This window comes from Gymnoscopelus microlampas, assembly GCF_963454915.1.
Source record: "Gymnoscopelus microlampas genome assembly, chromosome: 1".
NCBI classification, from domain to species: domain Eukaryota; kingdom Metazoa; phylum Chordata; class Actinopteri; order Myctophiformes; family Myctophidae; genus Gymnoscopelus; species Gymnoscopelus microlampas.
Window position 1 is genome coordinate 31,493,312 of NC_139962.1, and position 288,358 is coordinate 31,781,669.

Sequence of the window (288,358 nt, forward strand, 5' to 3'; positions counted from 1 at the left end):
CCGCAGCAATGGCGGCGCGCAGGGCAGCGCGCCGTGGATTCGTGTATAAAGCTGGATGTCACCACATTGTTGATTCGTCTTCTCCGGAAGAATCCTCACATATTCATTAAAGACGCACTGAAGTGACATTTTCGGTCATTTTATTTTGAAGGTTCAGCCCGAAACGTCGGCTCAACGACTCTAAACCAATCAGAAGGTCCCATCCCTTCAGGCTATGGGACGTTGGATCTCAATCACTTCAGCCGTGCTGGCACACGGCTAGTGTTTGTTTACAAGTGAGAGAGAGACGGCCAGTGAAGCACGTTTGCTACTACCTGGCTTATTTCTAACCTATAATGTTTTCAGACACATATTTTAGTGTGCAGATGAAGTTTAAAATGAGTAATACACTCATCTTCAATGAGATTCAAAACGGAGTATCTCTGTAATTAAAATCAGCTGTGTTTGAAGAACGTGCAGCTATGGGAATCGAATCAAACAGGTGCATGTAATCAAGATTCATTTATATTCGTGAAGGCTGTATTATGTCATCACGCAGCACGTTTTCGTTTACAGGAAGTAATTAAGATTGGCTTTTTAGGGACTTTAGGTGTAAAAATACACAAAAATGTTTTTTTTTGGCATCTATTGTTAGGTATGCCCATATGATGACCACGGATATGCTCTAAAAGTGTGAAAAACATATTTTTCATTTCACTACACCTTTAAGGTTTTCTTATTATGGTGGCTACAGGCCAGAAGATGATGTATGTATGTCTGTAAGTGTGTCTATGATGTGGTTAAATGCTGTCTGCCTTACATGTGAGCCATGTATTCATTTTTGTGGTATTTTTTTAAAGATGAAAATAAAGTCATTGCAAGATAGGAAAGGAGAGTAGAGAGAAGAAATATTGAAAGTAGCAGCTAGGGTTACTGTCAGTGGTGAGCTGTGGATTTTTGAACTATGGGTACTCTATTTTATGACGTCACGTGCGCGCGCACACGCGCGGGCACGCGGGCACGTGCGTGCGCAAGCATGTGCACATAGCCACTCAGCTCAGTGCTAGTTGAAATACTGTATTCAACATGTGATTATTAATGTATTTATATTTCTTATTATTTTGTTGCATTGTTAATTTGTTGTTTTTATTTTTGTTTCAATTAATTAATTATTTTATTTTCCTTTTAGTTTTATATAAATGCCCTTTACATAGATTCACCCACACATAAGTGCTTAAAATAATCAGTCAACTTGTCTTTACTTGAATTACTTTTTTTTAAGACTTACATTGCTTTCAAAACAGTGTTTTTTAAAACAAGTTAAAAAAAATAATAATACCCTTTTGCTACTCACCAAAACAAAGACGGTTTTATGGAGTTGAAAGCCTACCTTACTAAATGGGAACACTGTGAGCCCCCACCTCACGTCTAAAATACACTTTTTGGACAGAAAAGAAAATATTTCACCGGAATTAAAACCTGTTTTTGGTTACTCCACAGTGCCCTCTACAGATCTGGTCAATGGAATTTTCCTATTGACCAGATTCTTCCTTCCGGTGAAATATTTTCTTTTCTGGCCAAAAAGTGTATTTTATACGTGAGGTGGGGGCTCAGAGTGTTCCCACTTAATAGAATAGGCTTTCAACTCCATTAAACCGTCTTTGTTTAAGTGAGTAAAAGCGTTTTTTAAAATGTTACTACAGACGAGAGGCTGCGCTACCGCGGTACGAGGGGAAAGAATCTAAAGTACCATAGCGTTAAGGAGAACTCCTTCTAACGCTATGGACCAGAGCTAGATAAGGATGCATTTGTGAGTGTCTGGTAGGCTACCAGCTCTTGTTATGCAAAGCAGCCAGGTTGAGGCCATTGTTTAAGGTGTTAAAAACGGCTCGCCCCTGAAGGTGCGTTGTTGTGTTAATGATTGACTTCTCGCGGGCGGCTGACGTGTGTGCTCGCGAGTCCAGCCCCCACAGTCTCAGAACTAAGGGTACGCCGTACCCCCCCGTACCCCCTACAGCTCAACCCTGGTTACTGTACTATATTGTACTGTCCTGTGCGGAGCACACAACTGTGTATTTCTTACAGCATGGGTTTCAGACATGCACTGAATTTATGTAATTCTTTCTTTGGGGGGTGAGGGCATTTTCAGTCTTTTATTTGATAGACGGTGGAGAGAGACAGGAACTGGTGAAGGACATACAGACAAGGCCCGGATTCAAACCCGGCTCGGCAGCACAATGACTGAGCCTTAATGCTACGTGCTTTACCAGGTGAGACAACTTTTTATTTTACTTACAGATTTAAAAAAAAAAATGATTACACAATCACACAATTCTCATAGGATATAAACAGGGATAGAACTGGACAGTGTCTTGCCTGTTGGTAAAAAACAAAGAAATAAATCCAGACAGTTGATTATTGATTCTGTCTAGAACTTCGAAGTGAGGTCGTTTCAAATAGATTTAGGACTTCTGGCTAAAACGTGGGGTTTGCAACGTATTAAAACCACTGCAAAACTTATACAAAACTTTCGTCTTTTGTAATGTGTTTCGTAAAGTCTTAGTTTCAAGTTATTCTCATTCCCATACTTTCCACTCATTCTCTATGTAATTTGCTATAATAATAAGATAAAAATAAGATACCTACAAACACAATTCCTTGCCATACTGTAACAGCTGCCCAAACAAGCAGTCAATGTATCGGTGCGTGTATAAAGTGCATGGGCTGCCCCGTGACACATACTGTAACTTCTGAAATCTGCAATCAACCTCAATTTGGAATCGCACGTTGAGGGGCCTCTGTGGAACCCTTTAATGTCAATGGCCCTGATTCATAAAGGGATTTGCGACCATATTTTGTACGTACCGGCATTTAGGACAAGTCGTACATATCCACCTGATGCATAAAGATTTTTTGGTCTGTGTTTTGTGCGTCAGGTGCGCACGTTCTCAGGTCAGCCCCGAGGCTGGCGTACCAGGGCTGAAATGTGCGTATGTCTTTAGAATGCTTTATTCTTCATGTCAAAATCAATTACAAAAGTGGCAAACCTCAAATAAAATATGTATGTGCCCAACATTTGTCAACACATATATATAAAAAAATAAAAAATAAATGTCAAACGATGTATTGCTTAGACATGATGTAGATTCCACCGCTTTTTATTTATTTTCTAGTCTATGAGTCGCATTTAGAGCTGAAAAGGTCCCTCAGTGTCACGTAATAATGAAAATAGGCTATCATGCCTTAATGAGACTGCGGAGGGACTGACGCACGTCAGTGTCCGTGCCGCGCTATTAATTTGTAGGCTAATAGTCTACTGTAGGCTACTCTACTGTATATTGATCACATGAACGCCACACACAACAGCCTAATAAATATTACTGTGAGGAAGGGACCTCGGTGCAACAGTGGTTTGAGTAATCACGTATGAAATAATAGACTCCGGTCAGAGAATCCTTTTTGGAGGCTTTACTGATGAAGCTCAGGGTACAGGGTATGCAGTATATGTGTGTGGTCTCTAATACAGAGAAATGTAAAGCAAATAAACAACACAAATTACAGTTCACAATCATGTCAAATACAGGGTCACAGTGACCTTCCAATAGAACATCAATTAACTGTATCTGCAACACCTGGCACAATCATGTCGCATACAGGGTCACAGTGACCTCCTTTCAATAGGGCACTAATTAGCTATGCCTATGACACCTGGCACAGTCACCTCATTAACCAAACAATGAAACAAACTCCAAATTGCATCTTACACAATACATATATAGCCCACAGTTAACGTAGATACGTACGTCACAAGCATGAGTAAACAGTCACATTATGTATTTAAGCAGCACTTCAACTCACTGATATACAGTATGATGGACTCATTTTACCAAACATCATGATGCAGCTTTAAATGTAAAGTAAACATAAACTTTGGCACATTAGAGAAATAAGCGTGATCTACAGCTCAAACATTGTCCCTCACTTGCGTCATGCACGCACACAAACAAAAACATAGAAAAAGGTCCTGTGGCATGTTGCTCAGAGCAGCTCTGCTCACTGAATGAAGCCCTGCTAGTCTCTGACTCAGCCTTGATTGCGTTCAGGTGTGCCAATCCTAATTGGATCAGAATTGGCTTCAGGTGCGCAGCAAGGGCTTTTGTACAATTACCATCTGATGAGGAAACTAATAGTGGATGAAAGCTGTGTCCAGAAGATATATTCCCCATTCCGACGTAGGACAGTGATATATTAATCAAAACATAACTAATTTAATCAATAAGTAATCAATAAGCTCTGGTCCATAATCGGATAGCAGCGTTCCACTTGGATGCTGGATTTCATAATCTTTTTACCTTGGTAAAGGTGCGCAATGTTCATTAGAAAAGGCTTATATAATATCCTTTCCACGTTTTATTAGCCTTTTATTTTGTAATGGGGTTAAACCTTGTAAACTTCTTTATTCTCATTACACATGAGAGCATTTATTACGTGATCCGCTTCCAGACAGAACAGTAAGTTGTCAAGGCGATGCGACACCGCATCTGTTATCTTTATTCTTTAGACGGCGGAGTTGAACTTGCATCAGCGTTGCCAGATGTTGTGAGAGAAATAAGCAACCAGGTCTATGAAAATAAGCCCAAAAGAAGCAACTGACAGCCCATTATAAGCACTTTAATTAAACCGTAGTGAGCTTGTAGATCTGCTATATATATTTTTTTAAATCTTGTAATAAAATGTGGAATATTTGGAAGATTTTTTAAACATTTTAACAACACAAATCTGCCTCCAGCGGGCACAAAACATGTTCAGATGGGGCTTATAGGGATAAATTAGCCTACATATTAACTTGGGGGTCCATGACATAAAAATATTTGACAACCACCGGTTAAAATAATTGAACAATTGTTAAGCAAGCCCAAATAATGAACTACACTTTAGAAACAAGCCCAAAAAAACGCACCCCACAGCTACCAATATTTACAAGCAACTTTACAGAAAAATAAGCTCAGATTCGCTTATAATAAGCGGACATGGCAACACTGTTCAGTAAAGTGACAGATTTGATCAGAGCGAAACTGCTGAGTCACGGTTCACGCCTTTTATGGTGCAAAATGGGGCGTGGAGCAATGTAAATGAACCTCTCGGGATCATCACGCCCAGCTGGCTGTCATTATAATATAGAACTGGTCATACGCACGTCTCTGTCATATACGACACCCGTTTTGAATCGCACGTCCGTTAGTGAGTACCAGAAATACGACCTCCTTTACGAACTTCATTTACACCATATTTACGACCCTCGTTATGAATCGGGGCCAATGTCTCTACTTGCGTCACAGTGTTAGCTGGAGGCATACAATAATAATGCGTTGGTGGCAATAGGATTATGAATGACTTCAGAATAATAGCAAAGTTCTTTGGTAGTAGCTAGTCTAGGCTATCTACTGAACATATAGCTATGTTGTTGGGTTCCTTGTTTCAAGGAGTATGAATGAATGAGAACGGCTCCAACTTGACATCACATATAAACTCGCCACCAGTTTCTGTACCAAACAAACCAGTCTGATTCGGTCTAGAACCAATTTGCATACACACATCCATGCACACACACACACACACACACACACACACACACACACACACACACACACACACACACACACACACACTGATTCCGTATCCGCTATAAACCTACAGTATACCAGTGTGCATTTTCAGAGGATGTTTATTTCAATGATCAATCAATTGATTGTGTCCCGACTTGGATCAATGGAACCAGTGTAGTTATACTTTAAGTTCATATTTCACTATGAAAATACTTTTTTTTAAATAAAAATAAAAAAATGGAAAAATAGAAAAATGGAATCCGCACACTGGGTCATGCTCCAAAAGATTTATTACCACCTCATAGTGTGACATTTGGAGCCTGGTGGCTCTTCCTCAGACCACCAGGCTCGAAACATCATGCCATGCGAGGTGCTAATAAATATTCTCTTGTCTTTTGGCGCATGACCCAGTGTGCAGATTCTATTTTTCTCAGATGTTTGCTTCTGTGCTGCACCTGGCATTTAAAATGTTGGATGTACATGCCTTTCTACTTGTTCTTAAAAGAAACCCATTTAATTAATTGTTTTATATTAGTGTTATGTTGTCATTAAAATCTTAGTGTTTTGCCAATTGTTTGGTGGCCAACTTAATGAGTTCTGGCCCTCCAAGTTGGCCCTGGCTAACAGGCTGGGAATAGGCATTAGTTGGCAGCATTGACCTTGCACTTGCACATTGGCTGTGAGGCATTCTAATGAATGCCAATAAGAATGCATCTCCATAGAGCTTTTCACGTTTGACAACATAAACAGTCTGTTTTATTTTCTCTTTATATCAGTGGATGTCAATAACTGAACTTGGACCATAGCTGTTCCCTAGCAACGCAATTGCACAGACAAGGTCTATAAAGGTACCACTTTGCATTATTTAGCTTATTAATATACCTGTAACCTGGTATACAGGCTGCTATCTGTCAGAAGGAATGCAATGTTAACCAGCATCAGTTTGATACTGGGACAAAATGAACTATAACAAGGTTGTCAAATCTATTGGCTTTTGGACTTTCTTGACATTTTTGATGATAATTAATCAAAAACGGATCACACCAAAAACAAACAACACACCACTCAACAAAAAACATCCATGATAGTTAAATGAATTAGAAAGGGAAAGGAATGAAGATACACATTTTCTTTGTTGAATAAACTTGTGTCACAGCCGCAGTTCGTACGTAGCTCCCTGGATGATTTACAAAATGACCTTTTTGACAGTATTTAGAGTATATATGTATTCAGGAAAAAAAGGTGTCCTTTGAAAGGGCTGCGGATAGCACTGACTCATTGCCACCTACACATACATTGGGTATTCTCTAGTTCATGGTTTTGTAGATATCAACAAATGATGAATGATACCACAACAGACCCTGTTGTTGTTCTGTTGCATTTATCAAGGTTGATATTGTGGATGAACCTTGACCACTTAGTCTGTTCTTGTATTCTCCATCATACGACAGTGTATCAAGGACAGTCTCACAACACGACACCGATCACATTAAGAAATGTATGACCTTAAAATTGTTATTGCATCCTCGTATTGTTATTTTACTATTCCATGGAGCAGTGTTTATTTCATAGAAGGTACACACACACGCACACGCGCACACACACACGCACACGCACACACACACACACACACACACACACACACACACACACACCATGTAATGAAGATGGGCTCCCACGTATATACAATAAGGCCCTGTTCAGACTGGCAGCATACTGCAAATCCAGCCCAAATCTGATTTGTGGCCTACACAGATTGGAGACGCATTGTCTTTATGGAGTGTAGTATAAACAGCATAAAAACACACACGGAAAAATATTTTTGTAAATCATATATGAATCACATACCTTAATTAGCCATGTTCAGACTGTATAAAAGCAACCCGACTCCAATCTGGCTAGGACATCTGATTTGGGCTGCCAGTCTGAACAGGGCAATGTATTATTGGTCTTCTAAACTTAAAGGAGCACTTCTATGGTCACTGGTAAGCTGGCTTTTGAACTGTCCACAGCCCTCCTCTCTGAGACACAGAGCGAGTAGACAGAAATGGTGCCATCTTATACGTAATGAGCATTAGTGAGGACCATTTATATAAAGATATGGTTGGAAATGGGTGAAGCGGCCCTTTAATTGTATGATTGATTGGTTTAGGGACCCTGTGATTCAGAGGCTGAAATATTTTGGTGCCAGGAAAGCCCATACAAGATGTGTGTTGTTAAAATGTTTCTTTTTGTCTCCGCCAGGCCGAAAGGCATGGCGAGAAAGTATGTTTTATCCCCTGTCCATCCGTCCATCCGTGTGTGTGTGTGTGTGTGTGTGTGTGTGTGTGTGTGTGTTGTCCGTCCGTTAGCAGCTAATCTCTGGCACCTTTGGCCCGGTCGGTTCGAAACTGTGCACACACACTCCCTGGATGCCAATTAAGAACCTCTGCCCCACATTTTTCACATGGGCCTGTTACAGCGCGGAGGCCGATTTATGCAAAACCCATTTTTTGACATTACTCCTACAGATTTTATCCAAACGTCACGCAAATTGGTACACAGTATCTCTATAGTCATGCGATCAACACAGATCTGTCCGATTTCCCATATTCCATCCTGATTGGCTAAGGTTGGCTTCCAAAGTCTGCAGGATTGGTCCGTTTTGATCTCCGTGATATTTCACACGCACATTCCCACTAGGCTGAGGAAGATATGCCACCCTTTTCACATTGGCCTGTTATAGCGCCACCAGCAGGTCTAATTTAGCAACACATTATTGGAACAAAATGCCTCAAATCATGAATGCAGTGTCCGTTTGCCGTGAAAGGCCTGAGAATAAATGGCACCGTTTTCACATTGGCCTATTATAGCGCCACCAGGAGGCCAGAATAACGTACCTGACCTGGCGGAGACCTGTGCTCCGAGGAGCACCTTTTCTAGTTGTGTTTATTGTTTCACATTTATTTCAAGATCTTTTTTGAAAATAGCAGATCTACAAGCCCACAACACATAGCATCACAATACGTTGTGGTCTTGTAAATCAGCTATGTATATGGGTTAACGTTGTAGTTTTAACTTTTGCTGGGGACCCCCTGGAACCTCCACTTTGAGAACCAATATCCTATTGGCACTTCCAATCATTCTGAAGTCTTTGCCATTTATAAACAACATTTAATTATTCTATTAAATTATCTAGTAGTAGTAGTAGTAGTAGGCAGACGGGCTGTTAACAAGCCTCTAGTGTGGCATGTGTGGGATGTGTATGCGCCGTGTGCACACGTGCTTGTATGCCAGCAGGTCCAGGCTTTGAGGTGGTTGCGGTACTGCTTGCAAACAGTCCATGGTATCTATATCGTGGATGGAGGGAAGCTCACCTCCACTGATGCCCTGGGCTCTCCGCTCAGCCCTCTGCAGTGCTTTGCGGTTGAGGGCAGTGCAGCTCCCATGCCAAGCAAGCGGCTTTAGTTGTGCATCTCTCTGTAGAAGGCCGGTAGCAGTGGTGGAAAGTAACCACGTATGTTTACTCAAGTACTGTACTTAAGTACAATTTTGAGGTATTTGTACTTTACTTGAGTATTTCCAATTTCCAGTACTTGTACTCCACTACTGTACATCTCAGAGGATTTTTTTTTAACTTTTACTCCACTACAATTATTTGAAATCTTTAGTTACTAGTTTATTTTTTTTTATTATTATTACAAAACATACATTTACCACTTCCTATATACATTAAGGCCATTTGAAAATAGCCGATCTACAAGCTCACTTGTGAGCTTGTAGATCGGCTATTTTCAAAAGATTTTCATACATTTGAAAACTTGATTTTGAATTCCGGACGTTTACTTGTAAAGGAGTATTTCTACATTGCAGTATTGATACTTTCACTCAAGTAAAATATTTGAATACTTTTTCCACCACTGGCCGGTAGCAGTTTAGTCCCCATTGCTGAACTTCTTTAGCTGCCTGAGGTGGAAGAGGTGTTGCACTGCCTCTTTCACCACATGGCCTGTGTGTTGATCCCATGAGGGGGTGCAATACGTTAGTCCGACAGCGCATTCCTCCGACAGCGCAGTGCTCCGACATTAAACAGTAAACCCGAACTAAACCCGCACCCTAACCCTAACCGCACGCGGATGCCACATAGTCGGAGAAAAGGTCTGTCGGATTAACGCATGCCTCCCCCCATGAGGTCCTCAGTGATGTGTGAAGTGAACGCAGAGGAACTTGAGGCTGCTGACTCTCCACACAGCAGACCTGTTGAAGTACTTTTTTCACAGGGGGCCCTATTTGAAAAATATGAAAATACCTGATGGCCGACTGGATCTCCTGTCATATGTTTGGACCATAACCAAGTAACATGCAAATACATTGCATTAAAACTATTTTATTTAACTGCAGTGCAATATCAATAGTCTTTTATTGGCAGTGTAGCTAAATGCAAGCCACTCGTTGGTGCTGTGAACAAAACACCACAGCCTTTTTTCATATGCATGCACTGTATTGCTATTATAATTACAGTCCAATGAATTGTCTTTTGTTCAAATAGCAGGGTAGCCGAATGTAACCAGGTGTGAAAAGGTCTAGCTATAAAAGAAATAAAGATACAATAACATAAAAATTGCCTTTCTTTCACATCTTGAAAATGAAACAACACAAAGAACAAGCACATTTACTGTAGAAATCCTTACCATTTATACTGAGAATCAGCCTATGTGCCTAGGTTAATTTCAAAACACTCTAGACTATACTGGCGGCCATAAATAATACATTTTAGGGATGCAGCAGGCCACATAAAATCTGCCCTCGTGCCACGATTAGTGCCGGGACGGACTGTGGACAGTGGTGGAAAGTAACTAAGTACTTTTACTCAAGTCATCTATTTTGTGGTACTTTTACTTGACTTGAGTATTAACATTTTTCAATCCTTTATACGACTACTCCACAACATCTCAGGGGCAAATATTGTACTCTTGAAAGAGTTTGAAAGGGGAATATAATTAGTTGTCAACTTTTTCTGTCTCACTATAGTTGCAAAAATACATTATGCAGGCATTAATTCAAAGATGTGCTGATCTATTATAATATTTTTTCCACCCCAGAATTTCTTCACTTCACTAAAATCACTCCCTATAAGTACATGCATAACACAACTTCCTCTACAACTATTGACAAAGACACACGGTTAAAAGGATGTCGGGACATAATTACAATTGAAAACTTCTCTAACCCCACTGCATCTCCACTAAATGGAATGACTTTCTTGGCACCTACACATGTTGTGGAACCTGTCCAAGAATTTAACAAATCACCCCTGTTTTATCTTCTCAGGGCTGACCCAGCTGTTCGCCTCAGGCCCTGCTCAAGCGAACATTTTTATTTTAGGAGTTTCTCTGCCAAAAAAGATCATCTTAAAGTTGTGGAATACTGTGAGCATTCCAACTTTACGATTATGGATGGACGCTCAGATCACATAAATATTTATGAGGGGCCACGTATGAATTAAATATTGAGTCACTCACAAATACTACTGAAAGGCTCTTACATTTGCTATGAAACACTCACTCTCACTCATCTGCCATCTGAAACTCTTAGATAAGAGACCACACCACATGCATATATATACATCATACTGTATATACATACATACATACATACATACATATCATTATGTAATACCTTGTAATCTTGTATCTCCATATATTTATATTTGTTTATGTTTTTCATAATGCCTTCCTTCGTCGTACAAAAGTAGCAAAAATAGCCAATCTACTGTATAAGTTCACAACACACACACAAAAAATGGTGCTTCAGTGGTTCTTTGAGATTGTTGTGGTGCTATATAGCACCACAGTGGTTCTTTGGCTGGTTGTGGTGCCTCAGCGGTTCTTCAGTGGTTCTTTGGGGTTGTTGTGGTGCTATATAGCACCTCAGGGTTCTTCAGTGTTTTTTGGGGATTCGTTCGTTTGTTTGTTCGTTCGTGTAGGGCTACACAGGCAATTGGGACATCAGCCAAGAAGTGGTATCATCATCCAGTTCAATGAGGCCGCTGACTCCATTTGGTGATTTGAAGATTGGGCATTCATCGATAATATGTTCAACAGTCTGTGGTTTTCCGCATTCACAGAGATCAGTGACAGACACTCCAATCATATGCAGGTAGATTTGGGTCCTTGCTACTCCAGACCGAAGTCTGTTGAGGTTGACCCAGGCATTCCGTGGTAGGTCACACCCAGGTGGGTTGGTTGAAGGAGAGTTGATGAACTTCCTCAACGTGGATGTTGACTTGGACCATTGCTTGTTCCAGCAGTCAAGGATCCATCCAGGGTGTGGAGGGCTCGTGGTAAGGAGTCTCCTAGCTTCGGTGGAGAAGTGTTTGCGTTTGAGTCTCTGGTGGCCATATTCAGCAGGCGGGGGAATCAGGCTTGTTCGCTCATCTGCACTCTTGCAGGCCAGCTTCAAGGTCAGGAAGTTTCGACGGAGCTCTGGAGGTGGAATGCCAGACGGTATGGGGAGGAACTCGACATGGGTTGATGGTAAGGCACCACTAATTAGCCTCATGGCGGTGTTCAGCACAACATCAATAGAGGCTGTATGGCTGCTGTGACTCCATGCAGGGGCGGCATACTCAGCCGTAGAGTATGCAAGGGTAGAGGTGCGCAGGGTGGTGAAGTTTGCACCCCACCCAGTGCCAGCCAGTCACTTCAGGAGGTAGCTTGAGGTGCCATTTGTGGAAGTACCCGCTCAGTAGTGAGAGATCTTTTCCAAGGGCATTCTCAACCACACTAAAAGCTTTGTCACCAAATCCAATGGCTGAGTCGTCGGCATATGTGCATTGCGAGCACTCTCCAACAGGCATGTCAGCGGTGTAGATGTTAAAAAGTGTTGGGGCAAGAACAGAGCCTTGGGGGAGCCCGTTCCTCAGTCTCCTTCTCTTACTGCGTTGGCCATTTGAGGTTTCCAGTTTTTGGGATTGTTGTGGTGCTATAGACCTCAGCACAATTACTGAAGTCCTATATAGCACCTCAGGGTTCTTCAGCGGTTCTTTGGGATAGTTGTGGTGCTATATAGCACCTCAGCACAATTACTGAAGTCCTATAGAACAGTGTGTTTCTCAATCCTTGCATGCCCTACATGTCAATATGTATTCTTCTCATAATCACACTATATCGAATACATCTAATAAATATATGGGGCCTGATTTTATAAACATTTAGCCTATTCAAAGTATTAACAAGAGCTTGTGACTTAATAATAACTACATTGGATCCATTGGAACACATGTTTCTTTTCCATTCCCTGAATAAAACGGTTTTGTACATACAAGGTTAAGGTTTCCACCCAACAGTGACAATATGAAATACTTACATGGATAGTTAAACCTATCTGAAACACTCACATCTTTTATTATTGTTTTTGGAGGCTGCAGGCAGGGGTCATATAGAGTAATCTAACCCTCCCCCCCCTGCCTTCCTCCTTATTAGTAGGACCTTCTATATTGACATAATACTTACAGTTATTTATTACATGGCTTAGTACAGCGGAGGGATTCATCTTGTACCAATACCGTTATGACAGTCTGTGCTCTAATTAAAAAAGAAATAGATAAAGCAACGTGTCCAATGTTCCAATGTCTTCCTTTTCAGTTTATTGATTCTGTTCTTCCTTTGTGAGGGTATAGAGATGGGAATGATAGCCCCTTATTTATTAATTTTTCTTCCCTTTATCTTTCCACTTTTTTTCTCTCTCTCTTTTTATGTGTGTGTACGTGTGTTTGGTATTATTGTTGTACACTATAGTCTACTATGTGTACTATTAGGTACTGTACATTGTGGTTTCAAAAGCTTTGTGGATTGGGCATATTTTGCACCTGAGGTCCTATGCATGTTCTTTGTTGTGTATGTTGTGGTTTGTTGCTTGTGAAGCAATAATAATAACTTCCTGCAAATCAATTCCTTCTATGATTCATTGTATGGCACTGTGTACAGGGGGCAGCGCCTCTGTGAGCATTAAGGTGTCTTGCTCAGGGGACAGTTACATAAACCGGGAACCTTCTGTTTCCCAGGCAATGTGTCACTGTGAGAGTGTAGATCTGCTATTATTTAAAATATATATTGTTGTAAATTTATGTTTTTGAAACATTTTAACAACGCAAATGTATTATGGGGGTCCCTGGCACAAAACACTTTCAGATGGGGGTCTACGCCCAATGCATATTAAATTGGGGGTCCTTGACATGAAAAAGTTTGAGAAGCAGTGCAGCCTACTCCATTCAAACAGCTTTTGCAGAACTGCAGAATGGGAACAGATTGGGTTTCTATCTTCTTTGTGTGCTAGTGAAAGGGACAGAGGCCACACAGCTACAGGGAGACATTATCCACTTAAGCCCTATTCAAACAACAAAAATAGCTGATCTACAAGCTCACAATGTGCTGTGACGAGATGTGTAGTGAGGTTGTACATTGCTTTTTCTTAGTTTTTCTTGAAAGTTTCTGAAAGTTTTTTACTTGAAATAGGGATGCGTAAGTACATGGTTTGATTCCCAGTTGGCTTGCTCATTGACTCTCACCTTCCCTAGTCTGGCCCTGTCATTGTTTGTCCTAGCAGAAAGGGGCAGACAACAAGTTGGAAAGCTATTAGAACAAAAAAAAAGAAACATTGAAAAAGAAAATATTAAAACAGCACTATGTAACTTTTTTTTTAAATGTAATTTTGTCCAATCATATAACTTATACAATTGGGGTGGTTGTATTTTGTCTCCCTGCTCTTCTACGACATTTAGATTGTGTCAAAGGTCATGTCTCACCTAAATTTTGACCTGATGGTCAAGATTCAATTTATCCTCTGAGCAAGCAGGCAGGCTGTATTAGCTCAATGGTAAAAATGTCAGGACTTGCACAGAATACCAAATCCGTGGTAGAAGAGGAAAGTTAGGCTACATAGTGCAGCTTTAAAGTAGGCTGAAATAAAAATGAAATAAATAACTGAAAGTTTATTGTGTGTCCTCACTTTTAGTCCTAGTACATTTTCCACACATAAGACTAGTATTTTGGGGCAATATGAAATCCAATATTTTTTAGCTGTGCCAGTTTTTAAGCCCTGCTGTCAGAATTGGTCAAAAATCTTCAAAAGTAGGGAAAATAGCAGATATACAAGCCCACAACGGGACACGTGACACTATTTTCACTATTCTTCTGATTTTTTTGAATCTTGCCCCTGAAAACCCCATTACAATAGAAAACTGAAACTTGCACTAAAACTAATAAAACCGAAACTAAAGCTAAGCCCTTTGAAATAATTTATTCTAATAAAATATTAAAAAACTAAAAAAAACTAAAAACAAATCAAAAGTAAGCTGAAATTTTAAACAGAAATCCCAAACTAAATAAAAATGTAACCTAAAACACTATAATAACCTTGTTGTGAACTCCACTCAGCGAGGCATCCTGTGTCAGATAAGCTGTAGTTATGAGCGTTTGATCAGTGTCTATTATCACCCTGCCTTGTCAGTGAGACGGCTGGGGGGGGGGGGAGACTTTGTGTTGGGAGGGGATTGAACAATCATTCACACACCGTTTGAAATCCCACAGCTATTCCGGGCGTCTTTGTTGTCTGCATCTTCTGCCGTTCTCGAATGACCTACTTGCCTCATCAGAGAGTGTGATGACGGCTAGCACTCTGCACGAGGACACGGCGAGGATGCAGACATGAGGAGATGTTTCAGAAGAGCGCGCCGGCCAAGTTTTATGCTCACCTGAGACTGAGACACTCACACTCTCTCACATTCTCTGTGTGTGTGTGTGTGTGTGTGTGTGTGTGTGTGTGTGTGTGTGTGTGTGTGTGTGTGTGTGTGTGTGTGTGCGTGTGCGTTTTTGCGTGCATGTCTCTCTCACTCTCACACACAGTTTTTTTTCATGTGTGTGTTAAGCCCACATGTTTTACTGTAAATGGTGCATTTATATAGCGCTTTTATCCAAAGCACTTTACATAGATTGTGCATTACATTCACCCATTCACACACACGTTCATGCACCGACCTGCTCATCGGGAGCAATTAGGGGTTCAGCGTCTTGCTCAAGCGTCTTGTTATGATAATGAGGGGGAGGGTATATTTCTACTGCGTCATTAAAGTGCTGTTTTTCTATTGGCACGTTTGACCCTCAAGGTTTCAGCCTCCAGGAAGTAACTCAAAATAGTCAGAGAAGACATAAAACACCATAAAAACACCATCAGGGGGCTTAATGAAGTTCTATCAACCTCATAGACACATGAAAAACAGAAAAAGTGCTAAACCATGGCACCACCTCTTTAAAGTACTAAAAGTAAAATTACTAAAATGTTTGAAAATAGCAGATCTACAAGCTCACAACGTGTTGCGATGCAACGTGTTGTGAGCTTGTAGATAGGCTATTTTCAAATAGCCGACCTCTAAAATAGGGCTACAGTGGTTAATGCATATTTTATAATGTAATAATTTATATCTGCAAAGTAACTAGTAACTAGTAACTACATTTTTCAAATAATTGTAGTATTTGCCTCTGAGATGTAGTGGAGTAGAAGTAAAAGTACTGAACATTGGAAATACTCCAGTAAAGTAAAAGTACCTCAAAATTTTACTTAAGTACAGTACTTGGGTAAATGTTCTTAGTTACTTTACACCACTGATTGATCGACTAAGGGGTGTGCCAAATCGAGAAATACAAAGAATTAGGAGAGAAGTGGATATTACTTTTCTTTTATTCAACTAGATACACCTTTAATTTGTCCTTGACGTTAAGAACAGCGTACACTGTAAACTCCCATAATTTATCCATTTGTAACTCTGAGGGTATACAAATTGTAATAGCCCTCCATCTAATGAATTTGTGGGAGGGTTACAGTAGGACAATGGAAAAGGAAAGGGAAAAAATAACACATTGTTCAGTAGGACATATTCTCTGTATTTTCTATGGACAGGACAACAAAGCAATATGGATTTCAAAAGACACAACCTTCACAAGCAGGATTAACTATTTGCCAGGCTACACACTATGTGTTGTTTCAGTGGACATGCTTTAGCAATGGCTCATCATGTATCTATGTGCATTCACCAGCATCATAGCCGTGGGAAGTGGGGGTGCTGAGGGGGCTGCAGCACCCCCTGAAAATAAAGTATGGGGAAGAAAAAAGAGAGAGAGAGAGAGAGAGAGAGAGAGAGAGAGAGAGAGAGAGAGAGAGAGAGAGAGATTTTGGCTTGCTTTCTAATGTTGTTCAAACCAGAGGTTCTCAAACATTTTCATGTCAAGGACCCCAAATGAATATGTAATTGCCTGCGTATCCCCATCTGAAAACATTTTGTGCCATGGAAATTTTCAGATTTTTTTTTTCTTTACGTTGTGAACTTGTGAAGGTTGTAGATTGGCTATTTTCTGTGAATGTTCCCTCCAGAATGTGATGCTAGGGTTTAAGTGGTTCAGTCAACAAAACTCAAAAAGATTCAAGAGACTTCTCCCTGAATTCATACCAGCATGTTGGAAGAGCAGAATGGGCAGTAATTCATGACACAAGAAAGTAGCAGTGGTGGTTCAGTCAACAAAACTCTGGTCAAAGTTTAATGAAAAAAAATTCAAGAGACCTTTCCCTGAACTCATACCAGCATGTTGGAAGAGCAGAATGGGCAGTAATTCATGACACGAGAAAGCAGCAATGGTGGAAAGTAACTTAATTTCTTTGGTACTTTATACTTTTTACTCCACTACAATTATTTGAAAACTTAAGTTACTAGTTACCAATCTACAAGCTCACAATGCGTCTTAACGCGATGCGTTGTGACTGTGAGCGTGTAAATCTGCTTTTTTCAAAGTTTTGAAAAAATGTAATTGATTAAAATAAAAAAAAGGGAAATGGACCATTCATAATGAGTGCTTTTGGTACTTTAAATTCCCTGCCAGAGGTCTTTTTTGTGTACTTAAAAAAAAAAAAAAGTACACAGGAGCCGAGATACAGGATTTTAAAGTAATAAGTTAACCAAGGAGTGAATGGAGCTAGAAATCTTTGGATGGCGATATCTCTGGTTCTGTGTGGATAAATTTGAAGAAAAAAAAAATGAAAAAAAAAAAAAATGTTTTTCCAACAACGTACTCGTTGTTGGCAGGTAATGTGTTAAGGATATGTTGACGGACGCCAAAACCTTTGTATGTTTTACTCAACAAAAAAATTATAATACAGGCCTTTTACTTGTATGTCTATATTGTAGTTTTGCTACTTGAGTACGTCTTCCACCGGAAAGCATGTTTGTTCAGAACTAATTACAAAACAGTTAGTGCCTTCAACTCATTACTTCTGTCTGTTTACGAGTCGGACTAACTCACAGTTCCCAACTGATTCAGTGGTTCAGGTTAGGTCACCATTTTAATTAGCTCATTAGCTCTGGCTGCTTAATAATGAGTGATTTATTGAACCTGAGAAATATCTCTTGGCTTCCTGTGAGGAACATGAGGGCTCTGAGTACAATAGTGCTCTGAACAAAAGGCTGAAGGTGCTCCCAGGCATGAAGACTGATTAAAAAGCTAACCTCCCCCGTGCCGTCAAGAATCATCAGGGGTCGGCCAGCGGCAGCATCATAGCCACACTATTATCTGTAATTCTTGTATTCCAGTGGTTCTCCAGCCTTTTATGGATCAGGGCCCACTTGGAAAGCGCTCATGGCCCACCCATCTGATCACTTAAGGCTGCCGTGTTAAGTGGTCAACGCCAACAGCAACAGTCCAAATGGACCCTTAAAGCTTTGTAACTCTTACAGAGTCTACAAGTGGAACCTTATGGGTCCATTTGGTTCCATTTGTACACCCAGAGTTAAATCAGCACGGAGGATTTTCCAGTGTAGATTGGAGTTGCAGTATAGTTTACTTCAGTGATTCTCGACCCTTTTTTTTGTATTTCAAGGACCCCCAGTTTGATATCGTCTCTGTCGGGTGGAAACCTCCAAAACTGTTACTTTTCAGGATTCAAATTCAAAAATAGCAAAAGTAGCAGATCTACAGTACATGCTCAAAACGTGTCGCCTCTTGCCACGTTTCAAGCTTGTATCTGCGACTTTTGATGCTTTTTGTGTGACAGTGTAGTGTGATCGAGTAAGGTTATAATTTACGAAAAAACACAACAAGTTAGACTATGGAGATAAGAGGTTTCTGCCCAACAGCAACGATAAGCATATTAGGCCACACCTCCCTATTTGATGCCTTGTTTTGTTTTTATCGCCAGGACCCCCAATCGTCACTGTGGAATCCTCAGTGTTCATTTAACTCAGATAATGTACAAATGGAACCATTTCAACATTTGTACAGACACATGAGGGTCCATTTGGACACCAGGTGGTTCCCGGACCCGACGTTGAGTGAGAGCCTATCCAAGTGGTTCTTAAACATTTTCATGTCAATCACCCCCAAAATGTATATGTAATTGGACAAGCTTGTATATTTGCTCATTTTGAATAGCCAAAGTATAAAATATGGTTAAAGTGGTTAGAATAATTGTGATGCTACATTAACTACTTTTGCGGGGGACTCCCTGGAACCCCCCCCACCCCCCCTTTTGCACACAGCCAGCATTAAATACAATTATTATCATCAACAATACACACACACACACACACACACACACACACACACACACACACACACACACACACACACACACACACACACACACACACACACACACACACACACACACACACACACACACACACACACACACACACACACACACACACTTACCAATCAACACACAACCAATGCAATACACAAAACACACAGACAATAACTCAGTGTGGTTTAGAAGGCCAATACCTGCAAGGACAAAATGACTTGTTAAGTGTGTTATTGGCTGATTATTATCTGCAAACAGATGGAAGCAGCTCACTGAACAGGGGGTGAGTAGCATCAGCAAGGATTGACTGGGGGCATCTTTGTTGCTCTAACTCAGTGGTGGAAAGAACATTTACTCAATTACTGTACATAAGTTAAAAAAAAAATGGTACTTTAACTTTGCTTGAGTATGTCCATTTTTCACTTCACTTCTACCCCACTACATCTCAGAGGCCACTATTGAACTTTTTTAACTGCACAATTGAAAACCTTGTTTAAAAGTTAAGTATATATTTAGATTTTTATTACAAAACATACTTTAACCCTATGAGCCCTATTTTATACTATTCGAAAATAGCACATCTACAAGCTCACGATGCGTCACATTGGTATGCGTTGTGAGCATGTAGATCTGCTATTTTCGTGAAATTAGAGGTTCAGGCCGCTACGCGGCCCTCACAGCTATGTCGCACCGTTTTTCTGACCAATATACTGTACATGAAGGGCTTTGTCAGAGTACCCGTTGTACCTCAGATTATCTGATGAAGATGTATTGACATCAAAACGTTATTTGCCTGCACCCTGTAATTAAAAATGATCCAGTGCCTTCACTCTTTTATACCAGCCTGTATTTGGCTTGAGGAGCGGTGCAACCCCTTTATTCCTACCCATTGTACCCGTCTGTCTGTTTTGTGCCCATATGGAGATCCCTGATATCATCAGTATATGCCCATATATTGGAATGCCCATATATGGGCATATTGGTTGGATCGGCGGTTCTGGACTGGATATTCAAACTACCTCGAGTCCTTGCCGCTGCGCACGCCGAGTTTGAAGTTGGTCGGTGACATATATGCACATGACCATATATGGGCATAGTGGTGGGATCTGTGGCTGTGGACAGTCAGATATCTGTATCTGTCAGTTCTTGTCCCTTTTATGTCCAAATATGGAGATCGCTGATGTCATCAGTAAGTATATGCCCATACTATATGCCCCAGGCGGGTTTCTGGACTGTCCAAAGTTCTCCTCTGAGACACAGGCCGAGTAGAAAAAAATGGTGCCATGTTATCATCAGCAAGTGAAGATATAGGTTGAAAATGGGTGAAGTCGAGTACTTGTTACACCACTGCTCTGACTTTGGACATTGGGAGTAGAGAAGTGCCTATCACACAATTCTGTGTACGGCCCACACTAGCTGCTGCCAGAACAAAGCCCACCATGGAGTTTGTATAACTGTATGGCCAATAACCTTCCTGCCCATAGTGACAATTATGTGAATAAAGTTTATCTATATATCTCTCTATCTCTCTATCTCTCTCTATCTCTCTCTCTCTCTCCTGTAAGTGCCCCTCCTGGGCTACACAGGCTCTAGCACTGCCCACTTCCCCTCCCACTACCTGGCCTCAGGTCATGACTGTGCTGTGCGATGCTCTATATGGGATTTTAGGTTTCAGGTGGAAGTGTAGCGTTTCCATTTTTTGACCCTGGCTCGGTTATACTTTAGGTCCCCCTGGCCTGCATCCCTGTGATGATCCATCCATATGGGTTGTTTGCAATATTTATCATGTTTACATTCTGAAACTGGGTGTAATTATGGTTGTGTTTACAGTGGTGTAATATACTTTGCACGTTTAGATTAAAACAATACAGTTAAGCCCTATTTTATACTTTGGGTATTTGAAAAGAGCCGATATACGAGTGCACAACACGTTGCGTTGTGAGCTTGTAGATCTGTTATTTTTCAAAAAAGTGAAACCATTTTTCATCTGAATCATGTTCATTGACTATACCTGGCTCTGGAATACTAGGCTGGCTGTGTATATTAATGATTGTGACAGGGTGTAGTATACTGTACATGTATGCGACTCTTGGTCACTTGCATTTCTTTCTTTCTTTCTGATATAGTAGTAGTTTTATTTTGGTCATTAAAAGGGGAGTGTGCATTTAGCTGTGAACTGTATACTTCATCAAAAGAGTTGTGTCGCTAAAAACATGATTAATACTTACGTTGTGGATGATGATGATTTTCTGCAAGGTTTTGGAGATGTTTTCTTGGTTTATTTTCACTGGTAATGTAGGGGAATTTATAGAGTGAACCTGTCCTTAAGACAGATGGTTGGTTGGTGCCACTAAGCAGAGGCCCAGGTTTGAATATTCGAGTCTTTTCTCAGGGATAAGGGAGGTAACAGGGGGCACAATGTTGGGAGCTCTGCCCTGAACCTAGTCTGTTAGATTCTGGCTGTAGACTGTTCGCTTAAAGTGAGCATGTACGTTTATTATTATTATTTTTTTGGTAAAACACATTTTTTGTCTCGGCATGGCGAGAGAGTATATTTTGCACCCTGTCCGTCCATCCTTCTGACTTCCGTCCGTCCGACTTCCGTCCGTCCGTCCGTGTGTCATTCTGTCTACAGCTAATCTCCGGCACCACTAGCTTGATCGCAGCGAAACTGTGCATACACACTCATTGGATACCAGAGCAGAACCTCTGCCCCACATTTTTCACATGGGCCTTTTATAGCGCCACCAGGGGGCTGATTTGTGCAAAACACAGTACTCTTACCATTTTTTTCCAAAACTCCCAACACGGGAGGGTATGGGGTAATCTATGGCTGTGTAGTGTGTACTGTATATGGAATAATGTGTGTAATATCACAGGGATTCTAGGGCTAACGTGTATGTGGCTCTTGGTCACTTCTATTAGCCTATGACTATGTGTGCGTTTGTTCTATCTTTTCAAGTTCAAGCTAGTCTAGACGTTTTTGGCTCTGACATAAAAGGCTTCAATTGATGCTAATATAGAATTGAAGGTTGATGCCGATCTACAGTCTGTTGTGTTGTGGCTTCTGTTGAAGGTTGTGCGTAATGACAGGGTGGCTGTATTTGTTAATATGATTGGCTTGGTGGCAACACTTATGTACTTTCTTTCATTATTTCTTTCTTTCTTTCCTTCTTCTCTCTGTCACCACTTTAAATTGCCTCTTCCAAGTGTAGGAGTGACGGTGACGCTTCAAACAGCACTTGGGGGGTCATGTGTAGAAAGTTCAACTCATCTAATAGTTTTAAAGTACACCTCCTTTGTGGAACCACATTTTCTTCCAGAGGTTCAAGCTGGAAATAAACAGACCTGATTCACACTAGTCACTTGATACTATAATCAAAAAGTTGCATTTCTTTCCCAAAGCCAACAACACTTTTACAGGTTCCATAATTGTAAGAAAGCATGTAGTCACAAATGTTTTGTTAATTTTACTCAGAGAGTTACAAATTGATAAGATTTTACTTGAAACATAATGTGTGTGTGTGTGTGTGTGTGTGTGTGTGTGTGTGTGTGTGTGTGTGTGTGTGTGTGTGTGTGTGTGTGTGTGTGTGTGTGTGTGTGTGTGTGTGTGTGCGCGTGTGTGTGTCAAACTTTATTCTTAAGTTTTCACCAGGCAGGCAAGCAGCTTTGGAACCTGAACCTGAGATTCTTTTATACTGTGTACATCCTCGCTTTAAAGTTTTCTACTTAAAGGAGCACTTCAACCTGAATTTTCAACCTGCTCATAAGAAATTACCATTTTTCAGTTAAGTTCAATTGATGACATCACCAGTATTAATTTCAAAGAAGATTTCAAAGTTGTTGTTGTTTTTTCTTTCATTGGTGCAAAACCTATATGGCTTCTATGTCAGCATGCTAACTTTCCAGGGAGACAAAGGCTGCAGTAGACAATTGGTAGGCACATTTCTGACCTGTCTGTGGCCCGCCTCTGAGACACAGAGTGAGTAGACAGAAATAATAAGCCTTAGTGACGACCAAGTGTATGAAGATGGGTGAAGTGCTCCTTAAGTGGCTTGATCTGTGTGGCTGATAGAGGAGGGTCATTATTTACACTGTTCCAATTGTCCCACTTTTCCTGAATCATTTCTTAGAAATTCTTTATTCTCTAAAGGGGCATTTCATTTTAAAGCACTTCTGGCCTCAATTTAACGTCTACTCAGGCTTTTGTGTGCACCCCATACAGTGTTTAAGTTGCTTGAGTCAATATTTTGATATTTGATTTTCATGTTATCGCCATTTCGCCACCCTCCTCAACACACGCTCAATCCTCAAAATGCATATTGTAACTTCATGGGACAAATGCGACTAGTCAACATGTGGCATTTTAGCTCCCCCTTCCAGTCAAACGTTTATTGGCTTGATCTTAAAAACCAGATGCTTGCTGTCTAGTTTATCCATGTTGGCTCGCACCAGTGTGAAGCTGTCTGGCTCCTTTAAGCAGTCTTGAATATTACCATTCAGATATGTCTCTGTAAAGCATGTCTCCCGCTATACTCGAATAGCTTGTCTGGCTTGTTGGCCAGAAATCCCACATTCCCCATGACTACCAACTAACGTGGGTAGGATTTAAAAGCTCCTCTTTTTCTCCTTTCCCTCACGACTGCTCCATCCATTGTCCCCTCTCCGTGTATTCTTATCTTGCAGGTAAATCCCTCGTGCCGCTATGTTTCTATTCCAGTGGGCCAGGCCAGCACTGCTTTACCTTGAATACGTTATTTTCAGTCTGCATGTCCATTGTCCATTGTTCTAGCTGGACTACAAACGTTATGTCTAAACTGACAAAAATACTGTTAAAACTACTATGGCCGCAGCTCGATTCTTTTCTTTAGAGTTTATTGATAACCTTTTCGATTAATTGAATAATCGAGAAGCGATTTTGTTTATCATTATTCATTGATTATTTTATTAAGTTATTGATTATACTTTGTTTTATAATCAATTAAATTGATTAGTTTACTTCACCGTTGCACCTGTTGCACCCCTAAAAACCCTTGTAAAGCACATTCTCAGCAGGGGTGTAATGGTGTTTTTTTTTACTGGCGGAGGAATACTATTTTAATAATGTCACGTGCACGTGTGAACACGGCACGTGCACATTGTGCACATTTTATTTTATCTTAATGTGTATACATAGTAGGAAACGACTTTTAGGAAATTACTAGTTTTTAGTCTTTGTAAATCTTCTCAAGGAATGCCTTGAAACATATGAGCTGAATCTAACCGTTTGCTTTGAACGAGTATCTTTTTTTTTCATAATTTTGTACTTTTACTGCCAAGTAAAAGTCAGTTTTCCTGACGACTATACCCCCATGAATTAGTAACTATAGGCTGGGCGATATGAGAAGATTATTTCAAACTATTGCCTTGATATACCCTAGGTGGGGTTGGTGAAAGGGCCTACTCTGTGTGGAGTTTGCATGTTCTCCCCGTGTCTCCTAGGGTAGTTAATACCCTCACAAAAACATGTAGTAATCCTGGTCACTATACTGCCTCCCCCTGGTCAGCCGGGGCGCCTGATGGAGGAGAAGGGAACTGGTTGGAATAACGTGTTCCTTCCACGCGCTATGTCCAACCAGGGAAACTCCCCCCTGTCGGGTGATAAGAAGCGGCCTGCTTGCTCCTCATGCATTGAAGGAGGCATGAGCTTCAGCTTGGGCTCTCCCTAGGCTGGCAGAGGGTAGGTAGTGCCCAGGATTACATAGGCAATTGGCACTGGGTGAAAAAATGTGGGTTACAAAATCGTGGGATAAAAATTATAAAAAAAAAAAAAAAAAAACTATTGCCTTGATTATGATTAATAAACGATTATAACAAAAATATAGTAAATGTAGAAGATCTACACGCTCACAAATGCGAAACCATCACATTGATGGATCGCATGGAGATTTTTGCACGCATCGTTATGTGACGCATTGTTTATGTTTATTCAAAATATTCAAAATGTGCAGGAGAGGTATGCAACACTGTTGGGCTTATACAAAGACCTCCCTCAGAAAAAGAGAAAATAAATCAAATCAGTTTAACTGAAATCAAACTAAGAAATAAATAAGAGACATACAATAATAAAAGAAGAACAATTATCAGAAGATATTTTGTAGGATAGTTGTGTACCTGATTATTGGGCAAAAACATATCACAGAAATGTGTAGGGAGAAGATTCATTTTATACTGAAAAACTAATAACCAGATCTGGAATGCATTGATGTCATAGATCTTATGTATTTGGAGATTTTGGAATAGAAGATCTGATCTGTGCTAGCAGATCAGATATTTTCACTACTTTTGAAATGGGGCTCAAGAGAATCCAAATTGGTCTTTTGGAGCTCAAGCTGAAAACGTTTTGGAACCCCTATCTATATCAGTTGGAAGGATATGATGTTCTGGCAGAGTGCACTGTACACTCTTCATTCAATAGAACGTGTGAACCAATTGGTTGGGTGAGAGGATATCTATTTTTCTTTTTTATGCAATGCATTGCCATTTTCTTCTTCTTTCACAAGTATAGTAGTCAGAATATGAAAAATAGACTAGAGAGGCCAATGTTTCTTGTCCTTGATACTACTACTGAGCCGAGGGGCCATCATTTAAAGACAAACTATTGGGTGAAACCAGGGCTTTTCCTTGGAATGAGGTAATGATGAAACCAGGGCTTTCCCCTTGGAATGAGGTAATGATGACACCAGGGCTTTCCCTTGGAATGAGGTAATGACACCATAATAAAATGGATGTTTGTGGCAGATGTCTCTGTCCATCCATCACATGGGCATCTTTTCAGAGCAGTGGTTCTCAAAATGTTCATGTCAAGGACCTCCAAATTGGTACGTATTTGGCCGTGGACACCCATCTGAAACATTTTGTGCCAGGGACGGTGACTTACTTGGTTCTATAATAATACTACTACGAATGATAATAATCTCCAAAAATATCTATAAAACCACGAATACCCATGTGAACTACCCTGATGTCATCAACAATAAAGCACTTTTCGAAACAGTTGCAAAGTGCTTTACAGAAAGGTATAAGTAACTCAATAAAACTATGGAATTAAAACTAAGTAAAAAAAAACAAAAACTAACAAAATAAACGAATGTAAAAAAACAACAACTAACAAAATAAGCAAATGTCATCAATAAAACAAGTAAACACACACACACACACACACACACACACACACACACACACACACACACACACACACACACACACACACACGCTGTAACAGAAGCAATGCACATTATAGAATGCCTTGGTGTAAAAATATGTTTTCAGGACTGATTTAAAAGTTGACACTGCTAGTCTTAGATCCTCAGGCGGGGCATTCCAAAGCTTAGGTGCCCGGTAGCCCGGTAGCAAAAGCCCGGTCACCCATGGTGACGAGGCGGGTCTTGGAAACAACGAAGAGAGACCTACCTGAGGATCTAAGGCTGCACACATGTGGCTCATATGGTACCCGCTTATCTAAAATGTAGCTAGGAGCCTGGGCTTGTAGGGCATTTAATTTCACCAGTAAAACTTTAAAAGCAATCCTGAAACTAACTGGCAGCCATTGGAGAGAGGCAAGGCAATTTTATTTGTGTAGCACATTTCAACAACAAGGCAATTCAATTCAAGTGCTTTACATAAAACGTCAGGCAAAGGAAACACAATTATAAAATGACTTTAGGATACAAAAAACAAAAGAAGTAAAAATAACTCGTACAATTGCAGTGCAGAAGATAAATACAAATAAAAATAAAAATTCATTCAAAGGCAGCGGAAAACAGAAAGGTCTTAGTTGTGATTTAAAAGAAATAAGGGTGGCTACTGGCTAGCAGACCTGCAGTTGTCTGGGAGTTTGCTCCAGATGTGTGGTAGTGGATTTATAATATTGCATAAGATCAGAAATGTATTTTGGCTGTATAGAACAACACAGTAGTATTTTATTTGACACACAGGGAGACAGGTGAATTCTGCACTAGTTGGACAATACTTTCCCACCCCTTTTTTTTACTGAGCCATTCACTAAATAAAATTGTTCTTTAGTACATGTGGGGGGGGCTTCCAGGGAATCCCCAGCAAGTTAATATTTATTTATATGTTGGCTATTCAAAAACAGCAGCTCTAGAAGCTCACAGTGCGTGCTGCGACATCGGCTATTCTTGAACCTTTCTGAAAAATATTGAAAATGTTATAAAGATTTAGATTTTTTTTTTTCCCTGGCACAAAATACTTTCAATTTCCTTGACATGACAAGGTTTGAGAACCACTGCTTTAGTAGGTGGTGGTTCTTCTTGGAAGTTGAAACCATATAGCCTTTTAAAGAACCATTCAACATGATTTTTCTTTTCTGTGTGTTATGTTCTCAATCTCACCTTGCTCAAGGACACTTCAGAGTCAGACACAAATTGTCTGTGCGTAGCAGGGATGGAGCCTTTGACCCTAACAGCGATGCTACCCTACTGCAACATGTATGTATGTATGTATGATTTATGACATACATGCAAAGAGAGCCGCCATGAGAGTGATTAGACTGCTGACAATGAGAGGACAGCAACAATGTGCTTGCATGGTTAATGTCTGTGATGGAGACAGTGCTCAACCCCAGTACTCGAGTCAAGGTCTAGATTCTCCTGGTCAAATATTACTGCACTGCAAGTGAAAGTTGCTTTCAAATGTATTCACAAATACAAAGTATATTTTCTTTTTAATATCAGTGCATTGTCGCAATGCGACGTGTTTTGATCTTTTAGATCTGCTACTTTCACTACCATATATTTGAAATAGGGCTTAAGTGGCTAATTCATAATGTACCTTTTCGGTTTCCCAAAAAAGCTGTGGAGTCAAAAGTAGAATATTTGTCTTTGAAATGTAGTGGAGTGAAAGTCAAGTTCAAGTATCGAAAAATACAAATATTCAAGTAAAGTACAGATACTAAAAAAATAAATCTACTACAGTAGGCCTACTCAAGTAAATCTAGGCCTACTTATTCCTGTCCACCACTGGTTAATGCAGGTCTGAAAGTTATTGGAACTGAGTGCTGTGTCTATTTTGGTTCATTTTGAATTAGAGTGAGTATTATTTGAACAAAACATCAAATATACTTGTGTATTGTTCTATGTACGTCTACCCCCTATACTATACCTATACGTACGCCTTCGTAGAGAATCCCTACGTACGTAGAATATCTATCGATATTTTGAAAAACATAGAAAATATTTGGCACATTTTGAATCATTTTTCTTTATTTATTTTTTTACATAAAACTTCTTCCTCGCATAAAATATTTTCAGATGGGGGTCCGTGGCCAAATAACATATCATTTTGGGGGTCCTTGACATGAAAAGGTTTGAGAATCACTGCTGTATGGTGGCATATGTAAATGTGGTGGGCACATAATCACCATACTTTAGTGTTGAAGGCCTTCTGCTGCGGGGTGGGTGCCCTCTGCATGCCTGGGGTGGGCGAAGGCATCGCCATAGAAATCAAGACAACAGTGGCATATGGTGTTTTACAGTGCAGTGGTTCTCAAACTTTTTTTTTACTCTTCAAGGACCCCCAAATTACAAAATATATGTTTTTTCCATTGATTAGTCACCCCATGGAGACTTTTTTGTTTTTGTCGCATTCCTAAGCCAATAATGTAAGAGACACAAAGAAGACTCTTTGTGTCTCCTACCGGAACCGCTGCCGGTCTTCAAATTATTGGCTTAGGAATGCGACAAAAAAATACATATATCCATGAATTCAAGTCTCCATGGGGTGACTAATCGATAGGAAAAAAAAATATTTTGGGGGTGAATCCCTTTAATATGCTATGTATTTGCCCATTGAGCCCATTTGAAAATAGAGACCCCCATATAAGATGTGTGACGTTAAAATGTTTCTAAAAATATTTTCTTTAAAAAAAAAAGAAATAGCTTATGTAGGTTATAGTGGTTCAACAAAATGTTGATGTTATATGAACTAATTTCACTGGCGACCCCCTGGAACTCCCTCAAGGACCGCAAGGTCCTTTGAGAACCACTGTTTTAGAGGGTGGCTGGGCAAGGGGTTTACTTTGGGAGAACAATGGCACAAGAGCGCACTGGCACCATGCCTGCATTTGGGAGCGCCAAGGGGGATATTCACCATTTTTACAACAAACATATACTTTGCCTCATTTAACTTCCATTTGGAGATAAATCATAAATTAGTGCGTTCAAGAGAACAATTGGAGTAAAAAGTGTGTGCGTGTGTCGTGCGTATTACGTATATTGTGTTATGTTGGGCGGTGTGATATTGTATCTCCATGTCTAATTATTCACCACATTGTGGGTTAGCTCATGGTCACATACAAAGCAGCCAATTCATATGCCACTTATTCCTCCTCCAGTCTCCCGCGCCAGGAGGGCGAAGGGGGTCACCTAAGCAATAAATCTCCCAAATGACAACTGCTCTCTCTGGTATTTTGAGGATAAATCTTTTGTGTTTAATTTAACAGGACAGTGTAGAGAGAGAAAGGAATGTGAGGGCAGCGCAGATGGTTGGTGACACAACACTGGTCTGTGAGTAGAGAAAGGGGGAACATTGAGGTTACAGTAATGCTGGAGAATAGACAATCTACAAGCTCACAAAGTTTCACATCGCAACACATTGTGAGCTTGTAGATTATGTGTGCGACTCTGCCGTACTACAAAGTATAAATCTGACTTAAAGGGCCATGAAACTAGAATGATTGTGTAGTTGTTGTCTTCCAGTTCAGGTTACAATCTACAGCAGATTGAAAACATGGCACCTAGTAAGCAACACGTCTAATCAAATGAATAATGGGAGTATTAAGATTTAGTTGTGCATAGACAGTATCGACACGCCTAAATCTGACACACCCATTATCAATTTGATTAGCTGCAGCTGTGTTACGAATATCACAGTGTCCTATAAGGTCAGTCTTCCTTGTTTTTGAACCAACTGGAAACAAACTTGAGCCTATAGGGTTTCATGCCCCTTTATTGTTGTCAATGCATGCACTAAATGGTTACACCACCAGGGGCAGCATTGCATTATTAGAGATAGACCATACAGAGCAGCAGGACTAGGACAACGTCACCTCAGGAATTCAACCACAAGTAAATCTCCATGTAAGGAGTACAGTACCCTGACTGACACCACAATTAGATGCAGTCTGCACTGGTCTAATAACTGAAGGAGGCCAGAGATATGGTCCCAAAAGAATGTTCATTTATTTTGAAGTTTACAAAGTGACTCAAAGTAGCTTTTGTTAAGTTATGAGTTAGCCTCAGTGGGTTAAATAAATCTTTAAAATAATAGAAAGACGTGCACATCCACAGCCATGTGTCGGGCAGGTGCTAAGCGAAACATAATAGTCTGATGAAGGGCATGTATAGCCCGAAAACATCACAGCACTTTTGAAAGTGCAATACATTTCTTTAAACGGAGCCCATCAGTGTGTGTGCAAGGATTTCATTTTCCTGGTTAAATAAATCCATAAGGTTTATCTAATTAAGGGGAGTAGATAAATGTTACTTATTACAGTGACCGCCATTTGTTGCCATAATTTACTGATAATATACACTTCCAGTACTCAAAATGTACATTGATTGATTGAATTCTTTACTAGCAAGTATGGGGAAACAGAACGGAAGTTGGTAGGACATTCCACATTTTGGTGGCAGAGTGGTAGAATGCATTTTTCCCACGTTTGAGCCGAATCTAGTGGGAACTAGGTCAGAGTACAGTATGGAGAGCTAAGGTGAAACTGTGAATAGGCAAACTACTTGATCATACTACAGCGTAGTAGAAGTAGCAGATTAAGCTCGAAATGCGGCACAAAGTGACATGCTTTTAGCTTCTAGATCTGCTACTTTTGCTATTGTTGAATTTGAATCCTGAAAAGTAACAGTTTTGGACATATGAGGTTTCCACGTGACAGAGAGTCAGAGACGATATATATGGGCGTATCCAGAAGTGCAAAGAACTTACCCAGCAAAAGAAAAAGACCAGTTGGTTCAACACTAAAAAGAAGAGTAGGGAAATGTAAGCTATGTAAGCACTTTACATTTGAAGCAAATCCCAAAGTGCTACAGTACAGAGTCATTGGCATAAAATAGGTAAATATGAAAAATTACACAAGGACCCACCCCCAACTTTACACAGCTAAAATAGTTAAAACGTTTAAAAAACACAGTGCAGCTAGTCAAATGGCTTGTTAAAAAAAAGGTTTTAAGTCTCATGTTAAAAACGTCAACAGACTGATGCCCTCAGATGGTCAGTGAGGGCATTCCACTGCCATAGAAGGCCTGGACGTCCATGGTGCAGAGCTTCATCCTGGGGGGATGTATAGAGTGTTGGTGTTTCCAGAACGGAGGGTGCAGGCAGAGGTTGCTGTGGATTCCAATATTTTTTTAAATCTCCAAAAATAGCCAATCTACAAGCTCACAACACGTCACGATGCAACGTGTTGTGAGCTTGTAGATAAACTATTTTAGAAAAATATGAATAGGGCTCAAGTGGTTAAGATATGCGACGTTTCTTACACACGCTTTGATACACGAATCTTGAATTATTATTTGTGCACACATGAACGCTGTATTTACAATGACTGTTGCAGCTACAAAGAACCCATAGAATACCTACAGATTTCCCTGCAGGTATATAAATGCACCCCACCAGTAAGTGTTTATTCACATTGAACTATGAAAAGCAAACAAAAGTCAACTGCAGCTAATGTACAACCTCAGGTAAATGAATTGTACAATTCTCTTTTATGTGTGCCTGTTCGTCGGCTGTAAACAGAAAACACATCGACAGTATCTAGCTGTCAAGATACATACTGTGGAGTAGCCTGGATTACAAAGGGTAGCAGAGGGCTGGGATGCCTGACCTGTCACTGAGTTCCCCCAGGAAAGTTCCTGTAGCGAGGAATCCCATTCCCATGTGTAGAAGTAGAGTTATAATAACGTTCCACAGTCATTGTAAACCCTCGATCCGCAGCCAGGGGAATCCATAATCATGACGATCCATGGAAGCCTGTGAGACGAGAGAGCACAGAAACCCTGGAGAAGAATTCAAGTAACATTGATGAGACATGACTGTGTACAGATGGAGAGGGACGGAGAGAAGCTCAGTGAATGCTGGGGCTGTTACGATCATGGAATTCTATTTGAAGATTAATTGTTTACAAATAATTGTGATTAATGGTTTGATTTTCTTTTGGCATTCAACATTGGAACATCCTACTATAATTGCACAAAATCTCTGTCTGTCTGTCCGTCTGTTGTTCACGTATCTCGACAGACGTCTGTCCGTCCGTCCGACTTCAAACTCAGCACACGCGTTGCCGAGGACCTGAGGGAGTGCGGTGCCCCACCATGAGTCAATCGGAAAATCGGTTGTCCGGAACCTCCATTCCGATCAGTAGGCCCATATGCAGGCATATATGGAGATCCAGTTGTCCAGAACCTCCGATCTGACCGATATGCCTGTATACGGGCATTCCCATAGGCTATGGTCATACACTGATGACATAAAATTGACACGCACAGACTGACGGGTATCTGACAATGGGTACAACGGGTTTTGCATAAGCGGGTGGTATGTATTCCCAACTTGCATTGTTCCCCAATTGCATCGTTCGCGAGTAGGCCCAACAGGCAACAGCCTTTTATGAATAAGAATTCTGTTTGATTAGCTCAAATCATTTTAATCAGATTATGTAATAATTGTGACAAAATTAGCAAGATTTCATGCTCTTATAAATCAGCCTAATGCAGTTTCTTTGATGCCAATTAAATGTTCTAGTCTCTGTAATAGGATGTGATCAATGGCGTCAAATGCAGCGCTTTAGTCTAAGAAAACAAGTACAGAGAGAACTTTGTCCTTCGTCGGATGCAATTGCTCTATAGGAGGTAATTTGTTACTTTCACCAGCTCTCTGAAAGGAGACTTTAAACTAGCGACTGGAAGCATATAGAATTTATGACATTTTTTATTATGGTAAGAAAATCTAGTCTAAAGTTTGTCAAAAAACCCATTCACTTGCGTTAAAATAAATGATTTCTGACACCGCAGGTCGGCGCAGGGTAAAACAGTGCCACACTCTGGCCATTCATAAGCTTCCGTGTTGGCCTCATCGTAAATATCCAAGCCTTGCCCCTTGGGGCAGACAGTAAGCACCTTAGTATGGGGAAGATGTCACTTCACCTGGGCAGACAGTAAACACTTTGGTATGGGGAAGATGTCACTTCAACTGGGCAGATATTGTAGAACAGAGCAGAAAAGAAGAAAAGGGCAGCTAACTACCAATTTTCCAATATTTTTAAAAATCTCCAAAAATAGCCGATCTACAAGCTCACAACACGTCACGATGCAACGTGTTGTGAGCTTGTAGATAAACTATTCTAGAAAAATATGAATAGGGCTCAAGTGGTTAAGATATGCAACGTTTCTTACACACGCTTTGATACACGAATCTTGAATTATCATTTGTGCACACATGAACGCTGTATTTACAATGACTGTTGCAGCTACAAAGAACCCATAGAATACCTACAGATTTCCCTGCAGGTCCCTGCAAAATCCCTGTCTGTCTGTCCGTCTGTTGTTCACGTATCTCGACAGACGTTTGTCCCTCCGACCGACTTCAAACTCAGCACCCGCGTTGCCGAGGACCTGAGGGAGTGCGGTGCCCCACCATGAGTCAATCGGAAAATCGGTTGTCCGGAACCTCCATTCCGATCAATAGGCCCATATGCAGGCATATATGGAGATCCAGTTGTCCAGAACCTCCGATCTGACCGATATGCCTGTATACGGGCATGCCCATAGGCTATGGTCATACACTGATGACATAAAATTGACACGCACAGACTGACGGGTATCTGACAATGGGTACAACGGGTTTTGCATAAGCGGGTGGTATGCATTCCCAACTTGCATTGTTCTCCAATTGCATCGTTCGCGAGTAGGCCCAACAGGCAACGGTCTATTATGAATAAGAATTATGTTTGATTAGCTCAAATAATTTTAATCAGAGTATGTAATAATTGTGACAAAATTAGTAGGATTTCATGCTCTTATAAATCAGCCTAATGCATTTTCTTTGATGCCAATTAAATGTTCTAGTCTCTGTAATAGGATGTGATCAATGGCGTCAAATGCAGCGCTTTAGTCTAAGAAAACAAGTACAGAGAGAACTTTGTCCTTCTTCGGATGCAATTGCTCTATAGGAGGTAATTTGTTACTTTCACCAGCTCTCTGCGCTATGATGTTCTCTAAATCCTGACTGAAAAGCCTCAAATACATTATGTACAGTTGAAAGTCGCGTAATGATTGGCAGCTGTTTTCTCAAGGAGCTTATGAAGACGGGATGATTAGCTAGGTCAATAAGTTAGCAAAAATGGCTGAATCAAGAGGAGAATCTTTTAAGAAGTTTAATTGCAGCTACATTTCTGTAATGAACTGTCAGTAGACTGGGTACACACATAGCCTGTTACTAAAGACATACTGAGTTATTGAACATATGCAGCAGCGGATTTCTACACCAAGGGACACACACAAGGGAGGTGCACAGCACACACATTTTCCACACAAAGGCACAAAGTTTGCTTTTTGAGGAAGAAGTGTGTGCGTGATGGTGTGCATGGGTGGAGGTTTAATCTGTGTTTACTTGCTTGTGTTTTGTTTGGGTGCCAGTGTCTTTCTCTGTTTGGGTGTTTTTAACATGAATGGGTCGAAGAAGACATTACTGCTACACACTTAATTACTACTATTAACTATGATTGGATGGCAAAAAACAAGTACTATTCACAACCTTTGAATTGTGTTCAGAATTCACCACCATGCCTTCCTCATTGTGTGTTTCCCCCATGTATTTTTAGTCTCTTTCTCCCTCTCTCTTCTCTCAACTCTGCCTTCCTCTCATTTATTTTCTCTTTCTTACGCTAAGGCAAAACAAGCGGACCCTTATGGGTCCATTTGGTTCCATTTGCACACATATTTTTACAGTGTACCATTTTGGTATGGACAGCAACATTCTTACTCTACACGCTCACAGACCAGGCTGCAGTCAACAGGGGCCAGAAGGAAGCTCATTGTCCAACGTCAATGCTATGCTGGCAAAGCCGACTTTCCCCATTCTGAGAGAGAGAGAGAGAGAGAGAGAGAGAGAGAGAGAGAGAGAGAGGTGTGATGCTGCTGCTGTGGAGGAAGAGGGGGGGTCTTGTGTTTTGATTTTCTCTTTAAAAGGCCCATGTCAGGGAAGGTCTTAACACAGCCTGTCAAAAGCTGGTCTAGCCTGTGAGGACTCTGCTGAATATTCATGGTTTGGACCAAAGGGGGTGTGTGAGTGGAGGGAGGGAGGGGTGGGCGGGGTGGGGAGCCGACAGAGAGATGGAAAGGGAAGCAAATAGAGTAAACAGGCAGGGTTCAGAGTTTAAGATGAGGTGTGTGTGTGTGTGTGTGTGTGTGTGTGTGTGTGTGTGTGTGTGTGTGTGTGTGTGTGTGTGTGTGTGTGTGTGTGTGTGTGTGTGTGTGTGTGTGTGTGTGTGTGTGTGTGAGACAACTTACAACTGTAAAACTATCAGGCTGCAGCCAGTGTGAAGATGGAGTCATGTACTCTGGTTTTCTGCTACCTATAAACATCCTGACGGCCGTCTTTTTTTGCAAGAAACGGAGAAAAGGGAGTTGCAATAATCTAGCCGCGATGAAATAAAAGCATGAATGACTGAATCTATTTATTTACTTGAGTAGACAGAAATGGCTTACTTTCAGAGATTTAAAAAAAAGCATGTCGGTATTGATGTGTCCATTCAAAGTGAGATTGCTGTCAATTAAAACGGCGGTTCTCAAAGTGGGGTCAGGGGACCCCCAGGTGTCCTTGGTTCCAGGGGGTCCCCAGCAAAAGTAGTTAATACAGCATCACAATAATTTTAACCACTTTATCTATTATGTTTGGCTATTCAAGCGTGGCAGATGTACAAGCTCACGAGCTTGTATATCTGCTATTTTTGAACATTTATTTTTTTAATCTTGAAAGTATAGGAACATTTTGAATGATTTAGATTTTTTTTATCTCAAATCTTCTCTTCTGGGAACATTTTCAGATGGGGGTCCGCAACCAATTGCATATCAATTTAGGGGCCCTTGACATGAAAGAATTTCAGAACCACTGCATGGTTCGGAGTGGTGGGCCGCAATTAAGGATATATTGCAAGTGGGCAAATAATCGGCAAAACACAAAGATTTTCATGTTTACATAACATGAAAATAATTTAAAAAATAATAATGCCGAATGGCTGGCCGGTGTGGCCACGAACACTTTGAAGATTTTCATTATTTTTTGAATAGGACTTCAGTGGTTCAATAGTACGTTTGGGTCATGAGAAGACACCAAAGGCATCTTTTGGATCTTGAGCTTGACCACTTAAACCCTAGGTGGTTGAGCGGAGATCCGCATGGCTCTGTACTTGTATTTTTTCTGTTATTGTGGGGAAAGCTCTAGCTGAAACAACAGATCGACAATAGCCCGGTTGACCATCATTCACAACGCGTCGCAACGCTATTTTCTGCACAAGCTTTCCCCACAATACAGATGTTGGGCTTTAAGTGGTTAAAACAAAGGTAACCCCTGCTATGCAAATGTGAAGGTCACCAGTTCCCCCGGCTGTGTTGAAGTGTCCCTGAGAAAGACACTTAACCTCTAACTGCTCCCCCAGTGCCATATTAATGGCAGCCACTGCGACTAATAGTTAGGATGGGTAAATGCAGAGGGCAAATTCCCCATAATCAGTGGTGTAAAGTAACTAAGTACCTTTACTCAAATACTTTTACTTCTACTCCACTATCTCAGAGGCAAATATTGTACTTTTACTCCACTACAATTATTTGAAAACTTTAGTTACTAGTTACTTTGGAGATATAGATTATTATATTATAAAACATACATTAATCACTTTAGCCCTGTTTTACATATAGGCTATTTGAAAATAGCCGATCTACAAGCTCACGACGCGTCATATCGCGACGCGTTGTGAGCTTGTAGATCTGCTTTTTTCAAACATTTTTGTACTTTACTTTTCGTATTTTAATTATATTTTGATGCCAATACTTTTGTACTTTTACTCAAGCAACATTTTTAACACGGGCCTTTTACTGCATTGATACTTTTACTTAAGTAGAAAATGTGAGTACTTTTTCCAACACTGGCAAATTCCACATAATGTGAAAATGTATTGTGACAAATACCCCAACATCAACTAAAGAGTATACAACTTTTTCTTTATTATACTTTTGTCTTTGGAGTAATAAGATGAGAGTGTGACACTTTGAATATTGGAGGAGTCAGTGCTGGAATTATCTCAGTATTTTTTTAGTTCATTTGAGGGAATGTTTTGGGCCATCTGTGTGAATGTCCTCGAGACATTCGCAATATAAATGGAAAATTTTAATTGAAGCCTATTGGGGTCGCTGAAGGTAAACCTGCTATCTCGGTATAATCTCTACGTTCATCACAGGGTGAGTGGTGAGACGGATCTCTCAAATGAGACGAGATGACCTTCCATTACCCTCCAGCTATGGTCTGAAGGTGGAAAGTAACTAAGTACATTTACTCAAGTACTGTAAGTGAGTATTTCCATTTTCCAGCAACATAGACGTGGTTATTACAAAACATAAATGAACCATGTATAAGGCCTAGTTTTATACTTTGGCTCTTCGGAAATAGCTGATCTACACTACAAGCTCAAAACGTTTGAATACAGGCCTTTTACTTGTAACAGAGTATTTTTTTATTTTGTGGTATTGCTACTTTTACTTAAAGCGGCACTACAGTATGTTACTTTTTAATAAAATGTAATTTTGTCCAATATGTATGGTAGAGCCACGGTTCTCAAAGTGGGGTCCGCGGACCCCTGGGGTTCCGCGACGCATAGCCAGGGGGTCCGAAATAATTCAGATTATATATTTATTTTTATATATATATATATTTAAAAAAAACTTTTTTTTTTGTGATATGAAATGTGAGCTTACCACAATCACAGTATTCCTTAATCATATTCCATCATATTCAAGGGCTTTTGCAGAGAAATATGAGACAATATTGGATATTGGCAAAAAAGTAAATATCGAACACCCCTTCAATAAGTTTTATTTAAAAATGTAAGCACCTACTAAAAGTCACCTTTAGACTGGTCATTTTACATGTCTATTTTTATTAGGACTATTAAAGTGTTCATTTTGTGAAACATTTTTAATACAAATAGTTCCAATGGCATCTAAATGTACACATGTGGTTGTAAGTATATGCTTATCGGTGTTGCGAGGATGAGGGGGTACCTGGAAAATATTCTCCCCTCCAAGGGGTACCTGGGCCAAAAAAAGTTTGAGAACCCCTGTGGTAGAGTATGTTAATACCATATAACGTATACAATTGGGGTGGTCCGTGGTTGTATTTCGTCTCCCTGCTCTTCTATTGAGACATTTAGATCATGTCAAAGGTCATGTCTCACCTAGACACAGGATCTGACATGAATTTTGACCTGATGGTCAAGATTCAATTTATCCCCTGAGCAAGCAGGCTGGCTCTATTAGCTCAATGGTAAAATGACAGCACTTGTGCAGGAAACCGGGTTCAAATCCGGGTAAAAGAGGAAAGTTACATTGTGCAGCTTTAAGTAAAAAAAAAAGTACTTAATTCACCACTGTCTGAAGTGTTTTAAGTACATTTTGATGCGAATACTTTTGTACTTTTACTCAAGTACATATTGAATACCGAAACTTGTATTTGTACTATTTCTACAATAAGGTATTGATACTTTTATTTAAGTAAAACATTTGAGTACTTTTACTACCACTGGTAGTGAGGCAGAAATGTGGGAGGTGGATCCTCAACACTGTCAGCAGGGGGTGCTGTTGTGTGTTCCCAGTCAGTGTGTGGTACTACCAGTACCTACCTGTCCCTCTTGAAGAGATGTTCCTCTGTCAGCTGGTGTCTGGGTGCCTCTGACATCGGTGGGGATTAAAGACAGGTGCTGTGGTCAGCATTATAATGCAAACACCTCCACACTTCAGGATTTTTTTGACCTACAGTATGTGCCCTAGTAGTCTAGAGCAAGGCTTCCCAAACTTTTTAGGCTGTGCCCCCCCAAAAATAAACATATTTGAACTGGGGACCCCCCACCCTGACAAGCACTTGGAAGCCAAGCACTTGGAACAAGCACAAAATCATTTGGAGACCCCCAGTTGGGGAACCATTGCCCTAGAGCAGTGGTTCTCAACCTTTTCCAGACCAGGGCCCCCTTGAAAAATGTATTTTTATCACGTTGTGAGTCAGGTGTGTGTGGACCCAGAAGCGTGAGTCCATTATATCCACAAGTTTCCTAGGGCGTTGTGGGCATCACTTCCTGTCAGTTTGATCAGGTATGGGTGCATCCACACATGTACGTCAAGTTGTCGTACCGAAGTCGGAAGTCCCATCCACTCCCATGTTATAGGAAAAACCGGACCGGAACTTCCGGTTTTTAACTTAACATGGGAGTGGATGGGACTTCCGACTTCCATACGACAACTTGGCGTACATGTGTGGATGCACCCTATGGGGGTGCATACGACGGAATTCGCATCCACTCCCATGTTATAGGAAAAAAAAGGAACGGTACTACCGGTTTTTGACTTAACATGGGAGTGGATGGGACTTCCGACTTCCGTACGACAACTTGACGTACAGTACATGTGTGGATGCATCCTATCAGGGATCAAATCAACAGGAAGTGATGCCCACAACGCCCTAGGAAACTTGTGGACAGGCTACAAGCTGATTGTTGAAGTGGCCACAGCTGAGCTGTAGTCAAGAGAGCTGCAGGGCTGATGAGGAGTGGAGACAAGTGTGTAACTGGGATTGAGGTGAGGTAGAATGCAAGGTGCCAGTCTGCCAGAGTGGCCAGAGTAGAAAGACAGAAAGCATGCAGAGAGACAGACAGACAATGAGAGAAACAGACAGGTGGAGAGACAGAACAGAACGTGACATAACAGTACCCCACCCTCAACGGATGGATTCCAGACGTCCCACCATGCCGATCAGGAACACCGAACAGGGTGGGTGGAGTGGGGTCGGAAAGGAGGGATACAGAGGTACAGAAGTTAGGACAAAACAATGAACAGACTTTGGTTTAGGCAGGACAAAAACACTGGACTAGTTTTGGAAGGAAACAACAAAAACAGAACGTGACCATTGTAATGATAAATCGTAGTGTTTGCCAATTATATGGGGGCCCACTTGCAATACCCTCGCGGCCCACAGGTTGAGAATCACTGGCCTAGAGAGACACTGATGTAAATAACAACTGGGGGAGAGAGTATAGAAATTGTCTAATCCGATATATATTGTAGTGGATATACCCACACAGGACAATTATTAAGAACAGTGATAATTCACGGCGATCTTGCCGAGGCAGTATTTCCTTTAATGCATAGGTGTTGTGAGTTAATACGCACCTCCGAGGGTGTTGACATAATTACCTCTGCGACAGGTGTTGTTGTTTTCTGTCTGAAATAAACGGAGTGCTACTTGGCTCTATATATTATTTTGATTCGATACCAGTATTGAATTTTTAAGGCAGATATTGGCACCATCGATATGATGACCAAATAATCATGTATCCCCAGTTGTACTCATGCCTTTTTATAAATGTGTGCTGATTGTATTTTCACTTTTTTTAAACAAAAAAGCTCATTAAATTGGCAGACTTCTAATTTTCTGGTTATAGAAGCCTTGATTCATGTACATTCTGGAGACACTGTGAGTTCCTTCAGGATCAAGTGCATTATCTAAACCCATTTACTTTCTCTAAGAGAAAGGTGTTTAGACTGAATGCATTGTTGCAGTGTCTTTGTCTAAGCCATAGCATCAGATGCCAAATTGCATTGCCGTGCTGAAACATCTAATTTGTTTCCAATGGGGGGAAATAAGCGACACAACCGTACCACCCTCTGCCAAAATAAACTACTAAAACCTCTTGCTTCTTGTCTCAGGCCTGACAAGTTTACTATCCTAATTGGCCTCAGTGGGCAGAACATCAAATGTGCAAATAATTTTCCAGCCAAAAGTCTAGTTCTATCTTTGGATGTCCTGGCCTGCACTCGCTTTATCTTCCAGCCTGCTTTTCACTGTAAAAAAAATGAAAAAAGAAAGGAGGCCGTGTTGGATCACCGTCCTGTATAATTCCTGGAGCACATAGTGTTATCTTGTACAGAACTGCTAATGAGAGTCCAATGTGCAATCACAGCACTACAAATCACATTATGTGTATGGCCCAGCCACTGTGCACAGCCAGGCATGTCTCGGCTGCACTAACAAATTACAGATGGGCTTCCACTATTGTTCCAGTGTGTGCTGTTGTTTTGCGGTTCGGGGGATTGGGTTACCCGTAATTAAGAACATAATTTGGAACAGGCTGGGTCGTCCCCTCTGCCGGATCAGCTTAGTGGCGTTCAAGGGACACAAGACCCAAGACCACTAAGCATGTCTGCCGGGAGTGCTTCAGCTATAGCAATATGGATGTGTGCATTTATATGGTGTCATTTGCCTCAGCCTTCTACTGTTTGACACTTATGTTAATTATGGTTTATAGCTGCTACACAAACAGCAACAAGCCTTTCATACACACACATGAGCGCACATGCGTATGTACACATATGCACACACGCAGGTTTATACTGTACTTCTGAGGACATCAACATTTTAGGACGACAATCTTTTGAATGCAATTTGTAAGAAAGAAATGTTTCATTTTCAACTATCCCTAGAGCCGAAAATAGCCGATCTACTAGCTCACAACACACCCTGTTGCGACAGGTTGTGAGCTTGACAACTAAATAAATATAATAAATAAATATAATATAATATAATATAATATAATATAATATAATATAATATAATAAATCAGGCATATATACCGGTAACTCTAATCCCAAACCCTACACCAACCTCTGCCTGCCTATTCCTAATCCTAACCTGAACCTTTTCCTGAATCTCAGCCTCCCCAAATCTTTTTTCAACCATATCACAATCACTTTTGCGAGGACCAAGACAGTTGTCCCCAAAATGTCTCAATTTCTCAAAGTTTACTATTAGGCCCTATACTATACTATAAGTATAGTACACACACACACGCACGCGCACGCGCACGCACACGCACACGCACACGCACACAGGCACAAATACAGAAATAACAACAAAATCTCCCAGCACAGCATTAGCAGATTTGTGTGGTTTTGTGACTGAACTAAGCTTGTTTCTGTTTTTTCTTCTTCTTTTTTGTTGATCTCAGACGTATACAGCTCCTGGTGCATTGTGAACTGATTGGTGAGCAGCTGGTAGATCCTGTTCATTATTCCATGGCAGCTGGGAGGGAAAAGACTGTGGGGAAGCAGCAGTGGTGCAGTGTAACTAAGTACATGTACTCAAGTACTGTACTTAAGTACAATTTTGAGGTACTTTTACTTGAGGGTTTCCATTTTTCAATACTTAACATGTACTCTTCTACATCTCAGAAGCAAATATAGTACTTTTTACTCTACTCACTACAATTACTGCATTTGACAGCTTTTATTTACAGTTACTTTGCAGAGTTGTGTTATAAATACAAAACCCGTATTCTATAGCCATTCGAACATAGCCACAACTGTTGCGTTGCGATGTATTGTGAGCTTGTAGATCTGCTATTTTCAAAGAAATTGTAAAAGAAAAAGTATTTTGAAACTTTACGTGCATTTTGATTCCAATTTTTTTTTTTTTTTTTTTTACTCGAGTACACTTTTGAATACAGAACTTTTACTTGTATTTGTACATAGTGGTATTGTTACTTTTACTTAAGTAAAAATAATAACAATTGGAGTACTTCTTCCCCCACGGAGAAGCAGGAAAATTATGGCCTGACCGCAATCACCCAGGACACAGCAATGCTATTAGTCCTCCAATCCAATCTCATAATCCAACGGGGCAGACACTGCTTTAATCAGACACCTGGGAGAGAATGCCTCCATCCCATTTCATTACATCAGGGTCAGAATCAATCTGATTTCCAGTGTTCAACGATTACCTTCAACAATGGATGACTAGTTCTGAGTCAGACAAGATATCATTACCAAAAGAAGCCCTTCCATTTTCAACATCCTTCACTGCACCCTTGAAAACCGCCGATGTGCTTAAGCCTGCCACGAGACCGCGGAGGGGGTTTGATTTCTTCATCCGCGTGTCAATTCTGCTCATCCATTTTGTGAAACATATTGAAAAAACATCTATATATACACATACCAAGCCAAGCCATAACCTCAAAATAATAATTACATTATGATGATGTTGCTTGTACAAGGACTGGTAATCTTCTATAATACTATGCATAATGTCAGAATCAGTTTTTCTAGAGTATTCATATCTTTGACGATGGATATCTTACAGTAGCTTAGGAGGTAAAGTGGCTGCTTGGGAACCAGAAGGTTCCCGGTTCAATCCCCGGCTAACACTGGGTTAGTGTCCTCTAGCACGACACTGAACCCCTAGCTGCTCCAAATGAGTAGTAGGTTGGTGCCTTCTATGGTTTCCTCTGCCATTGGTGTAGGTGAATGTAATGCACATTGTTGGATAAAGGCACTATGAGCACCATTTACTGTACCAGTCATCTTGTTTTAGAATGACCCTCTTCATAGCATTGCCTGCCCATCTCACCATGCCACTTATTACATAATTATACAGCAGAGCGACTTACTGACTTACTTGGTGAATATAAAAGCCATTTGCTACTGTGTGTGTGTGTGTGTGTGTGTGTGTGTGTGTGTGTGTGTGTGTGTGTGTGTGTGTGTGTGCGTGTGTGTGCGTGAGCGTGAGCGTGAGCGTGCGTGTGTGTGTGTGTGTGTGTGTGTGTGTGTGTGTGTGTTTTCGTCCTCAGCCCCATATTATTATCTTTGTCTGCATGTGCACACTGCGCACGCACATGGTGATGCTGAGAGTGTCAGGGAAGCTGAGAATGCGAAGGCAAGGCGAGCCTTTGTCTGCTGTTGAGAAGCCGACTGGCCGGGGCTCCAGCTGGCTGAGCCTGGCTCCATCCCGCTATGGGTGGTGTTTGCATGTGAAAGTCAGCGGGTCCCTTAGCACATGGTGTGTGTTTGTGTGTGTGTGTGTGGGGGGGGGGCAGTTGAGGGGAGTGGAGGGCTGCTGGATCAGGATTAAGGTCTATACAAATATCAATTTATTTGTGATTATTCTATAAATTGCCTTGCCACTTAATTCGAATTTAAAAATGTTCATGTATCAACAAATCGAATACATGTTGTTTTATACTTTGTCGCGTCATGCGATAATAGAGAAAATAGACGGTTTACAAGCTCATAACACGTTGATACATTGTGCAATGTATGTGAGAGCTTACAGATCTGCTATTTTCACTTTTTCATTTTAATTAAAAAAAATACAAGAACAAATTTACGTTTCATCTATGATAACATGGCCAAAGTAAGGATCGATTATTAATTATCGATTAAATCAATTACTTAGATTAAATGTTAAACCCCTAATCAGGATGCCCCCCCCACCACACCCACACCCACCCTTCCTTCCTCCCTCTCTCTCCTGTTCTTGTGCTCAGGGAGGGTGCACACGTGCGTTCTCTTTACCCCTAGACCTGCTTCATCAACACAGAACACAGAACACACACACGCACACGCACACGCAGATACAGACACACACACACACACACACACACACACACACACACACACACACACACACACACACACACACACACACACACACACACACACACACACACACACACTCACGCACGCGCACACACAGATACAGACACACACACACGCACGCGCGCACGCGCACGCACACACACACACACACACACACACACACACACACACACACACACACACACACACACACACACACACACACACACACACACACACACACACACACACACACACACACACACAAAGCTTTTTTGTCGATCTTTAAGCTTGTCGATCTGCTATTTTCAGCAAGAGCTTTCCCCACAATAACAGAAAATACCCTAGAATTGAGCCCTGAGGGACTCCGGTTACCTTACCCATATGGGGTTTAAGTGGTTAAATAAACACTGCATAGATATATAGGCCCTTTATTACAGTGTGCATGCTCTGAGGAGAAAGCTTCAACAAGAAGCGGGGAAGAAGAAGAAGGGGCGTGTTTGTTAGATCACCGACAGCTTTTCAGGACTCTCTCTTTTACAGCAGCCAGCCAGTGTGTCTGCTAGTGAACGTGCGTGTGCGTGTGTCAGCACAGTCCGTATGTGTGTGCGTGAGCCGTGAACAGTGTTGCCATGTCCGCTTATTATAAGCTACTTTGGCTTATTGTTATTGTTTTTCTGTAAAGTTGCTTGTACATTATTGGTGGTTGTGTTTTTTGGGGGGGTTTGTTTGTTTCTAAAGTGTAGTTGCTTGTTTTGTGCTTGTTTCCAAATGTCGTTAAACCAGTGGTTCTCAAACATTTTCATGTCAAGGAGAAGGACCCCCAAATGAATATGTATTTGTAGACCCAACCTTCTGAAAATATGCTAGAGACCCCATCATACAAGATTTGGTGGATTTGAAAATATCCCTACATTTTCCCCAAGACTTTTATTTGAAAAAAAGAAAAAATACTGCTGGTCATGTGGCTTCTTTGGGGCTTGTTTCATAGACCTTGTTTGCTTATTCCTCTCGCACAATCTGGCAACACTGGCCGTGTGTTTGTGTGTGTGTGTGTGTGTGTGTGTGTGTGTGTGTGTGTGTGTGTGTGTGTGTGTGTGTGTGTGCACGCGTGCGTGCGTGTGCGTAGACAGAGCAGTGCAGCCAGCCAACACACAATTCGCACACGCACGTGCCCGTGACACACACACACACACACACACACACACACACACACACACACACACACACACACACACACACACACACACTTAAACATTCGCTCAAACACACACACACACACACACACACACACACACACACACACACACACACACACACAACATGGCGATGAAGCGCCGAGAGACACCACGACGGCTCTCGCGCCCCGACTAGAAAATGCGACTTTTATTGTGATTCCAAAAGGCTCGAACCAAAAAGAAAGACAACAATAAAGCAGCCACTAATATCGAGACAATAGCGGTGGATTCCAACATACAATACCATACGCATGTCGGGCTATAGTAACGGTATTATTATATCTGGCTCGGTATAGAGAGACGCACGTTGCCTTTTTTATACTAACCGCTCTGGTGGGGAAATCAAAGGGCTTTTACTAGTACATGGCGATGGAGAGTATTACTACTACTATCTGGGGCTTCTGTCTACTTTCACTGGCGTTCTTCTGGGCTGATCCGTCCAAGCAAGGTAACAAAACAAAATAACCCCCTCCGTTTTTAATATTAGTAGAGACTCAGTCACTTGTGTTTTAGCCCTGCCTGTTATTACCTTACAGTACAGTGGTGATTTACGCTCAGCATGCATGTGTGTCTGGCTGGCTGGCTATGCAAAGATGGGATAGCAGTTAACGTTTGTTGCACCTTGCTTGCACCATGCGATATTATAGGGCTAGAGTGGACTGTATTTTCTAATGAATCACTTAAAATCCTGATATTTACGATATATATATATATATATATATATATATATATATACATAAAAGCTGCTCCACATAATGCTTTGCGATGTTCCTGTGTGAGCTTGTAGATCTGATATTTTTTTGCTACTTCTGTCAATTTCTTTGACTTTTTTATTTTATTGTATTTCTTTTCACCTGCTGTTTTCATCCTGGATATGTTAGCACATATAGCAGCACGCCTACAGTAACTGCACCTTTCATCAACAGAAACCCAACGTGATAAACATCTACTACTCATAATAAGCACTTCAACACAAGTGTTATGATTGTAACAGTGGTGAATAAACCGGTGGACATTGTTTGGTATTGAAGCGCATCAGGCTGAATCTCCTCTGTCTGGTCACAGTACAGTAATATATATATAGGCCCACTAACACGATAACCTCATGTAGCCTCTGCTGCAGGTCAGATCTATGGTGCTTATGAATTATGATATATTATTCTCTTTCATGGTCGGGTTATTTCTCCAGGCCATGGTGTGTTGTTGGTGAGCCTTTGGCGTGACAAAGTTGCAGCACATTGGGTTCATGCTGCTGCTGCTGCTGTGTGTGTAGAGAGCCTCATGCAACAATGTAGCGATGAGCGGCACATCAATGGTGCCGCCCGAGGGCTTCAGAAGAGACCGGTGGAGTTTAGAGGATCAAACCAGGCAACGGAGCTTATGTGGGCCAGTTCCAGTGGTTCAACCCTTTTTAATTTCAAGCACCCCCCCTCCCCACTCACCCTCCCCCCGCCCCAATAACTCTGAGAGTGCAAAAATGCAACCAAAGTTCGTTCCACTTGTGTGTACTCAGAGTTACAGACCTGTTATGCCCCCTCCGCCCCCCAACTGAATATTATTATTGTCAGAATGCAGCCGTGACAGTAGCAGCAGTCTGGTTTTGATGAATGATTTCCATACTGTAGAGACAATATTGCGAAGTTGAACAATATAGCCTGAATGCCATCTTCATTCTAACGTGATCAGAATGTAGGCCGGGCGGGCCATGTGCTTTGAGCGGTGGTGGAGGAGAGCTGCGACTGACTGTCCAAACCAAGTGCTCCTCAAAAGCTTTTTTTAATGACACCCATAACACTCTCAACATTTGTAATGGTCCATTTGAAACCTCCCTCACTCAAGGAACCGAATACAAAAAACGCTCGGTAGCCTACAACAGCCTATTTGGACCCAGTCAAATCCGGCGACCTCGGAATGGTCGGACTCACCAGGTATTTCTGGCCTACAGAACCTAAAAAGTAACTCCAATGAAGCTGAGTCAGCTGCAGCAGACCTCACAACGTTCGGCACGGCGACTCGCTCGCCTGAGCTCGCTCGGCAGTGCCTCTCGTGGCTCAAGTCCGCTTCAGACGCCGCGCCTCCGTCGTTCTAACATCTTTTTGCCTAAGTAGTTCATAACTTCATATAAGGGGCTGTAGTCTGTTCTTCAAGCGGGCAGAGTGTTCCGCCTGGCTGTACAGAGCGTTCCGGTTACCAGGGAACCCTGATGGGTCCCATGGACCGCACTTTTAGAACCACTGGTCCAAGCAGTGGAGTCCCACAACCATTGCAGGGGTTTCTGAAAACACTGCCGGGTGTTGGGTGACAACAGAGAAGCAGAGATCTGTGCACAACAAGCGTATCGGCTCAATCAAGGCTACGGCACAGTACTGTGTCCAGTAGCCTGAATGACTGCGAATAGAAGGCAGGGATAGATTACCTCACTCTGAAAGGTGCAGTAAGTGTTTTTCTTCTGTAAAGATGAGTGTTAAATGGCTCTATATTCCCATAATTGCTATAGAGTGTTTGTTCAGTAACAGGTGTCTCCCCATCTCTCCACCTTTTTTGTAAACAGAAAATGAATGTTCATCCAATCAGGAGAGAGGATAGAGGATACAGGATAAACATGCTGCAAACATGTCTGCTCACTAAGAAGTGAGCAGACAAAATTGGAACTGCCCACTATAATTGAAGCTGATAAATGGGTAGTCTCTCCTGATTAGCTGAAATTGGCAACCCACCTGAAAATGTATTTTCTGTTAATTTAAGAGCGAGACGAGGAGAGATACACTCCTCTGTCCAAAACACACTCTATAGCAATACTTTTTTATGAATATAGAACTTTATATTTTTAACAAAATACTTTTTGTTTTAAACAAGAAAAAAAAAGGAATATCACTTGCCCTACCTACCTTGAAGCCTAGCACATACGCTGTAGCACATTGCTCACAGTGGACCTGCCGCAGCTATAAAGAGTGGGACAGTTTTACAACATCAGGTTTGTAAGACGCAGGATAATTTGATTAGTCAACCCATTAATGTTTTTTTTTTCTTTTTACCAGAAACAGTCTGCCAGGGACTGTTTACAGTCAAGCCATCTAAATAATGTTGGCATTCAATTTGAAAACACCTGTTTGAGCCAGGTAACCTCTTATGAGTTCCCATAAACTGTCCTCACCGCTGAGGAGCTGTCTTGGAGAGGCATCACATTCACCAGTAACAAAGTATGTTTACTTGGATATATATATTTTGTAATACGTACAAATTTCACTCCACTACATTTCAAAGACAAATATATTTGACTTACATTATGAATGAATCACTTAAGCCCATTTCAGCCCCATATGCGGCCGTCACACCTACGTTGCACTGCTGAGCCGACCAATATGTCTGAGTCATATTGTCGGGGGGCTTTGTCGGACCCGTTGTCGGTACCCGTTGTACCCGTCTGTCTGTGTCTCTTTGGTGCCCATATATGGAGATGTCGGTTTCTCTCTTCCAGTCCTTGTCCCCTTTATGCCAATGTATGGAGATATATGTATCTGTCAGTCCTTGTCCCTTTTATGCCCATATATGGAGATCCCTGATGTCTTCAGCTACGATGTCAAAATCGTAGCTGACTTGTGGTTTGTTTATGGTTATGTGGTCATAGTGACGTGGCTGTGGTTGGTTCATGTTGTCATAGTGACGTGGCATGGTTTGTTTATGGCTGGGTCAGAATGACGTCAGAGGTCGGACCGCCCTCCCATTAGCCAATTTGAATATATGATATTGAAAATAGCAGCTGTCGTTCAGCTATTTTTACCATTATATTTTTTTGAAAATATCTTGGAAATCTTTTAATTTATTTGGAAAATTTCACTACAGCAATGCATTGTTATTGTCCAATATTTTAATTCAAAGTACATGTTTGACAGAGCAACTTTCACCTGTAGTTGAGTAATATTTGACCTGGAGTATCAATAGCTACTTTGACTCAAGTACTGGGGTTGAGTACTTTGTCCACCACTGGGTGTGTGTGTGTGTGTGTGTGTGTGTGTGTGTGTGTGTGTGTGTGCGCAGATGGTGGGGTATCTACTGTAGGTAGCAGGTATGCCAGAGAAAACGGGCACCACATTTGGAGGGACAACTAGTTGGACTAATTTCAAATCTATACATGTATTAATATGCTACATATAATGGAACACAGTATCATAGAGTATTAGTTAGGGCTGGGCAATTAACCAAAAATGGAACCGATAACTGACATAATATTGTCAGATCGATAAAATAACCCTGAGGCGTATACATACATATGAGAAAAAAAATCGAATATAATCAACTAAATCTATTACAACTAATCTATTACTAATAGCCAATCTATAAGCTTTAGATTGTGTTGTGAGCCTGTAAAAAAAGATCTAGAATTGTTCATTAATCATAATTGTATGAGTTCACATCTGTAATTATTGATGTTCACAAATTACTTGTGCTATGTAGACATAGAGAGAGTAAAGTGTGTGCGTATACGTGCATGCCTGCGTGTGTGTGTGTGTGTGTGTGTGTGTGTGTGTGTGTGTGTGTGTGTGTGTGTGTGTGTGTGTGTGTGTGTGTGTGTGTGTGTGTGTGTGTGTGTGTGTGTGTGTGTGTGTGTGTGTGTGTGTGTGTTTGTGCACTGTACATACAGGACCATATTTTGTTCCTAGTTATTCCAGGCTGTTGGGCAGCCCTCTTCATATCCCCCCAGATCCAGCGTGACAGCTCTACCTCAGGCGGTGTGTACCTGTACCCACTGTGCAGTCTGGGTATAGGCACAGTAGGGGTGTGTGCGCACACACACACACACACACACACACACACACACACACACACACACACACACACACACACACACACACACACACACACACACACACACACACACACACACACAGTACTTCTATACTTGTGAGGAGAACAGAATTTGCCTGAATCCGAAAATAGCTTGTCATCGGCTATTTTCGGTGCACGATACGGGTGCTCAACTAAGTGTAAATCAGGCATTACCCCAACGCTAAACCCCTAAATCTAAACCTAATCCTAACCCCAATCGGAATCTTTTTTCAATTTGTGAACCTAACTCCCCCAAAGACTAGGAAAATGTTCCTCACAATGTGTAATTCTCAAATTCTACTATACTTGCGGGGACATTTGGCCCTCACAAGTATACTGTGTGTGTGTGTGTGTGTGAGTGTGAGTGTGTGTGTGTGTGTGCACGCTTGCGTGGGCGCTGGAGTGCAAGTGACAACTATGATGGATACTGGTAGTGTTTAACTTGGGAACACCCTACCTATTGATCTATTGCTAGCCTCAGGCTTTTTATTGAACACCTATGCTAACAAACACACACTCAAGTGGATGCTGCGGTGTGCGTTCTGCAAGAGCCGTCCGCATTTCCTTTTTGCACTTTTAGAAACACTGTGTTCACCAACCTTTAAAACAGACATGTCTTAAGACTTGAAAATGCTCATAAATAATGTACCACATACAAGCCGTGTGTGTGTGTGTGTGTGTGTGTGTGTGTGTGTGTGTGTGTGTGTGTGTGTGTGTGTGTGTGTGTGTGTGTGTGTGTGTGTGTGTGTGTGTGTGTGTGTGTGTGTGTGTGTGTGTGTGTGTGTGTGTGTGTGTGTGTGCACTATACTGTTGAGGCCCAAATGTCCCCACAAGTATAGTATAGACACTGTGACGGCAATATTCCTGGTTCTCACAGGACAAAATGGTTGTTTTATGTTAAAGAAGAGATTTGGGGAGTTAGACTTACAACCAGGTAAAAATTCTGGTTGTGGGTTATAGGGTTAAGATTGGGCATTCAGAGGTTAGGTTTAGGCACTAAGATTAGATATTTAGATAGGTTTAGGAGCAAAGTTATACCTGATTTATCCACTAAGTTACCAGCCAGTGTCGTGCGGCGAAAATAGCAGATGTACAACGTATGGCAACCCGACGCGCTGTGAGCTAAGCTTGTGCAATGTGCTATTTTAGCTTTAGCTTTAGGGACAAACATGTCACAATGTTGTTAAAATAGCATTCATAAAATTGCCATCCGATGTCCTCACAAGTATAGCGAAGTGTGTGTGTGTGTGTGTGTGCGTGTGTGTGCGTGCATGCGTGCGTGTGTGCGCGGGTGCGTGTGTGTGATGTGCGGCTCAGAAACTAGAGCAGGAATGTTGTGGGTGGTGATGGTTGTGAGGTTATTTGTGGGAAAGTGGGGATGGTGAGCGGGGGCAGGGGGTGATATTAGGACAGGGATGAATTGGCGAGGAGGGGGAAACGGTGCTGGGGAGAATTCGGGGGCAAGGGGGCATCGCTACGTCAGATCCACAAACAAAGAGCTTGTTTTTTCCATTCCAAAGATCAAATGAAAATATGTCAACGTCGCTGAGCCCCATCTCCAACCAAATGAGCGCTTTGAAAGGGTGCGAGCGCCACTCTTTTGAACCTATAGAAGCGGGGTCCACCGCGGCCATTCATGGACATGGAAAAAAAGCCTGTAACATGGGCGAGTGGTTCTCAAAGTGGGGTCCGGGGACCCCCAGGGGTCCTTGAGGGGGTTCCAGGGGGTCGCCAGCAAAATGTTTAGTATCACAATCAGTTCAACATTTTGGAAAACACATTTTTAACACAAATCTTCCTCCCTGGAACAAAATATTTTCAGATGGGGGTCTGTGCCCAAATTACATTTTGGGGGTCTGACCTTGACATAAAAAAGTTTGAGAACCACAACATTCCTATAACATAAATGGCCCCTCACACTATGATAAGCTTAATGAATCAAAATCAAACCATAAATGTATGTTTAGGTTACCGTGATGCCTTTGGTTTGTGCACATTAAAAAAACATTTAAAACCTCAAGCAAAAAGTTTTGAAATTTGTGTTTTTTGTAGATTACTTAAATTGTAAAATGGCTTGTTACTGATAGACTTAAATCATCCAATCCGTCAATCCATCAAACGACACCAAACAAGAGCTAACAGCAGCAGCCGAATAAGCTGTTTGGCATTGCCAGAGAAGATTTGGCAAATGTCTCATTGGCGCAACCGAAATACTCAGCTGTGCTCATCCCACAAATGCATGTTCCTTACAAACGGGGCACCGTTTAAAAGGGAAATAAACAGGCCTTCCAACGGTATAAAAGTTATTGCCAAGAAGCGTTGTCAAGACAGAGACACACCATCTACCAAACACGAATTTCCAAACTTCAGTCAGGAACACTCACGTCAAAGTAGATTTAACCATTTACTGTAACATATGGAATACAGTTAAACTTGGCGTTAATGGCTCCGCTCTTTCAGATGTTCCCTAAATTTTGCTAAGCAGCATGCTAAGCAAAATCATGGAACGCTATATGCAAAAAAAAAAAACACCGGTATACAAGAGCGGGCCCATAGCAAGACATTTAATCAGATTAACTTGAGTCATGCCAACTTGAATGCATTTTAACATTAAAGCCGTAGAACATTGAATTCAGTTTAGAGCCATGCAAGCATTGAATTCCAGTTTACTCTAGAGCCATGCACACAGGAATTTAAGTTCAACATTCAGTTTAAACGTTTGAGTAATGCAAGACTCTGAACTTTAAGGTGGAGGCTGGGGTGGCGGAGGCAAGCTTTGCCTGTCAGCAGCGTGTGGCAGCAATTGAAAAGCCGATATCTACTGTATTTACCGCCTTGTTGAGGGAATGAGGTGTGATTGTTGTCTAGGAAAGCGTGGCTGATTGAAAGCAATCAGCGGACTGTCCGCTGATTACAGCTGAGGCATTTGCGACTCCCGGGCCCTGCATGAACTAACGCTATGCTTCATTCTGTGTTGGATGTTGGTGAAGCAGCAGGCCAAACAGGGTGATGAGAACAAGGCAGCTCCACAGAGATGAGTGAGTGTGTCACACGGGTTCACAGTTGTCCTCTGTCGACTGAGATTGTGACTTGACTATTTGTCAAAGCGTCACATGTACACATCATGGCATACTTTGAGGTTATTCCACCCACCAGGCCACCACACTGTATATCGTCTCTGTCGGGTGGAAACCTCATATGTTAAAAACTGTTACTTTTCAGCATTCAAATCCAAAAATATCAAAAGTAGCAGATCTACAAGCTCGAAACGCGTTGCGCCGCATTTCCAGCTTGTAGATCTGCTACTTTTGATATTTTTGTGTGACGCTGTAGTATGATCAAGTAGGTCATTTACGAAGAAAACACAAAAAGTTAAAATATGGAGATAAGAGGTTTTTGCCAGATGGCAACACTATTGTTGCTGTCAGGCAGAAACCTTGTACTTCCATTTTTGTGTAAATTAGTAATGTTAATTAATGCTCTACTTTGTGGGACAAGCCTGTCATGCAAAAATAGCAAAAATGGCTGATCTACTAGCTCACAGCGGTTGCATCATTCAGGACGCATTGTGAGCTTGTAAAGTAAACATTTGCTAATCTGTTTTAAAGTTAAAGAGAGAGTGTTTGTCTGTGTGTTTTATAAATATTGAACCAGTGGAAAGTAGTAACAAGAGCTTGTGACTAAATAACGACTACATTATATCCATTGAAACGCAAGGTTAGTTTTTCCCCATTTCCTGAAACAATAACTGTTTTTGTACATACAAGGATTCCACTCTCCACTGTTGCTTCCCACTAAACATGTCCTTGGTTTACATCTTGTACTTTAGTACAATTAATCAACATCCCATCTGTATTATGGTATTATCTCCAGTTCTCCTCTTTATTGACACTGGCTGGGACTTAATCTCTTATCTTCTACGGTCAGCAGTGAGATTATGTGGAGAGAGTGGCGTGAAATTAATTTGTTCTGCCGCATACTGGCGGTGACATTTGGACTTCCAATCGAAACAAATATGAGAAGTACAGACTGTCAGCTAATAATTCCGTCTTTATATCGGTGTGTGCACATGTTAAAACACGTCAGGGGAAGTGCAAATGTCTCTCCATGTTCCCAACACGTCTTACCAAATTCAACCAAGTGTGGTGATCATTTAAAGGGGCAGTAAGCGATATGTTTTGTTTTGTTTTTAACCCTTTAAGTCATTTTTTTTATTTGAGCTAAAAAGCATTATTTGACACTTTGGCTATTCAAAAATAGCAGATATACAAGCTCATAGCGCGGCACCGAGTGCCGCGCTATGAGCTTGTAGATCTGCTATTTTTGAGAAATCGTGAAAATTTGTGCAAGCGAAAATTTGTAACTCAAATTTTTGCTTCTGGGGGGGTCCCTGGAACAAAACATTTTGAGATGGGGGTCCGTGGCCAAATACATATACATTTTGAGGTCCTTGACATGAAAAAGTTTGAGAACCACTGACATAGTAATGTTTTTTCAAAAAACTGTTAGGATTTAGAAGACATTTTGCAGAATCGGCCTCAGGTCTTAATGGGTTAAATAAGTGTTCAAATATTGCTATATTCTGTTGGTTTTCATTGCTATAGTGTGTTTGTTTAGTAACAGGGGTCCCCCGTCTCTCTCCAGCTCTTTAGAAAAACAAAAAATGCATTTTCAGCACAGTTTACCAATTGTATCCAATCAGGAGAGAGAACTCATACAGGGTACAGGAAAATAAACAAGTGAAATTGGAAGTGATGACCCAAAGAAGTGTAAGCAAACACAGACAACATTGGAACTTGAACGCTATGAAATTGAAGCCGATGATTGCGTACTCTCTCACTTCAGTGGTTAATTTACCAAGGCTCAGCATTTAAACACATTTATTCACATGCTTTTTGTACCATTGCTTCATGTGTCATTAACATATTACACAGTCCTTGCGTGTAAAACAGCATGCATGATGGCTGTGACCATCGATGTTAATCTATACTGCATAAACAGTGAGCAACATTATCTTCTAACTATGACTGTGTGAAGTCTGTGAACTGCTATCCCCATGAGGGTATGGAGTCATTGCTATACTATTCCACTGGTTACGAAAGGTCTTTTCAGCCTGCAAGCTATTATTCCCATTGGACCCTACGTGGTTGAAATTAGCCAGCAACCCTGTGACTGTAGTGACCCTGTATAACTGGAGGCATGGTTGTGGGAGGGTCATGTTTTTTTCGACTGGCAAACAAGTTTAGTTTGTGGACATTGAGGGAAGCGTACACACAGAAAAATAATGGTTCTAAGAGGCCATATTGTTCCACGAAGAACCATCACCTATTTAATAACCATTTTATTTAGTGAATGGCTCTGCCTGTTCCTCATATGGTTCTAGAGAACCTTTTTTGTTGTTGTCAAAGTCCTTTTGAGGCACCTTAACACCTTAAACTCTATAGCATCCCCTTTCTGGCCATGTCTTCTTAAAAGTGAACCATTTGCCAAAATTAGTAGATCTAGAAGCTCACACTTTGAAATGCAAGGTGCTGTGAGATTTTAGATCAGCTATTTTTGGCAAAGGGATTTGTTATAGAAGGAAAAAAGGAGAGGACCAAGTATAGAGCCCTGGGAGATACCGGTCGATGATGCAGGGTTCAAGGGGTGAAGGGTTCTTTATAGAAGCTTTAAAATAAATGGTTCTTCCAAAAACCTTGGTTCTTTCTGGAGAAAAAAAATCTTCTATGGCATCACTCTCTGAAGGACCAGTTTTGGTTCCAGTTGACACCTTTATTTTGTCTGTGTGTAGCATGAGCCGTTTATTCAACACATTACCAAGTGGACTCACAGTTAAGCTCAAAGTCCATTCCACAGCACACATATTGAGATGCAAAGTTATGCAAGCGCTTACATTTCTGCTTTGATCAAATACCAGAATACTGTATTGATCTTTGGTCTGGTATATCTTGCAGGCATTTTGTATGAACATGTATAAATTACTGCTATACAAAAAAGAAAGAAAAAAGTGAATGTCATAATAGGTGAAATGTTTAAAAAGAAAAATAATGGAAAATAGTGATGTGATGCGTTGTGAGATCGTAGATTGGCTATAAAAAATAAAATAAAAACTTTTACCTCTCTATCTTAAGAACCGTGGTGGAAGAAGTACTCAGATGTTTTACTTAAGTAAAAGTATCAATACCACAATATGAAAATGCCCTTCTACAAGTAAAAGTTGAAGTTAAAGGACTAAATAATTGGCATGAAAATACAGTGCCAAAGAAAAACAGTTATCCACATTTCAACATTTGTCTTACTTTCTTTGAGAAAAGCAAACCTACCAGCTCACAACATGCTTTTTTCAAACTGGAGGTTCAGTACGCTACGCGGCCCTCACATCTACAGTTCATGCCGACGCATTTTTTTTTTTTTTTTTTTGTCTGATGTCATGACAACACAGTTTATTTGGGTCTGATGTCATGCTGTCACAGTCAGCATGACACACGCCATATTTGGGTGTAGCTGCAGCGGGAACTCTATATATGGTTATGTCTGAGTCATAGTGAACTCTATATATGGTTATGTCTGAGTCATAGTGAACTCTATATATGGTTATGTCTGAGTCATAGTGAACTCTATATATGGTTATGTCTGAGTCATAGTGAACTCTATATATGGTTATGCCTGAGTCATAGTGAACTCTATATATTAAAAAATATAAATTTTTAATGATAATATTTCTTTTATGATAATATAAATCTACAAAATAACTGAAGCTGTCAAATAACTGTAGTGGAATACAGTATTTGTCTCTGAGATGCAGTGGAGTATAAGTATACAGTATCAAAAAAATAGTATACTACTCAGTAAAGTACCTCCAAATTGCACTTAAGTACAGTACTAGTACAGTAATTGTATCACTGCTCAAGAGCCCATCTGCTTCTTTGCTGGAGTGGTACTGTAGTAAGTCGGTACACATACAGTAAATGCATGAAGGCATCATGAATGCAATGAATACAGCCTTTAGCATTTGCATTTATAGGTCAGCCGAATGGCAGTTTCCATTACTAGGTCTGTGTTTGGCAGGAGGTAGCCTTTGATGATGGAGGAATCCGGAGTATGCAAGTCTCCGGGAGCCTCTAGCCAGCCAGCTTCATCAGACAAAATAGACGTGCAATTTCCTGTCGTTTTGCCACTCAGAGGTCGAGTTTTGTCCACAAGCCCATCCTGGCAGAGATGTGTTTGTCTGTGATGACAGCGGCCTTTTACATGCGCCAAGCACTCGTGATGTGTGTGCGTTTTGACATCACAGATGGCCCCGGCCTTGCTACCCTGTTAAACTCAATCTTATCATTCTCCAGACTTGCCTACCTGTGATCCCTATGCAGAAGTAACAAGAGTACGGTTACTTGACTTGCACATTTATTATTTTTTGCTTGAGTATTAAGGTCCTTTTAAGGTCCTTACACACCGAATAATACGTTTTTTTTTAAAAACCTTATAAAGTCAATGCAAGCTTCCACATCAGTTTCGCGGAGCGAAAAAGCGTCTTTTATTTATTCGGACCGAGTCCGAATTTTGCGTATATTCGCATAATCGCCGGTGTGTAATGACCTTTAGGTTTTCTTTCCCATTTGATCCGGGAACGCATACTGTGTCATTTTAGATTTTTAGTTATAACCATTTATACTATGGGCTATAGCAGATATACTGTACACTCACAAGCTTGTAGATCAATTTTTTTGAAAAATTGTGAACATTTTTGCAAATCTTTGAATAAATATGTTTTTTAAAGCAAACATTTTTAACTCAAATCTTTGCTTCTGGGGATTCTACAAATGTCTTCTAAATCCTAACAGTAAAAAAAAACGTATGTTGCTATAATATCAGTGGTTCTCAAACTTTTTTTCATGTCAAGGACCTCCTAAAAAGATATGTATTTGGCCGCGGACCCCCATCTCAAAATATTTTGTTCCAGGGACCCCCACCAGAAGCAAGGATTTGAGTTACAAATGTTCGCTTTAAAAATATATATATTCAAAGATTTTCACACATTTTCATATCTGCTATTTTTGAATAGCCAAAGAAATCTAAAAATGACACAGATGCGTTACCGGGTCTTTAATGGGTTAAGGAGAGGACTAAGTAGAACCCCTGGGGGACCCCACTCAATGAAAAGTATCCACGCGTTTCCAAGGGCATTGCGGGCATCACTTCCTGTCGATTTGATCAGGTATTAGGGATCAAATCGACAGGAAGTGATGCCCACAATGCCCTAGGAAACTTGTGGATAGGGTGTAAGTGTTTAAACATCTATGGCAACAACTCTAACAAACAACACAAATCTAATGCTAATTGAATATTGAGTTTGAAGCAGTACTGGATCTGCTGATGTGGTGCAGCCCTGAACCTGATAGGCTATTCTGGAAGTTGTTTTTGTCAGAAGAATAGAGCAGCAAGCACATTTTTCCTTCTCTGCACTCGGTTCTACTATTATTCAACTGGGTTTAGGTTTCACTATCATGCAGTAATGGTGCAGGAATAAGTGTTAAATAGCTCTATGGATACAGGATAAACAAACTGGGAATGATGACACACACACACACACTAGAGGGTAGCATGGGTCCAAAAAATTGGACCCGAACCGAAACGGACCCGAGGAAATTAGAACCGAACCGAAGGGACCCTAGCAAGAAATCAAATTTATTGGACCCTACCCGAAACGGAGCCGAGTCAAATTAGACCCGGTCCGAAACGGAACCGATTAAAATTGGACCCGATCTTAAATGGACCCGGGGAAAATGGACCCGATCCGGCCGGGTCTTTAGACCCGAACCGTGTCCGATGCTATATTATGCTTATTTTCTCCATAACATCGAGACTGGTCGTCTCACCCACCTTCCCAGCGCCTCTCCGAGGCGAGCAGCGGATGAGTGGAGGGTTGCGTCATGCAGAAGTTGAACGGCTACGTTTTCACAGACTTTCATTCATATCCCCCCCAGCTAAACATCTACATTAACATACGAATAAGCCTAGATGCATATTATCAAGTGTCCATCCATTGTGTGACCTGTCCTGTTGTAGGTGTTAAGCGACGTGCGCGTCACGTCATTAAAATACAGTAGTACAACCACATACCAAATCAGCATTCTAACACTGACTGAGTACTTGAAAACATTAGTTAGCCTACTAGTTACTTTGTAGATTTTGATTACAAAACATACATAAACCACTCAGCCCTATATTTCGGACATTTGAAAGAGCTTGCCTTGTAGATCTGCTATTTTTCAAAAGATTTTTTAAACATTTGCAAACATGTGAAATGGGACATTCTGCATAATTTGTATTTTCCACTCTTGGTACTTTATTTTGATACCAATACTTTTACTCAAGTAAACTTTTAATTCCGGACTTTTACTTGTAACAGAGTATTTCTACATTTCAGTATGAGACTTACTTAATACAAAACATGTGAGTACTTTTTCCACCACTGCTTCTCGCGGTGGCTAATCTTTAACGTTTTAATGTTTCATCTCTCTAAATAAAAACTCCAAGTCCAGTCCACAGAACGGTGTCTGTCCAGTGTCCACCAAGGCTCCACGACGTCCACTCCACAACTCCACGGCCACGCTGCACTCGTTTTGAGATTGGATTTGGCATTTCAATCATGTGCTGTTAATGTTAAACATGGCTCATGCAATATGAGAAAACAGACTAGGCCTATATTGATTTTAGAGTGTACACAATTAAATATAAGCTGATGTAGTAACTCCAGTCTCCAGTTACAGGCCTAAGTAATGAACCAGTAGTCTGATAATGATTGGGCCTACCGTACTACACAAGTACACACACATAGTATGATATAACTTTAAAGATAAAAGACACAAAGTTGCAAGAACCCAGCTTTATTATTAGCGAAAATGGCATCAAAATGGCATATCAAAATGGCAGCAGCAGCAGTCACATTTGTTTTTGGGTCTTTTTTAACATTTCTTTTTTTTTTTAACGAATGGTGCTTTGCTTTCCTTTAATTCCTTAGTTACCACTATTTATTTTCAAGCAACACACATTTCAACTAAGCCTTAGGCCTTAGACTGAGGCCTTATACTAATGTTAAATGTTTTTTAACAGTTTTGTTTTAAACAAATGGTGAACAGAAGAAGGAAACAGCCCCAGACACATTTCAAGTAGGCCAACGAAACTAAAGTGGCAGCAGCCAGATACTCAGATAGTACTAATACTCAAGGTTATTTTTTTTATAACGTTTTTTTTTTTTTTTACAAAGTTTTTTTTTTAGAGTTTTTTTTTTTTAGTTTTTTTTTTAAACGAATGGTGCTTTCCGTAGTTTTCAATTTCACACACATTTCAACTAGGCCTTAGTAGGCCTACTAGGCCTTATATTTAGAGGCCTAAATAATAAAGTGCCACTCACGCACTGACACATAGCCTAGGTCTAGGCCTATAGCAATTTTGCCTACTGAAAAAGGCTCACACACAGTCAACAGTTCAACAATACTGAAACAGAAAATAATCTGTAGGTGCAGTCTGTAATAACCAATACAAAAAATAACAAAAAGGCCTCAAACAATAAAGCTAAATATACATTTGTAACGTGACAAAACACAAAAGCCTTCATTTGTGGTAGAAAATAAATTAAGAAACAAACGTTATACCTTAGTGCAAATAAAAAGAAAAAAGAAAAATACTGAGGACGAGAATCTTCTCTGGTCGATCTCCTTTTGGCTGGACAGTTGCACAGCACTGCTCCGTGGCTGGCAATGTCATCTAATGAGAGAAAAGTAGCTATAATAAATTATAAAACTCTAAGACGGCACATTATACGGTTAGCTAATAATAAAAGGTTAATATAATACATTGTTCTCACCTTATTCGAAGTTGCTGTTTAAGAACAGCAACGCGTTGACACTTGCTGTACTGAGTGAGGTCCGTCTATTCTCCAGGGCCCGTCCAGAAACGCTGAAAGCAGCCTCGCAGCTGACACTGGAAGCAGGAACACACAGGGTCTTCTTTGCAAGTCTGGCCATTGTTGGAAAGAGTTGTCCATAGTTTTTCCAGAATTCTAATATGTCTTTGTCATCTGCCACGGTCGATTTGTGAATCAAATAGGTTTCCACCTCATCCTCTGCGTCAACAGCAGCGTCCTGGACATCCTCCCACTGGCTAAACTTTAAGACTGGGTCCTCCGGCTCTGCTGCTGCCACAACTTCAACGGGTTCTTCACGGACATGGACTTCACGTGGAAACTTGGCCACCTCATCACGAGCAAGTTGGTAGATCTGATCCCGTTCCTCTCTGGTGAACATCCTGAGTTGTTTAAACTTTGGCGATAGCATCACACCCAGCTTTGCATGGTCGCCCAGGACAATACGAGCCGTAAGAAGATTTTTGCACCGGTTTTTCAGGATCTCCAGTGGCTTAGGGTCTGCTGGTGTAACCTCACAGTGGGTCAGGAGAGTCGATTTCCACAGAGCCAGCAGGTTGATGGTTGGGTAATTCGATCCACTGAGCTCATCAGTTGCCTTCTTGAAAGGAGTCAGAAAACGAATCAACATCTCCAGCATGTCTTTTGTGATGTTACTCGTTCTGTGCATTTCTGACCTGGACAGGAGAATGCGCTGGATATCGTCGAAGCAGTTGTGTATCGAATCTAACATGGCAAGCTTTGTGTTCCATCGAGTCTCACACTCCTGTTTAAGGGACCGTGGAAGCTGCAGCTGCAATCCAGAATGCTTGAAAAAGGTTGTTAGTGCTTTGCTCTGTGTCAGACACGCTCTCACTTCTTCCAGATCTTCCTCCTCCTCATCATCGTCAACCGTCTTGAACGTGTGTTTGAGCACTGTGTTGATAACATGTGCATTGCAGCTCTCGTGTTTCCAACGCGATAATGCACACTGTACGTTAGCTGCTTGATCACTAACGAATACAAGTGAGTCGATCTCCTCTTGTGAGAGCCCGAACTCACTTAACTGTTTAATGAGTTCGTTCTTGATGTTAACAGCAGTCTTCTTTGCTTGGTATGGGAAAGCAGTCGTACATATAACTCGACTCTGAAACTTCCAGTCTTCATTTATGAAGTGCAGAGTGATGCAAGTGTAACTAACCTTCCTGAAGTCATCGGTCCACATATCAGTGGAGGCCCCACAACCCATGGCCCTGGCAATACACTGTTTAACTTCAGGGAGAAGGGCTGTTTTCAGACTTCTGCATTTATCCTGTGTGGCACGGGAGATAGTGAAGGCAGATGGTATCAACTCGTCCACGTTGCAGTGTCCATACACCGCCCCCGTGTCCACTAAATTCTGTGCAAGTTGCTGGAATGCTGGGGTCCCAAACATCCGGAATGGTCGCAAATCCTTTGCACAGACTTTTATACAGTTGTCGAGAATGGTACCTTTACGTTTAGTCGGCACTGCACTGCGAACAAAGGCAGTCATGTTACTTTGACTTTGGCCAGGCCCAGTAGTACTAGTCCCAGCAGTAGCCTCTTTTCCTTTTCTTTTGCACGACTTCGCCCGGTGTTTTTTCATGGAGGATGTGCCCGTCTTCACGGCATCATAACACAGGAGCGTGTCGCATTTTGTGCATTTTGTTGCACCGACCTTTTTACCCTCCCCGTCCACAATCAAAACAAAACTTTCCCACACATCTGACGACATCCCTGGGGCTGTTTCCTTCTTCTGTTCACTATATTCTCTGGCCTGGAGTTTGCGTTTCACCTCGTTCAAGTTTGAAGCCGCCGCCATGATTAGCTTCTCTTATAGCCGGAGGCGGAGTGTGTCATCTGCCTGCGGGTGTGTGTGTGTGTGTGTGTGTGTGTGTGTGTGCGTCGTGACTCGTGACACACCCCCTCGACAACGGCTGCGTTGCGTTCCAAATTAATTCGCCTTGAACATACATACAAAAGACAATATGGATTTTAGAATGATATAGTTAAAATATATACATTATAAATTATATATTTATAAATTTTATAGTTAAAAAAAAAAACTCGGGTCCTCCCGGGTCCATACGGGTCTATCATTTTCAAATGGATCCGACCAAGCCCCGAGGGAAAAACTCGGGTCCTCCCGGGTCCATACGGGTCTATCAATTTCAAATGGATCCGACCAAGCCCCGAGGGAATTGGAACCGATCCGAACCTGCCCGACGGACAAGTCAATATTTTTGGACCCGAAAATGATCGGTTCTCGGTTCGGGTCTCGGGTATTCGGGTATACCCGGACCCATGCTACCCTCTAACACACACACACACACACACAGACACAGACACAGACACACACACACACACACACACACACACACACACAAAGAGCAGCCCTAATTGGAACTGGAGCACTATAAAATTGAAGCTGATTCTCTCGTGAAAATGTAGGCTATTGTCTGTTTATTAAAGAGCTGGAGAGACGAGGAGACCCCTGTTACTGAACAGGCACTCTATAGCAATGGTTACTAGCAGTATAATAGAGATGTAACCTTTTTAACAAAAAACTACTTTGTTTTAACAACAAACAAATCACTCACACTACCTCTTAACTATCAACTGTACATATTCATATTGCACATGAGCAGTGGTGTAAAGTAACTAAGTACATTTACTCAAGTACTGTACTTAAGTACAATTTTGAGGTACTTCTACTTTACTGGAGTATTTCCAATGATCAGAGGTGGACAGTAACTGAGTAAATTTACTTGAGTACTGTACTTAAGTACATTTTCTGAGGATCTGTACTTTACTTGAGTATTAGATTTCTTTGATACTTATTGCTCTTACTCGAGTACATTTCCAAGACAAATATTTTACTTTTACTCAAGTAAATTTCTAGGAAGGCTGAAAAGTATTGAGTACAACCAGCCAACCTGAAAAGGTTGGCTGGTTGTTGTTTTTTCCCCCTAAAATGTATTCGTCAAAGAAGGAACCCTATCCAATGTTCCCTGTGCTTGTGCCCATGCGCCCACGCTCACACGGCCGAACGTTGATGCGCACACGGCCGAACGATGAAAGAAACGCTGATATCTGTCTGATATGCACAGAAAAATACATCCACATGTGCTCCACTCAGTCTGTGTCAGTTCAGGCTGCAGGCAGCGTGTGTGTGTGTGTGTGTGTGTGTGTGTGTGTGTGTGTGTGTGTGTGTGTGTGTGTGTGTGTGTGTGTGTGTGTGTGTGTGTGTGTGTGTGTGTGTGTGTGTGTGTGTGTGTGTGTGTGTGTGTGTGTGTGTGTGTGTGTGTGTGTGTGTGTCAGTGCGTGACACACACAGACATTCGCTCCACATTGCAATCGCTCACGTTGTAGACTGCTCATAATATTGCCTTGTTAAAAAAAGAATCCAGCAAACAGCCCAAACAAAATAGTCCATTGAAGTAGATAAGGACAACACTTGTTGTCGAGGTAAGCGCAACATTTTAGATCCCTTTAGCGAGTTCTAGCTAGCACTAGTATTTAGCAGTGACATAGGTACTTTTTTACCTTGAATATTCTTGAAAGGCAAAGAGTGACATGGTTTTTAGTTTTTCACCTTGAAAGCAATGCATGCGCCTTGAATGGGGAAACGTTTTTATTTTATTAGGACTCATAAAATCACAAAATGTCCCTCGGCTGGGACCCATTCAAATGTCCACTCCTGGCACCCACTAACTACATTGAAAACCTAACATCACTGCTACTGCTTAGATCAGTGGTTCTCAACCTGTGGGTCGGGTCCCGATTTTAGGGGGGTCCCCAGATGACAGTGAAGTGACAATTTAAGGACTTTTAAGACCTTTTTAATACCTAAAAAAAGAAAGAAAAGAAATGAAAAAGTCCATTCTGCATCAAAAGTAAGCAACAAACTATACTATAAAATGGTCAAACATTGGCCAAATTGTCAAATAATATAAGACAGAGGCAAACATTTTGAAAATAGCTGATCTACAAGCTCACAACGCCAGCGCCTTGCGAGGCGTTGTGAGCTTGTAGATAGGGTATTTTCACTGTATTTATCTGAGGTACTGAGTCAAACTAAATGGAATGCCTCAACTCCTACATTCCAAGTGCTTATACTTTAGTTCAGGGGTAGGCAACCTTTATTATCAAATCCCAAAAAGATTATTAAAAATCTGTCTCGAGCAGCTTTTTTTGTGTGCTTTTTCTTCTGGTGTTTCGATATAACTTTTTTTTATTGTTTGCTAATTTATCAAAGCAGATCAAGTATACCAGTAAGCTAGCAGCGTTGGTGGTGAAAGCAAACAAACAGCATCAATACATTCTTTATTTTCCTTCAATGATTAGTTTCTTATTTTTATCTGGTGTATGGGCGACCCTTTTTTTGTACTAATAACTTTACTTTAATAACTTAACTTTACGCCTAAAGTTTAAAAAAAAAACAGAAAGAAAACCTCTTATTCCTTTGCATACGTCTTCTCATTGGTATAGAGTGTTTGTTCAGTAAAAGGAGTCTCCTTGTCTCTCCAGCTCTTTATTAAACAGAAAATGCATTTTCGTTTCAGTTTCAGTTTCATTTCCAATTTTATGCAATCAGGATAGAGAACTCAATCAGGATATAGATTAAACAAGTGAAATTGGAAGTGATGACACTAAGAAATGAGCAGACACAATTGGAACTGGAACTCTATACAAATTAAGCTTAAAAATGGGTACTTTCTCCTGATTGGCTGAGATTTTGACACCTACCGAAAAATGTATTTTCTGTTTATTAAAGAGCTGGAGAGACGGGGAGACATCTGTTACTGAACAAACACTCTATAGCAATGATTACTATCAAAATATAGTGCTTTAACCTTCTAACAAAATACTTTTTGGTTTAACCCAAAAATATCACTTACCCTACCTTTAACCACTTTAGCCCTATTTTATACCTCAGTTATTTTAAAATAGCAGATCTACCAGCTCACAACCCGTCGCATCGCAACGCGTCGTGAGCTTGTAGATCTGCTATTTTCAATTATTTCAGTACTTTTACTTTTGGTACTTTTACTTGTAGCAGAGTACTTCTACATTGCAGTATTGATACTTTTACTTAAGTAAAACATTTGAGTACCTTTTCCACCACTGCACATGAGACTAATGTTTAGGTCTGATGTGTATTACATACAGTACTATGATAAAGTCGGCTGGAGTACACTTTATATACATTTGTATTCATACATTTTCTTCCACAGTCTTGTATGCCGGCATTCATTTAAAGATCAAAACGATTTATTCCGAATATTGTCACGGTCCAGGACTTCTGTTCATAAGAAGTCATTCTTGCCTGCATAAGAAAACAAATAAAAAGAGACTTTAGTCGGTAAGCCTTTCATCTCTGATGAGATTAACCAGAGTCACACACAGTCCTCCTCGCCCTGAAGTTGCTCTTTTAACCCATTAAGACCTGGAACTGTGTCATTTTTAGATTTGAGCTAAAAAGCATTATTTTACACTTTGGCTATTCAAAAATAGCAGATATACAAGCTCATAGCGCGGCACCGAGTGCCGCGCTACGAGCTTGTAGATCTGCTATTTTTGAAAAATCGTGAAAATGTGTGCAAATCTTTGAATATATATATTTTTAAAGCGAACATTTTTAACTCAAATCGTTGCTTCTGGGGGGTCCCTGGAACAAAATATTTTGATGGGGGTCCGCGGCCAAATAAATATAATTTTGGGGGTCCTTGACATGAAAAAGATTGAGCACCACTGATATAGAAACATACGTTTTTCAGAAAACTGTTGAGATTTAGGAGACATGTAGAATCGGCTTCAGGTCTCAATGGGTTAACCCATTAAGACCGGTAACGCATCTGTGTCATTTTAGATTTGAGCTATAACCATTGTTTTTATACTTTGGCTATTCAAAAATAACAGATCTACAAGCTCGTAGATCTGCTATTTTTTTAAGAATCTTGAACATTTGTGCAAATCTTTGAATATATGTATATTTTTAAACAACATTTTTAACTCAAATCTTTGCTTCTGGGGGGGTCCCTGGATCAGCTTATTTTGATGGGGATCGGCGGCCAAAAGTATTATCATTTTGGGGGTCCTTGACAAGACAAAGTTTGAGCACCACTGATATAGCCACATATAGCAATATATTTCATAAAAATGAAGACATTTGTTGAGACATTTGACAGTTACTAATGTTTGCTTTAAAAAAAAATATATTATTCAAAGATTTGCACAAATTTTCCAAAAATAGCAGATCTACAAGCTCATAGCGCGGCACTCGGTGCCGCGCTATGAGCTTGTAGATCTGCTATTTTTGAACAGCCAAAGAAGTCTAAAATGACAGAGATGTGTTCCCGTATTGAATGGGTTAAAGGGATTCTCTCTAATTGCAAACCTATTCCCGTGGTGACTTTCTCAGTAAACGCAGTGTTTATGCAAATTTTATTCCAGTAAATTACTTTGCTCTCGGCTCAAGACATTAGAATTGTTTGACATTTGCCTCTACCAAGAACATATTTGTATTGTAATTTGTCTAATTCACTTATTTCCTTTACCGCGATCGTCTCTGTCGTCGGGCGGGAAACCTCACATGTCCAAAACTGTTACTTTTCAGGGTTCAAATTAAAGTCGTATCAAACGTAGCAGATCTACAAGCTTGAAACGCGTCGCTTCGTGCCACGTTTCCAGCTTGTAGATCTGCTACTTATGATGCTTTCGTGTGACGCTGGGTGGTGGTTCTGAACCTGTGGGTCGGCACCCCCAAGGGGGTCCCCACACGACTGTGGGGTGGTCCTCAGATCACAGTGAAGTGACAATTTAAAGGGGAAGACCACTCATTTTCAACATTGAACTATGTCTTTAATACACCTTAGAGCTGTTGTGTGGAAATAAGAAAAAAGTCCCTCCCCCCCTCCTCTATGTTGCCTAGAACTGGATAATTGATTGAGGTCATGTGACCAGTGACATACGCAGGGTGTACTTTTGGCTGAGGGGGCGGAGCCAAAAGTACACCTTGCGTAATCCTATTCCCGTGATGAGTGGTCTTCCCCTTTAAGGACTTTTAAGACCTTTTTAATACCTAAAGAAAATGACCATTACAGCACCAAAAGTAATAAACAAACTATACTATAAAAACTGGTCAAACATTGGCCAAATTATCAAATATGATAAGAAAGAGGCAAAACATTTGAAAATAGCCGATCTACAAGCTCTCGAGCTTGTAGATCTGCTATTTTCACAATATTTATTTATCTGGGGGATGATCATCTTAGCGATTATCCTATTGATAACTTTGTCGTCTAATGGAATACTTGAGAAACAAGTATTAAAACAAAACAAATATCCAAACAAATTGATTAACCACTTAATTTTGCACTGTACATTTTGCACGGTGTCATGCAAAAGTAGTGGAAATAGCTTAACTACATGCTCACAACATGAGCTCAGACTTGAGAGTGCATCTTGATCCTTCCCCAGAGAGTCTAATACTACATTAGGATGCGTATTTTCTTAAAAAGGCCCGGGGCTGAATGTAGGACTGGTATCTTTGTCCAGTGGATATGCTGATGTGTGTGTGTGTGGCGCACTCGCTGCGTGTGCCCATTCACCAGTGGTGGGAAAAGTACTGTGATTGCTTTTTCCTTTTTTTCTCCTTTAACCCATTTAGACCTGAGACCATTTAAAAAAAATATATATATCATTATTATTATTAATGTTTTTATATATAAAGATTTTTTTTTTGAATAGCAGATCTACAAGCTCATAGCGCGGCACAGCAGCCAAAGAAATCAAAAATGACACAGATGTGTTCCAGATCTAAATGGGTTAAAAAAAAATTATATATACCGCAATACCACAATATAGAAATACGTTGTAAAGTAAAATCCTGTATTCACAACTTTAATTGAGTAAAAAGATATTATACAAATTAACTTTTCAAATCATTGTAGTGGAGTAAAAAGTACAATATTTGCCTCTGATATGTGGTGGAATAGGCTTATAAAGTATATATAAAATAATGGAAATGCTCAAGTAATGTAAAAGCACCTCAAAGTACTTTGAGTAAATGTACTTATGTTTACTTTCCACCGCTGTTGTCTGTATCTTTGTCCGGTGGATATGCTGATTTATGTGGCCCGGTCACTTTGTGCCCATTCACACCGCCTGAAGACGTACTTCTGTGCCCAGAATTGGCTGTAAAAGAAAAGGTCTTGAGTTTCTGTAAAAAAAAATAACTTGACAGTCATTCACTCCTGATTCGACCCACCGTCAATTCCATTTCAAGGCCCTCCTCCACTGCATTTTAACCCATTAAGACCGGGAACGCATCTGTGTCATTTTAGATCTCTTTGGGCTATTCAAAAATAGAAGATACAAGCTCATAGCGTGGCACCGAGTGCTATTTTTGAAAATTCGTGAAAAAGTTGTGCAAATCTTTGAATATATGTATTTTTTTAAGCGAATATTTTTAACTCAAATCTTCTGCTTCTGGGAGGGGTGGGGGGTCCCTGGTCCCTGGTCCCCATTATAGTAACACAAGTTTTTTCAAAGAAACTGTTAGGATTTGGAAGACATTAGAATCCCCCAGAAGCAAAGATTTGTAAAAATATATAATATTAAAAGATTTGCAATTATTTTTTTTTCAAAAATATCAGATCTGCAAGCTCATAGCGCGGCACTTGGTGCCGCGCTATGAGCTTGTATATCTGCTATTCTTTTAATTGCCAAATAAATCTAAAAATTACACACAGATGCGTTCCCGGTCTTAAAGGGTTAAACGACTTTGATGACTTTAGATGACACGGCCCTTGAGAGCTTTATGAGCCCGTCTTATTTATTCATTCAATTTAAATCTCGGGGTAGTAGCGTGTTCTTGACCTATGGCGGACCTGTGGGTACCGTTAGAGCTCAACATTCCGGAAGTAAACGTCCCATTAACTTTCCTCCATAGAGAATTTTTATTATGAGCTATAATGTTGTGACAATCCAATGTACTGTAGACTTATACCACGGGGCTCCTTGTGGTAAAGCGATGCTATTTGCTCCTGGAGAAGCCTCATGTAATCGATCTAGTTTGAAGAGAAGAAAAAACGGTTTAATTTTAACCTGTTAAATTTGGGGGTCCTTGACATGAAAATGTTTGAGAAGCACGGATATGCAGTAAGTGCTGTGGTTAGATTTAGAGATGAGGACTCATGCAGTGCAATGATGCTTGATTTATCCCATTCAATCCGGGAATGCATTTGTGTCATTTTAGATTTTACCTATAACCATTATTTTATACTTTGGATATTAAAAAAATAGCAGATATACAAGCTCATAGCGCGGCACTCGGTGCCGCGCTATGAGCTTGTAGATCTGCTATTTTTGAAAAATCTTGAAAATGTGTGCACATCTATAAATATATATATTTTTATAGCAAACATTTTTAACTCAAATCTTTGCTTCTGGGGGGTCCCTGGAACACATTTTGAGATTAGGGTCTGTGACCAAATACAAATAATTTTGGGGGTCCTTGACATGAATTGCATATGCATTAAATAGCAAGGGATATTATTTGTTTATACCAACAGTAGTACACAACAGTTGGTATTATTACTGCACACAGCATCAACTAGACTAGAAATAAATGACTTGCTGATTTCAGTGACAGAAATTGGCATTTCCAGTGGGTAAAAAGTGGAATTTATTACCAGAGACTCAATGTGTCACATTCATTTAGGTTCAGGTTTGTACTTTACTGTATTTGTTTATTTGTAAAGGGACAATGCACATTTATGGACATCCAATACATGACCGTGAAATCAATCATCTGAACATGATCTCATGTAAACACGCCGTACTTAGCTTGGAGCTAATTTCCATCCGCAGTACCCAACAGTCGTGGAAAAAGTACTCAAGTAAAAGTATCAATAATGCAATGTAGAAGTACTCTCTCTCTATATATAAACCTATAATCTATAACCTCTTAAGTTAACTCCCCGAATCCTTTCAAACCAAAAAACACCATTTATTTTGTGAGGTCCAGAAAAATTTAAGTTCAAAATTCTACTATACTTGTGCGGACATTTAGCCTTCATAACACACACACAGTTATTGAATCTGGTTGTTTACGGTATTGTTACTTGCTACTGCTGCTGTCCGTTACTGCCTCCATTCCCAGAATGCTAATGAGCTCAGACAACACACTGTCAAAATCCTCAGTGTTAATTCAACTCTAGGTAACCAATAAGGGTCCATTTGGGTTCACTTTTACTCTCAGTGTTAAATTAAACACAATAAACCTGTCATCTCTATATTGGGCAAATCTTCAAAAGTCCAAAATAGAAAAATGTTTCTAAAATGTTCATAAACGTTTTAGATTGTTTTGAACATTTAAATCAAGGCAAAAGTAGCACATCTACAAGCTCACATATCTAGTCATGATTTTTGCTATTTCGTATAGTAACATCACCTTTATTGTCAATAAAGGTGATGTTACTGTGTGGGGGCGTGCTGATATGCTGTCTAAATAAGTTGTGTCAGACTTGTCTTTGACAATTATATAGAAATATGCAATATAGTACTCTGCAATACCCGTTGTACCCGCTGTCAGAGTACCAGTTTTACCCGTCTGTCTCCCTTTTATGCCAATATATGGAGTTCCTAGCTGTCAGTACTATGATGTCATGGTACTCCATATAAAGGCTATGGGGATATCGTTGCTGTCGGCCAGAAATCTCTTTTCTCCATATTCTTATATTCCATTTCCTATATTCACAAAACTTGGTGTTTTTTCATAAATGAACACCCTACTTGATCATACCACAGCATCAAAAGTAGCAGATCCAGAAGCTCGAAACACAGCACAAAGTGACGCGTTTATAGTTTGCAGTGGTGGAAAGTAACTAAGTACATTTACTTAAGTACTGTACTCAAGTACAATTTTGAGGTATTTGTACTTTACTTGAGTATTTCCAATTTCCAATACTTTTACTTCTACTCCACTACATCTCAGAGGCAAATATTGTACTTTTACTCCACTACAATTATTTGAAAACTTTAGTTACTAGTTACTTTGCAAATATACATTTTTACATTATAAAACATACATTAACCACTTTAACCCTATTTGAAAATAGCCGATCTACAAGCTCACAACGCGTCGCATCGCGACGCGTTGTGAGCTTGTAGATCTGCTATTTTCAAACATTTTAGTACTTTTACTTTTGGTACTTTAAGTACATTTTGATACCAATACTTTTGTACTTTTACTCAAGTAAATTTTGAACACCAGACTTTTACTTGTAACAGAGTACTTCTACATTGCAGTATTGATACTTTTACTTAAGTAAAACATTTGAGTACTTTTTCCACCACTGATAGTTTGTAGATCTGCTAATAACAGTTTTGGACATATGAGGTTTCCACCCGACAGAGACGATATGCTGATTTATCGATAGTTTTTGGACAACTGCTTATCTGACCAACTTCCCACTTGGCACATCACTCCCTCAGGTCAGGGACTGATGTGACTTCAGGTTGAAGTCGATTGCTCAAACGGTTCTGGAGTGGAGGCGGGGCGGGGACATCCACGCACACAGAGATTCTGCGCATGTTATGAAACCCCCAAGGTCTAGAGGTTAGGGTTTTGCAACAGAAATTAAAGTAGTGGGATGCCAAGCATTAGAGGTGCAAATAAGAGGAGTCAACACAGGTTTCGAGTCAAAGGTGAAGGTGCTTTTTACTCGGTTGCTTTAAGGGTTATTTACAAAGTCATCAAGAGGTTCAAAACAAAATAAGCCACTGCCAGGGGACACGGATGTTGCCAGACAAACAAACTAAGCTAAGAGGAACATAGACAGTCTAACTATTGAGGAAAACAAAAGCCTGCCTGCCTCACTACTCTATCCAGTGTCGATACAAAAGATGGCAATCATCCCTTAGCTAGTGTGCTTGAACATAGATTCTACCTACATGTTGCCTATGTATAAGGGCCCCTGTCTAACCTGTCCCAAGGCAATACACTAGTGCTGACCAAAGTAGGAGAACAATACAATCAGGTTTCTCTGGTTTAGTAAAACTGATGCAAACAGAATGGTGTGGTGGGTGATAGAGGACCTCAACTGGAAAAAAACACAGCCTTTTTATAGGGAAGCAGAGGAGCATGATTGGTGGAGGAGGAGTTAGGGAATCAGAGGCTGACGAATGGGAAATGAAACCGCCGTTGGTGGGGAAGGAACCAGGTAATGGCTTGATCAGCAGCAGATGTGGTGATTGGTGGCTGAACAGCTGAGATGATTGGTTACCTTAGGCCTGTAGAGAACGGAGGGAAGGAGAGATAGACAGAAAACACAACCCAGGAAGAAAATGCAGATAGAAAAAGTTATCTGCCGGCTGCCGCTGGTTGAAACAGATACTATTTGATTCAGCCCAATAAGGTCAGTGGTAACTATTGATGTTGTTTTCCACAAACTTACTCGGTGAGTCTTAGATAAAGAAATGACTTATTATTTTTGATTCTGTGGTGTTTGTAAATACATGCGTGCGTGTGCGTGCGCGTGCGTGCGTGCGTGCGAGGGGGGTATCTCTCTGGTAAAGCGACACGCGATCACATTCCTTCCATTCCACTCTGCTGTCCACCTGGTCACGTGACCTGAAGAGAAGTAGCATGGGAGCTGACCATGTGGGGTGAGAGAGACAGAGAGAGAGAGAGAGAGAGAGAGATAGAAGGAGGGAGATAGTGAGATTCACGGGAAAGTGAGATACACAGAGAGGTAGAGAGAGGTGCAGATAAATGGCCAGCAAATTACCAACTGGATTTAGTTTTTTTGTGAATTAGGCCATATAGCTTAATGTAACAGTAATGAAATGTCTATTGATTTCAGTTAGGAGTTAATACAGCATTAGTTCAGATGAATTGAATGTAGTTTATACATCTTGAGGGAAATGTTTACACATTAGATATAAGAAGAGATGGTGCGCACTCAGATGTTGAACAAACAAGTTGGACAGAAATAGATGGGCCATTTTCAAGTAGCCGATGCTTCGGGTTAAAGTAATTAAACTGACGTTGAACTCTTTTTTTTTCCCTCTTCTGGTTCTGCACAGAAGTTAAAAGAACTGTCTCTGACATTATTCATCAACCAGTGGAGCTGAAGTCGCCCCAGTGTGTCGTAGGATTGCACTCTTATTCCCTTCACTGTGTTATATAAAGCTGCTGCTAAGCCTTACAAGGTACTCGGCAGCACGCTTAACTACATATCACTATATCTCAGTGGATTAGCCACAGCCACCCTAGAGTCCCTATTCTGGGCATGTCATGTAGGCCAGTGGTTCTCAACCTGTGGGTCGGGACCCCCAGGGGGGTCCCCACACAATTTGGGGGGTCCCCGGGGGGGGGTCCCCACGATTTGGGGGGTGGTCCCCAGATGACAGTGAAGTGATTATTTTAGGCTTTGTAGGACCTCTTTAATACCCCCCCACCTAAAAAAAACCCCACCATTACTGCATCAAAAGTAATCAATAAACTATACTATAAAAAATGATCAAACATTGGCCAAATTGTCAAATAATATAAGAAATAGGCAAAACATTGTGATCGTAGATCTACAAGCCGACAATCTGCTGTTTTCACAATATTCATCTGTGGAACAGGGTCAAACTAAATGTATTGCCTCAACTCCTACAATTCCAAGTGCATGTCAGGGTGGGGGGGTCCCCAGTTCAGATTTTTGGGGGGTTGTGGCCTGAAAAGGGTGAGAACCACTGATATAGGCCAGCATTCGGCAAGAATGGCAGATCTGCAAGCTTGTGATCGGTAGATCGGCTGTTTTCGGTGAAGAGATCTGGTCAACTGAAGTATATAAGGTGGTTAAAAAACTTTTTTCCTCTTGAGAGACTAGCTTGTAATTTACAATTTAGGCATTTAGCAATACAGAGCAACGTATTTAATGAACTCCAAACGTACAAAAATCAGAAAAATAGAGTGCAGAGAGACTAGAATAAGGGTGAACAATGAACCTGGCATCTGTCTAAAAACAATAAACATCATACAATAGCCTAGATAATACAGTATGTACCTTACCAAATATGTACATCATGAAACTATAGGATACCAAGTGATCAATGAACCTAAACCATCTGTCTAAATAGCATGCTCATGCTTAACATCTGTGGTAGAGAAAACAGAACTTCAAGACCTTCTATCAATATGGTATCCTGTGTTCTCATACAGTAGTTGAGGAGAGGTCACTCTACTGGTTATATACCGAAAGTCTGACTCTCTCTGAATTCAAAAGTGCGTAGATGGCATATATAAATGTAGATATTATAATGTATGTAAAGGAATTATTAGCACATCCACTTCATTCGGATGCAGGTGCGTTGGACAGCGAAAACTGAAAACAAAAGCCTACACAATGCTCTTGCTGAGCAGCCTCTGCTTTTATTTAAATTGATCCGCTTGTCAATTTCAATAAAAGCAAAGGCTCCTGAGCAAGAGCAGTGTGCGGGATTTATTGTCCATGAAAACATTTCTTTTCACGTTTGCTTCAGATATTATAATGTAAAATATTAGCATTTTGAGTCTAATGACCTAATAATAAATACAATAATACGATACAATGTAAAAGTTAACCACTTTCAACCTGTTTTGGGGATGTCATTATAGTTGAACATTTTCATGCATCCTACAGTATACTAAAATTGCCCTGGTTAGTAAAAAGAAATTGCAGATCTACAACAGGTTCACAACAGGTCTTGTAGATAAGCTATTTTTTTTGCTATTTGTCATACGACTTAGTATAAGTGTTTAATGGGAAAAGAGAAAGGGAAAATCCAAGGGCAGTGCAAATGTATTTGTTGGCATGCACATAATTCATTAACAATGGTAAAGTGAGGTAATGGTTAACATTTCTTTTCTTCCATTATTTTTTCTTTCCCATGGTGATTGGCAAGTAATGTGTATTATGCAGTAAATATCCCATTTGGCTACAGACTAGAAGAGGAATATTTTTGCTAATCCTTCTTCTCCCTTAATTGGCCAAAATAAATCTGGACAATAGAAGGTTCAAGAAGTTCTGTATACACAGAGTAGAGCCTCAATGCTGAAAGATTACCCTCTTGTTCTCTTTTCTCTCCGCGAGTCTTGGTGTTTTGTTTAGTTTTCTCTTGTTGAAACAGATACTATCTCCCAGTGGTGGAAAGTACTGTACTTACAATTTTGTACTTTCTTCAGTATTTACAATCTTCAATACTTTTTCATTTCATTCATTCATTCATTCACTATTTTTTACAATTTACAATTATATAAAAACTTTAGTTACTAGTTACATTGTAGATTTTGATTATTATTACAAAACACACTAACCACTTCAGCCGTGTATATATATGTATATTTTTTGGCCATTTGAAAATAGCTACAAGCGCACAATGCGTTGTGATGCGCCACATTGGGAGCTTGTAGATATTCAAAAGATTTGTTATACATTTTGAACTTGTGAAATGGAACATTCTGCTCAATGAGTACTTTAACTTTTGGTACTTTAAGTATATTTTGATATATCATTTTTTTAATAAAAGTGAATGAACGAAAGAAAGAAAGAAAGAACACAGCAGACAGACTGTGAAGAGGGAGGTCCGTACTACAGCATCCAAAGAGGAATGAGAAGTAGTCAGCCTTGTACATTACGGTACTAGCCCTGCCTGGATGATGCTAGTATTTAATTGTGCGCCCATGTGTTGCGTGCATAGAATGCAATGCACTCTAAATACCATACTTGGCATCTGTAAACAAGCAAGCCTAAACAACATACCTAGAGCTAAAGGTATTTGGATGTCATTCTCATTCTGGAACTGTGGCAATATCTGTCAATATCTCTTGAATTGTTGCTACAGCAGTTCTTGCCACTAAACACCGGTTTGTTTTGGATTCAGTTCAGCAGCATATAACATTATTCTGTATTTCTAAATGATAAACCTGATAATGGAATTTAAATCAGGTAACTTGTGCTACTGTATCATAATACAATAGTTTAACTACTGGTTGAAACGCAACAGCATTGGCTTAAAATGACTTATAGGCCTACAAGCATTTTCATTCTGGCGGAATTTTCTACTCTTGTCTAATTAGTCTATTTGTAACAGCGGTGTTGTCATCGTTGCCAGGTTTCGCTCCCTATGTTGATTTCCCATGATGCACTTAGGTGGTGGGAAGTGTGTTTATTGTGTTGTTTCAGTTATTTAACCCATTAAGACCAGGAACGCATCTGTGTCACCACTTTAATCATTTTATACTTTGGCTATTCAAAAATAGCAGATCTACAACCTCATAGCGCGGCACCGAGTGCTGTGCTAGCCATTGAAAAATCGTGAAAATGTGTGCAAATCTTTAAATATATAAAGAAAATTTAAACTACATTTTTTTAACTCAAATTTGTGTCATGTCAAGGACCCCCAAAATGATATGTATTTGTCCGCGGACCACCATCTCAAAATATGCTGTTCCAACTCCCCCCCCGCCCCCCCCCCCCCCCCCCCAGGAGCAAAGATTTTAGTTACAAATGTTCACTTTAAAAGAGAGAGTTCGCTTTCACGATTTTTCAAAAATAGCAGATATACAAGCTCATAGCGCTGCACTCGGTGCCGCGCTAAGAGCTTGTATATCTGCTATTTTTGAATAGCCAAAGAAATCGTAAATTGACACAAATGATGCTCTCCTGGTCTTAAAGGGTTAACTATGGGAATGTGTAGGGGGAGTGGTGGGACTTAATGTGTAGTGTCGTGTCATAGTGTTCATTTGGTGATTTATGTTGATATATGTATTTTGACATGTGTTTGACAGTGTGTAAATGTCCCCATTATTTATAGACATGGTGTGATGTGTTTAAATTAGCTTCACCTGTCCCTTGTTGATTAGACTCTCATTTACTTGGCTTGCCTTGCAACATTATGTTTTTCCAATGACTTGTGAACTGACGAGCACTTGGTGAACGCTCAGGATGGACTGTAGCAGTGCACACCCCTTCTCTTGTGAATAAAACATAAAGATGTTTTTTCTTTTGAGTCCATTCAGTAAGGGCCAAAGGGACTTCTGAGGGGTGGGTGTCTGGTTCGGCCCTGCGTTACAAACCCTGTGTAGGGTCATAGGGCTTCTACGTACATTGTGTCCAGAAAGGTGTGAGGAGTAATACTGCTGACCTGTTTTCTTCCTGAACCTCAGGGCTCTGTCCTGGATAGTGGATATATAGGCTGTGAGAAAGGGAATGATGATGAAATGATCAAATAGATTTGGAAATACAGTAGGCCTATAGGGCTCAGTGAGAGAAACATTGCCAGATATGACTGCTCTCCCTAGTTGGTTCTCAAGATGTTTCATGTATTTTGGGTAAAGAACAGAACAACGCCATGCACAGGTTCTTTCTTTCTTTCTGTCTGTCTTTCTGTCTTTCTTTTGTGCTCTGTCTGTCAGTCCGTTCACCACTTTGGTCCAAACAACATACATTCCTTCCATGACAAAATACTGTCTGATGATCATGGGCTCTACTGATGGGGACCCTTTGGCCTTTCCTCCAGCACCACCTGGGTGCCAAATTTGCCAAATGTCACATGCTTTGGAAACATGTGAAAAATGCAGTGCTTTCTACTTTTGGTACTTTAAGTACATCTTGATACCAATACTTTTGTTGTCAATTTTGAATTCTGGACTTTTACTTATGGACAGAGTATTTCTACATGGCAGTATTGATACTTTTAATTAAGTAAAACATTTGAGTACTTTTTCCACCACTGGCAATATGGGCCTCGCCTTTTTCATGTGTTTTATACCAGTTACAGTGTGTGCTATAACACCACAGCTTGTTTTCAAAGACTCTCAAAGAAGTGCAGTCAGCCCACATGTTATAATTCCATCCACAGCACAGGGCGGTGAGTCACCCACCAATGTTGCACAGCTGCTGTGTCAGGTGTTCTCATTCCAGCTGCGTTTCCTCCACTAATGACGGGGCCGGGGTCCTTCTGAGGGTGGGAAATGACCACTGGCTGCCAGCCAAGTGCCGGTAAACTTTGGCTTGGTGATTGGCTACGTTTATCAACCGCACCAGGCAAATGCTGGCCGTGATTGGCTGTGTTTATCGACCACATGCACCAGTAAATGTTGGCAGGCGACCAACCACGGCTAGAAGAGTCATTTTCTATCTCAGTCATTTACTGACCAGTTGTTCTGACAGCCTTTGCTACTCAGCACAGCACACACAGTGCAGACACATGCAGAATGCAATGACGGCATGGGGCAGTGATGAGAAGCAATTGATTGTATGTGTATGGATGAGAAAGAAATAAAATAAAATACTGAATGAATAAAGATTTAGACAAGATTTGTGAGTGCCCCCCAACCCCCCCCCCCCCCCCCCCCCCCCCCCTCCAGTTCTTCCCGCCTGCATGCTGCTCTATATACAGACTCATTATTCATGTCTGCAGTCAGTGCCTTCGTTCCAAACACAGAGCGGTGTTCGTATCGTATGTGCTTCACACAGGGGCCTCCCTCCCTCCCAGCCAGCAGTATAGGGACAGAGGGGCCCCTCATGGCTGCATCAAACACGGGGGCCCATGGCTGCACGGCTACATCTAGGGATGGGACGATATGAAAACCAGACGTCACGATTATTGTGGAAAAAAATAATTGCGATTAAAGATATTATCGGGATAAGCTAAATATTCTTAAAACTTAAAATGCCACTTAACCCCCAGCATCCCAATTCTGGAGGGGAACGTTCGCCCAAAATAGCTGATCTAGATCTGCTATTTTTAGAAGTTGTACTGAATTTGCAGCTCAACAAAAGCCAATTCATCCTAGTACATGATGGAGGACAATTTCACGATTATTGTGAGTGTTATTTATCACGATAAACGATAATAACGATTATCATCCCATCCCTAGCTGCATCAAGCATGGGGGCCCATGGCAGCATGGCTGCATCAAGCATGGGGGTCCATGGCAGCATGGCTGCATCAAGCATGGGGGTCCATGGCAGCATGGCTGCATCAAGCATGGGGGCCCATGGCAGCATGGCTGCATCAAGCATGGGGGCCCATGGCAGCATGGCTGCATCAAGCATGGGGGTCCATGGCAGCATGGCTGCATCAAGCATGGGGGTCCATGGCAGCATGGCTGCATCAAGCATGGGGGCCCATGGCAGCATGGCTGCATCAAGCATGGGGGCCCATGGCAGCATGGCTGCATCAAGCATGGGGGTCCATGGCAGCATGGCTGCATCAAGCATGGGGGTCCATGGCAGCATGGCTGCATCAAGCATGGGGGCCCATGGCAGCATGGCTGCATCAAGCATGGGGGTCCATGGCAGCATGGCTGCATCAAGCATGGGGGCCCATGGCAGCATGGCTGCATCAAGCATGGGGGTCCATGGCAGCATGGCTGCATCAAGCATGGGGGTCCATGGCAGCATGGCTGCATCAAGCATGGGGGTCCATGGCAGCATGGCTGCATCAAGCATGGGGGCCACATCCATGGGTCAACAACAAAGCCTGGAACAAAACTGTTGAATCGGAAAGGTTCCTACTTCCTGGTTCAATGCCCGGCTCCCCCTGGGTTGGTGTTGAAGTGTCCTTGAGCAACACACTGAACCCTTAACTGCTCCTAATGAGCAGGTTGGTGCCTTGCATGGCTTCCTCCACCGTCGGGTGTGTGAATGGGTGAAATGTAATGCACGTGGTAAAGCACTGGATAAAGGCGCTAAATAAATGCACCATTTATGAGAGCATACGCATGCAGGTACCTATTTTTTTTTCACGGTGTTATGGGTGTTCTCGTCCATCAGGTTTAGGACTGAGTCTGCCCGGTGACATCGCTGCAGGGCCATATTGGGTGACAACAATGTATTTCCCCCCACTAAGCACATACAGCTAGAGCTGTCACGATTATGACATTTTGCTTGACGATTAATTGTCACTCAAATAATTGAGATTAACGATTTCATTGTGTTGCTTTTAGACCAACAAGGTTGCACAGGGGCAGATATGACAAAAAACTTAAATACACAAACTCAAAGGAATGACTGACAATGAGTGACACCAACAATTAATCAAAATCATTAATGTACAAACATCAATAATGCCTCGTATTATGGCCAAAATACACCATATTTAATATTTTATACACAATCTGTTACGAAATAGATGTGGTGCGTTGTGAGCTTGGTATTTCCACTATTTCTGAATCATTTTCAAAATGTACCGTATGAATATCAACACGATTATGCAAAAATAATTGCGAATATTTCAAATGATTGCGAATCAGGCGATGATTTAACAATTGTGACAGGCCGACATACAGTATACTGACATACATACTGTATGTTACAAGGACAGCAGCGCTCCGGCGAACGGTACAAAGACTCAAAGATGACATGGCTTATGATGGCTAGAAGTGCCGACAGAGACTGGCCAAATTGGAACACAATGTCTCTGTCTCGAGGCGCTCCTATCCTCGCTCCACGCTATCATCTCAATTCCCTTTCACCAATGGGAGACAAATGACCGACAGTTGAATTTACTGCCACTGTGTCCTCTCTCTCTCTCTCTCTCTCTCTCTCGTTGTCTTTGAAGTCAGACACGTTTCACATTGGCTGCGTATGTGTGCAATCTGTGCATGTGTGTGTGTATGTGTGCTGGGATGAACACATGACACGAGAGGTCAGTGTGATGAACGATGCAGCTACGTGATACTATATGAGATATGCTGCATCGTGGACGGCAGTGGTGGAAAAAGTACTCTAATTGTTGTAGAAGTATCAATACTGCAACGTAGAAACACTCTGTTACAAGTAAAAGTCTGGTAATCAAAATTTAAATACCTACTTTTTTAGAAGTAAAAGTATAGAACATTGGAAATACTCCAGTAAAGTACAGTACTTGAGTGCATAGTTACTTTCCTCCACTGGTGGACGGGCAAATCGCACTGACCCAATGGGTTTCACATGACACATGTTATCCATACAGTTCTCAATACTGTCCCTGTCCATCTCAGGTGTAGAGTCCATGACAAGGTCCATGTTCCCTGGAGGGACACTGATATGCATATCCATCCAGGACCAAACATCAGTGTTTCTGACTAATGCCAGACCCATATTATTGGCCATTATTTGACTTCTTTGATGACGTTGGTAGCAATTATGCAGTCGATTTGTCACAATTTTTAACTCCCTTTCAACCTGGTGTCCCTATTTTAGGAGTTTGTAGATCTGTTATTTTTCCAAAAGTTTAAAAAAACAAAAAATAATATATTGACTTAAGTTTGTGTTTATTTTTTATTGTGTATGCATACGTAAAATGTTCTATAGAACTTTTAAAAAATAGATTAGAACATCATGCAGTTCTTGACAATAACAGTCCGAACATTGGTAATAAGTGCTCTACGACTCGATTAATCAAACAAGTGATCTAATAGCATAATAGCTACAACAAGAATGGATAGTTGCAGCCCTAACAAACTGGTGCAAAGCACAGTGGGGAGCATAGAGGAGTACACATGGCACACATCGGTGAGATGGGTTGGATTAGGCTTAATGTATTGTCAGTGGGTGAGTTGCGGGAAGATTCAATCTTGGCAGGAGGATTCAATCATGGCCAATCAAATGGCTGCTTTTCCGTACCTCTGAGAGCAGTGCAGCCGGCGTACTGACATTTTCCACAGTGTCATGGGAGGACGAGCCGCGGAAAAGTAATTTCTCAACCCATGAAGACTGGGAACGCATCTGTCTCATTTTAAGATTTCTTTGGGCTATTCAAAAATAGCAGATATACAAGCTCTGTGCCGCGCTATGAGCTTGTAGATCTGCATTTCTTTTTGAACATGTGTGCAAATCCTTACAAATGACTTTTTCATGTCAAGGACCCCCAAAATTATATGTTTTTGGCCGCCGATCCCCATCAAAATGTGTTGTTCCACGGACCCCCAAAAGCAAAGGTTTGAGTTAAAAGTGTAAAAAAAAATAAAAAATACATGTATTCAAAGATTTGCACAAATGTTCGAGATTTAAAAAAAATAGTAGATCTACAAGCTCGTAGCGCGGCACTCGGTGAGCTTATATATCTGCTATTTTTGAATAGCCAAAGTATATAATATTGGTTATATCTCAAATCTAAAATGACACAGATGCGTTCCCGGTCTTAATGGGTTAACCCACTAATACCTGGAACGCATCTGTGTCACATTAGATTTCTTTTGCTATTCAAAAATATCAGATATACAAGCTCATAGCGCGGCACCGAGTGCCGCGCTATGAGCTTGTAGATCTGATATTTTTGAAAAATCGTGAAAAACATTTTTTTCGATTTTTTTTCAAAAAACTGTTAGGATTTAGAAAATTCTTAGAAGCGGCCTCAGCTCTTAAAGGGTTAAAGCAAACTGATGTCGGTGCAGGAGTTTCCAAGTCGTCAACAACAACTACCGTACGTACGGCACAGTGCTGGGTCATGTGACTTCAAATCTATATCACCATTATTTCAAACTTTTGCCTCTTGCCCATTATGATCATTTATTTATTTATTTTTTTACCTCAAAGGTAGAGTAAGTGGTATTTTTTGGTTAAAACAAACTAACAGACCCGGCCAAAATGCATATACAGTAGGGCTGAAGTTGGTAATGTACGTTTTGTAATAATAATCCGAATCTACAAAGTAACTAGTAGCCTAACTAAAGTTTTCAAATAATTGTAGTCGAGTAAAAGTACAATATAGTGCCTCAGATGTAGTGGAGTAGAAGTAAATGTATTGAAAATTGGTAAAGTAAAAATACATCAAAATTAGTCTTAAGTACAGTAAATAATACTTGGTTACTTTACACCACTGGCTATCAGAATATAGAGCTATTTAACACTCATTTTAACACAAAACGCACTGCACTGCACCTTTAATGTACGAGGCAATCTACTTCTTATTCAGCGCTGTTTCTTTGGATTCTTTGTACAGATTGACCCCCTCTCATCACAGTCTGTCTGCTCTGCACTTTGTTTCTTTCAAACATTTTATTTATTTTACATCAAAACACCAACATTGCAAGAGGACGATAAACACCAGACTAACAGGACGAGAGAAAACAAAGAAAAAAGCAACAAGACTCACAAAAACACAAACGGCAAAGAGAAACATTGTTTTTTAGTTTTACAGAACATCAAGGACTTTGTATTGTTCAGATTTATTTTGGCAAAGGGAGAAGAAGAATTAGGAAAACATATTCCTCTTAATGCAAAATACACAATACTTGCCAATCACTATGGGACAGAAAAACATGGAAGAAAACCATAACCTCACTTTACCATTGTTAATGCATTATTTGCATGCCAACAAACACATTTGCACTGCCCTTGGATTTTCCCTTTCTCTTTTGAAAGTGGTTAACTTTTAATCTGTTCAACAGTGAATTGTTTTATTGTATTTATACAATGCCTCACCCAGAAAGAGCAGCGGACTTCATTGTGACAACGCTGAGGAAGACCAGGTCTAGTTGAGGCACAAAAATAATGTGAAAGGGACATTCTTTGAGTACTAGCTGTCCTTGTTCTCTTTTAACCACTTAAGGCCACTTAAGACCCCAGGGGTCTATACTTGGTACCCTCCTATTTTCCTTGAAAACCAAATAGTCACAGAGAACCATCAATGAAATGGCAACAATAATGCAACAGAAATGTACATAAAGGTAGAAAGAACTGCATTCAAATAATCAGCACCAAATTGAAGGCACAATAACAAAGTACAGAGAAAGAAGAACAACTGCACAATAACGGTATACAGGGAAAGAAGCTGTATTCATGAGTCACGCTGTTCATAACTATAGTTTGATATCACAAGGAAAGTGCACCAACACAGAGTTAGTTGAGTATCGTTGTTGGACAGAAACTCTCTAAACCCATATCTCATCTTCGCTTTTTTTTTCTCCTTTCATAAATTAATACTTTCATTTTTTGCTCTACATTAAAGGGATATTTCACTTAAAAAAAACATTGGGTCATTTTATCGTCTACTCAGGCTTTTGGGAGCACCCCGGACAGTTTTTAAGTTGCTTGATTTATTATTTTTATGTTTGATATTCATTTTATCAGACACGCCCCCTTCCTATACAAACCCATTATAACTTCAAACCCACTGTAACTTCAATACGTGAGGAGATCGTGTTTCTTCAATTACTTTTTTCATTTATTTTTAATGACAATAATAAAATAAATGATATTTAATAAAAAAGTATTACAATAAAAAATACATGAAAAAAGTAATCGAAAAAACACGACCCCTTCACGTATTAGGAGGGCAGGATGAGTCAGTCAAGTAACGGCTTTTGGACAAACAAGTGTTGAGAGATAAAAATCAATGTAAAAAAAAAAAAAACGACAAATAATAAACAAGAAGATAATATATAATTATCTATGTGATCTTTGAACGGTAGAGAAATCAATTTCTCCATTTAGAAGCGGTAGAAACCTTGACATTATTCGAACACGATCAGCCCAAGTGGATGTAATGTAATCTGTCTGTCTGCTCATCTCTACAAGTACAATTTAAGCATTTAGTGCATTGGTTCTCAAAGTGGGCTCCGGGGACCGACAGGGATCCTTTGTGGGGTTCCAGGGGGTCCCCAGCAAAATGTGTTAATACAGCATCACAATCATTTTAACCACTTATTCCATATTTTATATGTTGGCTATTTCAAAAATAGAAGATGTTCAAGTGCTGCGAGCTTGTACATCTGCTATTTTTAAACATGTATTTTTTAAATCTTGAAAGTATTACGAAGTATGTATACACTTTTATGTGTATATCCTGGGTTAGTGGGTTTAAAGGTTAATTAGTTAACTCATTCAGTGCCAGAAAAAAACATGGTCTAGTTGTCACAGTGCCAGCGATTATTGAGTGATTTCACTCACCTTTGAAAAATCATAGAATATTATTCTTCACAGCGATCAACTCGCCGATCGCGGAAAAAGACGTAGCGGGGTCTCGTACACTCGGAGAGAAAAGAAATTGGCTAGCCGCGATCGTCCATTCCATATATATGGGCAGTTGACTGAGGAGTGGTTTTCCCCCACAACAACAGAAAGAAAAAGACGTTTTCTTTCTTTTTTTCAAACAGGAAGTCAATGTGGTGTTTTTTGGGACGGTGTAACCGCCCCCTATAAGTGAGTTTTGGACACTGACCAATCCTGCACCGTGATTGGCCAATAGTCTACAACGCAGTCTACAACCCTAACCCTTCCACAGTCAATGCAAATCTATACTTTTGCAAAGTCAGCCAATCACATTACAGCTAGTGTCATCACCACTAGCTGTAATGTGATTGGCTGACTTTGCAAATTCAGGACTGTGATTGGCTAGCGAAACACATGACACATGTGCAGCCCTATGAATAGCAGTATGGCCTAAAAAAATTCTTCTTTAAAAAAAAGTCCTTTATCCTTTTTTTTAAGTGAGTCATGTTGTGATGACCACACACCGCCCACTTCACACTGGGTGTGATTTTTTTTTGTGATCACATGTTTTTGCTTCTCATCAATGAATGCATCAAAGACAGCAATCACTTTGATACCTGTCAGAGAGGGGAGGGGGAAGGGGAGAGGGGGTAGTGTGTGTGTACACACACAGAACTGTGATCTTACCTAGTATACCTAAGTTATATTGTGTTCACTTGTATTTCTTATACCAAAATCAAATTAAACACAAATCTTCTCTTCTGGGGGTCCCTAGCACAAAACATTTTCAGATGGGGGTCCGTGGCCAAATACATATGAATTTGAGGGTCCTTGACTTGAAAAAGTTTGAGAAGCACTGATTTAGTGGACGCTCTTATCTGGAGCGACTTATGTTGTAATGAATGGGAGTAGATCAGTGGCAATGCTCTGGAACACTGCTTCTCAAATGGGACAGTATCCTACTATCCTACTATAATTCTAGTAACCTCACGGCGGTGTCTTGGTTGGGGGGACTCTTGATCAAGCTGCGCATGCGTCGTTGCCAGGTTTCGCGAGAGAAACAAGCAGCAAGGTCTATGAAAACGAGGCCAAACCAAACGAACCCTATACCACCAACATTGGCCCTACAGCGCTTACAGTCGGCCGACATGGCAACACCGAGACCCCGCCCACTCTCTCAGTACAATTCTTCCTGTGGAAAGTAAACACACCAGACGGACCCGAGGCGGGCGAGTAACATGCCTACGCCATTCTCCGTGCTGACATATATATATATATATATACATATATATATATACATATATATATATATATATATATATATATATGTATGTATGTATGTATGTATGTATGTATGTATGTATGTATGTATGTATGTATGTATGTATGTATGTATGTATGTATGTATGTATGTATGTATGTGTATATATATATATATATATATATATATATATATATATATATATATATACATATATATATATATATATACATATATATATATATATATATATATATATATATATATATACATATATGTATATATATATATATGTATATATATATATATATATATATATGTATATATATACATATATATATATATATGTATGTATATATATATATATGTATATATCTATATATGTATATATATATATATATATATATATGCCCGTGGGGAGGGCTGACCGCGGGCTGGGGGGTGCCGCGACGGGAGCGACGGGACGGGACGGGACGGGGGGGGGGGGGGGCGCCACGACGGGACGCGCGCGGGGGAGAAACGGCGCGACAGGACGTGCATTAACCCCACGTTTGCAACGACTTTCGTCTGTGCCCTTCACCGGGTATGGTCTAGTACTAATTAATCAGGGCAGCGATTCTCAACCGGGGCCCATTGGTTGTCCGTGAGAGTATTGCAAGTGGGACCCCAAATATCTGGCAAAACACTACGATTATATACATATATATATTTTGTTTTAAATGTCATGGTATTCTTTATTTAAAACCTTGAAAGAAATGAGTTTTCTTTGTGATACCAATAGCCTACATAGGATCTTAAAGACGCACTGAAGTGACATTTTCGGTCATTTTATTTTGAAGGTTCAGCCTGAAACGTCGGCTCAACGACTCTAAACCCATCAAAGAAGGTCCCATCCCTTCAGGCTATGGGACGTTGGATCTCAATCACTTCAGCCGTGTGCAACACGGCTAGTGTTTGTTTACAAGTGAGAGAGAGACGGCCAGTGAAGCACGTTTGCTACTACCTGACTTATTTCTAACCTATAATGTTTTCAGATACATATTTTAGTGTGCAGATGAAGTTTAAAATGAGTAATACACTCATCTTCAATGAGATTCAAAACGGAGTATCTCTGTAATTAAAATCAGCTGTGTTTGAAGAACGTGCAGCTATGGGAATCAAACAGGTGCATGTAATCAAGATTCATTTATTTTCATGAAGGCTGCGTTATGTCATCACGCAGCACGTTTTTGTTTACATGAAGTAATTAAGATTGGCTTTTTAGGGACTTTAGATGTGAAAATACACAAAAATGTTTTTTTTTTCATTTTTTTTGGCATCTATTGTTAGGTATGCCCATATGATGACCACGGATATGCTCTAAAAGTGTGAAAAACATATTTTTCATTTCACTACACCTTTAATGTATACTACCTTCCATCCGTTCCATTCCATCCGTTAAGTGTTCAGATGGGGCCAGGGGTACAAATTGACTCTGGCGGATCAGCAGTGGTGTAAAATAACTTAAGTACATTTACTGTACTTAAAGGGATTGTAGGGAACATTAAGCCTAAATTTAAAAAATATTTATATATATATATTTTGCATTTTCTCCCCTCTATCAGTCACTATATAATGATGCTGGGGTGTTTTCCTGCATTGAAACACAGTCCTCTGTCTGAAATCCGTATTTTCTCTACTGTTTATGTTTATGTTACGTTTGTCCGGGTCGTAAATTAACGCACGCATGTGCGCGTCCGTGCGCGTCCGTGCCCGTGTGAACTTTTTACTTTCGGTTTTAAAACGCTCTCAAACTTCTTTTTTGAGGCACAGAATTTACTTTTAAAAAATCGTTTGGATAGAATTTAGTTGTTTAACTTCATATATGTGGTCAATTTATCATGAAAGAGCCTATTTCAGAGATGCTCGTAGGCCTGCGTCCTGCGTCGCTGACGCACCATATTGCGAAAGGACGCATTCATGACAACTCTAGTGCGTCCATGGGACGCAGCTCCGATTAGCTCCGATAATATATAATATTTGTCAGCTGTGATCTACATGGACTCTCTCGGTTAGGCACCGTTGGTGGAGAAGTATAACTCTCCGGTTAGACACCGTTGTACTGGAGAAGTATAACTCGGTTAAACGGCGTTGTGTGGCAGAAGCAGCAGCACAGCCCCTCGCTGTTAGTCTACGCTACACACACAGAGAGAGAGAGAGAGAGAGACGGCATGAGGACCTGCTCTTAAACGTGTTAAAACGTCTTGGATAGACCACTGTCTGGAATAATAACTGATCATCATACATACAGGTCTACTACTAATCTTTGTTGCTGTTGTCATCTTAAATTGACCAGCCAAAGTAAAATCCCCGATTTTAGAGTGTTCTCCCACTTGCTTGGAGATCAGAGTGAGTGGTGGATTAACGCATGTTGCCAATCAGCTGTGTAACATTAGCAGGTTAACGATGGCTCGTTGATCCTATGCATTTGACCCTGATTTGACCACAAAGGCAAACAAAAGCACTAATTAATGGCAGCTGTAAGTAACCGGTTGTCTATCGTCTGTGTCTTGTGTATGTTTAATAGGCAACTGGATGTTTTCTGTAGCTTAGAGATATCATAACAATTCATTCCCTGAAGAGGGTAGACCCTCTCCCTCATGCTAAACTTAAAGTGACTTATAAGGTTCCACTTCTCCTCAAAAAGACAACTTTATTTTCCTTTCTCAATGACAAGCCTAATAGTATTATTGCATGTTGACTATGTGCAATAACTGCAAGCCAATGTTCATAGGCATTGTCAGTATTTGTCTTCATTATTTCTTGAATTCCTATTTCTTTATTTGCCAATACTTCCACTGTAAGCCAGTGTTTTCAGTCTACACAATAAATAGTAAAAATAAATTCTACATTCATAAATAATACAAAATAAAATAATAATAATGATTAAAAGGTTCTATGATTAAATGTATTCTATTGGTCAAAGGTATGTTAAATCCACCTGTTGCCCACTACTAGTATTTCTTACCATAAGGTGTGCTAATACTACAGAATCATATACATTTGAAAAAATATATTTATGATTTTTTAATATATGTATATATATCGGTATCGGTCTTGAAAAGCAGGAACGGGTCGCACTGATCTAGATCTGCTATTTTCACAATATGTATCTGTGGAACTGAATCAAACTAAATTAAGTGCCTCAACTCCTAATTCCTCAGGGTGGGGGGTCCCCAGTTAAAATATGATTATTTTGGGGGGTCGCTGCCTGAAAAGGTTGAGATCCACTGCATCAGGATATAATGTACACAGTCACACACGCATAGAAGATATGGAGATTGGAGATCAAAGAAAACGATAGGGGGGGGACGTGTAATTGGGGACCCATAAAATGTCCCTGGGACCCATCTAAAAGACCACCCTTGCATCCCAGGACCCATTACATTGAAAACCTAGCAACATCACTGTATTTAAAAATAACAATTCAGAGAACCGTAGGGGCGGGCAGTTCCGCGAATTGTATCCGCATAAGGCAACCTATTTTGGGCATGGCCCATTTAAAAAGTCCCCCCTGCGTCACCCCCTGGTGGTCGGGGAAAAGAACTGCTGGAGGGGCGGTGTTTGACAACAGTTTTTTTCTTTGATTATGTCTGAACTCTCCTACAATCCCTTTAAGTACAGTGTCAACTTTTACTTTACTAGAGTATTGAGTATTTTGTACTGTATTATGTCTACTCCACTCAAAGGCTACTATTGTACTTTTTACTCCACTACAATTATTTGACAGCTTTAGCTACTAGTTACTTTGCAAATTTATATGATTAATAATTTAAAAAATCACACCCTGTGTGAAGGTAGCGGCGCCTTTGATACATTTTGTCATCGATATGTGTTTATAATGTGTTTATAGCCATGTGTCACGTGAAGCTTGACCAATCACTTTGTTGACGGGTCTGACCAATCAGAACGTTGACGGGTCTGACCAATCAGAACGTTGACGGGTCTGACCAATCAGAACGTTGACGGTGAACACGGACAAAGTCAGGTATAGAGCAGGATCCGCTCTAAAGGTATAGAGCGGCTAGCGCCGCTAAAAATCACACCCAGTGTGAAGTGGGCGGTGTGGTCATCACAGTGGTCATCACAGTGATGGAAGCTCACTTAAATAGGTTATTAATTTCATCATGTGTCTCGCTAGCCAATCACAGTGCTGAATAGAGTCAGCCAATAGGGTCAGCCAAACAGCTAGGGGTGTACTAATGTAGAGGGGGTGTACAATGGGTGGCCAGGGGCCACCCATTGTGTGGGTGGAAGGGGTGTACAATGGGGTGTACAATGGGTGGAAGGGGTGTAGAATGGGTGGCCAATCACAGTGCAGCAAATGTCAATGTCCCAACCCCACTTATAGGGACGGCTGAACCGCCCAAAAACGGTTACTGTTAAACGTTGCCAGATAATGTGAAGATTGTTTCAGACTGATATTGAAATAAAACGTCATCAGCTGCTAATTAAAATATCACTGGTTTGTGTAATAATATATTATTACATGTTTTGATGACGTCATCACGCAATGACATCACAACCATGTGACTGCCCTTTAAAATGACTTGTCCCAGGTACAAATGTGATTTACCAAGAAATCAACCTGCTTTCTTACAACGTCTTCTTGTAAATTAGTTATCAGCACTGATTTGTGTTGGTGAGTGAAATGTTTCAATGGATGGTGCATCTGAATGGAAGACTAAATGCATACTTCCTTGGTGTCGTAGCAGTTGGACACGAGGTCTACTGCTTTGTAGGAAACATGAACCAGTGTCAGACTGAAGTGCATGTATTCAACGCAGTGTCTCTGCGCTGGAAGACGTTGCCCCCTGTGACAGATGGAAGAGGAGAACATCACCCTGGGGTTCCCCACATACGCTGGTGCCACTCAGCTATGCTGATCGAACATTCCATCTACATTTGTAGCGGATCGCTTTATGCATTTGATGTCGACACCCACAGATGGTTCAAGCACAAGGTTTCTGGGAATGTTCCAGAGCTGGGGTACTCCCACTACCTCTTAGCCTGTGTCTTGGGGAAGGCCATATATGTCCATGGAGGATTCGACAAAAGGCGGAATGAATACACTAATGACATCTACAAGTTGGACACCACCGCAATGGTCTGGTCTTTACTTAACACTCCGCCACCTGCTTCCTCCGGTTGCTCTCTCACCATCATCGGGACAAAGATGTTTGTATTTGGGGGCGACAACAAAACTAACTAGAAAAAGTGCTCCTCGGAGCACAACTCTCCGCCAGAAGACTTGTGTTGGTTCGAAGGTCGCGAAGGTCGCTATCCCTCTTGTATATGTAAGTGTCCTATCCATCCTGTCTGGGTAAGTGTCCTCTTCCGTTCATTCTGTGTAAGTGTCCTATCCCTCCTGTCCTATCCGTCCTGTCTATGTAAGTGTCATATCCCTCCTGTCTATATAAGTGTCCTATCTGTCCTATCTGTCCAATAAGACAGATAGGAACAATTGGACCGCGACTACTTGACTACTTCCGGTTCGAAGGTCTGGGAGTGAGCTAGTGGCCGGATTTTCGGTATTGGAATCTGGCTTATCACAGTGACACATGTATTTATAGGTCGCTATCCCTCTTGTATATGTAAGTGTCCTATCCAACCTGTCTGGGTAAGTGTCCTCTTCCGTTCTGTCTGTGTGAGTGTCCTATCCCTCCTGTCTGTATAAGTGTCCTATGTCATATCCCTCCTGTCTATATAAATGTCCTATCTGTCCTATCTGCCAATTATGTATCAGCCATGCAGCCATTTCATGGTTCCCGTCTTACCTCACTCTGACAGTGGCGGAGACACTGTCAGAGTGATGCCATGTATATATAGGCCCGGTGGCGTCACTAGCCAATCAGATCACAGTATTTCACGTGTCACGTGAGGCTTGACCAATTGGTGTGTCATGTTTAGAAAGTGAAAACGCAGTGATAACAATACTCTCCTGGCGGAGAGTAACAACATTAGTGTGTTTGACACAGAGACCGACTGCTGGCTGAGCACTCCTTCTGCACAGCCTCCTCCAGAAGGACGCTGGGATCATTCAGCCTTTGCCTACAATGGAGAGCTGTACATATTTGGTGGCCAACGCTGGAACGAGGACTTCAATGATCTGTGGAAATTTAATCCAGAGACCTTCTCCTGGAAGAACGTTGAGCGCAAAGGAAACGGCCCGCGTCCAATGAATAGTATGTGCTGTTGCATGGTGGGAGATCGTGTCATCTTCTTTGGAGGATACGAAAAACAAAACAAAACACTATTATTATATAAACACCCGTATTACCAATGAGCGTGTTTTCACTGATAAACTGTTCATGTTAGATTTTAGACCCAGCCTGAGGACATTATGCAAGATAGCAGTTATTCAGTACAATCTGGAGCGGTCAGAACTCCCACACAACATCAGGTGGGAACTGGCAAAACTTCAAACAAAAGAAAAACTGAAACTGAAAAAAATGTGTTTCCGACTGTGAATCCGACTCCGTCGCGATGAACATTTGGATCATTTTTAGCGGCGCTAGCCGCTCTATACCTGACTTTGTCCGTGTGCGTCAACGTTCTGATTGGTCAGGTGCGTCAACAAAGTGATTGGTCAAGCTTCACGTGACACATGGCTATAAACACATTATAAACACATATCGATGACAAAATGTATCAAAGGCGCCGCTACCTTCACACAGGGTGTGATTTTTTTGTTTACATAAGCCTGTGGCCCCCGACCTCAATTAATGTAACAATTCTTCCCCCTGTCTAATCTAGTTGAATACCGCTGCTATACACTCTGGTAGAAATAACGAAGTTTAAACCATGGCTGCTGTAGGATGTTGAAAATCCGCTTTTTTTTTGCCATGAATTAAAATCAGACAGAGAAACCTCTATTTCTTCAATACAATGAATTGCAATGAACTCATACGTACTCATTCACTGCGAAGTGTACATTGTATTTATCACAGCCCATGAATCTCTCTCTCTCTCTCTCTCTCTCTCTCTCTCTCTCTCTCTCTCTCTCTCTCTCTCTCTCTCTCTCTTCTCTGATCCGAGATGTAGTGGAGTTTAAGTAAAAGTACTGAAAATTGTCTTCACAGTGGTCATCACAGTGATGGAAGTTCACTTAAATAAAAGTAATATTTCTGAAGTGTGTGGTGCTATTTATAGTTATTAATTTCAGTGAACTTCCATCACTGTGATGACCACTGTGAAGACCACACACCGCCCAATAAAGTCAGCCAATCATATTACAGCTAGTGGTCATCACAGTGATGGAAGCTCACTTAAAGAAAAGTATAGATTTGCATTGAATGTGTAGGGGTTAGGGGTATACAATGGTTGTTCCACAATGGTTGATTCACTTTAAAAAAAAACATAAATGTGTTTCTTTTAAGTGCCTAGTCCTATTTATAGGGCTATGCACATGTGTCATGTGTTTCACTAGCCAATCACAGTCCTGAATAGTCAGCCAATAAAGTCAGCCAATCACATTACAGCTAGTGGTCATCACACTGATGGAAGCTCACTTAAAGAAAAGTATAGATTTGCATTGAATGTGTAGGGGTTAGGGGTGTAGACTGGTGGCCAATCACGGTGCAGGATTAGGGGGGTACAAAACCTCACATATAGGGGCGGTTACACCGCCCAAAAATCTTCCAAATCTTTTGATAATAGCAGATAAACAAGCTCACAACGCTTAAGTGGTTAATGATCAATAATTATAGTCCAATAACATGATATATACTGTATATACAGTAATACTGAAATGGCCATTCTGCTTGAGTACTTTAACTTTTTCTACTGTATATTTTGATGCTAATACTTTTGTACTTTGGTTTAAGTACAAGGACATTTTTTTGTTACAGAGTATTTCTACATTGTGGTATTACTACTTTTACTTTTAAATCCAGAATCTGAATACTTCTTGCACCTGTAACTCTTGAGAGAGTACACAGGTCCATTTGGTTCCATTTGTACACTTTGCATATTAATTGAACACAGGGGATTTTACAGAGTAGATTCAGAGAGATTAAAGAAAAGAAGGAAAGAAAAAGGTATCAAATGGTGGTCGATGGGCCTAATGCGTATCAAACCGGGGGTCCTTAGAATTAAAGAGGTTTAGAATCACAGAGTCGGTCCATTGATTAGTGTGGAGCTGGGAGACAGAGGCTCTGTTTATGCCATCGACCTGCGTATCAAAGCGGGTGATGAAAGATTCAGCAGAGAGAGATGAGGGGGCAACTGGTGCAGAACAGCGTCGATAGGACTGGAAAATCTATCTACTGTACATATCGTCTCTGTCGGGTGGAAACCTCACATGTCCACAACTGTTACTTTTTCAGGATTCAAGCTCCCGTCGCATTTTGATCTGCTACTTTTGATACTTTTGTGCAGTGGTGGAAAAAGTACTCGCATTTTTTACTTAAGTAAAAGTATCAATACTGCAATGTAGAAATACACTGTTACAAGTAAAAGTCTGGTATTCAGAATCTACTTGAGTAAAAGTACAACAGTATTGGCATTAAAATATACTTGAAGTACCAAAATTAAAAGTACACATTACGCAGAATATTTTCAAACTGTATATCTTTTGAAAATAGCAGATCTACAAGCTCACAATGCGTCGCATCGCGACACGTTGTGAGCTTGTAGACCGTCTATTTTCAAATGGCCGAACAGTGAATATGCCTATGTGTTCTGAAGATGCATGTGTGAAGTATGTATGCGTGAAGTATGACGTTGCTGTCAGCCAGGAACCTAGTATATCCATATTTCAACATTTCATGTCGGGGGACACTAGCGCGTTTTTGTTTCTTAGATTTGTTTTTCTCAATCACAAACGTTAAGACATTGTTTAGACAGATGTTGGGTTCATTGGTTCACCTGGTAGCTTCAAATGTACAGAATGCTATTTAGATAGCCTGTTGTTTTGACAGATGCTAGGTTCATTGTTTACTAGGTTCACTACATTGTTCTCTCTCAGTCTGCTCTATTCATGTGATTCTCTTCTCTTCCTTTTGCCCTTTTCACTGACTAGAGTTCATGCTCACTCTGCTCATTATGATCTTGCACATGTTGCTCTGGATATCAGCATCTGCTAAATGCTTAAATTGTAAATTGCAGTGGTGGAGAAAAAGTACTCACATTTCTTACTTAAGTAAAAGTATCAATACTGCAATGTAGATACTCTGTTACAAGTAAAAGTCCGTAATTAAAAATGTACTTGAGTAAAAGTACAAAAGTATTACATCAAAATGTACTTAAAGTACCAAAAGGAGAAAGTACTCATTATGCAGAATGTCCCATTTCACACGTTTTCAAATGTATAAATGTGTAAAAAATCTTTTGAAAATAGCAAGTCTACAAGCTCACAATGTGTCATATCACGACCCATTGTGAGCTTGTAGACCTGCTATTTTCAAATGGCCGAAATGTATATAGGGCTGAAGTGGGTAATGTATGTTTTGTAATAATAATCAGAATCTACAAAGTAACTAGTAACTAAAGTTTTCAAATAATTGTAGTGGAGTAAAAGCACAATATTTGCCTCTGAGATGCAGTGGAATAGAAGTAAAGAATTGGAAATACTCCAGTGACGTAAAAATACCTCGAAATGGTACTTTAGTACAGTACTTGAGTAAATATACTTAGTTACTTTACACCACGCTAAATGGCTAAATTGTACTAATTTCTTTCACAGCGGCGTGTCAATGTAGGCAAAGATTTTCCAAAACGTACCAAAGATTTAGGAAGCTACTTGAATATATTCAAGTATTCTGTATATGGTCTAACTTAGCTAAACTGGGAATAGCTGAGCTACAACAAAGCTACCACAGAGAAACAGCAAATCTAACGGTTGAGAAAACTCTCAGGTCGGAACTCAACAAGATCTGCATCTGTCTCTCCGACAACAAACTTTCATTACACCTGGGTAAAACTGAATCCATCCTCTTTGGGTCCAGTCATAACCTTAGAAAGGCAGAGAGTTTCACGATCAAAGTGGGTGATGATGTCATCAAAAGAAACAAAATTACCTACCTGGGCTCTATCTTGGAGGCTAACCTCTCTGGTAACAAAAACGCCGAAAAAGCGATCAAAAGGGTCCACAAAACAACACGCTATTTGTGGAGGATTGATCGTCTAGTCAGCAAGAATACTCTGAAGATTCTTGCAGGGGCCCTCATACAAGGTTATTATGATTATGCATGCACTTCGTGGTATCACAACACCTCCAAGGCCTTAAAACAAGGCTCCAAACATCCCAAAACAAACTTGTAAGGCTACTTCTTGGCCTCAATTACAAAACCCATCTAACCCCTGCTCATTTTGCTAGCATTGGATGGCTTAGGGTTGAGGACAGAGTACAGCAACTTGCTATGGGCCTGGTCTTCAAGATACACCACAACATTGGGATCCCCCTGTATTTGTCAAAATACTTCCAAAATGTTAATGATGTCCATGATCACAACACCAGAGGAAGCTCCACAAACCTTGTCCAACCCTTTTTTGGCTCAACAAAGGGAAGTAACTCGTTCTCATGCTACTGTATTCATCAAAAATGTGGAATGCCCTACCAAAAGGAGTAAAGGAGTGTAAAACCCTACTCTCTTTCAAAACTGCCCTAAAGACACACCTTCAGGAGGCTGCAATTGAAAAATGGCCCCTGTCCAAGTCCTTTCTTCTTTTGTACATATTTTTCACTCTTCATACCAGTAACCTGTAAACTGATTGTATGACATTCTATAGTAGTGTGTATATCTGCCTGTCTCTTATATGTCATCATGATTTGTGTGCGTGGGGAACTCATTTGAAACAAGCCCAGAGTCTTCCAGTTTAGTAGACCTTGTATTGCAAATTTGTACTTCCATGTACTGTTGTTCTCATGTCTTACTAATTAAAGTACATCAATCAATCAATCAAAACAATACCATTTTAAAGACTTCAGCTCAAAATGTCAAAAAGATATGCACTAATGTCAGAAAATGTCAGAAAATCTAACCCAGAATGCAACAATATGCAACTCATTGACATTGAACGATAAGAGGAGTCTTATACTGTAGCTTCTTGCAGCGTTAAACAGACTGGGGGTTCAGCAGATGACTCAACTGCCAGGTATCGGAGTTTCCCCACAAGCCCTTGAGCACATACCAGCATACTTTTTAAAATCAATTCACACTTTAAGCTGCATTACCATACAACAAAAACATTTGTATGTATTTGTTTATTTGCACAATACAACAAAACAACATAGTCAAATAAAACCTAACACATGCAGGTTGTGCCGGTGAGATTGAAAAATACTCTATGGGGTTTATAAAGTTAATCTCAGCTCCTTTCACATCAAGAAATACAATGCAAACAGAAAAGTAACACAAATAAAGACATAGATACACAGAGTAAGCATAAATACAACAAAAAGAAAGACATATCAATAGAAAAGAAGAAGGGTGCTTGGGGGTGTGGGTGTGTGAGTGGGAGTGAGTATGTGTGTACTGTTAGGGTTGGTTCATCAAACATGTACTAATCCTGTATTTAAAATGATTTAGTGAAGTAGACTGTAGTGAAGTAGACTTGACTAAAGTGGTCTTTAAATGAACTGTGCCCTAAAACAACTGACCTAAACTGATTGGACTGTACTTGACTGGACATGATGTAATTGCACTTTTGAAATGCACAACAGCACTTTACTAAGCTGTGCTGGTAACTTTTTGAAGGATTGCACAATGGCACTTTACCTATACAAGAGGTTCGGGTCGCTGCGCGGTCCTCGCACCGACGTCGCACCGCTGATCCGACCGATATGAATGCTAATATTAGATCATTTGCACGTGATACACATATTTTTTGTCTACCGTATGTGTTTTAGTTTTGGTCTTTTTATGATGTTTTTTTTTAGATGTTTTGATGTTTTATGTTGCACTGCAATTGCCTGAGGGGGAACGGTATTTCATATTCATTATGTACAGTATGTAAGTACTTAGGGAAATTGACAAATAAAGTGATTCTGATTCCGATAGACTGAAATGAAATCTCAATATACTGTAGCTGCTCCATAACTGAGCCCCCCTGTATCTAGATAGAGAAAATTGGCACAGACCAGTGCAGAACTTTGGGAGTCTATGTACCGTAACTGATTTGCATGTCTTTGAAGTTGTGCACATCACTGTTGAACTGGGAGAAGGCTTTACAGGGCAAAGGAAGCGGAACAGGCTGACACAAAACTTAGGTATTTAGGTATTTGTTTAAGTAAAAAAATCTGTAAAATGTTGAGCTTTTGGAGAGAGGGCCTGAATGAGCAGACCAGTCACTAAATGTAATAATTGACGACAGCAATAATGCTACTGCTATACTTAAAGTTACTATAGTTTCTTTAAATAGTTGTCTGTTCGTCCGTCCGTCCGCCAATCTATCGATCGTATATCTGTCGTTTTGTCTGGTCTTTATCAAACAATAGCTACCACAATCCTCACCCCCATACTTAACATCATATCCAATACCATTCACATTCAATCATTGTTTTCTACCGAGAACAGCTGAACGGGCCAAATATGAGCCGACGAGGCAAACCCTGGAACAATAAACGAGAGATCTAAAATACACATTGTTTGTTCGGAAATGGTAGAGCATGGGGGGATCAGCGTGTACTTTGCTTAGCGTGATTCCTTTTCCCCTGGTGTTTTTCCTCTGAGCTGTACATGTCGGCGGGTCTCTCTAGTTCATTAAAGGCCTGGGGTATTGTGTAACTAAAACAGCAGGCATGGGGAAACCTTAGCTGAGAGCCACCGAGGCCATGGGAGCCATGGAGTGTCCCTGTCACTGTCAGCGCAGGCAGGGGACAGGCAAGAGAACATGCTCAGTGCCGGGTTACTCTGATCCTCTGTCTTGTTCTCTCCCTCTCTCTCTCTCTCTCTCTCTCTCTCTGGCTATTGTTAACACTAGCAAAGATTTTCTGGCCCATTCCGATTGGAAAGTCTGAACACCATAAAACCACATGGGAACTGATTTTTGCTAATCGGATTTGAAATGCAATTAAAATCCGATTTTTTAAAGATGAATCAGTCTGGGCGCTCTCTGACACTGTCTGATTTACAATTCTTTGGCGATGTCTTAATGCACAAGAAATATCATATTCGGTTGTATTGTCACATGACAGGTTTATGTCTGATTAGATCATTTGCAAACAACAGTGTGGACAGTCAGTCCTAAAGGTCAGATTTGAGACACAAATCGGCTACATACATCATCATAGAAAGGTGTCACTCACAACGTGTGCGACGCACATGTTGTACTTCACCCATCAGATATGTGAGTTTTCTTGTCGGTGATGTTTTGTGTGTAACCTTTGGGAGGTACAGGTATACGTCTGTCTCTGATGTAATTCTCACAGTGGGCAGGTGCTTAGAAAATGTTGCTCGGTTTCCAACTCATTTTGTGTGCAGTGAGTGCACAGTCTGTCTTCTCATGGGAGCGAGGTCTGCCTGTGGCGACCTTCCTCTATTGTGAGGCTGTGTTCATTGAGTCTGTACTGTACCTAGTCGAAGCTTTTCTTAGATTTGTATCAGTCACAGTGTCCAGCTATTCTGCCACTGTGTATTCTCTGTTGAGGGCCAAATAGCATTCCATTTGCTCTGGTTTTGGGTTGACTCTTTCCAATACTGCATGTCAGCAAGACTTTTTTTTGTGTGTTCTTATAATTTGGTTCATTCCAGTGGGTTTTCTGTCTGGTGGCTCTTTGTGTGCCCAGTCGCTGAACAACCAGACAACCCTGTAGGTGTTCTCTGTATAGGTGAGGGCTTTGTTATGGAGCGTGTCTGGGTCACTTTCTTTTATGTGATTTATAAAATACAAATGCTCTTTTTTTTATTTTGATAATTTGTGGATATCTTCCTAGTTCTGCTCTGCATGCTTTGTTTAGCGTTTTCCCATGGGATGCAGAGAATTGATTTACACATTTTTTCAAGTTCCTGGTTGGCAACGGAATTAAATATTTTTAGCCAGGTTCTAATTGTGATATGATGTCTAGCTTTATGTTCTTTTTGAATAGAAAGCCCTTCTTGCCTTGTCTCTCATTCACAGCTATCTCTCTCTCTCTCTCTCTCTCTCTCTCTCTCTCTCTCTCTCTCTCTCTCTCTCTCTCTCTTCTCTTTCTCTTTCTCTTTCTCTCTCTCTCGTTCTCTCTCTCGTTCTCTCTCTCTCTCTGTCTCTCTCTCTCTCTCTCTCTCTCTCTCTCCCCCGCCCCCCTTTATATACCGTAACTTTCTCGCTCCCTATCTGATACTACAATCTCTGTAACTTCTCTCTCTCTCTCTCTCTCTAGCCCCTCCACCATTGTTTCTCTCTCTCCCTCCCCATGGTATTCTTCTCCCTCACTACTATGCGTGTGCTGTGAGCCACTTGGCACTGTGCCCGGTGGTCCATTCAGTGTGAGCACACACAACAGCCACCTCCTGGAGTGGACGCTGCCCCTCCCACCGGCACATCCCACTAGCACAGTAAAATAGCAAAATGGCCACTTCACAGAAGCCCCTCTTAACTGCTACCACGTACTCGTGGGACCGTGACAGCGTGTGTGTGTGTGTGTGTGTGTGTGTGTGTGTGTGTGTGTGTGTGTGTGTGTGTGTGTGTGTGTGTGTGTGTGTGTGTGTGTGTGTGTGTGTGTGTGTGTGTGTTGTGTTTTACTGCACTTGTGAGGGCCAAATGCCCCCACAAGCTCCTCACAAAGAGAAATGGATGTTTTATGGTTTAAATAAAAAAAGATTTATACAGTTACAAGCTCATATCGCGTTACTGCGATATGAGCGACACGTTGTGAGCTTGTAGATCGCCCATTTTTGTCTTCAGGGTTAGGGTTCATTATGGGCAAAAAAACCTATTGATGTCCTCACAAGCATAGTAATACAAACGTGTGTGTGTGTGTGTGTGTGTGTGTGTGTGTGTGTGTGTGTGTGTGTGTGTGTGTGTGTGTGTGTGTGTGTGTGTGTGTGTGTGTGTGTGTGTGTGTGTGTGTGTGTGTGTGTGTGTGTGTGTGTGTGCGCGCGCTCAGGCATACGTGTGTGTGAGTGGGATAGGGCGTGCGGGTGTCTGTCTCTTTGTGTGCGCACGCATGCTCTATACATTTAGGCCGTGTGTGAATATGAATGAGATTCATTCTAAAAGGAGCGAGTGGACCGTTTGAAAAGTGTAACACCTAGTCCTACTTTTAAGATGATAGTAGGTCACATGCTGCTGGTTTCAACACAATGAATACAGCTTTATACTGTATGCACACACACACACACACACACACACACACACACACACACACACACACACACACACACACACACACACACACACACACACACACACACACACACACACACACACACACACACACACCGGATCCTTCATAAGGAGACCCAGTGTTGCATGGCAATACTGCAACATTTTAATGACTTAATGAGTTCATAAACATCAAGATGAGGGAATTTTATTTCTCACACTTGGTAACTAACTATTAATATGCCTTCTTTTTTTTATCAAGCACCTCCATGCATTTATTTTAATGAACCGTTACAGTTCACTCTCAGAGTTAAAGCTGCAATCCGGAACATGTTTTAACAACGTGTTACAACTGTTACGCATTGTGAGCTTGTAGATCAGCAATTTTTTGGCAAATGTTCCCCCCCAGAATATGAACGCTGGGGTTCTTCTGGTAGTTAATAAATAAAGGATGTTTTAACTCTATGGTAGAGTATGTTTATCATTGCTGTCAGGCAGAAACCTCTTATCTCCATGTGCTAACTACTTGATCATACTACAGTGTTGCACAAAAGCATCAAAAGTAGCAGACCTACAAGCTCGACACGCGGCGCGAAGCGACGCATTTTGAGCTTGTCGATCTGCTACTTTTGCTATGTTTGAAGTAACAGTTTTGGACATATGAGGTTTCCACCTGACAGAGACGATATACAGCCGAACAATATACCGTATGCCTACTATGCGGACGTATCTTTGTCACCCGTGTTTTTTATCTCCTAGATGTGTTTTTCTCAACCGCAAAATGTCAGCAATGCGATTCAGATGTCATGTAACTCAGACAGATGTATTTGTCATTGTTCATTGTTTACCTGGTATCCTGTGGTTTCAAATGTACACAATGTTATTTAGACAGTGCTGTATGTTGTTTAGAGAGATATGGTTCGTTGTTTACCTGGTATCCTAGTTTCTTTGAGACGCTACACTGCTCTCTCTGCACTCTATTCTATCTATGTGATTATTTACCTTGTTTATTGACCAGAGAGCTTACTCTGCTTATTCCGATCTTTCACTTGTAAGTCTCTCTCTCTCGATAAGAGTTTCGGCCAAATAAATAAATAAATAAGCGTCGCCTCGAGCTCATCGGTGCAATATCTCGCCTGGCCGAGCAGGCTCTCTTGTCTTGGCACAGAGCTGTAGAGAGTTAGACGTTTGGTATCCCACGTGGGAGACCCCGGCCCAAATGGTAAAATACGAAACGTACGGATTGCAGCGTCCCTGTATGGGGGAAATTATAATTTTTATTTTGTTTTATTAAAAAATAATTAGGTTGATACCGTTGGGAGCGATGTTCATTAGGAACGCAACCCGTTATTTTACGAGTATTTCCAATTTCCAATACTTTTACTTCTACTCCACTACATCTCAGAGGCAAATATTGTACTTTTACTCCACGACAATTATTTGAGAACTTTAGTTACTAGTTACTTTGCAGGTATACATTATTACATTATAAAACATACATCAACCACCTTAGCCCTATTTTGTATATAGGGTATTTGAAAATAGCAGATCTACAAGCTCACAATGCGTCGCGGTGCGACACGTTGTGAGCTTGTAGATCTGCTATTTTTAAACATTTTAGTACTTTTACTTTTGGTACATTTAAGTATATTTTTGGGGGGAACGATGCCCGTTGGGAGCAATGTTCATTAGGAACACAAGCGGTTGAGGTTATTATTATTATTATAGTACTTGGAGACCAGTCTATGCATCCATATATGGGGATTTGTGTATTTATATGTCTTTGGAGATCCGCTGATCAGTCTGACTTCACACTGGGCGCGGCATTCCCTCGGTGTCCTCGGCTGAGTTTGAAACGGGTCAGTCCGTTTGTCGGACTACTGGGACGTCGGAATAATATGGCCCGTCGGCCTAATGGGCTGGCAGGCCCCTCGAGATATATTGGGAATATATGGACACTCACGCACGCAGAGAGTTGTCTTATTTTCATGATTTGTCGTACAACAAAGTAGATATAGGGCTTAAATGGTTCAATGAACACTCATCCTGCTGTGCGTTTGTGATCAAATACATCTGTGTGTGTCAGGTTCACAGGGTGTAATGGCTACCCATATCACTCACACACACACACACACACACACACACACACACACACACACACACACACACACACACACACACACACACACACACACACACACACACACACACACACGGAACGCTCCATCGCTCCAGCCTATAGTGAAACCACTGGCAATGATACGAACCAGGAAACGGCTGCTAAGGTTTTAATGACTTAATGAGACCTACTTAGTTTAAATGGAGAGAAGAGAGAGAGAGAGAGAGAGAGGAGAGCTGCAGAGGGGATCTGTATGTGGATACACACACCGTAGAGAAGTGGGTGTGTGCTCAAGTAGCGAATACGTCTTTGATATTAATATTATATATCACTTTTGGCTGTGTGCATGTGTTTGTGTGCATGCCTGTGTGTTAGGTGAGCACGTGTGTGTGTGTGTGTGTGTGTGTGTTAGGTGAGCACGTGTGTGTGTGTGTGTGTGTGTGTGTGTGTGTGTGTGTGTGTGTGTGTGTGTGTGTGTGTGTGTGTGTGTGTGTGTGTGTGTGTGTGTGTGTGTGTGTGTGTGTGTGTGTGTGTGTGTGTGTTTTAGCCTCCACTGAGGATTTTTCCCATGTCTAGGCCTATGTCTAAAACAGCATGTGTGTGTGTGTGCATGCACGGTGGATGTGTATTTGCATTTTGGGACAGAGTGAAAGGTGTGTGTGCGTGCGTGCGTGTGTGTAGCACAGTCTTTCAAAGCATTACCCACTCCATCAGCAAACTCTGCTGTAGGGTGGGGTTGGGGGGGGGCTCATTTAATCAAGGAAAATATCCAATCCCCATTAATTTAATTAATCCAATGCCAGAGAGAATCTGAAGGAAAGCTGTGCGTGCGTGCGTGCGTGCGTGCGTGCGTGCGTGCGTGCGTGCGTGCGTGCGTGCGTGCGTGCGTGTGTGTGTGTGTATGTGTGTGTGCGTGTGTGTGTGTGTTAGAGCGGCAGAGAGAGAGACACACATATGCGCGCGCGCACACACACACACACACACATACACATACACATACACATACACACACAGAGGCAGACAGACACACAGAGGCAGACGGACAGACAGACAGACAGACAGACAGAGACAGACAGAGGGAGGGAAGTGTAGTTTACTGCATATCAGACTGAGTGGGGATTCATCACACCCCCTTGAGAACTAATTCTGGACAAAAGCAGCTCCTCTCTTAAAAGAAAAGAGTTTATAGTGGTTTAGGATTACGCTCCATAATATAATTAGCGGAGCGTGTTTGACGTTGTTATTCAGAAGCTTTGTTCTGGTGTCTGCGCTGTGAAGACTCAATTTAGACTACTTTGCTTGCTCTGCGCACAAAGCAGAGTGCACTTAACAACACAACAGGCATAACAGACACCAACGCATACACTGCATAATGAAGTATAGATCCACTCCCGTGGGGCTTTCAGGTATAGAGCTGTGTCTGTGACATTGATTTACCTAAAGCACCACCTTGTACAAACTAAATTCAAGTCTGTCAACTTGATTTTGGGTCTCTAGGGCAGTGGTTCTCAACCTTTTGCGTGTCAAGGACCCCCAAATTGATATGTATTTTGACGCGGACCCCCATCTGAAAATGTTTTGTGCCAGGGACCCCCAGAAGAGAAGAGTTATAAAAAAAAACGAAAACAAAATTATTCAAAATCTTCCAAACATTTTCAAGATCTTTGGACGAAGTGGTTAAATGATTGTGATTATATTAACACATTTTGCTGGGTTCCCCCTGGAAACCTCCCCAAGGACCTCTGGGGGTCTCCGGACCCCACTTTGAGAATCGCTGCTTTAGGTCACTGGTTCACAAAGTGCGGTCTGGGGGAACCTCCAGGAGTCATTGAGGTGGTTCCAGGGGATCCATCAAAATCCGTTCATATAGTATCACAGTCAGTTTAATCGCTTTAACCCTATTTTATACTATGTTTTAATAGTCGATCTACAAGCTCACAATGCTTCTCGATTAATTGAGTCGTGAGCTTGTAGAACTGAAAAAATCTTGAAAGAATGTGATTAATATTTTACAATGGGTCCCCTGGCGAGAAAATTGTTTCAGGTGGTGGTCCACAGCCAAATACATACCAATTTGGGGGGTCCTTGGCATGCAAATGTTTGAGAAACTCTGGCCTCAAAGTGGTGGTCCTTGAATCTCAAAAGGTTGTCAATCACTCTTCGTGCAGAGCTTGCAGAACTGCTACTTTTGATGCTTTTGTGTATTTGCTTTTGCAGGGGTCTTCAACAAGGGGTCCTCAGAGTTACTACAGGGGGGCCGCCAAATCTTTGTGTGATATGATATTTTTTTACATTAACCACTAGCATCCCATTTTTGAAGAGAAAAAAAAAATTGCAGATCTACAAAGATTTGGCGGCCCCCCTGTAGTAACTCTGAGGACCCCCTAGGGGTCTCAGCTTGTAGATCGGCTAATTTTGACAACAAGGTTTAGGTGTAGAGGGGAAAAAAGAGCAGACCAAGTAAAAAACACTTTTATACAATATAGAGGGGGTCCTTGCTTCATCTCCCTCTCAGCTAGGGGGTCCATGGCTGAAAAACGTTGAAGACGCCTGAAGTAGGGCATTAATGTACAGGAAAAAATAAAAGTTAGAATATGGACATAAGAGGTTTCTGCAACGTTTCATCTATTTTTCCCGCCCTCTGCCCCCCCCTCTTTTTTTAGAGAAACCTGTGTCGGTGGAGCTGAGCTGTGGCGCGGGGCCCGTCCACGCCGTGCTGGAGCCCGGGACCCCCCTGCTGCTGGAGTGCAACCTGGGCGCCAGCGACACCCCCTTCAACGTCACCTGGCTGCAGGACGGCCGGCCCCTCCTGGCCCCCCCGGACGACGACGACGACCAAGGCGACGGAGGGGAGGAGGAGGAGCGCCGCTTCCTCCAGCACCAGCCCAACGGGTCCCTCCTCCTGTTGCCCCCCACCTTCCAGGAGGAGGAGGACGGCGGCGGCGGGGGGGCGCCGACGACACCGAGCGGCGGCGTGGCCGTGGAGGGAGCCTACAGCTGCGTGAGCGCCAGTGCCCTGGGGGCTCTGACCAGTCGAACCGTCACCGTGCTCCTGGCCAGTAAGTTTATGTCCCACAAACATGTCCAAATGTTTTTTACAGCTTGGCAAAGCTGTCAATAAACAGACGCTGCAACTAGTCGTCACTTTCTCGCTACTTTCTCACTTTCTCCCTATTGGCTAAAGGCCAGCCAATGGCTTCCCATACTCTGAACCATGGCCCCAGAACCTCGGTAGAACAGTGATGCTGCCGCTTCAAAAACGCTAACTGCGCATTCTTCTATCGTCTGGAAACCTGGCAACCCTGGGCTGAGGCAGACAACACACGGCGAACATGTTGCTCGCGCACCCACCCAGGCAGATACAGACACGGCGAAGGAAAACGGAAAACTGTAAAGCCACAGCCACGCATGTGTGGCACTCCCAAATGTATAGATACTGTAGATATCCACAAGTTTCCTAGGGCGTTGTGGGCATCACTTCTTGTCGATTTGATCAGGTATCAGCATATACATTTTTTTTTTGGAAAATAGCAGATCTACAAGGTCACAATGCGACGCATTGTGACCTTGTAGATCTGCTATTTTCAAATGGACGAAATGTATATAGGGCTGAAGTGGGTAACGTGTGTTTTGTAATAATCAACATGTACAAAGTAACTAGAGGTGCATGAACGAAATCGTGAACGTAACAGTTTCATGAAGTGAACGGGTTCGTTCACGTTCACAGCAAAGAACGAATTATTGTGAACAAATGGATCATGAACGGACCCATCACTGCGCCCAAGGTTGGTGACCTGTGCTGCAGCACCCATAAAGCCCTTCCGTTAAGCCGGCACTGGCTGTAACAAATAGAGTGACCATGATTGAAAAGTCGTGTGGGATTCTTTTGGCTGGCTACTGTTCGTACTGTACAGTGCAGTATACGGCCTTGTGACTCATTGTGGAGCCAGGCAAGACACAGGTTGGCTGACCACCTCGCATGGTTTCCTCCGGCGTCGCTGCGAGAATGTGTGCGTGGATGGACGGATATGTTCTGTAACGCACACACGGTAAAGTGCTCCGGATAAAAGGCGCTATATAAACGCACCATTTAACATTTAACCCTTTAAGGCCTGAGTCCGATTCTTAAAATGTTGTCTAAATCCTAACAGATTTTTGAAAAAAAATATAAAAAATATTTTTTTACGATTTTTTCAAAAATAGCAGATCTACAAGCTCATAGTGCGGCACTCGGTGCCGCGCTATGAGCTTGTATATCTGCTATTTTTGAATAGCCAAAGAAACCTGAAGTGACACAGATGCGTTCCAGGTCTAAATGGGTTAAGTGATCCATTTACTCTGAACCCACCGAGGATGTCAGCGGCACACTGTCACATGTGTGTCACAGCAGTGGAGGAACAAGTGAAAGTAGCAACACCGCAATATAAACAAAATACTCTATTACAAGTAAGAGTCCTGTATTCAAGATGTTACTTGAGTAAAAGTACAAAATGATTGGCATCAAAGTAAAAGTATTACAATTTTGAATGGATGTGACTGATTTTTATATACTTATATACAAAATATACTTGCAGTACCAAGGTAAAAGTACTCAAACTTTTGCGAAAATAGCAGATCTTACATACTTGAATAGCCAAAGTATAAAATAGGGCTTAAATGGTTAATGTATGTTTTTTAATAATATTCTTAATATGCAAAGTAACTAGTAAGTAAATTTACTATTAAAAGTCCAATATTTGACTCTGAGTTGTCAGTGTTTCCCCTAGCCAGAGGCTGAAGGTGTGGGGGAGGAGGCGTAGTGAAAATGTGTGCGTTCTCAAAATGCATGTTGTGCTCAAATACGAAGACTTATATAGTGCCAGTGCACAGTAATAATCTGTATAGTTTACATATGAATTGTCTCCAGATTTAGGAAAACATACTTTTATTAAACAAAAGTATAGGCAAAAGTATAACCAGTCACAGATCAGTCAGTCACACATCAACAACTAGTGATGGCACAGATGGCATCTTGCCTGAGAGCATTTGATCTTTCTTCTTTTACAAACAATAGCTCTAATGAAAAAAAAAATCTATTCAACTCTCTTATTGGGGGTCCATAATGCTCAAGTGCATACAGGTGGCAAGGTGTTCCCCTTGTAGCCCTGAGAATACAATCAGTCTTCACCTGTGAATACAATATATTTGCAACTTACAAGTAAAAGTCTGGAATTTAGAATTGACTTGAGTAAAAGTACAAAGGTATTGGTATCAAAATAGTAGAAAAAAGTAGAAAGTACTCATTCTGCAGAATGTCCCATTTCACAAGTTTTCAAATGTATACAAATCTTTTGAAAATAGCAGATCTACAAGCTCAGAATGCGTTGCATCGCGACGCATTCTGAGCTTGTAGATCTGCTATTTTTAAATGGCCCAAATGTATATAGCCTAGGGCTGAAGTGGTTAATGTATGTTTTTGTAATAATAACCATCCCAAACAGAGTGCATAGATATGACCAAGGCAATTGGGAAGCTTTGCAAGAGAAGTACTTGTGAAGGACACAGTATCGGTGCGCATTTTAGTCACTGACAAACACAACTGTGCGCTCGTTCTCTCCTTTCAAATGAAAGGACATATTTGATAGTTGATGGCTTGTTAACAACCGTCATTGACAGACCAAGGTGTTACCCGATTTGAATCCTACAATGTAGTTGTTAAGTAGGCTTTGACGTGTGCTTGCAACTTCCCAATGCAGAGCCATTCATAACAGAGGGGCACATAATAAAATGAATTTATAATTTTCATAAGGCTGGGTGTCGTGGACCCCTTGGGGATGCCTGTATACAGAATATGCTTAGTTTACGTTTTCGAGAGGAGGCTGCTCACTTGAGCATGGCTGTGTGTAACAAACCGGGTTTGTTACACACATGTAACAAACCCGTTGTTTACATTGTTTCAGTTTCAGCAACGCTATTTGTGTTAATAACACAACATTCAATCGAAGGTTGCGCTTGTTAAAAAAAACAACCTCTGTGTTGATATCCAAAGCGCTCCTCTGCTAATAAAACGTTCTTCGTGGACACGCCTCCAATCAAAGTCCTGTATAGCTGTAGCGCTGGGCCAGCTGTTTGCAGTAACTCCGAAACGGCTTTGATCCTATTGCCTGCGCGGACCGTATCCGTGGCAACAAAGCCCATAGTGAGCACTTTCAATGTTATGTTCTATGTCTGACATCAATGTTGATTCCAATCGTCAGCCTGACAATAACACAATGTTGATTCAATAATTTTTTGCTATTTGGGCAGGGTCCATTGTCGTGCACACATGCACAGGAACTCTGAAACTCCGCTGCTTAGAGTATGACAGGGTTGACAAAAACAGTAATAAACAGCTCAAATTTGGGAAAAGTGAAAAAAAACAGGCCACGTCTCTGTCTTCATATGTTCATGGTCAATGCCCCTGTGGAAGTTCAGATCAATTGCAATTGCAATTGAGGGAGAAGAATGCGGAACAGACAAACAGACATACAGACAGACAGAAGTTCCTTAAATTAATATTAGGATAGTATGATGCAGTTGAGTCAAAAAAAAGTGCAATATTTGTCTTTGAAATAGTGGAGTGAAAGTCATGAGTACCTAAAATACTTAGGTAAAGTACATAACCACTTAAACCCCGGCATCCGAAAATAGCAGATCGACAAGCTAACAACACGACAAGCTCACAAGTTGTGAGCTTGTCGATCTGCTATTTTCACCAAAAGCTTTCCCCACGATAACAGAAAACAGAAAAGACACTTGTATAGAGAGAGCCCTGAGAGACTTCGGTAAACCCTATAGTGTTTACGTGGTTATGTACACAGTACTAAAGTGAATGTACTTTGTTATTGTCCGCCCAGTGGAGACTGCATTGTGAGTCAACTGGTGGACAGGTGGGCCGTCCCTAAAGCAGCATACACTCACTTTGTTCCCCGTCTCTCTGGACCAGAGCTCCAGTCTGAATACAAAACATCACCTAAATGCAGAGCAGCTCAAATGGAAATACGCTACGCTCCTCGTGGGACAGGATTGTATCCCCAAACACGTACGCCCACAAATCAGTAGTGGAGAGTACATTTACTCAAGTAAAATGTTGATGTTCTTTTTGACTTTACTTGAATATTTCCCCCTTTTTTTTATAGTTTATACTTTTACTCCACTACTTAATGTCAGAGGCTATTTAGTTTTTACATTTGACTCCACTACAATTATTTGACAGCTTTAGTTAACACATTGGGTGCCAGGTTTTTTTTAGAACAGAGTACACTGAGTGCCAGGGTTTTTAACCATTTTTTTAGGAGCCGAGATACAGGCTTTTGAAGTCATAAGTTAACCAGAAAGTGGATTGGAGTCAAAATCTTCGGAAAATGATGTCTCCTGGTGCTTAGAAGGTAAAAATAAAAATAAAATTGAAAAAAAAAAAATTTGAAAATTTTTTTTTTTTTTTAAATTTTTTTTTTTTTCAAAAAACGTATTTATACGGTTTTGGCACTCCATGTTAGTATTGCAAAAACCGTATATATACGGTTTTGGCACTTTGCCTATTTAGATTATTATTACAAAACATACATTCACCACTAACGCCCTGTTTTGTACTTCGGCTATTTGAAAATATCACGACGCGTCGAACTTGTAGATTTGCTATTTTCGAAAATGTTTGTCAATTTTTTATTTTTTGTTACTGCTTTTACGTTGATACATAAAGTACATTTAGATACCATTACTTTTGGACAGAAGTGCCATTTTGAATACATACCCTTATTCTATTCTACAGGCCTTTATACTTATTTTTATTAATCGTGTCTGTCGGGTGGAAACCTCATGTCCAAAACCGTTACTTTTCAGGATCCAAATTTCCCAAAAACTGCAAAAGCAGCAGATCGACAAGCTCAAAATGTTTTGCACGGCGTTTCGCCCTTGCGGATCTGCTACTTTTGATGCGTTTGTGTGACGCTGTAGTGTGATCAAGTAGGGCGTTAATTTACGGGGGGAAAAAAAACACAGAAAAATTAAATATGGAGATAAGAGGTTTCTGCCCGACAGCAACGGTAGTATGTGGTATCCGTAAGGCTTCTTGCTGCACAAATAGACGCGCGTGCACACAGTGCACGCTGCGTGGCATTCCTCAAGGGGATTTCCTTGCATGGCTGGAGATGGAGTTGGTTCTGGGCTGGATCAGACAGGGGACTTATTGTCTGCAGTGCTATGGTAGTGTCCTGGGAACAGGTAGACTATTAAGCCATTAAGAACGGGAACGCGTCTGTGTGTCATTTCAAGACTTCTTTGGCTATTCAAAAATAGCAGACATACAAGCTCATAGCGCGGCACCGAGTGCCGCGCTATGAGCTTGTAGATCTGCTATTTTTTTTTAATCGTGAATATTTGTGCAAATCACTGAATATATAATGTATTTTTTTTTTTTTAAAGCGATTTTTTTTTTTTCTCAAATCTTCGCTTCTGGGGGGGTCCCTGGAACAACATATTTTGAGATGGGGGGTCTGCGGCCAAATACATATTATTTTGGGGGTCCTTGACATGAAAAAAGTTTGAGAACCACTGATATTATAGCGACGCAAGTTTTTTTCCAAAAACTGTTCGGATATAGAAGACATGTGTAGAATCCCCCAGAAGCAAAAATTTGAGTTGCACATGTTTGCTTTAAAAATATATATATTCAAAGATTTGCACACATTTTCATGATTTAAAAAAATCATAGCGCGGCACTCGGTGCCGCGATTTGAGCTTCTATATCTGCTATTTTTGAATAGCCCAAAGAAATCTAAAATGACACAGATGTGTTCCCGGTCTTAATGGGTTAAGCAACATTGTGCTATAGACGACACAGAAGAGGAGGAGGAGGAGGAGGCATAGAGAGGGAAAAGACCTGGAGAGAGGAGGTAGAGGGAGAGAGGGGAGGCGGAGAGGGAGAGAGAGGAGGTGGGAGGAAAAAGAGAGAGGGAGAGGAGGTAACAGAGATTGGAGTAGAGAGGGCTAAAGAGGAGGAGGAGGTGGTGAGATAGAGAGGAAGACGAGGGGAGATAGAGAGCGATGCAGGGGAAAGGGTACATCTTGAAATATTGCTACTATTTCTTTCAAAAGCTTTATACCACCGTTACCCTTCCTTACATTATATATCGTCGCTGTCGGGCAGAAACCTCTTATCTTGTGTTTTTTCGTAAATGAATGCCCTACTTGATCATACTACAGCGTCACACAAAAGCATCAAAAGTCCTACTTTTGATGCTTTTGAGTTTGAATCCTGAAAAGCTACAGTTTTAGATGAGGTTTCCACCCGGCAGACAATAAAACTACTCCTAACAGCAAACGCATTCTTATGGGCTCGTATAAAGCATGTTTTTTTCTGTGCGAGACACCGCTCCGTTTATACATCTCGTTATTCCCCTTTAAAGCATAACTTATGTTTTGGTTGATTTGTTTGGTCCTTTTGCATCTTATTTGCCTTGGCAATGTAAAAACGTATGTTTTCTCATGGAGGGGGGGAGAGAGAGAGAGAGAGAGAGAGAGGCAAAAAGAAAGAGAGCAGCCTCGTGTCTCCAAGGAAGCGTCTTTGTGTCTCTGAGGGTCTTCATTCAGTCATTAGCTTTGTGTAAAACGAGACGGTATCCTCGCTGGATGTCCCCTTCTTTTGTCAGCTGTCGCATGCCTATTTATGAGGATGGCTTCTTTAGGGGACATGGGGACAACCGAGGAGGGACGGGGGACTCGGGGAGGGAGGGAGGGAGGAAGGGAGGGGGACCGAAGGGTTCAAGGAAGTTTTAGGCGATGAGGATGGTGAAGGGAACGACCCATAGAGACTATTAACTATGTCCTTCAGACGTGCGTGAGCCGCGAGCGTGCCTGTGCGTGTGTGTGTGCGCCCGCGCACGCACATGTATGCGGGAGCGTGTTTGTGTAAAGGTCTATATATAAATTATGCATACTGTTAATGTCTGCATACCTGTACTGTAGCTACAGAATCATGGTATGTTTTTTCTTTAAAACCATTCCTCCATTGATCCAAGACAGGAGAACAGAATCTTATTGATTGATCATTAAAATGAACTTGCTCTGAAAATGCCACGCGGTCCACCCATCTGACCACTTAACACAGCAGCCATGCTAACCCATTCAATCCGGGAAAGCATCCGTGTCAGATTTTAGCTATATAAATTTATACAACATAAGTTTTTTCAGAAAACTGCTAGGATTTAGAAGGTATTTTTTGAATGGCTTAAGTGGTCAGTTGGGCGGGCCACATGTTTTAGAGCAGGGGTCTTCAAACAGGGGGTCCAGGACCCCTAAGGGGTCCTCAGAGCTACTATAGGGGGTCCACCAAATCTTTGTGTGATAGGATGTTTTTTTTTTTTTCATTAACAACTTGAACCCTAGCATCCCTATTCTGAGGGGAACATTTGCCGAAAATAGCCGATCTACAAGCTCACAACGCCTCGCGCTGCGAGGCGTTGTGAGCTTGTAGATCGGCTATTTTTAGCAAAGAGGTACAGGTGTAGAGGGAAAAAAGAGCAGACCATGTAAAATAAAAAGTTTAATCTGAAACACAATGTTATACAATATAGAGGGGGTCCCTGCTTCATCTCTCTCTCTCTCCGCTAGGGGGTCCTTGGCCTGAAAAAACATTGAAGACCCCTGTTTTAGATATTTTCAAGTGGACCCTAATCAATAGGAGTTTGGACACCACTGTGTTAGATGGATGTGTGCAGTCAGTGGGCAGACAGGGGGGTCCACGGGGGGCTCAGACAGAAGAGCTACAGTGACACTGAAGTCTGCGTTTCTCCTTGTCTCTTTACTTCTGCCAATTAGACCAGAGGTGGAAGGAATGGTGCAACGTGGGAAACCATAGGAAAACATGAATTACCGCCATGGGTAGATGTATTATTGTCGCTGCCAGCAGAAACCTCTTATCTCCATATTTTAACTTTTTGTGTTTTTTCGTAAATTAATGCCCTACTTGATCATACAAAATCGTCACTCAAAAAAAACAAAAGTAGCAGATCCACAAGCGACGCGTTTCGAGCTTGTGGATTTGCTATTTGAATTTGAATCCTGAAAAGTACGTTTTGGACATACTGTAGGAGGTTAATTTCCACCCGACAGAGATGATAAAGTATTGGGATCCCAGGTTGGAAGCATTTAAGTGTGCATGTGGGTTTTTATAACTACAGTATTTGACCAATATGAAGTATTAACAAGAGCTTGTGACTAAATAATAACTACATTGGGTCCATCGGAACACTTGTTCTTTTCCCCCATTTTCCTGAAAATGTCAAAGGTTTTTGGACATACGCGGTTTCCGCCCGATAGGGAGCGTATTGGAACAGCTGTGTGACAGTTACAGTATGCGACTCGGGTGCCTTCCTTTGTCTAAGAGCAAGCGAGATAGGGGAGAGATAGCTGGTGAGCCAATAGCAGACTGGCAGACTGTATTGAAGTAAAAATGTAAATAAGGCTGGAGTGAAGCAATTCTCTCTCTCTCTCTCTCTCTCTCTCTCTCTCTCTCTCTCTCTCTCTCTCTCTCTCTCTCTCTCTCTCTCTCTCTCTCTCTCTCTCTCTCTCTCTCTCTCCCCCCCTCTCTCTTTCTCTCTCTCTTGGCACAATGCCAGTAGCTGCAAGGCAAAATCCTCTTGACTTTTCTCTCCTGGCGCCATTCATGCACACTCACACACACACACACACACACACACACACACACACACACACACACACACACACACACACACACACACACACACACACACACACTACACACACACACAATCACACCTTCTGGGGATAATGTCGGTCAAATTACGCCGGTGTCACAAATTAGGCCAAATGACCTCCCCCAATTAGCTAGCAACAAGCAGACAGCTGCAGTGAGTAATTATAAATTCCAGACGATAATAAGCGAGCTGTTGATTCCGTTTTTTTTTCCCTCTTTCTTTCTTTCAGCACATCATTGGATATTTTGCATAGTAGCAGCATCAAGCCTGATTTATACAGAACAAATGTGTACTGAAAATATACGCAGAAAATAGTCCCATCTACTGTACACACTCACACACTGTACACACTCACACACTGTACACACTCACACACTGTACACACTCACACACTGTACACACTCACACACTGCGGTGCGTTGTGTGAGTGCGGCGGTTGAGTGAGCGTGGCGGTTATTATTTGTGCGCTGCACAACTAAGTATAAATCATGGGTATTGCACTCCAATGATGGCATGTGCACTGGATATCTCACATAGTGGCAGCATTAAAGGGATAGTTCACCCTCAAAATTACTTTTTCGGTTAGTCACCCCATGGAGACTTGAATCCATGGATATTTTATAGTTTTTGTCGCATTCCTAAGCCAATAGTTTGATAACCGGCAGCGGTTCCGGTAGGAGACACAAAGAGTCGCCTTTGTGTCTCCTACCGGAATTACTGCCTACCTGCTGGTTATCAAATTATTGGCTTAGGAATGCGACAAAAACAATATCCATGACAAACAACAATATCCATGAATTCAAGTCTCCATGGGGTGACTAATCGATAGAAAAAAGTAATTTTCGGGGTGAACTATCCCTTTAACCCAGGGGTCTTCAACAGGGGGTCCGGGACCCCTAGGGGGTCCTCAGAGCTACTATAGGGGGTCCGCCAAATCTTTGTGTGATAGGATGTTTTTTTTTTACATTAACCACTTGAACCCTAGCATTCCTATGCTGAGGGGAACATTAGCCAAACATTTTAGATCTACAAGCTCACAACGACAGAGCGGATACGCTGAAGATAGCTGATCTACAAAGTCACAACGTGCCGCGATACAGCTCCATCTTTTAGATGTGCTGTTTTTTCAGCAACGCATCACAGGCCTGCAATTAAGCTACAAAATCAGCTATAGGCTCTATGCACAGCAGCCATATTGGAAATGAATTGGGCCCCTTCCTTACTTCCTTCACATGTGTTACCAATGATACTAATTAAGGCTCCGTTCCATTTAGTGTGGCATAGTGGTTGTCTTATTTTCAAGGACCCCCATAACTCTGAGAGCGTACAAATGGAACCAAATGGACCCGTACACACCCACCATAAGGCGTGTTTATAGTGAGCCAACATGCACGATATCAGCACCCTGACCAGAATGGAACAGAGCCTTCATTAGTATCATTGGTAGCACCTGTGAAGGAAGTAAAAAGAGGCCCAATTTCTTTCCAATATGACTGCTGTGCATAGAGCCTATTGCGCTCCGATGACAGAATGTGCACAGTAAATGAAAACACACTGTAATACAAGTCAAATCAGACCCCCCCCCCCCCCCCCCACCCCCATTATTTCATATCGCAACGACCGCACTGCACTGCCTTTTATCCTGCCGCAAAATGAGTCAGACTTAAAAGGGCATTTATTTAAAAGGGCATTTTCTGAATTAATAGTTTCCCGTCCCCTGATGAACACGCGGTGAATGCAATCTTTTATTTATTTATTTTCGGTCTCAAGGTTGCAGCATTCCACGATTACTACCCCGCGTGCGTACACAACAAGAACACGACAGAAGTGGCGGCGGCATGCGTCCGTTTGATGTCGACGACGGACGCCGGTCGTGTCCTGTAAATGGATGCGAATGAAAATGTCAAGTCGCAAATATAAGATGTCAATGGCAATTACAAGTATGTGTCGAGAGGCTGATAGCAGGGGGTCTGCTGGTGATTCTCAGACCATGCAAATATGTGACCAGGGTTACGCAGAGGAGGGAGGGGGGGGGTGCAATCTGATAGCTGTGGGGCCAAAGAATGGGGCAGAGATACAGAGAGAGAGAGAGAGAGAGAGAGATGAAATACCACTGGTGGAACTGGAGGAAGTGCTATAGTACTATATTGTTGCTGTCGGGCAGAAACCTCATATCTCCATAGTCTAACCTTTTTGTGTTTTTTTTCGTAAATTAACGCCCTTCTTGATCATACTACGGCGTCACACATAGCGAAAGTAGCAGCTATGCTAGCCTGAAACGCGGCGCGAAGTGAGGCGTTTTGAGCCTCTAGCCTCTAGACCTTCAACAAATGTTGAAGGTCCACAAATACGTTTTTGAATAAGGCTAGGGGGGCACAGCGCGCGTGCATGTGCGGACCGCGCGCGCAATTTTTTTCCGAGGATTTCGGCGGATTTGGACATATGAGGTTTCCACCCGACAGAGAGACGATACGATAGTATTGTTTTCTTTAGTACATGTAGCAATACCACAATATAAAAATACTCTGTTACAAGTAACAGTCCTGTATTAAATATTTTACTTGAGTAAAAGTGCAAAACTATTGGCATCAATATATACTTACAGAAAGTGATAGTACTCACATTGTTTTTGAAAATAGCTGAACTACAAGCTTGCGTTGTGATGCGTTATGTGCAACGAAGTATAAAGTATGGACTTAATTTCTTTATGTTTTCTAATAATGCTAAATCGACAAAGTAACTAACTAAAGTACAATATTTGCCTCTGAGCTGTTGTGGAGTAGAAGTATAAACTACTGAAAAACAGAGATACTTAAGTTGAAGGGATAGTTCACCCCAAAATTACTTTTTTTCTTTTGATTAGTCACCCCATGGAGACTTGAATCATGGATATTCATAGTTTTTGTCGCATTCCTAAGCCAATAATTTGATGACCGGCAGCGGTTCCGCTAGGAGACACAAAGAGTCTCCTTGGTGTCTCCTCCCGGAACCACTGCCTACCGGTCCGCTGGCCATCAAATTATTGGCTTAGGAATGCGACAAAAAATATAAAAAATATCCATGAATTCAGGTCTCCTTGGGGTGACTAATCGATAGAAAAAAAGTCATTTTGGGGGTGAACTATCCCTTTAATGAAAAGTATACCTCAGAATTGCACTTAAAGGGATATTTCACTTTCAAACATGTTTGGGGTCATTTTAACACATTGTGTGCCAAAAACGGTCTGGACCGTTTTTGAGAATCCATGCGTCATGTTCCATAAACTGTCCGGACCGTTTTTGACCCATTTTTTTTTTATACGTGGGGCCCGCGTGGGGTCGCTCTAACGAAGCTTTGGGATCATCCAAGGAGTCTCTGAGAAGGAGAGGCCGGATGTGGATCCATGTCAAAAATCGGCCTTTCCAATGTTAACTCCTTGACTAAATGCTTAATATCTCCATTTCTTTTTAACGTGGTGGAAGCGAGCCGTTTTCTATCGGCGGTCACTCTGCAATGGAGGATCGCGTTAGAAATATTATTGTCCCAGGCGTTAGTTGGGACCCTCCGCCGTCTCGCACGCACGCTCTGTTTACATGCACTTCCACGTCGGGGCTTCTACAGCACGAAACGTATCAACGTAAGTGGATGGAAGATATGCAGGCACTGAACGTACAATATTTTAATAAACCTCTGGCACACTGTGTTAACATCTTCTCAGGCTTTTGTGAGCACCCCAGACAGTTTTTAAGTTGCTTGAACCAAGGACGGGTGTTTTCATTGAATCTATCATGGGGTGGGGGCGGGGGCGGTGTTACTGAGAGAGATAGAAGGGAGAGAAAAAGAGTGAATCATGGGATGAAAAGTCAATCAGCGGTGAAGAAGATGATAGAAGGTGACACTGCTGCAGTCAGCTCGTCAAAGTCAATAACCCACATGATCTTTTTGGGTGACAGCACCCAAGGAGATTTCAGTGTCACGTTATTGGATGAGACAATGCTGTTGCCATGATTGTAGAGTTTTGACACGGTAGCAGTGGTGGAAGAAGTATACTCACCACTGCACAACTATTTTATTCGCTGTCGTACGAAAAAAGTTTGAAAATGTACTTTGGCTTTTTTTAATCAAGTCAAATTTTTAATACAGGCATTGACCTTTAACATCCAAAGTATTTCTACATTGTTTTATACTGTAGCTATACTTTTACTTCAGAGTACTTCTTCCATCACTGGCCTGCTCTGACGACAGTCCAGCGTTGTTCCATCGCAGCACGGTCTCTTCTCTGCACCCTCTCTTAACCACTTAAACCCCATGTGGTTGCCCGGAGTCCCTCAGGGTTCTACACCAGAATCTTTACTGTTTTCTGTGATTGTGGGGAAGGCTTTCGCTGAAAATAGCCGATCGACAAGCTCACAATGCGTCGATCTGCTATTTTCTGCTAAAGCCTTCCTAACAATAAGGACGCTGGGGTTTAAGTGGTTAATGTCTACTGATGTGCACTCTGGCTGATCAGCTGTTACTCAGCAAACACACACCCACGCACACACTGACGACACACACGTCACACACACACGCACACACATACGCACACACTGACAACACACATGCACTACACATGCTCATTTTGTGCATACCGTACACACACACACACACACACACACACACACACACACACACACACACACACACACACACACACACACACACACACACACACACACACACACACACACACACACACACACACACACACATGCTGCGAAGATAATAATCACAGATTGACTACTCCTGCTACAGTCACCCATCACACTGTGACACGTGGAGCTGGAGGCCAGTGGTTCTTCTCACACATTTTCATTTTCATGTTCAGATACAGTAGTTCAGAAAACACACAGCGTCTCTTCCTCTGGAGTGGCATTACGTACTGTTGTACACGTTACCAGTGCCAGCTTAGCAGAAGGGCTTCAGGTGCTGAAGCACGTGGCACCAACCTTGGATAGGCACCAAACGGCGTGGAGAAAGTGAAAGACAGAACTATCGCCGAAAAGCACTGAAATTTGGAAGCAGCGGCTGCTGAAGGAGCGCTAAAAAACGCGAAACGCACCGGTGAAGCGTCAATTTAGGGTTAATCTGGCCCTGCATATTACAGTGCATGTCGTTGTTGTCAGGCAGAAACCTCGTATCTCCATAGCCTACTTCAACGTTTTTTGTAAATGTATAAAAAGTAAAAGACTGTCTGGTGCTTTTATAAATATTGAACCAATGCAAAGTATTAACAAGAGCTTGTGACTAAATAATAACTACACAAGATCCACCGGAACACAGGTTCATTTTTTTCCCCTCTTCCATTTCCTGAAAAGCAACAGTCTTGAGACATACGTCGTTTCGACAGCAACGATAGTACATATTGTACACACGGTACACACACACACACACACACACACACACACACACGCGCGTCACGCGCACATAGATGCGCTGTTTGCATAGGGGTCCCGCGCTGTGCAACGGTTACAAGTGCCAGGGGTTAATCATTAATTTTGCGGGGCAAATGATACCCGCGTGTGCGCAACAGCCGGCTGGCTGCATGCGAGCTCTGCTGGACCAAACACTGGTGGTGCTGCTACTGCCTCGGCCAAAGAGTGTGACTCACCCTCTGTGTACTCATTGTTGAGAAACTTTGCTCCATTTCGCACACAAGTGAGAGAGAGAGAGAGAGAGAGAGAGAGAGAGAGCACAGAAGTGCAGCTTTTGTTGCCACGGCCGACAGTTGGTTAGGTTGGTGTTCGCGTGTTCCTTATGTGCTACCAAGCTGATAACACTGCTCTATCATGCAGCACACTTCCCTACCCCTGTGTGTGTGTGTGTGTGTGTGTGTGTGTGTGTGTGTGTGTGTGTGTGTGTGTGTGTGTGTGTGTGTGTGTGTGTGTGTGTGTGTGTGTGTGTGTGTGTGTGTGCTCTATACCCAGCTCAGTCAATGATAATGAAGTCAGGCTTTTAATCTCATCGATTCATCACCCCCTTCTCTTGTCTTTTTTTGTCCTTTTTGTGTGCGTGCAAAAGCAGTGATAGTACCGGTAAAGCCTGTCACTGGAACAAGGTAATCAATGTGATTAGCCACTTAAGCCCTATTTTATAGAAACATTTGAAAGATCCTTTTCAAATGTATTTATTTATTTTAATAAAGACTTTAATTACGTGCTCAAACTAGGGACACAAAGGGTTCATGTGGTTAATTTCAAACTGGTATTATGTAATGTTTGCAGCCACAAACTTTGTCTGTTCAGCAAGAACGAGTCGAGCTCAAGTTTGGAAAGTGGAAACATTTTTAAAAGACAAACAAACACTGTTTAAATCATATATGTATGTCCAGGGTTGTAGCTTAACACTTCGTCTGCCAGAGTTATTTCAGATTTTTTGCTGTTGTCTGCCAGAGATTTTTCATTGAAATTTAAAAAGTACTCAGGAGCCGAGATACATCATTTTTAGGTGTTTAAGTTAACAAGGAAGTGGATGGGAGTCTTTTCCTTCGAAAAATCATATCTCCTTGGTCTTTGGGTCAAATTTAAAAAAAAAAAAAAAAGTTTTTTTTTTTTTTTTTTCAATATTTTTTCAGTTTTTTTCAATAGAACGCGTTTATGCGTGATTGGCGGCCAAGTGCGCTATTTAATAGATCGCATTTATGCGTGATTGGCAGGAATTGAGTTAAAGCAGTATGTAACTTTTCTTCGGTGAATACAATTTTACTTTGTCCAATCTGTATGGTAGACTCAGAGTATCATAACACAATATAGGCCTAACTTATCGTCTCTGTCGGGTGGAAACCTCATATGTCCAAAACTTTTCATGATTCAAATTCAAAAGTGGCAGATCTTCAACCTCATAACATTTCGAGCTTGTAGATCTGATACTTTTGTTGCTTTTGAGTGACGCTGTATTATGATCAAGTAAGGCATTAATTTGCAACGCATTGTGAGCTTGTAGATCTGCTATTTTCAAAAGATCCTTATACATTTTATACATTTCAAAACTTACATAATGAGTACTTTTTAAGTATATTTTGATACCAATACTTTTTTTTACTCAACTACATTTTGAATTCCGGACTTCTTCTGGTAACTGAGTATTTCTACATTGCAGTATTGATACTTTTACTTAAGTAAAAATTAATTAGTACATTTTCCACCACTGGTTTGGAGTTTATAAGACGCATTTATCCAGAGCGACTCACACATACATCGCATGCAGAGAGAGACAGTGTAGTGCCTCAAGAGACTAGGATACCAGGTAAGCCATGAACCAAGCATCTGTCTAAATAATAATATGCTAAAAGAAACAAAACATGAGAACGTGTGACCAAGATATGTCTGCATATTAGTAGCCATATCTTGGGCAGTCACTTGCATAAATGGAGAGCGAAGCTGGCAAGAATGGGGTTCAGGGAGAGTGAAGGGCCAAGGGGGTCAACGGTGAAGACCAGACATAATACATAAACATGTGGTAACAGTATTGCAATGTTTTCTCATATCTGACAAAAGGATCTTTAACATTCCCCTGAAATATGGGCTTTGTTTATAGTGCTGTTTGAGGGCCAGCTGCTGTATCTGTCCACCTGTTTAATCCATTCAAACCGGGAAAGCATCTGTGTCATTTTTTTTATGTCTTTGGCTATTCAAAAATAGCAGATAAACAAGCTCAGAGATGAGCTTGTAGATCTGCAATTTTTTTTAAAGCGTGAAAATGTGTGCAAATCTTTGAATATATATATATGCATTTTTAAAGCAAACATTTTTAACTCAAAAATTTGCCTCTGGGGTTCCCTGGAACAAAACATTTTGAGATGGGGGTCCGCAGCCAAATACATATAATTTTGGGGGTCCTTGACATGGAAAAAGTTTGAGCACCACTGATATAGCAACCAAACAATATATGTATTTGGCCGCAGGCCCCCCATCTCAAAACATTTTGTTCCAGGGACCCCCAGAAGCAAATATTGGAGATAAAAATGTTCTCTTTAAAAAATATATATATATTAAAAAATGTGCACAAAGTTTCATGATTAAAAAAAAAAAAAAATAGCAGATCTACAAGCTCATATAAAATGACACAGATGCGTTCCCGGTCTTTAAGGGTTAATTTAACGCCACATCACCACATGCATCTATCTTACCAGCACCAGCTCTGTGCCGTGTGTGAACAATTTCACTCCCTCCTACAATGAAGGGGGAAAAATCCACACAGTGTGGTGAGATTTATGTGTATGCAGCACCACTGGATTAGTCATTACATGTCTTTATGCCGTGTGGCTAATTCCTCCAATCTTCTCTGCATCAGTTCCGCGTTGCGCTCCACATGCTCCGCATGTGTTGCTATGGGATCGCACTGTATCCCACGAGTCGGGATTCATTCAGAAACACTTTTTTTTGGTGGCTACATGCTTTGTTATGTATTTTTTCATGATGAGCTTACATTTGGCTGCAGGGGAGAAATCATTCAGGATCGGCAGCATTTTCATTTGCCAGATGTTTTTTTTTTTCTTGTTTTATTTTTTTCTCTCTCTCGCTGTGCTCCAAATGCGAGCTGATCTCAGCACTGTTGGATTTATGTTTGACTTTGGTGTGTTTGGGTGGTGCAAGGGGTAAAGTACCTTGTTCACCACTTTTCTTTTATTTTGTGAATACAAGTTTACTTTGTCCAATCCGTATGGTAGAGAATGTTAACCGTCAACACAATATAACTTATCGTCTCTGTCGGGTGGAAACCTCATGTGTCCAAAACTGTTACCTTTTCACGTTTCAAATTCAAAAGTAGCAGATCTACAAGCTCAAAACGTGTCGCTTTGCACCGCGTTTCCAGCTTGTGGATCTGTAGATTAGGGTCCAATGGGGCAAATGGGGATCTTTGGGTTAAACGCACATCAAACTGGGGGTCCTTGAAATTAAAAAAAGGTTGAGAATCACCGATCTATACAAAACATAATTGTCCATGTTCGGAGGAGGGAAGCCATGGGCGGGCATCTTTATCACTGCGCTCTAGCGGCCAAACCCCGCCCACTCAGTAATAATCTGATCAAATTAATCACAACTTGTACAACCAGTGCGGTTATTTTAATACCTGGATATCGTTCCGACGCAATGGTGGGAAATTTGTCAAGGAGGTATATTTCTTGAGACAGTTTGTGTTTATACATTGTCACTGGAGGAGGGTTGTAGAGGTGTTTGTAGAGACTAGTTCCTCTCCTCAGTCTGTTTCCAAATTATCACTGCTGGCAGAAGGAAGCCTGGGCTTAATATGGAAACAAAATAAATATTGTCTCTGTCGGGTGTCCAAAACTGTTACTTTTCAGGATTCAAATTCAAAAGTAGCAGATCTACTTCGCTTCGTGCCGCGTTTCGATGCTTTTGTGTGACGCTGTAGTATGATCAAGTAGGAGATTAATTTACGAAAAAACACAAAACGTTTTTATTCTAGTTATAACCTAAACCTACCCTGTCCAAAAAAGTTCTTATAGTTACAACCCAAACCTACCACCAAAAAAGTTCTTATTGTAGTTATAACCTAAACATACCCTGTCCAAAAAAGTTCTCATTGTAGTCATAACTTAAACCTACCCTGTTCAAAAAAGTTCTCATTGTAGTCATAACTTAAACCTACCCTGTTCAAAAAGGTTCAGATGGCAAACATGTAGGTGTCTTTAATCTCTTCTCCAACCAGCCTGCTGGGGTCAGAGGTCACAGTGTCCCTCAGGCGGTGCTCATCATCGCTGCCCCCTGCTGCTCAGCGTCATCCATTATTTACTGGAAATGACAAAACAGAGCGGCACACTTTCTTCATCTTCTGAGCACAACTATGAGTCTGTTGTAAACATTCCTAAATCTGAAAAAAAAGGAATAATAATAGGTGAAACTCTGCTAAAAAGGAAGAGTAGGTCATAGACAGCCTAGCCTTTTATAATTCCGTAAGGATATAACATGCTCAAGTTTGAGTTTTGCCTCAAACTCATCTTGTGTCTCAGAGCAGTGGTGAAAGTAGTCAGATGTTTTACTTAAGTAAAAGTAGCAATACCACAATATAAAAATACTGTGTTACAAGTAAAAGGCGCGTTTTAAATTTCACTTGGGTAAAAGGACAAAAGTATTGACATCAAAATGTACTTACAGTACCAAAGTAAAAGTAATAAAATCTGTCAAAATCTGTCTGTTTTTCTTTTTAGAAAATAGCTTATGTACAAGCTCAAAATGCAATGCAATAGGTTGTGTGTTGTAGATCGACTATTTTCAAATAGACAAAATGTAAAATGGGGCTTGATTGTTTAATGTGATTTCTGTAATAATATAAATCTGCAAAGTAACTAACTAAAGCTGTCAAATAATTGTATTGGAGTAAAAAGTGCAGTAGAAATATAAAGCCTTGAGAAATCTACATACTCAACAAAAGATTACCTCAGAAAGTGGACTTAAGTGCAGCACTTGAGTAAGTGTACTTAATTACTTTGCACAACTGCCTCAGAGCTAAGGTTGTACAGGGATGGTATGTAAACAGTTCACAGGGTTTATACAGACTGAAATAGGCCATGTATAATGTATGTATAATAAATGTGGATGCACGTTTACTGCATAATGTTAAAGACACTGTTTACACACACAACCCGCCATCTTCATTAAGATTGATACAGATACTGCTACATAACACTTACACTTCCCCTGTGATTTCATTTTTTTCCCGCCGTCGGTTCCAATTAATTTTATACCTCACGCTTGTCATTTCACACAGTCGGTTATATTTGCTGCATTCCGTTTCTCACGTTGTTAATTATGCTATCGTTTAGCCTTTTTCCTTTGTTTGCTTCTTTTAATGAGAGGTTTAGTTGTGTACTTGCACAAATCTGTAATTTCTGTTTTCATCACTTAATTATTATTATAATTATTTGCATTTGCATCGGCGGAAAAGCTCATAAATGTCAAACTGTTACTTTTTAGGATTAAAATTCAAAAACAGCAAAAGTAGCAGATCTACAAGCTCTTAACGCGTCGCTGGGTGCCACATTTCGCACTTGCAGATCCTTTTGATGCTTTTGTGTGAAGCTGTGGTATGATCAAGAAGGGCATTCATTTATGAAAAAAAACACAAAAAGTTGAAAAGAGAATATGGAGATAAGAGGTTTCTGCCTGACAGCCAACAACATGCTGAAAGCAAGCTATTTGACCTTGTCTCTCAATAGGAGACAACTGTTCCACAATCTCTGAATGCTACAGAGTCTGTGACTACTCCTCCTGAATGCCGCGAATGGAAGCTGTCATCTGATCATCATTTCTATAAAAATATATTTTGAATGTCCATTTCTGCTAAGCATCGAGACAATCAATCATGCGTTGACTCATTTGATTTACAGTCGGACAAATTCATGCAACTGCAAAGACCAAAATGGAAAGTGGGCTGGGATTTTCAGAGCTTCCGTTGCATTAGGCTGCACTAGCGCTCCTGTTTTCGTGTATAGATGGGCGGGTGTATAGAGGCGCGGAGAGATTGCGCCTGATCCCATTGGTAGTTTTTATTTAATTCAGTTAACGAAAATGTTTTGTTAGTTTTCATTATATATATGACCTTGGCGCGCGCGCGCACACACACACACACACACACACACACACACACACACACACACACACACACACACACACACACACACACACACACACACACACACACACACACACACCAGCTCGCTTACACCACCAGAGACCCATAGTGCAAAATGTTTTTTTTTTAATCATTTCAATAAATAAGCATATTTGACCTTTGACCTCTCATTGTTTCCCTCCTCCTCTGTCCTACAGGCCTTTCCCACTTCCTCCAGGAACCAGCACCACAGGTGGTGCCCGTCGGGGGCGCGGCCCGCTTCGAGTGCCAGGTGGACGGTGTGCCCACGCCTGTTATCACCTGGGAGAAAGACCAGCTAGCTGTTCCTGACCAGCCCAGGTGAGCCTTCCTTCTATTCGACCAGTGGTTAAAGTTGGGTAGGGGGACCCCCAGGGGTCCTTGGAGGGGGTTCCAGGAGGTCCTCAGCTAAAAGTGTTTATATACAGCATCACAATCATTTTTAACAACTTTATCCATATTTTATATGTTGGGTATTCAAAAATAGCAGATGTACAAGCTACTGTATCGTACATCTGCTATTTTTAAACATTTCTGAAAAATCCCTGGCACAAAACCAGGTCTCCATGGCACAAAGGTCCTTGGCACAAAACCTTTTCAGATGGGGGTCTGTGGCCAAATATATATCAATTTGGGGACCAGTGTATTAGATTGCACAGCGGGTGCCTTTGTTGTGGCATGGCAGGTGCTGTGGCACTGTGAGGGAAGGACGAAGGTTCTGTCACTTTTGATTTATTACCTCCATACAACCAGTTTGGGGATAATTGGCTCACCTCCGAACCAGTGGTGGAAGAAGTACTACTTGTATTTTTATTTTCTTTTACTTAAAAGTAGCAATACCACAATAATAAAGAATTACTATGTTATGCATAAAAGGTGTGTATTCACACTTTTACTTGTGTGAAAGTGCATAAGTATTGGCATCAAAATGTCCTTACTATACAGTAAAAGTAGGCCTACTTTCTTTGAAAATGTGTCAAACGATAAAAAAATAGCAGATCTACAAGCGTGTAGTGAGCTTGTAGATCAGCTTTTATTGTATTTAAATTGTATACCTGTAGTATAACATAGGGGTAAAGTGGTTAATGTATGTTTTGTAATAATCTAAATCTGGAAAGTAGCTAACTAGCAACTAAAGCTACTGTATCAAATAATTGTAGTGTAGTAAAAAGTACAATATTTGCTTTCGGAGATGTAGTGCAGTTGAAGTATCTAAAAATGTAAATACTGCACTAAGTAAATTAAATGCACTTCAAAATTGTAGCCTACTTAAGTGCAGTACTCCAGTAATGTCGGGTGGAAACCTCATATGTCCAAATGTTTGATGCTTTTGTGTGACGCTGTAGAATGATCAAGTAGGGCATCTATTTACGAAAACAAATACACAAAAAGCTAGAACATGGAGATAAGAGGTATCTGCCTGACCGCGACCAAATGTACTTACAGTAGTTACTTTCCACCACTGAGTATTGGCTGACCTCCATACCACATTGTTGAGCTTGTAGCGGGCAGATTGGCGGTGCGGTGGTACTTCTAGCTCGGCTGGAATCGTAACATGACCCATTCAGATCCATATAAATGATGAATGAGCAAACCACAGGACTGTGGTTCCTTCAAGTAAGAGACCCTACACACAATCGTTTAACCCATTAAGACTGGAACGCATCTGTGTCATTTTCAGATTGCTTTGGCTATTCAAAAATAGCAGATATACAAGCTCATATAGACCTGCTTGAAGATATGCTATTTATTTGAAAAATCGTGAAAATGTGTGCAAATCTTTGAATATATTCACATTTTTTAAAACATTTTTTGGAACATTTGTAACTCAAATCTTTGCTTCGGGGAGGTCCCTGGAAAAAAACACTTTGAGATGGGGGTCCGCGACCAAATACATAATCTAAAAATGTTTTATAAATCCTAACAGTATGTTATGTTGCTATATCAGTGGTGCTCCAACTTTTCCATGCCAAGGACCCCCAAAATGATATGTATTTAGCCGCGGACTCCCATCTCAAAATATGTTGTTCCAGGGACCCCCAGAAGCACAGATCGGAGTTACAAATGTTCGCTTTAAAACATATATATATATATTCAAAGATTTGCACAAATCCTCCACGATTTAAAACAAATTTGCAGACCATAGCATGGCACTCAGGGCCGCACTACGAGCTTGTAGATCTGCTAGTTTTGAAAAGCCAAAGAAATCTAAAATGACACAGATGCGCTCCCGGTCCTAATGGGTTAACTGTCTTTTTGCACGTTTGTCAAAATGGTCCGATTTCACTGACATGTTTGTGTTTTGCCCGGTGGAGGTCTGCACTCTGCTGAGTGCTTTGGAGTTCTTTATTGTCGCTGTCGGTTTGAAAACCTTGTATGTCCACAACTGTAACTTTTTAGGAAATGGAAAAAAGAGAACCTTGTGTTTCAATGGATCCATTCATTACGGGGCCAGAGCTCTGCTCTGGAACCGTATTGTTATTGGCAGTATTCTGTCACTTCTGCCACTTTTCGCAGTTCTGGCTGAACCGTGCTGTCGCTTTTTACGAAACTCGGCCATATGGTAGATGGTCATGAAAAACGATCAAAAAATAATTCTCACAATCTTTCGTCCAAAGGTGGCGCTATAGCACTCAATTGAAAATGCCAACTTTGAACAGGTACAACTCATGCCCTGTTAGACCTACAGCCATGAAACTTGGATACACATATGCGTCTCCTCATGCTGAACAACTTTCACACTCTGACTTTTGACCTCTGACCTTTAGATCTCCCACCATTTTGAATTATATGAAAAACAGTCATTGGCTCCTAACTTCTGCATTTCTTCACTTATGGAAAATCCGTTGGAAATTTTTGTAGGCAGTGGTCCAAAGTTCAAGTGCTAAACGTTTCGTGCAGATTGCTCAAAAATCCCAGGAGGAGATAGATTTTAACTATTACAGTTTTATGAAAATTATTCATCTGTGCCTAAAACATACATGCAGACTCACATTTCTTTGAAACTTTGCAGAAATGTACAGGGTCATTCCAAATATCACTGAAACCAATCTTACTCCAATTGGCCAAAAGGGGGCGCTATAGCAATTTTTTGAAAAGGCAGACTTTAAACAGGCATAAGTCATGCCTCGTTTGGCCGAAAGTCGTGAAACTTGCTTACACATGTGCCTTGACTCATGAGGAACACACGTATCGATTTGACCATTAAGCTCCGCCCTTAGATTTTCCGCAATTTTGAGCAGTTTGAAAAATACTTGTTTTTGCCAGTTCTGGCTTAACCGTGCATACGCTTTTTACGAAACTCGACCATATGGTAGATGCTCATGAAAAACTACCAAGAAATAATTCTCACACTCATTCGTCAAAGGGTGGCGCTATAGCACTCAATTGAAAGTGCCAACTTTGAACAGGTACAACTCATGCCCTGTTTGACCTACAACCATGAAACTTCGATACACACATGCGTCTCTTCATGCCCGACAACTTTCGTGGTCTGACTTTTGACCTCTGACCTTTAGATCGCCCACCATTTTGAATTATATGAAAAACAGTCATTGGCTCCTAACTTCTGCATTTTTTCACTTATGGAAAATCCGTTGGAATTTTTTGTAGGCAGTGGTCCAAAGTTCAAGTGTTAAACGTTTCGTGCAGATTGCTCAAAAATCCCAGGAGGAGATAGATTTTAACTATTACAGTTTTATGAAAATTATTCATCTGTGCCTAAAACATACATGCAGACTCACATTTCTTTGAAACTTTGCAGAAATGTACAGGGTCATTCCAAATATCACTGAAACCAATCTCACTCCAATTGGCCAAAAGGGGGCGCTATAGCAATTTTTTGAAAAGGCAGACTTTAAACAGGCATAAGTCATGCCTCGTTTGGCCGAAAATCGTGAAACTTGCTTACACATGTGCCTTGACTCATGAGGAACACACGTATCAGTTTGACCATTAAGCTCCGCCCTTAGATTTTCCGCAATTTTGAGCAGTTTGAAAAACACTTAAACCCAGGATTTTCAGCTATTTGCGTGAAACTGTATCATCTGTGTGATCTCCTTTTTCACAGTTACTTGTCTGTTGGGCCAATGGCGTCTCCCTTAAATGAATGCCTCACAATCTCAAGGTCGCCAGTTCAAGCCTCACTTGATGCAGACTTAATTTAAGTTGAATTGCAAACAACATGACTGTATCAATGAATACATGTGCAAATGGTAAAGATAACCTGAAATGCTTATTTGAGAGTACGTTTTTTCAACGTATGACATACTTCATTCTGAAAATAGCTGATCTACAATCTCACAACTTTTCATGGTTTGTGAGCTTGTAGATCGGCTACTTTCACTAGTTTTGGTTCTGAGGAGATGTACAATTTCTTCATTGGTAAATGGTTTGTGAACGAGTGATCTTGGTGTTAGTGAAACAGGGGCTTGGTTCATGAAAGAAGGCAAGAGTTTATGATCTTCAACAGACAATATCAGCCTGGACAAAGCTATAGCACTATAGGTAGTGTTGCAGCCTATTAGTCTGAAGGTTGAGAGTTCGAATCCTGTTAATGGCAGTAGGTTGAGATGTCCAATCAAACCATTATGTTTCCATCTCTCTCTCTCATCAATCTATTGTTTCCATGTCACTCTCTCTCTCTTCAATCTATTCCGTTTCCATGTCTCTCTCTCTCTCTATTCACTGGCCCCGTATTATCGCTGCTTGCAGCTATATTTGTAGTTATTATTTAGTCACACTTGTTAATACTTTTCATTGGTTAAATAAGTATAATAAAACCCTACACACCGCTTTCACTTCCACTTGATCTTTTTTTTCCAAAATAGTAAACAATTGCAGATCTAGAAGCTCACAGCGTGTCGCACTGCAACTTGTAGATAGGCAATTTTTTTGCCACGTTTGCATTCTTGTACTACGTAAGGCTTTAATTCATGGGAAAAAATATATAATATAACTTAAAAAGCTGAAATATGGAGATACAAGGTTTCTGTTCAACAGTGACATTATGCTTTTGGTGTTGTATGCAGTCTCTCACGTTCCCTCCACCCCTTCTTTGACACCTTTTTCTTTTGATTGATGCTAGCGATTGGCCAAGAAATGGCTACTACATATATCTTGGTCACTTGTTCTCATGTTTTTGCCGTCAGGCAGAAACCTCTTATCTCCATATTTTGACTTTGGTCAGATGCTAGGTTCATTGTTTACCTGCTATCCTACAGTCTCGTTTAGGCCCTACTGTGTTTGGTTCACTATGCTCTCTTATTTATGTAATTATTTACCTTGTTTATTGACTAGAGTTCAATTAACACTTACGTCACTCTGGATAGGTGCGTATACTAAATGCCTAAATTGTAAATTGTCCACAGTAGCAGAGGGAAGTTTGGTTTGTGTCAGTTTACCCAAAGATGACATGTTTTGTCTTGACTCAAACTGATGAGAGATACTATGGGTGTTATAAATCAGTAGTTCTCAAAGTTAGGTCCAGGGACCTTCAGGGTTTCTTGAGAGGGTTCCAAATTGACCCTTACAGGTCTGTAACTCTGTAAAGTTATGGGGTTGTTTGAAATGAAAAGGCTCACCCCGCAACAAGATACTCACTCAGTCAGCCATTCAGTCAGTCAGTCAGTCGTTGATTTCTCGGTTTCTTGGACCGAGAAGCATTTGGATCAGATACTTTAACAACATCACTGAGTGTACAGTAGCTGCAGCCTGCACACAATTCACATTTGAGCCGTGTGTGTGCATGCATGTGTGTATGTGTGTGCGTGCATGCATGTGTGTGTGTGTGTGCACATGTGCGTTGCGTGTGTGCGGTTTGTTTAGTAATGTGTGTGTATCTGTGTGTGATTGTGGGCATACAGTATGTGTGTATGTAAGCGCACACACAACAGGCTGCAGAGCACGGCCAGCACAGAGCACACTTTCCACTGTGTTTGTTTGCACACAGTAAAACTTAACTGAGAGTGTAAAACTGGACCCGGTAACCTTCGGCATTTCAATTTCATCTAGAAGCATCTTACAGTACCTGTCTGCCTGTCTACCTGCCTAGCTGTCTACCTGTCTGCCTGCCTACCTGTCTGCCTGTCTACCTGCCTACCTGTCTACTCGTCACAATGCGTGCTGCTACAGCTGCCCAGGGTCGTGCCTCATTTGGGGCCGCTCGCGGTGACATCACTACTGTTGTCCAGGGCGTGACTGCACATTAGTCCTCTCTCACTCACTCCCCGCGATTCAGCGCACCAATTCCGTAACTACAATCACAACAGCAGAGCTTTGCTGCTGTTCCTCCATCTACCCTAGTAGTGCTCTAGCCCGCCGGCCAGCCCACCATCCTGTCCTCCCTTAAGCCATTTTTTATATAAGAAGATATTATATTTTTGGAAATACAGCAATGCATGACATTAAACAGAAAATATTCTTTAATTGTAATTTGTACTTTTGCCTTTTACGCCTCTCAGCCGCCGGGACCCCTGGCGAGTCTTGGTGCTTGCAACACCCCCCTCTCCACGCTGTACTCACTGCTTGTTTTTATCCTTCTGTGAACAACAGTTTCACATCCATCTAGAGTCTGAATGACTCTAGAACGTCTACCACTCTTCTGGTTCCGATATGAATGACTCTAGAACGTCTGGTTCCAATATGAATGACTCTAGAACGTCTACCACTCTTCTGGTTCCAATATGAATGACTCTAGAATGTCTACCACTCTTCTGGTTCCAATATGACTGACTCTAGAACGTCTACCACTCTTCTGGTTCCAATATGAATGGCTCAAGAACGTCTACCACTCTTCTGGTTCCAATATGAATGGCTCTAGAACGTCTACCACTCTTCTGGTTCCAATATGAATGACTCTAGAACGTCTACCACTCTTCTGGTTCCAATATGAATGACTCTAGAACGTCTGCCACTCTTCTGGTTCCAATATGAATGACTCTAGAACGTCTACCACTCTTCTGGTTCCAATATGAATGACTCTAGAACGTCTACCACTCTTCTGGTTCCAATATGAATGACTCTAGAACGTCTGCCACTCTTCTGGTTCCAATATGAATGACTCTAGAACGTCTACCACTCTTCTGGTTCCAATATGAATGACTCTAGAACGTCTACCACTCTTCTGGTTCCAATATGAATGGCTCTAGAACGTCTACCACTCTTCTGGTTTTAATATGAATGACTCCAGAACGACCACCAGTCTTTTTTTGTTCTGTGATCGAATCCCTTAGGTTTTGAATACTTTCTGGGAAATCCATCATCCAACAGCGGACATGCCTCCTGGGCGCCCAAGCCAAGATTCTAAGAATCAAGACCCTCCCCTGGAATCATCATCATCAACCTGCACAACCGTGTGGTGTGCTTCTGGAATCCCAGACTTAGAAAAAATACAAATGTTTGTGGCCTGAACTTAGTAAACAAACGTAGTGAACCCTAGTGAATAAACTCCTGTTTATTTCTATAACCTCATTTCCAATCATACGTTAAAAGGGCGATATAGGCTGCCTGGCATGTGCATACATTTTCCTACCCCAATCTTTCAGCCTTTTCTGTGAACTAAAAGTGAATTGTGTGTGAGAATGAAGTGCCTATTATGCTCTAAACACTGCAGTTGGGTTACGAGGGCTTCCAGGGTCTGCCTGCCTCCTTCTGTCTATCTTCCCCTCTCCCTCCCTTCTCTCCCCCTGTCCCTCCTTTCTCTCCCCCCGTCCCTCCCTTCTCTCCCCCTGTCCCTCCCTTCTCTCGTCTGCCTGCTTGACTCTGTCTGTCTGTATGTCTGTCTGTCTGTCTGTCTGTGTTTCACTCTCTTTCTGTCTGTTGTCTTTTCAGCTACTCGTGGCATTTAGCAGAAATAGGTTAGTTAGTGTTATGAAAGAAGAGAGAGGCAGCATTTGATCCAGAGTATACTGCAGTTTGTTTAAACATTAAACCACAAGTTGCTCTAGTGTTTCATCAGCCTCTAAACGGGGTGTCCTGCAGTAGGCTTGGCCTGTCAGATCCACCTGTTGGCATGAACTGAAATCACCAATATCTCTAGCAATTTACAGTAAGCCCATTTAGAACACAGGAGACAAATTAGATTTGAATAATGAATAAAGCATGTTTAAAAACTGGACTGGTTATTGTTAAACCATTCCGCGGCAGACAATGCACAATGTCATCATTAATTAGCAGAACTCAAGCCTGCAACCATTTTCCACTTTAAAATGTTCTTTTATTTAGATTTAAACAGAAACTGAAGCCAAAGTACTTGCAAGACAGGTGTCCAACTGGAATCAAACCAGGGATGTTGCAATGGGTTGACTCACTATTGTGTCAGCTCCCCTGGTGTATACTGGTCAAACAAAACCTCAGGGAGGCGATGAGGTCTTTCAACAGATCTAGGATCAGATTGGGGAGTCTTAGGCACAGGAACAGCTCCTTCTTACCTCCAGGCTATGGTCAAGACTTACACCCCTGTCCACGACCACTTCGGTCTGCCGCCTCGGGGCGACTGGTTGCCCTGTCACTCAGAGGTCCTTCTGGCCGATCTACACGGTCACGGCTTTTCTCTGTTCTGGCCCCACAGTGGTGAAATGAACTCCCCACTGATGTCAGGACAGCAGAGTCACTGCCCATCTTTCGCCGCAGGCTGAAAACCCACCTCTTCAGGAAACACTACCCTGACCCTTCCTCTTAACCTTGCCTACTTGCTGTCAATTATTGTATGAGCTCTTGTTTTATTGGATCTTGTTTATTTGATACACATATTTGTTTTAGCTCTTGCTCATTGGATTTTCCTATTTGTCTCATCTGTTTAAGAAAGTAGGTAGCTGATATATTGCACTTTTTACCTTAGCACTAGGTATGCTCTTAGTTGCTTGTTTTAGAAGAGAATGCACTTAAGACTTCTGGTGATTAGTAGTTTTCTTGCCTACCTATGTTGAATGCACTTATTGTAAGTCGCTTTGGATAAAAGCGTCTGCTAAATGACTGTAATGTAATGTAGGCAAAGAGTTGGGTCAGATTTAGAAAATTATTTAGAAAGTGATAAAACATGGCCAGCCTGTGCTCACTTTGGTCGGTAGTGTTATGTCCCAAAGAAACCTCCATTACATGTTATTTTCAGAGACTTGTGGCTGTGAAAAATATGGAGCTATGCAGCTTTAATAGCTTGTTTGGCTCATTGCCAGTCATCATTGAACCGTTTCTTACTGAGGCCATGTACTGTAGTGTTTCCGAATCAGAATCACTTTGATTGTCACATCACAGGCTTACGTGTGTAAAGAAGTGGGTGAAATGTTTTGTGCAAGTTTTCAGGGAAAATGTGTGTGTGTGTGTGTGTGTGTGTGTGTGTGTGTGTGTGTGTGTGTGTGTGTGTGTGTGTGTGTGTGTGTGTGTGTGTGTGTGTGTGTGTGTGTGTGTGTGTGTGTGTGTGTGTGTGTGTGTGGGGGGGGGGGGGTGAAGTACATTAGGTACAGTATAGGTAGGTATAGTCTTATGTGCAAGTGACATAGACTGCATGAGGTAATAAAAGGTAAAATCCACATGGTAATCCAAAAAGAAAGGTAAAATCCACACAGTAGTCTGCATAGGGAACAAATCCACGCGAAGGAGCATAATCCTATGAGAAAAAAACTGTCTATCTAGCCTGGCAACAGGCGGTGTTCAGGCCTTGTTCAACAGTCTTTTTTTATTCACGCACACTTTTGTGTGTGTGTCAATATGACTCGACATGTCTCACCTGCTGATTCTATGTTTACTTGAACAGCGTTTGACGTTTGTACCTCAGCAGCTCAGACATGCAACATCACCTGTAAACAACCTATACATCCACAATGAGGTGGTGTCATGACAACATCATCTGTAAACAACCTATACATCTACAATGAGGTGTTGTCATGACAACATCATCTGTAAACAACCTATACATCCACAATGAGGTGTTGGCTTGGCAGCCTGCTTCACACATGAAAATGTAATCGATCAGAGGGATCATTCAGAGGTTGGTGTGTGTGTGTGTGTGTGTGTGTGTGTGTGTGTGTGTGTGTGTGTGTGTGTGTGTGTGTGTGTGTGTGTGTGTGTGTGTGTGTGTGTGTGTGTGTGTGTGTGTGTGTGTGTGTGTGTGTGTGTACTGTAAAATATTCTGATTGCAGACAGCAGCAGGTTATACGTATTCACATCGTTTCTAAAAAGCCCAGCAATGAAGACAGTGACAGCATTAACACAATCAACATGGTCAGATCAACTCATAATCACTGTTGATCATCATTTTGTCTAAAATCTATAGAATATTTTGGAGAATCTGTGCATGTTTGTACTTTAACCACTTGAACCGCAACACCCCCTGTTCGAGGGGGACCATTAGCTTGTAGATCGGCTATTTCCATTAAAGAGATTTGGTGAAGGAAACGAGAGCGTGGCAAGTGCAGTTGCAACTCAGGTCCGTTAATACATTATGTGTGCAATAAGTCTGCAAATCTGTGGCTGAAATGAAATCACAGTGATAGAGGATATGTTGTTCAGACCTGTGGTGGAAAGTAACTAAGTACCTTTACTCAAGTACTGTATTTAAGTACAATTTTGCGGTACCGGTACTTATACTGCACTTTACTGTACTTGAACACTTCATACTTCTATTCTACATCTCAGAGGCAAATATTCTACTTTTGAATCCACTACAATTATTCGAAGACTATAGCTCACAACACTTTGCGTCACAACGTATTGTGAGCTTGTAGATCAGCTATTTTGGGGGGGAAAAATATAGCTTTTATTTTGGTACTGTAAGTATATTTTGATGCCAATACTTTTGTACTTTTACTCAAGTAACATTTTAAATACAGGACAAAATATTCTGTTACAAGTAAAACAGAGTATTTTAATATTGTGGTATTGCTATTTTACTTGATTGAAACAAACAAATCTGAGTACTTCTTCCACCACTGGTTCAAACACACTGATGAAATAGGGGCACAGATAATTTATGTCGGGCAGAAACCTCTTATCTCCATATTAACCCATTCAATTCGGGAACGCAACTGTGCCATTTTTTATTTTAGCTAAACATAATAAAAATAGCAGATCTACAAGCTCATAGCGTGGCACTCGTACTATTTTTTTATATTTGAATCCTGAAAAGTCACAGTTTTTGACATATGAGGTTTCCACCCGACAGACGATATACGATGCATTCATTGAGCTTCGAAATAATGATGTGAGATGGAGCTTTTATGGCTTTGCACCTTGGAGGGGGTTAAGGATGGTATGAAAAATACACAACGGCCATGGGTTTGTCTCACGAACCCCATTCTCATTTGCTGGCCTACTTATAGCTATTGACTTTTCCCTGTGGCCGTGCTCTGGCCCTGGCGATGTGAAATTCTTCTCTGGTCTTATTACTGCACTAATGGCTACATAGCTGCCTGTGACCCTCACTCTGTCTGCACTCTATAAGGGCTTTTCACACCATGAACACTGATAATGGCTTCTCATAAAGATGAACAAATGATGAGGGTATAGACCATTTCATTTCATTCACTCTCTCTCACTCTCTCTCTCTCTCTCTCTCTCTCTCTCTCTCTCTCTCTCTCTCTCTCTCTCTCTCTCTCTCTCTCTCTCTCTCTCTCCCTCTCCAAGTCCTTTACTTTTCCCTTACAAGAGTGACCATAGCGTTAGCTACATGTTAACCACTTTAAGATAAGGCTGGGGAAATTAACCGAAAATATATTGAAACCGATATTTAGAACCAATAACTAACATAATTTGTAGGTTAATCGAGAAGCTTTCTTTTTTTGAATATATGTTTTTTTATGTTCTGTTATATATGTTTTATATGTTATATATGTTCTTATGCATCAGTTAATCAACACAGAAAAAAATCGAATAGATTTGTCTGATTAACCCATAGACCGTAGAAAAGAATGGACAGAGTGACACCATTGGTTTCTACAGACCGTAAATGAAGCCTATTTTTCAACGATTTCAAATCCACCATTTTTCTATTTGGCGTCATATCGCGTCATATCTAAGCAACCGGAAATTAATGCTATTGGTCGGGTAGCTTGTCAATCAAATCATCCCGCTCCTCCTAGGGCAAATAAAAATAAATGGGACCATAATTTACCAAAACGCATATCATGATGATTGAAAGAAGACTTTAAACTAGCGACTGGAAGCATATAGTATTTATGACTATTAAGGTAAGAAAATCAAGTTTGTCCAAAACCCACCCACTATAGCTAATAGCTAAAAGTCGAGGTGCAAGTTCTGCTATTTTTTCTCTTCTCTTTCTTTTTTTCTTCATAAATCGTAATAGAGGCAAAAGTTTGAAATAATGGTGAGATTGATTTGCAGTCATATCGCCCAGCCCTACATTAAGATTTACTGGCAGACAATCAGCCTGTGGACACAGGCAAAGACCTTTGTGGAGCACCCATGGCTGTAGTGCTGTGGCTGCCTCAGGGCGAGGGGATGCTGGGGTGCGTGATGTGATGGTACTATCTGTCTCTGTTAGGCTGGGCTGACATGAGGGCTTGTGGGGACACTGTAGGGTTTAGCAGGGACACATAAGGACAGACGTTTTAGAGATTTTCCTAGTTCTCGCCAAAGCAAAAGTGGAACAAAACAATTTATTTACAAATAAATATTGCAAATAAAAGTGTAATAAAAATGTTACATTTTCTCTCAGAAAAGGTTATACGTCCATATAGGAGAGGTTAGCTTGGTATACACTTTTGAAAGTTGACACCAGTATTTAGATGTTTTGCATTCACTTGGTATAAAACCTCTGTTACAACTAGCAGCAATTTATTGAATTGTAATTTGAATAAATCTCTCTCTCTCTCTCTCTCTCTCTCTCTCTCTCTCTCTCTCTCTCTCTCTCTCTCTCTCTCTCTCTCTCTCTCTCTCTCTCTCTCTCTCTCTCTCTCACACTGTCTGTCTGGCAATGCATTGCCAAAGTAAATAGTCAACACTCAGAAATGTATGTACAATGAAAAATGTACAATAAAGAATTGTGTAGACAGAGCTGTGTCATTGCAAAAGTAGCAGATCTACAAGCTCAAAACGGGCCACTTTGTGCCACGTTTCGAGCTTGTGGATCTGCTACTTTTGATGCTTTTGTGTGACACTGTAGGATGGTCAAGTATGGTGTTAATGTACGGAAAAATACAAAAAGTTCCCGACAGCGATAATATATATACTTGTTAGGTATGTGCAGGCAAGGGTAGCTTGATATACTCAAGACATGAGTAAACAGAGCTGTGTCACATTGCAACTTGAAAAGAAAAACTAGCTTGCAAAAGCACACAATGCTTTGTTGTCAGAAATACTTATACATGTAGGCAAGGGTAGCTTTATACTCACTCTGTCTCTCTCTCTCTCTCTCTCCTGTCTGTGGCTGATCACATGTCTGTGGGATTAATAGGTTGTGATAGAGGTGGTAAGGTTATTATGGTCTGGCTGTTGAATGCCAGGGCCCTGGGGGACATGCCTTCAGTCCGTGAGTGAGCGAGCGACCGGAACCTGACCTGTCAGAGAGAGAGAGAGAGAGAGAGAGAGAGAGAGAGAGAGAGAGAGAGAGAGAGAGAGAGAGAGAGAGAGAGAGAGAGAGAGAGAGAGAGAGAGAGAGAGAGAGAGAGAGAGAGAGAGAGAGAGAGAGAGAGAGAGAGAGAGAGAGAGAGAGAGAGAGAGAGAGAGAGAGAGAGAGAGAGAGAGAGAGAGAGAGAGAGAGAGAGAGAGAGAGAGAGAGAGAGAGAGAGAGATGTGTTGCGTTGCGTTGCAGGCCCTATACTGCAAATATTGACAAATTAGCCTGTAATTCCACCCGAGAGATAAACCGCCTTCTGTCCTGTCTAGGCGGTGGAAAATAACTAAGTGCATTTACTCAAGTACTAGTACTTAAGTACAATTTTGAGGTACTTTTACTTTACTTGAGCATGGCCATTTTTCAATACTTTATACTCCACTACATCTCTGAGGCAAATATTGTACTTTTTTCCCCCTCCATTCAGTGGCGCAACCAGAACGCTAGTATTGGCTGGGCCTGAGCAGGAGCTGGTGGGCATGCATGCACACGTGCGCGGTTATTGTGCGGATATTGGGCGTTTTGGGGCGTTTTTTTGTTACTTTATTTCGGTTTTAGGGTTGGGTTAGGGTTATGTTATTTAATTCTTATTTTTGCCTGATTTTACCGATTTTTTTTTTTATCCAAAAATTAATTATAAAAAAATGTAAAAAAAATAATTCCCCAAATTATTATTTTTTGTAAAATCGATTGGGTGGGCCAGCTCTCTATGTGGGTGGGCCACGGCCCACCCAGGCCCACCCATGGCTGCGCCCCTTCCTCCATTACAATTACTTGGCAACTTTAATTCCAAGTTCCTTTATTGTCTCCGCCAGGCCGTAAGGCATGGCGAGAGAGTATGTTTTACCCTCCGTCCGTGTGTCCGTCCGTGTGTCCGTGTGTCCGTGTGTTACCACCAAATCTCCGGCACCGTTGGCCCGGTCGCTGCGAAACTGTGCACACACACTCCCTGGATGCCAATTCAGAACCTCTGCCTCAAATTTTTCACATGGGCCTGTTATAGTGCCGATTTGTGCAAAACCCATTTTTTTCACATTATTCCTACAGTTTTTAACCAAACGTCATGCAAATCGGTACACAGTATCTCTATAGTCATGTGATCAACCCTGATCTGTCCAATTTCCCATATTCCATCCTTATTGGTTAAGGTTGCCATCCAAAGTTTGCAGGATTGGTCCGTTTTGAACAAACTGCCTCAAACCATGAACGCAGCGTGCGATTTCCGTGAAATTTCACACGCACATTCCCACTAGGCCGAGGAAGAAATGCCACCCTTTTCACATTGGCCTGTTATAGCGCCACCAGCAGGTCTAATTTAGCAAAACACATTTTTGGAACAAAATGCTTCAAATCATGAATGCAGTGTCCGATTGCCGTGAACGACCTAAGAATAAATGGCACCCTTTTCACATTGGCCTATTATAGCGCCACCAGGAGGCCACAATAACGTATCTGACCTGGCGGAGACCTGTGCTCCGAGGAGCACTTTATCTAGTTTAGATTATTATTACTACGGAACGTACATTAACCAAGTAAACCCTATTTTATACTTCCTCTACTCAAAAATAGCTGACCTGCAAACTCACAACAGGTCATGATGCATGTTGTGAGGTTTTAGATTTTGTGAAATGGGACATTCGGCAATAATGAGCGCTTTTACTTCTTGTACTTTAAGGATAATTCGATGCCAGTACTTTTGCACTTTCACTCAAGTAACATTTTGAATGCATGGCCTTGTACTTGTAACAGAGTATTTTCTTTTACATTTTATTTTGTGGTACTGCTACATTTTTACTTAAGAGAAAAGTACTTCTGAGTACTTCATCCACCACTGGTCCCTACAGTACATGGTCGGCAGTGGCGTACCCATCCCTCTGGGCTTTCTCTAGTCTTACTGTCTTTATTATCTCTGACCCAGTTTGACTGTACGTGTCTGCGCCAGGCAAACAACCTTTGCCTTTCATTCCTCCCGCTGCCATTTTCTCCATCTCAGCCTCCTGCTGAATGCAGACAGTAATTTCAACCCCGTTGCGGAATTGGTTTTCCTGAAGACGGAGTGTGGAGGTGTCTGAGTGTCTGAGGACACAGCATGAGTCAAAGAGGGAGATGAGTGTTGTTTGATGTCTCACAGCACTAATCCCACTCATCCCCTCATTCTCTCTCCCATGCTCTGCTCTTGCTTTTGCGGCCGGGCGCACCCACGTGTCTACTGTATATCGTCGCTGTCGGGCAGAAACCTCTCATCTCCATATTCAAACTTTTTGAGTTTTTATCCTAAATTAACGCCCTACTTGCATAAAAAGTAGCAGCTTGTAGATCGGCTACTTTTGCTTTATTTGAATTTGAATCCTGAGAAGTAACAGTTTTGGACATATGAGGTTTCCACCCGACAGAGACGATGTGTCCTTGTTTACTGTCCTTGGTTGCTTCCACAAAATTCAACTAATTTCATGTTGCCTTTGTTTTTTCCACTATCTATCTATTTCCTTTTTCATCTGGCATGCCTATTTCATTATAGGCAAGAATTAAAAAAAGGGGGTAGTAGATTCCTTTTTTTTGTTTTGTTTGTTTTTTATGGAACCCAAGGCTAGGGTAGTAGAAGGGTCCGGTTCAGCCCTACCCTCTAGTATATCCCCTTTATTATACTTAATACAATATGTCTAACACTACCATTTCATACCCCTCAATCTTCAGTGGTTAATGTGCCTTTGCTTTGTCCTTTTCTCTCCGTTTGCCCTCCTCTCCTGCCCTGTGTGTACCAGGTTCATCTCCCTGCCCAACGGGGTGCTCCAGATCCTGGGTGTAGCCCAGGAGGACGAGGGGGCGTACCGCTGTGTAGCGGCCAACACCGCCAGGACCAGCCTCAGCCAAGAGGCCAGGCTCACCGTCACCACAGGTATAGGCACTGGGGCACTGGGCTATCGTCGCAGAAACCTTTTATCTCCATATTCAAACTTTTTTTTGTGTTTCTTTGTAAATGAACGCCCTACTTGTTCATACAACAGCGTCACACAAAACAGCATCAAAAATAGCAGAACCACAAGCTTGTACATCTGCTACTTTTGCTTGAATTTGAATTCTTAAAAGTAACAGTTTTGGACGGGTTTTAAAATTGTGAAAAGAGCTGATCCTACAAGCTCTACAACGCGTCCTGAGCTTGTAGATCTCCTATTTTCACTACTATATTTATATGTATACATTGGCTATATTAAAAAAATCACACCCAGTGTGAAGTGGGCGGTGTGGTCACAGTGGTCATCACTGACACGGCAGACACGGCAGATAGAGGTTGACTTAAAGAAAAGTAATATTTCTGAAGTAAGTACTTTAATACCCTTTCCACCCACAATGTGTGATTCACTTAAAAAAAAACATAAATGTGTTTTCTTTAAGTGCTTAGTCCTATTTATAGCTATGCACATGTGTCATGTGTTTCACTAGCCAATCACAGTCCTGAATAGAGTCAACCGATGTACAATGGTGGCCAATCACGGTGCAGGGTTAGGGGGGTACAATGGTGGCCAATCACATCTCTTTAGATCCGAAAAAGTCTCCCGGTCCTGATGGCCTTGACCCCTATTTGCTAAAAATAGCGGCGTCAGTTATAGCAGAACCGTTAACAGACATTCTAAACCTTTCTCTAGTATCGCAAAACATACCGGCTAAATGGAAGCAAGCGTATGTCTCACCCCTCCTCAAGGCTGGTGACCCCCTGGATGTAAACAATTATAGGCCAATTTCTAATCTTTCTGCCTTATCTAAGATTCTTGAAGCTCAGGTATCAGTGCAAGTAAAACACTTCTTGGAAGCGCATGTGATTCTAAATGCTATGCAATCTGGTTTTAGAGCAAAACACAGTACGGTCACGGCATGCCTTAATGTTTTGGATGACATCAAGGATGCCTGGGATGACAAATTAGTTTGCACTGCTCTATTTATCGACCTAACTAAGGCTTTTGATACTGTCCATCATTCTATCTTGCTAAGTAGACTCTCTAATGTAGGTATGAGTCAAAAGGTGACACATTGGTTTAAGAGTTACTTGGTTGGCCGAACACAATGCGTCAAATTGGGAGACACTTTGTCTGAGCCTGTAGCCATGGACAAGGGAGTTCCTCAGGGCTCCATTTTAGGTCCCTTACTTTTTCTTGTATACATAAACAATATTTGTAATCAATCACAGCACTCTAGGTACCACATGTATGCGGATGACACGGTTCTGTATACATGTGCGCCAACAATGGAATTGGCTGTAGCAAATTTGTCTATTGATTTCATTGCCTTGCAGCAGGAGCTACACAAAAGTAAACTGCTACTAAATGGAAAGAAAACTAAGGCCATCCTGTTTACGCCACGTGCTTCTCCTGCCCCTTTAAGTATCACCACTCTGGACGGAACATCCATTGAGTGGGTGGATAATTATAAATATCTTGGGTTCTGGCTAGATAAGCATTTAAATTTCAAACTGCATGTAGATGCTCTGAGCAAGAAATTGAAATTTACTATAGGTTTCTTCTATAGATTGAAGGCATGCTTTGCCCGAGCAGCTCGCCAAAAACTGGTTGCTGGTCTGTTCTTGTCCCAGCTAGACTATGGTGACGCCATCTATAGGTTTGCTTGTCCCACTACATTGGCCAGTTTGGATCCATTGTACCATTCGGCATTGAGATTTGTAACTAACTTACCCTTTAGGACTCATCATTGTACTCTGTATGCAGCAGTCGGCTGGTTCTCCCTAGGTGCCCGTAGGCAGCAGCATTGGTACACTTTCATCTATAAGGCAATCTTGGGTGGAATTCTCCCCACTTATATCTCCTCAAAATTTGAGGTGGTAAAAAATGGCCTCAATCTCAGATCTAATGCATGGATACGTTGTGTAATCCCGGGTTTTTCATCTGAGGTGGGCAAAAAATGCCTTGCTTTTCATGGTCCTTGGGCTTGGAACGACCTCCAAAAGAGTTTGAAACTTGCCACACTTATCTCTGTGCGAAGGTTTAAAAGTTTCATTGTTGAGAAACTTGCTCATACCTGTAATTGTTTGGATGTCTAAAAAAAAAAAAAAAGGAGAAATTATGTCATTGTACATGTGGGTAAAATTCTATGAATTGCTACATGTAATAATTTGATTAGTTTCCTGGTAGGTTACTTGGTTTGGTTTGAGCTGAGTAATAAAAAATGTTTTAGTTTCACTAGGAGATTTGTTTTAAGGTTCCTGTGAGTCATGGATGTATTAATATTACTGTTGTACTGATTTGTACTGTTTGTTTTAGCAGTGATGTGGAATTTTTTAATCTGCCCCTTGGCCAGTTCCCACTTGTAAAAGAGACTCTGTCTCAATGTGTTTTACTGGTTAAATAAAGGTTAAATAAATCACAGCGCAGGGTTGGGGGGGTGCAATGGGTGGGGGGGTCCAAACCTCACATATAGGCAAAAATAGAAGATCTACTCTACAAGGTCACAGCGCATCACTTCGCGCCATGCTCCAAGCTTGTAGGCCTACATCTGCTCAGGCCCACCTTCAGTAAGACTGAAGGTGGGCTTCCCCTCTCACCATGAGGGAAGTATTGAAATAAGACCCCCCCCCCCCCACACACACACACACACACACACCCCACATTCATCTTTCAATCCCCGCATCGCCACCCTCATCCACCCACTACACAGTATGGGTCCTATTCAGGGACCACTTGGAGCAAACCGCTAGTTTCGGAGTGCGGACTAGGCAAGAGGCGTTGCTCCGCAAAATTTGGTATTCTGTGGTACTCCCCCGCCCCGCAAAACACCTGCGCTCCCCGTTACATTATGCATAGGTGTGGTTTGGGCGTTACAATGATAAAACCAATCACCGTGCCAGAAGCCATTGCCTTTAAGAGAAGACTGCGCTAGCCGTCATCCGCCGTCATCCCCGATCCAATATATGCTCTAGCCTATCTCCCCCTCTGCACTGTTGCCTGGTCTGATTATTATAAGCCACATTGGGCTTGTTTTCCTTCTTTTTTATTTTATTTATCCAAATACATTTTTATATTAATTTGTAGCCTATTGTGTTAACAATAAGCGTGTCATATTAGTCAGATCCGGAATATTATGAAACTTAAAGCCATTTAAAATATTTATACTATTGGTACACACCGGCTGCTCCCAAATAATTAATTACATCATGTTGCCACAACGCTCCTACAGGCACCCATGGACCTCCAGCTGGTCGACCACAGGGCTGGGCGGTGGTACACTGACATACAGTAGCACATCCTACTATAATTCTAGTAACCTGACGGTGGGTGGGTGGATGGGGTCTTGGGTCTCCGATCAAACTGCGCATGCGTCGTTGTGTGCCAGGTTTCGCGAGAGAAACAAGCAGCGAGGTCTATGAAAACGAGGCCAAACCAAACGAACCCTATACCACCAACATTGGCCCTACAGCGCTTACAGTACGCCGACATGGCAACACCGAGACCCCGCCCACTCTCTGACTACGTCTACAATTCTTTCTGTGGAAAGTAAACACATGACCAGACGGCCCGGGCCGGGCGAGTAACATGCCTACGCCATTCTCCGTGCTGATATATATATATATATATATACGCCCGTGGGGAGGGGTGACCGCGGGCCGGGGGGGGGGGGGGGGCGCGCGGGGACGTGCGCGGCGGAGAAACCGCGCGACAGGACGTGCATTAACCCCAAATTTGCAACTGGGTAGCGTTAGCAATTAGCATGCTACGGCTAACAGCTACGTTAAACATCTTATCAACAACCTGTATGAACGTTCTTCCAGTCGTTCCTTCACAATAAAGGTTGCATCATCAACTCACAACGCGTCGCCATGCGTTGTGAAAATAGCTGATCTACAAGCTCACAACGCCTCGTGATGCGTTCTGAAAATAGGGAGATGGGGAGAGAGAGAGAGAGGGACGGAGAGAATACTCAAATACCTTGAGTAAAAATACTTCAGAGTACTCAACATGAGTACAAATACTTAAAAGTACTGAAAAGTTGAAAAAAAGAGTAAAAACACTTAAAGATTGATGAATACACTACACATACCTAAAAGTTGATAAGAACAGTAAAAATACTTAAAAATCTGTAAAAAAAACTTTAAAGCTAATAAAGTCATTAAAAACACTTTCAAGAAAATACATTGAGTAACAATACTTAAGAGTACTTCAAATGAGTAAATACTACTACTACAAATACTCTTTTAGTACCGCCTCTTTTAGTACCGCCTCAATACCAGCTTCAATGCATTACTGAAATTACATTTACTAGACCATACCCGGTCGACGCATCCGTGGGGGGATATACGCACAGGATCTGGCAACCCGGGAGGCGACATTGTTTGACACATAAACGCTAATAAGAAGCTGAGATTTGATGAAATTGAAAAATGGGCTTCACAGTTAAATTGAGATGGTAATGGTCAATGGCTGTGTGCAAAATCAGAGCAATTGGTCCAGCCACTGAGGAGAACCGGGTAGCTTCACCTACCACTACAGAGGTTACTAGAATTATAGTAGGATAGTAGGATAGTAGGATATGAAATACATCACAACACCCTCCTATAATATTAAAAAAACAGGCGAAGGGGTCCGTCATGTTCCACAGGGGTGCGCGGGGACCCCCAGGAAAATAAAAAAGAAATGTTGCATTTTTTTCTTTTTTCTTTTTCACTTTTGGATTTTTTTGTCCCACGCTTTTGGTACCCCAAAATAGGGGGGCGCCACAACGGGGCGCGCGCGGGGGAGAAACCGCGCGACAGGACGTGCATTAACCCCAACTTTGCAACTACTTTCGCCTGCGCCCTTCACCGGGTATGGTCTAGTGGGTATAATAAATGGAACAGTTTTAGGAAAGGTCTATATGTACTCACTTTGGCTGTTATTGTTCTATTTCCACCATTCTAATGGATTCCAGGGGTGTGTAAACAGGGGTGTGAAGTTGCTCCATAGTTTCCTCTGAAGTGACGCAGTTAAAGTTAACTTATACATCCATATTGTCCCCGTTATCTTTCATCATCCACCTTTGTTCAGTAATCCCGAACAGAGCTACACTTTAAGTTTACATCAATCATATCCTCTCAAACCCAGACACATTGCTGCGATCCGCGGTTTGGGTGGGTTCGGGTCAATCAAATATAGTTATTAATTAATATCGGATAAACCGCGGGTGAAATATTGCGGTAAATAAATTAATGACATCTAATAGCCTATATCTATCCATAAAATAGCTAAATCTCTGCGTGCTTGTGTCTGTGCAGAGTGTGTAGAGCAGTGTGCGATGCGATGACAAAATGCATATATTGGATTATTTCTTCAAATGACAAGAGCAGGCAGCGGCAGTACGAGGTAACATTGGATGTCAATTCAATTCAATTCAATTTTATTATAGTGTCAAATCACAACAAGTTGTCTCAAGACACTTTACATGTAGAGAAGAGACCCACAATCCCACCCTGAGCAAGCAATTTTTGCGACAGTGGCAACGAAAACTCTTTCCCATCAAACAAAGTAATCCGAACTGTTTTGTAGCCTACTGCTTATTTTGCTTGCTGAAAGCATGATTTTATTAAGACAGACAGCAATACGGAAAAAACGAAAATATCTCAATTAAAAGTATATTTCGTATAATAACCGAATATCATTCTTAAAATGGTTATGGGGCAGTGTATATATTTATATAGCCCTATTTGCTCCAAGCTGTTTTTTAAATAAAATAGACTTTTGGAATAGGGTGGAATGACCCCTGTTCTTAACGAATTACCAAGATTTAATGCAGCAATTAAGCTTCTTTAGAAAACGGGCTGGGCTGGGTCTAATTTGTCAATTATTTGTCAAGCCGGGCTAAAATATTTAGGGGATATGAAAGCTCTAGTTAGTAGTTTGAAGTGCTCATGTGGCCTTATAGTTGCTTCTTTTTGTTTTCATAGATGCGGTTGCTTATTTCTCAAGGCTGAATGGCAACAGGGCTCATGATCCAACGCACAAAGCCATTGCAGTGTCTGTGTGCACTTGGCGGGTGGTTTGAGAAACGGGCGGGTGCTTTTAGAATCCACTATCCCCCCTCCCCAAGCCGTACCCATGTGTGGGTTGAGAATGGCAATGTGGGGGAGATAGCAACAACACGCCCACGGGCACACCTCCACGCGCAACTAACGGCGTCGGCATAATGGGGGACGGGGAGCGCAGGTGCTAGCAGGTGCTAGAATAACATATAGGGGGTGCGCAGCTCCAATTCTCCCTATTTAACGGTAGTAGGGGCGGGCATGTGGTCCTGAATAGGACCCTATGTCTTCTCTTGTTTCCAAGTGCATGCCCATCATTGCTGGACCCTTGGCTCACCTCCTGTGTTTTAACAGTGCTGTCCGCTACTCACCCTCACATACATGGAAGTGAGCCAGCGTGCTCCCTCTTCACACTCGGACATACCTGCCAAACATTAGACTGTGAAAAATCTGCAGTGGTCTTAAGTAACTAAGTACATTTACTCAAATACACTTTTGAGGAATTTTTACTTTACTGGAGTATTTCCATGATCCAATACGTTTACTTCTACTCCACTACAGTACTGTACATCTATTGTACTTTTACTCCACTACAATTATTTGAAAACGTAAGTTACTAGTTACTTTGTAGATTTTGAATATTAGTACAAAACACAGATGTCATTTCCTGTATGCTGGTGTATATTCTGGATGTGTAACACATAGATATAGAATCCTAGATACCTTATGGGCCGCTGCAGTTCGTTGGAGCGACCTGTATCGCGGCCGTCACATTAGAGGGGGCACGCTGCCAACGCGTTGACTACTGGCCTTTTCCGGGACTTGTCAGAATCTAATAGAAAAGTGATTCTCCGCTATCTATTTTCTAAATTGTGTCTGTTTGTACAGCCCCAAGCTGCACATGAACCGACCATGTCTCTGGGAACTGCTGTAAAAGCCAATTTATTTCACAAATCGAGTGTTTAAGCCGTATTTTATGCTTTGCATATGCTTTTTGATCTACAAGCTCGCCAGATCTACCAGAAGTTCACAAGTTGCGATGTGACGTGTTGTGAGCTTGGCCAGACACATTTTTGAAATATTTTGAAAAACGATTATTTAATGGGCCATTCATAATGAGTGCTTTTACTTTGGTACAACAAAAATACATATTGATGCCAATACTTTTGTACTTTTAGTCAAGTACAAAGGACTTTTAATCGTAACAGAGTAATTCTACATTGTTACTTTTACTGTGAAAAAAACAAACATGTGAGTACTTCTTCCACCACTGGTGTGCAGCGGTGTGATCCCAGTGACCTACATAACGATCATCCTATCCCCAGGCTGGGCCGCGAAGCTACCATTTTTTGTAAACTCTTAATTAATTCCCGGCTGCAGACTTTTCTAATTAATATAACTCTCAATTGAGGTATGATTATGCTATCTGGCTTCAGGCCAAGACCACAGCAGCATTTCGTTGCTGTCGGGCAGAAACCTCTTATCTCCATGTTTTGTGTTTTTTCCCCCGTAAATTAACGTCCTACTTGATCACACTTGACTACAGCATCACACAAAAGCATCAAAAGTAGCAGATCCGCAAGCTCGAAACACGACGCGAAGGTACTTTTGCATTTTTTCTTATTTGAATCCTTAAAAGTAACGGTTTTGGACATATGAGTTTTCCAGAGCACAGAGACGATTTACTTCTGCAGGGAGCTACTGTACTGTTCGTGATACTGGGGGCTGGCTGCACCATACAGTAGGCTGGCTGTAAATTTTCTTTTGACAGCAGTCACGTGTGCGGCTGCCTTGTTTATAGCTCTGTCAAAAGCATCTGACACGCCGTTTTTCTTAGTCTTTAGTTAAAAAGGTTGCCTCGTATTGATTTTAAACACAGCGCTCTAAATTGGCTGGGAAAACCTCCATGACATAAGGTTTATTGTTTATTGTATGAAGAGGAAAGGCTGAGGTAACTCTGACCCTCAAGGCATGACCCACAAGGTCTGATTCCAGGCACTGGGACATGTAAATTTTGCCGCTGTCGGGCAGACACCTCTTATCTCCTCTTATCTTTTTCTTGAATTGACGTCCTACTTTATCACTCTACAGCGTCACACAAAAGTAAATTAAATTTGAATCCTGAAAAGTAACAGTTTTGGTTTCCACCCGACAGAGACAATTTGCTTAGGGTGTTCAGGATTTTTGCCACCTTACCTTACCTTACCTTACCTTACCTTACCTTACCTTACCTTACCTTACCTTACCTTACCCTCCTTTGCTTCTGGTCATGAAGGCCATATTTACTTAACACTGGCAGTGACACTAATGCATCTGCATGCATTAAAGTGCACAAGCCTTTTGGCCCAGCTCGCTACTGGGCAGGAGATTGCAGCACTCCTGGCCTCATTAAAGACGTGGTGAAATAGCTTTTTTGCTAGCTGGCCAGCTAACTTGCTAAATAAAAACGGTCCATCAACCAATCACAGATGCAACCAGTAGCAACCGACCGCCCCGTCCACTTGGGCTATGGAAACAATGGTCGCACGCTGAGCATACCAGCAGAGCTATTTATCTCTCGTCAGGAGTGTTTTGGAAGAACGTGAGCCATGGGAATTACACATTTATATTCATAATGATCTATCTATAATCATGCAGTATGTTTGTGTTTGACAGGAAGTAATTAAATCCAACTTTTAGGGACTTTAGGCATAAAAATACACTTTTTTGTTTTGTTTTGCATCTAGGTGCACTTAGTGTATATAGTATATAGTTTCTCCAAGGCGCTTTACAATGTGCATTACGCACACATTCACACCGACGGCGGAGGAAACTATGTCACCCACCTGCTGATCGGGAGCGGTTCATTGTATTGCTCAAGGACACTTTTGACACACAGCATGGAGATGGCGCTGGAGATCAAACCGGGGACCTTCCGATACCAAGACGTTTATGTTCTCTTACACTTGAAATATACTTTGTTGTATGACCACGTTGTGCTGTGAAAATAGCTGAGCTTTTAGATCAGCATTTCTTTCTTTTTTTTTACATTTCCTTATATTTAATCTAGAACATTTTCACCCATAAGGACATGCCCACATTAGGGATGCCAGGGTTCAGGAGTGACACAATTAAACATAGACTGGAGGTAACTATTCAAATGAATAACTTTGTCTCCTTTACTAAACTGGAAAGCGTCCATGTACCCTGAACGTTTGTTGCTCCAAGGTGAAGTACAGTAGCTGGAGTGACATGCTGGATGAGGTAGGACATCAAAGGAGAGAGAATATTCCATCAGAGACATGCAGTACTGTCTGTTTCAGATACCAGAACATGAAAAAAAAAACTGCAAAGTGGGGCTGCAGAATTCATTGAAAATAGTTGAAAATCGTAATTGCATGTTTCCCAGTTAGGTGATTGTGAGACCTGGCAATTAATCTTGCCCTCATCTCCTCACCATTACACAGAGTTCATATAACTAGAACATAGTACAACCCATCTCAACATGCATCAGGTTCCCTGAGGCACCATCAAATCATACAGGCCATTACATACAGTACTTAGGGCTGTCACAATTACACATTTAAGCTGACAATTAATTGTCACACAAATAATTGTCATTAACAATTTAATTGTGTTTTTGGCATTGGAACTTTATATCCCTTTTCCCATTTAGGCTTCCTAATAAAAAAAATGCACGGGTTAGATATGACAAATAACTTTCTTAAAGAAATTACTGATATTTTTAATAATCTTATACTTTCAAATATGCTGGAAATAGCTGATCTACGTGTGGGGGGGGGGGGGGGGGGGGTTCCAGGGGGTCCCCAGCAAAATGTGTTAACATAACGTCACAATGATTTTATGTGTTGGCTAGCAGATCTACAAGCTTGCTGTGCGTCACTTTGTGCCGCACTGCAAGCTTCTACATCTGCTATTTTTGATTTGTTTTGTTTTTATACAAGTCTTCTCTTCTAGGGGCCCCTGGCACAAACCATTTTCAGGTGGGGGTCTTTGGCTAAATACATATCAATTTGGGGGTCCTTGACATGAAAAGGTTTGAGAACCAATGCCTAGGCTACAAGTCATATTGTTGTTACTTGAGGAAATAAATGATGACCTAGAATGGGCAGCTAGATAAGTCTAATTGTGTCCATTCATATATGTCCTCCCCTTTTAATTTATTACGGGGCCAGAGCTCAGCTCTGGAACCGTATTGTTATTGGCAGTATTCTGTCACTTCTTCTTCTTCTGCCACTTTTCGCAGTTCTGGCTGAACCGTGCAGTCGCTTTTTACGAAACTCGGCCATATGGTAGATGGTCATGAAAAACAATCAAGAAATAATTCTCACAATCTTTCGTCCAAAGGTGGCGCTATAGCACTCAATTGAAAGTGCCAACTTTGAACAGGTACAACTCATGCCCTGTTTGACCTACAACCATGAAACTTCGATACACACATGCGTCTCTTCATGCCCGACAACTTTCGTGGTCTGACTTTTGACCTCTGACCTTTAGATCGCCCACCATTTTGAATTATATGAAAAACAGTCATTGGCTCCTAACTTCTGCATTTTTTCACTTATGGAAAATCCGTTGGAAATATTTGTAGGCAGTGGTCCAAAGTTCAAGTGTTAAACGTTTCGTGCAGATTGCTCAAAAATCCCAGGAGGAGATAGATTTTAACTATTGCAGTTTTATGAAAATTATTCATCTGCCCCTAACACATACTGTACATGCAAGACTCACATTTCTTTGAAACGTTGCAGTAATGTAGAGAGTCATTCCAAATATCACTGAAACCAATCTCACTCCAATTGGCCAAAGGGGGGCGCTATAGCAATTTTTTGAAAATGCAAATTTTAAACAGGCAAAAGTCATGCCTTGTTTGGCCGAAAGTCGTGAAACTTGCTTACACTTGTGCCTTGACTCATGAGGAACACATCTATCGCTTTGACCAGTAAGCTCCGCCCTTAGATTGTCCGCAATTTTGAGCAGTTTGAAAAACACTTAAACCCAGGATTTTTCAGCTATTTGCTATTTGTCTCCCTTAAATGAATGCCTCACAATCTCAAGGTTGCCAGTTCAAGCCTCACTTGATGCAGACTTAATTTAAGTTGAATTGCAAACAACATGACTGTATCAATGAATACATGTGCAAATGGTAAAGATAACCTGAAATGCTTATTTGAGAGTACGTTTTTTCAACGTATGACATACTTCATTCTGAAAATAGCTGATCTACAATCTCACAACTTTTCATGGTTTGTGAGCTTGTAGATCGGCTACTTTCACTAGTTTTGTTTCTGAGGAGATGTACAATTTTTTCATTGGTAAATGGTTTGTGAACGAGTGATCTTAGTGTTAGTGAAACAGGGGCTTGGTTCATGAAAGAAGGCAAGAGTTTATGATCTTCAACAGACAATATCAGCCTGGACAAAGCTATAGCACTATAGGTAGTGTTGCAGCCTATTAGTCTGAAGGTTGAGAGTTTGAATCCTGTTAATGGCAGTAGGTTGAGATGTCCAATCAAACCATTATGTTTCCATCTCTCTCTCTCATCAATCTATTGTTTCCATGTCACTCTCTCTCTCTCTTCAATCTATTCCGTTTCCATGTCTCTCTCTCTCTCTATTCACTGGCCCCGTATTATCGCTGCTTGCAGCTATATTTTGTGTTTATTTCCTCATTTAGAAAATCAAATGTTTCTCTTCCTACGTCCATGGCTGTGTGTGGTCCAAGCCACTGACATATGGATCCATATTAATGCCTCCGTTATTCTAATTGGTAAATTGCGTTTGATGAGATTTGAATGGGAGGTCATAGTAAATCAGTGGGCTAAGTGGGGCCAGCTGTGCTCCTAAACTTTTAGCGCACAGTAAAGATTTATTGCGCTCCTTAGTAGATACGCCTTGTGGTGCTTAATTTGCTACACCCGGTCATGTCTGTCTGACAGTACAGAAACACATAGCAGGGATGTGTAGTCTTAGATATGATATGTGTAAGACTACAGACACTGTATATTTTATCACACACACTTTGCACAGAGCAAAGGAAACTCAAAGGAACTCAACTCTGATGCACCTTTATTTATCCAAGTTAGTCTCAATGTAAACAATGTCAGTTTAAAGCCCTAGTTCATAATCGCCAAATAAACTGACTGCTTGGTGGACCAGGTGGATGTTTGCTAAAGTTACGCTTTCAGTCTGCTGTATTTCGCAGACCCTGTGAGCATGAGGACTATGAGTGGCCTATGAGTACTGTAGCTCTGGTTCAGTGAGTTCTCTCACACACTCTTCCAGGAACGGTATATTTCCCATAGACTGTAAAGTACGATGTATAAACTGTAGTAAAAAAATAAGACTATAATTTCGCTGCTTACCGAAACAAAGGCGTTTAAATGGTGTTGAAAGCCTATTCTCTGTGGTGGGAAGCCTCTCAAAACCCCACCTTTCATGTAAAATCCATGTTTAGTACAGAAATAACCAGACGGAGAAACTTGTATTCACTCAACTGCGCCACCTACCGATCTGGTCAAAAGAAAAATGCTGCATGGCAGTTTAGACCATTTTTTTCTCAAAGTGGGGTCCCCAGCTATTTTTTTATTTTTTTATCCCACGATTTTGTAACCCCATTTTTTACACCCTGTGCCAATTGTCTATGTAATCCTGGGCACTACCTTCCCTCTGCCAACCTAGGGAGGCCAGGGCCAGCTCATGCCTCCTTCAATGCATGAGAGCCTACTGACCTTCTTGTCACCTGACAGGGGAGAGGTTGGACGTACTGTAGCGCATGGAAGGAACACGTTATTCCAACCAGTTCCTTTCCCCTCCATCAGGCGCCCCGGTTGGCCAGGGGGAGGCAGTATAGTGACCAGGATTACTGCAAGTTTTTGTGAGGGTATCTACCCTAGGGAACACGGGGAGAACATGCAAACTCCTCCACCAGCTATTTTTTTTTTAATAGAGCATCACAATTATTATAACCACTTTATCCATATTTTATATGTTGGCTATTCAAAAATAGCAGATATACAAGCTCACAGTGCGCCACATCGTGCCACACTGCGAGCTTGTACATCTGCCATTTAAAAAAAAGGGGGCGGGGGGAGTATCTAGAAAGTGTTATACTGTGGCCAAATACATATCAATTTGGGGGTCCTTGACACAAAGAAGTTTGAGAACTACTGGTTTAGACATTGCACTTTACAGTCTATGAGAAATGCACAGTTCCTGGCAGAAAGTCAGAGAGAACTCGCTAACGCTCTGGACCAGAGTATGAGTATGAGTACACTGGACTCTCCTTATGTCTGCTCCCTTTTCCGAACAAGGGATGTTCTGATGATGAGCCAAGTAAGTCCTGGCAGTATGTGTGATCATAATTAGTAGCTGTCCAATCAGTCCAAGTATTTTTATAAAGGATAAACCTACTAGTATATCGTCGCTGTAGGGCAGAAACCTCTTATCTCCATAATATTCAAACGCCCTACTTGATCATACTACAACGTCACACAAAAGCATCAAAAGTAGCAGATCCACAAGCGTTTCGAGCTTGTGGATCTGCTACTTTTGATGCTTTTGAATTTTAATCGTGCAAAGCAACTGTTTTGGACATATCCACAGAGACAATATCCATATTATGCCTTAATTCTCTGTATGTCAACAGTTTTTACTGGATACTCACATTTATCCATGCGTAAAAACAAAATATGCTCAAATTTGTTTCTAACTTGAGGGATTCATACCTCAGTGAAACAGACAAGCGTAACATAAGGCGGGTTTGTGTGCATTTGGAGACATCTATCATGTTGTGTCAGTTGGTGTGATTGTGGTCCAAGCAGGCAGGCAGCAGACTGTATGAATTCAGATCCTCATTGGACTCTTGAATATATATATACACATATATATATATATATATGTATATATATATATATATATATATATATATATATATATATATATATATATATATATATATATAGCAACATAATTGGTTTTTCAGATAGCTCGTAGGATTTAGAACTGTAGTTTAGAACAGTAGTTCTCTAAAATAGCAGATCTCCAAGCTCATACATCTGTTATTTTTTTATATGTTTGAAAAATCTAGAATATTTTTTTAATTTTGAACACAAATCCTCTCTTTTGGGGGTCCCTGGCACGAAACATTTTCAAATGGGGAGGGGGTGGGGGGGGGGGGGTAATCTGGGTGTGCGAAAGCTTTGTATCAATTTGACTTGCTACAAATGTATTGAAAGTATACAGGTTCTGAGTTTGTGTGTTCTCAGAACTCAGGGTTAGTACCACCGATCACAAGCAGAGCCCCAAATTATAGGTTCTGAGAACCTTATCTGAAACAGAGCCATAGTGTATAGAAACACATCCAGAATTATTATATAGCATATCCTCCAGTTCAATTTCAAAATAGAAATACATAAAAAGTATTTTGCACAACTACAAAGGCAACAGGTGCGTAGGAGAAGACCAGACGACGGCCCCAACGTACTGAAAGAAAAAAACTCCTGCACGCTGTCTTTAAATGCAAGAAATGGGAATAAAACAAAATCAGGTTATCTAAGGCCTTAGAGTGCGGGAGTGTTTTCTTTCAAAATAAAAATACAGAAAATAAATAAAACCTATGCAATACGTTACACAGCATGCTTCGCTGAGTTCTCGTTTCGTGGAATTGGTGTAGACTGAAAAGAAGAAGGACAAAAAGAAAAGAAAAACATTGCTAGTACAGAGCCAACTCAAAGCCAGTTTACTGAGTCTAGAGGGTTTAAGTGGTTAAAGAACAGCAAAAACCCATTGACATTCCATCAGCGCACTACTTGGTAGAAGCTGTACAAACGAGTTCAGGGCCATCTGCTTTCCTACTGTAATTGCATTTTAGTCCTGTGCCGTCTGAATTTTGAGAACAGGGCTCTTCTGAAAAGCTAAGATATGTCCTCAATGTGTCAAATCAAATACTGAACATGAGTGCACACAAAATGTCATTGAATGTGTGTGTGTCCCCAGGCCATTGCTGGCGGGCAGAAACCTCTTATCTCCATATTTTAACTTTTAGTGTTTTTTCATAAATGAACGCACTACTTGATCATACTACAGCCTCATTTTTAACCATAAAGTAGCCCCAGAACGCTAGGTCAAATAACAGCATAAGGGCTACTGTTTCCACATCAAATTATGCATTTAATCATCAAGAATGTAGAAATAGAAGAACGTTAGTATTATCTATGAACAATTCTGAGAACAACAAAAAACAGGAGGGGAGGGGCACATAGAAACAGCTCTCTCTCCCTCTTCCTCTCTTCCACAGACCCGACCGACGAGCAACGTGGTTTATCGACCGTACTAAATACTATTCACTCTCACTTTTGTCCGGCACAAAGTCACAGAACATAGCATGCATGCACTGCCCAGCTTGGTTGACAACACAGACAGACTACCAGAGAGAGATGCGCATCAGCTTAACGTTACCGTTATTTATAATACGGACAACAAACTTGGAGAGGAGAGAGAGAACACACTTGATCACTCGCCATGGCTAACTGAACAGTTGCACCCCTAGATTTCACTCACACAGACTCCTTCTGTGGAGCTCGCTGAGGGAGTGCTGCTTGCATCTCTGGTCTACATTGTGGTATTGCTACTTGTGTTTAAGTTTAAAAAAAAAGAAATCGAAGTACATCTTCCACCTATAGTTTCTACACTATAGTGTCTGGAGTGACCAATACACTTTCAATGGCCGTGGTATGAATCCGCTGTGTCTCTTACAAAATGCACGCACGCACACACACTGCTTTTGATCTATTGTTCTTTGTTACGCATCATTTTTTATTGTACTTAGACGCTTTGATAGCATTGTTCATGAAACTTTCATACCGAAGAAAAAGCTTTTTTGATTAAAATGAGAGAGAGAGAGAGAGAGAGAGAGAGAGAGAGAGAGAGAGAGAGAGAGAGAGAGAGAGAGAGAGAGAGAGAGAGAGAGAGAGAGAGAGAGAGAGAGAGAGAGAGAGAGAGAGAGAGAGAGAGAGAGAGAGAGAGAGAGAGAGAGAGAGAGAGAGAGAGAGAGAGAGAGAGAGAGAGAGAGAGAGAGAGAGAGAGAGAGAGAGAGAGAGAGAGGCCTCAGGGTTGTGTGGAGTGTGTTGCCTGGACACAAAGCCAGACAGGGCCAAAATGCCTTTACTCTGTGGACAAGCAAGAAAACACAGATGAAGGATTGTTTGTGTATCCCTAGGCTGTCTAATCACACACACACACACACACACACACACACACACACACACAGGTGTACAGCCATACAGACACCCAGTCCATAACATAACATGCACCTATGTAATGGCAGTCTTTTCCCACAATCGCTTCAACCATAATTATGTTCCTGTTTTCCTAACTTGAGCCCTCCCCCCCCCCCCCCCCACACACACACACACACACACACAGTATTGAATTCGATTCAGTTTTAGTTTTTCACAGAAAAAAAGAAAGAAAGAAAAGTACTTGATAGATGTTTCACATAAGTCCGTTGAATGTTTGTAAAAATAGTAAAGAAAAGAAGAAAACTAGGGCCATATGTGATAGAGTGGACTTATAAAGAGACCTACTGCCAAGAGCAAAAGAAACCTCTCCAAGCCCTTTCATGGACCAACACATCAAACACAACGTCAGATCCAATGGCATCAATTCACTTCTCTCAGCTCCTCTACCAACAAATTGCAAATGAAATAGCTAAAACAGCCGATCGACAAGCTCACAGCGCGCCGGTGCCATGCGCTGTGAGCTTGTCGATCGGCTGTTTTCGCCCCCTTTTTTTGGGAAAACTAGGGCTTCAATTGGCTAAATAGATGTCAGATCCAATGCCGTCAATTCACTTGTCTCTCAGTTCTATAGTGCTCTATGAATAGAATGCCTTCAACCCCCCCCCGCCCCGTTCCACGCTAACTGACAGAATGATGCTGAAGGGGGCATCAGGTTCATGCTCACAACACTGGGAAAATATGTTCACCTCAAAGTCCCTCTCCCTCCCTCCCTCTCTCTCTCTCCCTCCCTCTCCCTCTCTCTCTCCACGCCTTCATCCTTTACATTACCGCCCTCCGTTTTCCCTCGCACATTTTTGCTTCAATCATTTCTCCTCCATTCCTCTCGCACAGCTCTCATCCATCCGTATGTCCGCCTGTCCCCCCCCCCTCTCTCTCTCTCTCTCTCTCTCTCTCTCTCTCTCTCTCTCTCTCTCTCTCTCTCTCTCTCTCTCTCTCTCCACGCATTCATCCTTTTGCATCAGCGGTTTCTCAGAATTATTATTCATGTCAAGGACCCCCCAAATGTATACAGACTGTGTGTATTTGACCGCGTGGATTTGAAAAGATTTTAGTGCCAGGGAGTGACCGCCATAATTGAAGGTCTGTGTGAATTATGTTTAAAATATAAACTGTAAATCAGCTGCTTTTTAAATGTATTTAGCCGAAGTGCTGTATGCAATAGGGTTAAAGTGGTTAACCCATTAAGACCTGGAACTGTGTCATTTTTAGATTTGAGCTAAAAAAGCGTTATTTTACACTTTGGGCTATTCAAAAATAGCAGATATACAAGCTCATAGCGCGGCACCGAGTGCCGCGCTACGAGCTTGTAGATCTGCTATTTTTGGGGGTCCACGGCCAAATACACATCATTTTGGGGGTCCTTCACATGAAAAAGATTGAGCACCACTGATATAGAAACATACTTTTTTCAGAATACTGTTGAGATTTAGGAGACATGTAGAATCGGCTTCAGGTCTCAATGGGTTAAACTGATTTTGATGCTGTATAAACACATTTTGCTGGGGACCCCTCTGGAACCCCCTCAAGGACCCTCTGGGGTTCCCCGGACCTCACTTTGAGAACCACTGCTTTACATTACGGCATCCCTTTTTCTCCCCACATACATTGGCTTCAATCGTTACTCTTCCTGGTTCTCCTCCCCCTCGTCTCCGGTTCGCTCCCTTCGTTCTCGCCAGTCCCTCCCTCACGCGCCACACCCGCGTACTCAAACAACGGCGTACGGACCATAGATATAGAAACCTAGACACCTCATTGGCCTCTGCAGTTCATTGGAGCGACCTGTATCGCAATACCGTGTATTGCTTCCGCCGCGTGCGTCACAGAAGGGGGGGGGGAGTTTGGTAGGCCTCTGATTGGCCTACCGAACATCCCCTTCTGTGACAAACGCGGAAACTTCCCAAGGGAGGGCGGAAGCTGGTGCGCTTCCCGAGATACAGACGCCTCAGAGCCGGAGGAGGCGTCTACCTTTTATATGTCTATGGTACGGAAGGACAGGTGGACGTACAGACTGACGGACACGCCTCGTGGCGTATAGTCCTCCTCTCCGCGAAGGCAGACTGACCCACTTAAAGGCTCATGCATAACCGAGCGAGTGCCGTATGTAATCTCAATGATTAATTTATAATGTGTTTACAGAATCCCGGGGCTGCATACTCTGGATCATTAGCATAATGTCTGCTGCTGCTGCTGCTGCTGCTGAGCCTGTGTGTGTGTGTGTGTGTGTGTGTGTGTGTGTGTGTGTGTGCGAGCGCGCTGTGCCGCGGCATTAGCTCAGCTCCAACACCTTTAGATACGCCAGGGAAGCACTGACGCACATGCTGCTTGAAAATGAGTGCCTCCTCTTCTCACCCCTGTGATGGAAGAACAACGTATTGGCATCGCAATATATTTAAAGTAGCAAAAGTACTCATTATGAAGAATTCTCATTTCAGAAAAAGAGGAAGATTATATATTTATATATATATATATATATATATATATATACATATATATATATATATATATATATATATATATATATATATGCGTCTAGCCGCCATGCCTCTGCTGCTCTGTCTAGGAATACCTCGCTGTCATGGTGGAGAAACCTCATATGTCCAAAACTGTTATGTTCTAATTATTGTTTTAACCCATTAAGACCTATGAGGCCGATTCTAAAAACAGTTTTCTGAAAAACGTATGTTGCTATATCAAGGACCCTCAAAACTATATGTATTTGGCCGCGGACCCCCATCTTAAAATAAGTTGTTACAGGGACCTACGGAAGCAAAGATTTGAGTTGAAAATGTTCGCTTTGTATATTCAAAGATTTGCACAAATGTTCAATATGTTTCAAGTATAGTAGATCTACAAGCTTGTATATCTGCTATTTTTGAATAGCCAAAGTATAAAATAAGTAACTACGGGGCACAGTAGCGCAGTCGGTAGCGCTGTCGCCTGATGGAGGGAAGGAAGGAAGGAACTGGTTGGCATAACGTGTTCCTTCCATGCGGAAAAACATCAAACAAAACATGGACATATGAGGTTTCTTTACCACAATTTATTATATATTTTTCCTTTCTTTCTTCCATTTCTTTTTTTTTCAGCTTGTCAAATACAATAATGTTGTTTGTTACAGTGTTCAAGAAATAGGCGAGAATAATCCAGACAATAAAGTTCTGAGACAGTGTAGCACTGCTCTTCTTGATAAGCAGGTGGATAAACCAGAGCCAGCCTGTCGTTAACCCATTTAGACAGGGAAAGACATTTTTAGATGTATTTGGCTATTAAAAAATAGCAGATCTACAAGCTCATAGCGCTGCACCTTTTGAAAAATCATGAAAACTTGTGCAAATCTTTGAATATGTAGTTTTGAAGTGAACATTTGTAACTCAAATCTTTTGCTTCTGGGGGATTCTACAAATGTCTTCTAAATCCTACAGTTTTTGGGAAAACGTAAGTTTCTATATCAGTGGTTCTCAAACTTTTTCATGTCAAGGACCCCCAAAATTATATGAATTTGACAGAGATGCGTCCCCGGATTGAATGGGTTAAATCCAATCCTGCTGCTCTACCGTCCTCCTGTGCCACCACTTCACCATGTCCCCTGTGGCCTGTCATTGTACAAAGGACAGAAAGACAAATAAGAAAATAACCGATCTACAAGCTCAGAATGTCTGCGCTTTGTTACACGTTGTGAGCTCGTAGATTGATTGAAGCAAAAATGTGTGTGGGAAAAGGGAGGGCGGCAATGTATAGGATGAAGGCGTGGAGAGAGAGAGGGAGGGAGGGAGAGGGAGAGAGAGAGGGAGGGAGGGAGAGGGAGAGAGAGAGAGATGTAATATACAGCAAACGTACTGTCGCTGTCGGGCATAAAACCTGTGAGCCCTATTATGCGTGTTATTTCCAGGTCTTATGCTGTAATTAAGTCATAACGCCGCCGTCTTATGCGCAATCGCTATTTTGCAAGTCGCGCTGAACGCAAACACATAAGACTCTCCAGCATATCTGATGCCTGGTGTGTTCATTATGTTAATTAATGGTGCTATGTGGTATCGGCTATTTTGCCCCTTGACTGAAAGGGATAGTTCATCCAAACAAATACTTATTTTCTATTTCAATTACACACCCCATGAAGCCTTGAATTCTTTTAGAGTTTAGAGTTTTTTTAGTTTTTGTCGTATTCCTAAGCCAATAATTTGATGACCCGTGGACTCTGTACTACTCTTCGGTAGGAGACTCAAAGAGTCTCCATTGAGTCTCGGAGACTCTGCCAGTCATCAAATTATTGGCTTAGGAATGCGACAAAAACATCGCCATGAATTCAAGGCTTCATGGGGTGTGTAATCGATAGAAAAAAAGTCATTTTGGGGGTGAACTCACTGCAAAAAAGAAATGTTTGGTTGTAAGGACACCGGTATTTTAACTTCTCAAGCGATTGTTATAATTAAAAGTTCCATATAATCTCCAAAGTGTGCATGTTAATTCGGTGTATCAATCATGATTTTATTATGATCCCTATATATATTATTATCCCTCCATCAAACGCTTAAGTTAAGGGTAAAAGGAAGTCTAGGGTGGCAGCGGGTGCACATTACGCACACATGCCTGATAGACAGCCAAAGCCCCCCTACTCACCTACTCACCCTGCATCAATTCCACTCTAGGTGTCTTTTTCCTTCAGTAATCCAATGAAATGAAATAAAATAAAGGTTTTTACAGCTGCTTTCCCTGTAGCTTAGAAGTTAAACAAATGAAGTGCGTTCTCTTTCCCTCTCTCTCCAAGCACAGCCTTGCCGTTTACTTTCACTTTCACTGACGCAAACATATCTGATCTGCAAGCATACAATGTGTCACACAGCGACTTTTGCCTGGAGGTCAGATATGTTTGGGCAGCAGTAGCAGCACTGAGCAAATTAGTAACGATGTGTGTCCACTTTGTTGCGTTGAGATAGATAGAAAGGGTGAGATGCTTTAATAATAGGCAACTGAGAGTGTGAATATTTGTTGGTTTGTCAAGACAGAGATATCACAGATGATCAATATTTATACAAATATTTATAAAACCCACAGACATGCTTAACCCCTTTTGCTTTAAACATTTTCAAAAATAGCAGATCTACAAGCTCACAGCTAGTAGATTGGCTATTTTTGCTACTTTTGTGTGACACTGTAAGACCAAGTAAAGATTTAATTCATGAAAAATATATTTTTTAAATGAAATATGGAGATACCGTACAAGGTTTCTGTCTGACAACGATATACTGTATACTAATATAGTTTCGAAACTATATGGAGAAAAAAGGATTTTCCACCAGTTTCTCACAGTCTTGTTTACACCAACTTTACTATTTAAGAGGTCAATCGGGTCACTGCTTATGTTTTGCAATTGTATACCCATGGTCAAACAAGCGTGTACGTAGCACATCCTTTCACAGCCTTTCAGCATCAACTCACTGTTTACATGCAGGAGAGGAAACAACTTTGTCCGTAGTTAACCCATAGATTCTGTGTCATTTTAGATTTCTTTGGGCTATTCAAAAATAGCAGATATACTGTACAAGCTTGTTGCGCGGCACTTATATTGCTTGCTGCTATTTTTTTTAAAGCAAACATATTTTGAGATGGGGGTCCGTGGCCAAATAACATATCAATTTAGGGGTCCTTGACATGAAAAAGTTTGAGAACCACTGATATTATAGCAACAAAAAAAATGTTAGAAGACATAGAATCCCCAGAAGCAAAGATTTGAGTAAAAAGTGTGAAAACATTGTGTGCTCCTGGATTGAATGGGTTAACCCTGTGATTGAGAGAGATTGACCTCCCTTCTATACAGTAACTACAAATGTATGCAGCAGGAGCACCGAATGGCAATTCACTAGAAAATTACACCACTTAACTCACCACCAAAGTGTCCTTGAGCAAGACACTGAACCGAAGCCCAAATGCTCCTGTTGAGCAGGTTGGTTGGTGCTTTGCGTGGTTTCCTCTGCTGTGTGTGTGTGTGTGTGTGTGTGTGTGTGTGTGTGTGTGTGTGTGTGTGTGTGTGTGTGTGTGTGTGTGTGTGTGTGTGTGTGTGTGTGTGTGTGTGTGTGTGTGAATGTAATGCACATTGTAAAGTGCTTTGGATAAAATCAGTGGTGTAAAGTAACTGTACATTTACTCGTGTACTGTACAATTTTGAGGTATTTTTTACTTTACAGGAGTATTTCCAATTTTCAATACTTTTACTTCTACTCCACTACATCTCAGAGGAAAATATTGTACTTTTTACTCCAGTACAATTATTTGAAAACCTTAGTTACTTTGTAGATTTTAACCACTTCAGTCCTACAGTATATACTTTGGCTATTTGAAATGTATTTCTACGTTGTGGTATTGATACTTTTACTTAAGTAAAAAAAATGTAGTACACTGGATAAAAGCGCTATTGCCATCTCTAATAGGGTTAAGTGGTTAAAGTGCAGCTCATCCCTGTACTGTTAGGTGTCAGTCGCCACGGCCACACGTCTATCATCTTCTAGCCATGTGCATGACAGGACTGACACACTCTCATTGATCGATCTCATTGTCTAGGTCAGGGGTCTTCAACATTTTTCAGGTTAAGGACCCCTTAGCTGAGAGAGAGAGATGAAGCAGGGACCCCCCCCCCCCCCCCCCCCTACATATTGGATTCATGTTAAATGTGTGTTTTCAGACATTTAACCACTTGACTCATTCCCTGCCTAGAACGACTAAAACGACTTCTGTCCCATAAGCCATGCCTGCCTAGAACAACTAAAACAACTTTTGGAAACAATTTTTTTTTATTTGACCCAAAGACCAAGGAGATATGATTTTTCTCCCATCCACTTCCTTGTTAACTTAAAACTTAAACATTCTGTATCTCGGCTCCTGAGTACTTTTTTTTTTCAATGAAAAATCTTGGCAGTGGGCAAACGCGGCCAGAAATAATTCAGGCAGTGAATTAAACCCTCAATATTTGTAAACTTGACCGTTGGCTCGGTTGTTGGTCTGCTCTTGTTTCCCCTGTACAAACCTCTTCACCGAAAACAGCGCGTTGTGAGCTTCTACATATCTAATACTCCCAGAATAGGGATGCGAGGGTTCAAGTGGTTAATGTGAAAAAAAAGTCCCTATCACACAAAGATTTGGCGGACCCCCTGCAGTATCTCTGAGGACCCCCTAGGGGTCCCGAACCCCCCTATTGAAGACCCCTGGTCTAGGTCTTGTATTTCTATGTTTGTTTCCTGGTCCAGTTTTCCTGGTTCTATGTTTGCCCCAGCTGTATCTGATTTGTAATCAGCCAGTCAGTCCTTGTTGAGTCATTGTATTGTTGTGTCACATGTTTTAGTTTGTCTGAGGTGTTATCGTTCACCTTAAAACAGTGGTTTTCAAAGTCTGGTCCGGGGACCCCAGGGGTCCTTGGTGGAGAGGGGGTTCCAGCAAAATGTGTTAATACAGCATAACAATCATTTAAACCACTTTATCCATGTATACGTTGGCTATTGAAAAATAGCAGATCTACAAGGTCACTGTGCATCACTTTATTGTACATCTGCTATCTTTTCAATTTTTAAAACAATTCTCAAAAAGTAGTTGTCATTTTGCATTTTTTAACACAAATGTTCTATTCTGGGGGTCCCTGGCACAACATATTTTGAGATGGTGTTCCGCGGCAAATTGCATATAATTTTGGGGGTCCTTGACATGAAAACGTTTGAGAACCACCGCTGTATGATGTCCGGAATTTTCCAGTGTAAATGTATCTGCGTCCTTGGTTGGTTAGTGTATTGCTCAACGACCCTTCGACACATAGCTGGGGCCGGGATGCGAACCGCGGACTTTCCGTTTTATGACGAACATCGGAAATATTCACTATTTCCACTGTTTTCCAAGTGTTTTCTTTTTTTTTTTCTTTCTTCGACTACAATGACGTATGATGGCCCAACATAGAGAAGCCAGGTTGGTCACCATGAGCCTGTTTAATATTTTGTCTACTACCAACTTAACTGATCCAAGTGCTTTTCCATCTGCAGGTTCTACCACACAAGCCCTGAACAAAGTAGTGATTGTGGCACCGCCTCAGAACGCCACTGTAGTCCTGGGCCGTCCGGCTGTGATGGAGTGCATGGCACAAGGTCAACCCAAGCCTCTGGTGTCCTGGAGCAGGCAAGGTATGGCTGGCTAGCATACTACTCTTTCCCTCCACCTCTTCTTCTCTCTTCCTCTCTGTCTGTCTGACAGTCTTGTGCACACCAAATCGGCCTTGTGGTGGCGATTCACGAGAGATGAGAAGAAACACCTCCAATGCCTGTAAATAAAGGCTATGGCAAAGTGTTGCGTGTGTGAGAATGTGATACTGCTGCAGTGATGCACTATGGGTGTAAAATAGTGGTTCCCAACCTTGGAGCTGTCCCTTCTTCTACCACTGACTCTCATTCAAGACCAGTGGTGGAAAGTAAGTATACTCAAGTACTGTACTTAAGTACAATTTTGAGGTATTTTTACTTCACTGGAGTACTTCCAATTTTTTAATATAATTTCACTTCTACTCCACTACATCTCAAAGGCAAATATTGTACTTTTACTCCACTATAATTATTTGAAAACTTGAGTTACTAGTTGCTTTGTAGATTTGGATTGTTATTACAAAACCATTTCAGACCTATACTTTGGCAATTTGAATTTAGACGATCTACAAGACGATCTACAAGCTCACAACAACACGTCGCTTTGCGTCGCTTTGCGTCGCTTAGCTTTTTATTCTATTTTCAAAGGATTGTTATACATTTGAAAACTTGAACAAAAGTGAAATGGAACATTCTGCACGATAAGTACTTTTGTACTTTTACTCAAGTTAAATTTGAATACCGAACTGAACTGAACTAGGGGGACACGGTGGCGCAGTCGGTAGTGCTGTCGCCTCACAGTTAGAAGTTCCTGGGTTCGATTCCCGCTGGGGGGCGTGTTCTCTCCTCTGCATCATCCCTAGGTGGGGTTGGCGAAAGGGCCTTTCTGTAGGTAGTACCCTCACCAAAAAAAAAAGTAATCCTGGTCTCAATACTGAACTAGGGGGACACGGTGGCCCCTGGTCAGCCAGGGCGCCTGATGGAGGGGAAAGGAACTGGTTGGAATAATGTGTTCCTTCCATGCGCTGCATCCAACCGGGGAAACTCCCCCCTGTCAGGTGATAAGCAGCGGACTGGTAACTCCTCATGCGTTGAAGAAAGCATGAGCTTAGTTAGGGGCTCTCCCACGGGCTGGCAGAGGGAGAGTAGCGCCCAGGATTACAAGCTTAGGCATTGGCACTGGGTGAAAAAATAGGGTTAAAATGGTGGGCTAAAAATGTAAATAACAAAAATACAATAGGGTATTGATACTTTTACTTAAGTAGAAAAATGTGAGTACTTCTTCCATCACTGTTCAAGCCTGATGCACCGCAGTGGATTGGAGCCCCTAGCCTAGACTCTGGTGGACAGGCACTTTACCCCTGAACCACCTTTCCCATCAACAGTATAGTATTGAGCCGAAATGTTCCCTATTCATAACAACAAAATCAAATTGGCAAGTTCTAAACCTTTTGCATATTTATACTGCAGCAAGCCTACAGATTAATTTGCCTTTGCCAATTCTAGACTGGTGAGAATATAAATTAAATCTAGGCCCACGTGGGCCCAACTTGCTTCCTCTTTTAATCAAATAGAAATGTCAATTCAGTAGTGTGTAGAAGTAAACAAATTAAGCTAATGTTTTGTCAGATGAAATGCGACCATTGCTAAATCTAATCCAGCATACATTAATTTCTCACTTGTTTCGGTTTGACGTTAACACGGAAAAGGTCACTACTACTTCAATCCTCACCTCCAGCTCAACACATGACACGCTGTTCACACACACACGTGTGTGTGTGTGTGTGTGTGTGTGTGTGTGTGTGTGTGTGTGTGTGTGTGTGTGTGTGTGTGTGTGTGTGTGTGTGTGTGTGTGTGTGTGTGTGTGTGTGTGTGTGCGTGCGTGCGTGCGTGCGTGCGTGCGTGCGTGTGTGCGTTCACACGCACGCGTGGTGGCCCCCATGCAGGTGCACTTGACTTGTTTTTGTCTCTGGGCACTAGCAAGCTACTGGAGGCAGCAGGCACCATAAATGACCTAGCCCCTGTTTTTCAGTAGTTTTAAAGGCTCCAACACACCAAACCGACGGCGTTGATAATTGTTGAAAAGCGTCTGTGGCTGAAAATCTGTGCGCTGGGCAGGTCGTTAGTTGTGGTGAGGCGGCGACCAAGCAAGCTCAGGTGGTTGTCGACCGCTGATACCAGCGGGGTGGCGGAGAGGAGGCAGAGAGGAGCAGAGAGGAGGCAGAGAGGAGGCAGAGAGGAGCAGAGAGGAGGCAGAGAGGAGGCAGAGAGGAGCAGAGAGGAGGCAGAGAGGAGGCAGAGAGGAGGCAGAGAGGAGCAGAGAGGAGGCAGAGAGGAGGCAGAGAGGAGCAGAGAGGAGGCAGAGAGGAGGCAGAGAGGAGGCAGAGAGGAGCAGAGAGGAGGCAGAGAGGAGGCAGAGAGGAGCAGAGAGGAGGCAGAGAGGAGGCAGAGAGGAGCAGAGAGGAGGCAGAGAGGAGGCAGAGAGGAGGCAGAGAGGAGGCAGAGAGGAGGCAGAGAGGAGGCAGAGAGGAGGCAGAGAGGAGGCAGAGAGGAGGCAGAGAGGGGCGTAGCTCTATGGTTGGCTGTTTAGCCTGTGCACAGGAGGGGTAGTGGGGGCCCTTTCGCAAATGCAATGGAGGTAGTTCTCGGGGTAAATTTATTTTGTCTGCATACCCCACAGAAACTTCAGTCGACTGAGCTCCTGACTTCATTAGACTTACAGTCTGTAGTTGTCAGGACAACAGAGTAGCTTAGTAGCGTTGGGACACAATGCTGAATGAACATTTCCAGTTAGGAGCTGGGGATATGGATGGATGTCGTTTGATCTCTCTCTCTCTCTCTCTCTCTCTCTCTCTCTCTCTCTCTCTCTCTCTCTCTCTCTCTCTCTCTCTCTCTCTCTCTCTCTCTCTCTCTCTCTCTCTCTCTCTCTCTCTCTCTCTCTCTCTCTCTCTCTCTCTCTCCTCTTTCTCCCCCCCTCTCTCTCTCCCTCACCCTCTCAAACACACACACGCGCGCACACACACACAAACAAGGCGGTCATAGTAGTGAGAATTGGCAGTTTCCTCCATTGTTATTATAAGTCTTACAATGGAGGTACCGAGTACTACCGACTGCCAAAAACAATCCACTGAACTCCTATGCTGAAATGTTACATATCCATCTGCTGGTCAGATGGTGTCACTACAGGCTCATGATACCTGCCGCTGCAGAGCTGCTTCTGTCTCTTTGTTCTGTTTCTCAGGGGTTCTCAAAGTGGAGCCCAGGAGCCCTTGAGGGGGTTCCAGGGGGTCCCCAGCAAAATGAGGAACAGCTTAAACACTTAAAGGAGTAGTTCACCCAAAACATGACTTATTTTCTATGAATTGCACACCCCATGAAGACTTGAATTCATGGATTTGTTTTTGTTTTTGTCACATTCCTGAGCCAATTATTTGATTACTCCTACCGGAAATACACTGGTCATCAAATTATTGGCTCAGGAATGCGACTAAAACTAAAACTAATCCATGAATTCAAGGCTTCATGGGGTGTGTAATTGATAGAAAATAAGTCATTTTTTGGGTGAACTACTCCTTTAAGCCCTATTCAGCTATTTGAAAATATCCAATCTACAAGCTCACAATGCATTGCACCGCGGTGCGTTGTGAGCTTTTAGATCGATTATTTAAATGTATATATGTTGACAGATCTACACAAATCTTGAGAAATCTATTGACACATTCTATTATGGGGGTCACTGGCACAAAGTATTTTCAAATGGGAGACTGCAGCCAAATACTTTATGGGGTCTTTCTGAAAATGTTTTAGAACCACCGAACAGTAATCTCTGATTGCATGGGGGCTGCTCACTATTCTCATATCTAGGACGGTGGTTCTCAAAGTGACGCCCAGGGACCCCCAGGAGTCCATGAGGGGTTTCCAGGGGGTCCCCATCAAAATCAGTTTAACCACTTTAACCCTATATACATCGGCAATTTGAAAATAGCTGATATTCAACTCACAACGCATCATGATGCCAGGCGTTGTAAGCTTGTCATTTAGATTGGTTAGAATGTACAGTATTCATGTTTTAATCTTGAAATAAACTGATCTAACACAGCTTCTCCGTTGTGATTTGTTCCGTCTTTGCTCCGGTGTGATCAGACGGGAAGCCCATCTCCACTGATGTGGTGGTCCTGGAGACCAACCTGGTGATCCGGGACACGAGGCGTCACCACGCCGGCGTCTACGTGTGCCGCGCCAACAAACCCAAGACCAGAGAGTTTGTCATCGCTGCTGCCGAGCTGCGCGTCCCTGGTAAGATGTGCACTCACACAACAGTAGTGATGAATTACAAAGTCCTTTTCGTCGCTCTCGTGGCAGAAACCTCTTATGTTCATTCTCTAACTTTTTGTGTGCGTCACACAAAAGCATCAAAAGTAGCAGATCTACAATTTCGAAACGCGTCTCGAAACACGGCTGGAAACGCGGCGCGAAGCACCGCGCTTTGAGCTTGTAGATCTGATTCTTTTGAATTTGAATCCTGAAAAGTAACAGTTTTGGAGGAGGTTTCCACCCGACAGAGACGATTTGTAATCAGTTTCATGCACATCCCCCAACGATGTTGTTGAACCAAACTAGAACACAGTGAAACAATTTGAAAAGGAAGGCTCACAGCTCACAACTTTTTCGCTCCGCACAAAATTTAATTGACAACGTTTTGATCCCTTCGGATCTTATTCGGAAGGTATCGAAACGTTGTTAGTGAAATGTTCTACGGAGCAAAAAAGTGAGTTACGAGCCCTCCTTATTAACCCAGTAAGACCTTAGGCCGATTCCACGATGCCTTCTATATCAGTTAGTTCTCACACTTTCAAGATTTTTCAAAAAATGTAAAAAAATAGGCGATGTACAAGCTCGCAGCTCGGCACGAAGCTTGTAGATCAGCTATGTTTTAATAGCCAACATTATTTTGGCTGTATACAAAAACCTAAAATGACACAGATGCTTTCCCGGTTTTAATGGGTTAAATTACAAACTCAAAAGTCCAGGCATGACAGTGAGTTGAACATAGTGTGTTATTTAGCAAAGAAATTGCATCTTCAGAGTTTCTCATAAAGTACAGTAGTACTAAAAATAAAAACAACAAACAACTTGATCTATACAGTGCATTTGTGTTTGTGAAAAAAGCTACCATCAGGCTCATCAGTCTGTTTATGCGTTAGATGCTTTCATTACTACTGGGAGTACAGTACACCTCATTGCAGTTACTGTATAATGAGACATAAGGTAGCGTGTACATTCCGAGCATAATTATAATCTCTTACTGAAATTGTAATCATCTAGTACTAGTAGTCCCTTTCAAAGCCTTTATTGAAGGTAGTGTGAGTGATAGTTTGTTTTAAAAGTTGTTGTTTAGTTTGTAAAGTTAAAGCTCTATATTCTGATAGTAATCATTGCTATAGAGTGTTTGTTCGGTGACAGGGGTCTTCTCATCTCTCTAGGTTGCCAATTTCAGCCAATCAGGAGACAGCACCCTTTTATCAGCCTAAACTGTAAAGTGCTCCTATTTGTCTGCTCGCTTCTTTGTGTCCTCACTTCCTGTGTGAGTTCTCTCTCCTGATTGGATAAAATTGGAAAATCTTAACCCCACCTGAAAATGGATGTTCTGTTTACTAGAGTGCTTGAGAGTGTGTATATGTGTGTATGTAATATAGAACTATTTAACACTTGAAATAAATATCTGCACATTTAATGCCTCCAACGGAGTCTAGTGGCTCCAATCCACCGTGGTCCACCCAACACCTATATGGGGAGGCCCGCTAGCGTCTCCTATGGCAGCTGTTCTCAATGTCTGGTCCAGGGACCACCAGCGGTCCAAACGGACCCTTACACCAGTAGTTCTCAAACTGTTTTGTGCCAAGGACCCCCACATTGATATGTATTTGGCCGTGGACCCTCATCTGAAAATGTTTTTCGATAAACATTTTCGATATTTTTCAAAAAATATTCAAAAATAACAGATGTACAAGCTTGCAGCTCGGCACAAAGTGACGCGCTGTGAGCTTGTAGATCTGCTGTTTTTTAGTAGCCAACGTATAAATGGATAAAGTGGTTAAAATATTGTGATATTTTTGCTGGGGACCCCTGGGCGATGCGATGCGCTGTGAGCTTGTAGCTTGCTTGTAGATGAGTGGAGTGAGAGGAGTAGGACGGAGGCACTACATCCTCCCGGTCGGGGCTCCTCACTGGCAGGTGATAAGTACGGACCATACAGCAGCAGTGGGAAACACAGACATGTGTGTGAGGGAGGGTTAATTGGCATAACGACCCAATTGGGATAGAAATAATTGGCTACCTTTGAAATTTCTGTTTAGCTGCCGAACGTTTGGATTTAGTTTTTGTGGAAATTAGCTTGTAATTAATTTTTCAGCTGATTAAGTCTTTAATGTCACGCGGTGCTCCTGTTACACCTAATGACCTTCTGAAAGAAGTTTCTAAGTGGACCAAAAAGTGAGAGAGAATATAGTCTGGTACAGTGTCAGTTTTAGGAGGGTAATAAGCCATCATCAAAGGCATCTCGGCAAGAACCTTTAATGAAACGTCTACTTAGTAAAGACCTTTTAACTTGTTCTGGTGATAAATGGCAAATCCAGGCCCGGCAATGAGTTGTACATAACCAGTGGTGAAAGAAGTACTGCGATTATTATTTAGTCTGTGGTTATGTATTTGGCTGCGGACCACCATATCAAAAATATGATGTGTCAAGGATTTGATGATTTGTCAAAGATTTGAGTAAAAAATGGTCGCTTTAAAATAATATATATATTCAAAGATTTGCCCAAATTTGCACTATTTTTCAATAGCCAAAGTATAAAATATGGATAAAATGATTGTGATGCTATATTAACTGATTTTGCTTGGGACCCCTGGTACCCGCCCCCCCACCCCAAGGACCCCTGGGGGTCCTTGGGGTGAGAACCAATGGCTTAAGTAACAGTAGAAATACCACAATATACTGTATAAAAAAATCTCTGTTACCAGTAAAACTCTATATAAAAGGAGCTCTCTCCTTTGTCCCCCCTCCCCCGTAGCCCCTCCAGTGATCCTGCAGCCCCCGGAGACGGTGTCCCTCTCCCGGGGGAACACGGCCAGGTTTGTGTGCAACAGCTCCGGGGAGCCTCCCCCGGCCCTGCACTGGCTGAAGAACGGTCTGCCTGTCAGGTCCTTCAGGCGGGTGAAGATGCAGAGCCCCGGGGTGCTGCTCATCAACCAGCTGGCTGTGGACGACGCAGGCTACTACCAGTGCATAGCGGACAACAGCCTGGGTACGGCACCGCAGGCACGCACGCACGCACGCACGCACGCACACACACACACACACACACACACACACACACACACACACACACACACACACTACTTTTAGCTAAAATTACTTTTAGCATAATCATCAGAATTGTCAAAATAGTTTCCAATGTTCACAAAAGCATTTTCAAAAATAGCGGAAATAGTAGATGTACAAGCTCACAGCGCGTCGCATCCTGACACATTGTGAGGTTGTACATTGGCAATTTCCGCTATTTTCATTTATTTTCTTTGAATGAATTAAGATGTGGCCTGTTTTGCCCGTAGTACATTCATTATCATTGTCAGTCATTTCTTTGTATATTTAAGTTATTAATCATATCTGCACTGTGCAAATTTTAGTTTACAAAGTTTATAAAAGGCAAACAGAAATTACCGCTTAACCGCAATTTTTTGTACGAGGATGAATCATCCAGTAAACTGTGATTGATGGTGACAACCCTATAGGTACGGCCTGTGCCACGGCCAAGCTGACGGTCATCGTGAGGGAGGGTCTGCCCAGCCCACCTCACCACCTCTCTGCCACTCCTCACTCCAGTACCACCGCCATGCTCACCTGGGACAAGCCTGAGTACAACGCAGACCAGATCATAGGCTACTCTGTGCACTACCAGCGCGCTGCAGGTCTGTGTGTGTGTGTGTGTGTGTGTGTGTGTGTGTGTGTGTGTGTGTGTGTGTGTGTGTGTGTGTGTGTGTGTGTGTGTGTGTGTGTGTGTGTGTGTGTGTGTGTGTGTGTGTGTGTGTGTGTGTGTGTGTGTGTGTGTGTGTGTGTGTCAGTGGTGGAAAACGTACTCACATGTTTTACTTAAGTAAAAGTATCAATACCGCAATGTAGAAATACTCTGTTACAAGTTAAAGTCCAGAATTAAACATTTCCTTGAGTAAAAGTTCAAAAGTATTGGCATCAAAATGTACTTAAAGTACCAAAAGTAGAAAGTACTCATATGCAGAAGGTCCAATTTCACAAGTTTTCTAATGTATAAAATGTCTAAAAATCGTTTGGAAATAGCAGATCTACCTATTTTCGGCATAGCCCCTTCAAAAGTCCCCTTGCGTCATATTGGCTGGTGGTGGGGAAAATGAGCTGCTGATTGGCTGAAGGGGAACGAACTGCTGATTGGCTGAAGGGGTTGTCAGTCAACGGTACTAACTATTTGACTGAACTGTTTTTGTTTTTGTTTTGTTTTTATCTCTGAAGTTGCCTAGAACCCCTTTAATGTATGTTTTGTAATAACAATCTAAATCTACTAAGTAACTAAAGTTTTTAAATAATTGTAGTGGAGTGAAAAGTATATTTGCCCCTGAGAGTGGAGTAGCCTGGGAGTAAAAGTACTGAAAATTGGAAATACTCAAGTGAAGTAAAAATGCTTCAAAATTGTACTTAAGTACAGTACTTGAGTAAATGTACTTAGTTACTTTACACCACTGTTGTATGCCTGTGTGTGTGTGTGTGCTTGTGTGTGCATTTCTGTATGCATGCACAGGAGCATTTATGCCGGCATGACATATGAATAAGGTTGATGATACTACAGTGTAGATTGGAGTCTGAGAGATCAAAACTGTATCAAATGGGGGTCCATGTGCCTAATGCATATCAAAACTGGGGGTCCTTGACATTAAAATGGTTAAGAATCACTGCTATAGCCGTAAAAAAAGAAATCTGCTGTGTCCCTGGCATATCTTTTCAAATGGGGGTCCGCAGGCTATAATATGCTATATATTATTATTGTACGAGCTCGTGTTTTATTAGATCTTGTTTACTTGATACACTTTTGTTTTAGCTCTTGCTCATTGTCTCATCTGTTTAAGAAAGTAGGTAGCTGATATATTGCACTTTTACCTTAGCGCTAGGTATACTCTTAGTTGCTTGTTTTAGAAGAGAATGCACTTACAGTAAGACTTCTGGTGATTAGTAGTTTAATGCATGCCTTTTCATTGTGGTGTCAGGCTCAGACAACATGGAGTACCAGTTTGCGATGAGCAACGACACCACAGAGTACCACGTGAAGGATCTGCTCCCCCACACCGCCTACACCTTCTTCGTGGTGGCCTACTCGCCCATGGGTGCCAGTCGGCCCTCCATGCCTGTGACCGTGGAGATGCTGGAGGATGGTGAGTTGAAGCTAACTCAACCCTTTAAGACCGGGATCGCATCGGTGTCATTTTAGGATTTCTTTGGCTATTCAAAAATTGCAGATAAACAAGCTCATAGCGTGGCACCGAGTGCTATGAGCTTGTATATCTGCGAAAAAAAATTGATTGTGAAAATGTGTGCAAATCTTTGAATATATATATTTTGAAGCAAACATTTGTAAAATGTTTTTTTTCCAGGGACAACAGAGAAGCAAAGATTTGAGTTACAAATGTTTGCATTAAAAATATATATATTAAAAGATTTGCACACATTTTCACGATAAAAATAAATAAATAGCAGATATACAAGCTCATAGTGCGGCACCAAGTGCCGCACTATGAGCTTGTATATTTGCTTATTTTTGAATAGCCAAAAGAGATCAAAAATGACACAGATAAGTTCCCGGATTGAATGGATTAACACATTGACTGCCAAGAACATCATTTTACGTTATCTCACATCCAACGATTCACTGTCCAAAGACGTAATATTACGTCATCATGGTGTTTTTAGTGATTACACGTTAGAGGGCGCTCTTTGCCAACCTATGAATGATGCCTTGACTTCGAGAGAAGGATACACCCGGAAATGACGTTATCTCGAACATTTTCACCCCGTCCTTACAATGTTATCAGATTTATAAAAATTCATTTATCAGAGGGCACCGTGGCACAGTCGGTAGTGCTGTCGCCTCACTGCTAGAAGGTCCTGGGTTCGATTCCCGCCGGGGACGCTGTGGGCGCTGGGGGCGTGTCTTCTCCTCCACGCCATCAGCACCCATACCCTAGGTGGGGTTGGCAGAAGGGCCCACTCTATGTGGAGTTTGCATGTTCTCTCAGGGTAGTTAATACCCTCACAAAAACATGTAGTAATACCGTCGCTATACCGCCTCCCCCATGACAGCCGGGGGACCTGATGGAGGGGAAAGGAACTGGTTGGAATAACGTGTTCCTTCCACGCGCTACGTCCAACCGGGGAAACTCCCCCCTGTCAGGTGACAAGAAGATCAGTTGGCTCTCATGCATTGTGGTTGGCTGGTGAGGGGAGTGTAGCGCCCAGGATCATTTAGAAAATTGGCACCGGGTGAATAACAAGGGTTACAAAAATAAAAATGTTACAAAAATTATAAAGATAAAACGAGGAAGAAAATAGAGGAAAAAAACAAACATTTATCTCTGATTTCTGTTTTGTGGTGAAAACAAGCTATATTCAACTGCCGATAACTACAGAACGGACGATCACGGTTACAATGTTTTTTGTCTGGTGGAAAGAAGAGAGACTCGTCGTTTGTTTACATCCGAGTTGAAACCAAAATTCTGTGGATCGTCAAAAAGACTCAAAATATGGTAAAACCGCTGGCAGTGGTGGATGAATTAATTAATTAATACCTGGCAATGAATGTATTAAGCTAAGCTAAGCTAAGCTGAGCACAGATAACAAAGTCGATTACTCTTAAGCACTACACCCATTTTCTAAATGATCCTCCTATAATTGGTCGTCTCTAATGCTCATTAGAAGATGGCGCCATTTCCGTCTAATCACTCCGCTTCTCATTAGTGGGCTATATGGAGAGTTAAGAAATCTGCCTACCAATGACATCATCGATAGGGATTCCAAGCTAATAGAAACTACAGCCTTTCTCTTCCTGGGAATTAGCATGCTAAAATAAAAGCCATTGTTCTTGAATTCAAAATAATAATTTGAACCATCTGTCAGAGACTCCTCAGTCTTGATTATTTTTCTCAAGCCTGATAGCTCCGTGGGGAGGTTATCTTTCTGAGGCATATTTCTTAAGGCTTCAGTGATGTTGAAATGAGAGCTGTCACCAATGTTGGGAAATTCTTGTTCTGTGTTCTTAATGTTTTACATCAGCACCCACTGTTCTGTACCATCGCTTCTCTATAGACGGGTTTCCGAGCGACGTCATCACAGAGCAGAATGCGCAATCTGCGCATGCCTGGGGGAAAGGCGCGTTCGAAAATACAGCCCTGAGCGGCAGTGAGCGCACTGGCCAATACAAACTAATAGGCGAGTGTGCTCCGGTGCGTAATTTCCAAACGCACCCATAGGCTTACCCCCTCCTCTGCGCGGTCATATCCTCTCAATGTTTACAAACATGAAACCCGTCTATAGGCATACTAAAAACGCATCCTTGGCCTTTCCTTCTTCATTCACTCAAATGTGAAACATTTCAAACAAGCAGCACTGTTTAAAAAAAAATTATCAAGTTTTTTAACTGCGGAAGTGTGTAAAAGTGTATAGGATGCAAGCTCAACTCACACCTCATTGTGATTCACTGTTTACCATGCGCACGGCTCAACAGAGTACAACGTTAAGGTCAGCTCTCTCAGAAACGTCCTTCGGGTACTTTTTGTTAAATAAAAATAGGCATGAGCAAACCACAAACTTGTTTCGGTGTTGAGCCTTCCTCAGTGTGATGAAGGTATACAAAACAGCTGCGTATAATGAATGACTGTAGGGGAGACCCCTCTTCAAACTTGGTGGGTGGTAAATAGTGTAAGTAATTGTTTCCTTTTTTTTTTAACTTTCCTTTGTTTTCTTATACACAGCATCTATTTGAACCAGTACATCTAGAAAAGATACAGACTCCCTTCTAAAACTCATTTTATGGAGGACATTCTAGAGTTGATGTACAAACAGTTGATGTACAAACTCCAACTGGTCTGTTGTATCTGAAAAAGTGAAGAAGACATCATCAATATAGCAAAAGCCAAAAAGGGAACACTTCAAAAAGGGAGAAAAAGGATTGCTGTGGTACACAAGAGGATCTTGCCCATGAATGTTGCCCCTTCTTATTTTTCAAAGGTGTACAAGTGTATAATGTATTTTGAGTTTCATGTTAACCCATTAAGACCGGGGACACATCTGTGTCATTTTTAGATTTATTTGGCTATTCAAAAATAGCAGATCTACAAGCTCATAGCAAGGCACCGAGTGCCGCGCTATGACCTTATAGATCTGCTATTTTTTGAGAAATCGTGATTTTGTTTTGCAAATCTTTGAATATATATATTTTTTTCCCCAAAGCGAACATTTTTTTTTTTTTTTTAAGATTTGTTTTTGGTAGTTTTTTATTATTTTTCATTGAAGAGGGACAGGGAAAGTAGTCTGACAGGAAGAATGGGGAGAGAGATGGGGGGAAGACATGCAGGAAAGGCCGACGGGAACGGGACGCGAACCCGCGGCACACTGCTATTAAGGATTTTCAACCAGGGTGCCTAGACCGCGACGCCACGGTCCAGGCCAAAAGCGAACATTTTTAACAAAAATATTTGCTTCTGGGAGGCACGGTGGCGCAGTCGGTAGCGCTGTCGCCTCACAGCTAGAAGGTATATATTCAAAGATTTGCACACACTTTTTCCCCCCAAAATAGCAGATCTATAAGCTCATATGCTCATGTGCTCATATGCTCATGTGCTTGTAGCCAAAGAAATCTAAAGTGACACAGATGCGTTCCCGGTCTTAATGGATTAATTAGCCAGTTTGTATCCACACTTACCGCTTCAAGTGTTTCACCCAGGTCGGCTTTATGAATGACACAGCTGTTCTTTATCTCCATCACACTGAGGAGGGCTTTTCGCCAAAACTTGTCCGTTGTTTTACGTTTGTTTAATTAAAAGTACCTGAAGGACACTTCTGTGAGTGCTGGCAGTTCTTTCTCCTTAACTGATTACCTGCCAAAGACGTATATATACGTCTTTTAATAATCAGCTGTTGTCCGCCAAAGACGTATATATACGTCTTTGAAAAAAAGGATTTTTTTTTTTTTTTTTTTCAAAAAAAAAAAAAATCTTTTTTTTTTTTGAATTTTTTTTATAATTTCAACCCTTGTCGAATTACGAACAGATTAGGAGCTAAAAATGTTCGAAGATTTGCTGCTCCATTCACTTCAATGTTAAAATTCAAACGGACAAACAATTCACTTTGTTTTTTGGTTTAAAACTACTGGTTTTGAGCTATATTGAAACATCAAACAACACATGTCAACGAGGTCAAAATGACCTCGTTGACATTTGTGAAACCACACCTGAATCTCATCTGTGATTAGAAACCATCTGGGGATCAATCATACTGGAGGAAAAAAATCTGTGGCTACGCGAACAGGTACCAAAATCATGGCAAAACCCTGGCAGAGGCTACAGACTGTTCTGAAAAAACTCTGGCAGGCATTGTGTTAACACATAAGTTGCCAAGGACGCAGATCTGTGTCCTAGATTATTCTGGCAGCTAACTGTTTTATCTAATAGGACGCAGATCTGCGTCCTAATGTTTAATTTGGTTAATAGACGATCACGCTGTTTTATTTACATTCCGAGATCAGTTTCGTTTTCCACTCACCTCCGCTTCACCCGGAAGCAATTTCAGTGATTTGGTCGATCTGTTGTATGTGTTTAAAACCGCAGTCAGACAAACTTAAATGAATTTAAATAACAAAATAACAAACAAAAAAAAACACCAAATCGCTGGCAAGGGGGTGAGTACATTATGAACTAGAAAAAGTGCTCCTCGGAGCACAGGTCTCCGCCAGGTCAGGTACGTTATTGTGGCCTCCTGGTGGCGCTATAATAGGCCAATGTGAAAAGGGTGCCATTTGTTCAAGGGCTTTTCACTGCAATCGGACACTGAATTCATGATTTGAGGCATTTTGTTCCAAAAATGTGTTTTGCAAAATTAGACCTATTGGTGGCGCTATAACAGGCCAATGTGAAAAGGGTGGCATTTCTTCCTCGGCCTAATAGAAATGTACGTGTGAAATTTCACGGAAATCGCAAGCTGCGTTCATGATTTGAGGCAAACGGACCAATCCTGCAAACTTTGGAAGCCAATCTTAGGCAGGAATATGGGAAATCGGATAAATCTGTGTTGATCACATGACTATAGAGATACTGTGTACCGATTTGTGTGATGTTTGGACAAAATCTGTAGGAGTAGTATCAATAAATGTGTTTTGCACATATCGGCCTCCTGGTGGCGCTATAACAGGCTAATCTGAAAGATTTGGGCCAGAGGTTCATGTTTGGCATTGGCATCCAGGGATTGGGATTGGCATTGGGATTGGCATTGGGATTGGCATCCAGGGAGTGTGCGTGCACAGTTTCGCAGCGGCCGGGCCAACTGTGCCAGAGATTAGCTGGTAACGGACGAAAAAACTTATGTTGCTTTAATATCAGTGTTTCTCAAACGTGTTCATGTCAAAGACCCCCAAAAATATATGTTTTTGGCCTCGGACCCCCCCCACCCCCCCCCCCATCTCAAAATATGTTGTTCCAGGGACCCCCCAGAAGCAAAAAATGTAGTTACAAAAGTTTGCTTTAAAAAATATGTACATATATTCAAAGATTTGCAAAAAAAATCTAGATTACAAAATATATAGCAGATCTGCTATTTTTGAATAGCCAAAGTTTAAAATAATGGTTAAAGTGGTTAAAATCTAAAATGATAGATGCTTTCCCGGTCTTAATGGGTTAATTAACCAAACAGAGCTTTGTATGAACTATATGAATCGTTTAATTACCAAAATGATCGGAACACCCTCTTGAGCACTCTGCTAGTGAGTGAGCTCTCCCAAGGTCAGTGTCTCAACAACACTTGGATGAATCACTACTAGCCTTGGAACTCTTCAAGCTTTTTGGAGTATGACTGGCTGGTATTTATAAGCATTGGGTTGAGCTGGTTGATTATGTGGTTCAACAATGGTGAATCATGAGTAGAGTTTGAGGACACGCTTAGAATAGGTGAAGATTTGAAGATTTGTTTGTGGTGGCGAGTATATTTTCTGAATTTCCAATACTTTTACTTCTACTCCACTACATACCGGTGGGTTCGGTTAAGACTTTGACAGGGGCCAGTTTGGAATTGCGGCCTCCTGAAGGTGTTTCTTTTGGGCAGTTTTGAAAGTGAGTAGGGTTTTACACTCCTTTGCTCCTTTAGGGCATTCCACATTTTTGTTGCATAGCATGAGAACGAGTTCATTCCCTTTGTTGTGCCGAATCTGGGTTGAACATGATCCGTGGAGGTGGAGCTGCCTCTGGTTTTGTGATCGTGAACTTCATTAGGATGATGCAACGATCTGTGATTTCTGCAACAGGCCGCACGGACATGAGAGTGTATCCAAAACACACATTGCCATTTCCTCTCCTATCAACACACACATGCATCCGTGCGTGCTATTCAGTAACAGGGTTGGTTTAATGTGGAATATTAATAGATGAGTATATGATGAGTTTTCTCAGTCAGTCGTCTCATACCTTTTAAACAGCTGTGCCAAGCACAAACTGGCTCACTTAGAGAGGCAGCGCTGAGAGCAATTCACAGCAGAATGGACTGAGGGGCTTGCGCATGTTTGAAAGAAATAAATAAAAAAAGGCACTTATCATACCGCTTGTCTCCTGGAGTGAGCCTATATTATTACACTAGCACATTTCCCAGGAAGTGCCGTTCCGCTGAATTCCGCTGTTTAAAATCCAATTCTGAAGCGGTGGTCTCATATGAATGCATAAATGCATATCATCCGTGTTGTTTTTTTTAACTGTGCAGGGGCTCAATTTCCATATTAAAAGTGTGAACCTCCTTGCCAAGAATTTTCAAAAGTCCCCATTTACTGATCAATTGTGGAATTCAGCGGAACAACACTTCCTGGGAAAATCTGCTTGTGGAAGAATATCTTGAGGCTCGCTCCATGAGCCAAAAACGTTAAGCTAAATGTCAAACCGTCTGAAACACCGTTTGGGTCCACAGGGCTTGTCCACGAGGTGTCAAGGAAAGTGTAAATTGTGCCAAAACACAATTCCTTTTACAGGTAGAGGAACAATATTATTTGCCCCTTACACAATATCTGCACCGCATTCTCTTTGCAGTGATGTATCCCATTGCTATTAACACTTGAGCTTGGTAGACGGTTTACGGTTGACTTAGTAAACTTGACTGTTGGCACCGTACTTGGTCTGCTCTTTTTTCCCCTCTACAACAAACCTCTTTGCCAAAAAAAGGCATGCAACGTCTCAGATGCTTTTAGATCTGCTATTTTCGGCTAATGTTCCCCTCAGAATAGGGGTTCAAGTAGTTAATGCAAAAAACAAACAAAAATGACACAAAGATTTGGAGACCCTCCCGCCATAGTAACTCTGATGACCCCCTAGGGCCGGGGTCCCGGACCGCCCCTGTTGAAGACCCCTGTTGTAGACCATTGGTTCTCAAAGTGGGGTCCGGGGATCCCCAGGGGTCCTGGGGGGGGGGGGGGTACCAAGGACCCCCTCAAAGCGTCACAATCATTTTAACCCCTTTATCCATATTTTATACTTTGGCTATTCAAAAATAGCAGATCTATATAGCAGATCATAGCCGCGCTATGAGCTTGTAGATCTGCTATTTTTGAAAAATCATCTGTGCAAATCTTTGAATATATATATATTTTTAAAGCGAACATTTGTAACTCAAATCGTTGCTTCTGGGGGTCCCTGGAACGAAATATTTTGAGATGGGGGTGCGTGGCCAAATACATGCCATTTTGGGAGGTCCTTGACATGAACAAGTTTGAGAACCCCTGTTGTAGACTGTATCCAGCAGCATGGTCACCTGACTGTGTTCCTTCCAACCCTGCAGTTCCCAGTGCTCCTCCACAGATGTACATCGCCAGCACCTCCCCTACAGACATCAGGCTGACGTGGCATCCGCTGTCCTGGCAGCACAGCAGAGGAGCAGTGACCCGCTACCGCATCGAATACAGCACACTGGAGCAGGGTAAGAGCAAAACACTGTGTCGTTGAATTCTGGATCAATCAGCAATCGATGAGGCACATAGGAGTCGAGACAATATTCACCTGTGGTGGTGGTTATGCTTTATGTACATGATATCATGGTCTAGGGTTGCCAATATCCAGAACTGGAGAAACGGGTGCGCGTGCATGTTTTTTTTTCGGGTGCATCGATTTTTTTCGGGTTTCCCGCGGGTAAAGTTACTTTTTTTGTTACTTTATTTCGGTTTTAGAGTTAGGGTTAGGGTTGGGAACAGGCTGACATGCCACACAAACAATGATGCCGTTCCCACCGGAGAAAATCTCACACACACACACACACACAAGCACTCGTGCGAGCACTGTGCCTGCCCTGTCAACTGAGCGGTCCTAGCGCCCTTCGCATACAGCACACAAACACGCAGCCAGACACAGTGCAGTGTGCTCAAACAGAAATATTTTTTTTATTTTTCCCTTTGCACCGGAGTCCGGGACAAACAAAGTCCCGTACGGGACACGCCCCTTTTGGCTCAAATACGGGGCATCCCGGCTAATACGGGACTGTTGGCAACCCTATCATGAATGTCAGAAGAACATTAACACTCATGTCAGTGGTACGGTAGTTCTGCCTCGAGCACAGGGCAGAGATCATAGTTATACTGTGGCTGCCTGAAGGACAAACTGAACCATAACAAGATAGGCTGTACCAAAGTAATAGCTATAGACCATATTCACACGGCGGCCATGTTTTTATAAAGTCAATGAAAGTAGCCACCCCGGGTGGCGGCACTTTCAATGTTAAATTCCAATATGGCCGCCGTGTGAATATGGTCTATTAGGCCTAGTGGAGACATTTTGGCTCTTGCATGCTGTCAAATATCATAATGTATTGTAGAAGTATTATAAGTGATGGTAACATATAAAGGTTAGATATAAGCAGCCATATCATTTCTTCCTCAACTGTAAACACGGTATTGGTACTGTGCTGTACACCTGTGGTCCTTGAGGGGCTTCCAGGTGGACCCCAGCTAAATGACGGAGAGTTGTTAACCAAGTGGACCCTTATTAGATCTTTAACTCTTGAGAGTGTAAAATGAGTTAAATTAGAGTTATTATTAGAGTTAGATAAGAGTTAAATTATTGCTGAACATCTGCATTGCTCCGCTGCTGTACACGCACTGCTGCACACGCACAGGCCCTCATTTATCAACGTGGTGTAGACCAAATAATGGGTGTACGGCAAGATCACTGCACCTTTCGGCATTTATCATTCTATTGTGACTTTCACGGACGGCCCGCTCAGATCTCACGTCAGGTCTTAGGGCGCGTAGACTTTGGCTACACCCGTTTGTTACATCTTAGACCTGCGGAGCAGCATTGGCTGACCGTCTGACAGGCATTTGGACACATGTATCCACTCCAAAATGTATATCTAACACATTAATAAATAATCCCTGTGAAAATATAACATTTTATTAACTCATTTAAACAAACTGCTTTAACAGTCAGATAAGATTGCAGATCTGGCTGCATTGGCTATTTGAATATAGCAGATCTACAAGCTCACAACGCGTCGCATCACCAGGCGTTGTAGAAATGCTGTTTTCAAAATATGCATTCGTTCATCAATCATTCCATACACGTTGAGATTATGACTGCCTCTCCAGGCTCTCATTAACGTGGCGGCACGGGACTGACTGCAGCCCAAGTCTCACAGGGAATAGCCTACATCACTACTTTATTTTAGTGTAACTCGAACGCGCACTGCTAAAGTATTCTATGCATGCTGATGTGATTGGTGTCATAATCTGTCATTCATGTATAGGCTACTAGCGTACTTGACAAAGATTGTAGCATTACGGAATACGTGAAAGACCCAGTTGGGCTTGCATGTAGGTAGGTGCGTGTGCGTGTCTGTGTGACTTGACAGGCAGTGAGGTATGACTTTCCATGCTTTGTTTGGTCGTATTCTGGTTCTTCATGTCCTGAAATCGGGCTACGCTCGGTTTCAGCCGTCAGATTTATCAAAGCTCCGAGCCTCCGACCAAATGTACGCTAGGATTGGCTGTATAGGATCGCTTGATAAATGTCACTTGTACTTTGGCGTAAGGTCAAATATAGGCCAAAAAATAAGCTTGTTTGTACACTCCATTGATAAATGAGAGCCACTGTGTGTTATTATGTATGCAGTGGTGGAGTGAAAGTAGCAATATCACACTATACAAATGCAATTTGTCGCTGTCGGGCAGAAACCTCTCATCTCCATGATTATTCAAAATGTTTGTGTTTTTCCGTAACTTGATCATACTACAGCGTCCCACAAAAGCATCAGGAGTAGCACAACTGAGCAAAACGCTGCGTTTTGAGCTTGTGGATCTGCTGTTTTTGCTGTTTTTGAATTTGAATCAGTTTTGGACATATGGGATTTCCACCGACAGAGACGAATGAACAGTCCTGTATCCAAAAGTGAAAGTATTGACATCAAAATATACTTACGGTTTCAAATTAAAATTAAAAAAAAACTTGTAAACAAAATTCTTGAAAATAGCAGGTTCACAAGCTCAGTCATAATGCGGCACATTGTGAGCTTGTAGATTGGCATTTCTTTTAATAACCAATGTATGAAATGAAAAGTGGTTAATGCACATTTTTGTATTAATAATCTAAATCTGCACAGTAACTAGTAACTAAAGCTGTCAAATAACTGTAGTGGCGTTAAAAGTGCAATATTTGCCTCTAGAGATGTAGTGGAGAAGTATAAGGTGTTGGAAAATGGACATACTCAGTAAAAGTAAATCCTCAAGATTTAACTCAAGTGCAGTACTTGAGTACATGCACTTCATTACCTTCCACCACTGAAAGCCTCGAAATGGAAATGAAAAGAAGCGTGTTCCTTCTAGGCCAGCTCTGTGAATTCATTCATTCGCCCACGAGGCAATTCACAACGACATTGTCACAGGGGAGAATTGCAGCGTACATTTCACTGTAGCTGTAAATTATGTGTAAGAGTGAGTTCACTGAGTTTGTCAGCTCAGTGAGGCTGCTTTCACAACAACTTCTCCTTAAAGGCGTAGTATCAAATCAAATCAAATCAAACTATTTCTATAGCACATTTACAACATTCAAAATTGACCAAAGTGCTGTCAACAAAACAGGCCTGGGCAACGATGCAGGACAAAGGGTAGACAATATCACTTTGCCCTGTGTTTACATAACGAAACAATGTATTTAATATTATTTTTTGTACCAATCATTTCCCTCTGTAGCAGCAGTCATCAGCCATTGGAGTAGTGTGGTGGTGTTTACCTGCAGAAACACACTGCCCTCTCGCTATGTTTTGGTGTTTTCACTGTTTGTTTTGGTAGCCCAAAAATGTCCCTGCTATGTAAACACGGGGCAAATTGACCTATTATCTTTTAAGTAATTCTTAAAAGCATGTACTCTTAAGTATTTTTAAAAGGAGTACCCCAGCACTTTCACTTAAGTACACATTCGACAGAGCAACGTTTACTTGTAGCTGAGTAATATTGTTTGACCAGGAGCCTCTATACTTTTACTCAAGTACTGGGGTTGAGTACTTTATCCACTACTGGAAATGTTAGTCAATATATATTGGCTGGTATGTATGTGAATGAATGTAGAATAGAATATATACTATTATTGGCAGTTTAAAAGGATCACAACAATGTCGCCATTTAGAAAAACGTCAACGTGGATTATACACAGGGGTGCACATAACTGGTGCGCAGGTGCGCATGCGCACCCAAAAAAAAAATGCGCACCACATCAGGCGACGCGAGGCGCTTTTGCGCACCAACAGCTGGGACAGGAATTTCCAAGCTTTTATTTTTTAGCAAAAATAAAAAATAAAAGCCTGGAGATCGAGGCTAGGAATTTACTTCCTGAAGCCACACTCACACAATCACTCTAAAGCACCCGTCGGCCCCATGTACAGCCATTAGGCACAGGGGTAGAGATATGACTCGCGTCGCCTCGCATCGCCTCGCATTGCCTCGCGAAAATCGGCGGAATTTAGAAGCAGAGCGTGCTTTTTTTCTCGCACCCCCCCCCCCCCCCCCCCGCCCCCCGTTGACAAAACTGTCCGGTGGGCACCGTGCTGAACCCCCCCCCCCCCCCCCCCGTTGACAAAACTGTCCGGGCTGAATCCCCCCACCCCCCCCCCCCCCGTTGACAAAACGGGACGGGCGCCATGCGCACCAAGTCACATGTCCAGGTGCTCTTCTGCGTACCAGACTTAAAAAGTTATGTGCACCCCTGATTATACACAAAAAAGCCAAAGAACAACACGCAACAAATTGTACAAACAACCATGAAACAAAGAAAACAAAAATATAAAGTTAGAAGCAATACATATTGGACAAGAGGTACATAAGAGAAGAATCAATGCAGTCAGAAGAGTGTTCAAACAGTATAGAACATGTTCTCTCTCCTGCTCAGTGAGTCATCGATTTGTATGAGACCTGAATGCCTTATTATAATAAAGAACATCCTTTGGCTAAGATGCATAATATAAGACATCATATGTAATGTTCTGTATGATACTTTGTGTGTGTGTGTGTGTGTGTGTGTGTGTGTGTGTGTGTGTGTGTGTGTGTGTGTGTGTGTGTGTGTGTGTGTGTGTGTGTGTGTGTGTGTGTGTGTGTGTGTGTGTGTGTTCGTTCCTACAGCAGACCGTGTGTTCTCGGTGGAGGTGGGGGGTAATACGACCCAGTTTACCCTGAGAGAGCTGCAACCCAACCAGGCCTATCGATTGCGGATGGCAGCGGGCACAGGTGCAGGCTTCGGGGTGCCGTCTGAATGGGCACAGCACAACACACTGGCCCACTACAACCACAGCACGCACAGTATGGGTACGTTTGCTTTACTTCAAGTGGTATTTCATATATATATATACTGTATATATATATATATATATATATATATATATATATATATGAAACTCTTATTTATTTTATTTTTATTTTTTTCATTTCGTTTGATATGATTTGATTTTTTTTTTACGTAAAATGAAAAAAGGAAAGGGTAAAAAAGTCCCTTCACACATTACAAGGACAATATCAGAGTCAGGGACAAGTGAATCAGTGAATTTAACGTGGTCAAAATAGAGTTCAAAGTTCAACGGGTGTATATAGGATCTGATCGAATGGATATCAAACATCTAAATATTGAATCAAGCAACTTTAAAAGCTGGCACGCAACATGTACACTGTAAAATCCTCAGTGTTAATTTAAAATCTGATGACGTACAAATGTATTCGGGTACATTTTGTGCTACTATCAGAGTGTACACATGTATACATGAACACTGAGGATTTTTACTGTGTGTGTTTCAGGCCGGCGCTGACCATGGCCCGCAGGGACAGCCGCCCAGCCATTTTGAGCTCTAGCCCCATTCTGAAACGGTCCAAGTACCCCTGACTGCAGTATTATGCAGTTCCGTCTCTAGTGTGACGGGTTGTGTGTAGCTATGAGGTGAATTGACCTTTCACACAGGTGTGAGTGCCGCGGTGATTAATGGGCCATTGGAGAACAATAGGCTAAAACAGTGGTTCTCAAACTTTTCTTGTGTCAAGGACCCCCACAATGATATGTATGTTGCCGCGGACCCCCATCTGAAAATATTTTGTGCCAGGGACCCCCGGAAGAGAAGATTTGAGTTCAAAATGTTTGCTTAAAAAAAAGAGAGGGAAGAAAAGTGTGTTGTCTAACCTCAATGTGTTGTCATGGCATCAGCAAACAAATCAGTAAGCTCCATACTGTATATGGGCACAAAAGGGGGCATGCCCATATATGGGCATATACTGATGACATCAGGGATCTCCATATATGGGCATGAAAGGGACAAGGACTGACAGATACAGATATCTCCATATATGGGCATATCAACCGGATTGGAGGTGCGGCGTACAAACCTATAGATGTGAGGGCTGCGTAGTGGCCCGAACCTCTGCGTACCGGCCCGAACCTCTAGAAAGATTTGCTCAAATTGTCACGATTTTTCGAAAATAGCAGATCTACAAGCTCATAGTTGTTGCTATGAGCTTGTTGATCTGCTATTTACGTGGTCCCGTAGCGTCAGGAAAAATTGGCCTCCAAAACAACATAAATCCGAGAAAATGTGACTTTTGTAAATCCTTTAACATGGAAGCAGACGATATATTTTTTCTTCTGGTCACCTGATCTCTGGGTTTACACGTCTTCGGTGGTGTTCGGATCATTCACAGGCAGCAGCAGCGTCCTTGGCAGTGAATGAGTTAATAGTAGTGTTGTACGTCCATCAGAAGTTCAATACTAACATCTCACCCTATATAACCTGCGTCTCCTAACATTTGAAAGAGATTTACCCGAAAGTTTAGTCTACGATTCAATTCTATACATGTTCTAAGTGCAGCAGCTAGCCCCGTCGACCTCATGCTAGATAATAATGGATGGAGGACGTAGGTAGGCTTTTGGTTGCACATGTTTGAACATGATTTGATTTGTTAGCGTTGCCGTTGTGATTGCAATGTTTGAAACGACTCATTTGTGCAGGAGTGAGGGAACATAATGTCCTGCTGTCCTGGATGTGACGTTGTGCAATGCCTAATTTGATGCTTTGGGAATGAATGCTTTGTATCTGTAATAATGTACCTGTTGTGCTCATTTGTGTAATAAAAGCATACATTGTAGTTGCCGTTTTTTTTGTTTTTGTTTCTTGCTATTATGTTGTACTAGTACCTCCCCCTCCTCAATTAGGGCTGTCACGATTACAAATTTAAGTTGACAATTTAATTTAGATGATTTAATTGTGTGTTTGGCATTGAACATTGGAACATAATGAATAAATAAAACATTCTGCCTTTATGCTTCGTTATCAGAATTTGCACAGGGCAGATATGACAAATAACTTAAACATACAAAGACATGATTGACATATTTAATAATGTTATACGTGTCATTTTTTTTAGCAGAAATAGCTGATCTACAAGCTTACAACGTTGTAAACTTGTAGATCTGCAATTTTTTATATTTGAAATTGTGTGAACATTTTCCAATATTTTACATCATGGAGACGAAAAATGAAATTTTGGCGTTTTGGGAGGAGCTTTCGTTCTCACAGCAAGGTGGACGATTATGTCTATTGAGGATAGGCCAAAATTTCATTCCTGTATACGCCGCTACTGGTGTGTTTTTCTCCTCACTTTACAGTGATCTTCGCCCCCACGGAGCTCAAAGTGCGAGCCAGGGCGAGCACGCTCAATGTCACGTGGCAGCCCTCGCCCAATCACACGCAGATCTCCGGCTACAAGCTCTCGTGCAGAGAGGTGGAGGCAGAGGAGCTGGCCATGAAGGGCGACAGGACGACGACGACGCACACCATCCGCCTCCGCAAGAAGGCCAGGCATCACTCGCTCACCGGCCTGGGTAAGTCGGGCATCACTCACTCATCTCGCTGGGCTCGTCAGCAACTATGTCGACTAACCCGCTCAACCGTCACACAGTGTTTCCCAAGCTTTTCTGGATCAGGGCCCACTTGCGGCCCACGTTTTTGACCGCTTAAAGGGATATTTCACTTTCAAACATGTTTGGGGGGCATTTTAACTCTTTGACTGCCAGATTATTTTCATAAAGTACTGTACTCCCCAGTGCCAGTGATTTTCGTTTTTTTGTTTTTTTGTTATTTTGTTATTTAAATTCATTTAAGTTACTCTGCATAGAGTTTGTCTGCACACACCACAGACGGCCACCAGAGAGCAGCAGATCCACACGTTGATATACTCGCTCACTCACTCGGCCCCCTCCAAACAGGATCAGATGACCATGGTCATATCCGGATGCAACGTGTCTCAGATCTGCAATCGGCCGCAGAGAGATGTGATACACAACGGAGATGACTGTTCGTCATCCAGACCAAAGAAAGTAGAACTAGAGGTCTCCGTGCGTTTATTCTACCGTGTGAAAAACCGTGTGTTTCCCTATTCTCGCCTAAAATGCCTAAAAAAGAAAAAGAAAAACCGGAAACGGAATCTGCGTCATGAATCTGGATCCGGGTGAGTGTGAAAAAAACAAAAACAGTATCTGATGGTGAAATGTAAACAGAACAGCGCGATCACAGATTAAACAATGAAAACGCTATAAACGGGTCTAACGCGTCGACGGCCAACTGGACAAACTAGCAATTGACGCGTTATCGAGTCAACGGCATTCAAAGAGTTAATGTCTACTCTAGCTTTTGTAATTGAAAAAACAAGCAACTTAAAAACTGTCTGGGGTGCTCACAAAAGCCTGAGTAGACATTAACACATTCCCTGCTATTAATGCAAAAAAAAAACATGTTTTAGTGATTACGCTAGAAGGTGTCCTTTGCCAGCCTATGAATGATCCCTTGAATGAATGAATTAATACCTGGCAGTGATACAATGACACCAAACATGTTTGAAATTGAAATGTCCCTTTAACAATCAATCGATTAGATCAATTGATCTAAATGTAGTATACATTAAGTTCCTATTTTTGGGATCACAATGAAAAGTCGTTTTTTCAAGGTTTTTCATTTTAAATTTTGGCGGTTTGCCAATTATTTGGGGGGCCCTACTTGCAATATCCTCAAGGTTGGGTAAGTCAGACATCACTCTCTCACCAGGAGTCTTTGTAGAGTCTACACACCTTCCGCCAGGCTACCAGATGGAATAACAATTGCTTCTCAATCTGTTCCACCTTTAACCCATTCAAACCGGGAACACATCTGTGTTTAACCATTATTTTTATACTTTGGCTATTCAAAAATAGCAGAACTACAAGCTTGTAGATCTGCTATTTTTGAAAAATCTTGAAAATGTGTGCAAATCTTTTGTGAATAGCCAAAGAAATCTTAAAATGACACAGATGCGTTCCCGGGTTGAATGGGTTAAAAGCGGTGGAAATGCGCTCCGTGTCGCTCCCTGGGAGACCGGGGGGAAAGCAGACGACCAGAGGACTGCAGCCAGACACATTCCTGGCTGCAGTCCTCACCGTTCCCACTTTGTTTGGGAGCATTATTTACCCCCAAAATCACACGCTCTACTACTGCCCCATCGTTCCTATAGGTTCCTTTACAATACAGGGTTCGGCCGTAGCTGGGTGGATAGAGCAAGCCGTCTGCTAACCAGAAGGTCAACCGGGCCAACATTTTAAGGAGTTTGGGGAGCGACAATGAATTGACGTGACTCTAATCTCCAACTCCGGCGAAAATACTCAGTGGTGGAAAAAGTACTCAAATGTTTTACTTAAGTAAAAGTATCAATACTGCAATGTAGAAATACTCTGTTACAAGTAAAAGTCCGGAATTCAACATTTGCTCACAGTACAAAAGCATTGGTATCAAAATATACTTAAAAGTACAAAAGTGAAAGTACACATTATGCAGAATGTCCCATTTCACAAGTTTTCAAATGTATACAAAACTTTTGAAAATAGCAGATCTACAAGCTTGTAGATCTGCTATTTTCAACTGGCCGAAATAGGTCTGAAGTGGGTATTGTAAGTTTTGTAATAATAATCAAAATCTAATCTGAAGTAACAAGTAACTAAAGCTTTCAAATAATTGTAGTGGAGTAAAAGTACAATATTTGCCTCTGAGATGAAGTGGAGTAGAAGTAAAAGTATCGAAAATTTGCAATACTCCAGTGAAGTTAAAAAAAACCTCAAAATTGTACTTAAGTACAGTACTTGAGTAAATGTACTTAGTTACTTTCCACCACTGAAAATACTTGAACGTGACATCCAACCCGAAGCGGAAGAGCTGCCTGCCTCACTCTGTTTGGAGGCTTTTCTGAGCAGAGCCACATCAAGTGGATGAACACTTATTAACTTGTTAATCTTCTTTAAAGCCTCTCTAAGCTTTGCTCTCATAGGACCACTTTTTGGATCCGTGAGAGTGATGGCCAAATAAATCCTGCTTCTACAACCCTCCCCTACTCCAGCGGTTCTCAAACGTGTTTGTGTCGAGGATGTGTTTGAGGATGTATCACGGGGCGGCAGTGGCTCAGGGCTAGAGTGGCTGGGTAGAGTGAACTGGGAAACCGCAAGGTTCCCAGTTCGATCCCGGGCTGGGGCGTTCCCTCTAGAGTTAGTGTCGAAGTGTCCTTGAGCAAGATGCTGAACCCCTAATTGCTCCCGATGAGCAGGTTGGTGCCTTGCATGGTTTCCTCCGCCATCGGTGTATGAATGTGTGTGTGAATGGGTTAATGGCACAATCAATATAAAGCGCTTTGGATAAAAGCGCTATATAAATGCACCATTTACCATTTATTTGGCCGCAGACCAGTGGTGGAAAAAGTACTCCAATGTTTTACTTAAGTAAAAGTATCAATACTGTAATCCAGAAGTACTCTGTTACAAGTAAAAGTCTGGAATTCAACATTTGCTCACAGTACAAAAGCATTGGTATCAAAATGTTTGCTACTTTTGAGTGACACTGTAGTGTCACCAACAACAACGACACCTATATGGAGATACACGGTTTCAGCCCGACAGTGACAATATAATGCATTCTAGAGACAGTGTTTACCCAGTGCATTCTCAAAATTGTACAGTACTTAAGTAAAGTACAGTACTTAAGTAAATGTACTTAGTTACTTTACACCACTGCCGCAGACCCCCGTCTGAAAATGTTTTGTGCCAGGGTCCCCCACAAGAGAAAATGTACGTTAAAACATTTTCAAAAATAGCAGATGTGCAAGTTCGCAGTGCACTGTGAGCTTTTATATCTGCAATTTTTTTTAATAGCCAACGTACAGTATACAATATGGATAAAGTGGTTAGAATGATTGTGACGTTATTTTAACAAAACATTTCTGGGGACCCCCTGGTACCCCTCCCCCCCAAGGACCCACTTTAAGAACAATGCCCTACTCTATGATCTGTCTCTCCGTATTTACTGTCAAGTGACAACCTTGTCCCCTCAAATAAAAAGAGGGGTTGTAGAAATAAATAAAGGCGATTGCCCAAGAACTAAGTGACCACAGAAGCTTTCCATTTCTACACGGTGTTCATTATATTGTGTCTGTAATAGCAACAGGTCAGAATGAGCGATTGTTCGCTCGGAAGAAGAGCACTCCAGCTAGATGGCAAACAGGCGCTGTTAGCTCAATAAGTGCTTTCTGTGTGAGACGGCTCCTACTGTAATTGCCTTCTTTTGACAGATAGATCATGCCTCGGTATTGCCGGTATGCCTAATTTTCTGTTCCGCGTTATTGTTGTTAGGTAAGGCTAATTGAAGTATTTACAAGAAGGAATTTATTAGGATTAATACCAGACCTAATTGACATTTTCCACTGTTAAAAGCTTCGTTTTTTCTCCTCTGCATTTTGCGATTGCTTGGCGAAGATCCCATTCATGTCTGCGTTTGAGAATGCCGGCACCCATGGCGTGGAATAATCGATTATTTATTCATATCACCCAGTGATTGTTATTTGACCATGAAAGAATATGGGTTACGCACATCCATAGTCTGTAATAGTGTTGATGCCGGGGCTGAAAAGCTTGTATGTCCTAAAGTGTTACTTGTTCAGGAAATGGAAAAGAAGGAACCGGTGTTCAAATGGAACCAATGTAGTTATTATTTAGTCATAAGTTATATTTTTTAATTTGTTCAATATTTATAAAGCCCACATACATTAACCATTTTCACTTATTTAAAAAACAATAACAACCCATTAAGGCCTCAGGTTTTGATTCTACAAAATGTCTTCTAAATCACAACAGTTTCTAAAAAACGTATGTTGCTATATATCAGTGGTTCTCAAACGTTTTCATAATTGTCAAGGACCCCCTAAATTATACGTATTTGGCCGACGACCCCCCATCTCAAAATATTTTGTTCCAGGGACCCCCCAGAAGCAAAGAATACATATATTCAAAGATTTTCACAATTATTCAAAAATAGCAGATCTACAAGCTCGTAGTGCGGCACTCGGTGCCACGCTATGAGCTTGTATATCTGCTATTTTTGAATAGCCAAAGTGGTAAAGGAATGCTTTTTATCTCAAATCAAAAAATGACACAGATGCGTTCCCGGTCTTAATGGGTCAAATAGCAAAAATAGCTGATCTACAATCTCACAGTGCGTCGCGATGTGATGCATTGTGAGCTTGTACTGTAGATCAGCTATTTTTGCTACTTTTGAGCATAGACTGTATAAATGAGATGGACAAAGCCACTCCGCTGCTTTCTACAGACCGAAAATGAAGCCGATTGTTCCAAGACTGTAGGGCCGCCATCTTTCAATATCGCGTCATATCGCGTCATATCCTGCAGAATGAGACCAGACCATTATTGGTTGGGTAGCTTGTCAATCAAATCATCCCGCCCCTCCTAGAGAATAGCCTACTTTATCGTAATTTAGCAAAATGCATATCCTGATGATTGAAAGGAGACTTTAAACTAGCGACTGGAAGCATATAGAATTTATGACAAATTTTATTACAGTAAGAAAATCTAGTCTAAAGTTTGTCAAAAAACCCATTCACTTGCGCTAAAATAAATTCTTTCTGACACCGCAGGTCGGCGCAGGGTAAAACAGCCACTCTGGCCATTTATCTGGCCTCATCGTAAATATCTAAGACTTGCCCCTTGCTTTTGAGTGACACTGTAGGGTCACCAACAACAACAACACCTATATGGAGATACGTGGTTTCAGCCCGACAGCGACAATATAATGCATTCTAGAGACAGTGTTTACCCAGTGCATTCTCAGTATAGCCTTGGGGGAGAGAATGATGCATATCATTTGAAACCTGCTTTGCACACATGCAGGCACACGTGTTTCAACATAAAGGGAAAACCACGTCACCAGTTCTGCACAAACATAGACATGGTTGCTGTCGGGCAGAAACCTCTTATCTCTGTACTTATCTCTGCTACTTTTGATGCTTTTCAATTCAAATCCTAAAAAACTGTTTTGGACATAATGAGGTTTCCACCCGACAGAGACGACAGGTCAAGTGTTGGAAGAAGTACACTTCACACATGTTCAACCATATCTTCATATAATGTGTCCACACCAATGCTCATTATAAGATGGCACCATTTCTGTCTATGAACTCTGTGTCTCAAAGAAGGGCTGCGTGGACTGTTCAGAAACCTGCCTACCAGTGACATCATTTGTAGGGCAGGTTTGATCATTTCAAACAAGATTTTAAACTGTATTTATTTTGGATCCTGCTCTATACCTGACTTTGTCCGTGTTCACCGTCAACGCTCTGATTGGTCAGACCCGTCAACGCTCTGATTGGTCAGACCCGTCAACGCTCTGATTGGTCAGACCCGTAAACGCTCTGATTGGTCAGACCCGTCAACGCTCTGATTGGTCAGACCCGTCAACGCTCTGATTGGTCAGACCCGTCAACGCTCTGATTGGTCAGACCGTCAACGCTCGGATTGGTCAGACCCGTCAACGCTCTGATTGGTCAGGTGCGTCAACAAAGTGATTGGTCAAGCTTCACGTGACACATGGCTATAAACACATTATAAACACATATCGATGACAAAATGTATCAAAGGCGCCGCTACCTTCACACAGGGTGTGATTTTTTATTAATGCCAGAACAATGGCTTCTATTTCAGCATGCTAACTTTCCAGGAAGAGAAAGGCTGTAGTTTATTAGCTTGGAATCCCCATTGATGATGTCACTGGTAGGCAGGTTTCGGAACTGTCCACAGACCACCAATCAGACACAGAGTGAGTAGGTGGAAATTGTGCCATGAGCATTAGTGAGGACCAGTTACAGTACTGTATAAAAAGATACAGTTGAAAAATGGGTGAAATGGTCCCTAAATGTATGTTTTGTATATGCTAATCAAAATCTGCAAATTAACATGTTTTTCAAATAATTGTAACTGAGTGAAAATACAATATTTTCCTCTGAGATGTAATAGAGTGTAAGTACTGAAAAATGTATTTGAGAACTTGAGTGAATGTACTTTGTTAATTTCTACCACTGGACATGTCCAGTGGTAGAAATTAACAAAGTACATTCACTCAAGTTCTCAAATACTGTACATTTTTCAGTACATGTTGGGCTAGACATCCATTCATCCTGATATTAACTTTGCACAGTATGCTTGTATAATAATACACATGAGTTTGTTGAGTTTACTGTATTGTGTGTGTGTGTGTGTGTGTGTGTGTGTGTGTGTGTGTGTGTGTGTGTGTGTGTGTGTGTGTGTGTGTGTGTGTGTGTGTGTGTGTGTGTGTGTGTGTGTGTGTGTGTGTGTGTGTGTGTGTGTGTGTGTGTGTGTGTGTGTGTGTGTGTGTGTTTGTGTGTGCAGCCGCTGACCGGCAGTATGAGGTGAGAGTGTGGGCGTTCAACAAGCTAACAGAAGGGGCCGCCGCCGTGTGGAAAGGCAGGACCGAAAAAAATGGCAGACGTAAGTTGTCTCTACACGCGTGCGTGCGTGTGTGTGTGTGTGTGTGTGCATTTGTGCGTGCATGTTTCTGGGCAAACACAGTTCAGCATCTGCATCAACAGGAAGCCAGGCAGCGACAAGGTTTTTTTTAAATCTTTGACACAGACAAGAAGTGATAGTGCACATCCTAGTCAAAGCAAGGTTAGCATAGCTTTGGCATTTTTGCATTCGTTTTTATTTTTATTGCATTTTGACTTTTAGTTTTTTAGTGGGTTGCTAGTTTAGATTATATATTATTTTTCTTTTGAAAGGCTTAGTTTTAGTTTAGTTTGTATTAGTTTGTGTTAGTTTCAGTTTTTGTGATATGGGGTAGGAGGGGGTGAGATTCAAAATGGTCAGAAAAATTGCAAAGAAATAGCAGATCTACAAGATCACAACACATTGCATCGTAATAATAAAAAAGGATCCCAATTCTAGTTGTTGTTATTTGGTTACTTTTAGTGAACAATAATAACCTGGTGCAGATCAACCATGCGACAGTAGTCGTGCAACGAAAATAGCGGATCTAAAAGCTCACTATGCGTCGCAGCACGATGCATGTGGGCTTGTAGATCTATTTTTTAAATAACGTGAACATTTGTGCAAATCTTTGAATATATATTTTCTAAAGCAAGCATTTGTAAAATATTTAGTTCCAGGGACCTCCAGAAGCAAAGATTTGAGTTACAAATGTTCAATTTAAATTTGTTCAAAGATTTGCAAAATCTTTCACGATTTTTCAAAAATAGCAGATCTACAAGCTCATAGCGCGGCACTCAGTGCCGCGCTATGAGCTTGTAGATCTGCTATTCTTGAATAGCCCAAAGAAATCTGAAAATGACAGGGATGCGTTCCCGGTCATAGTGGATTTAACCATCCCACAAAACAAATCAAACAACAGAAAATGGGGTAAAAGTGTGTGTTGTCTTTTTTCTCCCCATCAAAGCGGTGCCGGTGTCGGTGAGCCCCCCTCCCCTGCCCCCCAGCGGGGTGAAGGCCACGGCCAACAGTTCCACGTCCATCTGGCTGCGCTGGGAGAAGCCGCGCTTCAGCAACGTGCGCGTCATGGACTACAAGGTGCGCTGCAGCCCCACCGGCATCACCAACGCCTCGCTGGTGACCTACCACACCAGGTCAGCACCACTCTCTGCATCAGTGGTTCTCAACCTTTTCAGGCCGCGGCCCCCCAAAATAATCATATTTGACCTGGGGACCCCCCATTTTGTTTAACTCTGTTCCTTTGGCCAATGTGTTATGGTATAGTTTGTTGATTACTTTTGTTGCAGTAATGGTCTATTTCTTGTTTTTTGTTTTAATGTTTTAAAAAGGTCTTAAAAGTCCTTAAATTGTCACTTCACTATCATCTGGGGACCCCCCCCCCCCCCCCCAAAAAAAAAAAATAAATCATGTGGGGACCCCTTGGGGGTCCCGACCCACAGGTTGAGAACCACTGCTCTACTTGACCGTAATTTGTTTATTTCAGAGTTTATTTTTTATATCGGTTGCTGTCAGGCAGAAACCTCTCATCTCCCAGTTTTTAAAACCTTTTTGTGTTTTTTCGTAAATCAACGCCCTACTTGATCATACCACAGCGTCACACAAAAGCCAAAGGACATGTGAGTTTTCCACCCGACGATATCGTGTATGCTCTCGGGTGGAAACCAATACCGCCCCTTTTACATTATTATTATTTTAAAAACATAGTGAATAAATATTGAAAATAGCCGATCTATCCATCTATGAATGAACAACGAACATTCAAATACAGCACAGTGCAGTTAAGAATTTATTGACCTTTATTTATTCAGGGAAGACCATCGAGAGCAAGCTCTCTTTTTCAAGGATGCCCTGAGTAGGCTATGATCACAACATATACAACAAACAATACCATTTTAATAAAGTGCAATATATTGTAATGAACAATATTAAAAAAAAAACATTATAATGCAGATACATAAGGGCTACACAAAGCAGTTATAGTCCATATGTAATGCATCCTGAAGTAGTACCCTAAATGTCTCTATAGAGACCAATTTATTCAGTTTCAGAGATTCCTGGAGTTTGTTCCATATGTCTGGGGCATAAAAGATGAAAGCAGTCTTTCCATGTTCTCTATTCAAAAATAAATAAATACAAGGGAGCTTGGCACACACAGGGCCTTATACATAAATAAAACACAATGTTGCTCTCTACGAATTGGCGAGAGAAGGCTAGCCCAGTTTTTCATATAAAATACAGTGATGTGTGTGAAAGCCATCGGCAGTAATGAAATGTAAAGCACTGTGGTAGACTGCTTCGAGAGGCTTCAATATGGAAAGTCAATATACAGTACACTGAGTATACAAGTATTTCAATATTCGATAAAACTAATGCCACAGAACATAAGCAAATACAAGGTAGAAAACAAAACAAAAAAGGACAAAACAAGTGTGTATTAGGATTAGGAAAACATCTGTGTGGTAACCAAGTAGATTTACTCAACTACTGTATTTCTGTGTTACGAGGCAGCTATTTTGACAGTACAGCTGCTCTGTGTTGGCTCGTTTTGTTATCCTGTTGGCACTTTGACTGATGTCTTGCCAACAAGACACTTGTGCAGATCCAGGCATGGTAGAATAAATGTGCTCAGAGTATTATTTTATCCTATATTAACACATTAAGACCGTGAACGCATCTGTGTCATTTTAAAAGATTTATTTGGCTATTCATAAATAGCAGATCTACAAGCTCATAGCGTGGCGCCGAGAGCGTGGCACCGAGTGCCGCGCTATGAGCTTGTAAATCTGCAATTTTGTTTTAATCTTGAACATTTCTGCTAATCTTTGAATATATATTTTTAAAGCGAACATTTGTACAATACTTTGTTCCAGTGACCCCAGAAGCAAAGTTACAAATGTTCGCTTTAAAAAGTATATATTCAAAGATTTGCACACATTTTCAAGATTTTTCGAAAATAGCCCAAATAAATCTAAAAATGGCACAGATGCGTTCCCGGTCTTAATGGATTAAAATTGGCTTCTGAGAGGGCGGCCGGTGGACCACGGCCATGTCTCTCTGACTTAGATAACCCTAAACAAACCCGATACGTCCATATATAGGCAGGACCATGGCCACGTCGCTCTGACTCAGACTTAATCATACACAAACCCGATACGTCCATATATAGGCATGTCACTATGGCTCAGACATAACCATAAAAAACCCGATACGGCCATAGGCATTTATGGAGATCCGGTTGCCCAGAGCCACAGATCTTTCCACTATGCCCATTTTATGGTCATGTGCATATATGGGACCAGTGTTAATTTTGTCGACTAAAACTATGACGAGAAATGTTCGTCGACTACCTTTTTTCACTGACGAAAACTACATAAAAACGAAATAAAAACTAAGCTATGATGACTAAAACTATGACTAAATATACTGACAAGTTAGTCAACAAATAAAAACTAGACACCAATGTTAGGGAGGGACTAGTGGAGAAGAGATCCAGTAGAATTAAGACAAGTTATTTTATGCTTGGTTGTGTGCTGGTGTCACGCTCCGAAAATAGCAGATCTACAAGCTCACAACGCGCCACAGAGCGACGCGTTGTGAGCTTGAAAATCGGCTATTTTCGGCACACAGCTAAGTATAAATCAGGCATTATGACGCCCATCAAGGCCCGCCAAGACTTTGACAAAAACTAAATCAAAATGTACTGTCAAAATCAACACCGTATGGGACCGACTGACTTCAAACTCGGCGCGTGCGTTGGCAAGGACTTGAGGGAGTGCGGTGCAGCTATTTTGACAGTACAGCTGCTCTCTGTTGGCTTGTCTTGGTTGTCGGTAGCACTTTGACTGATGTCCTGCCAATAAGACAGTGTTGCAGACATTTTATAGAGGTTGTTGCTGTAGTAGCCTCGCCTAGCCAGACTTTCAGAGATCTCTGCCTACTGATTCAAGTCAACTTTTATCACAAAAACACGAGCCAAAGGGCTGTACATGAAAACAAAACAATGTTAAATAATAAGTAACAATAATTCAATCTCTGTCTGTTGGAAACTTCAGACCGGCATTGTTTGATAGTAGGGGTCAGCTGTAGTGTAAGGAGTGACTAGGGATGATAGGTAGGATGGTGCAAGGTTGTGTAATAAAGAAGAATTTGGAAATCAGATCTGGTGTGCATTGGGAGCCAGTGTAGAGAGATGAGCACAGGGGTGATCACATTTTCTTGTCCAGGTACAATTTACAATTTAGGCGTTTAGCAGATGCTTTTAATCCAGAGTGATTTACAGTTAGCAAGGTCCGACTCAAGGTAATACATCAAATGCATAGAAATAGTAATCTAGCATCATAGGTCTAACAGTACAATATCCACACACAAAAAATCAATAATCTGTATATTGAATGTTATACAAACATGACGTTATACAATAATGCTAAAAGTATAATATAAAAACTCTGAGGGCTTGTTTCCATTGTGATCCTGTGCATTCAATGTATCGATTTAAATTGTAACAATTTAAATTGTTACCCCCTGGGGGGGGTCCCCGGACCCCACTTTGAGAACCAATGGTGTGGTGAGACAGGACGCTGGCAGACAGACAGTAGAGATGGGGAAGAGGCATATGGAAGACACGACCGCGGCCTAGAATTGAAGTTCTGTCCTTGTGTCTCACAAGGAGCGTGCGCTCAGTTCACTAACTGCTCGTGACACCATGCACCCTCACATGGGTCACGTTTAATGATGATTAAAGAGGCGAAGCCCACCCACACACAGCTGTGCTGGGTTGTGTCGACCTTTGTGGTTGTGTTGCAAACAGGATTTCAGGATTAAAATTCAATAATAGCAAAAGTAGCGAGGGGTGGGGGAAAAAATCTATTCGAATCCCAAATCTACTGTTGGACGATTCATAATCGATTCACATTTTCCAAAAATGTAAATTTGCCGTTGTGCGTTTACATTATTATCAGTTGATAAAACCTTTACAGTTATAAAAGCTACGTAAATGTACTCTACCCTCATGCCAGCAGACTGGAATAGATCCTGAAATCCTAGGTTTTGAATCGAGAATCGTTTTTGAATCGAGATTCGTTTTGAATCGAAAAAAAAACGTTTTTGAATCAAGAATCGTTTGTTTTCCTTCAATATAATGCTGTTTGCCTCGTTCATGTGTTTCTTTGTGCTGCAGCTCTGCCCAGGAGATCCTGTTGGGGGCGCTGAAGCCCTTCACCCGCTACGAGCTGGCGGTGCAGTCCAACGGGCTGGACGTGTCGGGACCGTTTAGCGTCACCGTGGAGGAGTCCACTCAGCCAGACAGTGAGTCTACAATACATACCTTTATTCACCTTATTTAAAAAAAAATACAAAATAAAATGATATACATTTTATATATATATATATTATTATTATTATTATTATTATTATTATTATTATTATTATTATTATTTCAAAAGATTCTCAAAAAAAAGTTAAAAGAATCAAGCATTTTTCAAAGAATTTCAGAAAGTATTTTTTTGGGGGGATTTTGATTGAATTAAAAAAATCACACCCTGTGTGAAGGTAGCAGCGCCTTTGATACATTTTGTCATCGATATGTGTTTATAATGTGTTTATAGCCACGTGTCACGTGAAGCTTGACCAATCACTTTGTTGACGCACCTGACCAATCAGAACGTTGACGTACGCACACGGACAAAGTCAGGTATAGAGCAGGATCGCGCCGCTAAAAATACTTTTAAGAAATAGTGAAAACAGACAGGTTAGGGTCAAAAAGTATTGCCAAAAATAGGCTTCTACAAGCTGTGCGCTTGTACACAGACTATTTCGGTGCATGCCCCACAAGTATAGTAATACAAGTGCACAGACGCAAACACGCTCGCACAGACACAAACCGGCACGCACGCGCGCACACACACACACACACACACACACACACACACACACACACACACACACACGCCTTTACAGAGAGCATGGCGGTGGTAGACCATGCAGGGGCAGGTGGAGGGGAGATAATAGTGTGTAATTTGGCAGACAGATGGAGAGATGGTGGCTGTGGCACACACACACACACACACACACACACACACACACACACACACACACACACACACACACACACACACTCTCACTCTGTCAGTCAGGTCAGCCAAGCGGAGCAGCAAGGACAGTACCTATCATGAGAGAGGGGTCTCTGTTAATGACCAGCCAACACCCCCGTACACCCCCCCCCCCCCCCCCCCCCCCAACCCCCCCCAACCACAGCATCACCTGAGCCCCATGGTGGAAAGTAACTAAGTACATTGACTCAAGTACTGTACTTCAGTACAATTCTGATGTACTTTTACTTTATTCGAGGATGTGCATTTTTCGATACTCGGAAGAAGAAAAAAAAACACCCACTTATTCACACCTGTTAACCTTTGATGTGCCAATAAAGATGACTCTGATCTGATTCTGATTCATATGTCTGCTCCACTACAATTATTTGACAGCTTTAGTTACTACTAGTTTCTTTGCATGTTTATATTATTATTACAAAAACATACATTAACCACTTAAAGGTGTAGTGAAATGAAAAATATGTTTTTCACACTTTTAGAGCATATCCGTGGTCATCATATGGGCATACCTAACAATAGATGCCAAAAAAAAGAAAAAAACTATTTTTTGTGTATTTTTACATCTAAAGTCCCCAAAAAGCCAATCTTAATTACTTCCTGTAAACGAAAACGTGCTGCGTGATGACATAATACAGCCTTCACGAATATAAATGAATCTTGATTACATGCACCTGTTTGATTCCCATAGCTGCACGTTCTTCAAACACAGCTGATTTTAATTACAGAGATACTCCGTTTTGAATCTCATTGAAGATGAGTGTATTACTCATTTTAAACTTCATCTGCACACTAAAATATGTATCTGAAAACATTATAGGTTAGAAATAAGCCAGGTAGTAGCAAACGTGCTTCACTGGCCGTCTCTCTCTCACTTGTAAACAAACACTAGCCGTGTGCCAGCACGGCTGAAGTGATTGAGATCCAACGTCCCATAGCCTGAAGGGATGGGACCTTCTGATTGGTTTAGAGTCGTTGAGCCGACGTTTCGGGCTGAACCTTCAAAATAAAATGACCGAAAATGTCACTTCAGTGCGTCTTTAAGCCCTATTTTATACCGATCCATGACTCGTTGTACTGTAAGCGTGTAGATCTGCTTTTTTTTAACAAGTGTGACACATTTAGAGAGATTTGAGCACTGGTACTTTGTATAATTTATATTTTTCCATGCCAATTCCTTTGCACATACTTTCACTCGAGTACAATTTTGAATACAGGTACTGTATATGGATTAAAGGCCATATTTTACGTTTTTGTGTTTTTAGTAAATTAATGCCCTACAGTACATACTAGTGTCACACATAGGCATCAAAAGTAGCTGTTGAGCTTGTAGATCTGCTATTTCTGTAGTTAGAAAAAAAAGAAGAGTATTTGAAGTGGTCAAACTAGCACTATGTTCAGAGGCATTTTCCATAAAACACTAATGGTCTGGGATATTTCATAAAAGCAAAGGTTAAAGCGTCAGTCTGGTTGGCAGTAAGTAGTATGAATCTGATGTTTTAGTATTGTTCCTGTTACTAAAACATCATCATTTTACACAATAGTGTTAATTGTTTAGGAAACAGTGCTAGTGTGGGAGTCTCCTTTATCACTGTTTCACAACAATCAGGACTTGGCCGTACACATTTTTTCAGTCGTGAGATTTTATTTTTGTTTTAATCCATGCATTTGCATATTTTACTACAGTATTTTCACATTGTGGTATTGCTACCAAGTTAAAACAATCTGAGTACTTCTTCCACCCCATCATCAATTGAGCCCCCCCCCCCCCCAACCATGGTGTAAAGTAACTTAAGTACATAAGTACATTTACTCAAATACTGTACTTAAGTACACTTTTGAGGATGTTTTGCTTTACTGGAGTGTTTGCCATTTTAAATACTTTTACTTCTACTCCACTACATCTCAGAGGCAAATATTGTACTTTTTACTCCACTATAATTATTTGAAAAGATGACTTACTAGTTACTTAGACATAGATTTTGATTATTATTACAAAACTCACTAACCACTTTAGCTTTTTCGGCCATTTGAAAATAGCCGATCCAAAAGCTCACAATGCGCCGCGATACGACGCGTTGTGAGCTTGCGGATCTGCTCTTTTCAAAGGATTTGTATACGTTTGAAAACTTGTGAAATGGGACCTTCTGCATAATGAGTACCCTCTACTTTTGGTACTTTTAAGTACATTTTGATACCAATGCCTTTGTACTTTTACTCAAGTAAATGTTGAATTCCGGACTTTCACTTGTAACATTTATATTATGTATTTCTACATTGCCGTATTGATACTTTTACTTTTTTGAGTACTTTTACCACCATTGCCCCCCCCCCCCCCGCCCCTAGTATCCACCCTCCCCATCTCCAGTCCCCAGGTGGCAGGGACCTGCAGGCCCCAGATGGGTTCCCAGCTGTTGTACCTCATTTGTGGGCTAATTACTGGCCTCCCTCCCCTTACCCCCCCCCCCCTCCCCTGCTCCTCCCCTGTCCTTTCCTTCCCACAGGAAAGAAGGTGCTCCAAATGTCCCCACAACTATAGTAGCATTTGAGAACATTGTGAGGGACCATCAAGAGAAATGGCGGTTTTATGGTTTAAAAATATGATATTTGTGGAGTCAGGCTTACACAATTTGGAAAAGATTCAGGTTGGGAGTTAGAGGAGTAGGCATTATAGAGCAGGGGTCTTCAATGTTTTTCAGGCCAAGAACCCCTTAGCTGAGCGAGAGATGAAGCAGGGACCCCCCCACTACGTATTGGATTCATGTTAAATGTGTGTTTTCAGACATTAACGACTTAAACCCTCAATTTGGCTAAACCTCTTCGCCGAAAATAGCTAATCTACAAGCTCACAACGCGTCTGTGACGCGTTGTGAGCTTGTAGATCTGCTATTTTTGGCTAATGTTCCCCCCAGAATAGGGTTCAAGTGGTTAATGTAAAAAGTCCCTATCACACAATGATTTGGCGGACCCCCTGCAGTATCTCTGAGGACCCCCTAGGGGTCCCGGACCCCCTGTTGAAGACCCCTGATTTAGAGGTTAGATTTAGGGGTTGGGGTTGGAGTTATACACCTGATTTATATACCTAGTTGCGTGCCTGTGTCAAGCTCACATAAAGTGGCAAAAATAGTGTAAACACGGCATTGATAAAATGTCACGTCCTCAAACGTTCTCACAAGTATTGTAATACAACGCGTGTGTGTGTGTGTGTGTGTGTGTGTGTGTGTGTGTGTGTGTGTGTGTGTGTGTGTGTGTGTGTGTGTGTGTGTGTGTGTGTGTGTGTGTGTGTGTGTGTGTGTGTGTGTGTGTGTGTGTGTGTGTGTGTGTGTGTGTGTGTGTGTGTGTGTGTGTGTGTGTGTGCGCGCGCGCGCACGCGCGTTTGTGTTTGCACGCGCGTCAAAGCCCCAGAACGGTGTCTTTTCTTTCCCATTGATAAAATTCACGTCCTAAAATGTTGATGTTTTCACAAGTATACCGTAGTAATATAAGCGTGTGTGTGTGTGTCCATGAGCCCTGTCAGAGTCCTCAGAAAGGTGTCATTTCCCTCTCTCCCACACACACACACAGGACCCTCCACGGCCCCAGAGGAGGTGCAGCTCAGTGCACTGGACTCCTCCTCTGTGCTGGTGAGCTGGCGCCCCCCGCTGGAGCCCAACGGTATCATCGTGGGCTACAGGATCCTGTACAGCGGCAACCTCAGCCAGCCTGAGCATCTGTGGACCAGCCTGACCCAGGATGGTGAGCGCTGGTTGTGATCTGCACTGTTATAGCTCTTTGACCACAGACAGACAGACAGACAGACAGACAGACAGACTAAATAAGCTAAATCTTTAGCAGTGGTGGAAAAAGTACTACATTTTTTTACTTAAGCAAAAGTAATATAGAATAATATTGCAATATAGAAATAGTGTGTTACAAGTAAAAGTCCGGAATTCAAAATGTACTGTAAATGTGCAAAAGTACAAAAGTATTGGCATCAAAATGTAAATGTAAAGGGCTCATTATGCAGAATGTCCCATTTCAAGTTTTCAAATGTATAACAATCTTTTGAAAATAGCAGATCTTCAAGCTCACAATGCGTCGCACTGCGACGCATTGTGAGCTCGGATATTTTCAAATGGGCGAAATGTATATAGGGCTGAAGTGCTTGATGTAAGTTTTGTAATAATAGTGTGTTGCTGTCGTGCAGAATGCTCTTATCTCCATATTCTAAGTTTTTGTGTTTTTTTATGTAAATTAACTCCCTACATAATACAGTGTCACACAAAAGCATCAAAAGTAGCAGTTGAGCTTGTAGATCTAATACTTTTGATGCTTTTGAATTTGAATCCTGAAAAGTAACTGTTATGGACATATGAGGTTTCTACCCGACAGAGACGATGTAACCGTAACCTTTATCCAACCAGTAAAATGATTGAGACATGAGTCTATTTTCTACCAGAATGAACTGGCCAAGAGGCAGATAAGTTACACAATTTCACACAAAAAGACAGACATATGACTACAGACAGACTACCCAAAATACTCATCTAGGTTAAATAAAAATACAAAATTACGAATGCAATAAAACAATAAAAGAGGCAATACCTTTTTGTTAAGGGGCTAAAACAGGAACAGCGGTGATGAGGTCTTCTGCCGTAATTGTTTTGAAACTCCTCAGGGAAATCAAGGAAGCCAATTGAAAGATCAGCTATTTTCAAATAGCCGCTGTATATAGGTTTAAAGTGATTTTGTTATGCTACATTAACCCTTTAGGACAGGGAAAGCATCTGTGTCATTTCAGATTTCTTTGGCTATTCAAAAATATTTTTGAAAAATCATGAATCACAAAACATGAATTTTGTGCAAATCTTTGAATATGTGTATATATTTTTTAAAGCGAACATTTTTAACTAAAATCTTTGCTTCTGGGGGTCCCTGGAACAAAACTTTTTTGAGATGGGGGTCCACGGCCGAGGTCCTTGACATGAACATTTTTGAGAACTGATATACTGTAGCAACATTCTTTTTTTTTTAACTGTTAGGATTTAGAAGACATTTGTAGAATCCCCCGAAGCAAAGATTTGAGTACAAATCGCTTAAAAAAAGGAAAAAAAAATAGCAGATCTACAAGCTCATAGTACTCTGTGCCACGCTATGAGCTTGTATATCTGTTATTTTTGAATAGCCAAAGACATCAAAAAATGACATGATACGTCATGATGATACGTGATACGTTCCCGGTTTGAATGGGTTAACACATTTTGTTAGGGACCCCCAGGAACCCCCTCAAGGAAGGGGGTCCCCAAACCCCACATTGAGAACCACTGCTCCCATGTGACGGTCTCTCCTTGTCTGTCATCTTTCACTTGACTTTGTGGGTTTCATCTCTCTCTCTCTCTCTCTCTCTCTCTCTCAGGGAGCGTGACCAGTGTGGAGGTCCAGGGGTTGTCCAGTGGCAGCCGCTACTTCTTCAAGATGGGCGCCTCCACGGAGGTGGGCCAGGGACCCTACTCCCCCGTCAAGGATGTCCACACCGCCCCTGACAGATACGGTGAGCATCTTACCTGTGGTTCAGGGCAGGAGGAGCACGGCCTTGGCTGATTCCAAATGCTGTCCGCTCACTCACAGGTTAACCTTGTCTGTCGTTGGTGGAAACCTCATAGAGACACACGGGAACTACAAATTTCACACAATTGAGACAGTGCACCCACGCGAGGTCCGTTAGAACAATGTACTGCAGCTGTCAATGCGATCGGGCCTTCTGCTCAGCTGCTCCCCGAGTGTGGAATGCCCTCCCGGACCATCTGAGAGCACCACAGTCCATTGACACTTTGGGGACACGTTGGGTCTCTCATGTATAATTTTTATAGGCTATTTATTTTGGACAATTATCCAAACAGCATCTTGCAAGACTATTTGTATAAATACTAACCTGAAGAATTCACTAAGTAGTTGAAAATGTCGGGATATGTCACTCCTCCATTTAGTTGGGTTATTTCCCCAACTTACATTCTGGCAAGTTAATACAACAACGGTAAACCCACACGTTTTCATTTTTGACATGTACCGTCGGAGCTCTGCGGTAGTTAGAAAATTAATATAAGTCTACTGTATGAGATGTTCAAAATATAGACATGAACACTGGGACTGGGATGATCTTCAAAGTCGGTGCTCGGTGCTCGTAAAGACAGGGATGTCATTGAAATGCGACTACTTGTCAGTCTGCCGTCTCCCCTCTGCTGTGTTAACATTATGGGTAACCCATTCAAGTGTTAAATTAAATGTGAAACACATAAACTATTGAGAAAACAAGAAGATATGTTGATAAAGACACTCTATACATTTGGAAACATATTTTTATTCAACTCTATATCGTCTCCAGTTCATGTAGGATCATTTTAAAAGTAGGCTAACTCTCATATCCTCTCATAGGGATCGCATTGACAGCTGCAGTTCATCGTGCGCTGTCTCAATTGTGGGCGTGAAATTTTGTAGTCCCCGTGTGTCTCTATTATGTCCAAAACTGTTACTTTTCAGGATTCAAATTCAAAGAGTAGCAAAAATAGCAGATCGACAAGCTCATTAGTCAACAGATCTGCTATTTTGTATTATTTTGTGTGACACTGTAGCGTGATCAAGTAGGCCTGGGCATTCATTTATGAAAAAACACAAAAAGTTAGAATATGGAGATAAGAAGTTTCACCAACTAAATGTACTTAGTTATTCTACAGTACTGGTGTGAACTGATGCTGGCTGTGAACTGCGTGGCCTGGCCTGGGAAGCAGCTTTTTTGGTTTATTTTGGTCGCATGGTGCCAGTGAGCGGTGTGAATGAGACGAGCCCCGGAGGCAAGCATGGGTGGGCCGGTGGGCGAGGGAGAGCTCTCTCACCATCTGTTCCTCCTCCTCTAGTCTCCTCACACACACACACACGCACGCACGCACGCACGCACGCACGCACAGCCAGACTGCCAAACATACTGTCTCACAACTGAATATCAATGAAGTCTGCAGCTTTGTACCTCCCTCCTGTTGAATGTTGGGGGAGGGGGGGGGGGGGGGTGTACAGGTAATTAGGGCTGCAACTACCGTTCCCTCCAGTGGTGGAAGTGGTTGTGAATAGCCTAGGTATAATATAGGGCTAAAGTGGTTCATGTGTGTTTTATAATGTATCATTAAACATATATAACATAATTTATATCTGCAAAGTAACTAGTAACTAAAGTTTTGAACTAATTGTAGTGGAGTAAATGTACAATATTTGTGTCTCTGAAATGTAATGGGGTAGAAGTAAAAGTACAGAAAATCGGAAATACTCCGGTAAAGTAAAAATACCTCAAAATTCTACTTAAGTACAGTACTTGACTAAATGTACTTATTTTATCATAAGCGATTATCTTTTATAATCAACTGTTGCAGTAAGAAGTAAGAAAAGCACAGGGACGTATTGGAAGTCACTATAGCATACATTGTTTACCTATCATTTTTATCCCTCGATTTTGTAACCCTTTTTCGCCAACCCCACCTAGGGTATGGATACATTGTTGTTAAATGAATGTACTTATACAATGCCCTTTCGGCCATTGGAAGCGTGTTCCCATGGTTGGCCACCGGGCAGGGCCGTGTGCAGCGTTGTCCAGAACGGCGGTATGGCTGCTTGCAGCTTTTTTTCAGAACCGCTCATCCCATCGACTTTGCACATGCCACTGCGTTCCCTTGGGTCCTCAACAACACACCTGCCAAGTGTGAAGTCGATCGGATGAATGGTTCTCAAGATATGTGAAGGAGAGACAGACAGTATGCATGGTATACATACTTACATACATACATACAGTACATACATACATAGCCACACACACACACACACACACACACACACACACACACACACACACACACACACACACACACACACACACACACACACACACACACACACACACACACACACACACACACACACACACACACACACACGTACGGAGAGCCCTTGAATTTATAGATACCAAGTTAAAGGTGCCGTCAAAACCACTGGTTCCTCCATGTAATGTGAATGACCAAACATAAAAAGAATTGTCATCTAAATGACACTGTACATTAACAAGAATTAAGGAGTCAAGGGCTCAGTATCAACATGAAGGACACTTTAACAGGACACGCGTCTTGCTGGACACGTGTGAGCTATCATGTGCATCGGACCAGACACTCTTCTTTCACCATTTCAGTCATGTCTTGTCAGCCTCGATCCTGATTTATTTTATCGTCTCTGTCGGGTGGAAACCTTGTACATCTGCTATTTTTGAACATTTCCGCAAAATCTTGAAAGTGTTTGAAAAATGTTGAATAATTTTGAACTGCAAAAGTGTTAGGAGTGATCTGGAGTGAGAACTCCTTATTTAGAAGGTATTTGTAGAATGGGCCATAGGTCTTAATGGGTTACGGTGCCATGTTTTCTTGTGTTTTGCACAGAGCTGGACATCCATGCCGTGACGGGGATCATAGTTGGCGTGTGTCTGGGCCTGTTGTGCATCCTCCTCTGCATGTGTTTTAGCTTCCGCAACGGCAAGGCCAGGTATGGTAATGATCATGTTTTGAAAAAGATGTCGTTTTGAAAATGAAATGTTGACTTAATATGCCAACCGGTTTGTCTTACCAACCCGGCAGACAAAACCGGTTGGTATGCCCAACGTTTCAATTTCAAAACGACATATTTTAAAGGACGACTTCACCGCTTTTCAACCTATCTTCATATAATAGGTCCTCACTAATACTCATGATAAAATGCTAGCATTTTTTTCTACTTGGTCTGTGTCTCATGGGAGGGCTGTGGACAGTCCAGAAACCCGTCTACCAGTGCCATCATCGTTAGGCATGATTTTTTTTTCCAACAAGATTTCACATTTTTTATTTTGATTTTTATTAACACGAGAACAATGGCTTCTTTTATTACATTGCAACTTTCCAGGAATAGAAAGCCTGCAGTTTCTATTAGCTTGGATTCCCCATTGATGATGTCACTGGTAGACGGGAATCTGAACTGTCCACAGCCCTCCTCTGAGACACAGACCGAGTAGGAAAAAATGGTACCATTTTATCATGAGTATTAGTGAGGACCTATTTTATGAAGATAGGTTGAAAAGCGGTGAAGTCGTCCTTTAAGTAAGACGCACGTGCTGTGATGTGACACGCTGTTGCAGCTTGTAGATCGGTTTGGAAATATTTTTGAAAATTATTAGAAAAAAATAGGAATCATTTTTGAAATTCTTTATACTTTGGCTCTTCAAAAAGAACAGATATATAGCTTGTAGATCTGCTATTTGTGAAAAATCTTGAAAATGTCTTCATATATTTGAATATATATATATATATATATATATATATATATATATATATATATATATATATATATATATATTTAAAGCAAACATTTTTAACTCAAATCTTTCCTTCTGGAGGTCCCCAGCACAAACTATTTGTTGAGATGATGGGGGGCTCAGCAGCCAAATCCATATAAATTTGGGCCCATGACATGAAAAGGTTGGACCACTGGTGTACATTCTTCCTCTCTCTCTCGCTCTCGCTCTCTCTCTCTCTCTCTCTCTCTCAATCACTCCTCTGAGCAGGGCGGTGAGCGGGGGGCTGGACTCGGCAGCTCTGACCCCCCAGTACAGACGAGGAGGAGGGGGCCGGTCGCTTCCTGTCCCGGAGCCAGAGGGCAACGACTGCCACGAGCTGGAGACCCTCATGCCCTCTGGATGCCAGGCTGGATGCCAGGAGCCTTGCCAACCTCCAGCAGAAACCTCAGAGCAGCAGAGTCTGATGGCCAGCAGCACCAGTCCAGAGGCCGGGGAGGATGGCCCTGCACCTGAACCCAAGGTTAGTGTGGTGCAGAAACTGGGTTGTTTCCATCACCACACGTACCCCTCATGGCCTAGGGGTGGATGGCTAGGTAGATAGGTAGGTAGGTAGGTAGATAGATAGATAGATAGATACGTACATAGATAGATAGATACGTACATAGATAGATAGATACACAGACAGACAGACAGACAGATCTTTATTGATCTCTACGAGGTAAATTCAGTCACCATGTCACGTCACACTGGCCAGGCATTAAAACAAAACATTTGTAGAAGACACTGATATTCTTCATACTTACTGTACACTTCCCAGCGTGATTCAGGGTTGCCTCTGTGCTTTGTCTTGTGTGTGCTTTTCTCTACCAGACAGTGTGGAATGGCTCAGTGAGCCGGAACTGGGCCAACAGAATCACAACCTACAGAGACACCATCACAGAGGAGTCTCCCACGGTCACCAATGGAGCTCTGCACGTGTTAACTACAGCTCATGACAAGGTAATGGTTGGTGCTGCAACTATCCACTGTTTTCTAAGCCGTTTACTCTATCGATTGCTTTTTCGATTAATGGAATAATTGAGAGCGTACTTTTATAAATAATCAGCATATCGTCGCTGTCGGGCAGAAACCTCTTATCTCCATATTAAAATTGTTTAGTTTTTTCGTAAATGAATGCCCTACTTGATCATACTACACAACTACAGCGTCGCACAAAAGTATGAAAAATAGCAGATCCGCAAGCTTGAAACGTGGTGCGAAACGACGAAACGTGAAACAAGCTTCTGCTGTTTTTGAATTTGGTTCCACCCAACAGAGACAATATGTTTGTCGCACAACGGTGTCATGCAAAAATAGTCAAACTCAAAATTATAGGGGAACAAGATTTTCACCTATAAAGACATGCCAACATCCAAAATTGGGATTGATTGTTGGAAAGTTCTCAAAGGTTTGCTGGTTCACTTCTGAGGGACAGATCATTATTGCCAAAACTTGAACAAAAGCAGCAAACTGGTGTAGAGTACGTATATCAACGTGCAACAGTAACGTTTCGCCTACAATGACATCCCCCAAAATCGGGATCAATTATTAATCGATTATTTGATCTACTCGATCAATTACATTGATTAGTTTGATTAACTGTTGCAGGCCTAACATTGTTGCTGTGTTGCAGGACTCAGACGACCATCTGTGTTCGTCGCTGTGCAGTAACCAGGTGGAGGCAGAGGTCATAGTTCACACAGAGCTGACGACAGACCCCACCAGGGAGAAAGAGGAGGCGGGTAGCGTCAATGGAGGGGTAGGCCTGTCACAGACTCTCTCTTTTCCTGATGTTTCGCCCAGGTGGACATGGTTTTGAGGGTTAGGTTTAAGCATAGGAATAGGCATAGGGTTTGTATAGGAAGGGGGTCTGAATCAAGCAACTTAAAAACTGTTTGGAGTGCTCACAAAAGCCACAGTAGTTTAAATGACCCTAAATGTGATTTCCTCCTTCACTGCTTCACTGGGAGTTAGCAAAGAGCACCATCTAGCGTAAAAACTGAAAATACACCATGCGTCAAAATACGTCATTGGCGTCGTTTTTTTAATTCATGGAATTTCTTTGATTTCTTTTTTTAATTCATGAAATTCTCTTGAAAAAAGTTTTTTTTTTACTTTTGAAATAATATTTTTTCAAATGTAAGAAAAATGAAAAAAACTGATATTTACTCATGACTCATGATGATGACATTGGTCCGGGACCCAAACATGTTTTTGAATTTGAATCCTGAAAAGTAACATTTTTGGACATAGTAGGATGCGCGCGCGTGTGTGTGTGTGTGTGTGTGTGTGCGTGTGTGCGTGTGTGCGTGTGCGCGTGTGCGCGTGCGTGCGTGTGCGTGCGCGCTTGCTCGTGCGCGTATGTGTTTTCCGATGATCAATATCAAAAACACAATTCAATCGTTTAATCACAATTGTATGAGAATGAAATGTCCTGATTGTGACACAGCCCTACGGAGGCGGGTCGTCGGGGGACAGCATCAGGGGACCTTCGTTGCCAGCGGACGCTCAGTATTCCCCCAGCGTCCCGTCTGGCCCGCCGGCGCCGCCACAGGACGAGGACACTTTCAAAACGCTGTCACCGAGCCCCTACGCTTCCCTCCCTGTGAAGCTGCTGGCCAATCACAGCAGGGAGCCAAGGTTAATATCGTTTTGGATTTTTCATCAGTTTTTTTGTCTGTTTGTTTGTTTCATTTTGACCTCTTCTTGATCAATTTCAGTTAGTTTTGATTAGTTTTCTTTTTTTAAGTGGGTTTCCTTGTTTCGTTTTAGTGTAATCCTCATTATTATGATGGCACAATTTTCCATCTACTCACACCGTGTGTCATTGGTGGGCTAAGGGCAGTTCAGAAACCTGCCTACCAATAACATCATCAATGGCAGTGGTGGAAAGTAAATAAGTACATTTACTTAAGTACTGTACTTAAAGGACAACTTCACCCATTTTCAACCTATCTTCATATAATAGGTCCTTACTAATGCTCATGATAAAATGGTAAAAACATTTTCTACTCAGTCCGTGTCTCAGAGGAGGGCTGTGGACAGTTCAGACCAGTGACATCATCGACCAGTGACATCATCGATGGGGAATCCAAGCTAATAGAAACTGCAGGCTTTGTATTCCTGGAAAGTTGCAATGCAATAATAGAAGCCATTGTTCTTGCGTTAATGCAAATCTAAATAAACAAGGGAACCAGGAGACCTGGTACTGCCAGACCCCTAGTGGTTGAAATCTGTATGGCCGGGCTTCGCATGACGTGTGTCCCTTCTATGTCCCTTCTATGACAAAAGGGGGGTGACCATGCCCATGTATGGAGAAAACAAAAGCCTCATGTAAGCCCGACCCCTTGGGTCTGGCAAAAAAAAATTGAAATCTTGTTGAAAAAATAAAAACCCTAACGATGATGTCACTGGTAGACGGGTTTCTGGACTGTCCACAGCCCTCCTATGAAACACAGACTGAGTAGGAAAAAATGTACCATTTTATCATGAGCATTAGTGAGGACCAGTTATACGAAGACAGGTTGAAAATGGGTGAAGTCGTCCTTTAAGTACAATTTTGAGGTATTTTTACTTTTCAAAACTTTTACTTCTACTAGAGTACTTCTACTCTACTTCTACGATTTTGATAATTATTACAAAATATACATTAACCACTTCAGCCTAGTATACATGTTGGCCATTTGAAAATTATTTTTATACATTTGAAAACGTGTGAAATGGGACATTCTGAATAATGAGTACTTTCTACTTTTGGTACTTTAAGTACATTTTGTTACCAATACTTTTGTACTTTTACTCAAGTAGCTTTTGAATTCCGGAATCTTACTTGTATGTGAGTAGCCTACTTTTTCCACCACTGATCAATGGGGATTCCAAGCTAATAGAAACTACAGCTACAGGTTGACATTAGTGTTTTTTTCCACCACCGGTCTTATAGTTGACTCTACCAACCTTGCAGGGAGCTGGAAGGCGTGACGTCCCCCCAGCCGATGGCAGCAGACGTCCAGCTGGAGGCCATGATGGTCGGACCCCTGCTGACCAACGGCTTCCACTCGCCCAGGACCCCCCGGCGACGCCCGGAGCTGAGGCCGGAGCCCCTGGAAAACGGGGAGTCCAGACACTGCCCCTCCTCCTCCTCCACGGCGGCGCCGCCGCCGCCACAGGGGAAGCCCGCCCCCACCATCTCCTCCTCTGGGCTTCCCCCCCTGACCCCAACCCCCTTTGTCAGCTCCGGCCTTGTACATTCTACCTCAGCAGCACACAGTTACCTGTGCCCATAGCCTCCTGCAGTGTCCCCGAACACACACACACACACACACACACACACACACACACACACACACACACACACACACACACACACACACACACACACACGCACACACGCACACACACACACTATATATATATTAGACCATTGGTTCTCAAATGTTTTAATTTCAAGGACCCCCCCCCCCTTCCCCCATAGCTCTGAGAGTGTACAAATGGATCCAAATGGACGATAAGCGCCCATTTGTACACTCTCAAGAGTCACAGACCTGGACCCCCCCCCCCCCCTCAAGGAACCATGAGGGTCCCTGTACCCCACACTTTGAGAACCACTTGTATTAGACTGATTTCTGTTCTCTTCCTTGCTGAGTTTTTATAGGTACTTTGAATCCATTGTTTCATAACGTGTGTATATACAGTATATATATTTTTTAGTGCTAGAGTATATATGGGTATGCATTCTCTTGCATAGTTGACAGTATGTTCCTTTTTGGGCTTTTGTTTCCTTGCCCAACAGGGGGGTCATATTTGACCCAAAACAGGGGGTCATATTGGACCCAACAGGGGGGGGGTCATATTTGACTTACGGCTAACGAGATGGAAGCAGATTGTAAGGTGACTGTTTCCTGCCGTGTCGTGGGTTCGGTTTCGCTCAGGGGCGTCATTCAGGGTCCTGCACGGGATGGCAATTGCCACTCCCCTATAGCAGTGGTTCTCAAACTTTTTCACGTCAAGGACCCCCAAAATGATATATATATATATATTTACCAGGGACCCCCAGAACAGAATATTAAAATGATTCATAATTTTCCAAACATGTTCGATATTGTTCGAAATTGTTCGATATAAAATAATAACAAATAGCAGATGTAGATCTGCTTGGGCTTAAGCAAGGTCTTAAGTGGTTATTATTACTTTAGTTCCCACCCCCCCAAAATGACGCCCCTGGTTTCACTGGGGAACAGGAATACCCCGGGTGTTACTTTAAGCCTGGTTTATGCATCAGGGACATCAAGAAGAAGGTGCAGCACCTCACAACATGCCCCCCCCCCCATCCATTTTGCGAGGTTCGCCCATAGAACGGTGACGTCACCCATTGGCTACTTTCTACAGACCCGTTTTGAAGCCACTTTTTCGGCGAATTCAAATCCACCATCTTGGAACTTCCAGCCCCAAAAAGCAACCGTAAATTAATGCTATTGGCTGGAAGGGCAGCGAGGGCGGGAGAACCAGTAGAAACCCTAGAAGCATTCCCTACTTTATAATAATTGCATAATTTATTAAACGCATATCATGATAATTGAAAAAAATACTTTAAATTAGCCATTGAAAACATAAAGTATTTATGAAAATGTTTACTAAGGTAATGAAACCTCATTCACTTTAATGGAGTGTTAATGCTTCTGCAGCCAGCAGGAGTGGAAACAGCGACTCCTGCTGGGCCATTAATGGGAACTGCACTTCCTTGGCTTCAAATGCAACGGAGCTTCCTTGCCGCCTGGGTTCGCCGCTAGTATTTTCAAACGGTGTGACGTCACGTTCTCTTTCTCATAGGCTAATTCCCCTGCTCGACACTTGTGTCCCCGAAGCAATGTACACCAGAGGGTTAAATGTGCACCCGTGGGTGGCCAAGTCATCAGCGTGAACGAGAGGAGTGGAACAGTATAGGCCAAGTTGGTCTCCCCTGAGCGTCGTTGAACGGATGCTAATTTGCTCCGGCACTGAGGAGTAAGCCTTAAAAAAAAACAAAAAAACATTATCTACACACTCTGAGAGTGCAGAACGACTGTGTCTCTCTCCAGCCTCCTGCTGTCTCAGGGTCAACACACACACACACACACACACACACACACACACACACACACACACACACACACACACACACACACACACACACACACACGTACATGCAATGTTAATGCACTCACATAACTGTCTGTTTTCTTTCACACACAGCCATATCGTCGCTGTCGGGCAGAAACCTTGTATGTCCAAAACATGTAACTTTTCAGGAAATGGGAAGAAAGTACGTGTTTCAATTGATCCAATGTAGTTATTATGTAGTCACAAGCTCTTTGTTTATACTTTTAATTGGTGAAATATATTTAGGAAACCCACAGACACACTCGACCACATTCACTTTTCCAAATTTTCCAAAAGTATAGCGGACATAGCAGATCTACAAGCTCACTAGCTTGTCGGCTTGGAGATTTACGCAACTTTTGAGACGAAGCGCGAAACTCAGAAAGATACATTTGTGCCCAACAGCGATTATATAAACACACATTTCCTGACTGGAGCATGGGGGTCTCAAGTGCCTAATTATTCTAGGCATGTTTATCACCTCTGTATATTTAATAGATGATTCTATTCCGTACAAGTAGGAAACACGTTGTAAAAACACAACATGAAGGGTAAACATAGTGGTACAACACATGTATCCAACAAACTCCTCACCAGACGTCAAGCAATTTCTCTAAAACTGTTATCGTGGAGAGTGGAACCATTAATTGCAGATCTAGTTCGTAGTTGAATGTAAATCATTTTGTGAATGACTTCAGGTGCAACACTCAAAAGTACTGGAACTTCTGCTTTGTTTTTATTTAATTTGTATGATTATTTTAACTATACTTCCATCGGACATTTGTGTAAATGCTGGTGTCCCTTCTTTCAGTGGGTGGATATCTCTCTGTTGGAACAAAGCTCTTCACATGTCCATGGTTGGTATTGATTGATTTATGTACACAGTCCTCAGTGTTCATTTAACCACTTAAGCCCTAATTTATACATCATTTTATGGCAAATACCAAAATAAATAGTTTAGGTCAGCAATTGTCTCTACTTTGACAAAACAAAATTTAAACTTGTTTTAATATATTGAACATTTTAGAATAATATTGAACATTTGTGTTCTATATTTTCTGCCTATAATGACGGCCCCAGACTAGAGACATCCCCCAGGTTGAAAGTGGTTACATCTCAATAAAAAAAAAATGTAAAAACAATAAACAAAGAACTAAAATTAACCCCCAACAAATGTTACACTCTGTAACACTGAGGATTTTAACTGTGTATGTGGGTAAAAACCATTAGAGCAGTAGGTGGAAGAAGTCGTCTCTGTCGGGTGGAAACCTCATATGTCCAAAACTGTTACTGTTCAGGATTCAAATTCAAAAGCAGCAAAAGTAGCAGATCTACAAGCTAAAAAAAAAAACGCAAAAATGTAGAATATGGAGATAAAAGGTTTCTGTTGGACAGCAACGAAGTACCTGTATACCTACAGTGGTTACTTTCCACCTCTGCTGATTAGAGGTGGTGATTTGCTTCCAGGTGTGTCCATAGCCACCCAACAGCCATTCTGCCAGGTGCTGCACTTTGAACCAGGAACCAGTTCGCTTCTCATTCTGATCCTTAACCATTTAAACCCTATATGGTTGACCTGAGTCCCCCAGGGCTCAATACTAGTGTCTTTTCTGTCTGTTAGCTAAAATTAGCTCAGCGAACGCTGCGACGCGTTGTGAGCTTTTAAGTAGCAATACCACAATATAAAAATACTCTGTTACAAGTAAAAGTCCTGTATTCAAAATTTTACTTGAGTAAAAGTACAAAGGTTTTGGCATAAATGTACACCAAAAATAACAGATCTACAGGACAACATATTAAATGGGGCTTAATTGGTTAATGCATGTTTTGTAGTAATAATCAAAATAACCCAAAGTAACAAATAACTAAGGCTGTGAAATAATAGTGGTGTAAAAGTATATAGTACCTTTATTGAAAGGATAACCCCTTGAGATGTATCATCTTATTTTCAAGGGGGTCCTTATCACAACAAAATACAAAAGTACAACATTTGCCTCTGACAAAGTGGAGTAAAAGTAAAGTATCAGCTTTTTAAAAAAAATAATTGAGTATACTTGAGTAAATGTAATTTCCACCACTGGTAAACATCAATTTAGGCTCATATTAGGCTTTTGGCCATCAGACAGAGGCACTGAGCCACTACTGCTACAAACGGAACATTGAACTGGATTCCTTTTTTTTGAGTCTTGGAAAAGATCCACTCCCCAGATTGATTAAATTACACTGAACTGTCCATCAGTTCTGGTTGACACCAGACATTCAATCAAATCGATGCAAAAACACATTTAATTTTCTGCCTTTTCACACATCAAATGATGTTTCACCTCTGAAAAATGATCCTGTCAGTATCATTTCTGTCGAATAACTCCAGACTAATGGTCTGTTTCTATAAGTAGAAGTAATGGGTCAGATATGTACACATTAACAGCTAGGCAATACTTAAAGTTTAGCACGCGGTGGTGGAAGCAAAAGTATCAATACCATAATGTAGGAATACTCTGATACTTGACTAAATACTTGTACAAAAGTCGTTGCAGCAAAATATAATTTAAGGAGTAACATTATATTATGTTAGTTACTCATTATGCAGAATGTCCATTTCAGAATCCGATATATCATGTTATTGGACTATAATTATTGATCATTAACCACTTAAGCCTATTTTATACTTACCTCAACACTTGCCTCTGAGATGTAGCGAAGTAGAATACAAAGTATCAAGAAATGGAAATACTCAAGTAAAGTAAAAGCACCTAAAAAAAAGGACTGTACTCAAGTACATTTGCTTCGTTATTTTTCACCACCATAAGCATGCAGAATTGATGTTGGCTGTGACATCGGTGCCCCCTGGCTCACCATCATCAACACTACCTCATGTTGTTACGGAATGGTTTCCAGTGTGCTTTCACCAGTGTTGGGTGAACAGCACCTCAAAAAAAAACACAAAATAATTTCTTAACTCGCCTGATTTCAGAGAATTTGGCGCTGGTAGAAGTGATTGTACCAAAACACGTCTGTATGTTCTGGTGTCCAGCAGGAAATACGATCTCTGGAGCATAAGTGATTCATTCACTCATTCTCGGATCTTTCGTCCATGCTGTGGCATCCGACTTTTGAAAAAGAAAAAAAATCTCTTTTTAACAACTTAAAGCCCTACTGTACGTACTTTGTCCTATGACCAATGGAGAAAATACCTGATGTACAAGCTCATAACACGCCACATTTTGGGAGACTTTTTTCAAAAGCATTTAATGACGCAAACTGGGGAGAGGTGATAAAGGTTGTTGATTCACCAAATACCTCAATTCATCTCGATCTCTTGGTGACCATAGACTTGTTTAACCACTTAAGCCCTATTTTGTACATTATCATACAACCGTTGTTCTATTAAATTGTTTTATTATTGGTATTATTATTCTCACATCCTCTCCCCTTTGATAGTAAGATGATATGCAGGAGGTTAGGAAAGAAAGAGGGCTCTGGCGAGTTGAACCACTTAAACCCCACAGTATATATTTAGTTGAACGGGGTCGCCCAGGGCCCTATACTAGGTTCCGCTAGTATTTCTCTCTACACCAAATCTCTTTGCAGAAAACAGCCCATCTATCGGCTGGTTGTGAGCTCGGAGATTGGCTATTTTCACTGAAAGGTCGCCCCGGAATAGGGATGCTATATAGGGTTCATGTGGTTAAAGGGACACTTTTCTGGGCACTTTGACAAGTGTATCTACTTCTACAACGGACTGAACTGAATGTAAATTTCCCCCCACCCCACCCTGGCTGTATGTGATGTCACATCCTCTCTCAGGGTGCTCTCTACTCATCCACATCCAGCAGTGATAAAAAGGGATGGACATAACCTTTGGAGAACACTTCCATGCGAGCCGCCTTCCCACCTCTGTGCCATGCAAGTGTCTCAATTTCACCAGCTACAGTACATCTCTCTGTCACACTGAAAACATGTAAATGTACATAGTTGTTCTTGAACGATGCTCAAGAGCTTTTTTTTCTTACCTTCTTAATTACCGTTACTTCAAAGAAAGAAAAAAAAAAGGATGTTTTGTTCTTGTTCTGAACAAAATGCATGGTTGAAAACCTTTACACAGACTTATTTTTATAGTCTTGCCGTAAACATTGTTGGAGACAGAAGTGAATGTGATCTCAAATTACGTGTCAAATAACAGTGGCAAGAAAGTGTTTGTTTTAACCTACTTGGAGTATCAGAGGGGTGGGGTTTACTGCATTACGACAATTCAGATAGTATCACAGTATGGTTGTGTTGAGTAAACCCTGCCTGGCAGTGAAGTAGGCTAAAGCAAACTATGACAGGTTGTTGGGAATAGTGTTTAACCCAAGGCTGGTTCCCACGGTACACAGTAAACTCCTCAGTGTTAATTTATCCATTTGGGTTAAAGGTGCAGAAAGTGATTTTTGTTTTGTCTGTTGAAATAAGTGTTAAATATCTCTATATTTCCATAGTAATCATTTCTATACAGTGTTTGGTCTGTAACAGGGGTCTCCCTGTCTCTCTCGCTCTTTAATGAACACAAAATGAATTGGAATTGGGATACCAATTTTATCCAATTAGGAGAGAGCATCGAACAGGATACAGGATAAATAAGTGAAATTGGAAGTGATGATACAAAGAAGTGAGCAGACAAAACTGAAACTGGAAGACGGGGACTGGAAAATTGGGACTGGAAAATGTAAGCTGATGAATGGGTGCTCTCTCCTGATTGGCTGAAATTGACAACCCACCCGAAAATGTGTTTTCTGTCATGAGCTGGAGAGACGGGGGAGACCCCTGTTACTGAACAAACACTCTACTATAGCAATGATTACTATCACAATATAGAGATTTAAAATGTTTACAAAAACAATATCACTTACCCTACCTTTAAATTAACTGAATTAACTGCATTTGGTTATGTTTGTAAAACTGTTAAATGAACACAGAGTATTTCACTGTGCACTGATTCTTCTCTTTGCTGATACTGTTGTTTTTCATGATCCTTGACAAAATGTTTGTTGGTCCGTGTAGGGCCCCCCGTACGTTCACCAAAGGGCTCATGGTCAATCCTTGAATGGGTGAGTCCACAAAGACACATTATTGTCAAAAAGCATTCCAGTTTGATATATCTTAAACATACCTCACTCAGACCAGGTCAGCCATAATCAACCTTCATCATAATAAGAATACAGAAACGTTGATGTGAATGTTGTCATGATCTACGCTTTGCTATCCCCTGGAACAGAGATTCCCAACCTGTGGGTCGGGGGCCCCACTGCTGAGCCGGGAGGATATTGCAAGTGGGCCCCCCAAATAATTGGCAAAACACTACGATTTGAATGATAATATAACATTATTAAAGGATTAATGTAAAAAAAAAAATAGCATGGTAATTTGTGTTTAAAACCTTGAAAAATGAGTTTTCATTGGGATTCAGATAAATAGTAACTTAAAGTATACTATTAGTTCCATTGACACAAGCTGGAACGCAATCGATTGATTGATCATTAAAATAAAGATGCTCTGAAAATGCACGCGGCCCACCCATCTGACCACTTATCGAGATTTTCAAGTGGGCCCCGATACAGAAAAGGTTGCGGATCCCTGCCCTGGAACTCAAATCCAACTCAAATCCAGTCTACCGTACATTGTGACGTGTGCTCTGACGAGCCTCATCCAGTCCTGCCAGAAAACACACCTTGCGAACACTTCATAGCGTTTATTTTAACATGCAAAGCGTACCAGGTGGGTGGGGTATAATTATATAATGTATCGCATCAGCACAACAGTTGAATGTATACTAAATTGATTTTCATCCTCCCCTACACCACTACAAAAAGTCATGACAGACATAAGCATCCAGAAAACGGATTGTCATGCTGCACTAAGTCTTAATTATTGGATATTAGGCAAGATGTTAGTCCAAAGGATCACTTAACATTTTCAGCCATATCTTCATACAATGAATGCTCATTATAAGATGCCACCATTTCCGTCTACCACATGTGTCTCATTGGTGGGCTATGTGGACAGTTTAGCAACCAACCTACCAGTGACATCATCGATGGGGATTCCAAGCTAATGATATAAACTACAGCCTTTATCTTCCTGGAAAGGTAGCATTCTGAAATAGAAGCCACTGTTCTTGCAACAATAAAAACAAAAACAAAAGTTTGAAATCTCTACTCACAGAGTGAGTAGAAAGAAATGGTGTGTTGGTGTCATCTTAAAATCAGCATTAGTGAGGAACACTTATTTGAAAATAAGGTTGAACATAGGTGAAGTGCTCCTTTAAGTATAAAGCTTTGAGAAGGTCAGGTTTGTGAGTCTGCAGTTAGACCGTGTTAACAGTTAACAATATCTGCATAAACGTGAGGGATTGTTAATGGGAATAGTTTGTTTTTCACAAACCTAACATGCTCTAGTAAACGTGTTTCATGTTCTCTTTACATACACACACGTATCTGTGGAATTACACTTGGTCAAGTCAGGTTTCAGGTTGTTATTCTGCAATAGTAGATATTTCCCTGTATTTATTACTAACTGTACCTGTTTGATTGGGTTTGATAACAACTTCTCAAGATCCTTGACAATTTAATCCTATGATGGTAAATTGACTGCAGGGGAAGTTTTATAAATATATTCCAGTGTTGCATCAGGAACATACAGTACAGAGATATCAAATACATGTAGATTTTGTGGAATCCTTCTCATGTTGATCCATAGTTACTTTATGGATTTTATTTGATTTCAGAATGGTTTTGGGCCGAAAACAATTGAAATTGTCTTATCTTGAGAAGCTGTGCCTGTCAGGCTCTGTCAGGTAGCCGCAGGAAAAAAAAAGAACTGGAAATGTTGTTTCTGTCAAATAATAAGAGCCTAAGTGGTCAATTTGTAGTGGAATTCCCCTTTAAGACACCATGGGTGGTAGAAGTGCCAAGCAGAGAAGCTAAAAGGACGTCCTCCCCAGACGGGTCATACCTCTCAGTGCAGACAGCCATGTTTAAAACTTCATCTTTTTCTCTACTCAGGTGTGCTATCTTTGCATAAAATTGTAGAGCAGCGATTCTCAACCTGTGGGCCGGGGCCCATAAGTGGACGTGACGATATTGCAAGTGGGCCTCTAAATAATTGTCAAAACATTAACATTTTAATGATAATTAACATTATTAAAACATAACGTATGAAAAAATGTGTTTTCAATGTGACACCGAAAATGTTTAACTTAGTAGTTCCATATATCCAAAATGGAGCACAATTGACTGATTGATCATTAAAATAAACATGCTCTGAAAATCCACGAGGCCCACCCATCTGATCACTTAACACGGTGTTAAGTGATCAGCTGGGTGGGCCGTGAACACTTTCAAGATGGTCAAGTGGGCCCTGATCCAGAAAAGGTTGGGAACCACTGTTGTAGAGGATCATGCCAGCATATCCAACTCAGAAATGTGTCATTTGTTGTCAAAACAAAACCTCATTTTGTCCTTCTGGAATGAAAAGGAAACAAAGTTATGCAGATAGTGGTTTTGTTTTTTTTTGTTTTTGATTTCCCTACTCAGTCAGTGTAATGCTGCCTCTCCAGGTTTCTTTGTCCATTCTGGTGCTTTGTGGTTGGCTACCGTGTCCAGTGATATCACATTATTGTGCATTGTTTTGTACATAGCAACTTATGTACTTGTTTGTATACCAGCTCGACTGTGCTGCTTCTCAGAATGTCCGAGCACAGACTCTGTGGTTGTGTGCCACCAGCGTAACTGGTGACCTTTCTAAGCGTTGTGTCCCGAATGAGACCTCATTCACACCGAAGACACGATAGATTATGTACATTTTTTATTTAATATATACAAACACTGAGCTCACTGTAGGAGCACGTATCGAGTAGCACTTCTAATGGGGCCAAGGGCAACTCTGGACTATCACATTTTACAATTCTAGAAGTGCAATTTACTGTAATAAAGCAGCAGGTGGACAACACGTTGTAAGCCATGGTGTCCTTGTCCCGAGACAGTCGACCAAAAGGCATTCATGCACAGGCTAGTAATTAGGGCACTGGTTCTCAACCTGTGGACCACCAGGGGTCGAAATGGACCTTTACAGGTCTGTAACAAATAGAACCAAATGGAGCCTTACGGGTCTGAGTTCCAGACCGTTAGCGTCCATTTGGAACCCCGGTGGTCCCCGGACCGAATGTTGAGAAACAGTGTATTAGGGTGTGGTTTTTAGAAGTATTTTCACTGTGTTACCATAACGTGAAAAAAATGTCATAACTCAACCATTCTCAAGATGTCTGTGCAAACTGCTCTTGTGTAAATAAACATCAATGAAAGATGAAAATCTTGCATGGATCAGTGGGATTATTATTATGGTGTGTTCCTCTGTTTGACTCATTTCATAGGGACTTCCTTTTTTATTTTCCTTTTGCATACCTACGGTATTACCAGTCAATTATCTCTATGAACCTCTTTTCTAGGCATACATACATATACATACATACATACATATATGTACACACATACATAATATGTATGTGTGTACATATATGTATGTATGTATGTATGTATGTATGTATGTATGTATGTATGTATGTATGTACATACATATATACATACATACATACATACATACATTATACAGGTGTATATGTAGCCCCTGTTACAGCCATTAAACCTGGTTCGAACACCAATGGCAATAACATAAGTAAGGTCTCAATGGCAATTCATTTTTATTTCAAATTAAGATAAACACGTTAAAGTGGATTTTTATTAGCACATAAGTCAGAGCACTAAACATACCAGAGGATAGGAGTTGTGAATGAACCAAACTGAGACCTAACTAAAAATCCTAACAAACAAAGGAAAATGATGGGGTGGCCTAAATCAAAAGTGGGCAGTCTGGTGAGCCTGTAGTCCCACCAGACACACATCAATCTGGGAATCCATCGTCAAATAAAAGGAAAAAACAGCGCCCTCTGCTGATTTTTACCTTTGAATTTGAGTAGCGAAGCTCTGAATCTGTTCTTGAGAGATTGACACACATAAACTACCAGAACAAAACAAAACAAAAACTAGTAAAGCAAAAACCATACTTAAAACTAGGCCCATCATAACTGAACTGAAAATATATAACAAACTAAGAGAACAAAATTCTGTCTGCTGGGGGGCAGGAGAGATAACATTGAAAATGGAGATGGCTCCTCTTTATAGACGCCTTAACAGACGATTGATTGATTGATTGATGTACTTTATTTAGTAAGACATGAGAACAACAGTACATGGAAGTACAAATTCACAATACAAGGTCTACTAAACTGGAAGACTCATAAAAGCACAGAGCTTGTTTCAAATGAGTTCCCCATGCACACAAATCATGATGACATATAAGAGACAGACAGATATACACAACTACTATAGAATGTCATACAATCAGTTTACAGGTTACTGGTATGAAGAGTGAGAAATATGTACAAAAGGAGAAGGAGAGAGGGGGGGGGGTAGGGGGGTAGGTTAGGTTAGGACTTAGACAGGGGCCATTTTCCAATTGCAGCCTCCTGAAGGTGTATCTTTAGGGCTGTTTTGAAAGAGAGTAGGGTTTTGCACTCCTTTACTCCTTTTGGTAGGGCAGAGCCAAGCAACGACGTCACACTGATACGAAACAGTATGCGCACGCAGGTCGGCAGCAAAAGAACCCCACCGCTCATAAGATGCAATGTCAAAGTGGTCACAGTCTCACGTGTAAAAATGCATCCCATCACACTTTCAGATGCTGTTTTTCTCCCAGTGTGGAGGAAGAATGCTTAGGATTTTTACTGTGATCTCTCGCTCTTGAAATATATAATCCTTGGTTTCTGTTGTGTGTAAACAATAATAACAATTCAAAGCAGTTGTCCTCAAAACTCCACCTCCAGTGGCTGTCATAGGAACGGAGGGAGCGCTCTATGATCATGGCATCAGAACCTGCTTGGCTCGCGCAGCTGCAGCCCGTCAAGACTAATTTATGCTCCGTCCCGCGAAGGTGTCGCGCGCAGAGAACGGCCGAGAATAGCAGATCTCCAAGCTCACAGCGGTCGCATCCGTGACGCGGTTGTGAGCTTGTATGTCAGCTGTTCTCGGTGCGCTATACCGTTGCGCGATGAAGTATATATGTGTCGCCAGGGCGCACCCCACTAGCCTACACACAGAGGAGGTTGAATGAACTGAAACAAGCTCACCCCAAAACAGCAGGTTTGGGGATCTGTTGGGAATTTATTACATGAAGCAGTCACCTGTGCATCCAGTCTCAATGTTTGTAAACAAATAATTGGTCTATAGACCAAGGCCCTAATCACTACATGAGGGACAGCTGTTACAGGGAGGAGCAACCAGGGCAATCACAATGGATGAAGCACAGGTGAGCACCTAGCCAGGCATTTGCTTCCTTCCATACAGCAGAACCAACCAGGAAGGCAGTGTAAACAGGACAAAGAAGCATTAGTGAACAAACAAAGCAATATTGCTGTAGACCCAGGGGTAGGAAACCCTATAGGCACGGGTGCCAACATTGGCACAGGGCAGGGTGATCACTGGCATAAGTGTGAGAGAGAGTTTTTTTCTTTTAAAAATAAATATTCAAAACGTTTAGTCAGTTCAATTGTATTACATCCTGCACATAATTCTACATTCATTTAAACTGAACTCTGACTGGGCAGTGAGTCTGGGAAATAGGTGGGTTATTGAGTCCAATGATCATTACACCCTTATGTAAAAGAAAATATTTCTAAAGAAGAAGAAGGGGAAAAAAGGTTGTTATGTTATATAGCCTATGGACAATCAAAATCAGTTGGAAATATTCAATTTTGATGTGGTGTCATAATCCTCCTATAATTTGAGTAACCTCTGTCTGTCTGTCTGTCTGTCTGTCTGTCTGTAGTGGTGAAGCTACCCGGTTCTCCTCAGTGGCTGGAGCAATTGCTCTGATTTTGCACACAGCCATTGACCATTACCATCTGAACTTAACTGTGAAGCCCGTTTTTCAATTTCATCAAATCTCAGCTTCTTATTAGCGTTTATGTGTCAAACAATAGGAGATAACGTTGCCAGGTTTCGCGCGTGAAACAAGCAGCAAGGTATATGAAAACAAGGCCAAAGGGGGGGTTGCCCGTGGGGAGGGGTGACCGTGGGGGGTGCCGCAACGGGACCCGCAGGGGAGAAACCGCACGACAGGATGTGCAATAACCCCAAGTTTGCAACTACTTTCGTCTGCGCCCCCTGCGTATGGTCTAGTTATACTTTATGTTGATATGGCACACTGACTATTAAGAAAATGAAAACATGGCACTTCATGTCAAAAAGGTTGCCGACCACTGCTGTAGACTGAGGTGTGCATATGTGCAAACACATAACAGCCCCTTTTACCCCTTATGACGTAGGTTCTTTTAACTTAAATGTACCTACAGTAGCTTTTTTTTACTTTTTAACATAAGCTTGCCATGTTCGTGACCCCATGACCTTAACTTCCACCAGGAAGCCTTTGTGCTGTACCTGTTTGTATCCTGGTCTTATTTCTGTTTCCACTTTGTCTTTTACAGTTCCGAGGTGTTGCAGTGGAGAGCTCAGACCACTCCTAACCACGTACTACACACTACTCAACTCCAGGGTAAGACCTGACTACGCACACGCACGCACACACACGCACACGCACGCGGGCACACACACACACACACACACACACACACACACACACACACACACACACACACACACACACACACACACACACACACACACACACACACAGTACTCTTTTTTCAATTTGTACTATTATAGGAATTTTCACAAGTGCATTGCAGCAATATTTGCATATAACTGACTGTATTCAACTTTTCCACTGTGTGGGCAAAATAAATCCTGCTGTCTGTCTATACTTGCAATTAAAGCCTTTATTAGAGAAAATAAGGTTTTGGTTCTCAGCATATGAGCAGGCACATAGATGAAAACGAACAGGACCAATGAAAATCTCAGTGCAACAGGATATCGTCAATGTCTGGTGGAAAATGTCCAAAACCTTTGCTTTTCAGGATGACATTCAAAAGTAGCAAAAGTAGTACAAAGCGCCGCGTTTAAAGCTTGTCGATCTACTACTTTTGATGCTTTTCTTGTGACGCTGTAGTATGATCAAGAAGGGCGTTAATTTATGAAAAAACACAAAAAGTTGAAATATGGAGATAAGTGGTTTCTGCCCGACAGCAACGATATGAGTGGGATATATTCTCAGTCAGTCACCATTACGACTCGTATAACGTCGCTGACCGCAGAAACCTTGTAACTCCACACTTTTAATATTTTTTCGTGAATATATGCTCTGATTTATTGTACAAGAGTGTTACGCAAAGCTAGCGGGAAAAGCCAATCTACAAGCTCACAACGTGTCACAATGCAACGCCTTGTGAGCTTTTTTTCGTCTTTTTTTCGCAAATTGCAAAAATATTACGGTTAAAGTGAAAGTAGCCTCGATCTCCAGGCTTTTATTTTCCTTCGCGTTTTGCTAAAAAATAAGAGCCTGGACCAGCCTGTTGACGTTCCTGGCATAGGAAGTGGGAGTCAACCTTTCATTTCCCCAACCAACCAGAGTGCAGTGGGCGTCGCTCCAAATGTTGTGACGTCAGGGCTCTCAATGCTGCACATTGGGGGAGGATGAGGGGCGCGGGGCGAGGGAGTGCGCACAGATCGGTGAACCAATGGGAGCCCACGAATTCTCTCTCCGGAGATTTTGAATGAATTATAGCTACAAGAAATTGTGACTAAATAATAACTACACTGGATCTATTTCCATTTCCTGAAAAGTAACGGTTTTGGACATACAAGATTAACCATAAATGGACACCAGCGAAAAGTAGACTGTGGCAGTATTCCCCAAAACCCATACAGTAGGGGGATAAATGACATCATCATCACCATAAATGGCCACACCTGATAGATTGCTTTATCATTTTACAAACACCTTGATAGATTGCTTTATCATTTTACAAACACCTTAGGCTCAGATCACACATTGGAATAAGATAGACACAGACACAGCGGAGATCTCCTTCACTTTTTACTTGCCGCAAGGAGTAAATGTACAGCTTGACCTGAATCATTTCCAAAGTACAATTACTTTACATTGGTATATATACAGCAACATGAGAAGGAGAGACAGAGAAAAGGCAGGGGCGTGACTAAAAGTACTTAAAAGTATCAGATTACTCTGAGTAATAGATACTGTAATAGATAACAGCGTACTTGAAAGCTTGGAGGAGAAAGCTCCAAGGGCTGCAGGCACAAGAGATAACCGTGGAATGACAACATCTGTAACTTACATGGACCTGGTAACAATAATAGACCATCCAGTATTGGCCCTTAGCTCTCTCCTCCTCTCAGTACCCAACACAATAGAAATGAGCATTTATGCATTATTTATATGAACACATTCAAATATGAACAGAACTTATAATCACACATTATATAAAACTGAGAATCGGACCTTTCAACACCACTGGCCATCACTCACTCACATGTCTCTTTGGGTGCAGTACGTTAGTCCGACAGCGCATTCCTCCGACAGCGCAGTGCTCCGACGTTTCAATACTAAACCCGAACCAAACCCGCACCCTAACCCTAACCGCACGCGGATGCCACATAGTCGGAGAAAAGGTCTGTCGGATTATCGCATGCCTCCCGTCTCTTTTGCACCTGGTGCAAAGCAGACAAGCAGCAAATAAAGAAAGCAGCATGTCATTGCTAGTTTCCAACCAATGCAGCTGTCATTTTCATGCCAGGTGCCCACATTGTATAATTTTGTGAGGTCTTTGCACTTGAAAACCATCCTGTGATTTGCATTGCGTCTAAGATTAAGTACATATTTATTAGTCTTTTGCAATGGATTTACGAAAAATGGTATAGTGAATATGTGAGTTGGAACCAGATTACTCCTTTTTTCAGGTTTATTACTTTTTGGGGGTTTCTTTTTCGGCTAATTCGGTTAATAAGGTAGTTAAGGTAGTAGTTCATGTAGTGTAGATGTTGGAGGATTTTTCTTTTTCTTTTTTCTTCACCCCCCCCCCCCATGGAACTGAGTATGTTCAATCAATGTATAATGAAAACATGCTAGATGACTCAACGCCAGCCAAATTTGGTCACATTTTTTGTAAACAGGGCTGTGTAGACGCAGCGATTTACAAAAACAAAAAAGCTACGTAGTACGTTTACAAACATATCCATCCATGTACGTGTGGACGAACCCAGTGAGCCATAGTCGGCTATTAGACCTCCGTCTAAAACGGGGTTATAATTGGTCAAATTAATTATATATATTTTTTTCCCCTGCATTATTCTTCTCCCTGTTATGAAGTCAGGATGGAGGTGTGCCACTGGAGAGGGGCTCTGAACTGTTGCATCACCCACTCATCACATAAAGGTAGGTACTACCTTATTTTATTTTCGATGCTCAGAGCGAAGGGGCCATACATTTTAGGTAGCCCCCTGGAGCATATCACTCCAGTTCTTAAATCCTTACACTCGCTCCCTGTGTGTCACAGATAATTGATTTCAAAATACTACTGTTGGTCTATAAAGTTTTAAATGAAAAAATAATAATAATAATCTGACCTTGTACGATATTATGAACCATGCAGACGGACCACAGGTCCATTTTGTTCCATCTGTACCCTCGCAGAGTTCAATTTAGATCGTGGGGGTGATGGGGTCGTCCCAAAAAAAAAAATCCCTCACATGGGGTTGTGGTATAAAAAAGTTTGAGAACCCCTGTGCTATACAAATAAAATTGCCTCGCCTTGCCCATTTCTGAACAGCATCGCCATCCCAAATACAAAAAAGGGTGTTCTTTGAGACACAAATCCCGTTTTTTGACCCTTCTCCGGGTCAAACAAGGGAATCACGTGCTGTTGATCCCCTTCCCCTATTCGCTCATAGGACATGACGTATGTTTAGGTAGAAGAATACCGAAAGGGGCTAAGTTTTTAGGCCACAACGTACCCGAGCTTGAGCTTCTCTACAGGCCTGCAATTTGAGGGGATGGGGTTAATTGTTTAAACAATTAATTTAATTGTTTAAACAATTAACCCCTACACACCAATAAGCTGGCAATTTAGAATCAAAAATGTGATTCTAAATTGCCAGCTTATTGGTGTATAGGGTGTAAAAGTTTGTGGGCACACATTAATAACATACACGTTTGTTGTTTTCATTTGAGGATGAAATATATTGTTCATTGAACTGTTCATTTGGTTTAGTGTATCAAGGTAATCCACCGGGTTAATCATTAAAGGGAATAAGGTATTTGTAGCTCGTGGTTCAACAGTTTTCAGTGGCGGCCATATCAGATTTGACTGCTATGGCGACCCCGAAGGTCGCTGGCTCGGGCGCCCTAGCTAAATCATTAAAGTATGCCCAGGGCTACATCTGGGCCAAATTTGGTGCTTTTAGACTGATTAGCATGAACTTGGCCTCATATCTCGACCCTGAGCCTGGACAATTTGGCAAATTGTGTATCTTTTTGGGGGAAAAAGAAGATTAGTAGTACTTTTTATAGAAACGTTTTGAAGATGTCCGCCCAAATAGGAATGCCAGGTTGAAGTTGGTTAACCACTTAAACCCTCTAGTCTTAGTGAAACACCAAAAATAAGCCGATCTCTGAGCTTGTAGATCTGCTATTTTGGCTAATGTTTGCTCCAGAATATGAGGGTTCTAGTGGTTGAGGAGGTGGTAAAATCATTCTGGGAAACACAAAAGGGTACACCAGAGGGAGTTGTATTTTATTTAACATTTATTTAACCAGGTAATACAAATGAAGAACGTATTCTTATTTACAAGTGTGGCCTGGCAAGAGGCAAGGCCTTTTGAGGGAGAGGGGGAATAGAAGCGGAAATAAATCAATCAGCTTAAAAGCAAAATAAAACACACACAGTAAGTCACAAATGCACAACAGAAGAAAGAGCACAATCAATAGATAAAAACACAATGTACATAAATGTAACCACCTTACTGCAGAGACCAGATAAGACAAATAAACAGGCTAACGGTCTGAAGGACAGCAGCATTTGTCTTTAAGAATGTCCACAATAGTCTTTAAAAGCCGATGCGGACTATAGTGTTCGGTTTCAAACTTTTTTGTAGGTCATGCATTGGGAAGACTCTGTGTCTGCTAAACTGTTGTATATACTGTATTGTATAATACAGTGGTTAACCACTTAGACCCTCTATACTAAGTAAAATGGACCTGAGTTGCACTGTACTTGGTGCGTTCTTTTTTGATCTACACCAAATCTCTTTGCCAAAAATAACAGATCTACAAGCTCTCAACGCGTCGCATGGATAGGGATGCTGGGGTTCTAGAGGTTAAAAGTATGAAGTTATTTTCAATCTGTAATGGAAACTGATACTCTCTCAAGTCTTCATTGTGACATGCTGTATCCTAGGTGTAAAGATGTGTACATACCGTAATATGACATGTATCCCTGTAATTCAAGGGTGCCGTGGATGAAAAGGTTATTTACAGGGGTGCCCTGAGCCAAAACAGTTTGAGAACCTCTGGTATAAGGTGCCGTGGCCGCTACTAATAAATACTGATGGTGTATAATATGCCATGCGTATACAGTAGTACATTGTATAAACACTGACCTATTTTATTATCTCATTAGTATTAGCCTACTGACAATTTTCTTTGCTCTTATTTTTCCCTATTTTTCTTTACTAATATTACCTACTGTATGCTGCTACAATTTCTGAAGGAAGCTGAAATAAATACAGTTTTAGTCTTATATACCTGTACACAAGATGTAATAACAAAAAAAAACAATTCTGAACCTTGAACCTTGCTACCTCATTTTCACTAAAGAGATCAAATAAGGGTGAATTACAGCAGTGGTTCTCAAAGTGTTAGGGATCCTTGAGGGAGGGGGGGTTCCAGGGGGTCCCCATCAAAAATAGTTTATTTTTGCCACTTTAACCATATTTTATACTTTGGCTATTAAAAAATAGCAGATATTCAACACGTTGTGATGCGACGCGTTTTGAGCTTGTAGGTCGTCTACTTTTGGCAGATTTGGACACATTTTTAAAATAATCGTGAAATGAAGCATTCTGCAGTACTTTAACTTTTGGCACATTATATCTTGATGCCAATACTTTTGTACTTTTACTAAAGTCACATTTTGAACACAGACCTTTTACTTGTAATACAGAGTGTTAGAGTATTTCTACATTCTGGTATTACTACTTTTACTTAAGTGAAAGAGTACTTCTTCCACCACTTACCCCACCCATTAATGGCTCTACTGATCATAACTGTCATCACCATTATTGCATGATTGGATTAGCCACTGGGGGGCAGTGTGTGCCCATTTGTAAGAATGGAAGAAATGGAGTGTACTGTAAGCTTAGCAGTGTGCCACTCCCATTAGGATAGACAGAAGTGGAGTACTTCATAGAGCAGCCTGACCTCGTAGAATGCAGTGGCTATAAATGAGAGGTGTTTAAACGTAGTGTAGAGAGACAGACCCAGGGGCTATTTTCCCCTCACAGCGTTTGATGTACCTAAAGTGAAACATTTTCATTGATTGCACCCACTGCCTTCGCAGACAGCCCCAGACTCTTTTACCAAAGCCATCAAACGCAGGATCTGACTGGGAGAGCAGAATACTTCGTTGGCACAACCGACGGTGTTGAGAATAGCATCCTACAAGCAGTGTTGCCATGTCCACTTATTATAAGGACTTGCGTTTTTTTGGGGCTTGTTTCTAAAGTGTAGTTGCTTATTGGGCTTGCTTCCTAATGTTGTTTAAACCAGTGGTTCTCCAACATTCTCATGTCAAGGATAGGGCTGTCACGATTACAAAGTTAAGTTGACGATTAATTGTCACACAAATGATTGCGATTAACCAAGCTATTTTTGGGAAATTATTGAAATATTGTGTGAACATTTTTCAAAATCGAAACGATTGACGATTATGCAAAAATAATTGTGATTATCTCAAATAATTACGATAAGGAGATTCATTGTGACAGGCCTAGTCAAGGACCCCCACGTATTTGTCCACGTATCCCCATCTGAAAACATTTTGTGCGAGGGACCCCCGTACCAGATTTGTGTTAAAATATTTCAAATATGGCTTAAGTGTATGTGGACAAAGTGAGAGATATGAGGGTAAAGAGGTGAGATTAAAAAAAAAAGCACAGAGGAGACAGCAGATGTGGGATATGCCACACAGAGACGAGGGGACAGCTGATGTTGATATCCCACAACGAGATAAGAGCTCTCTGTGTGAGCAGCAAAAAGCTTGGATTTGGACTTATCTCCTCCCAGCCTCTCATTGCTGCTAATCGGACTGCTGAGCATCCTCACAGGACCTCCGACGGACACATGCACACAGACACATGCACTTGTGTATCTATTTCTGCACTAATGACACACTTTTTTTGCATATAGCAAGGTTTTATAATACGCTTTACTGCTTTACAATACTGAGAATAAAACAAAAGCCTGCAAAGACGATAACAAACACACGCGCGGAACACACACACACACACACACACACACACACACACACACACACACACACACACACACACACACACACACACACACACACACACACACACACACACACACACACACACACACACACACACACACACACACACACACACACACACACACACACACACACACACACAAGATTTAGTGTACTCCGAGGCACAATAACATACACAAATGCACATGCAGTGACCTACATATGGTACATATACTAGGCTAAATGCATGCAGATACAAACGCACGCACAGACGTACACATTTGGCACAGTATTCTGTGTGTGTGTGTGTGTATTATATACTATATATACTATACTAGGCTGACTATTAAAAGATTGAGGTTGGCGTTAGGAGTTAGGATTAGACCTGGAGTTATGCCTGATTTATAGTTTGTTGCATGCCGGTGTCGTGCCCCAAAAATAGCAGATCTACAGGCTATTTCAGCTTCAGGGTTTCGTTTAAAAATGGCAAAAAAAACAATGGCATTCACAAAATTGTCGTCATAACAATGTTGATGTCCTCACAAGTATAGTCATACTAACGTGTGTGCACGTATGTGCGTGACTGCGTGTGCGTGTGTGTGTGTGTGTGTGCGTGCGTGCGTGGCCCTGCTGCCTCATATTTCATCTGGGAGGCAGAGCTCTTGACAGTCAGGTGAGGGTCTGTACTAATGAGCTAGAGCAGCAGCCTGTGGGGAAATACTAACTGTGTAGAGCTCCTGAATCACTGCATCCATTCTGCTTCTCCCTGGCTGGCTACTACACTGTTACTAAACTACTACTATACTGTCTCCACCCTGGCTACTACACTACTACTACTATACTGTCTCCACCCTGGCTACTACACTACTACTACTATACTGTCTCCACCCTGGCTACTACACTACTACTACTATACTGTCTCCACCCTGGCTACTACACTACTACTACTATACTGTCTCCATCCTGGCTACTATACTGCTACTATACTGTCTCCACCCTGGCTACTATGCTGCTATACTCCACTGCTCCTGTCTCCACCCTTGGCACCGGTCAGGGACAGTCACAGACCATACTCCTGGAGTAGTAGTAGTTACGTGGTGTGGCTCCCGGGTGAAACGGTCTGAAAATGGAGATTGCTTCGACCGTAGCGCAGTTACCAGATGGGATGGGTTCAGGCTACCAATACCAATTAAGCTACATTCCAGCCTGTGCTCTTTTCTTGTTCTGCTCCTGTAATAGACCTTTTTACACATCGTCACTGTCGGCCAGAAACCTTGTATTTATATTTAATGTTTTTTGTTTGTTTAATTAATGAAGGTCTTATTTTATACTTTGTCATACTGTATGACAGTGTTGCACAAATGTGGCAAAAATAGTTGAAGATTCCATCATAGCCGATCTACATGCTCACAGTCACAACATGTCGCAGTGCAACTCGTTGGGACCTTGTAGATCTATTGGACCACAGGTTATTTTCTCAATTTCCTGAAGAGTAACAGTTTTGGACATACAAGGTTTCTGCCCGACAGCGATGATATTGTCGCTGTCGGCAATATTTTAACTTTTTGTGTTTTTATTTTCTTGTAAATTAACGCCTTGTACTTGATCACACTACAGCGTCACACAAAAGCATCAAAAGTAGCAGATCTGCAAGCTTGAAAATCTTTGAGCTTGTAGACCTGCTACTTTTGAATTTGTTTTGTTTTGGATATATGAGGTTTCCACCCGACAGAGACGAATGGCATGAGATCCCAGTGGCTCAGTGGGTAAAGGTGTGCTGGTGACATATATAGGTTTAATTCTTGGTTCTTGACCTTTAAATGTCTCCTTCTCCCATCTTCACTGACACTCACAAAGTGTGCTGGCAAGTACAGCAGTACTGCTGCAGAAATACTGCTGAAAAAGAATAGGCTAAAAGAAGGATAAAAAAACAAAAGCGAGACTTTGAGAAAGTTTTGCACACAGGAATCTATATTCCGTGATCGTCCTTGGTATTTAACGGCCGGCCCTTTTCTTCTGAAGATGAAAAGGTATTCTGGAGGAAGAACTCCTTTTTTGCACATTTTATACTGTACAAACAGACCGCTTATAATTAGCTGATATGCGTGCGTGCGTGCGTGCGTGCGTGCGTGCGTCAGGGGCGCAGCCATGGGGGGGCCTGTGTGGGCCGTGGCCCACCCACATAGAGAGCTGGCCCACCCAATCGATTTTGCAAAAAAAAAAGAATGATAATTTAAATTTTTTATAATTCATTTTTGGATAAAAAATCGGTAAAATCAGGCAAAAATAAGAATTAAATAACATAACCCTAACCCAACCCTAACCCTAAAACCGAATTACAGTAACAAAAAAACGCCCAAAAACGCCCAATATAACAGCAATAACCACAAGGGTCGGGCCCTCATAACCGCACAGGTCGGGCCGCGCGTGTGCGCGTGTGCGTGCGTGCGTGCGTGCGTGCGTGCATTTGGGTGCTGTATGTGCCTCAGTGTGCTTGCATTGATCAAGCCATTCCCAGGACACAGAAACCAACAGGACCGTCTGATCATAAATTCTGGGAGTATCAGCCCAAGCTGTAGGTTATAACCTGCCAATCATCAAATCCCACAATGCAACGGGAGACCGCCTGGAGGCAGAGGAGAAAGGGAGGAACAGGATATGAATGAATGGATGGAGAAAAGGGAGGGAAAGTGCTTTAAGAGAGAGGGATACATGAGGAATGGGGGAGTCACCACCAGGGCTCCGTATTGACTCGTCTTTATTTGCTCTTCCTGCTCTCCAGTGTTATACGTAGAACATAATCTACACTTTACAGTAAGACTAACACGCCCTGTGACCAGTGGTGGAAAGTAACCATTGGCTCAAGTACTGTTGAGTACAGTTTTGAGGTTCATTGACTACATCTCAAAGGCAAATATTGTGCTTTTTACTCCACAATTATTTCACAGATTTGCAGATTTTCAGTACTAATATGAAACATTAACCATTTAAGCCCTGTTTTATTCTTTGGCTATTCTAAAAACTAACCAATCTAAAAGCTCACAACGCGTTGTAATGCTTGTAGAACAATTATTGTCAAAAGGTTGACACATTTTGAACAAAAAGTATATTTTGAAGCCAATACTATTGAATGCCAATACTACTAGTATGAATACAGGACTTTTACATGTAACAGTGTATTTCTACATTAAAAAAAACAAGCTCTCTTCCACCACTGCCTGTGAAATAGCTGTAACAAAAGGTGAGCTTGCAGGGCACAGCGAGCCCAGTGAGGTTTCAGCAATGCTGCTGGATTGAGTGTCCTCTCTCTCTCTCTCTTTCTCTCTTGGGCTTCATTCAGCCTGCCTCTCTTCACTGTTGGATGGCCACAAAAGGGCCCGAGAGGGTGGGCTGCATTAAAACCCCGTATAGGCTCTACCAAAGAACCGCCTCTCTCCAATCAGGGCCAAGGTGGTACACAGTGTGTCTGTCACATACTGACACGAGGACGGAGGAAAATGAATGATGCAAAAAGGCGACTCCTTCCTGTCCGAAGAAATGAGAAGGCTTTCAGAGAAGAATCCACTGGGGAAATGGAGGTTGTGACGTCGCAACGTTTTCATGGTCATTGAAGCATTGAGATGGTAAATGGTAAACGCACACTGCATGTACTATATAGCGCCTTTCTCCAAAACGCTTTACTATGCATTTCACATACACACATCCACACTGACGACGGAGGAAACTATGCAAGGAACCAACCTATAGGCGGTCCAATGTCTAGCTCAAGGACTCTTCAACACGCAGCTGTGACCTTCCGATTCCAAGACGATGTCGGAGATTATACCTGTGCTCTGCCACATACCACAAATGTCACTTCACATCTTGATTTATTTACTTTTTTTCATTGACAGAAACGTATGTACAAACTGCACACAATAGACAAAAGGATAACGCAAAAAAAGCTAGCAAGCTTATTTCCATTGTGGTCCTATATTGATTTGACAACGTCATGCCACAACATGCAATATTCCATTGTTTTCTGTACTGTAATCCAGCATCACATTAGCATTAGCACTAAATATTAATTACAGTCCAAAGCAACTATAGGTTGCTACTCATGGGCTCAGATGCCAATAAGCAGGCTGGCCCTAAAGCCAACAGTGTTCCTGCTGCAAGCTTGATGATCGCCTATTAATAGCTGGCCTTTTGATCTTCGGCTTTACATTGCGCCAACAATGGGTCGATCCAGGTATAGGTGCGAGCCAAGCATGGCCATGAATCTATTGAGCGCTGGACGCTGCTGTTGTGTATATATCGTCACTGTCGGGTAGAAACCTCCTATCTCCTTATTCTAACTTAACTTGAATTAACGCGCTACTTAATCATACCACAGCATCACATAAAAGCATCTCAAGGAGCAGATATACAAGCTTTCGCGCCGCATTTTGAGCTTGTAGATCTGCACTTTTGCTATTTTTGAATTTGAATCCCAGATAAGTAACAGTCTTTGAACAGTTATGAGGTTTCCACCCGACAGAGGCGATTTATATGTACTATCGCCCACATGTTGTCTGTCAACAAGGTCGGACCTGGAGTAGTGTGCTGGCATGCGGCCATCTGTCAGACTACAAGGGCTGTACCTGCCCCTTACAATCACTTTCATATCTGACCTGTACCGTGTCCGTGCTATAGGAGCTCAGAGGTCTGTATGTGTTGCACTATATCTCCAGAGTGTGGTGTAACTGCCGACAGCAGTGGTTCTCGAAGTGGGCTCCGGAGATCCCCAGGGGTCCTCCTCGGGTTGGTTTCCAGGGGTTCCCCAGCGAAAATGTTTTAATACAGCATCACAATCATTTTAACCACTTAATCCATATTTTGTACGTTGGTTATTAACCCATTAAGACCTGAGGCGATTCTTTAAAAAAATCGAAAACCTTTTTGAAAAAAAAAATGTTTTCAAGTTTTTTTTCAAAAATAGCAGATCTACGAGTATAGTATTGTATATCAGCTATTTTTGAATAGCCAAATAAATCTAAAGTGACACAGATGCGCTCCTGGTCTTTATGGGTTAAAAAAAATAGCAGCCACGTTGATGCCACATATTTTGATGTACGTTTGTGCTTTTACTCAAGTAAAAATGTTAATACAAGACTTTTACTTTCTTACATATTATTTCTACATTGTGGCATTGCTACTTTTACTTAAGTAAAACAATCTGAGTACCTATTCCATCACTGCCTGTAGGTCATTAAGTACTTAATGTGAGATGTTGTCTTTTCATGCAAATTTCTTCATTCTCACCTTTTGCGTTCTGCAGACATTTGCTGATACAAAGGCAAACAAATGATATGCTAAGCCACATTATGACAGGCTAAGACAAATACACTAATGTCATCAATATTATTCCTGGACTTGTTCCATTGGCAGAGGATGGTATAATCAGCCATTTCTGATTCTTAACCACTTAAGCCCTATATACTTTGATGTACAATTTTCCAACACACATTTGCATTACTTAAGAGTTGAATATTTACAGAGAACAAGTGTTAATGCTTGTGTTGCTGCAAGCTTGTATATCTGCTGTTTTTGAAATTCTTAAATATGTTTGGACATTTTTTTTTAACACAAATCTTCTCTTCTGACGGTCCCTTGCACAAAACTTTTTCAGATGGGGGTCCGCGGCCAAATACATATCAATTTGGGGGTCCTTGGCACGAAAAAGTTTGAGAACTGGGTTAACCCATTAAGACCGGGAACGCATCTGTGTAATTTTTATATTTCTTTAGCTATTAAAAGATAGCAGATATACAAGCTCATAGCGCGGCACCAAGTGCCGCGCTACGACCTTGTAGATCTGCTTTTTTTTTTGTGAAAATGTGCGCACATTTTTTAAAGCAAACATTTTTAACTCAAATTGAACCACTGATATAAACAATTATTTTTTTAAACTATAGGATTTAGAAGACATTTGTAGAATCAAATGCAAAGATTTGAGTTACAAATGTTCACTTTAAAAATATTTAAATTCAAAGATTTGCACAAATCTTCACGATAAAAAAAAAAAACAGATCTACAAGCTCATAGTGCGGTACTCGGTGCTGTGCTATGAGCTTGTATATCTGCTATTTTTGAATAGCCAAAGTATAAAATAATGGTTAAAATGACAGATGCTTTTCCCGGTCTTAAAGGGGAATACCACTCATTTTCAACTTTGAACTATGGCTCAGCCCCCTCAGCCAAAAGTACACCTTGCGTATGTCACTGATCACATGACCTCAATCAATTATACAGTTCTAGGCAACATAGAAAGGGGGGGGGGGGGGACTTTTTTTTCTTATTTCCACACAGCAGTTCTAAGGCGTATTAAAGACATAATTCAATGTTGAAAATGAGCGGTATTCCCCTTTAATGGGTTAATGGCCCATAATAGTGCTGGGTGCTGACTCTGTGTGTGGCTCTGATGCAGGATAGAGCTCCTCCTCATATCGGTGGAATGGGAGGCTACAGGCTGAGTCTCTGTGCTCAGCGTGACCCACTTTCTTCTCCGGCTCTACAAGTCCCATGTTGTCCATGCTTCACGCTCAACCCATCACGCACTATACTACAGCCCCTCTGCTGTTATCTACAGTATACTACAGCCCCTCTGCTGTTATCTACACTATACTACAGCCCCTCTGCTGTTATCTACACTATACTACAGCCCCTCTGCTGTTATCTACACTATACTACAGCCCCTCTGCTGTTATCTACAGTATACTACAGCCCCTCTGCTGTTATCTACACTATACTACAGCCCCTCTGCTGTTATCTACACTATACTACAGCCCCTCTGCTGTTATCTACAGTATACTACAGCCCCTCTGCTGTTATCTACAGTATACTACAGCCCCTCTGCTGTTATCTACAGTATACTACAGCCCCTCTGCTGTTATCTACAGTATACTACAGCCTCTCTGCTGTTATCTACACTATACTACAGCCCCTCTGCTGTTATCTACAGTATACTACAGCCTCTCTGCTGTTATCTACACTATACTACAGCCCCTCTGCTGTTATCTACACTATACTACAGCCCCTCTGCTGTTATCTACAGTATACTACAGCCCCTCTGCTGTTATCTACACTATACTACAGCCCCTCTGCTGTTATCTACAGTATACTACAGCCCCTCTGCTGTTATCTACAGTATACTACAGCCCCTCTGCTGTTATCTACAGTATACTACAGCCCCTCTGCTGTTATCTACAGTATACTACAGCCCCTCTGCTGTTATCTACAGTATACTTCAGCCCCTCTGCTGTTATCTACACTATACTACAGCCCCTCTGCTGTTATCTACACTATACTACAGCCCCTCTGCTGTTATCTACACTATACTACAGCCCCTCTGCTGTTATCTACAGTATACTACAGCCCCTCTGCTGTTATCTACACTATACTACAGCCCCTCTGCTGTTATCTACACTATACTACAGCCCCTCTGCTGTTATCTACAGTATACTACAGCCCCTCTGCTGTTATCTACAGTATACTACAGCCCTTCTGCTGTTATCTACAGTATACTACAGCCCCTCTGCTGTTATCTACACTATACTACAGCCCTCTGCTGTTATCTACACTATACTACAGCCCCTCTGCTGTTATCTACACTATACTACAGCCCCTCTGCTGTTATCTACAGTATACTACAGCCCCTCTGCTGTTATCTACAGTATACTACAGCCTCTCTGCTGTTATCTACACTATACTACAGCCCCTCTGCTGTTATCTACAGTATACTACAGCCCCTCTGCTGTTATCTACAGTATACTACAGCCCCTCTGCTGTTATCTACACTATACTACAGCCCTCTGCTGTTATCTACACTATACTACAGCCCCTCTGCTGTTATCTACACTATACTACAGCCCCTCTGCTGTTATCTACAGTATACTACAGCCCCTCTGCTGTTATCTACAGTATACTACAGCCTCTCTGCTGTTATCTACACTATACTACAGCCCCTCTGCTGTTATCTACAGTATACTACAGCCCCTCTGCTGTTATCTACAGTATACTACAGCCCCTCTGCTGTTATCTACAGTATACTACAGCCCCTCTGCTGTTATCTACACTATACTACAGCCCCTCTGCTGTTATCTACACTATACTACAGCCCCTCTGCTGTTATCTACACTATACTACAGCCTCTCTGCTGTTATCTACAGTATACTACAGCCCCTCTCAAAGTACCAAAAGTAGAAAGTAGTCATTATGCAGAATGTCCCATGTCACAAGTTTTCAAATGTATAATATGTCTAAAAATCTTTTGAAAATAGCAGATCTACAAGTGTGTCGCATCGCGACGCATTGTGAGCTTGTAGATCGACTATTTTCAAATGGCCGAAATGTATATAGGGCTGAAGTGGGTAATGTATGTTAAAAATTTACAAAGTAACTAGTAACTAAAGTTTTCATTAATTGTAGTGGAGTAAAAAAAAAAATATTTGCCTCTGAGCTGTCAGTAGTGGAGTAGAAGTAAAAGAAAATGGGAAATGCTCCAGTAAAGTAAAAGTACCTCAAAATTGTACTTAAGTACAGTGCTTGAGTACATGTACTTAGTTACTTTACACCACTGACTCTGATGATGAGTTGACCCCCTTATTGATATGTATTCAAATACCCGCAGACCCTCATCTGAAAATGTTGAAAAATTGTTTGAAAAAAAAAATCTAAATTATCCAAACATTGCAGCAAGGCACGAAGTGACACACTGTGAGCTTGTAGATCTGCTATTTTTTAATAGCCAACTTATACATGGATAAAGTCGTTAAAATGATTTAAGTGGCGCTATGTTAACAACTTTAGCCGGGGACCCCCTGGAACCCCCTCAAGGACCCCTTAGATTGTATTTCCAAACATACATTAACCACTTCAGCTCCATTGTGAAGTGTTATCACCTCGCACCTTATGTCCCCCCCCCGCCCCGCCCCCACCAAGAAAATCTGAGTACCTTTTCCACCCCTGCCTGGATTGCCATGGAATTTGCTGTGCACCTTCATGTTCACCGGAGGATAATCCCAGCAGATTTAGATGATTCCCATGGTCTTTCTTCTAGTGCCACCCATAGGTCACAATTTGCACATGCATGCAAGATATATCTCAAAATCTAATGAGCGGATTGGACTGGTTTCATGCTACCCGGAGAATGAACCCTCATACTTTGAGTGACCACCCTTACATCACAGTTTACTTAATCACTTTCAACCTGGCACTGTAATACCACAAAGTATCAAATAGGACATTTATTACACAAGATAAGATGTTTGTGCCCAACAGAGATGTCTATAAGTTGTGTAAAAAGTGAGAGATACATTTTTGCTTTACTGTCACAGTCATGCTACTAGGCTGATCCGTGTCATATTTGTTGTGCACGCTGACAGCAGACCGGACAGCCGAAAGGCCGGAGATCGCTCCTGTCCGTCCGTTTGCCTGTTTGTCTTTCGGACTGTGAAGTTTGCGGACCCTGGGTACACATAGCCAACCCGACCTGACCGAGTGCACTTTTCTAGCTATACTCTAGTTTCTCAAGCTAAGCTGCAATTATAAAATTTATAACGAGTGTTATGAAGCCTTACAAGTGCATTATAATGCACTATGAATTTGATTATAATGAATTATATATTGTAACATTGGGTTACATTTATTTCTTTTTTTTTTAACGCAATGTCACGCACACCATTCAATTATACACACTTTGATACACATTCCACAGTCTCACAACACAATCATACACACACTCATACGGCTCGCCTCTTGTCCGAAACCACATACCTACTATATGAAAGTACATCAGAATCAGATCCACAGCTTTCCCTGTAGATGCCAATATTTGTATACCTACAGTATGTGCTATCTTGACAGAATCTTAATGCATCCCTTATCTGTGTTTACATTTGAATGCCAAGTTTGAATGGGTGTTGGGGTATTACGGGTGAAGTCGGATCTCCCTTGTATACCTTGTAACTTAATTGGATGGATTTCTTCTCTGTCGGGTGGAAACCTCATATGTCCAAAACTGTTACTTTTCAGGATTCAAATTCAAAAACGGCAAAAGTAGCAGATCTACAAGCTCAAAACGCGTCGCTTCTCGCTGCTTTTTGAGCTTGTGGATCTGCTATTTTGTATGCATTTGTGTGACGCTATAGTACGATCAAGTAGGGCATTCATTTACGGAAAAACATAAAAAGGTGAAAACATGGAGATAGGAGGTTTCTGCCCGACAGCGACAATTTTCTCTTTAATACGACTGCAGGTGCTGTGGGTTTCTGTTCTCTGTAGGATAAGGATTATTTCCGTTTGTGCTGCGTGTGTGTGTGTGTGTGTGTGTGTGTGTGTGTGTGTGTGTGTGTGTGTGTGTGTGTGTGTGTGTGTGTGTGTGTGTGTGTGTGTGTGTGTGTGTGTGTGTGTGTGTGTGTGTGTGTGTGTGTGTGTGTGTGTGTGTGTGTGTGTTTGTGTTTGCATGCACTCAAGTGTGCCTTTGTTACATTGCTGGCAAAAAGATCAGCTCTGAAGATTTGTAGGTATCAGAAAGCCAGCAGATGGAGAGAGAGGGAGATGAAGATAGAGTGAGAGAGAGAGAAAGAGAGGATAATTAGAACTTAAAGGGAATTCACTCTCCCCAGTCGGTCGCTCAGCCTGGGTTGGATTATGTTTCTCTCTCTCTCTCTCTCTCTCTCTCTCTCTCTCTCTCTCTCTCTCTCTCTCTCTCTCTCTCTCTCTCTCTCTCTCTTTTCACTCTGTCCTTCTCTCAGTTACATTCTGTCACCATGTCTGAGCTCCTCTCTCTCTTTCCCAGGGGTGGAAAGTACAACTTTGAGGTACTTGTACTTTACTTGGGTATTTCCATTTACCGATACTGTACACTTCTACTCCACTACATCTGAGGCAAATATAGTACGTTGTACTCCACTAGAATTATTTGAAAACTTAGAGTTGCTAGTTATTTTGTACAAACCCCCTAGCTGTCTGATACCATACTCCAGCTATTCAAAAATAGATCTACAAGCTCACAACACATCTGAGTACTTCTTCCACCACTGTTCTTTCCCTTACCCATGCTCTCACTATCTCTTCCACCAGTGCCTCTATTTCACTTCTCGTTTCTCCCCCTCTCCTTATCTCTCTTTGGTTCTCTCTCTCCTTCTCTCCCCCCTTTTTTCACAGGATTTGTTTTTTTTACTGGCTGAGCTCTTCCGCTCTACCTGTACTCATGCAATGTGTGACATGTACACAACATGACATATAACATTTGGAGGCATTCGCTAAGCAAGCATCCATCAGACAGCATTTCAAATCTAGTTACGACCTAAAATAATAAAAGCAAGCACCATGCACACACATACATATGTGAGTGTGTGCGGCACAGTACCTGTGACGTAAAGGAAGTCACAGTATAGATTAAATACAGAATACAACATTATTATTTCACTAAGACACCTGTAATGTTATGCATAGCATTGAAGTAGACCTCCCTTAATATGTGTTGGGTTTGGAACCATTTGGACATATCCTAGGGATTCCAGTGCACTGATAATGGGTTTGAAGGGGCTGTAAGAGTTTAAGTGATATTTTTTGGTTAAAACTGAATCAGATCCACATGTCAGTATCACGGTCAGTATCATAGTATAATGGTCAGTATCATGGTCAGTAGCATCATTGTCAGTATCATGTCGGTATCCAGCACCACCTGAACTTCTCTGTATGCCTGCTGGGGTGGGCTTTACCGCCCCCGTTGAGAAACACTATTCTACAGCAATGATTACTATCCGAATCTAGAGCTATATTTACACTATTATTGACCGACTTCAAATTCGCTGCAGTGCACGCGGCACGCCGTCGGATAGGCGGTTGTCCAGAACCGCCAGAAAAGGCTCTCTCCGTTGCCCGAATGAGCCAATTGATTGCCATGGCAACCCCAGCCTAAGCTTGATTTGGCAAATTTCCCACACCTGCCATTTGATTACTTAGTCAGTCCACTTTCCCCAGTCAGTTTGCACTCTTCAGACATTCTCCACAGACGTTTACCACTGCACAAGTTCAAAATGTGCCACAACGCAACGTGTTTTGAGCTTGTAGATTGGCTATTTTTGCTACTTTTGTGTGACACTGTGACTGTAGTATGACGAAGTAGGGCATTCATTTACTAAAAAACATAAAAAGTGAAATTATGGAGATAAGTGGTTTCTGCCTGACAGTCGGCAATATATGATGATATGATGATGATAGATATGATGTGATGTTTTCCAACAACAGCAGGGCGGAGGGTGTTCCATGTGCTTACAGCAGAGTGCAGAAAGCTCCTGTCAAGGCATTTGGTGTTAGACAGGCCTGGATATGTCTCTTGATGTCCCTGGCTGCGCTGTGGGGGAAAAAATAACAAGTCTGTTTTAATCAAACCTCATATTTTGAGATTTCCAAGTGTACCTTTTTTTTTTTTTATGATTTCAAGAATATTTAATGTTTAATTAGAAAAACAAAATGTATTAAAGAAAAGCCCAGCACAAACTGCAAAAGCACACAAACAACTCAATTAATCAAACAAACAAAATAACAAATCCTCAACAAAAATGTCTTGTTTTTAAAAGGATCCCTGGCTAATTGAAAATGTATGTATTTATTAAATATTTTATTTACTTCAGGGGATCTCCATATGAGCAGAAAAGGGAGACTGACAGACAGATACAGACATATATCTCCATATATGGGCATATAAGGGACACAGACAGACAGACAGATCAGAAATGTGTGGTTTTATAGGTTTTTCTGGACAAAGCGCCAATGTGACCAACTTCCCACTTGGCATGTGGATTTGTGGACCTGTTTCCAAACTGTTCTCTTTAACATAATTGTCTTATTATGTTTATTTTTGCTGATGCGCTAGCTGCAACTCGCAAACAGTAGCAAGGACAAGCCATCTGGACGTAAGGTCAATACATTCTCCTTCCGAGGTCGGAAAAAAGCCCATCCGTTTTGGACGGGCTTTCTGAACTATTTTGGACAGTCAGGATATTTGGGGGGTGCAGGAGTTCTGATAAACGAGTTCTGAGACCACCCCTCAGAAGTTCTGAATTATATCAATTTGTAGTTATATCTGAACGCTTCAGAAAGAAGCATGTTGTAGCTGTTGGGCAGAAACCTATTATCTCCATATTCTAACTTTTTATGTTTTTTCTTCATAAATTTTGATGTGTATTGCACTTTATGGAAAGTGTGTGTCTTTAAAGTACAGACTGAACTCTTCTCCAGCGTACACACGTACCCGTGCAGTGTGACAAAGTGATAGATGTTTAGGTGTGTGCAGAGGTCAGGGGTGTCTCTCTCTCTCTCTCTCATATATGAGACAGAAACGGTCACCATGGCAACAAAACAGCAGTCTAACCCACTTATCAACCTCGGGTCCAGGGACCAGCAGGGATCCAAAATATTGACCCTTTATGGGTCTGTAACTCTGAGAGAGTACACATGGTTCCATTTGAGAAGTTAAAAGGAGTGGTTCACAAAAACACACTCCAGGAAGCCTTGAATTCATGGAGATTTCTTTCTTCTTTTTTCACATTCCTGAGCCAATAATTTGATGACCTGGTCATCGGTCAATACGAAAATTGTTGGCTTAGGAACGCGACCAAAACAAAAACAGCTCCATGAATTCAAGGCTCCCCATTTCAGTTCCCCCATATGATACCATTGTTTTTTTCTCTGGAACCCCAATCTACACTGTAAAATCCACAGTGTTAATTTAACTCTGCATGGGTCCATTTGGTTCCATGTGTACCTCTCAGGGTTGCAAACCTGCAAGGGTCCATTTGGACCGATGTTGGTCCCTTAACCCGGCATTGAGAAACAAGTGGTCTAATCAACAGCGTCTTTTTTTTTTTTTACTGAACACTGTTTCCTTGCCTGAAAAAAGTTAGACCACAAAAATAGTTTTATGACTACAACACTGCTACTTACTGCCACTGGTACAGTAATATCCCTTTAGCTTGAGTCAGAGAGAAACTGTCAAGAACATTATGCAAGTTAAAGCAAAAGGGTGGGTGGGCTAAGGCTTACTGTAAAAGAATTAAAAGTACCTGAGTAACCTTTTAACGATAATGCTTATGATTTTGGGCATGTCCCTCGAGACCTTTCCAGTTGGAGTGCCTATGGCAGCATCCTTGCAAATTTGATGGAAATCACTTCAAGGGAAACTTAAAGGCATCCTCAACTCAGTGGACAGCCTTGAGAATAAACCGGGTGCAGATTCTTGACAATATGCATACGTAAGGAAGAAAACATCCTCCCTCTCTGAAGAAGTTTAGGAGTCTTTAACCTATTCAAACCGGGAACGCATCTGTGTGACCACTTTATCCATATTTTATACTTTGGCTATTCAAAGATAGCAGATCTACAAGCTCATGGTGCGGCATGACATTGCCGCGCTATGAACTTGTAGATCTGCATTCCCGGATTGAATGGGTTAATAATGTTGAAGTCTACCAGTCTACCAAAAAAGAAACGACTGCGTTTCGGGCCGGCACGTAGGCTTTCCTCAGCGTTCCAGTAACGCATAGGTTTATACAGTACCTACAAGGTGTGGAGTGGGGGGGGGGGGGGGTGGGGGTAAACAAACCAACATACAGTATAAGTGTATACAGGGTATCTGCACATTTCTAAAGTTACAATTTAATGACTTTTTGATACCAAATTGGCAAACATTATGTAGATAGGCAAACATTGTGAAAATAGCCGAACTACAAACGCACTGCAAGGCTTTGTGAGCTTGTAGATCGGCTATTTTCACAATATTTATCTGCTCACCTAGGAAGAGCAGAGTTAACAGGCAAAGCAATCCAATGACCTGCAGTGGCTAGACTACAGCGGGGCATTACACATTTCTTCTTAAAACACGTTTGTATGTGTGCCTTTTTACGATAAATGTATTGTCATTTAGTTTTTATTATCTGACTTTCTCAGATTACTTTTTTATGCTGGTTTCCACATTTCGTCTGTATTTTCATTTCCTTTATTGTCTCTGCCCTACACCTGTCCAATTCCTTTCCCCATTTGACATTCTGTTATCTCTGTTGGCCAGCTCTTTTATTTTGCCTTAGTGTCCTGCTGCTTCTATGTTGCTGTTGTTGTTGTTGTCTTGATTTTATCCAGGCGCTGTAAAGCACTTTGCAGACTTGTTTTGAAAAATGGTATACAAATAAAGATACTTATTATTACATAATTGTTTACTCTGTGCATGCTTCCGCTCAATAAAGCATTGACAATACTAGCCAATGAGCAAAGGTCAAATAAACTTGCTTACTGTATGTCACTGTCAGGCAGACAGAAACCTTGTATGTCCAAAACTGTTACTTTTCAGGAGATGGTGGGGGAAAAGGAATGCGTTCCAATAGATCCAATGTACACTTAGTTATTATTTAGTAGTTTTTCATACTTTCAGTTGACTATTTATAAAATCCACAGACACACTTAAAGGTGTATTTCACTTTAAAACATTTCTGGGGTAATGTTAACATCTAGTCAAGCTGTTGTGTGCACCACACCCCAGACAGTTTTTAAGTTACTCGATTCAATATCTGATATTTATTTGATCCGACATGTCCCCTCCTATATAAACCCATTCAACTTAAAGCCCTGTGTTTACCATGTTAGATTTAATTAAAACACAAGTTCCTGCTTCTGGTGACTGATATTGTCCTTATAATGCATGAGGCGCTCTTAGTTTTTCAACTACTCCCCCCCCCCCCCCCCCCTTTTTTTTTTTTCTTATGTTAAACAACAAATAAAAATCAATATAAACTAAATTAAACCATTATGCAGTTCTGTTGATAATATTGGACTGTTGGACAGCTGGACAGAAGCACAGAAAGTTCAGGTATCTAAAACTCAAAAGGTGTCTTTTTTCCAATTAAAATGTATAAAAAAAAAAATCTTATTGTCGAACAGGCCACGCCCAGTACTTTATACTTCTACTCCACTACATTTCAGAAGCAAATATTACACTTTTTTACTCCACTACAATTGTTTGAAAACTGTAGTTACAATGAAGTTATTTTGTACATTTAGATTATTGCAAAACATACATTAACCGTTAAAGCCCTATTTTTCAATATGTTACAACGCATTTGCGAGCTTGTGGATGTTTGAAAGATAAAAGAAATATTTAAAAAACCTTGTTCAATAGGCCATTCATGATGAGTATTTAAAGCTTTACTATGCAACTTTTTTTATGAATTAAATGTCATTTTAGTATGTTAATACGATATAACTTATACAATTGGGGTGGTTGTATTTTGTCTACCTGCTCTTCTATTGAGACATTTACATCGTGTCAAAGGTCATGTCTCACCTAGACACAGGATCTGACCTGAAGTTCAAGATTCAATTTATCCGCTGAGCAAGCAGGCAGGCTCTATTAGCTCAATGGTAAACATTTCAGCACTTGCGCGGGAAACCCGGTTCAAATCCGGGGTAGAAGAGGAAAGAGACTAGTGCATCTTTAACCCATTAAAACCGGGAAAGCATCTGTGTCATTTTAGATTTTAGGTATATATATATATATAGCAACTTTTTCAAAAAACTATTAGGATTTAGAACAGTGGTTCTCAACAATAGCAGATGTACAAGCTCGTAGCGCGTCACTTGGTGCCCTGCTGCGAGCTTGTACATCTGCTATTTTTTTATATTTTGGAAATTAGATTTTTTTTAACACAGATCTGCTCATCTGGGGGTCCCTGGCAAAAAAAATATTTTTGATGGGGGTCCGCTTCAAATTATTTTGGGGGTCCTTGGCACGAAAAAGAGAACCACTGATTTAGAAGGCATTTGTGGAATCGGGCCTCACATCTTAATGGGTTTACTGGAAGTATAAGAAAAGAAGAAAAAGTAATCTGAGTACTTCTTCCCACTGGAACAAGGCCATTTGTTAGCACGTGTCCCCCTCAAAGGGACATGAATGGAGCATATGATAATGAAGCCAGGCTACACGCGCCTCTGACTGATTGAAGTAATACTGTACTGCATGGCAGACTGTGATCTATTATTAACAGTGTCACTTCCCTGATAAATTCTGACATGAAATGAGGCCTGACATCTCTTTTAAAAACCTGCCTGTACCATGAATGGCTGTCGCCTGTAAGATTGATAGTGTTTTAATATGGTAACGGTCTCGGGCGGTTAGTGGCTGACGAGAGGCTTCCCTGCAGCATGCCTATAGGGGCGCGGCTATATGTTATCGCTCTGTTATCGCGTTAATGTGTTATTATTTGTCACAGGGAATGTGTTTTGGAGGGGGATTAGTGTTGTTGTTTTATGTTATGTAATTTATTCATAACGTGTAGGCCTATTTGGTTGAAACCGTGGAGCTATAGGGGTTTTGAGAACCTCCCAGTAGCCACTTAAAGGTGCACTTCACCCATTTTCAACCTCATCTTCATATAATTGCTCATTGCTAACCATTGCTTCCAGCTAATAGAAACTGCAGCCTTTCTCTTCCTACACAAATAGCATGCTGAAGTGGCCAATAGAAAATGTATAGAAAGAACTTAACAAAAATGATGATGTCACTGGCAGATTTCTGAACTGTCCACCGCCCTCCTCTGAGACACATGCAGACTAGGCTGCCCTAGCGTGTCTCATATCTGGCATAGAGGGGCGGGTTCAAAATCTGTGGAGAAAATTTCCTCCAGATCCTTTTGGTTCACCAATCTGTCCGTCAGCCCCAGCCCCGCCCCATGCCCCTCCTCCTCCCCAATGTGTAGCATTGAGAGCCCTGACGTCACAACATTTGGAGCGACGCCCACTGCACTCTGGTTGGTTTGGGAAATGAAACACTTCCTATTCTAGTCGCGTCAATAGGCTGGTCCAGGCTCTTATTTTGTAGCAAAAATAAGAAATAAAAGCCTGGAGATCGAGGCTGCATGCAGACAGAAATGGAACCATATAATGAGCTCAAATGGAACCATAATGAGCTTTAGTGAAGAGTGAGAACCCATGAAGATAAGTTGAACATGGGTGAAGTGGTCCTTTTAAGCCCTATTCGCATGGTGAAAATAGCAGATCTGCAAGCTCACAACGTGTCACACCGCTGTCAATCTGCTAGTTTCACTAATTTGGAACAGTTGGCCTACTGTATAACGACATGCCCAAAATGGGGACGACAGGTTGAAAGTGGTGGAATTGGTTTGGTGTTTGTGTGCTTGACATAAAACGGTGTACCTTTAGAGAGACGTTGCCAGCGTGCCTGATTTCCATCAGTCATTACATTATTTCTCAGGGAAAAGGGAACGGTTTGTCGGCATTTTATTGGCGGGCAGAGTGATTTACGACCAAACCTGTATCAGTGACTCATTATTTTGGCAATCTAAAGTAACGGTGCCTTTAATGAGTGTGGTGGCACTCTCTGCATAACAAGGCAACACTTGGTCTCTGTCGGGTGGAAACCCCATATGTCCAAAACTGTTACTTTTCAGGATTCCAATTCTAAAACGGCAAAAGTAGCAGATCTACAAGCTTGAAACACAGCATGCGGATCTGCTACTTTTGATGCTTTTGTGTGATGATGTAGTAATAGTATGATCAAATAGGGCAATGGTTCTCAACCAGTGGTCCGGGGACCACCAGTGGTCCTTGAGGAGTTCCCAGGTGGTCCAGAGCAAAATTATGGAGAGTTGACCAGTAACCAAATGGACCCTTATAGATCTTTGTATGTGTATGTTTTCATGTTACGCTCTCAAGAGTTAAATTATTGTAAAACATCTGCATTACTTAATTTACAAGAAGTCTACACAATTAGAGAATGTAGAAGAATTGTTATTTTGACAAAATCATATCCAACGATAACAGAATATTCTTGTTTGGGTCTGAGAGTCTTAATCTCATCAAATGGTGCTTCCGTGGCTCAAATGCCAAATAAATAATGGACCTTGATATGAAAAAGGTTGAAAACCACTGAAGTAGGGAATTCATTTACAAAAAACACAGTTAGAATATGGAGATAAGAGGTTTCTGCCCGACAGCAACAACTTCCTTCTCCATAGTGTTGGAAGCCATGCAGTGCAGCTAGACGATTCATACGGCTGCTGAGTCATTCCCTTCAGAATAATTACCGTGGGAAAAAAGGATACAAAAATATAAAAAAGCTTCTGTTTAAGATATACTGTAGCTCAGTGGTTCCCAACCTTTCTGGATCAGAGCCCACTTGAAAATCTCGAAAGTTATTCGGCTGCCGCGCTAAGTGGTCAGATTTGTGGGCGGTGTGCGTTTTCAAAGCGTGTTTATTTTAATTATCTAGGCGGCGGGAGGAGGTAGAAGCAAACGTCTTGGAATCCGAAGGTCCCAGGTTCAATCCCCAGCTCCTCCTGGCTGTGAGCTGAAGTGTCATTATATTAATATTATATAAAATCTTAGTGTTTTGCCAATTAGTCGGGGCCCCACTTGCACTATCCTCAAGGCCCATCGGTGGGCCCTAGCCCACAGGTTAAGAATCGCTGAGCAAGACGATTCATAACGTTGCTGAGTCATTCACTTCGGAATAATTACCATGGATCTACAAAAAAAAGGAAAAGAGAAAAAGCTGTTAGATATATTATATATGTGTAGCCTGGAGGCTACACATATAATGAGATATAGTCTGTGGAAAGTTAATCCAATTAGACTGGGAACGCATCTGTGTAACCACTTAAACCATTATTTTATACTTTGGGCTGTTCAAAAATAGCAGATATACAAGCTCATAGCGTGGCTTGTAGATCTGCTTTTTTTTGTTCAAATCTTTGAATTATATATGTTTTTAAAGCAAACATTTGTAACTCAAATCTTTGCTTCTGTGGGTTGCACTCCCTGAAACTAAATATTTTGAGTTGGGGGGCGGGTGGCCAAATGCATATAATTTTGGGGGTCCTTGACATGACAAAGTTTGAGCACCACTGATATAGCAATATACGTTTTTTCAGAAACCTGTTGTAGGATGTAGAAGACATTTGTAGATGCGTTCCCGGATTGAATGGGTTAAGATTGAGGACTGACTCAGAAACAGCTGTTCAGCAAAATGTCTTGGCTCGTGACATGTACCTTTTCTCTCTTCACGCACAGTCACCTGTCAACCTGCACATCCTAAATGAGTTCCCCCGCTCTAACAGTGTGACAGTCTAAGGTTATTAACATTGATACCGAGAAGCATCTTGCCTTTCTCTTTTTATGGGAATAACAAAAACAATGGAGATTTTTTTACACCTGTAAACCTGTGATGTGACAATGAAGTTGATTCATGAGCCAAATAAAAAACATAAAATTAAAAGAAAATGACAATTATATTTGTAAAGGTTTAATTGTAAAAGTTTTGCCCAGTTTATCTGTGATGGGGCGACAGCTGACAAGTAAATTAGTGACAATGCCAGGTCATACAGAGATACAGGTCATCAGGACATTTAATCAAAGCGTTAACTAAGGCAAGTTTACTGATTGAAAACTTAAGGAGCCGACACAGATAGCGACGAAAAGCATGCAGCCAGTTTGACCTTGTAGAGAGAGAGAGAAAATAGGAAACTACAGAAGCTCGTTTAACAAGACTGAAGTATAGGCCCAAAATGACACCATTTTATTAATTTGACTGGTTAGATCTGTATTTGATGGATCATATCAATCTGGTCCACAAAAAACAACTCTATCAATCATCATCCTAATCATTATTATAGGATGGCTGTCTTTTGTGGGACACATTTTAAATGTCTATAAATATGGCATACTTTAAAAACATACATGTGATATAAATACACCACGGTGTATTAAAGCATATACCACAAGATGCTTCTAGACTGTCACATTTCATGATGTCTTGATGTCTACCTGCTATCCTAATTACTTCGGGACGCTTAATTATTTTCTTGGCACTCCATGCACTTGTCCACTTATCCTTATGTTGGTTGTCAGGATTTAATGAAGTTTACTCCCAGCTGAAAACTTTGTAAGTCGCCCTGCATAAGAGCATCTGCTAAATGACAAAATTGTTTTGCTTCGTTCATCCAACAGCAATATAACTGATCAAAAATAAAATATTTACAACAAATACAAACACATTCATGCATTAAACTGGCAGTGGTAGAAGGGGAGGGGGGGGGTTGATTCATTAGTTAGAAAGTGCAGTAAATACTGAATCAACAGAAACTATACAGAAATTAAATAAAAAAAAACGTCTGAATAGCTGATGAAGCAGTACTGCTTTATCAGCTAGTTGGTACTGTATTTACTGCCAGCCAAATCAAACCACTATATGGGAAACTCTGCATGCCTTTTGAAATAAAATAAAATATTTGTAGCTTGTGCTTTTTGTTTCCCCATTGTAGGTGATTAGACAGATGACGAGTGGAAACGTGGTGGAAGTACAGTAGTATAGTGCTATTACCAGGTCCCAGCAGAGGAAATGATTCCTTTGTTATTTGGCAATTTCATCCCATGTTCTGCAGCAGATGCACTGGCACCCTCAGTTAAACCTTTCTTTCTTTCTTTATTATTTAGTTTTATGTTTTGCTGCTGTTATAGTTTTCATGTGGTAAACAATCCGGGTCCAACAATGATCCATAATCTAATCATTAAAAGCTGACCTTCTGCTTTTGGGGTCTCATTACTGACGTTAGTAATATGTTTATTATAAGACTGTAGCGCAAACGTGCAATGCAAACGTTGGCTGAGTCGACCAAAAAGTAGAAAAAGTCAAAACTAGATAAAGTGCTCCTCGGAGCACAGGTCTCCGCCAGGTCAGATACGTTATTGTGGCCTCCTGGTGGCGCTATAATAGGCCAATGTGAAAAGGGTGCCATTTATTCTTAGGTCGTTCACGGCAATCGGACACTGCATTCATGATTTGAAGCATTTTGTTCCAAAAATGTGTTTTGCTAAATTAGACCTGCTGGTGGCGCTATAACAGGCCAATGTGAAAAGGGTGGCATTTCTTCCTCGGCCTAGTGGGAATGTGCGTGTGAAATTTCACGGAAATCGCACGCTGCGTTCATGGTTTGAGGCAGTTTGTTCAAAACGGACCAATCCTGCAAACTTTGGATGGCAACCTTAACCAATAAGGATGGAATATGGGAAATCGGACAGATCAGGGTTGATCACATGACTATAGAGATACTGTGTACCGATTTGCATGACGTTTGGTTAAAAACTGTAGGAATAATGTAAAAAAAAATGGGTTTTGCACAAATTGGCCTCCTGGTGGCGCTATAACAGGCCCATGTGAAAAATTTGAGGCAGAGGTTCTGAATTGGCATCCAGGGAGTGTGTGTGCACAGTTTCGCAGCGACCGGGCCAACGGTGCCGGAGATTTGGTGGTAACACACGGACACACGGACGGACGGACGGACGGACACACGGACGGAGGGTAAAACATACTCTCTCGCCATGCCTTACGGCCTGGCGGAGACAACCAGCAAAGAAAGACAGAAACTTGGTCCGTCTCCCCTCCCTGTGTCATTGTTTGGATGTTGTACATACACAGTAGCCTATCTGGAGAAAAGTCTGCTCTCAATCCATTTGTTTCCCTCAACTAAAGGAACAGCCGGCAGGATGGTTAGATGACTGTGTTGTCTGACGGCAGCGCTCGATGCCATCAGTATTTGCCTTTGGCAAATATTGATGGCATTGAATGGGATTTTCAGCATAGAAAGACATGTGGTGGACATTCACACAGGACAGCAAGGGTCTGTCTTGTCTCAATCACACAACAGCATCAATGACCCCGTTTCAGAGTACTTACAGTACATGTCTCTAAACAGTGTTCCCAACCTGTGGACCGAGGTCGACTTTTGGGCCTCGGTCAACAGGTTTTAGTTAAAAATCTTAGCCTCGCCGTAGCTGTTAGCGAGCGGCCTAGCCTTGCTAACAGCGTAAGCTAACTTGAGCCCTGTGGCAGAAAACAGAGGACAGGAAAGAAATTAATAAAATTGATGGTAACGTGGGAGCGTTCTTAAAGAAACTAAACTTTTTAACTCTAATTCCCGTAGAGAAGAAGCTGGGTGCCCTCGCTGTGGGTTTAGTTGGATTCGAGGGAAGGTTATCCGTGGTTTGCCGTTTGCTTGTTTCAGGCTTGTGCGCTTTCGCTGTTGCAGAGTGAAGGAAGAGGGCGTATCCCAGTGACGCGAGGGTATTTATACCCTTCCGGTATTCCGGTTTCGCGTAACATGACCCTATCCAATAGGAATTGTAACCAGGAGTCCATGTGCTGTGCTCTGTGCATCGCTAGGGGGCGATGATATCCCATAAGTAAGCATATTATGGAGGAATGACAGAAGAACATACCATACCACATTAACCACTTTAGCCCTATTTTATAGGCTACATGAGGCTATTTGAAAATAGCAGATCTACAAGCTCACAACGCGTCACGATACGAAGCGTTGTGAGCTTGTAGATCTACTATTTTCAAACATGTAGTACTTTTACTTTTGGTACTTTAAGTACATTTTTATACTAACACTTTTACTTAAGTACATTTTTAATATTTATGCTTTTACTTAAGTAAAATATCTGAGTACTTTTTCCACTAAAGCATGCTGTGCTAGTTCCGTTGATCCAAGCCGGAACACAATCGATTGATTGATCATTAAAATAAACATCGAAAATACACGTGGCACACCCATCGGCTGCTGTGTTAAGTAGTCAAATGGGTGTGCCGCCGCCAACGCTTTCAAGATTTTGAAGCGGGGCTAAATGATCCAGAAAAGGTTGGGAACCACTGTCTGATAAAGTGTCTTCAAACAGGTTACTTTGCCAGTCTGATCGCAGGAAGGCCCTTTTAAGTTTTGATTTTGGAGGGACCAAAAAGGCTCTGGTGAGAAGGGTTGTCCCAAGCGGTTTGCTATTACACAGAGGTCTATGCAAACTGGTCTGTAACCCGCTGAGCTTTAAAAGAGATCAATTAAAGGCAGAAAACAATTCCAACACTCACTTTCACCATTAACTGTACAATCCCCTGCTTAGTCAAGCTGAACTGCAGCCTCTTGCTGACAAAGCCATTACTTTCATTAGTCTATCGAATCCTGATACAACCTGATGGTCGACTGTCTGGCCATCTCTATTCCACAAGCGTCTAGCCAACCTTAAATCGTAATGGTTAATTGATTCTTTATTGTAATTACATTTAATTATATTGCTGCTTCTTGTTGTTGACTGCAAAAGTTTGTTACAAAGGCTAATGCCATCGTCATTGATTTTGCAAAGTGTAGAGTGCCCGCATTGTTTCCCTTCTGTAACTGTTATAGAGTGAGACATTTCAACCTTGCCAAAATGCTTAATGGCCTCTTCCTTTGAGGACAGGATTAAATATGTAAAAGACCATAAGGGTATCAATAAATGTCAGTCTATTTCCAGCTTTGGCCACATACATAAACAGCTTTTGCTAGACCTCACTCTGCGGTTAAGAAGTCACGGATGTAACACATTTGAATGTCATAAGTTCATGAATCAATCTTTTCTTCACATGCTGTCTGGGCCTGATCAAATCAGTCCACACTTTAAAATGCATTAAAATGGAACAATACCGTACATGTCACCAAAAATGACAGCACAGTAGTTTAGTTTAGTGTGTTGGATTACCTTTCTTAAGCAAGTTTCAAGTCTCTGAATGTTCATATTGTACTGGAATGAATGGAATCCAATTTAAGTCCAATGCAAGTCCATTTCAAGTACACTTTGAGATGTGGTCAATGGGCTAAACATGCCGGACCACTGGTATGGTGCTTTTAACCATGCACGTTTTAACCAGGCACGTTTTAACCCAGCAACCCTATGTAAATTACGCCACTGCTGAAAAACGGATCATTCAGCCTTTACCTACAATGGAGAGCTGTACATACAGTATATGGTGGTTACAGCTACCCTGAGTACTTCAATGATCTGTGGAAATTGAATCCAGAGACCTTCTCCTGGAAGAAGGTTGAGCCCAAGGGGAAAGGACCGAGTCCAGTGTATAGTATGTCCTGTTGCATGGTGGGGAGATCGTATCATCCTCTGTGGAGGAGACAAAGAATACTTTGATGACCTGTATATCTTAGACTTAAGTCCAAGTCTGAAGACGTTATGTAAGTTAGCAGTTATTCAGTACAGTCTGGAGCAGTCTGAACTCTAACATGACATCAGGTGGGAACTGGCAGCCATGACTACCGACAAACAACAGAACAAAACAAATAACATGAGTGTGCTTGCTGTCATCACACCCCCTAGTGGATGTTGAATATATTCATCCACTGGAAGCGAGTACAAGGAACTTGGTGTTGATCCGTCGACCATGGAAAGACACAGACGTACGGACGGAAGGACACATAAATGCTGCAAAATGATAAAGATGAGGGCCTTTCTGTGTGGACTTTGTATGTTATCAGTATTCCTGGTCTCTATACTGCCTCCCCCTGGTCAGCCGGGGCGCCTGATGGAGGGGAAAGGAACTGGTTGGAATGACGTGTTCCTTCCACGCGCTACATCCTACCGGGGAAACTCCCCCCTGTTAGATGATAGGAAGTGGCCTGCTCACTCCCCATGACTTGAAGGAAGCATGAGCTCGGGGCTCTCCCCAGGCTGAAAGACGGCGAGCCCTGGATTACAAGCTTAGGCAATTGGCACTGGGTGAAAAAATGGGTTACAAAAATTGTGGGATAATTTTTTTTTAAATACAATCTGAAGGAGTAATATCCCCAAAGGTGTTTTGCAAAAATCGTTCTCCAGGTGTCGCTATGATAGGGCAATGCTGAAAGGGTGGCATTCTGTTCCTCAACGTAGTGCGAACATGTGTGCAAAGTTTTACCACAATCAGACGCTGGGTTCATGATTTGAGGCATTTTGATGTCAATCTTAGCCAATCAGGATGGAATATGAAAAATCAAGCAGATCCGTCTTGATCACATGACGACAGAGATCATGTGTACCGATTTGCATGAAATAGGGATAAAATCTGAAGGAGTAATATCCAAAAAGTGGGCCTCCTGGTGGTGCTATAAAAGGCAGATTTGAAAAATGCAGGGCATGATCCCCGACCTCTAGGGAGTGCACATACAAAGTTTAACACAGATCGGTGCAATTATAGGTAAAAACACGCATCGGCCTGATATAGCGCCACCATGAGGCTGATTTGAAACATTTCAAGTGGAATTTCTTCCTTGGCATAGTGGGAATGTGTGTGCAACATTTCACGGAAATTGCATGCTGTGTTCATGATTTGAGACATTTTGTTCAAAACGGAGCACTCTTGCAAACTTTGGAAGCCATTTATAGCCAATCAGGATGGAATACGAAAAATCTGAAAGAGCCTTTTCGTTTAATGACTATAGAGATACTGTGTACCGATTTGCGTGATCTTTGGACAAAATCTGTAGCCTGGTAAACCCTCCCTCCGGAAATCTCATTTGTAATTTATTTCAGGAGTGAGTCTGGCATGATCGCCCATTCTGCAATTTTGGCTGTGTGCTGGAGTTGGGCGGGAGTAATACCGTTGACTGACAACCCCTTCAGCCAATCAGCAGTGTCCCAATTCAGCCAGTGCATTTTTACCACTTCCAGACTAATGTGAAGCAACGGGACTTTTGAGACGGCCATGCCCAAAATAGGTTGCCTCATTCGGATACATGCGTGTCACTGCCCGCCCCTGCCGGTTCTCTAAATTTTTATTTTTAAATAGGCTCTGCCATGATTAATTGACCACATGTATGAAGATAAACAACTAAATTCTATTCAAACGATATCTTATAAGTAAATTCCGTGCCTCAAAATAGAAGTTTGAGAGCTTTTTGAAGTTTTAAAACAGCGGAGAAAATAGTGGACAGAAAATATGGCTGCCGTTCGTGTTTTGCCGGCTGCACTCAGACTGCACTCGGTGACATTCGGGCTCACTCGAACTCGCCACCTGATTGGCCAACTTTCGCTGTCAATGACAGAACGATGAGCCTTCAGGCCAGACGGACGGAAAGGGTGCAAAATATACTGTACTCTCTTGCCATGCCTTTCGGCCTGGCGGAGACAATGACAGATTTAAGAGCGAGAGAGGGAAGCCAAGAGTACGAGAGAGTCAGAAACACACGGACATGTGTGTGGAGTGGACTACATAGTGACAGCGTCACTAGCTTGATATAGACCTACAGCAGGACAAGTGAGAGAAAGGGAGTATTCTGTCTAATCCGTGAAAGTAAAGAGAATTACCTGCTGTGTGCTGCTGTGAAGTGACACCTTTCACTGCCACTGAAAGTCCCCATGAATCACCCAGCTCTCACCTAGCCTCCTCTCCCTCCCTCCTTCTCTATCTCTCCTTCTCTCCTTCTCTCTCTCTCTCTCTCTCTCTCTCTCTCTCTCTCTCTCTCTCTCTCTCTCTCTCTCTCTCTCTCTCTGTCAGTGTGTCTGTCTGTATATCTTTCTCACACATGTTTCCTTCTCAGTCTTTCTTAATGACTCTGTCTCCCCCCTTTCTCTCTGTTTCTCTGGGTTTTCACACACCTGTCTCAGAGTGCGATTGGCAAGGGAACATGGAGCAGCACATTGGTGAGAACAGAAGTGTTTTTTCCTTTCTCTTTCATGCACTCTCCCTGCCAGACATCTGTGACACACACACACGCACAGGCGCACACACACACACACACACACACACACGCACACACACACACACACACACACACACACACACACACACACACACACACACACACACACACACACACACACACACACACACACACACACACACACACACACACACACACACACACACACACACACACACACACACACACACAGTGAAAGATCATCACCTAATCAAATACAAAGTATGCTGTAGTCAAATCTGCACAGATTACCAGGGGTGTAATAGGTTAAAGGTGAATTCTAGGGGGTGGCAGTTGCCATCCACACTGACTCCAAATGATGCCCCTGTATGGTAATCCAGCTTGGAGAACAAGATGACAACAACGTAATGTCACATAACGTGTTGCAAACCCCTTAAAAACTATTGTAGTGGAGTAAAACAGTACAATATGTACTTTCTAATTTAGAATATTGCCCTGTAATCTGGTCGTCGGCTACAAAATCTGATTTGAAAAAAATACAGGTTGCTCAGAATAAAGCGGCTTGTCTGGCACTAGGATGTTCATACAGGACACGTATTGGCAATATGCAAGAACATCTGGCCTGGCTAATGGTTGAACAGAAATGATCGGTGAGTCTTCTAATGCTACTGCAGAACATTATTAGCACCAATAAGCCGTCTAGCTTGGCTCACCAGTTACAAATGACTTCTGAACATGGGTACAACACCAAAGGAGCAGCTTCTGGTAATATAAGAACAAAAACAGCACCAAGACTAATTTTCTAAAACTCACTGGTGTGTATATATATAGGTCAATAGAACTCTGGAATGCTCTGCCCAAAAACATCTTAATATGTACAATCCATAACAAAAAAACACATCAAGAGATACCTTGCAAGTAGCAAGTAACTTGAAAAGTATGTAACTGTTATTTGTTTAATCTGACTGAGTAGATTTAGAAATGTTAATTTGGCTTTTTGTATTAATTTTATTTTTTTTGTTTATTGTTTTATTTACTTTTATTTGTAGTTTTAGTTGTACATTTGTATTGTATTTGCTTTGTTCAGGACCCCAGGAAGACTAGAGGCTCATTCATGTGTCTCTAATGGGAATCCTTTAATAAACATAAACATAAACAATATTTGCCTCTGAGATGTTGTGAAGTATTAAAAAAATGTATGTAAGTAAAGTCAAAGTACCTCAGAATTGTACTTAAGTAAAGTAGTTGAGTACATGTACTTAGTTACTTTCCACCTCTGGGAATAGGAAAAAACAGAGAACATGATGATCTAAGCAGAATTAGGGTGCAAACTACAGGGGAGCCAGAGGGAGCTTGGTTCCTTTTAATAAGACATGAGATCCCTTGAAAAAATGTCTTTAGAAATTTGGTGCATCTCTAAAATATTGTCAGTATAAGCTACGGACGGTATGCTATTTTTGCCACGCATTTTATATTTTGCTGCATCTTACTGTAATCATCATGGATCATGCATAAAATGTGGCTATTGTTGATGTATGATTCATGCATGAGTGGGATATATATTCTCTTTAATAAAGATTTCAGCATGCATACTATTCTTGCAATCACCACCGAAGCGTGGCGTCGCAATATCATCAACCACACTCACTTTTAGTCAATTGCACATGCATGTGTGTGCTGTCTTATAGCTGGTTTGTTGATACGTGATGATGATCCTCTCATTTAATGTCTTAATTATACTGAGAAATTATTGAACTCATCTGTATGTGATGGGTAACTTACAATTTACAATGTAGGTATTTAGCAGAGCATTTAGCAGAAGCTCTCATCCAGAATGACTTACAAGTGGGAAATCAGAGTAAATGGCTATAAGCTCCCCACTCTAACCATTGTTGATGAGGACTCAATCTCTTGTAGACAGCCTGCCGTTCTCGGTTTTCCATTTCATGCTCATACGTGCAGCCACAGTTAGAGAGGCTGTCTTCTGTCTAGTAAACAGGAGGTTGCCGGTTCGCCCCCCCTCTATGTGTCAAAGTGTCCCTGAGCAAGACAATTAAATACAGCCCCTGGGTGCTGTATTTATGGCAACGTTCCACTGGGGTTTCATGTTCATTCTGTGACAAAAAAAACACCCCAGAGGAGTGGGGACCATACTGTTATTATTTTTTATACTAATTGACCTATCCTTGTTTTATTAGTGCTGATAAACTACAGAACATGGTACATCATTTTGCAGAGTAGCCTACTGTCCCATGCTTTAGTTGTCCATATTAATATTTGTCATGATTGGTTTTGATGTGGTCATTATCCACTTAACCGCTTAAGCCCAATGTACGGCACAAACTGAACATAGGTGATCTACAAGCTCATAACGCTTCCTGTTGTGATGTGTTGTGCGTTTGTAGATCTGCTATTTTCACTTTTTTGTCACCAATTTATGCTTGCAATGCCCAAAATAGCAGTGCTGACATGAAGCAAGTAGACCTGTACACTGTACATGCTTGCAGTTGTGACTCTGTCTCTGCAACACATTTTATTCCTATAAAATATTGTCGGAATAAATTGAAAGCTATTGGAGGAGTACACACACTGAAGCAGATGGCAGTTGTACCTCAACAATGACATCCTGTATTCTTGGGCATGCAGTATGAAGATAAATAGGATGAGCACATTAACGTCAGAAACACATATTTGCTTGCACATGCAGTATCCTTCAGAAATACATATCTATACTGTACTGCATGCTCACAGAGCGTGAGAGTGAGTACGTTTAGTTATAAGATTATGTACAGTACATATACTGGGATGTGGGCCAAGCCTCCGGCATACTGCAACAGTACTGTATTTACACTTTGGTATTTTTAATGTCAGTGTAACCTCTGTTGTGAATTTCATATTCCCTGCTTACCGCACCATATCCATTCCCTACCTCACAGGATCTTCTTAACTGACCTGAAGAAGATCCTGTAAGGATCGAAACGTATTTTTTTTTAATAAAGTGATTATTTACCATAAAGTCTGTAAGTGCGGGTTCTACCTCTCTAAATGTTTTTTTGGCCTAGCACCCACTGTCGATGTGCACGTAATTAAGTATGTTTGTAACTAATTTAAGTATGCTTTGACATTGATTTGAGATAGAGCCTGGTGGCTCGAAACATCTTACAATAAATGCACAAAATACGGGTATTGCATAACTGGGTGGGGCATGCATTTCTTATTTGTATCGTTCCCGACTTGCCAAGTATTCCCAAGTAGACTGGTGCCGGTCCTATTACTCAAACTCTATCATATCTGCAAACGGGAGTCTTCTTTAATTGTATTTATAATAATAATAATAATACATACGATTGATATAGCGCTTTTCTAGGTACTCAAAGTCGCTTTATTTCGCATACGACTCCATTTTGATCCAGCACCCAGCCTATAGGTATTGGATGTGCGCATCTTCTGCACTTTTTCCTCAGGGTGCTGGACTGGGCCAAAAAGAACATACTGTAAGTCCTTGGGAGCAACAGGAGTTCATATGCGTATCTTTTTGTCTCCGCCAGGCCGAAAGGCATGGCGAGAGAGTATGTTTTACCCCCTGTCCGTCCGTCCGTGTGTCCGTGTGTCCGTGTGTCATTCTGTCTTGTCTGTGTACAGCTAATCTCCGGCACCGTTGGCTTGCTCGCAGCCAAACTGTGCACACACAGTCCCTGGATACCAGAGCAGAACCTCTGCCCCAAATTTTTCACAGGGGCCTGTTATAGCGCCACCAGGAGGCCGATTTGTGCAAAACACATTTTTTGACAGTACTCCTACAGATTTTGTCCAAAAATCCCACAAATCGGTACACAGTATCTCTATAGTCATTAAACGAAACGGGTCTTTCACATTTCTCATATTCCATCCTGATTGGCTAAAAATGTCTTCCAAAGTTTGCAGGAATGCACCGTTTTGAACAAAATGCCTCAAATCATGAACACAGCATGCAATTTCCGTGAAATTTTGCACGCACATTCCCATTAGGCCGAGGAAGAACTACCATTTGAAAATGTTCAAATCAGCCTCATGGTGGCGCTATAACAGGCCGATTCGTGTTTTTACCTATAATTGCACCGATCTGTGTAAAACTTTGTATGCACACTCCCTATAGGTCAAGGAAAAACCTTTGCCCTGCATTTTTCACATCTGCCTTTTATAGCGCCACCAGTAGGCCGACTTGTGTAAAACACATTTTTTTATACTACTCCTTCCAATTGTATCCAAATTTTACGCAAATCAGTACACATGATCTCTATAGTCATGTGATCACGACGGATGTGTTTGATTTTTCATATTCCATACTGATTGGCTAAGATTGACATCTAAAGTTTGCATTATTGGCTTGTTTTGAACAACATTCTGCAAATCATGAACGCACCGTCCAATTGCGCTCAAACTTTGCACGCACATTCACACTATGTTGAGGAACAAATGCCACCCTTTTAACATTGGCCTGTTATAGCGCCACCAACAGGTCTAATTTAGCAAAACACATGTTTTTAACAAAATGCCTCAAATCATGAATGCAGTCAGTGTCCGATTGTCGTGCAAGGCCTAAGAAGAAATAGCACCCTTTTCACGTTGGCCTATTATAGCGCCACCAGGAGGCCACAATAGCCTACCTGACCTGGCGGAGACCTGTGCTCCGAGGAGCACTTTTTCTAGTTGAATTTATTTCTATATCCAGCTGGGCAGAGAAGTCTCCATGCACATGGATCAAGGTCAATCAGCTAGAACTCAAACTTGTGTTTGAATGAATTATAACTTTTGCTGTCTTATATTTTTGGAGCAGACAGTGTGCATAATACACAAACTGAATGGGCTGATTCACCTGATCATTGATACTTTTATTTTTTCACCAACCAAGTTTAAAATCAAGTCTGTGGAGCTGCATTTGTTCAAAGACCCCTGTTTCTCAACCAGTGGTCTATGGACCAGTGTTCCCTGGCATAATTAGATGGTCCACTGATTTGAAAAAAAAGTGTTGTACCTTTGTTAAATGTACACAGAAAATAGCCAATCTACAGGAAATTGTGGATTGGCTATATAAAAAGATGAATAAAAATATGTGTTTCCAGAGCTCAAACAAGGTTGAGATTGAGAATCACTGGCGTAGACAGAAAGAGTAGAGGAGAGTGGAGAGCATGCAGTCTTGTGGGACCCCTGTGCTGAGGGTCAGTGGGTTTCAGATGTGCCAGCCTCAAATGCAGCTTCCTGTCTGTCAGGACGTTCAGAATCAGAAGTTGGTGATCTACTGACAGAGGGGTCAGACAGTAGTAGTCTTGCGTAGCCAGACAACTATTCCACAATCTCCGAATGCTATATATAGAGTCTGGAACTACACATCCTGAAAGCCGAGAACGGAAGCTGTCATTTGTTCGTCATTCGAAGCTGTCATATATATTTTTTTAATATTAGGACAAATTTGCGCGACTGTTAGCGTTGATTTTGACAGCAAATTTGTATTTATTTTTAGTCATAGTCTTTTGAATGAAATTCTGTTTTGTTTTAGTCATAATTTAGTCATCTGAAATGTTTTAGTTTTTGTCTAGTTTTAGTCGACTTAATTTCATACGATTTTAGTCGACTATTAAATCTACAGTTGATTTAGTCGACTAAAATGCATTTTGGTGGCGCCTTGATGACGTTGTAATGGCTGATTTTACACTTTCAGAGCGCAACACCGAGCGCAACCAAACATAAAATTACTCGTCTTTTAGTTCTACTGGATCTCTTCTCCACTAGTCCCTCACTAACATGCTAGTCTAGTTTTTATTTGTTGACGAAATTTTCAATATATTTAGTCTTAGTTTTAGTCACCATAGTTTAGTTTTTGTTTAGTTTTCGTCTGTGAAAAAAGGTAGTCGTCATAGTTTTAGTCGACGAAATCAACACTGGTGACTGTAAAAACTGAAGTTGGGAGGGGGCGTCACATCCACTTTATCCTCCGATCATTTTCAGAGCTTCCGTGCTCTAGTCTAGACTGTACAACGGAAGCGTTTGAAAATTGTGTGAGGCAACAGTCTGTCTCGCAAGACTATAGTCAGACAGGCACAGTGGATCTGGCCTGATGGGTCTCCAGGCAGTCCAGATGCTGGAGGATGAAGTGCAGACCTTGGTTGACTGCATCATGGACAGGCTGACTGGGAGTCTGCCCAGTATTCAAACTGCAGGGGGTCATCTGTGGTTGCATTTAAGTAATACGTCTTTCAAATGTCTTCATGACTACAGAGGTCAGGGCGCCTGTGGTCAGGAAGTCTGGCGGGGAGAGTGCAGAGTTGCAATGTCTTTGTACAATGTTGCCAGTTGATCTGCTTGTTCCATCTTCCCAAGTAGCAGCACTTGGTAAACCTTTCACGTATTCAGCCTTTAACTGTACGATGCTGTATAAACAGGAATATCAATAGAAATATAGGAATAATTCATACTGTCTTGTCATGAATACCAGTAAAGTGCCTGCAAGTAGCTTTCTCTCTCTCACTCTCACTCTCACTCTCACTCTCACTCTCACTCTCTCTCTCTCTCACTCACTCACTCTCTCTCACTCACTCACTCACTCTCGAGGCAATGTGCAATTGTAACTATATCCACACCACACTAATTAGACCCTCCAGAAAAACGCGGGCTAAAATCCTTGATTATGCGGGCAAAACTCTTGATTATGCGGGCTAAAATCCTTGATTTTGCGATGAAATATGCAGGTTTTTTTGCAATTTTATGCGGTGAAATTGCGGGAAGTTGTGAAATATGCGGCAATATGCGAAATATGCGATATGCGAAAAGTTGCGAAAAATGAGAAATATGTGAAAAGTTGCGAAAAGTTGCGAAATATGCGATGCGAAGCACATATTATGCGATGCGATGTGCATATTATGCGATGCGATGCACATATTATGCGATGCGATGCACATATTATACGATGCGATGTGCATATTATGCGATGCGATGCACATATTATGCGATGCGATGCACATATTATGCGATGCGATGCGGCCTTTTTGAAAAAACGTTACCCCCGCATAATTATGCGCCATTTCGCTGCATGCGGTAAATTCTGCGATCGTATAATCGCATTTTTCTGGAGGGTCTAACTAATGACAATCATTGTTTGGGATTGCTTGCGATAATGAAAATGCATGGGGCTTTAGGGTGGCATAACAGAGGAATTTTATTATTTAAAAAAAGTTTTAATTTCCCGTTCGCAGACATCTATTTCTGTGGTCGAATGCAAGTGAAATACTCACACCGTAGAGCCCATGGTCTCTTTATCTCATAGTGAACTACTCACAGAGCCCCATGGCCTCTTTATCTCATAGTGAACTACTCACAGAGCTCATGGCCTCTTTTAACTACTCACAGAGCTCATGGCCTCTTTATCTCATAGTGAACTACTCACACCATAGAGCCCATGGCCTCTTTATCTTATCTTTCCCTCGAATCGGGAGAAGCTCTCTCAGCAACACCCTAGATGAACTAAGTGACGTGCCCTGAAACGTATTTACCCTCTTATCTTCATTAACTTTTAGTGTTTTTTCGTAAATTTATGCCCTTCTTCTTCGTCACTCAAAAGTATCAAAAGTAGCAGATCTGCAAGCTCCAAACGCGACGCGTTTGGAGCTTGCAGATCTGCTACCTTTTGCTTTTTTAAATTTGAAGCCTGAAAAGTAAGTTTAGCTCATATGTGGTTTCCACCCGACAGAGACGATATGCTAGGGCTCGGTTTCAGATAAGGGTCACCTAATGTGGGCCCTGCTCTGGAGGAAGTTCTAACACTGAGTTAGTACTAGAAATTATACTTTCTCAGTTTTTGAGCGGTGTAGCCGCTCCTATAAGTGGGGTTGGGACACCTCATTAGTACACCCCTAGCTGTACTGTGATTGGCTGACAATATTGTCTGACTCTATTCAGCATTGTGATTGGCTAGCGAGACACATGATGAAATTGATAACCTATAAATAGGACTATGCACTTAAAAAAAACACTTTTTTAAAGTGAGCTTCCATCACTGTGATGACCACACCGCTCACTTCACACTGGGTGTGATCTATTTTTCTAAAGTAACAAATAGCCGATCTACAAGCTCCCAACACGTCGCAGTTCCGACAGCTTGTGTACCTGGATGTCGTGTTTCCATCACTGCTGATCAGAGCTGGATCCATCCATTGAATACCTGTGACTATACTGCACAGTTTCCAAAATGAATGCCGATTGTAACCTTTCCCACGAAAGACTAAAGCCAGACGTTAGTGGGTGTTTTTTGTTTGTTTGTTTTTCTGTCCAGTGGGAAAGGGGCTTAGGAGGCCTTATGTCCCCAGGCATTAAAACCAGATTTTTCCCCTTCAGCATGGCCTGAGGACATCCTCAGGCCCTGGTGTGGAGTTGGACAGGCTTCCACTCTGTGCTGCAAAAATATTCTTCTTTTTTTTATGAAAGATACTGCCGTACAACAAACTCTGAATCAGACTTAAAGGAGGAGTTCACCCAAAAAATGACTTATTTTCTATCAATTGCACACCCTATGAAGCCTTGAATCCATGGATTCTTTTTAGCCGCCAGCTGAAAGCGCGGCTCTGTATTCACTCTGACTCTGACCCGACAGATTTCCGACATGTATTCAACACTTTTTTTGCTATTGGCTGTCCTGGCTGTCCTTCACTACTTCACAGCCAATGGGGAGACACTACTTTAAAGCCAATGGACGGCCGTCCTAGCCAATGGACGGCCGTCGTTTACAGCACTCTACTGTGATAGACTGTATTGGGGCAAAAAAAGCCTGCCGCTGGCGGCTATATTATGACTTGTCATATCTTGTTTGTTTTTGTCGCATTCCTAAGCTAAGCTAATTTGATTCCTGTCTCCTACCGGCTAATGTATCCGGTAGGAGACACAAAGTAGATTATTTGTGTCTCCTACCGGAAATACACACGGTCATCAAATTATTGTCTTAGGAATGCCACAAAAACAAAAATAAATCCATGAAATCAAGGCTTCATGGGGTGTGTAATTGATAGAAAATAAGTCATTTTTTGGGTGAACTCCTCCTTTAAAGGGCAATAAGACGTTGGTAGAGGTTTGGGTTGTGTAGTTACCTTGCCATGATGTAACTACAATGTAGCGAATGTAGCAATTGTTTTTTTATATCTTGTCCACCTTTGCATTTACATCATGGCAAGGTAACTACACAACCCAAACCTCTACCTAAGTGTTCTTACCTTTTAAGATTCTCTGTTTGTCTAATGCAATAATATGCCCACTGCTGGGCCCCCCCAATTAATAGGATTTCTTTAAAATATATATATGTCATGTAATTGTTTTCTTTAAAACCTTGAAAAAAAAGTTTTTATTGTGATACCGATAAATAGGAACTTAAAGTATACTGTGTCGTTTCCATAAATCCAAGGCGGAGCACAATCGATCAATGGATCACTAAAATAAACATGCTCTGAAAATTGGCTGCCGTGCTAAGTGGTCAGATGGGTGGGCCGCGAACGCTTTCGAGATACTCAAGTGGGCCCTGATCCAGGAAAGGTAGCGAACCACTGGTCTAATAAATGGAAATGTATGACAGAGGGGAAAGTGTAGCTATTATCCAACCACAATGTGCAAAAGGAATCACTAAAGGAGGAGCAGGAGGTAGTTAATTAACAGAGATGGAAATGCATGCATGTGGTGGACGTTGTCATGCCACGTGTGGCACGGAGGCAGAGCGCTTCTTTTTCCTTAACCCATTCAAACCTGAGGCCGAGTCTACAAATGCCTTCTAAACCAGTAGTTCTCACACTTAAAAGATATTTTAAAAATGTAAAAAAATAGCAGATGTACAAGTTTACAGCGCGGCACGAAGTGACCTGCTGTGAGCTTGTATATCATTAGCCAACGCTAAAATCTAAAATGACACGGATGCTTTCCTGGTTTAAATGGATTAACATGAATTACTCATGTCCAGGTTTAAACAAAAACATCACATTAAAATGACAACAGTAAGAGAGGGGCGTGCGTGTGCGTGCGTGCTCGTGCGCGTGCGTGCGTGCGTGCGTGCGTGCGTGTGTGTGTGTGTGTGTGTGTGCGCGTGTGCGTGTGCGGGCGCGGGCGGGCGGGCGTAGAGGGGAAACGGCACCAAAATAGAAGCTCCTGAAGCAAGTGCTGGGGATAATCGGAGCTGACATGCTGCTTTGTGTGTGCCCGAGATGGCATGGGGAAAGCCGCACTTCAGGGCCTGTGTATGTACTATTTGTGTGTGTGTGTGTGTGTATACGGTATGTGATCGTGTGTACTATAAGTGTGTGTATACAGTGTAAATGTGTGGGTGTGTGTCAGAGTGTCTTGTGTAAGAGGCAAGGGAAGGCCTACTCCAGGGCAGGTGAGTGGGTGGGCGTCTGATGCTGTGTGTGTGTGTGTGTGTGTGTGTGTGTGTGTACGTGTGCCACCCATGCGTGTGTGTGTTTGTGTGTGTCTGCGCTTGCATGCGTGTGTGCACGTGTACATGCGTGTGCATGTGTGATTGATGTGAGGAGATGTGCTCGGCGAGCAGAAAGCGGTTCAGACGATCCCCGATGCAACCCTCTAGATTTCCCCTGAGTTCCTCCTCCTTCCTTCACCACTGGGTTACTTTATTAGTGATTAATCTCTAATCCTGCATAGCAGAGAGTAATACTACTTGCAGTGGTGGGCAGTAACAAAGTAACGTACTTTTACTTGAATAAATGTTGGAGTATCTGTACTTTACTTGAGTCATTTGTATTTATTGGATACTTGTGACTCTCACTCTGCTACATTTCACTTTTTGACTCACATTATTTGTGTCATACAGTGGTGGAAAAAGTACTCAAATGTTTTACTTAAGTAAAAGTATCAATACTGCAATGTAGAAATACTCTGTTACAAGTAAAAGTCCAGAATTCTAATTTTACTTGAGTAAAAGTACAAAAGTATTGGCATCAAAATGTACTTAAACTAACAAAAGTAAAAGCATTAAAATGTTTGAAAATAGCAGATCTACAAGCTCACAACGTATCGCAACGCGTTGTGAGCTTGTAGATCTGCTATTTTCAAATAGCCTACGTATAAAATAGGGCTAAAGTGGTTAATGTATGTTTTATAATATCATAATTATATCTGATAAGTAACTAGTAACTAAAGTTTTCAAATAATTGTAGTCGAGTAAAAGTACAATATTTGCCTCTGAGATGTAGTGGAGTAGAAGTAAAAGTATTGGAAATTGGAAATACTCAAGTAAAGTACAAATATCTCAAATTTCTACTCTAGTACATGCAGTACTTAGTTCATTTCCACCACTGGTGTCATACTTGTGTGACACTGCAATATGTCTAAGTAGGGCATTCACCTGCGAAAAAAAACCCATAAACGGTTGAAATATGGAGATACTAGGTTTCTGCCAGACAGCCACGGAATGTACAAGCTGACATTCATCGACATGAAGGACCCCGTCTTGAACGGAACTCTGACTCTACTCATCCAAAAAAGCTTTGGTTTATTGAGCGATGCTGTCCAGGATGAGTCATGGCTGCCGGGGCCTCTCAGCCGAGGGGCCTCGGCAGTCAACATTCTGACACTGAAAATGGCATTCTTCAGAGAGAGAGACAAACCGGGGAGAAAATGAACTTTGCTATCGACCTTTCCCCGTCCCACTAATGCACTCTTGTGAGATCTGGTTAACGGCATGTGACACACACAAACGATGTTTTTCATCCACATGACGTTCACGTGCAGGGAGAGGTGGGAGGGAGGGAGGGAGGCAAACCACATCCACTCAGGAGACCATGTTGTGTACCATTTCTTGCCTATAGTGGTGGAGCGTGGGATGGCATATTGTTGCTGTCGGGCAGAAACCTCTTATCTCAATATTCTAACTTGTTGTGTTTTTTTTCGTAAATTAACGCCCTACTTGATCATCCTACAGCGTCACACAACAACAGCATCAAAAGTGGCAGATCCGCAAGCTCGAAACGCGGCGCGAAGCGACGTGTTCTGAGCTTGTCGATCTGCTACTTTTGCTATTTTTACATTTTAATCCTGAAAAGTAACAGTTATGGACATTATGAGAACTTTTTTTTTGAGACGATAGGTCCATATAAAAAAACAAGATATTAAACAGACAACAGCAACACATAGATCGAGCACCGAAGTCCTGACGTCACTGCCACAATCTATGTGTTGTTATTGTCTGTTTTGTATCTCTGTTCTTTATTATGGACCTATTGTGTCTGAGAAAAAAGTTTATATATATCGTCTCTGTCGGGGGGAAATCTGAAGTCAGACTTCGGTGCTCTGTCTTCCTAAACTAAGCATCTTTGCTGACGTTCATTGACAAAAATGACCCCTTCTTGAATGCGGCTCTTGCACTCTACTCCTTCAAAAAAAAGGTTTTGGTTTATCGAGCTAAGCTGTCCAGGGTGAGTCATGGCTTCCGGGGTCACAGCTGAGGGGCTCAGATCATGCAGCAGCAGTCGGGGCAGGGGTGCGGATCACAGGCTCACAGGCCCTGGGGTTGTTGGGTTGCTGCTGGTCTGGTGGTGGCTGCGAGCGAGGGGCCCGTGAATGATTGATCCTCTAAGGGTTGTATTGATCAGAGGGAGACAGAGTCACCGTCTGTCTCTCTGGTACCTCTCGCATCCTCTCACCAGTGGTGGAAAGTAACCGAGTACAGATCGTCGCTGTCGGGCAGAAACCTCTTTTCTCCATTTTCTAACCTTTTGTGTTTTCTTCAACGCCCTAGTTGATCATCATACTACAGCGTCACACAAAAGCATCAAAAGCACGACTTTGGCCATTTTTTAAATATCCTGAAAAGTAACAGTTTTGGACATACAGTATGAGGTTTCCACCCGACAGAGACAATTTACTTAAGTGCTGTACCTAAGTACAATTTTGAGGTACTTTTACTTTACTTGAGTGACTACATTTTTTCCGTGCTTTATATACTTCTACTCCGCTACAGAGGCAAATATTGTACTTTGTACTCCACTACAAGTATTTGACATTTTTAGTTACTATTACTTTTTTGCAATTTTGATAATATCACAAACCATGCAACAACGTAAGCACGTTTTGATACTTCCGTTTTAATAAGATAGCAGATCTTCAAGCTCACAACACGTCACTTTGCGAGCTTGCACATCTGCTATTTCTCCCCAAAAAATATAATTAGAGTACTTTTAATTTGGTACAGTAAGTATATGTCAATACTTTATTTTATATAGTGTAGTACTACTTTTACCTGAGTAAATTAAAAGCAATGAGTACTTTGTTTCCCCACTGCCCCTCACTCCTCCTCCTCCTCCTCCTCTTCCTCTCCAGGCTCATCCTCTCCCTCGGGGGTTTAACTGATCGGAAGTCCACCCTCGTTTGTCCAATTATTGACAGGACCGCTTTTCAACAGACGCTCACATCTGTCTCCATGTGTCTGACTTCCTGCCTGTCTGTCTATCTGTCTTCCTGTCCATGCCTGTCTGCCCACATGCTGCTCAAGCTGCACATTATTAATACATCAGTGCTGGAAGAAGTATACTCTTCTCTGATCATTTCTTTTTTTAACCCATTCAGACCTGGAACGCCTCCGTGTCTTTAGATTTCTTTGGCTAATCAAAAGTTGCAGATATACAAGCTCTACGAGCTTGTAGATCTGCTATTTTGGAAAAATCGTGAAAATGTGTGCAAATCTTTGAATATATATTTCTTAAAGCGAACATTTGTAACTCAGATCTTTGCTTCTGGGGGGGGGGTCCCTGGAACAAAATATTTTCAGATGGGGGTCCACGGCCAATCCTTGGCCAATCCTTGACAGCAACACACGTTTAAAAAAAAAACTGTTAGGATTTAGAAGACATTTGTAGAATCCCCCAGAAGCAAAGATTTGAGTTACAAATGTTCGCTTTGAAAAATATATCTTCAAAGATTTGCACACATTTTCACGATTTCTCAAAAAATAACAGCTGTACAAGCTTGTATATCTGCTATTTTTTAATAGCCCAAAGAAATCTTAAAATGACACACAGATGCGTTACTGGTCTTAATGGGTTAAGTAAAAGAAGCAATACTAATAGATACACCTTTTTATAGCAATAGCATTGTAGTGCTTCTTATTTTTATTGTCTGTTGCTGGGTGTTTTAATTGTGGTGTATATTTATGCATTGTCTTGAATATGTATTGAGCCGAGCTAAACGATTTCCCCTTGTGGATAATAAAGGACATCTAATATACTGTTATCTAATCTAATACAACCAATATAAAAATACTAGTAAGTAAAATCCTGTATTAAAATTTTTACTTGAGTAAAAGTACAAAAGTACTGGCATCAGTATGCTTAAAGTATCAAGGCAAAAGTGCCAATATTTGTCACATCGGTTGTTTTCGAATAGCCAATGTTTAAAATAGGGCTTAATGAATTTTTCGTAATAGGAATCTAAATCCACTTTTGCCGTATCGAAAGACGGAAATGCTCAAGTGAAGAAAGTTCACTGAAGTACAGTTACTTGAGTAAATGTATTTAGTTACTTTGCGCCACTCACTGATCAATAAATAATATGTCAAAACACTCCTCCATGACAGGTTGATGCTGTGTGTGCAGGCATTCCGTCAACAACAGAATGAATTCACTGACACCCTATAGCTGACCTATCTGTTTGGAACGGCGGAAGATCAAAGACATGTCCTCATTTGTTTGAGCTCCATTTTGACAAGGAAGTGAGAGGTATGAGTGCAGAGTACAAAATGCAGGACGAGCAGACAAGGTTCACATCAAAAGGTTTCTTAAACTAAAGTTTTCCCAAACAACTTTCCCAAACTACATTAAACACTGAAACGACAAACTGACCGACACTCAACAAAACAAAGCAGGCATATGTATACCGAAACCTAGTAGACAGAAACCATCCACATGGTTCTATTTTCTTTATGTTAAGGAAAGACATAGAAGTCCTTTTTTCCCCCCCATGAATCAACTTTTTGTTGAATTTAAAAAAAGCGGATGCATGCTTTTCAATAGTAACTTCCTTCACATTCATACTGTTACACACACACACAGACACCTGGGACTGAGCAGCAGTACAGTACAGCCCCAGCCATTGGCCAATTGCTCACGGGCACCTTGACAGGTGTTGTTGCGGGAGGGGAGAGTGGGATTCATTAACTTTCTCCACATACTGTACTGTAGATTTCCATACGGTTTGGGAATTCAAACCGTCAGTTTTATGGTCGTAATTCTCATTAGCATATCCAACCTGTACTGGTCTCTTAACAATGGCACTGATGAGCTTGCCGACATCAAGCTCTATAAGGAAGGAATAGCAAGTTAATGATTTATGATGACGACGAGGTCAAGGAATATAGGCAGCCTTTCATATACTGTATCTGTACATGCTTGTTTGTTTCACATGCCAATAAATCAATTTAAAAATGCAACGAATGGCAAGTGAAATGTGAAGAGAATAATCTAGATACCTCTAGGGGTTTGAGAAGAGGCATTCCTCAGAAGAAGAAAAAAATATGCAGTATAATACACATTTCTATTACAATAATTCAATTCATAGACGTAAGACACAGACATACAGCAACAAAAAAAAATGTCAGCACAATATACCAAGGAGAAAAAAAGAATCGCAATTTAAACGATATTCAAAAGATAAAATATTGATTTGACCTAGCTTCTAGGCAGCTCACATTGAAAATATTAGTTGGTTAAGAGAAGTGATTTCAGATATTTGTTGAATTGGAGAGGTGATAAATCCAGTAGAATTGGAGAGGAGACAAATCTAGTAGATGTAAGGTAGAGTATTCCATATTATGGACCCTTTTATGAGGAGACGAGAGTAATTATTGAACTGATAATCATATGCAAATGTATGATGGAAGAAAAGGGGGAAGGGTTCTCCCAAATGAACGATATATAGGATATAGCGGCAGGTATACACACACACACACACACACACACACACACACACACACACACACACGCATAACACAAGTATTTAGTAGAAATAACATGTGATGCTGTCCCGCTAGGGCCATTACTAGCCTGAGTGAACAGCTACACAGTAGATGTATCTGCATAAATCAGCCGCATGAGAGTGTGGAGATTAGAATTCAGTTTGGTGTCTTTATCTTTCAGCTGTCTGTTTATGCTAGTGGTTCTCAAATATGTTTATTATAAAAAGCTAGTTCTAACTATGCCATATAGTTAGAACTAAAGTGGTAACCCCCACCCATTCCCTTACTAAGTGTGCCTGCCATGTAATGGCAAAACACTTATTGTAATCCGCCATACTTATTAATATTTATTCTTGGAAAACTTCCTCCGTCCGTAACTGCCGCACGGTTTACACTACCGCTACACTACACTACACTACCAAAACGTGCGACTTGGCCGGGAATCGTGTGCTCGGAAGTTTTTCGCCGCTACGCGTTAATATGGCGACGTAATAGGCAAAACTACGAAACCACGCCCCTTTTTGGCTCCCATCGAAAAAGTGCCCGAAACGCTCCGAAAGTAGTATTTTTTTATTTTTTTATTTATTTTTGCTTACATTTTTTCATTTTTGTTTTTTGGGGTTATCGGCTTCGGTTAATTTTTTATAGATTTTTTTATTATTTTCTTTTTTATCGCCGCAAAACTTCGTCCGACCACTCCTGCCACACGCTTTACACTACCTACACTAACATCAAAATGTGCGGTTTGGCCGGGAATAGTGTGCTTGATATTTCCGTGCCGTTACGCGTTACTATTCCGACGTAATTCGCAAAAAAATACGTAAACGCCTTTTTTGGCCGCCCGAGGGGATCAAAATTCTACCCCTCCCACAGGGTTGATACGGCCCCGCCAATGTATACATCAAAACGTGCGCAACAACCAGGCTAACCAGGCTTTTACTTTTTTCACTACAAATCCACGCTCCCTTTTAGTCCCCCCATTGAAACCCAGGGACATTGGGCTCTTCCCAGGGGGCCCTGTACGCAAGCTTGTGAGTCAAGCCCATTGGTCGAAACCTTTTTCGACCAATGAGCGAAACTCATTCAGGGGACTGACTCATTCAGGCCCCAGCTGCACTTCCAGAGTTGGCCACCAGGAGGGCTGAGGTTCACTTATCCCTCTCCGTTCTGGGGGCTTGGTTTATGCTTGTCTCAGTGGGTCATTTGATCCATACAGTATGCCTCCTCGCAATGATTATGACACACTGCCAGATTATTATATTTATGTTATTACACTTTCCCCTATCTATGACATACATGAATAAGCACACACACGCACATGCACGCGCGCACACACACACACACACACACACACACACACACACACACGCGTATGCACTTGTACAGTACGCACTCTCACACGCACGCACACACACAAACTGTAGGCAATATAATTATGAATAAGGCCCAAGGGCAGATTACATGCTTTTTGGCTGTCCATTACAATTGATCTTCTAATCTGAGAGAGAGAGAGAGAGAGAGAGAGAGAGAGAGAGAGAGAGAGAGAGAGAGAGAGAGAGAGAGAGAGAGAGAGAGAGAGAGAGAGAGAGAGAGAGAGAGAGAGAGAGAGAGAGAGAGAGAGAGAGAGAGAGAGAGAGAGAGAGAGAGAGAGAGAGAGAGAGAGAGAGAGAGAGAGAGAGAGAGAGAGAGAGAGAGAGAGAGAGAGAGAGACCTGAGGGTTACCTGAGGTAAGTATAGACGGTGGTTGATAGCTTGGGAATGACAGGAATGGAGTGAGACGGAGATAGAGGAAGAGCGAGCTGGAGTGAGACAGAGATAGTGGGTAATTCAGAGAGGGAGATTGGGGTGGAAGAGAGTGTTGCTGGGAGAGATGGAGGAACCGAGATAAAGCGAGAGTGAAGAAGAGTAAAACCAGGGAGGGTTCAAGGACTGTTGTTTTATTTACAAGGCCAGCTATGGGGCTTCATGTGGCACAAATATGCCAGAATTGAGTGTGGAATATTTCTCTGCAGTTGCAGCGATAAACAGACCTGGTTTACTTACGGCATTATTTATTTTCTTTCCTTTGTGTTATCTTTGCTGGAGCTCTTCGGTGCCAGATGGGTGGGATACTCTCACCTCATAGTCTCACGGTGGTCCTGATTGAGAGAATGAAGGGCGCCAGTGCTTATCGCTTCCCCCACATGCAAGCCCTGCCCTGGGCTATCACAGTGCTCACATCACAGTCCTTGTTTCTACCTCCTAGATCTTGTCATGTTGAGAGACATACAGTACAAGGTGTGCTTTAGTGGGATGCTGTCACCGCTTTAAGTTCAGCACAGAACCGTTTAAATCTCTGAGGCCTGGTTGCAACAAGAAGGATTACGATTTAACCTGGTTTAAATCAAGTTGTATTTTTTTAAAGTTGTGCAAAACATTAAACTTAGTTTTCACTAATCAGGTTTAGTTTTAAACCATCCTTTTAATCTTTGATTTAGTTTTCACAGTAAACCATAGATTTGAACTCTGTTGCCCCAGTACTTTAAACTCAGATTGAAAGTTTAGTCATGGATTAAATTTAAAATTGCAGTTGAGGTGGTTTAAAGTAAAAATGGCAGCAGATGGCTGTTTGGGAAACTATCTAGAAAGGAATGAAAACACTGTATGGTGAGCGGCCGTTCTTTCCGTATAGGAGGACAAACAAGTGCTCCCTCTTCACTCATCTTCCTACGGTAAGAAATATAGCGTAGCACAAGGGGAATCCTTGCCAAAAGGAACAGATCTATAAGCCCACAAATAATGCACCGCAGTATGACATGTTGTGAGTTTATAGATCTGTCATTTTTAGTGAGGGACACCGTCGTATCAGAGAGGTTTATAAAGACTTTAAATAATCAATGTTTTGGCTACAGGCACTTTTAACATAAGTCTGTCTAGATTCTCTCAAAAGGGAAGACAAAAGTAACGCTAATGATTAGAGTAAAGAGAGTAAGGTTATTGCTGTTTGTTTACACTGCAAATCCAAGATGGCGGACAAACAGCCAAGTTTAATCCATTAATTAATCACAGGTTCAATTTTTTATCACAGTTAATAAATAAATAAATAAATCCTAGATCAACAAATCCTTC

At 41.5% G+C, this 288,358-nt stretch overlaps 1 protein-coding gene across 1 annotated transcript; it reads left to right on the forward strand.

Annotated features, from left to right (window-relative positions):
* The first annotated feature begins 46,281 nt into the window (after positions 1–46,281).
* On the forward strand, positions 46,282–221,341 carry igdcc4 (immunoglobulin superfamily, DCC subclass, member 4). The gene is made up of 23 exons (XM_084084298.1): positions 46,282–46,624; positions 108,218–108,613; positions 129,100–129,241; positions 145,250–145,383; positions 169,801–169,938; positions 174,037–174,189; positions 176,967–177,200; positions 177,688–177,864; positions 179,188–179,352; positions 186,998–187,135; positions 191,817–191,999; positions 194,338–194,553; positions 201,439–201,537; positions 202,502–202,688; positions 206,732–206,859; positions 211,227–211,397; positions 213,058–213,192; positions 216,110–216,212; positions 217,264–217,516; positions 217,867–217,995; positions 218,669–218,794; positions 219,485–219,675; positions 220,997–221,341. Exons 1-23 carry the CDS (start codon positions 46,540–46,542, stop codon positions 221,316–221,318), a joined length of 4,005 nt encoding a protein of 1,334 aa, XP_083940424.1. The 5' UTR covers positions 46,282–46,539; the 3' UTR covers positions 221,319–221,341.
* Positions 221,342–288,358: the final 67,017 nt, after the last annotated feature.

What these genes read in the sequence shown, in the direction of transcription:
- igdcc4 (XM_084084298.1), top strand. Translation starts at nt 46,540, where the DNA reads ATGGCGATGGAGAGTATTACTACTACTATCTGGGGCTTCTGTCTACTT. An exon ending in CGTCACCGTGCTCCTGGCCA is followed by an intron (nt 108,614 to 129,099) that starts GTAAGTTTATGT and finishes TCTGTCCTACAG; the next exon opens with GCCTTTCCCACTTCCTCCAG. An exon ending in GCCCTGCACCTGAACCCAAG is followed by an intron (nt 217,517 to 217,866) that starts GTTAGTGTGGTG and finishes TTTCTCTACCAG; the next exon opens with ACAGTGTGGAATGGCTCAGT.